The sequence below is a fragment of the Ciconia boyciana genome, chromosome 4 (assembly GCF_034638445.1).
Source record: "Ciconia boyciana chromosome 4, ASM3463844v1, whole genome shotgun sequence".
NCBI lineage: Eukaryota > Metazoa > Chordata > Aves > Ciconiiformes > Ciconiidae > Ciconia > Ciconia boyciana.
In genome coordinates, this window is record NC_132937.1 from 7,791,895 (window position 1) to 8,080,252 (window position 288,358).

The following is a 288,358-nucleotide window of genomic DNA, read 5'->3' on the forward strand; positions in this document are numbered from 1 at the left end:
CCTTCAGGAGTGCACTGCTCCAGCGTGGGTCCTGCCAGAAAACCTGCTTTCCACAAGCCACAGTTCCTGCCAGGAGCCTGCTCTGGCGCGGGCTCTCCATGGGCTTCAGTGTGGATATCTTCTCCACCATGGTCCTCCATGGGCTGCAGGGGAATCTGCTTCTGTGCCTGGAGCACCTCCTCCCCCTCCTTCTTCACTGACCTTTTCACCACAATCGAGAATAAACCTCTTAAAACCAATGTAGCATTAAGAAGCAGGCATTCTCTTTATTGCAGCGCTGGATGCACGGGGGATCCTTCCGCCTAACGTGCATACCAGTTTACACAGATCTAGGTTCATTTATACAGTATATCTTTCCATATGCATAGGTTTTCACACTACTGGGTGGGACTATGTTAATTAGTATCTATCTTACATAATGATGATTTAGCATAACACATGCTCAGTTTTTCACATGGGGGTCCTCTGGTGGTCGCTGGTGGTCGTAGACCCCAAAACCATGCTTTTCAGGTCACGAATCCAGGGTCATTCTTCCTTTTAAGGCTTAATTTTCTCCATTGTTAAATATCACATGCTAGAAGATCCAGTTTCACCAGGATATTCTTGGGTTTTCTTTTGTTCCTTCTTGGTTGACCCTTTGAACTTTATTCTTTAAATGTTCCTCACTTATTTTCCAACAGCCTTGCATACATGCAGGATTGTTTCTTTCACATTTCCTCACTCCTCTATCTCACAGCTGTTGCACAGCATTTTTTACCCTTTCTTAAATATGTTAGCACAGAGGCACTACCAACGTTACTGATTGGCTCAGCTTTGGCCAGCAGCGGGTTGGTCTTGGAGCTGGCTGAAACTGGCTCTGTCTGACATGGGGGCAGCTTCTGGTTTCTTCTCACAGAAGCCACCCCTGGAGCCCCCCCGCTACCAAAACCTTGCCATATAAACCCAATACACCCAGTAATTGGTTTGTATATGCGCATATATGCTAATTCCCAAAGTATATTGCAGCAAAAGTAGTGGAAGGGTGGCGATTCAAGGAGGATGTGCCAGGAATCTGCAAATGCTGGACAGCATTCAGGACGATAGAGACAAGGTCAGAAGCATGCCTGGGAGCTGAGGTGTCAAAGGCAGGAGGGAATGGATTTGCATCTCTTCACATGTTCCTGGCACCAGCCAGTTTGATTACCTGAGCAAGATAAATGAGTGAAAGGTGATGTGAATGTGTATGTCTCCAAGGAGTATTTAAATAGTCTCTGGAACAATGCAGATTGACTCTTCTTTTGTGAGAAGATTTAATCAGGACAATAAAACTAGGACAGATATATATTTCAGTGTTTTAATTTCAAGATCATTAAAACAATAAAACTATGTCACTGGATGATTAGTTGCCATGTCAAGCAAAGGCTAGATGGTTTCTAGCAGAGAGGAGGCAAGTGGCTGGGTCTAGGGAGCTGGGGGTGAGACACAGTCCTGGCTCCTCTGTTACTAGGCCCCCAGCCTGGGGACAAGATGAGCAGCTGCACAAGGCAGCTGGAAAAGGGCCAAGAGGAAGAGACAGGGGCAGGCTAGACATCAGCCCTCTGTGTTTGGCTACCGAAGATGGGCTGCCACAAGTGGTGATGAGCAGCACCCCCCCAGAGAATGGATCCACCCCAGTACAAAGACTTCATCATGAAATCAATTTTGAAAGTTTGTCGAGCCTTAGCAGAAGCAGGAGCAGGACTTGTATTGAATATCCCCTACTAGCCTTTTTAGTGTTTCACAACTCTCTGGATTTTATGCAGAAGGCACAGGAAGAGCTGATGGGCCTTTGACTCTGTTATTAGGCTGTGGAAGGCCCTGTTGCTGAACAGCAAAGGGAACCATGCTTGGCTGGTGCAGGTTGTGCACACTGAAGGAGAAGCAAATGGCCTTAAACAAGCTATTTGCAAAGCCAGCTCTCCAAATGAAAAAGTGTTCAAATAGGATCTTCATTTTGGAGAAAAAAAATGAAAAAAAAAAAAGAATTAAAAAGAGCCTAACAAACAGATTACATTCATATTGGATATTACTTTTTCCTATTATTATTATGGAACTCTTCTTTCCTCAGCTAGGAATTCAGTGATCTGTTTTTTATTCAGGATTTTAGAGTGCAAATATATCATGCTTCTAAGCATACTAAACTATATCTTAATTTCATCCTTTTCAAAAGGAGGTAAACAAAGACATTTTAAAAAAAAGAAAATAGCACACAGCACATGAAAATTGTATGTCTTTTAAAGTAAGCATTGTATCTTTCTTTTGGATGACACTGTTTATTGTAAGACATTCTTTTTATTGAAAACACTATAACACAAAAGACTTTCCATGTCATGTCGAGAGAAGCTGGTCACATGATTCACAAACAAAATTTTTAACACTGATACGTAGGCATCACTTCAAAATCAGCCAAGATGCAAAATTTTAAAGCAATGACTTGCTATAGCAAACTGCAAAATGAGAACCACTAAATATTTGCACAGAGACATCACATTAAGAAAAGAAAAAGAAAAAAGAAAGGAGAAAGTGCTACACACCAGGTCACAGTTTGGTGACAATATGGAGATCTATATTTATATATAGATATATCTCTCTCTATCTATCTAACTCAAGTGACAAAGTGGGAGAGATCTAGAAATATATGTATATACATAAAGTATAGGTGGAGAGCAGGGCTGGGACAAATATTTCATCATTAATTGATTTGATCTCTATTGGTGATGTAATTAAACATCAGTGTTGAATTAAATTACTTGTATATAAAACATTCTTAGCTGCTTTTCTTTAAGTTACAGAATGATACATAGAAGCTGCAAGATATAGGCCTCTCTAAAGATTTGATTTGATCTCTGTTTTCTTACATATTTCTATCAAACAGCCCCACTACTAGCAGCTTCTAGTATCCTTGCCAAGTATTCAGTGTTTATAAAATACCAGCTGGTTGTCACTCAGAGCCTTCTACAAGCAAACAAAAAAACCCCATAGACCTGGTCTAGAATGCATAGACAGTAAAATAATGTACCCAGCATTTCCTTTTACTTCTCCTGAGATATATGTTTAAAAGATGGCAAAATAGTCAGTCACTTTGTTGCTGTTGTGAAATTCACAGTGTTTTCCCTGAAACATGTACACTTTTTATTTTTGCTTCATATTTGTGATTAATTATAGTAACACCCCCCCTCCCACAAAAAAAACAACCCACAAGTGTTTTAACTAAGGCTCTTCAAGGACCTCTTGATTCAAAGCAGCACTGGTTCATCCCAGCCCTGACAACAAGAAAATACAACTTCCTGTGCTATCAAAACCTTCATGTTTTATTAGAAACCCTGATCTGTTCCCCTGCTCTTCCCCACTCCCCTCTCTCACATTTTATAGCAGCATTTGAATTCATTTACAGGCTGCAACATCCCAGAGATAGCCTTGTTCTAACACATTCCCATTGTACCTTAGTCATCCAGTGACCTGATCATTTTATTGGGTTATTTCTTTTCTTTTCAAAGTGTTTTGTAAAAGTCTACATCAGCCACAACAGAAACAATCTCTCAAAAAGGGGGGGGAGCGCGCGCGTGTGCACAAATGTTGCTATTATTACTGCTGAATTTTGGCATTCTCACCATTGTCCTGCAAGTAGTGCTGCGGTCTGAATAGTCTTGGAATTATTTCATTACTGCAGACAATTATAAAATGCTAATGAAGCTGCACTGTTATTCTAGGACAATAAAAAAGCAATCGCACAAACCCAGAAATGACAGTAAATCAAACTGCTTTTGGAGCTTAGTTCATTTCCTTGTGAGAAATCAGCAAGTGAGATGGGAATGGAAGAAATGTTTTTAAGCAATCATTTGGGGAAAAAAGTGCTTTTTATATCTCTGGCATTCTAGAACTTCCTCTGCTGCACATCAGTTTTAAAAGTTGAATTTAACAAACATAGAAAAATAAATATAAAAAAAAAAAATTATTTTGGTCACTCTGCAGACTTTATTAATTTATTAAAAGCACTAATTATCATTTGTAGCAATGTAGCTACATGCAAAATATGTATAACTACAGTTAATAGCTTGTCTACTCTGATTATACCTTTTATGCATGATCAAGAAGAGTAATGATATAGCTTAAGGTTATCCATACTGGTGGCTTTGTAGAACATTTGGTCCTTTAGAAGTTTAACATACTGCTATGTTATTGCACAATGCATTGTAACATTAGCTATTCTCTAAAATGACTCTAATAGTCTTACTAGTAAATCAAAAATAAGATGCCACTAAGTACAATTTCAGGGCTTTGTTGGGTTTGTTCTTGGTTGGGTTTTTTGGGGGGTATACATTCTTTCAGTGCTTGCAAAACCCATGTGTTTGCTTTCAGACTGGAGCCTGCGTTGCAACAGAAGCATCTCAGATGCCTTTTTCTTAAGCTCATAAGAAACTAAGACAGAATACAGCAGGCAGAAGCTTAACACCTCCCCTTCCACCACCTGCAACCCTTTCCCACTGCACAGTATCAGCAGACTCTGAAGCCTTCCTTCTCTGCTGCTGTTATGTTGAAAATTATTTGCAAATTCCTTTAAAATATAAAAATCAGATTCCCAGAGCATCGGTTTCACTGGATGCTCAGTCTTTATCTAGTTTTCTATGTGAACTTCTAAGACAGTCTAGTAAAATTTTAAGGCCAATTTTGTAGGAATCTTCCTTAGACTTTTTGTGTGTTTCCAGTTCAGTACTGGTTAAGAAATAACATCTAGTTTATTAAAGAAAAACTGAGTATGGCTTTATAGTTATATTCTCATGTTTATTTGTAATGCTGCCTTTTCAATGACATTGAGAAGGGTAAAAATCCACCACTGTCCAGTGAACTGTTTTCTTTTGAAAATGTTCAAAATATTTATGAGCTATCTCTAAAAGCTTCTGAAGGAAAAACCTAAAGTGCCTCAATAAATAATATATGCAAGTAAATTATATATTAAGAATATTATGTGAACACTTGCAAAAATAAAATGCTTAATTTATTAAATACAATACTCCCAACACAAAGATGAAAGACTATTTGATCTGGCTCATGTCAATAAGAAAAAAACAAAAAGAGAAAAAGAAAAGAAAGATCACTTTTTTGCAGCTATGCCCCCTCACAGAGGGAGGCAAAAGTCTTGAGGACTAGGTAAGGTAGGTTTTCATTTGTAAGAACTCATATTAAAAATAATCCTACCTCTACATTTGAAATCTTCAACTTCCAGTTTGAAAAACAACAGATATACCCATGCATTTGTCATCAACACAGTGGCCATGCAAATGCTGTATATGTATGATGCCCATACAATAAAAAAGAAATAATTTTTTTAAAGGTGGATGTTGGGAATGACAGCACTAGCATTGACACAAACATGGTGCTGAATTCAGGGTCTTTGCACTCCGAATAGTAAGCCATAATCTCAGAGTCATATTTATTTTGTCCAGGGATCTCACTCTATCCCCCACCATGGCTCAAACATAACCAGTGATCTCTGTGCTTTAGATTATTCATGTAATATCAGTCTATTGTATCTGTAGCATTGTAAATGTGTCCTCCATTAGCCCCTTCTAATGAAATATAACTTATGCTATTATGAGTTAGCTATATGAGGTTTATATATATATATATATATATGAGTTAGCACAAGGGTGTACTACAAGATGAGACATTAATTTCTGCACAAAGGGCATTAATCAACAAATACCATGCACAGTTTTGCTTGCAGAGTTAAAAAACCAAAAGTATTGAGGAAGGAAGGAATATGCTGCTGGACAAGCACCATATAAGATACACCTGCCCCAGCATCTATAGCTTGCCCTATCTTAACAAAATCCTTAGTTTAAACACTTGATCCTGAAATAATCCTGTACATTAATAAGCCTAGCATCATCCTTTATTACCAAAGACTAGCTGGAGAACATTTTTATACCAGTGGCATACCAATATCCTACTAGAAGAAAAAATAAGGGCATGTGTTTTGTTCATCATTTTGTAACATAATTGTGTGCAGCACAGACAATATCTTTTTCCCTTTTACCATAGACTTGTATCTGGCAATGAAAAATGCTGGCCATACACCTCCTCGAACAATCCCTTTACTCCTCAGAAAGACTGTCCAAGGAAAGTGCTAAACCACCTCTTGCCTTCCATCAAATTGTTTCAGTGTTTTTTTAGTGGGGTTGGATGCCATCTGATCCCATAGTTCCTTCAGATAGTGGATCACATAAGTGCTGTTTTCATTCCATCTAGCTTTGTCTCTGCAAGAAATATGCTTTGTGTAGAGAACATTAGTCTTTTTCCACCCACATGCTGAAGCAAAAAAATTGAGGTGAATACAAAGAGACTCCTGGTATCTGTACAGCAGAAATCACAAAGTTCGAGTCAAATATATTTTTCCCTTTTTTCATCCACATCAAAGGCATGAATACAACAAGGCATTGTTAGTTGTGGTGGGCGAACTGGAGAGTCTGCTGATATAACAGATCAAGTTTTTAAGGCCTTTGTCTATGCAGAGTTACAATAATGCAGAAGCCAAATTGATTAGAGAGAGGAAAAATGATAGAAACTGAAAGAGACAGTGAAGATACATTTCAGTAATGTCTAAAAAGTCAATACTGTGCCTATAGATGGAGAAGTGCACATTGCTTGCCCTTTGAAAGCTTCTCCATATCTTTGTCATTAATACTGTCAAAGTTAAGAACACATTTTAATGGAGTTCAGTGGCAGTTGAACACATTCATTCACACAGACCATAAGAAGAAATGCTAGGATGTTTTAGCCTAAAATATCCAGGTAAACTGGAGATGCCTTAGCCAAGTTCTGGAGGAGGGAATGGATTTCTTTGATGTTGAGCCTCATGTGAGGCTCCCTTTGCCAACAGCCCAGCATCAACTCATATACTTCCTTGGGGCACGTGCGAGGTCGCTGCAGCACTTGACCCTGAGTGATGCACTCAATCACCTATGAGAAATCACAAGGAAAGGATCAGTGTAGCCATGCCAATTACGTAGGCCTCACCCATGGAAGAGCTAGCTGCTGATAGCCACAGCAGCCTCACTGGTGGCAGTCACCTGGCCACCTCTGCAGAACAGCTACATTTCTAGGTAGATGTACAGGCAGTGGGATATGATCTGGAAAAATCACCATAATGTAGGATGTCAAGGAGCAATACCTTGACTGATGTGATGTGATGTTACGTTAACCCATGTTACCCCTTCCATTCATGAGGGAATGGTGGTAGGGAAGCAATACCATACGTCCCCTACTTGTCTATCAATCTATCTCACCTCATCTCAGAAGTAAGATGTTTCAATCATCTCACATAGAGCACCTCTCCCTCCCTCCTTACACTTTATGAGTACCACCATGGCTAATCTCTGGAAAGGGATTACTTTTGGTTTCCCAGGTATGAAGAGATCTCCAGATTCCTTCAATCTATTCAAGAATGTTTTAGAACAACCACTTCATGACAATGACATTTCCTGATATGTAACTGAAATCACCCAATGCCAGTTTGGGAGACAGGTAAGCTCTTTTTTATTGCCTCATGGTCTTTCTCAACACCCAGAGCAGACTATCCTATACAAAGGAAGAAGCTACATCCCAAATTGGTATAGTCCTACTTGGATAACTTCCATCCAACCTGGGGAGAAAAGGGTGAAAAAGAAGAACTTCAACCACAAAGTTTGCGACAATACCATAAATACATTATATCAGGGTTATTGCTTTTACTAAATAAATTTGCTATTGTCCTTTCCCTAGAGAAGCCATACCATCAGTTAAAATGCCACCCTCCTTTATGCAATTTGAAAATATAATACACTCACCTCATTGTTTGAGAGCTGATACCATGGCTGTTTGCCATAGGTAAAGATTTCCCATAATACGACCCCCAGGCTCCAGACATCACTTTCTGTGGTGAACTTCCTGTACATGATACTTTCTGGAGGCATCCAACGAATAGGCAGCATTGTGTGACCTCCAACCTGAGGAAAAAAAAAAGAAAGAGTTAGAAATAATTCCTTCAGACCTCCAGGAAGAGTATTGAGAGGCTAAACCAGGGAAATCCACATTTTCTTTTTTCCCATCTGCTGCCATTCACTTTAAAGAGCTTGTAAGAACTAGAGAGCTGTGATCCAACCTCCTCTCTCCCGAATGGTGATCACTACCATGATAGATTTCTCAATAAAATCTCCAAAGAAATTGTTTCTGAAGTATAAACTGTCCTGGTTTCGGCTGGGACAGTTAATTTTCTTCCTAGTAGCTGGTATAGTGCTGTGTTTTGGATTTTAGTATGAGAATAATAGTGATAACACGCTGCTGTTTTGGCTGTTGCTAAGTGGTGTTTCCACTGGTCAAGGACTTCTCAGGTGCACAAGAAACTGGGAGGGGGCACAGCCAGGATAGTTGATCCAAACTGACCAAAGGGCTATTCCATACTATATGATGTCATGCTCAGTATATAAACTGGGGGGAGTTGGCTGGGGGTTAGTGGCCGATGCTCGGGGACTGCCTGGGCGTCGGTCGGCAGGTGGTGAACGGTTGTATCACTGTTTTTTTTTCCCTCGGGTTTTGTTCCTCTCTTGCTCTCTTGTTGTTTTCCTTCTCATTACAATTCATTATTATTATTATTATTATTATTATTATTATTATTATTCCTCCTATTATTATTCCTATTATTAAACTGTTCTTATCTCAACACACAAGTTTTCTTACTTTTGCTCTTCCAATTCTCTCCCCCATCCCACCGGGGGGGAGGGTGAGCGAGCGGCTGTGTGATACTTAATTGCCGACTGGGGCTAAACCACAACAGTCCTTTTTGGCGCCCAACATGGGGCTCAAAGGGTTTGAGATAATAACAGATTAACCAGAGCGTATTAAGGAATTTAGGTCTGTTAGTAGTTGCGGGCCACGATATTGATTCATCTGTTCTCGATATTGGTTTACCTGATCTGCACCATGCTCATTTTTTTGCTGTACATGTTAAAGATCGGTGTTGGTTTTTGCAGTTTGCTGTGCTCTGCTTTAATTGGTGATGTTTTGCCTGTGAGATTTGTTATTAAAACAGTGACCTTGGGTTTATTTTGGTATCTAAGTGCTGTACTGAAACCATTACTGTATGTCGGGTACCACCTCGTGGAGACAATTAGCAATTATACTTCTTCCTCTGAGAGGTGTTTTATGGAGGAAATGCAGAATGGCACCTTCGCTACTTTCTTCTACAATGTTTCCTCCTTTGTTACAATAACTTTTCAGTATCTTGAACATCCTTGGGTAGTTAAGATACATCTATTGGTATTGCTTGGGAATATTGTTTCGGTTTTGTCCAAGGTTAGTAAGCAATTTAAGAATATCATCCAGACATCTGCCCCAAGGCCGGAGAGTTATGAGTGGCAGGGTGTGTGGGATACAGCATGGGCAAACACCTAGGAAGGTGGGCACCTCCAGTGTTTTGGAACTTCACCCCTGAACAAGTGCAGGATCCTGAAAAATTAGTAGAATATTTGGAAAAAGTATGTTGTCACCCTGACAATTCTAAGGAGATCCAAATCACTGCAATGTGCTGGGGCCTGGCCCATGCCTACCGAGCCCTGTTCAACACTATTCAGAAGCCTCAAGGATCTGGTGACAAAACGAAAGACACTGCAGCTACTCCAGCCCCCCCTGCAACAGGCACTGCGGCTATTCCAGTCCCCCTCTGTGACAGGCACTGTGGTCACTCCAGCCCCCCCTGTGACAGGCACTGCGGGTATTCCAGCCCCCCTGTGATGGATAATGCAGTTCAACCAGGGAACCAGCCCATGTCAGTATCAGTCGCCCCTATACACAAGAAGAAATCCTGGAAGCAAAAGTAAACTTGTTTAGAAAGGGAAGATGAAAGAGCAGGGCCATCACAAGGAGAGGAAGAGGAAGAACTTGTGGATGAGACAGAAACTACCCAATCCCTATCCCTAAGTGAGCTGCGAGATATGCGAAAAGATTTCAGCCATCATCCAGGCAAGCACATTGTCACCTGGCTGCTCCGATGCTGGGATAACAGGGCCAGTAGCCTGGAATTAGAGGGTAACGAAGCCAAACAGCTGGGATCCCTTTCTAGGGAAGGGGGCATTGACAAAGCGATTGGAAAAGGGGCACCAGCCCTCAGCCTCTGGAGGCAACTCCTGTCAGCTATGAAGGAAAGATATCCCTTCAAGGAAGATGTTGTATATCGCCCTGGGAAATGGACCACCATGGAGAAAGGTATCCAGTACCTGAGAGAATTAGCCGTGCTGGAGGTGATTTATGGTGACCTGGACAACGAGCAGTTACCCAAAGATCCAGATGAGGTCCAGTGCACACGACCCATGTGGAGGAAGTTGGTACGGAATGCACCATCGTCGTGTGCCAACTCATTGGCAATACTGACCAGGAAAGATGGAGAGGGTCCAACAGTGGATGAAGCGGCTAGCCAGCTCCGGGAATACAAAGAAAGTATCTCTTCCTCCTCCCTTGTCTCAGCTGTGGAGAAACTGTCCCAGAAGGTCCAGCGACTCAAAGAAGATAGGTCCTACTTTCCACCTGTACGGACCAGTATCTCAGCCATTAGGAGTCAGGGTTCCTCTGCTCAAGAGAGAGGATATAGAGGGTACACACCACGGGGCACCCTACGGTTTTACCTGCGTGACCTTATCAATATTACTCTCATACTAAAATCCAAAACACAGCACTATACCAGCTACTAGGAAGAAAATTAACTCTATCCCAGCCAAAACCAGGACACCCAGCCTACTTGCTGGTGGGGTGGGGTGAGAAGCAGAAAAGGCCTTGACTGTGTGTAAGCACTGCTCAGCAATAACAAAAACATCCCTGTATTATCAACACTCCTTCCAGCACAGATCCAAAACATAGCCCCATACTAGCTACTATGAAGAAAATGAACTCTATCCCAGCCGAAACCAGCACAGATCATCACCTGACAAATAGGGATGAAGAAAAAGCAGAGGCATTCAATGCTTTTTTTGCCTCAGGCTTTAATAATACTGTTAGACCCTGGGCTCCTCGGTCCTCTGAGTTGGAGGACCATGAGTGTGGGAACAATGACTTTCCATTTGTGGACACTGAAATTGTAAGGGACCAGCTGTACCAGCTGAATGTTCACAAGTCCATGGGGCCTGATGGGATTCATCCCAGAGTACTGAAGGAGCTAGCGGATGTTACAGCAGGACCCCTCTCCATCATCTACCAAAGGTCTTGGGAGTCTGGGGAGATCCCCGCTGACTGGAAGCTCATCAGTGTTATTCCAGTTTACAAGAAGAGTGTGAGGGAAGACCCAGGAAACTACAGACCTGTTAGCCTAATGTCATTACCTGGAAAAATTATGGAGAAGATCATACTGGGTGCTATTGAAAGGCATTTAAAGGACAATGCAATCATCAGGCACAGTCAACATGGGTGCACAAAGGGAAAGTCCTGTTTAACTAATTTATTATCCTTCTACAATAAGGTCACCCACCTAGTGGATGAAGGGAAGGCGGTGGATGTAGTTTTTCTGTATTTTAGGAAGGCTTTTGATACTGCCCCTCACAGCATCCTTCTGGACAAGTTGTCCAACTGTGAGATGAGCAGGTACATGCTGCACTGGATGGGATTCATCCCAGGGTACTGAAAGAGCTGGCTGATATCATCACGGGACCTCTCTCCATTATTTTTCAAGGGTCTTGGGAGTCTGCAGAGGTCCCAGTCGAGTGGAAGCTGGCAAATGTTGTCCCAATTTTCAAGAAGGGTAAGAAGGAAGACCCTGGTAATTACACACCTGTCAGTCTCACTTCAGTGCCTGGTAAAATTATGGAGAAGGTTATTCTGGGAGCTATTGAAAAACACTTGAGAGACAATGCAGTCATTGGTCATAGCCAGCACAGGTTCACAAGGGGAAAGTCCTGCTTAACCAACTTAATTTCCTTTTATGACAAGGTCACCCATCTAGTTGACCAAGGGAAGCCAGTAGATGTGCTGGTTTTGGATTTTAGCAAAGCTTTTGATACTGTCTCTCACAGTATCCTTCTGGACAAAATGTCCAGCACACAGCTAGACAAGTCCATAATATGTTGGGTGAGCAATTGGCTGACGGGTCGGGCTCAAAGGGTTATAGTAAATGGGGTTACATCAGGCTGGCAGCCAGTCACCAGTGGGGTGCACCCAGGGCTCAATTTTAGGGCCGGTGCTCTTTAATGTTTTTATAAATGGACACAGGAATCGAATGTACATTAAGTAAGTTTGCCAATGATGCTAAACTAGGAGGAGCTGTGGACTCCCTCGAGGGTAGAGAGGCCTTACAGAGAGATCTGGATAGACTATAGAGCTGGGCAATCACCAACTGGATTAAATTTAACAAGAGCAAGTGCTGGATTCCCCACCTGGGACAGGGTAATCCTGGTTATACATACAAATTGGGGGACGAGAGGCTGGAGAGCAGCTCCACGGAAAGAGATCTGGGGGTTTGGGTTGATGGCAAATTGAATATGAGTCAACAGTGTGCCCTGGCAGCCAAAAGGGCCAACCGTGTCCTGGGGTGCATCAAGCACTGCATAGCTAGCCGGTCGAGGGAGGTGATTGTCCCACTCTACACTGCACTGGTGCGGCCCCACCTTGAGTACTGGGTGCAGTTTTGGGCACCTCAATATAAGAAGGACATCAAACTATTAGTGTGTGTCCAGAGGAGGGCAACCAAGATGGTGAAAGGCCTCGAGGGCAAGACTTATGAGGAGTGGCCGAGATCACTTGGTTTGTTCAGCTTAGAGAAGAGAAGGCTGAGGGGTGACCTCATTGCAGTCTACAACTTCCTCAAGAGGGGCAGTGGAGGGGGAGGTGCTGATCTCCTCTCTCTGGTGACCAGCGATAGGACATGAGGAAATGGAATTTAGCTGCATCAGGGGAAGTTCAGATTGGACATTAGGAAAAGGTTCTTCACTGAGAGGGTGGTTGGTCACTGGAACAGGCTCCTCAGGGAAGTGGTCACAGCACCAAGCCTGTTGGAGTTCAAGGAGCATCTGGACGACGCTCTTAGTCATATGGTTTAGTTTTAGGTAGTCCTGCGAGGAGCAGGGAGTTGGACTCGATGATCCTTATGGGTCCCTTCCAACCTGAGATATTCTATGATTCTATGAAATACTGGATTCTGCACCTGGGATGGAGTAATGCTGAGCACAAGTATAAATTGGGAGAGGAGTGGCTGGAGAGCAGCCCTGCAGAAAGGGATCTGGGGGTGCTGGTTGACAGCAGGCTCAACAGGAGTCAGCAGTGTGCCCTGGCAGCCGAGAGGGCAAACTGCATCCTGGGACGCACTCAACACAGTATAACCAGCTGGTCAAAAGAGGTGATTATCTTGCTTTATTTAGCGTTGGTGTGGCCTCACCTTGAGTACTGTGTGCAGTTCTGGGCCCCACAATTTAAAAAGGATGTTAAGATCCTTGAATGCATCCAGAGGAGGGCAACAAGGCTGGTGAAAGGGCTAGAAGGAATGTCCTATGAGGAGCGGCTGAGGACTCTGGGTTTGTCTAGTTTGGAGAAAAGGCGTCTGAGGGGCAACCTCATTGCTCTCTACAGCTTCCTGAGGAGGGGAAGTGGAGAGGGAGGTGCTGATCTCTTCTCCCTGGTATCCAGTGATAGGACGCATGGGAATGGTTCAAAGCTGCATCAGGGGAGGTTCAGACTGGACATTAGGAAACACTTCTTTACCAAGAGGGTGGTCAAACACTGGATCTGGCTTCCTAGAGAGGTGGTTGATGCCCCATGCCTGTCCGTGTTTAAGAGGCATTTGGACAATGCCCTTAATAACATGCTTTAAGTTTTGGTCAGCCCTGAAGTGGTCAGGCAGTTGGACTAGATGGTTGTTGTAGGTCCCTTCCAACTGAACTATACTGTTCTATTCTATTTTATTTTATTCTATTCTATTCTATTCTAGCTGAGCTAGTTAGACTATTTTAAAAGTACTTGAGTGGATTTATTAATTGATGTGATCTAGTCAGAATGTGACATATTAGGAACAGTAAGTTGGTTAGAAACTAGAATGAAAAGTTTAGGAAAAAAAGTTTATTTATGTATTTATTTGCATTCAGCTTAAGTAACTTAAGATGGAGGGGACTGTGATGCTTTTCTAGGGCAGGTTCCTGCAGAGTGGCACCTCCTTGGGTATGAGGGAGCCCAACATCCAGGGAACTCCCAGTGTGTTTCAGGTCTCAGGCAGTGTGACACAGCGACAGGCTGGCAGGAGCATGAAGACGAGCTCCTATGCAACACCGATGCTCTCTGCATTATTTCCATTTTCACTTCCTAGGAGGAATTCCGGGAGGAGTTCTTCCCTTGCCCAAAACTCTTCCACACACAACTCAGATGCTTAAGGTCTGTACTGAGGGAAGGCTTGTTTTATAGGGATTAATGGGGAAAAAACAAACAAACAATGCTTCACACAAGACCAATAAACCATGTCTTAAAACAACTGAATCACAGATAAAACACTGAAAGATACTATAGGAAACAAACATATATTGGGAAGGGGATAGATTATCTGACAGACTAAATAAAAATAGGCAACAACAAAATGATTAATTAATAGGTGAGTCCTTCTGAAATTTCTCTAGGCAGATTCTATCCACTGAAAGTGAAATGATAGGGAAAGTGATCAGCAGTTGTTGCATCTGTCAAAAAAATTTTCTGAAATCTGAAATTGCACCAGTCAATGTCATATTAAGATACCTAGAATGCTTTCCTTTTAGAGATAAATATTTCAGCATGCATATAGTGCAGTGGAATTAATCCCTGTAATGATCTCTGACTGTTATATTGCATTGTTTATTCAGAAACATCACAAAGTATTTATATCTGCTGTACAGCTGCATAAAATACATGCAGCCCTGACTGAAATGTCAACCCAGGACAAAATACTGCAACCATTTAACAGAGCAGATAAACCTAAAAAAAGCAGACTAGGGCAAGAAATGAAGAAAAAGACTGTGTCCAACAGAAACTGTATGCTCTACAGGGGAGGAGAGCATGCCACTCAGCCTCACTTAATTTTCCAAACTGCCAAAGCCCTGTCTTCTTTTCCCATGAAAATGCATCTTAGTCTCCAGGCTGCATCTTTTCTAAAATTCACATTCTGCCATGTGTTACAAGCTAATTGACTGCAGAAAAAAACCCCTCATAATCTGAGTTAGCTTCCCTTTCTCTCTAGTTCCCCAGCTGAATGTCACTATACTATCTAACCTATTATCAAATGCAACAGTTTCAGAGGGTCTTCATAATTTTTGCCCCTGTTCCTGCGGTTTCTCTATTTCTGGGGTGTTTAGTTTGGAGGGTGTGAGTTATGCAGAAAGCACAGCTGTAGGAGAGAAGGTGCGTGTCCAGCACGGTGCCCTCCCTTAGTGGGCATGCTGCTGCCAGTGCAACAGGCAGCTGTCATTCAGCTCCTCTCAGCTATAGCTGGCAAATCCATCTTCCCCTGATCTGCCCTGCTGTCGGGACACCCCCACCACTGCTTGCTTTTGCAAGTGCTCCCTGCAATGGCAGCCCTGGCCCTGCATAATAATTGGTACATTTAATGACTTTCTTTTGCTCACCCTCCTGTCTCCTCCTGAACTGCAGGCTCCAAGCAGAGGAGCCCGGCTGACGTGGAAATCGAGACTCCAGATGCCCTGAATCTGCCATATAAATGTTTGGAGCAATTTCCAGCAGTGAAGCTCAAAAGCCCCCCCCCAACATGCCAGCAATAGGATTTGACCCTGGAAGGTTCACAACTGCAGCAGAGACACCTGGGTCCTTGGCTATAAGACTTGGCTATCTTCAAATTGCTCTACTAGAAGAATGTAGAATGGGTCATCACTGGGACCAAGCCTTGGGGTAGTGGTTATGGCAAACCTAATTCTGTTGCCTCTTTGCCAACTGTCAAGAGAAAGGATGGACTTTGTCCCATGTGGGATCTGAAAGGGTTAAATCCCTGACAATCCCTGACTAAGACCTTACTGTGATACATAGACTTGCTTTTTTTTAGTTTCACTCGCATCCTTGTTCTCTTTTGTTCTCTTCCCCTGCAAAGATAGTTTTGGTTACCTGCTGAGCAGAGTTGATGGTGGGACATTTCCTGTGACTTCTTACCTGATAGGACTAAGCAGGCCTTGAGCAAGCTCGTTAGGCTTCCTAATTAAATCACTGATAACAGGAACTCAGGACGATTGTGCCAAAGATAAGCACCAAAGAACTAGCTTAAATCGACCCCCTTGTAACATTCCCAGGCCCAAGGACTGATGAGCTAACTCAATGACTATATATGGACAAAGGAAGCCCAAAGTTCAACTAGTGGACAACGTGAGGAAGACTATGGAAGACCACCGGGAGGGTGAAAAGACCCTAACCCTAATTTTACTGCGCATGCTTGGACTATGTAAATGAATTCCGGGAACTCATCACCATAAAACTGCCCTTTTCAGGAAATCGGATGAATATGTATGATTTTTCTGTATATGAACTGATGTGTTGTGCTAACCTGGCGGAGCACTTGTGGCGGAGCAATCCCCAGCGCTGCAATAAAGAATACCTGCTTAATAGTCATCCCGACTACTGAGTCCTGATTTCGGCTTTTCACGGCAACAGATCCCCAGGAGGATAGATAAGCTGCTCTGGTAGGAATACAACAGGAGAGCTGTGGTGGGAGAGAACATAGCCTGGCTTTCTCCAGATACTGATGTAGGAACCAAGCTCTTCCCAGCTTTGTGCTACTGTGCCTCGGGCAGTCATGCAAGCCCAGTTCTAAGCAATGCGGTGGAGAAGGTCACAAGGACCTCTTATGTTGTAAAGTGTTTGGCAATCCATCTCCATAAGAATAATAATAATGCACAGGTTTGCGTGTGCACACACACACCTTCCCCCCCCCCCCCCCCGGCGCCTCCTTTCATGCACATGAAAGAACCAATTTGAGTGTTTACAAACCAAAACCTATTGGAAACAAATGAGTATCTGTGTCTCTTAATTTCATGACCTAAGTCTGACATACTGGAAACAATAAAGAAGAGGGGGTTTTTTCTATAAAGCAGAAGAAAGCATTGAGGTGAATGGCTGGAACTTGCAAGTTATGAGTTGAATGCCAGAAGAGTTCTGGAATGACAAGCAAACTTTTTTTGTTTGTGTTTCATGGGGGTGGGGGATTTGTTATTCAGAGGGTAGTAGTCATTAAATAGTTGCTTGGTAATAATTATAATTTAACCTGTCTGTCCCCGTAAGTATCCAGAGTACTTTTAAATTCAGTAGTTACTCTGTAAAAGGTGGGGGATCAACCTATTTAATTAAAATTATAGCTTACCAAAGATACTCTATGGGATTTCAATGTGAAGCAAAATCTCCACTGCCACCTTGAGACTTGTGCTTCCTGCTGCTCCAGGTCCCCAGCATTTGCAATGAAGAGCAAGACTAGAACAATGCACCCAGATATCTGCTGGAAATTGAGCGACTTCTCTCAGTGCTATTCACCCTGGTCCCAGTCTCAGCAAAGGAAGACAGGATGAAATCATGAAATGGACTTTAAGGCAACTTTCATCACATCCTCTCTAACAGAATACTATTTTGCTAGGTGTGTCAGGGAAAGGTGAAGTGAGACAAAAATACCTTTGACCTTTTGAGAATAACAGAAATAAGGTTCATTTTACATCTTCTACTATTATATCCAGCAGGGAGATTAGCCTTCAGGCCATTTCCCTCTCTCTAGCATGCAAGACTCAAGAAGACTGAGATGAATGTCCTGTTTGTCATATCAGTACTGGACTACTGTATGGCTGCCATCACAAAACATGTGCTAAAGCTCTAGACTGCAGCTAAGGTTCTAATTGGTTCATGTTCTCTATGAAACAAGTATGGAGCAAGGCATACAGTATGCAATGACCAATACATAGTAATATTTGCACTACTTTAAAACTCAAGTGAAAACACTGGTCTAATTCAGTATGAAAGCCTCTACTTTCTTACAACTTTGTATTCAAAGCTGACCTGAGAGGTAACTTCTGTCTCGTTGAGCCAGAAAGGGTTGTGCTAAACCTTGTCACAATCAGAAGCCACTCATGTTTTTGAAATGGGCATGAGCTGAATAGATAAGTTCAAATCATCACCCTTCTTGAAAGAAATGATAAGGTGAAGAAAAAAGAAGAGATACAGATGGAGTACAAGAAGAACTATCTACATGTTTTCATCCTTTATTTTTTCTCTGGACTTTACCTTATGATAAATGTGGGACATTGGGAAAAGACAAAGAAAAAGCAATATTGGCTCTGCCTATGCTCAAACAATACCAAGAAATATTTTCTCTTCAAAACTTTTTCCTTCCTGTGAAAATTGGCCACTGTAAGCTTTCACATATGCTAGTAACTCTATGAATATTCTGTGCAAACTAAAGATGGGGTGAACTGATCCTGACAAAATGAAGTATCTACACTTGAAACTGCTATTCATGCTGACACTCTGCTGAAATAAAACTTTCTGACACAAATAGTAGCTTTGTTTTTTTAATGCACTTCAAGGGACCAGCTAAGAACTGCGAGGGGCATCCTGAGTCCTCAGGTCCACTTCCATCCTATTACATAGTTCACCTACATCACATAATTCCTTTCATAAATTGTTCAGTATCACCTTAAGATGACAGCTTTCTCCCCAGTATCTTTGTTCACAGACTGTCCAAGAACCTCATTCCTCTGATGGTTAGAAACATTCTTCAAATCTTTTGCTCAAATTATTTCATGGCCAACTCATACTCATTTGTTCTTATGCAAACATCATCCTTCAGTTTAAGCAGTTTTTTTCCTCATGTTTATTTACCTTTCTGATGCATTCATATAGCACAGCTATTTTAGACTCTCCATCAGCATAGATTTTAAGCAGAAATGCTCTAGCACTTCTCTTCAGAAAAGTATCCTGTTCTCCCCACAACCAGGAAAAAATGGCTATTTTTCAGCTGGATTGTTTCATCAATGCAGTTTGTTCAGTGGCTGCAGAAACACTTGTGCTGGTGCAAAAAAGAGGATGATGCAGGAATTAGCTGCTGGGAGTAGCAAAATAGCAGGACCTTTTCTTTCAGCAGCAGGTTTGGCTTATCACAGAATCACAGACTGGTTGAGGTTGGAAGTGACCTCTGGAGGTCATCTGGTCCAACACCCCTGCTCAAGCAGGGCCACCTAGAGACAATTGCCCAGGAACATGTCCAGGTGGCTTTTGAATATCTCCGAGGAGGGAGACACTACAACCTCCCTGGGCAACATGTTCCAGAGCTCAGTCACCCTCACAGTAAAAAAGTGTTTCCTGATGTTCAGACAGAACCTCCTGTGTTTCAGTTTGTGCCCATTGCCTCTGGTCCTGTCACTGGGCACCACTGACAAGAGCTTGGCTCAATCTTCTTTGCACCCTCCCTTCAAGTATTTATATACACTGATGAGATCTCCCCTGAGCCTTCTCTTCTCCAGGCTAAACAGTCCCAGCTCTATTAGTCTTTCCTCATAAGAGAGATGCTCCAGTCCCTTAATCCCCCTTATCTTAGTGGCCCTTCGTTGGATGTCTCTCTTGTACTGGGGAGCCCAGAACTAGACACAGGACTCCAGGTGTGGCCTCACCAGTGCTGAGTAGAGGGGAAGGATCACCTCCCTCGACCTGCTGGCAACACTCCTCCTAATGCATCCCAGGATACCATTAGCCTTCTTTGCTGCGAGGGCACATTGCTGGCTCATGGTCAGCTTGGTGTCCACCAGGACCCCCAGGGCCTTTTCTGCCAAGCTGCTTTCCAGATGGGTGCCCCCCAGCATGTAATGGTGCATGGGGCTGTTCCTCCCCAGGTGCAGGACTTTGCATTTCTCCTTGTTGAACTTCATGAGGTTCCTGTCAGCCCATTTCTGCAACCTGTTGAGGTCTCTCTGGATGACAGCATGACCCTCTGGCATACCATCCACTCCTCACAGTTTTGTGTCATCAGCAAGCTTCCTGAGGGTACACTCATCCAGATCATTAATGAAGATGTTAAACAGGACTGGACACAGTATTGATCCTTGGGGTATACTGCTAGTTACTGTCCTCCAGCTAGACTTCGTGCCACTGATCAACACCCTCTGGGCCTAGTTGTTCAGCCAGCTTTCGATCCACCTCACTGTCTGCTCATCCAGCCCATATACATCAACAGCTTCTCCATGAGGATCTTATGGGAGATGGTGTTGAAAGCCTTCCTGAAGTCCAGGTAGGCAATATCCACTGCTCTCCCCTCGTCTACCAGGCCAGTCATTTCATCATAGAAGTTTATCAAGTTGGTCAAGCATGACTTTCCCTTGGTGAATCCATGCTGACTATTCCTGATGGCCTTCTTGTCCTTCATGTGCCTGGAAATGGTTTCCAGCATTAGTTGCTCCATCACCTTCCCAGGGATCAAGGAGAGGCTGACTGGCCTGTAGTTCCCTCGGTCCTCCTTCATGCCTTTCTTGAAGATGAGTGACATTTGCTTTCCTCCAGTCCTTGGGCACTTCTCCCAGTCTCCGTGATTGACCAAAGATGCCTTGCAATAACATCTGCCAGTTCCCTCAGCACTCGTGGGTACATCCCATCAGAGCCCATGGACTTATGGATGTCCAGTGTGATCAGTACCCCCCTGCTCCTGACACCTGGTACAGCATTGTTGCCAGGATATGGTGACACCCGTTATGGAACAGGGAAGTGTAACAGCACATGAGATATTCTGGACGGCAAAACCCGTGATCCCCCGGTAGTCAGGGATGCCTCCTGTGACTGTTCACTCAACTCCTGCTCAGATTTTGGCTAACACACAGCTCATGCTAAGGCCTGATGTATGCTGGGAGCAGCGCCATTAGGTCAAAGCGAGAGCAACACATAGGCAGGACACAATGGACAAGAAGAGATAAAGATCATTATGCAGCCATTACCACCTGCAGTTTGCTGTCTCCTGCAGCCAAAATTTTTGCATATTGATTGTCTGGCAGCCTCTTCAGAATCTACTAATTTATGGAAATCATAAAGACCAAAATCCCAAACTGAGAGGTATAAATACAGCAGCTTATCGAAAAGGTTTTTGAAGCAGAACCAACAGCAGCTGGACTGCTAAGGCCTTCATGCTTCCCAGTGTGATACAGCAGACACCCGCACTGTGGGTGGGGGAGGAAGAGGGAGAACCCTCAATGTTGGCTAGAGTACTGTGACACCGCCTCCATCACTGCCTTCGTTGTTCACCTTGAGTGAACTTGAGGAACAAGTGAGACTTGTGTACTTTTTAAAGTCAGAGTCTAGATTAAGATTATTGTATCGCATGCTGATTATTAAGAATTTGACATGATCTGCAGAGTCCAGGTGACTGAAAAGTCTGGGTAACTGAAATTTTAGGTAACAGAAAAGCTTCTGCCCTTTGTCACCTATATACTTAAAGAAGCCCTTCTTGTTTTCTTTTAAATCCCTGGCCAGATTCAATTCCATTTGGGCTTTAGCTTTTCTAACTTCATCCCTGGGTGCTCGGACAATGTCTCTGTATTGCTCCCAGGTTACCTGTCCCTGCTTCCATCCTCTGTATGCTTCGGGTTTTTCTGTTTGAGTTTGGCTAGGAGCTCCTTGTTCATCCATGCAGGCCTCCTGGCTTTTTTGCCTGACTTCTTATTCATTGGGATGGACCTCTCTTGGGCTTGGAGGAGGTGATCCTTGAATATTAACCATCTTCCTTGGGCCCCTTTTCCCTCCACGGCCTTATCCTATGGGACTCTTCCAAGAAGAACTTTGAAGAGGCCAAACTCTGCTCTCCTGAAGCCCAGGGTTGTGAGCTTGCTTTTCATCCTCCTCCCTGCCCTCAGGATCCTCAACTCCACCATCTCATGGTCACTGCAGCCAAGGCTGCCTTTGACCTTTACATCCCCAATGAGCCCCTCCTTGTTGGTGAGTATGAGGTCCAGCGGAGCACCTCTCCTCATTGGCTCCTCAATCACTTGGGTGAGGAAGTTATCATCAATACACTCCAGGAACCTCCTGGATCGCTTATGCCATGCTGTGTTGTCTCTCCAGCAGATATCGGGGTGGTTGAAGTCCCCCATGAGGACCAGGGCCTACAAACTTGAGACTGCTCCTTGACTGCTCCTTTAAGCAGTTATGCTGCTTAAAAAGTTTGCTGAACTACAGCCTTAGTCTCTTCTCATAAAATAGGCTCTCTATTTCCCTTATTCCTCTAGAATAACTTTTCTACACCTGTTTCAGGTTTAGCATTCATATCCTCAGTCCCATTAGCCACCTTGCCTATATCTTCATGTTCATCACTTACCTTTCAAGACCTGATGTCAAAAATTAATTTTGTTTCCAGGCTAAACTAATTCTCATTTCCACATCATCATTTCTGTAGCAGTGCCGCTTTCCTCCTCATTCTCTTTACATGTAAACAATTGAGGTATCTTCTCTTGTTTATTTTACTATCCTTTACAAAATCAATCCCACCTGCTTTTTGGTGCTTTTCACTATATTCTTCTAAGACCTAGCTTTCTTTGTAGACCAGCCTATCCCCCTTGTGTGTTTTTGCTCACTCCCAATGTCTTTTATGATGTGAAATTACAGATAGTTCTGCAACCTATTGCTTCCCATCTTCTCCTCTAAAGGACACAAATTCCAACTGATTTTTGCTTTTTTATTTAAAGAAATTCCACATTTTCTCAATATTTAAGCTAATCCTTATAACTAGTTCCCTCCATTTCTCAGAGTTGGCTCTCTGAAACAGCAGAATAACAGGCAGAAGAGGGGGACTACCAAAATTTTGGGCCTACAATTATTCCAAAGTCAGGAGTTCTGAGAACCTCAGACAGTTTTTAATGCTGTCATAACCCCTGTGAGTTTCACTTAGAATACAAAATGATTAAACTACAGGTGCTGAATAATTGCCTTTATGTAACCTGAAACAGATCCAGATCTATTCCTTTTTCTTTTTCTATTATTTCTGCTGCTTTTTATCTTTTAAGAAATATATTCAAAACATTGTGAAGCACTTCCAGATTAAATGGAATAATTAGGAAATAAACATTATTTACATCTTTTTTCTGATTGTTTAAATTAATAGAATACCATTTTCCGTATCCCTAATACATGACTGAACACATATAAACATGAGCTACCTTTAAAGCAGCTAGCTTGGGCTTTGTGAGCAGCATAGGCACAGAAGCGTGCACCCCAGAAAGGAGCATTCACCATGCTTCTGGCTAGCTTCACAGTCTGCATTGAGCTCATGTCATAGCTTCAGAGCTAGCAGCGCCTGCAGATTAGACATACCCTCAGTCTCAGGTTGTACAGTGGAGCTGCATAAACCTCTCTTTGAAAATCCTGGTTTATGCAATTTTAGCTATGCTGTATTTGAAGGCCTTCTTATTGCATGTAGTACAGCTTTATCTGCTGCACAGCCTTCAGTTTCCTCCTTTTCCATTTTGTGTTTTATTCTACCAACTAAAGCTGATTAGGACAGAGGAGAAGAGGGTTAATACTGCATAATACGGAGGCATATACAGGCTGGCTCAGCTCCAAAACTAGCGTTTAGTTTTTCTCCAAACTGCCATGGAAACATTTGTTGTTCAAAACTGTATGTTCCTCCAAGCATGATTGATGTAAGAAATCACAACTATGTGTGTCTATACAAACAGGTAGAAGATGGATCTTTCGATCATTTTCAACAGAATTTCTCTCTGCTGAAAGAGCAATATTAGGCCTGTATAGTTAAAACAAATAAGCTTTATTTTGTAGACTAAAGCAGTATCTGTTAGGTTTGCTGTATTATCTGTAGTATCTGTTGGCTTTCTGCAGAGGGGTGGATTCCACTCACTGTGCATTGGCATTGAGCTTATTTTAACGTGGATATGCTTTTCCCACACAATTACTCAATGCTAGATTCTTTTATCTAAAAAAGGCTGTTATGGCATGAAAAGCCAGACCTAGAATATGTGAGGATATTCAAGGAGCATGGAAAAGTCATTCCACTGAAAACTGCAAAATTTCATTTTTCATTGGTTCTTTCAATGTAAAAGACAAGACGTGCTGCCAAAATTATGACATGAAATATTCAGCTCTATTCTTATCTCTCCTTTTCTCTGTGTCTTGTTTTGCTAAAGATGATTTAAAACTCTGCTTGCTGAATCCAAAAACCAAACAGCTCATGCATATGACAGGCTGCCAAGAATGCAGGACCCTGCCCTTCTCTTAGCTCACAAGCAAGAAAAATCTGCAGGGCTACTGCCAGCCAGCTATGCTGCACTAAATCTCACTGTCAGAAAATAACATTGGCAACATAATCAGCTGTGAAAGGACTGTATGCAGAACAGTAACTTGCAAAGGGCCCAGCCTATCAGTTAGCCTCTCAGAATGACTTGTTGGTGACAGTCATCTGCTAAATCAATTTGGAAAGAATCTATATTCTCCAGATAACATCACATTTTTATTTTGTGTAATTGGACTGAGGCAGTATAAGAAAAGTAGATGACAAAAACATTAGGGCAAATGATTTGTAATTGTCATGTCTGTCATTCATGTTGCATTTTTTTGGACATATATTTATATTGGCAGTGAAACAATTGCAAGACTGATGTGTTATCAAAGAATATCTGCCAATATTTTTAATTAACGGATATTTATCTTCCTAAAATTATATCACCATAAGAAAAATAAAATTATTTCTTTGCCCTGATAAGATTCCTCCCTTTCTGGGTACCCTGTTAAATCCAGATTTCTAGCAATGTAATCTTGCAGGTCATAAAATAATTTGAATTAATCACACATACACCTTGGAATGGAGGATCAGACTCCATCAAATTTTACACATCAGTTGGAAAAAAACCCCAAACTCCCACCTCCATTTCTAGCAAAACATTTGTTTGCCTCATGTTGTGATGTCCCTTCATGCTTACTGTCTGCAAGAAAATGCTTGCATTTGAAGTGATAACAAATTAATCTTGTTAGAGAAAAATATATCATGCCGGATACAACAGCCCGAGAGGCGAGACTGTTGCTGCTCCATGTCCCCAGGTCCAACCAGTAGTGAGGCTGAAGATGCATTCCCAGCAGGCACGCACACACAAAAGCACACATATACACCACATATACACATGGCCAGTCATACAGATCACAGACACTCAGAGCACTCACATGAACATAGACAGTACCAATGGCCTCATCCTGCTCCCCTTTCTGGCTGGACAGGATGGAAGTCCTCCAGTGAGAACATATATACATATGTACAAGGTGGATCCTTCCAGCAGCTGGGCTCAGACACTCAGTCTGCCCAGTAAACTGGCTCCTGGATCCCAGCCTCCCCAGTTGCTGGCATCTGGACATATGAGTCCCCAAAGCCGCAGCCCCATTCCAGTTGCTGGTACAGACCATTGCGTGCACACATAAATGGCCAGGACTTTCCAGGTCCCAATAGCCGACGCCCCTGTGTTCTCGCCCTTAAGAGACACACAAGCCCTCACACCCAGAGCTGTCCCTTGGAGACCCCCCCCCCACCCCCCTGACTCCCAGGCCACTTCACCTACTCACCAGCTAGTGCAGCTTGATCTTCACTAGCATTCACACAACTCACTCAGTGCTCCCCCACCCCGCCTCACTCCAGTTGCTGGCACCATGAACACATGGGTTCTCCAACCTGTGGTCTGAGGGCACTCAGACCCCCCATACACACACTTGCACTCAGAATAGAGAGCCCTCACCCAGGAAAGAGTTAGAAAGGAATTTAATAAAATTATATAGGAAAGACAGCACTGATCAGGCACAGGGCTCAGCCACACAAGCATACTGACCAGCCAACTATTTACATGCGACCAGCCCTTTTTATCCCCTTACCCCTCTATTTTCCCACACCTGTTCTTCCCCAAATCACCTAAACCCCTCCTTTTTCCTGCCTTTGGTTTCTCCCCTAAATATTCCATAATGTCCTGTGCAATCCCAAAATGCTCTTCCCGTGCGCCCAATAATGTTTCCCACACCCCTAGGCTGAAAGGTGATATCCAGAGCTGCTCCCGATGACTCATCGTGATGGGTTTCACGCCTGGATAAATGGGGCTGATGGCTCTCCTGGCACAGACTGGAGAGGAGCCTGGAAGAAGTGTTCCTTCCTCGGGTTAATTTGAGTTAATTTGGGTTCCTGCCTGCCATTGTGTGCCCCCGTGCTCCTCTGGGCTTGTGCAAATGGGCCTTTGATGGGCTGATGGCCCCTGTGATGGTCCTGGGAGTAGTCCAGCAGGGTATTATTTGGGCTCCTCCCTCCTGCCATTGTGTCTCTGTGCTCCTTTGTGGGTGTACAGATGACCTTTATCACACAACCTAACAAATATAATTCCCATGCCTCTCCATGAGTGTGCAGGACTCGGCATGCAGGGACTGGATCACAGGCTGATGTGATTTTTTTTTTTCCTCCTTTAGATATAGCTATGAACGTGCAAGTGAAGAGAAACATAGTGCTGTTAAAAATTACTAATTAATAAGGATAAAGGTAAAATTTATGTCACTTCCAGTTTTCCCATTGATCTGGAGGCTGGACAAACTTTTCAGCTTTGAATACATATCACAGTCTTTTTGTCTTCTACAAAAATTGTATGGGCTACAAAAATGACTGCCTAGATGATGTTAATTTTCAATAGAAACAGACAAAAATAGTCAGTATTTTGTGGTTTAAAGTATCTCAGTCTCAAGGTTCCTTTATCTTTAAATGGCTTTTTATAAATTTAATTTTCAGTATCTACTCCTTGATTATAGAGACTCATTATTTGGCAGGATCAATAGCCCAACTGAAGTGCATCTACGTGTGATGGATGCACTCCTGTTTGAACTAACTGAATTTTGGTCCAGGCAGATGCTCAGCAAGTATCCTACTGTGTTATCAGTGAGAACCCAGCACCAAAACCAAAAAACCGGTTTGGCTGGAGACTGGGCTGATAAGCGGCCAAAACTGCATGAACACAGCAGAAAATCTGACTATGAATCAACCACTTTACCCTATAAATATCTGCAGCCATCAGGGTCTGTTGAGCTCTCCCTCCATAGCAGCTGGCTGCATGGTGGTGATCTCCCCTTGAGTAGGGATGCCTCTCAAGGTTACCCCTCAAGGCTGAGATCCCTTACCTGACACCAGACATTGATGGGTTGGTAAGTAACATTTTTTGCATGCATGTAACATTTAAGATACGTATAGTAAGCTTACACGATAAGCTTTGTATCCCATACTAACTTTAAGTGTAGTAAAAAGTAGAACCAATCCATCTGTACTTATTAAATATTTTACATACCTAAATTTACTGATTAGAACTCAATAAACCAACTACGAGATCAGATCTGCCTGAGTGATCTCTGACTCTTCTCCTGCGACACTACACCAATGCACACAGCATGGGCAACAAACAGGAGTGGGAAACCATTGTGCAGCTGGAAAACTATGATGTAATTGCAATCACGGAAACATGGTGGGATGACTCGCACAACTGGAGTGTTGCAACGGATGGCTATAAACCCTTCAGAAGGGACAGGCAAGGAAGGAGAGGCGGTGGGGTAGCCCTGTACGTTAGGGAGTGGTTTGACTCTCTAGAGCTTGACAATGGTGATGAAAGGGTCGAGGGTTTATCAGTAAGAATCAGGGGAAAGGCCAACAAGGCAGATATCATGGTGGGAGTCTGTTATTGACCACCCAACCAGGATGAAGAGACAGATGAAATATTCTGTAAACAGCTGGGAGAAGCCTCACGATCGCTAGCCCTTCTTCTCCTGGGGGACTTCAACTTACCAGGTGTCTGCTGGAAATACAATACAGCGCAGAGGAAACAGTCTAGGAGGTTCCTGGAGTGTGTGGCAGATAACTTCCTGACACAGCTGGTGAGGGAGTCAACTAGGGAAGGCACCCCGCTGGACCTCTTGTTTGCGAACAGAGAAGGACTTGTGGGTGATGTGATGGTTGGAGGCCGTCTTGGGCAGAGTGATCATGAAATGACAGAGTTTTTGATTCTCGGAGAAGTAAGGAGGGGGGTTAACAGAACTGCTACCTTGGACCTCCAGAGGGTAGACTTTGGCCTGTTTAGGGGCCTGGTTGACAGAGTCCCTTGGGAAGCAGTCCTGAAGGGCAAAGGAGTCCAGGAAGGCTGGACATTCTTCAGGAAGGAAATCTTAAAGGCGCAGGAGCAGGTCGTTCCCATGTGCCAAAAGACGAGCTGGCAGGGAAGACGACCGGCCTGGCTGAAGAGAGGGCTTTGGCTGGAACTCAGGAAAAAAAGGAGAGTTTATGACCTTTGGAAGAAGGGGCAGGCAACTCAGGAGGACTACAAAGATGTCATGAGGCTATGCAGGGAGAAAATTAGAAGGGCCAAAGCCCAACTAGAACTTAATCTGTCTACTGCCATAAAAGACAGTAAAAAAGGTTTCTATAAATACATTAGCAACAAAAGGAGGGCTAAGGAGAATCTCCATCCTTTATTGGATGCGGGGGAAACATAGTGACAAAAGGATGAGGAAAAGGTTGAGGTACTTAATGCTTTCTTTGCCTCAGTCTTTAATAGTAAGACCAGTTGTTCTCCAGGTACCCGGCCCCCTGAGCTGGAAGACAGAGACAGGGAGCAAAATGAAGCCCCCATAATCCAAGGGGAAATGGTTAGCGATCTGCTACACCACTTAGACACTCACAAGTCTATGGGGCCGGATGGGATCCACCCAAGGGTACTGAGGGAGCTGGTGAAAGTGCTCACCAAGCCACTTTCAATCCTTTATCAGCAGTCCTGGCTAACCAGGGAGGTCCCAGTTGACTGGAGGGTAGCAAATGTGACGCCCATCTACAAGAAGGGCCAGAAGGAGGATCCGGGGAACTACAGGCCTGTCAGCCTGACCTCGGTGCCAGGGAAGGTTATGGAGCAGATCATCTTGAGTGCCATCACACGGCACGTACAGGACAACCAAGGGATCAAGCCCAGCCAGCATGGGTTTAGGAAAGGCAGGTCCTGCTTGACTAACCTGATCTCCTTCTATGACAAGGTGACTCGCTTAGTGGATGAGGGAAAGGCTGTGGATGTTGTTTACCTGGACTTTAGTAAAGCCTTTGACACCATTTCCCACAGCATTCTCCTGGAGAAACTGGCTGCTCGTGGCTTGGACATGCGTGTTCTTCGCTGGGTAAAAATCTGGCTGGATGGCCGGGCCCAAAGAGTGGTGGTGAGTGGAGTTAAATCCAGTTGGCGGCCGGTCACAAGTGGTGTTCCCCAGGACTCAGTATTGGGGCCAGTTCTGTTTAATATCTTTATCAATGATCTGGATGAGGGGATCGAGTGCACCCTCAGTAAGTTTGCAGATGACACCAAGTTAGGTGGGAGTGTTAATCTGCGTGAGGGAAGGAAGGCTCTACAGAGGGATCTGGACAGGCTGGATTGATGGGCCGAGGTCAATTGTATGGGGTTCAACAAGGCTAAGTGCTGGGTCCTGCACTTGGGTCACAACAACCCCATGCAACACTACAGGCTTGGGGAAGAGTGGCTGGAAAGCTGCCTGGCAGAAAAGGACCTGGGGGTGTTAGTCGACAGCTGGCTGAATATGAGCCAGCAGCGTGCCCAGGTGGCCAAGAAGGCCAATAGCATCCTGGCTTGTATCAGACATAGTGTGGCCAGCAGGACTAGGGAAGTGATTGTCCCCCTGTACTTGGCACTGGTGAGACCACGCCTCGAATACTGTGTTTAGTTTTGGGCCCTTCACTACAAGAGAGACATTGAGGGGCTGGAGCGTGTCCAGAGAAGGGCAATGAAGCTGGTGAAGGGTCTAGAGAACAAGTCTTATGAGGAGCAGCTGAGGGAACTGGGGTGGTTTAGTCTGGAGAAGCGGAGGCTGAGGGGAGACCTTATCACTCTCTACAACTACCTGAAAGGAGGTTGTAGCAAGGTGGGTGTTGGTCTCTTCTCCCAGGTAACTAGTGATAGGAAGAGAGGAAACAGCCTCAAGTTGCACCAGGGGAGGTTTAGACTGGATATTAGGAAAAATTTCTTCACCAGAAGGGTTGTCAAGCATTGGAACAGGCTGTCCAGGGAAGTGGTTGAGTCACCATCCCTGGATGTATTTAAAAGACATCTAGACGTGGTGCTTAGGGACATAGTTTAGTGGTGGACTTGGTAGTGTTAGGTTAACAGTTGGACTCGATGATCTTAAGGGTCCTTTCCAACCTAAATCATTCTATGATTCTATTTTTTGTAGAAGTAGATTTACATTCTTTCACTATATTATCAAAAGTCTTGCACTATAGCTTTTGCTTAAACCCCTGCCTTCTAAATATGTGAATATTTGAACTGACATTCATTTAAAAATGCACACTTCTAGCCCTCACAGTTGTGGAGAAAAGCTTGAACACAGCAAGGTAGAACATGGGACTGCAGTAGGGTTTGATGGGCCATCAGGTCCTGTCCCCAGGTATCACAGGTAGCTGTCGTTTAAGCTCTTTCTAAAATGTGTCCATCTCCACCTTAAAAATAGTTGGGCTTTTTGTTGCTCTGCTCAATGGGCCCTTCCTTTTTTTAGAAAATTCTCACTTGCGCTCTCAGTCATGCCAGATCATACCCATTTGTTTCTGGGCCAGTAATGACCTTTTGCTTGAAGCGATTATATATGTGTGTGTGTGTATATATATATATAAAATTAGAGCTAGCAATGTCGTAGTACTCCTGGGGTGGAAAAAAATTGGCAGCACATGTATTTTCTGTAATGGTACTGAAAATGGTTTTGGCCCATCTATATCAGTGAGGATACAGATTCCTGTATAATGCAGAGATGCAAGATTACACAATGAAACAGTTTTCAAAACTTCCTATCTGAACACTTCAACGCTTCTAAAGCAAAGACATGAGATATTACCGTACAGCAGGCCCAAGATGAGATGAGCTGGAGAAGAGGGATATGAAGTGACTGTAAATCAAATTTAATGCAAGCTCTTCAAATTTTCAACGGGTGGACAGCAGCTTTTCAAGAGTTCCAATAAGGGACAAATAGATAGTAACTTCTAAAAGTGAACTTAAGGGTATTAAACTAGATACATCTTTTGAAAGCATTTCTCTGCATTAGGAAGAAGGAAGTTACTTCCCACCCATGGCTTTTTTTTCTGCAGATTTGTTTACCTGTCTGATGGAGACAGAATCATTTGAGTCACCATGAGCTTTTCTAAACTTTTTATCTATCCTTGATATCAGATGCCTCTTCCCTCATTCTCCTGAAATCAAGCCTTTATATCTTTCTAAAAGTTAGGTCATAGCTAGTAGCTTGACACAGCAATTCATAGGTGAAGTTTTGGCTCCATTTTATATAAGACTATAATAATGCAAAGCCAAGTTATCTTGGTTCAAGTTCTTGAGCCTGCAAGGTACTAAATCATTTCAGTTCTGGGGTCCTCATCTTTTGGCAAGTTTAGAAAGCTGTCCTGATAGCTTGTCAAGAATTTCAATACCATTCATGATGTCTAATATTGAAAAGGCTTCACAAGGGCATATGGGTTACAACTATATAAGCAACTGATTGTCCAGATTGTTCTCTGGAACTGAGGCCAACTAGCACAGATTGCCCTAAGTCCCTGTTAATGACTTCCCTTTACCTCCTTAAAGTAAGCTGCCTGGGTGACCAGGTTCTCACACAAATAGCTGAAGGACCCAGAAAGCATTGAAGACATAAGTGACCTGCAGTATAACACGCAGTTTAACACACTGCTTCCCTTCACAAATTGTTCCCTATTCACGGATTGTGAATAGGGTTGGAATTGAGGACATGGCCCTGTTATGTGCTAAACATCTAAATAGCAGTCAAATAATGGCAGCACATGCAAAGAAGGCTTCATAGGGCTGGGCTGCTACTCACATGCAATGAGCTGACTTTACAATCAGAGTTCTGCAAAGCTCTCAAAACTCTGGTTCATAAAGTTCATAGAATGGTTTGGGTTGGAAGGGACCTTTAAAGATCATCTAGCCCAACCCCCCTGCAATGAGCAGGGACATCTTCAACTAGATCAGGTTGCTCAAAGCTCCATCCAACCTGACCTTGAACACTTCCAACGATGGAGCATCCACAACTTCTCTGGGCAACCTGTTCCAGTGTCTCACCACCCTCACAGTAAAGAATTTCTTCCTTATGTCCAATCTAAACCTACCCTCTTTCAGTTTAAAACCATTCCCCCTTGTCCTGTCACCACAGGGCCTGGTAAAAAATCTCTCTCCATCTTTCTTATAAGCCCCCTTTAAGTATTGAAAGGCCGCAATAAGGTCTCCCCGGAGCCTTCTCTTCTCCAGGCTAAACAACCCCAATTCTCTCAGCCTTTCCTCATGGGAGAGGTGTTCCAGCCCTCTCATCATTTTTGTGGCCGCCCTCTGGAACTGCTCTAACAGGTCCATGTCTTTCTTGTACTGGGGACCCTAGAGCTGGATGCAGTACTCCAGGTGGGGTCTCACGAGAGCGGAGTAGAGGGGCAGAATCACCTCCCTCAACCTGCTGGCCATGCTTCTTTTTATGCAGTCCAGGATACGGTTGGCTTTCTGGGCTGCAAGCACATGTTGCCGGCTCATGTCCAGTTTTTCATCCACCAGTACCCCCAAGTCCTTCTCTGCAGGGCTGCTCTCAATCCATTCATCCCCCAGCCTGTATTGATACTGGGGATTGCCCCAAACCAGGTGCAGGCCCTTGCACTTGGCCTTGTTGAACTTCATGAGGTTCACATGGGCTTACTCCTCAAGCCTGTCAAGGTCCCTCTGGATGGCATCCTTTTGTCCAGTGTATCAACTGCACCACTTAGCTTGGTGTTATCTGCAAACTTGCTGAGGGTGCACTCAGTCCCACTGTCTATGTCATTGATGAAGATATTAAATAGTATTGGTCCCAGTATGGACCCTTGAGGGACACCACTTGTTACTGGTTTCCATTTGGACATTGATCCATTGACTGTAACTCTTTGGATGCAGCCATCCAGCCAATTCCTTATTAATCTAACAGTCCATCCATCCAATCCATATCTCTCTGATTTAGCGGCAAGAATGTTGTGGGGGACTGTATCAAAGGCCTTGGTGAAGCCCTGTTGGCTGTCTCTGATCACCTCCCTGTCTTCCATATGTTTCGACATGTCTTCCAGGAGGATGTCCTCCATGATCTTACTAAGCACGAAGGTGACGCTGACTGGTCAGTAGTTCCCAGGGTCCTCCTTTTTACCCTTTTTAAAAATGGGTGGGATATTTCCCTTTTCTCCACTCACTGGGGACTTCATCTGACTGCTATGACTTTTCAAATATAACGGAGAGTGGCTTAGCGACTACATCAGCCAATTCCCTCAAGACCCTGGGATGCATGTTGTTGGGTCCCATGGACTTGTGTATGTTCAGGTTCCTCAGGTGGTCTCGAACCTGATCTTCTCCTATGATGGGAGGGACTACGTTCCCCCAATACCTGCCTTGAGATTTGGGGACTCGAGAAATTTGGGAAAAGCAACTGACATTGAAAACTGAGGCAAAAAAAATTGCTGAGTACCTCAGCCTTCTCCATGTCAATTTTTACTAGTTCTCCTGTCTTTTTTATCAGGGGATAGTACATTTTCTTTAAACTTGCTTTTTTTTATTCAACATACCTGTAGAAGCCCTTCTTATCATTCTTCTCATCCCTTGCCATATTCAGCTCCAGCTGTGCCTTAGCTTTCCTGATCCCATCTCTACACATCCAGGCAGTGTCCCTATATTCTTCCCAGGATACACATCCCTGGTTCCACTGCCTGTGCATTTCCTTCTTACACTGTACTTTGAGCAGGAGGTCCTTACTGAGCCATGCTGGTCTCCTGCCTTCCTTGTCTGACTTCTTACACATGAGAACTGAGAGCTTGAGAGCTCTTGCTCTCTAAGAAAAATGTCCTTAAAGAGCTGCCAGCTCTGTTCAGCTCCTTTATCCCTGAGGGCAGTTTCCCCAGGGGGTCCCATCTACTAATTCCTTAAACAACTGAAAGCTCACTCTCCTAAAATTCAGGGTCTTGACTTTACTCTTCACCTGGCCCATATCCCTCAAGATTGTGAATTCCACCAGGGCATGATCACTGCAGCCCTGGCTGCCACCAATCTTGACCCATATAATTAGTTCATCTGTGTTGGTAAGCAACAGGTCCAGTAATGCTTCTCCTCTGGTTGGGCTGTCTATCACCTGGATTAAGAAGTTATCCTCGATGCACTCCAAGAGTCTCCTGGACTGCTTACAGCTTGCTGTGCTACTTTTCCAGCAGATGTCAGGGTGATTGAAGTCCCCCAGCAGGATCAGGGCCTGCGAGCGTGATGCTTCCTGTAGCTGAAGTAAGAATGCTTCGTCAACAGGCTCCCCTTGATCGGGGCGGCCTGTAGTAAACACCAACCACGAGGTTTCCTTTGTTGGCATGGCCCCTAATTTTTACCCATAAGCTCTCGACCTGTTCATTGCTGTTTTTCAAAGACAGCTCTGTGCAGTCAATCCATTCCTTTACATAGAGGGCAACCCCCCCCCCCCCTTGCCTGTCCCTTCTGAACAGTTTATAGCCATTGATTGCAGCATTCTAGTCATGTGAGTCATCCCACCATGTTTCAGTGATAGCGATTAGGTCATAGCTTTCTAGCTGCACAGTGGCTTCCAGCTCCTCCTGTTTGTTACCCGTGCTACGTGCATTGTTATAGAGACACTTCATTTGGGCTGTTGACCTTGTCACCTTTTTGGAGGATCAAGCCCCAATTCCTCTGCGGCATTTCACAGGTGTTCCCCTGTTGGTTCCTAATACATCAGCATTCCCTGGCTCTTCTCTGTTGCTCAAAACTCCATTCCCTTCCCCCCCCAAATGTAGTTTAAAGCTCTCCTTATAAGTCTGGCCAGCTTGTTGGCAAAGACCCTCTTGCCCCACTTGGTCAAGTGAATCCCGTCAGCTCCCAACAGGCCTGGCTTCTCAAAGGTATATCCATGATCATAGAAGCCAAAACCTTGAGTATGGCACCAGCCACGGAGCCAGGCATTCACCTGTTCAATTCGTCTCCTCCTTCCTGAAGCCCTTCCTCTGACTGGGAGGATAGAGGAGACCACCACCTGTGCTCCAGGTCCTTTTAACATTGCCCCAAGGGACATATAGTCCCTTTTGATGGTTCTAAGTTGCCTCATCGCAGTATCATTATACCCTACGTGGAATAGTTGAGTGGATGATAATCTGTAGGGTTCATCAGGCTCGGCAGCCTCTCAATGACGTCACAAATGCAAGCTCCTGGTAGGCAGCAGACTTCTCCAGAGAAATTGTCTGGACAGCAAATGGGTGCTTCGGTGCCTCTCAGTAAGGAATCTCCAATTACTAATACTTCACATGCTTTTCTGGTGGCACTGGTTCTAATGCAGGTGGGTGATTGGATCAACTTTGCATGGTCATCTTCTCCTGGATCCTGTCCATTACTCATGTGCTCTTCATTCTCCACTCCCAGAGCATCATATTTGTTACATAGGGGCACTTTATGGGAAGGGGGAAGATTCTTCCTTCTGTCCTGAGCAGAGACAAGGATCCCGTCTCCTTCATCTTGTGAGTTACTTGTGTCAGGTTGATGTTGAATTCAGGCTTATCTTCCCTTTGCGCAACCATAAGGCAGGGCTGTCACTCAGCCTGGGACAGCACACAATACCATGTATCGATCTCCCACTCACATTCCCAGATACTGCGCTGCCTGTTGAGCTACTCTTGCAACATAGCTACTTTTTTGAAGAGTTCTTCTAGCTAGGCACACTTGTAGCTATGACATCCACCGCTACCTTCAGGTGCTAGGGGGACTTCCAGGTGCTGGAGCTCCATGTAATCTAAGGTCTGGACAGCTATTTCAGTCCTTGGGAGGTCTGTTTGGGTGGAGATGTCAGCATAGGTAGGCTGTAGTGCTTCTGTCTGGGTTTCAGCCTCAGCCTTGCAGTTGCAGCAAGTGGACACCATTTTCTTTCAGCAGGTCACAGTCTCCTTGTAGTTCTCAGAAAAAAAATGGCTCACTTATAAAATGGTAATTCTTTTGAAAGGTGCCATCTTTCTAATTCCCGGGAGACCTCAAGCTTCCAGGTAGTCTTGCACAGCCACCAGCTAGCTGGTGTGACCATTGGGACTGTAGCCTAAGCCTGCTGGTGAGCAAAGCAGGCAGCAGCCCGATAACTGACAGAGCGTGCTCCCCTTCTGTGCAAACTGCCAACACTGTTCCCAACAGACACCACTCCCTGTTTGGGCACCCTGCTCTCTGGTGCTCCCTAGGGTCCAGTTATATGCGGCTTCTCCCGGTTTGAACTGGCTGCGGAGAATGCTGGCACCGCCCAACCCCTCTCGCAAGATCTGTCGCCTGGCAGCTGGTCCCTCCACACACACAGCCCAAGGGTGTCAGGCGCCTAGAAACCCCCTCAGACACCCCCCCCCGCCCCAGGGACCTCACAAGCCTCGCACTCCTCACAGCGTGCAGCAACAACTGCTGCTGCTGCCACTGCTCAAGTTAATATCAATGCTTGAATCATTGGTTTCCTGCAATTTATATCCCTATGTGTGGTTATTTTTAAGAATGATTCAGTTTTGTGTATGTAATTTTTAAAGGACTTTTAAAGTTAATGAACATCTGTGCTAAGAGCTTTTTCAACAGAAAAGCTTGTGTCAGCTGTGGGTGATGTTGACTGTGTAAACTTCCTGGTATTCTATATGCGTGCATATGGAACCTAAGGCTCTTTAACCAAATTGGTCCCAAATATTAGTAAATTATCAAAGTTTTTAACAGAAGAAAGCAGTGGGAAAATTTCCATTTGAAAATTTCCAAACACTTTGGTTAAGCTTTTGACTGAATTATAATCAGAGCTTTTAGCTATACTGTGGATCAATGGGAGGTCTGCATTTCCTGGCAACTGTTTCTGGGTGCTGCTTCTTTTCTCAAGGTGAACTGGCTTTTAGTGACTATCTCTTGATATCCTTCATGAGAATCATGCTGGTGTAAATCTTATGGGGGAGATTTCCAAATGAATAAATAGACACCCAAATTCAATGGATAATCAAGTAATTGGTCACAGAAGCAAGTCCATTCTGCTCTAGATTTTGTTTTAATCAGCTCCATTTTTTACCCTAGTCATTAGATTTTCTCTTTCTTCCCCCTCCATACTTCTTGATTTCACAGACTGAAGCAGAATGTGCTCCAGGAGCAGTGGAGCTGGTTTCACACTTGCATATTTCATGTGAGAGGGGGCTTAAAATGTGGCAAAATAAAGTATGTCACAACCTACAAGGTAAAGATCTCATTTTCTGTATTACTGTCCTGTCATTAACCCTGCAAGATAAAGTTCAGTAACAAATCACTGTTAAATGCATCCCACTACAGATGCTGGACATCTGATGCTCCTTCTCCTAGCAATAATAAGGAAAACTTTCTCAGAATCTCCTCTTAGGATCTGTGTCAGTGAAAACAGATGGAACCAAAACTATAAGCAAGACTAATGACCCTGATGTGAAGATAATGAGAAAATTCCACTTGGGAAGTGACTGTATCTATAGCCACATTAAAAAATGATGGAACTATACTTGCTTGAGCCAAAGCTGAATTTGGCCTGTCTGTGTAGAATTGAGCAGGTCATGAAACTGTGATTCAAGAGAAAACACTGAGTCAGGAATTAGCTGGGGAAAAAGCATGCTTCCTGCACACAACAAAATATACTCCAGTATGGGCTAGTAGTAACAGGCATCAAGCTATATTGCTAACCCTTTAGCATCAGAATAACACTATGTCCTGGTATATACAAGTTTCTAACTACTGACATAGTGGTGGCCTTTAGGAAGCTCCTAAAAGCCCTCTAAAATCATTAGGCTTAATTCTGCTTGTGATTATGTTGGTGTAAGTTCTGAGTAACTGCACTGACTTCAAGGGAGCTAATTCAGATTTACATCTCTGTAGCTGGCCCATTATTTCCTGCATTGTTTCCAGTTGCACAAAATCATCTGTACACATCCTCCAGGGCTGCTGGAACCCTCTGTCCTCCCTGCACTGCACATGATGCAATGAGCCTCTGATGGAGGAGGAGAGCTGAAAAGTCTATGGTAGGGAAGCAGATAATTTCTCGAGCAACAGATGCAAAAATATCAACTAATAAAAAGCCTTCAAACTGTACCTTCAAACTGTGACAATTCAATGCACACACCTACAAGGATGTCTTGACAAGCTGCACTTTCTTGTTTTCTTGAGTGCCAGCTTCCACCAAACTCCCACACACAGGTATTAAGCTCTGTAGTGACAGCTGAGGCCTGCAGGTGTTTGCTGCTATTGTCCTTTCTGAATTGACAGACACTTGTTCATCACTGTAAACGTTTGTATGGTGGTGCTTGCCTGGCTAGCTACAGCCCAAATAACAATAAACCAGCTTTTTCTTTTTTTTAGTCCATTGTTGTTATGCATTAATTCTCTTTGCAAATAGTCACTTCGTACTGGAAATTTTACTGGCATTATCTTTTAGCAAACATTCCATATATATAGTCACCAGAAAACATGTATTATGCAGTTGCCATAAATACAGCACTGTACAATATTAGGTATTAGGCTCATAGATGAAAGAAGAACTGTGCCTAGTGGGCCAGATGCTCTTTGCCTTTTCACTACTCTAATACTAATGTTATTTCACTGTCTTCAAAGCTGCTACTCTGGATTTGCTGAGCAACAGTGGAGAACAGAACCTGACCTATTTGCTAAGAACTGTAATACTTCCAGGGCCAAAATGGTTTCTCAAAAGAGTTTTTGCCCTTAGCATTTAGTGAGAAGGTCTGAAAGCTGGGTGTTTTAAAATTTGCTTGGAATATCAAATTGTGTAATCCTTAGTTTTTCTTCTTGGGAGGCTCATAAGCATAACTTCTCACATCTTAATTGAAAGTGCATGGGATCTCCATGCTTCAAAAAGATATCCTTTTACACAATACTCATTTAACGTTAACATTAAATAGAAGTGATCAAGAAACAAAACAAAGAAACAAAGCCACAAAACCCAAGGAAACTTATTTACAAATCTTTCTCACTCCCTCATCTGTTTACTTTTTGGTCCCATGATTCTGTTTCTTTAGTTCTTTACTCATCACCAAATTAGACAAGACCTGAATTTTAAATTTTTTTTTCTTAAAGCAGCCCCCAAAGAAGCAAAAAATAAAAGATAGACAACGGTCTTTCTCAACCACTAAAGGTACAAAATATGCCAGTATGAACTTCACTTAGAGATTGAAATAGAAACACTTCAATAAAGGGGATGTTCTTCATTTGGAAGCAGTAGAAGATGAGAGTGGCCCAAGGCACTGTTTGACAATAAAGAGACTATGTGCCAATATGACATAGGCTATGTGAGTCTAGGATGTATCATGTGGCATATTTTCATTAGAGGCAGGGAAGTACCTCTGATCCAAGAATGGGCAAAATCTCATTTGGAAATTACTGCTCACAGTTATAGTGATTTATGTACCAGAAAGAGACATTCAAACTAAAATAAATGTGGAGAAGGCTATAGGAGGAGAAGGAAAATGGAGAACTTTGACAGTTTGGCTTGTTTAACCCTCCAAAACAGTCTGGGAGGGGACAGGATTACTCTTTCTAAATACACTTAAGACAAAAATTCCAGGAAGAGAGAAGAATGCTCTCTGTTGGAGGATAATGTGATCAAGTGGGTGTACACTGGTCATGAGTTAATTTAGGCTACTGATTAAAAAGAAAATTTCCAACCATTAGGAGAGTGAGGTGTGGAGCAGCCTTCCAGACAAGGCCCTGGCAGCAGAATCCTAGTTATTTGCAACATCCACCTTGATAAACTAATGGAAGGGGCTGTATGACAGGGCAGGAATGATCCAGGAGTTAGAAATTCAAGCTTCAGAGACACAAGACTTCTGCTACCCAGTTTTGTGGTATACCTGAGAGACAGTTGAAAAGGGGAATGTTAGTGTTTTGTTGGCTGCATCATATTTTTTTTTATAGGTTTTGGTGCCTTATATAGAAGGGGCTAAAAGTGTTAACGGGTGTTGAGATTTTCCATGTGGCTTGAGGAGGCCTGAGGTTCTTGTGGCTGCTCCTGCCCTTAACACTTGATCCATGGCTTCCTGCAACAGTGGAAGGCTTTGACTCAGTAACCTGTGTTACCTCTTCCAATCCTACATCTTTTGCTCTCTTTAAATAGTAAAAGAACAACAACAAACATGGTACAAGATATGCAGGAGATATAAAGAAAAAACAGGTCACTAGACTTTATGCTGAACCAGATCCTCTTGGGTTCTTCTGCCCCATCTATGCCAGAAGTGGGAGAAATGAATTTGTGACTTCTAAACCTTCCCATCCCTTTTGGGTGAGTTGGGCCTAAAGGAAAATGGAAACCTCACTAATAGCCCCAGGCCTCTGACAGATCCTTGCATGGTATGTACAAGTGGAGGCAAGGACTCATTTCCTCCACTTTTCTTTGCACTATTACATAAAGGCAAATAAGTTCTTTAATAGCTAAATAGGGATTACACAGCTCCATAAATCTAAATCAGAAACAGAGTCTCTATACCACACTGGACAGACATAAAGAAGTGGAAGGGTGAAATTGTGGTCCTAATGAAGTTGATGGCAAAGCTCTTGCTTACCCTGTTGAGATCACAGTTTCATCCAAAATCTTGGTTCAAGCCTGTGGCTGGCTGACCAGGCTGGATATTTAAAGCATATCCCTGTTTTTCCAAGTACTGGGGTGAGCTGACCTTCCTTTTTTTTTTTTTTTTTTTTTTGAGCTTTTTGCTTATGATGAAGAAACACATAAAAGTATTTTAAGACCAAATATTGAGCAAGCTCTTGCAAACTTGAATTGTAAGCCTAAAAAGGGTCTGAAATAGTATCTGTGTGCAAGAACAAATATTAGCAAAGTGGTTGTTCCCATGCTTCAATGTCAATACTTTAAGCCACTGAACAGTGCAGATGAGTCACATTATTTGTATGTCCGAAGGAAAGATGGGAAACCCTAACTTTTGAGGGATAGGAGTCTAAACAACAAAAAACAGACATCAACAAAGTAAGTAAAAGACCCTACTGGACCTGAAACCTATATTCACAGCCAAAAGGTTATTTCTCTCCCACTCTTCCCTGAAGCATCTCTTAACAACCGAGCTGATTCAATGTAGAATGCCGTTAACAATCTAACAGTGAACAAGGACCAGGGCTCATCCTTATCTTACAGAAGCAAACTATAAATAATCATCTTGGGCAAATCTAACATCCTGACAGGGAGGTAGCATCTCAGAAAACTGATTCCAGTGTATTAATAAACATAACTACCAAACCATTTCTTGCAGAGTGTTTTGGAGCTATAGAAATCCTTCCAATAAATATCAGATAAAGCTGTCAAGGTTGGGGGAAAATTGCTTCCATGTATGTGATTAAGCCTGAACAGTTAAAAAGACTTATCCTGCTACAAACAATCAGGTATGGTAGGTCAGAACCATCCCAGTGTCATTGCTGACAGTTTCATTACTTAGGTCTGTCATGGACATAATTCTCCAGGCAACCATCTGATAAGTCATAATAGCCTTGACTGTTTAATGACCAGCTTCTGACTAGCCCACATATGGCCCTAGCAGGGCAGGCCAAAATCTCACAGGCTCGACTCTAACTTCCAGCTTTTATCAGTGTGAAAGATAGTGGCAAGGCAGGCTGTGGCTCTGTACCTCTTCTTGTGCCGGCCAAAAGTCAGCTGGAGTGTGAGGGGCTGGAGAAATGGTCCTTCTTGGTTTTCTCACTGTGCAGAACAAGCAACAGCCCAAATTTAAGTTTCATATCTATGCATCATACTGCAAGTTACTCCATCAACTTGGATGAAGCCATGCTACTTTACACTTTTATTCATCCCTTCAGACACTTGTCTACCTCTTTCTTCCTTCATCCACACTTTTGTCTTTTACTAACACCTTTCTCCACTTTCCTTTCCTGCCTTATTTCCTCTCTCACGTCCATTATTGTACCTTCTTCACTACTCACACTGTCCCTTTCCTTCTCTCTCTTGTCCCTGGTCCCCACTCAGCCTCCCTCAGCCTCTGGATAAGAGAAGACAAAGTGACAAAGAGGGAGGGAGATGTGGGAAAAGGAATGAATGTTGATGATGGGGAGTCAGAGAGAAAGGAAACATGAGAAATGGAGTGTATCACTTGAATGAGGGGCTTTGAGAGGCACTCAAGCATCCCTCCCTATCCCGCCCCCCAGTTTCCTCTGGTGAACCCCTGGTTTCTCCAAGTCACAGGTAAGGCAGGACAAAATCTTGGCCTTGTTCTAAACTCCTGCTTCATTAGGTGGAAGCTTTGCTCAAGTGGTCATATGCCAGAATCAAGGACTAAACCCAGAGGTACATGAGCAGGTGAGATGACACTAGAGTCAGTACAGTACCACATGCTTGTGCCAGACTTCAATTATCCCCAGGAAGCCCTTAGGATTAGCTAGCTTCCATCCTTTTTTTTTTTTGCATTTACTTTTTCTGCAGCAGGGAGTCATTATTTTTTTCTGTCAAGGCCTTTGCAAACATTTACTATTAAGCATGAACATTCATTCTTAAGTATAATGATGAACATGGTAAATAAATTCAGTCTTATTGAAATACAGAAGAGAGACATGCCCCCAGGCCCAAAAGTATTGCTCATACAAAATCAAGAAACCCTGGTCTTTGGTGCTCACTGATGTCCTCTCAAACACAAATATAGCCAGAGATTACTACTCTGTATATTTATCCAAGTTATGAAATGAAGTCATGCTTGTTTTACATTGAAGAAATAGCTTGAAGTGCCAAATTTCCAAAATAACAAAACCTAAGAATCTGGTTTGTATGTTTACTAAATACTAGGTGTGTTTTTTTATAGAAGGGACAAAGAACAAAGGAAACTGCTACTTCTTAGCTATTAAATGAAACAACACTCAACAATAACTCTTGTGTGTAGATTCCTCTGCCCTGTCCAGCCTCATCCAGATGTAAAGGTATATTAGGTGTACATGGCAAGGTTTTGGTAGTGGGCGGGGAGGGCTTCAGGGGTGGCCTCTTTGGGGCTGCCCCGTGCCATACACAGCCAGTTCTAGACAGCTCTGCAACGGACCCACCCCAGGCCAAAGCCAAGCCAATCAGCAAAGCTGGTAGTGCCTTTGTGATAGCATATTTAAGAAAGGGTAAGAAAACCATTGCACAGCAGCTGTGAGAGGGAGGAGTGAGAAAAATGTGAGAGAAACAACACTGCAGACACCAAGGTCAGTGAAGGAGGAGGAAGAGGTGCTCCAGGCACCAGAGCAAATATTCCCCTGCAGCCCGTGGAAGAGACCATGGTGGAGCAAGTATTTCCCTGCAGCCCGTGGAGACGACCACACTGGATCAGATATCCACACTGCAGCCCATGGAGGGCCCCATGCTGGAACAGGTTTATCCTGAAGGACTGCAGCCTATGGGAAGGACCCATGCTGGAGCAGGGGAAAAGTGTGAGAAGGAAGGCGCAGCAGAGAGGAACTGGTATGTACTGACCACAACCGCCCATTCCCCATCCCCCCTGCTCTGTTCAGGGTTGGGGGGGGGGGAGGTAGAGGAGTTGGAAATGAAGGAGTGAAGTTTAGCCTTGGAAAAAAGGGGGTGGGGGGAAGGTGTTTCAGTTTTTGTCTTTGTTTCTCACCATCCTACTCTATTTTTAATTGGCAATAAATAAAATTAATTTTCCCCAAGTTGAGTCTGGTTTCCCCATGATGGTAATTGGTAAGGGATCTCCCTGTCTTTATTTTGAGCCGTGAGCTTTTTAATCTTATTTTCTCCCTTGTCCTGTTGAGAAAGGGGAATGAGAGAGCGGCTGGGTGGGTATCTGGCAGCCAGCCAAGGTCAACCCACCACAAAAGGCGATCTCTTTTCAGGCACTGCAGAAACACTGGTGCCAAGGGGACACTGTTCTTTTACAGACACAGCAGCCCAATTAAGGCGGCTAAGGAACAGGCCTTCATTTTATCTATAAGGAGTTCACTGGTAACAAGTGATGTGGGAGGCAGGTACAGAGAATGTGTTTAAAGATTCTGAGTAGCTTATGTTACAGGATACAGCTCTAGCATTTATAAACTAACAGCTTGGCCATGGATTGCCTCCCCCATGCTACAAAAACCTGATAGCTGCCACTCTTACTCCAGTTGCACCCATGGAGTTACACACATGGTATTGAACAGCAGATGCTGTAAACTGCATGACTTGCCACATAGTACAAAGCCAACATTAACAACAATAATCAGTGTACATGGTCCTGTCTATCCTAGAGATCCTAGAAGCCCTTTGCAAACTTCACAGATCATTTTATGACAACTGAGCTCATATTCTGGCCCTGGAAAATAGCCAGGGCCAGAATATGAACAAGCGCCATGGGCTATCCTTACCCACCACTGAGTTACAGCACTCACCAGAGTGACACAAAACAAATGTTCAGCCATAAAGAGTAAGACTAAAGAACTGGCTTAAAGCAGGAAATGCTTGCTGTCAGCAAGTAAAATAACTGTTCCATCCAGTGCTGCTGACCATTATATCTATTTAAGTAAACTGAAACATTATACAATAACCAAAAGTTACAATTTCCATTTGTCTTCGAAATGTATAAGAACATATTTTAATATTTTCTGAGAGTTGGCCCAGATATGATTACCCTCTCTTCCTTTTTATCTGCTGCTTCTTTACTACAGCCAAGCAAACATGCGAAATTTCTGCCCAGAGTAAAAGACTGTTGTATGATTTATTATTAGAAAATAAAGCCAACATATATAAACAACAGGACATGCCAAACTTATTCTGATTAACTCTCTCCAAATTTACCAAAACTAATACCAAAACTGAGTAATTACCGTGGGTATTTACTCAGAACCAGCTTCTCCATATGCCAAACCCCTAAATCATCTCACAGAGACTGTCCAGTGTAAAAGTAGAATCAGTCACATGAATGCAGTAAGATGACTGAACAAGACCTCAGTTATTACTGATTATAGTAGTTCACTTACCCTATAGTAGTCTGTGCTGTACACATCTCTAGACATCCCAAAATCCCCAATCTTCACCAGCAGGTTCTCACCAACCAGGCAATTCCGGGTAGCAAGATCCCGATGCACGAAGTGCTGTGATGCCAAGTAAACCATACCAGCTGCAATCTGCTGGGCAATGTGAAGCATCTGGGATTGAGTCAGCTCAGCAGGACGGTTGCCTTCTGCCATCAGTACTGCATCTGGTCCATGTGCCCTGCATCAAAATACAAGCCAATGAAGTAATAGGCCACTTGTAAGCTAGAGAAGTGAAAGGCATTAGTGGGCCCTAAACCACAAAATTGTCTCACTCAAATATAATGACAAAAAGGGCTATAAATTCATTGGTGAAATAGGGGAGAATTTAGCTCTTGAATTTTTTTCCTTTATTGTTTTCTTTCATGGCGAGAAAGACAGATGATTTAAAGAGTGTTACACAATGAGTAACATATTGCTTAGGGAAATAAGGCAGATGGTTTATAACAATATATCTCAGTCCTAAACCACCACCTTTCTCCTGTTCTGTTCCAGTAACTAATTTCCTAGCTAACTTCCTTCTCAGGTGCCATCTGAGGAACAAGTGCAGCAATTTAAGATTTATACTTCTAATTTCCCATCCATATGCACAGCATGACACTGTTTTTGCTGATTTCACCACTGAGGGCAAGTTCTGCCCAACACAGGAATTCTCGACAATGGGAAGAGGACACAAAACACAGTCTAGTTGGAACAACTAAACAACTTCAGAAATATAAGTTTTTCAAGATCTAGCAATCCCTTAAAAGATATCCTCATCAACTGACTCATGAGAAACTCCTATACACTCTAGGGCAAAGAAAGCCCCCTTCTGTATTTTGAAAGCCCAACAAAGCACTATAACGTGTGCTTCAGTGTCACATCAGTGACATTGATGTGTCACAACAGTGTCTCATACATATATCATATCCTGGTACCTTGAGGATACAGGTATAAGCATCAGGGTACTGAGGGAGCTGGCAAAAGTGCTCACCAAGCCACTTTCAATCCTTTATCAGCAGTCCTGGCTAACCAGGGAGGTCCCAGTTGACTGTAAGTTAGCAAATGTGATGCCCATCTACAAGAAGGGCTGGAAGGAGGATCTGGGGAACTACAGGCCTGTCAGCCTGACCTCGGTGCCGGGGAAGGTTATGGAGCAGATCATCTTGAGTGCCATCACACAGCACGTACAGGACAACCAAGTGATCAAGCCCAGCCAGCATGGGTTTAGGAAAGGCAGGTCCTGCTTGACTAACCTGATCTCCTTCTATGACAAGGTGACTCGCTTAGTGGATGAGGGAAAGGCTGTGGATGTTGTTTACCTGGACTTTAGTAAAGCCTTTGACACCATTTCCCACAGCATTCTCCTGGAGAAACTGGCTGCTCGTGGCTTGGACATGCGTGTTCTTCGCTGGGTAAAAATCTGGCTGGATGGCCGGGCCCAAAGAGTGGTGGTGAGTGGAGTTAAATCCAGTTGGCGGCCGGTCACAAGTGGTGTTCCCCAGGACTCAGTATTGGGGCCAGTTCTGTTTAATATCTTTATCAATGATCTGGATGAGGGGATCGAGTGCACCCTCAGTAAGTTTGCAGATGACACCAAGTTAGGTGGGAGTGTTAATCTGCGTGAGGGAAGGAAGGCTCTACAGAGGGATCTGGACAGGCTGGATTGATGGGCTGAGGTCAGTTGTATGGGGTTCAACAAGGCTAAGTGCTGGGTCCTGCACTTGGGTCACAACAACCCCATGCAACACTACAGGCTTGGGGAAGAGTGGCTGGAAAGCTGCCTGGCAGAAAAGGACCTGGGGGTGTTAGTCGACAGCTGGCTGAATATGAGCCAGCAGCGTGCCCAGGTGGCCAAGAAGGCCAATAGCATCCTGGCTTGTATCAGACATAGTGTGGCCAGCAGGACTAGGGAAGTGATTGTCCCCCTGTACTTGGCACTGGTGAGACCACGCCTCGAATACTGTGTTTAGTTTTGGGCCCTTCACTACAAGAGAGACATTGAGGGGCTGGAGCGTGTCCAGAGAAGGGCAATGAAGCTGGTGAAGGGTCTAGAGAACAAGTCTTATGAGGAGCAGCTGAGGGAACTGGGGTGGTTTAGTCTGGAGAAGCGGAGGCTGAGGGGAGACCTTATCACTCTCTACAACTACCTGAAAGGAGGTTGTAGCAAGGTGGGTGTTGGTCTCTTCTCCCAGGTAACTAGTGATAGGAAGAGAGGAAACAGCCTCAAGTTGCACCAGGGGAGGTTTAGACTGGATATTAGGAAAAATTTCTTCACCAGAAGGGTTGTCAAGCATTGGAACAGGCTGTCCAGGGAAGTGGTTGAGTCACCATCCCTGGATGTATTTAAAAGACATCTAGACGTGGTGCTTAGGGACATGGTTTAGTGGTGGACTTGGTAGTGTTAGGTTAACAGTTGGACTCGATGATCTTAAGGGTCCTTTCCAACCTAAATGATTCTATGCCTACATGTAGCATTTTATGGCAAGCATTACTAGCCAGTACTTTAGCCAATTAATGAGGTCATCTGACAGTTATTCCTCATTTGATACACCCTATAATATTCTGAATAGCCCTTTTTATCCATCCCATTGGGCTGGATAAAAAGGATGGGATTATCAAACCCATCTGGTTTTACAGAAGCCTTTTTTTATTCCATTCCCGCATACTAATCTTTCAGACACCACCTCTGCCCTTCTCTCCTGAACTTTTTTGAAGAAATATCCTAGAATTGATTTTTATTTTTTCTCAAAAGTCCATCCTTCCTACAAAGAGGAGTTTCAGAATCACCTTTCTAATCAGTAGAGGTGAGGTGTAGCCTTAATTTGTCCCTTGGGGAAGGGCATAGGAGTTTGGAAGAGTTGCAAATTAATCAAAATCTGTGAGCTTAAATCTGACATTACCTATTAGAAATATGATATTAAAATTGCCCCAGGGGAGAACTTCCTGAGCAATGTGACAGATGAAGGAGGGTGTGTAGCATTGCTGGGACTGCATCTGATACTAGGCAAAGAAGTTAACTGCACTTGTTCTGCCACAGCCAGCCATACAGTTGTTACGGGGGGGGGGGGGGGAGGTAAAAGGGAAGATATGAAATTCCCAACCAAGACTCAGAGGCAAATTCCTATTGAAAAGCATTGGACCTCTTCATTGCACTGATTTTTTTTTTTTTTTAATGACCTTTCTCAAGCATGAAGCTCTGAGTCTGCTAAATTAGAGAGCTCTTCATCTTTCACTAGCTTTCTTGAGGAGATGGTCTGTATCTAATGAAACTTTTGAATTATTGTAATGCATCTTGCTTATCTTCTTGGTTCTGGCTGTGAATTAGGAGCTCCTCAGTATCTGCAATAGCCAGTAACACTGACAGAGATTCCTTTGGATCCACATCAGTCTCTGCTAGCCAGAACAAGCACAGAGCAGGCATGACTTTGAGACTGTAGTCCTAGATCTGAAACAGCCCTTGGCTGCAAACAGGCAGCAAGCACCTTTGGGTTAAATTTCAGATTAATTTTTCCCTGACAGCCTTTGGTGGCGCTGCAGGGTAAGAAATACAGGTTTTTACAGCCTGTTTGCAACTAACCTCTGATCTGCAGCACAAGCTGCGGCAAATGTGAGAGGAATAACAAATTGGAGCTTAGGTTAAACAGTTTGTCCCAGTATAATAATTTTACATTCTAAGGACAAGGGCTGATTAATAATTTTTAAAAAATAACTAATGTAGGACATATACTGTCTGCTAAACTACCTTTCTGTACAATTCAAAACCAGAGTTAGGAGATAAGAAAAGGCCAATCAAAAAGAATCAAAGAATAAGCATTTCTCATTATGACAATGAATCACCTGCAAATTTGTCTTGTTCTAATGGAAATTTGGTGCTCTGAAAAAGCACTGGGCTGGCATCTTTGAAAATTGAAGCTCTCTTCTGATCCACAGCAGAGGTCCAAGGAGGTAATGCAAATACCCCAATGTTGCCCTGACAATATACTTAAATCCTCTGCCAGAGAGATAATCATCCCAGGAAAAGTAGTGTTTGCTCTGCATCCTCAGTTCAGCCCCTGGTCTCCCTGTCAACCCTGCCAGCAAGGGAGGATGCTAGCTGATGCCTTTTGCTTTTATGATGTGGCTGTTTGTTCACTGGAGATTAGAAGGACAGCAAACTCATTTCACAAGGCTATCAAAAATGGCAACACCAAAAATGACCAAAAATGGTCAATAGCAATTTCAGTCAGATACAAAATCCAAACCCATTTAAAGGGACATTAGTTTGATTGCTTTACAGCTTTGTCAGTAGCATGCATTACACAGATATCTTTCCAAAATGGTGGTGTCCCCTAGTTATCCTTAGGCAGAAGAGATCTCAGGGCATTGAAATGCCTTTGTGATACCCCGTCGTGGTTTAACCCCAGCTGGCAACTAAGCACCACACAGCTGCTTGCTCACTCCCCCCCAGCAGGATGGGGGGAGAGAATTGGAAGAGTAAAAATGAGAAAACTCATGGGTTGAGATAAAGGCAGTTTAACAATTGAAATGAAATTAAATGAAATGATGATGATGATAATAATAATATTGTAATGAAAAGGAAAATAACAAAGAGAGAGAAATAAAACCCAAGAAAGACAAGTGATGCAAATGAAAACAATTGCTCACCACCAAACAATACCCAGCCAGTCCCCGAGCAGTGCCCCCCTGCCAACCTCCCACCTGGTTTTATTGCTGAGCATGACGTCATGTGGTATGGAATATCCCTTTGGTCAGTTGGGGTCAGCTGTCCCAGCTGTGTCCCCTCCCAACTTCTTGTGCACCCCCAGCCTACTCGCTGGTGGAGTGGTGTGAGAAGCAGAAAAGGCCTTGACTGTGTAAGCACTGCTCAGCAGTAACTAAAGCATCCCTGTATTATCAATACTTTCTAGCACAAATCCAAAACATAGCCCCATACTAGCTATTATGAAGAAAATTAACTCTATCCCAGCCAAAACCAGCACATACCCTTTGATGGAAACAACATAGGACACCTTGAATGAACAGTCCCTTACGCAAATGTTTTTTATGTAGGTGCTAACATTGTCTCTTAACTGTTTATTTTTATGTCAAAAAGTGCAGGCTAGAAGAAATTGTACATGCACAAGGCCACTGGACATAACTTACTGGTTCATGAGTTATCTATTCTTGTGAACCTTAGGTATCACCTATTTATTTATGACTGCTTCGCTACCAAATTTCAATTTCAGATGCGTGTTCCTGAATAGCTTTTAAAAAAAGGCCCTAGACTAGCCCCCAAGATATAGTAATTTCCATTGCACTGAATTTTCCAAGGCTCAAAGTTTTCTTGCTGCAGATTAATGGTACCCTTTCAAAACACTGAGAGGAGGGAAGTAGATTCTCAAAAGCTTTTAGACACCTACAGATAGAGATAGGTGTTGAGTGGGATCTTCCCAAGTGCTAGCAGAAAAGAGGCAAGGAAACAATTACTACTGCAAGTTTTATAAACAAACATTTCAGAATATGCTGAAATATACTGAAAACACTATTCCTTTGCTTCCCATTCTTTTGGTGGAAAGTATAAGGATTAACTTAATAGCACTTCCAAATAGGTAAAGAAACAATAAGCCCCACATCACAGTACACAAGATGAATCAGCAGAGTGTTGCACAGATTATTCACTCTTAGGTGTCCGTGTTTTTTAGTGAAAGCAGTTAATTTGGTATTAAGTACCAGCAATGCCTACCTTCTCTGCCCACTTCTGACTTTCCAGCACAACACATGTTGGTGGATTTACCTGAGGAATTTGTTAAGATCTCCATTCTTCATATACTCAAAGACCATGATGAGTGGATCACTCTCGACACAGATGCCATAGAACTTGACGATGTGCTCATGTTGCAGGTTAGTCAGCAGCTCTGCCTCACGGTGGAAGTCCTTGCGGGCATTGTCACTGGCATCCTTCAGCATCTGGTGGAGGAAAGGAATATGTAAGGAAGGGGACATGTTTGCAGAAGGCAGCAAACATGGGAAGGCACTGTAAGGGTAAGATAAGGACACTACTGTGTAAAGGATGGAGAAAGTACATTCTTAGTAACTGTTTTAGCAATGTAGATGTGATGCAATTGCAATTAAATAATGGTGGTACAATTTTCATTCCCCTGCCACACATCATCCCATACAACGATTTTTATTGTAAGAGGATGCAGGAATACTCATGATCTTACTGTGCCAAGTGTTTTCCAAAAACAGAACAAAGAAATTAATCTTATCTGAAAAACATACTAGCACACAGCTGATCTATGGCCTTTAGCATTTAACTCAAGCAAAACTCTGGTATCCTATTGGTATTTACCTTTGTTGTAAGTTCCTTAAAGTAAAGCTTTGTTTGCTTAAAATGCTTAGCAGGAATGTAGATGCATTTGTTATTTATTATTAACGTTGTTGCTGATGTTGGCCCCTACAGTGTGCTATTAGGTAGATTTATAGAAGGGTACATCCCTGGACCGGACCAGAACTTACAACCTGAGACCTCAGCCAGAAACTCCTTTGGAATTCAGTAAATCTGCTCATATGTTTAAGATTAAGCATATGCATAAGCAACTGGAGGATCAATCTTAAATTGATGGACAGAGAGGAAGCAGATGCAGAACAGAATTTTGGGGGGTTAATTTTCTTTTTTCCCCATTTATACAGCTTTAAAATACTGCATATTTTAATTTTACAGGAAATATATCAACTCTGGATCAAATGGGAGGCTTAAATGTTGTATAACGAAATAACGCTAATTTAACTCACACACAGGCAGTTTTAGATCTCTCCTTAAGAACTACGCTTCATGAGCAAGGAAATACTTTCATGCACCAAAAAACCCCAATTCTGACACCAGTTAAGTAAGGAATAATCATAAATAGCAATAAACCACTGCTATGCTCTACCTTCAAAAGGTACAGTGGTTGCACTATATTAATTCAAATAATATTTTTAAAATAGTAAGAGAATGGTAACAGGTTACCAGTGCTCACAAATTGTTATTCACAGAAAGTGAAGGCTGGGCTCTCTACCTCTGTACTTTAACCACAATTAGACTCAATGCGAAGGAAGATGAGACAAAAATGTAGTTGCTTTGCCTTAACTAAAGATGTTTTTTCCTGGTCATCTAGTCATGTTATTTTCTATCCCCAATTCATATAGAGAGCATGGGACCAACCACACTCATGAGAACAGACACAGAACAAGTTGATACAATGCAATGGTTCTGCCAACAAACTCAGTTCTTAGCTGTAACAAAGTCATGGTTTCTTCAAGGTTTTTCTTCAACAGACAGAATTCTATCCACTTTTCTAGTATTATACATATGTATGTGTGATGAGGGGCTAAAAGACAACTGTCAGAGAAAACACTTGCTTTACTCATGAAAGTGCAACATAGGTCTCCAAAAATGAACAGTTACCATAATAAGGTCCAGATGGTGGGACAAGGAACAGGGCAGACTGAACAGCCACCTACTAAGTTGAGGGTTTTTTCCCTGTGGATTTCAGGCTCTATAGATCCCAGAGGCAACAAAAATCTGTCATGCCACAAACACCCCTTCTCTGAGGGACCCTCCCATGTTTTCTGGCCCAGAACTCCTCTTCCACAAGTTTTACCAACAATGATGCAATAAGGATTTTGGCTGCTTCACAAACTATGATACAGCACACAGAGCTATATACTCTAAGGTGGATATCATATCATATAATCTCTCCACCTATGGTCCTCACACAGTCATATCTGAACCAGGTTGAGAACTGAATTGGAACATGTCTTCCAACCTTTCCAAGCTCTGGGATGATGCTTTAACATGATATGAGCACCGACCCACAGTCCAATCTACATTATATAATGGAATCACCATTGAGAATTCTGTTGCCACTTGAATTTCCTCTGTTGGTTTCATGTATAAAGCAATTGGACTGTAATTCTTCTCAGTAACAGAACTAGAAACACAATTCATATAAAAAACATTTTTAAATAATAGCAACCTGGAGGAAAAGAATTGACAGGGAGAAGCATAGGCTCATACTCTTTCCAACATACTCTTTCCCTGGAAAGACAGTAAAAATGCTGAAAACTTTGTCCTGTGAGGCTGGCATATTGTATATTTCAGAAAGCACTTTTTATCTCACAGAAACAGCAAAATTATCATATGACAAAGCAGTTGCCATGGCAATTACACATTTTCTGTCTAAACCCAGGTAAAACCCAGACAGCATTTCTGCTACCAAGGGGTGACTGAAATTTCTGTTACCCAACATTGCCAAGTCCCTTTTCATTATTTCATGCAGCACACAGAACAGACAGAATGCATGAGAGAGAGCTTACATAGTCATGCAAGGAGGAAAGTGAAAAGAACAAAAATTAATAAGTGCACAGAATTTACATAGAAATGACAGAGTAATGCATTTAGCATGTTCTCAGTGCAAGGGAAAAATAAAACCAAATAAAACTGTAAGAGCACAAGAGATATAAAAACATATGAATTATTATTATTATAATTACTAACAAGTAAACCAAAGCTTTAGCATGCAAAGCACTCTCACCAGTCCATGGGAGTTTTGCCCGAGTAGGAACCAAGAGACAACTCCATGTACATACAACCCTACTCAGCCAGCAGCTAAGGAGGAGAGACACGCTCCCTTGGGCAACAGAGGGACTCCCTGGCTGTTACAGGAGCTCCACAACCACTGAATTCAGCCTTTTCACACATAATAGATAGACCACCACCCCACACTTATTCTCCTCTATGGGGCCTTTGTCCAGGTATCCACTTAGAAACTGGTCTTTGCAGATCTGTGCTCCATAGGGAGTGCAAACCTGTAACTCCTCAATCTACCCCTTGTGAGAGACTGAAAGAGTTAATGTCTCAAATATTGTGGCGAGGCGAGGAGCTATTTGCATGGCGGCTGTCGGGGAGCATGGGGTGGAGGAGAGCGAGAGCAGGACGTGGAGAGCGCGTCGGAGGACGCGCAGTTCCGGGTTCGACGGACCTTACCACGTATGGCCAGAGATCACACAGAGTTGATCTGAGGAAGGGGGCTTGCAACTGCCCGAGAGACCCCTCGCGACCGCCCCCCTCCCCCAGCGCCTGCGCAGAAGATTGAGAACTTTCTAGAACAAGAACCATGTAAGTCCTGAAGGGGCGTACCTGGAGGCGGGGATTAGTTTATAAAAGACACGCCCTCCAGGGAACCCCACACGCGCCCACCACTGGAGGATTGCCACGTCTGTCATCGTCATCACGGGATCCAAGGGTGGTGATACTTTTTCTTTTCTCTTTCCTCCTCTCTTTTCCTTTCCTTTTCTCGCCTCTCTCTTCCTCTACTCTTCCAATATATGCAAGTTTGGGATAAATTGTGACGGGTTGCCCGGAAAATAGCTCCATTGCCAAATCGCCTCAGTTCGTTCGTTGAGCTCGCCAGTTCATTAAGTTTGTCCGTTTGTGGAATCCGCCAGTTAATAAAGTTGCTGGCCAGACTGTTCCTCTGGGTCATTGTCGTGACTCTACCGACCACGTGGCTCTGCCGAGCAGAGATCGGCTTTTGTCGGTACACAAACCGTTGGGGAATTGAAAAGATTCACCCATCTCACAACCCACCAAGTGGGACGAGACACCCTTACACCATTGAGCTGCATCTACAAGTAAGTCAGAGCAAGAACAGGGGAATCTGGCTCTCACCAGCATCAGTATGACTCGGTAATGAAATTCTCAGGATACCTTTCCTTTACACTTTCAGACTTTCACTGTGAAATCCTTACTACTGCTCCCCATCACCATACAATAGCTAAGCTCAAGAAATGAGGGGTGGTTTTGACTCTTATCTGAACTAAGAAGTTCTGAAGAGTTGGAAACCTTTAGTTTTCCTCTGCAGGTGCCGTGGAAATGTTCTTCACCTTGTACAGGCAGCACTCTACTAGAGTTTTTTCTGGAACTCTTAGCTCCTATATAATTTGCTACCGCAATGTCAATATTTCAGATATTTGATGCATTTTGAGTCATGAAGTAGCTCCTGTGAGGTTCAGTGCCAGGGTTTTTAGCATGCTTGTACAAGGCTGCTGCAGTTGGCCAGCAACCAGCAGGCAAAAATCGACAGGCACCCTGGTGAATGAAAAGAAATTCTGATGAATCTCTGATGAATCTCACACAGGTGACACAATGCTTCCTCCAGGCCAGCTCACTCAGCTTTCTTGCTGCCTAAAACCTCATATTATTCACCAGTTATAGATTTCCATTGGCCATTGCACAGGGACATATTTATTTTGGTTTCACTCAGGAGGATGAAGCTCTCTAAAGCATTTGCTGTTCATGGAGACAACCTACCCGCAGCTGCTGGCATTCAGGACTGCTCCTCTAGGATGAAAAATCTTCATATTTCACTGGGCCAAACCCTGTGCCCAACAGGGGGATCTGGACACAGTTATCTGTCTCGCTCTCTGCACGCCTGTGAGGTCCCATCCCTGATCAGTGAGAGTACTGCCCTCAATTTTAACTGGAGCATAACTATGAGCTATGCTTTGTACCATGATAAAAGAGAACGGCCAGGAAGTGCCAGGCGATTAACCACTTGGCTATACAGGGATCAATCCAATGGTCTAGTTAGCCTGGTCAGTCGGCCAGGACTGGGAGGGGTACAAACCCATGGGGGGGACATACACAGGAAGGGGGGGAGCAGGAAGGAACAAAGAAAGGGGTAAACATAAAAGGGTATAAAAGGGGCCAGTCATGTGAAAAACGGGGGCAGTCAGTACGTTTGTCTGGCTGAGCCCTGTGCCTGATCACTGCAGTCTGTCCTATCATTTTATATTTTCTCATTAAATCTTTTCTTAACTCTCTGCATAATCTCTCTCTGTCTCGTGTGTATGTGTGCTTGCAAGGACTAAGTGTCAGCTTCTGGTGAGACTTGTATGTGCATGAGTGGAATTTGGTGCTAGCTACCGGAGTCAGACCTGGGGTGTAGGCACCCCTGGCCTGTGGTGTCAGCTACTGGAGTGAGTGGGGTCTTTTGCCTCCAGCCACTGGGGCAGGAATGGTGTGTATTCCCAAAACCAGCTACTGGGGGACACCAGCATGAGTGAGGTGGGTGAGGGACTCTGCACCAGCGGCTGGAGCAGGACCACAGGTGCAGGCTGCTGGGGAGGGCCAAGTGTCCGTATCTTCCCCAAACCCGATGTGTGTGGGGTGTGCATGTGTATGCGCTAGCAAACTTTAAGCTGGACTAGCCAGCGAGCATTGGGGCCTTGGGTCCTGGCCGGGATATCAGGCAGGTGCGGTATGTGCTGGTATGCCCAGGGGGACTTGCAAATGTGGAGTGCCTGAGGGATGAGTGGGTGAGTGCATGCATGTTTGCTAGCGAGCATCAAGATGGACTAGCCGGTGAGTAGGGAACCAGTGAAGCTGTAGTCTAACAGTGTAGTCTAACAGGAGCTGGTGGAAGGCCAGGGCTTACATAAAGTTGATAAGGGGGATTCAGACTGGAAAGTGGAACGTCTAAACAAGAATTACTGTCCTTGGGAGTAAAGCACATCCTGGAGAAATATGTAAGCTAATTAAGATGTTTTGGGAACCATCTGAAACTACTAGTAGAAGTGTGATAAGAAGCACCCTCACGCAAACTATCCTCATTATAATACTAAAAGTCACACCCCTGGAGCTGGAGACCCCAGCCCAAGCAGACACCTCTCACCTTTGAGCATGCACAGAATATTAAAGTAGCACTGTAGCTTTAAGTTGAAATAAGAGAAATGTAGACCAACAGAAAACTACTTTGTGTAATTACTTATGCATATGCATAACTAGACTGTATAAATACTGTACCTGTATGACTGAACTTTGTGCTAGTGTAACCAGATGTAACCAAAGTGATTAGTTTGTTCTTTTGTAACTAAGCAACATAGAGATAGAAGCGGAGTAGACAATACTTTAATGTTGTGTTTGTACATCTATGGCTATGGATATGCTACTGTGCCCAAAGACAATTGGACGAGGAGTAGTATGGACATGCTGCTATGCTCCCAGTACAGTCCCAGCCCAACTTGACAACGAGTCGAGGGTAGTTAGAATAATTGGTTTGTGTTAAGGGTGCCAAATCATTGTTAGGGACCATGCACCATGAAGAAGGGAAGCAAGTGACATAAGCAAGGTGATATTGCACATGCCCATAAGAAGGGGTCAACTAAAGGACACACCTGTATGACCACCAAGGACCACCAGAGACCCCCACGGAAGTCCCTCGGAGTTCAAGGACGCGTGCGTAATGATCATGCAAATATGATAATTAGTTCTGGGAAATAGAATGAATATGCATGATCATTCCGGGAAATTTGATGCATATGTATGTAATCGGACAATATAAGTTTCGGTTGATGTAACCTGCGGTATGCACGCTAGGTGGAACAATCCCCCGTGCATCCAGCGCCGTAATAAACAATGCCTGCTCCTTAATACTACATTGGTGTTAAGGAGTTTGATTCCTGATTTCGGTGACAGTTTTGGCAACCCAGGTGGGACACTGCTTGTAAATCCCAACGGATCCGTGGGGTCACGGGACCTCCAGCTAGCATCGAGGGATTCTCGAGGAGAGCCTCTGATCCCCGGACCAAAGGATTCCAAATAAGTCCCCCGGAATTAAATAATAAGGCATTCTTCTAATGGGTAACAGAGCTCTAGGTAGGACGTGGGTTGGAGTCCCACTAAAGCCTGCTCATAAGGCGCGGTGAAAGCTACGCAGGGTTGGGCTAAAGAGGTACCTCAGTTGGTAAGTCTCTGCTAGGCGAAAGCCTGTGGAGCGGGCCCCAAGGGGGAGTCTTCAACGGGGGTTGAAGTCTCCAAGGTTGGGATTTCCGGCAGGGGGCTGGAACCCCAGAGGGAGCTCCAACAAGGGTTGGGGTCCCTCTGACTAGTGCCTGTGATAGTGCACAATCACAACCACTAGTCTTTTGGGAAATGGGTACATTTCTGAGTAAAAAACCCATCCCGCAAAGAACACCTTTGGGATGTCTTTTAAAAAATTGGAAAGATCTGGGGGGTGATCCTTTAATTTGGAAACAATTAACTGAATATTTTAATTATTGGTGGCCATTGTATACTTTGGATAGTGGGGAAAAATGGCCAAAGAATGGTACATTGAGGTATAATACCATCTTGCGATTAATGCTGTTTTGTAGGAGGGAAGGTAAATGGGATGAAATACCTTATGAGGTATTTATTTTTCACTTTGAGAAATCATCCGGAGTGGCAAAAACAGTGTGGGATTATCCTGCAAGATTCTATGGTATTGACTTTGGAAAAAAACAGGGAAGGAATAAGAGTTTAAGATGATGTTGTTCTGCCTGTAGCATTGGGAAAAGGTGTTTGAAATGTGGAAAGGAGGAGGAGGGAAAGCAGGAATAGGTAGGGGAAGGGGAAGAGGAGGAGCACCACCAGGAGGAGCACATCCATTTAGACCTCCCCGGTTGGCAGAAGATCAGTGTGCTGTCTGTAAGGAGAGGGGGCATTGGAAAAGGGAATGTCCCAAAGTGAGAGCATTGGATCCTTCACTACAGGCAATTAAGTTGATGACTCTGAATGATGAGGACTGCAGGAGACCAGGGGAGTCAACCCCAGCTGAACGTCTCATTACATTAAAGCTGGGGAATGATGAAGTAGAATTTTTAGTTGATACAGGGGCAACATATTTGGTATTAAATATATGCAAAGGGGGGTTTAGTCACAAAACTATAAGTGTTGTTGGGGCGACAGGGCGGAAGGAAAATCGGCCGTTTTAATAACCTTTGAAATTCAAATTGGGAAAGCCATGGGTGACTCATCAATTTTTGTATATGCCAGAATGTCCGTCATCTTTGTTAGGAAGAGATATATTGAGTAAATTGAATGCACAAAATAATTTTTAAAAAATGGGGAGACTCAGCTGTTAATACCTGAATCAAAAGCTGTGGAAGCGAGAATTTTTATGTTACAGAACACACCAAGACCAAAGGAAGAAATTCCTGCAGAAGTAGAGGATGCAGTAACACCCTTGGTATGGGCAAGTGGAATCCCAGGTTGGTCTAAATTGGCGGAACCAGTAAAAGTTGTTCTAAAATCTGGAACTAAACCGGTAAGACAAAACCAGTATCCTATTAAGTGGGAAGCTAGAAAGGGGTTGGAAGAATTAATAACAAAATTTTTGAATTATGGATTATTGATAGAGTGTGAATCAGAATATAACACCCTGATATTGCCAGTGAAAAAGCAGAATGGCAAGGAATATAGGTTAGCTCAAGATTTAAGAGCCATAAATCAGATTGTTCAAGACATTCACCCAGTAGTAGCTAACCCATATACCTTGCTGACATCCTTAAAAGAAAAACATAAGTGGTTTAGTGTACTTGATCTCAAGGATGCTTTCTTCTGCATACCTCTAGACAAAGATAGCCAGGCATATTTGCCTTTGAATGGAAAGCCCCACCACTGGACGCAAGACACAACTCACCTGGACAGTGCTACCTCGAGGGTTCAAGAATAGTCCTACAATATTTGGAAATCAGTTGGCAAAGGAATTGGAAGTGTGGAAAAAAGAAACTTCAGAAGGAATACTGTTGCAGTATGTAGATGACATCTTGATAGCAGCAGAGACTCAGGAGGGCTGTTTACAAGTGACCATCAGCTTGTTGAATTTTTTGGGACAAGCAGGATACCGAGTATCAAAAAGCAAGGCCCAGATTGGGAAAGAGACTGTGATATATTTAGGCTTTGAAATTTCGCAAGGACAAAGAAGATTGGGAGCAGGCAGAAAGGAAGCAATTTGTCAAGTTCCAGAACCCAGAACGATACGGGAACTGCGGACATTTTTGGGTATGGTCGGGTGGTGTCCATTGTGGATCCTCAATTATGCAGCTTTGAAAGGATCCCAGGAGAATCACCTGTTGTGGACACCTGAGTGTTGGACAGCTTTTAAAAATCTGAAGAAGGCTTTGATGTCCACACCTGTGTTAGGACTCCCAGATTTAGCAAAGCTTTTTGAATTCTTTGTACATGAGCATCTTTGTACATGTACATCTTGCTTTGGGTGTGTTGACTCAAAAATTAGGAACTTGGAAACGGGCCCTTGGGTATTTTTCTAAGCAATTGGATAATGTCAGCAAGGGATGGCCTGGATGCTTGCAAGCTGTGGCAGCAACTGTACTCTTAGTCCAAGAAGCAAGGAAATTAACCATGGGGCAGAAAATTACGGTTTATGTCCCACATATGGTAATTTCTGTCTCGGAGCAAAAAGGGGAGCATTGGCTGTCCCCAAGCCGCATGCTCAAATACCAGGTCATTCTCTTGGAACAGGATGATGTGGAGCTTAAAACTACAACAGCAGTGAACCCAGCAATGTTTTTGAGCTCAGAAATGGGTGAGTCTTTACACCATGATTGTTTGCAAACTATTGAACAGGTATATTCTAGCAGACAGGACCTGACGGATGAACCGCTGCCTAATCCTGATTTGGAGCTGTTTACGGATGGAAGCAGTTTTGTCCGAGATGGAAAATGAATGGCGGGGTATGCTGTGGTTACCACCACCCAAGTGATGAAAGGTGAAGCTCTCCCTGTGAATACATCAGCACAGAAAGCAGATTCACACACATGGAGCTATCTGGAAGGAAAGAGGACTGTTGTCAGCTCAAGGATCGCCCATTAAATATAAGGAAGAAATTCTCCAAGTCCTCCAGGACATCCAGCAGCCCAAGGAAGTAGCAGTAATGCATTGTAAAGCACATCAATTTGGACAAACCGTGGTAAATGTGGGCAACCGATTGGCTGACAAAACTGCTAGAGAGGCAGCGGAGCAAAGCATCCTTGCCCTGGTACCAGTAAAACAGGTAAAACTTCCAACCCCGAAACCAAACTATGGTAAGTTGGATAGATTATTGGCAGAACAGTTGAGAGCAGTAGAAAATGAGGATGGATGGTGGGTAACACCCACCCGACAAGTTATAGTTGCCCCACAAATAAAGATAAAGATAGCAGAGGAAAAACAGAGAGAAACACATGGGGGAATTGAAGCAATGATTGTGGATTTACAGAAATCAAGATTGCTGTGTGCACATCCCAAGTGCTACAGCTGCTTTGAGTGAACAAATAGATGATATGAAGAGGGTGGCACAGCAGACTCAAGGTTTAAGGAGTGAAATGCAAACAAATTGGTTAGGCCAAATTTTGGGACATTTTGGATTTTCTCTTAAAGGATGGATAACTGAGTTGTTACAGACACTAATCATTTTGATTACAGTTGTTTTGATGATTTGTTTGGTTTATCAATGTTTAAAGAAAATGTTGACACAGACAATGTCTAGGAACTCTATAGCAATTTTTAAATCAGTGATGAAGCATTGTGCACTGATGCCAGGAGAAAAGCCACCTGCTTATGTTGAGATTTGAAAGATTAGGAGTGGAAGCATTGAAAAGATGATTATTTCAAAACTTCCAAAGGGGGGAAATGTAACCAGATGTAACCAAAATGATTAGTTTGTTCTTTTGTAACTAAGCAACATAGAGATAGGAGCAGGGTAGACAATACTTTAATGTTGTGTTTGTACATCTATGGCTATGGATATGCTACTGTGCCCAAAGACAATTGGACGAGGAGTAGTATGGACATGCTGCTATGCTCCCAGTACAGCCCCAGCCCATCTTGACAATGAGTCAAGGGTAGTTAGAATAATTGGTTTGTGTTAAGGGTGCCAAATCATTGTTAGGGACCATGCACCATGAAGAAGGGAAGCAAGTGACATAAGCAAGGTGATATTGCACATGCCCATAAGAAGGGGTCAACTAAAGGACACACCTGTATGACCACCAAGGACCACCAGAGACCCCCACAGAAGCCCCTCGGAGTTCAAGGACGCGTGCGTAATGATCATGCAAATATGATAATTAGTTCTGGGAAATAGAATGAATATGCATGATCATTCCGGGAAATTTGATGCATATGTATGTAATCGGACAATATAAGTTTCGGTTGATGTAACCTGCGGTATGCACGCTAGGTGGAACAATCCCCTGTGCATCCAGCGCCATAATAAACAATGCCTGCTCCTTAATACTACATTGGTGTTAAGGAGTTTGATTCCTGATTTTGGTGACACTAGCTTTGCGGAGCTACCACCTAGCACCCAGCCCTGCGCAGACATGAAATAAAATACCTCTGCCCCGTGTGTATATTGGCGTCTCGCACACCGGGTAAACGACCTCACACCTGTGGGATAACAGTTTTTGGCGACCCAGATGGGACTGAGCTGACAACCTTGCCCGGTTCGTCTTGCCGCATCCGACGGGGAGAAGAGACCTGAGTGGACTCCAGCGCGCACCGACCTGTTGATCGGGGACTCCTTCAGCTCCTCTTCTGCAGTCGGGCAGTAAGCGACACAACGGTGCAACGCTACTGAAAAGAGGTATTTTTGGGGATATGAGAAAAGGGGGGTAGGGGCAAGGTCTCTCGGGAAGCAGGCACCATCTGTTCTGTTCTGGGCTCTGCATAAGATGGCATCAGGAAAGATACGCAGCAGCAGCATAGTTCTGTTTGTTTCTACATGCTGTTCTGAGTAATGAAGGGAGACATCCCTCGTTCTGGTTTGTGTAGAAACACTGGGTTTTTCGGTACCGATATGGGTGCTGCTGCTTCCCAGGAGGCACCCTTTTGCTCTCCTCTAGGATGCATCCTGAAGAATTGGAAGAAATTTGGGGGGGATCCCATGAGTAAAAATAAGCTAAAATGATATTGTAATCAATGGTGGCCACAATATCAATTGGAAGATGGTGAAAAATAGCCTGAGAATGGATCCTTGAAATATAGCACTATACTGCAATTAATGTTGTTTTGTAAGGGAAGTGAAAAATGGGATGAAATACCTTATGTGGATATGTTTTTTGCGTTAAGAAATGATTGGGATATTAGGAAGAAATGTGGTTTAGTGGATTCTAAACATCAGATTGGAATATATGCGTTAAAACAGAAAAAGGGAAAATCTTGTTGTATTGCATCGGAAAATTCAGAAGAGGATATTCAGCTGTTGGTGGCTCCCCCAAAACAGCCGGAATCCAATAGCTCAAGTGATAATGGAGTTGTGAGTCCTATCTCTAAAAGAACAAGCAGACAGAAACTGATAATTCAAGTTCCCCTGAGACAGGCTGTAGGGCCTGAAGGAACACCGGTGTATGTACACGTGTCTTTTACTACGTCTGATTTATTAAACTGGAAAAAAGGCAGTTGGATCCTATTGAAACAATCCAGAAGGAATGTATAGTACTGTTAAAACTGTAATGATGACTCATAATCCTAACTGGGGAGATGTACAGGCTCTCCTAGAATATTTGTTTACCACTGAGGAGAGAAGAACGATTTTAGAGAAGGCTAGAGAAGGACTAACTCAAGAACATGGGGGGGTGCCTAATACCAATATGTACCTCCCAAAAGAGGATCCGGGGTGGGATCCAAACACAAGTGGAGGATTACAAAGGGTAAAGGAATATCAAAAGTTAATTTTGTATGGGATTCAACATGGAGTGCAAAAGCCTAAGAATTTATCTAAACTATATGAAGTAAGACAGGGGGATAAGGAAACCCCGTCAGCCTTCTATGAGAGACTGTGTGAAGTAGCTCGAAAATGGACTGATCTGGATCCAGAAGATGATAGCAATTCAAAGTTATTTAACATGCTGTTTATTGGTCAAGTGGCAGCAGATATAAGAAAGAAATTACAAAAGGTAGAGGGTGCGGATGGAATGACAATCTCACGGTTATTATCAATTGCATATAAGGTGTATAAAGTTTCCCCAGCTGATCCTCTGGTTCCAGTCAAGCTGGGGAATGAAATAATAGATTTTTTAATTGATAGTGGAGCCACACATTCTGTAGTAACTAGCTGTAGGGGACCCTTAAGTAGAATTAAAATAAGCGTTGTTGGTGCAACAGGGAAAAAGACTTTAAGGCCGTTTTTACAGCCTATGGAATATTCAATTGGAAATACTAAATTAACTCATGAATTCCTTTATATGCCAGAATGCCCCTTACCATTGCTTGGACGGGATTTACTTTGTAAACCGAATGTACAACTAACTTTTTCTGAAGACTCCATTCAGTTGCATATTCCTCCAGAGACTGCCTGGAAAGCCCAGATATGTTTGTTAACCGAGAAAGATCCTAATGAAGAAGTGAATATTCCAGAGGAAGTACTGAATGCAGTTATACCTCTGGTGTGGGCATCGAAGATACCTGGACGAGCGAAGAACGCGACCCCGGTAAAGATTGAACTGAAACCAGGAGCTCAACCGCTAAGAAAGAAACAATACCCCATCAAGCTGGAGGCCCGGAAAGGATCAGAACCTATAATAAGCTCTTTTTTAGAACATGGATTGTTACGGGAGTGTCAATCGGAATTGAATACTCCCATCCTACCTGTAAAGAAGCCCCATTCTTCTGAATATAGACTGGTACAGGACTTACGAGAAATTAATGCAAGGACAGTAGATGTCCACCCTGTGGTTCCAAATCCATATACCCTCCTTACTACAATCCCTAACAGTAATACTTATTTCACAGTATTAGATTTAAAGGACGCCTTCTTCTGTATATCTGTGGATGAGCAGAGCCAGACCATCTTCGCCTTTGAATGGGAGAATCCAACTACAGGACGAAAGACACAACTCTGCTGGACTGTCCTTCCCCAAGGATTCAAGAACAGCCCTACCTTGTTTGGTAACGTACTAGCCAAAGAATTGGAACTATGGCAAAATGATCATGATGCTGTAACATTGTTGCAATATGTTGATGATTTGCTAACTGGTTCTGGCAGTTATGAGGCATGTCTGGAAGCCACCACCAGTTTGCTTAACTGTCTGGGCTTGGCAGGGTATTGGGTTTCTAAGAAAAAGGCTCAGATTGGGAAAAAAAAAAAGTCCAATATACGAGGTTTGAAATCACCAAAGGACAGAGAGAATTAAGTACTGAGAGAAAAGAGGTGATTTGTAGAATTGCTGTACCTACACCAAAGAAGCAATTAAGAGGATTTCTGGGAATGGCCGGATGGTGTCGCTTATGGATTCCCAATTTTGGACTAATTGCCAAACCACTGTATGGTGCTGTGAAAGGACCCGAGGGGGTTCTCGAATGGACACCTGAATGTAGGAAGAGTTTTGATGAAATTAAAAGGAAACTCATGGAGGCTTCTGCTTTGGGACTCCTGAATTTGAGGAAACCCTTCCAATTATATGTACATGAATGACAGCAAGTGGTATTAGGAGTTTTGACACAAAAATTGGGGAGCTGGAAAAGACTGGTGGGATATTTTTCAAAGCAATTAGATGAAGTCAGTAAAGGTTGGCCCGCTTGTTTGAGGGCAGTAGCAGCGACTGCAACTTTGATTGAAGAATCTCGGAAATTGACGTTAGGCCAACTGATTACTGTGTTTGTACCTCATGCTGTGTCTTCTCTCCTTGAAAATAAAGAGCATCATTGGATCTCCCCAAGCAGGTTAGCTAAATATCAAGCGGTGCTGCTGGAACAAGATGATGTTGTAATCTCCCTGACCTCTGCTCTAAATCCTGCAACTCTGCTAATTTCTGAAAAGATTATGGAAATTCTACTCAAGAAACTGCACCAAGAAACACACTCGGGAGCAGATGCATTAGTACTAATTGCCAAAAGACACGTCATTGGGCCAAGAATGCAAAGCCTAGCGGATATAATAGTTAAAAAAGTGCGCTATTTGTTGCACCAATAACCCAGAAATTGCAAAGAAGATCATGGGAGGAATCGTAAAACAAGGAATAACTCCCAGGGAATACTGGCAAATAGATTTTACGGAATTGCCAAGGTGTAATCTGTATAAATATTTATTGGTAATGGTAGACACCTTTTCTGGTTTGCCCGAGGCTTTCCCTTGTCGCACTAACAAGGCTAGGGAAGTGATTAAAATGTTATTGAAAGAAATTATCCCCAGATTCGGTGTTCCAGAAGGTATATCCTCCAATAACGGACCCCACTTTATTGCAGAAATAGTGCAGGGAGTTTCTAGATTTCTAGACATTAAATGGGATTTGCATACCCCTTGGAGGCCACAGTCCAGCGGCAAAGTAGAAAGAATTAATCAAACTCTAAAAAGGCAGATTTCTTAAGTGTGTCAGGAAACTCAAATGAAATGGGTAGATATTCTACCCATAGCATTAATGAGAGTATGAATTACACCCAGAGCTAGGGAAGGTGTTAGTCCATTTGAGATCCTGTGTGGGAAACCATATCCAACCAATCATTTAACCACGAAGGGAGACCAAATGCATATCAAGGGTCAGGCTGTAATTAAAGAGTATTTGATCTCTCTCTCGCAGAATTTATCCTCCCTGCATAGGTACCTAAACCAGAAAACTCCCATTCCCTTGGACACCCCGGTACACCCATTCCAGCCAGGAGACACGGTCTACGTACAAACCTGGAAGGATTAGCCCTTGAAAGAAAAGTGGAAAGGACTCCTCGTGATACTCCTCATGATACTCCTCATGATAATAATCTGTATTGTTGTTAGTTGTGCCTTAAAATGTGTTAGATGACTAACTGTACAAATTATTAATGAGAACTAATAATGAGACATATGAGGACTATAAAGAAAAGTCTCATAGTCTCAAAGGGGAGAATTGTAGCCTAACAGTGTAGTCTAACAGGAGCTGGTGGAAGGCCAGGGCTTACATAAAACTGATAAGGGGGATTCAGACTGGAAAGCGGAACGTCTAAACAAGAATTACTGTCCTTGGGAGTAAAGCACATCCTGGAGAAATATGTAAGCTAATTAAGATGTTTTGGGAACCATCTGAAACTACTAGTAGTAGTGTGATAAGAAGCACCCTCACGCAAACTATCCTCATTAGCGTGCGCAGAATATTAAAGTAGCACTGTAGCTTTAAGCTGAAATAAGAGACGTGTAGACCAATAGAAAACTGCTTTGTGTAATTACTTATGCATATGCATAACTAGACTGTATAAATACTGTACCTGTATGACCGAACTGTGTGCTAGCTTTGTGGAGCTACCACCTAGCACCCATCTCTTCGCAGACATGAAATAAAATACCTCTGCCCTGTGTGTATATTGGCGTCTTGCACACCGGGTAAACGACCTCACACTTGTGGGATAACAAAGTGAGTAAGGGGGCCCAGGATCCAGGCAGTGGTGCTGGGCAGACAAATTGGCCGTGCCAGTACTTGAGGGATCTGTGAATGTGTGTGTGTGCTTGTTTATTTAGAGTTGTGTGTATGTTTTCACTAGTGAACTTCTATCTCTACCAGTAGAAGAGGAGGAGGAGGGGATTTGGCTGTCTGTGTTTATGTTTTATGTGAGTCCTGTATGTAGGTGCTGTTGAAGGCAGCGCCTTGTCTGTGGCAATCTCTGTGACCGGCTGTGTCAGTGTCCTCTGTGTGTGTGTGTCTCTGTGTGTGTGTGTGTCTGGGATACCTGCGCAGCTTCGTTACTGGTTGAATCTGCAACTGCGAAAGCAGCAGCTGCATTCCTCAGCCTGGGCAGAGACCCCGAGTCCCTGGGCACTGGTCTGGGCTCCAGGGGCCAGGCAGGAGAGGTCCTGGGCTGGAGAAGACAGCTGCACTTCTTACATCACCTAACAGGCATAACTTGTCCACAAGCATAACTCTTCCTACTTGTCCTTCCATGGCTACATGCAAGTTGCTTATTAAGGACACTAAAGAATATATTTGGGAAAAAAAATATACTGTTTCAGAAAAGTGATAGATTTGTCATCTAAACCCATGGAGATCTCTCCCTTTAAATGCTGAATGATCTTCATTGTGAGTTACAGTGAGAAAGAGCAGCAGAGAGAGAGAGTGCAGGTACAGCATTTTACAGCAGCTGAAGTGCTAGGCTCCATTTGGTCAGGATTTTCAAAGGGAGCAAGTGAATGGAAAGGCTTTTATTTTGCTACCAAGCAGTTCCCTGAAGTGATAGAGGAGAGAAAATTTTCACTCTAGCTTCACCAAAATATAGTAGAAAATTCCATCAGTTCTAGTTTTGTCATCTCTTGCTTTCTCCTGTCTATATATACCTTCAGGGCTTCATTTTTTCTCACCAGTCAGCATGAGTGAACAACTCCAAGTATAAAAAAGCTTGTAACCTTGGAAAATCAAAAAAATATTGCTATTTTTGATGGAGCAAGAAAGTACTCAACAAATCCATTATCTTTTTGTGTTCTCTCACTGCCAGATCCAAAACTCTGTTTGTTGTTTACAATTTCAAAAAGATGATCAGCTGGGATTCTTTTACTGTATGGTTTGATCTAAAATGTACACACAGTTGCCTAATTGTGAATGGACAGATAGTATTATTTTCTGATCCCTAAAGCACAGCCCAGATTCTAAAATGTATATTCTCACTGCCTTAAATGAGATACTTTAAATGTTGAACACCTTGTTCAGCTTTCAGCAGAACACAGATAGAGACAGAAGACTGTTGGCAGGGAGAATTGGCAAACTCTTAGTAGAATATGGTTTCACTGATATTGTTTTCTAGTGTGCATGTATAGCTGAGGATGACAATTGACCTCAGTGGTTCCATTTTGAGGAACAAAAAGGCTTGGCATGGTGAAGTAAGTCTGGTATGCGAGTTCCAAGATCATGATGGAAATCTTCCTACTTCTTGGTAGATTTCCAATGTGCCATGTAGTCTGTGCCCTTCCAGGGTTCCAAAGAAATCCTTTTTTCCCCCCTCAGAAACATGAGAATTATTCAGAATACTGGCAAGTCCAAGGTTATGGTTGTTTTCACATAGTTTCTTTTTGACTGTGTTTTGGGAGGGTTGAATGAAGAATAATCAAGAATCACTCCTCAGGGTCTGAAATATCATTACTTCTGGATTTCCATACAGCCAGTGTTTAACAGCACATGACAATATTATCTACAAGTTTTTTTATAACATTCCTGGCAGCCATATTAATGACAATTACCCACAGACAATTTCAAAGGTTGACTAAAAGTATTGCACAGTTTATGGAAAAATAGGCCTTCTTTGACTAGCAGTTATACACATGGCCTATTCACTTATCTGGTTATAGATTATTTTTTTAGACACACAAATGTCACATGTATTTTTAATGACTTGACTTAAATGTTATTTTTCACTAATCATATCTTAGATCATAAAAGATTTTTTCCCTTTGTGACACTGTCAGTTTCTTCTTTTTCCTTACGAAATTCAGCTCTCATTTTATAATGCACAGCAAGATCAAATTTCATGTTCTCTTAATGCTCCATTAGCCTTGTGAACCCCTCCACATATATTAGAGGAGTTACATGGGGCTACGGAATAGGCAAACATGATCATTTACAAATAAAATAGCATTAGCTGCAACCATGAATTAATAATGGAAACCCTAGACTCTTTTACCTTCACTGCCACCAAGATCTTGTCCTGCTCGGGACAGAGGTTATAGCAGTCAGCCAGAAAGACTTTCCCAAAGGCTCCTTCTCCAAGTTCTCTTTTAAGAACAATATTGTGGCGCTTGATGTGCTGAACAACTGTGAACAGAACACAAAATGGATGTCAAAAGTGAACTGCAAGGCCACAACAAGAAGGGGTCTGTGCTTACAGCCACATGGAGACAGGTTTGCCTATACAGTGCAGTGCATATCATGAAAAGATATGAAAAGATATGAAAAGATATGAGTGCATATCATGAAATGATATGATGTTCCAAATCATAAGTCTATGAAGATGCAACCTCAGAACACTGCATATATACTTAATAATAACGTGTACACGTGTGAGGTGAGCCTGGTGCTGGAATAAACTAGAAGAGAGACCCGGGATGCCCTGAGCCACCTCCAACATAAGCCTACCAGGAAGGCAGCACGCCTGAGAAGCACACCTCCACAAGACTCAGCTGCCGCTCAACCAGGCGCCAGAAAACCCACTGCCAGCATGAATACAGGCTTGCTGCACACACTCTGATCCCATGAAGGGATGCTGTGGGGCCCTGAGCTCCCAGCTAGCCACTCCCAGTGTGCCACCACTCACCTGCAGGGCTTGGTAGTGCCAGAGGTGCAATGCCCAGCTGCCCTCTCACAGGCCAGCATGCCACTCTGTCTCTTATTTCCAGGGTGATGACTAAATGTGCTGTTTTCAAAGGGTGGGGGGAGATTATTAAATACTTCAGTGCTGATATTTTCAAACTATAACAAAAGATAAGCTATGAATGAGGCCTTTGCTGTAGGGTTCTTCCAAATGAGGTTGGGGGCATGGGTCTGTAGAGGGTACAGAGCCAATATTTATTTAGCTTTTTAGCTTCCATTTTGACAACCTCTAGAGTGCATGGCCTACAAACAGGAGTACTCAATGTACCCTGCACTTGGGTGATATGTATCTTTAAGTCCTCTGGATCCCAATATTCCCACTACTCATGCCAATACCCTTTGGCTCCAACACTCTATCAGACACAGACAGAATTGCTGTGATCACATTAATTTCATATAACAGCCAGCCTGTTGGACAGCACAGTATGGAAGAGTGGCTATTTGCAATGTTCCAGGCCCACAAAAACCTGTTCCTGCCATTGCTGTGATTGCAGAGTGAGGCAATTATGAAAATGGTCCTCCTTTGTATGACAGGTCTCTCATTAAAACTGAGAAGCCATGCTTTGAAATAATAGCAAAATAGGCACTAAATGAGACCACAAGTTACAAACATTTTTGATTCTTGTCAAACTCTGGTCTACTGTAAAATTAAGTTATATTATGGTAAGATACACACACATTGTTTTGGCCAGCTGCTCAAATGCTGAGCAGCTTCCCTACAGTCAGTAGGAATATACTCTTTATTTTCATTTCCTTCTCAGCACTGGCTTTTTAAATAAAGCATAAAATACAGTTAGCACAAGAGACAGGCCTGAACCAAAACACATCTTTTCCTTACAGATGCAAATTAACTGGCTTACTTCACCTTTACTAATATTAATAACAAAACAATTATCAAGGCTGAATTACTGTCCTGGAGCGTTACCTAAATACAGGATACGTGATATACATCTCAAACATAATTTAAGCAGAGGGTCCAGATAGCATGGCTCATATCAGGCCTGAAATGTGCTGCCATTGTGCAGTATCATATAAGTTGCTCTGCTTTCCTTCAGTTTTTCTAATTGTTCATGTCTCAACTCACAGGAAATAAGTCAGTAAACAGTCCCTAATACTAACAGAGGTCTTCAATTACAGCTAAAGATGCAGGGATTATTTTTTAAATGAAAGCCGTTCAAAACTCTTTGGTTGATTACAGTTTTACAAATGTTTCCCTATGCTTGCATTAGAAAAGTGTGGCAAGTTGACAGACTGTAATTATATTTGGTTGTTGCAAGGGAATCCAATTATGGTCAGACCAGTCCATTTGAGTGGGAGGAGATGGAGATTGTGAACAGTTTTTAAGATTTCTTTTCTACTAGAGAGGCAGGACTCCTTTCCACCCGAGTCCTAGAGGTCCTTCCATGCCTCTCAATGCCATTGGGAGCCAGGACAGCAGGCAGCAGTGAGGGATTAGGAGCTGGGCTCCCAGACAGACAGCCTAGCCCAGATTTTTCACCTTATGGACATCATGCGGGCTTAAAGGCCACTATGACTTGTACTTTAAAAAATGCTTACTAATAAATGAGCCATTATTTTTTGCCAGCATTAGAACTTGCCTTTCACCAGCTGTTCTCATCAGGGCAGAGACTGAAACCATGAGGTCCTGTTTTGTTCCTGTTCATGTTCAGCCAAAACTGTCGAGTGGGGCAATGAGCTGTACTGATTTTACTAAACTAGTTCAAGGTCCTACCTCTTTGGGGATTTCTCTTTCCCTCTACTTCCCCAATAGCATTACAAGGCTGTCTCCCTTCCTTTACTAGAGAGAGGAGAAGTTTAGCTCCACATTACAAGTGTCATCATTTTAAAATGCTCATAAAACCCATTAACTTTCATAGGCAGAGAGCATGGCTAAAATCCTGGCCTACTGGAGTCAGCAGCAAAACTCCACTTCAGTAGAGGCAGGTTTTCATTTTGTTCTCTTTAATACCACCATCAAAGACCTGGTGATAAACACACTCAACCTCTTAAATTTTGTTTGGGTCCTCTCCATTTTAAACACAGAACAGCACTGATGTTTATCCTAGTGGTAAAGAGACTTGTCAAGATCCTGGAGGACTTCACAAATAATGTAGAGTAAAAATAAATAAGAAACATGAAATACTTCTGTACAGTACAATTACAGCTGCTGCTAAATGCTCTTATATAAACCAAGCATTTAAGTAAACGGCCTGTCCCATACCAAACTGTCAAACGCAAAACATAGCAAGCCGCAGAAGTGATCTGTACAGAATATGTTTGCAACTTGTCACACTCTATCCATCCCTGTTACCTTTCTGAGCTGAACTGATTTACTAAATAAATAAAAAATGACAGTACGTGTGACTAAATGGGCACAGATTAAATATAAGAACAATGTAAGTAAATCAAACATGTGATGTGATGGAAATATGAGCTAAGGAAAAAAAATCCATTTAGCACACTCAGGGCCAAGCCATAATGACACTGTCATCAGTGGCAGGAGATTCCAGCAGTAGATACACTGAAAAATTCAAGTCAAAATCTGCTTTCAATTAATATCAGGATACAGCAAATTATCTCCATTAAAGTTCAAGGGATTATCCTGGATTTACACTGAAGAAACAAAGCAGAATTTGGCCAAGGAGGTGGCATAACTGAATTACCAAAGACGTGGTCTCATAACATTTTATCACAGGCAAAGATACACAAATGTTCAAAGGGTCGTTATATATCTTCCTCCTTTTGGCTCTAAATGGTGGGTGCCTTTGAGCTGCTATTTGTAATTTTAAAAATTATTACTTGTAGGCATGGGCTTTCACCCCCCAGGAAAGCTACCTTTGATTGTGAGGCTGAACAGAGAGGACCCAACTGTTCTGGACTGGACCGTTTTGTTCTGGACTGGGTCCCAACAAAATGGGCACCTCAGGATCACCTCACCGCATTGAATTCACTGAGTTGGATGTGACTGATTTCAGCCACAGACAGCAAGACATTCAACGGTATAAGTGTGTATTGGGTTCACGTGGCAAGGTTTTGGTAGCGGGGGGGCTACAGGGGTGGCTTCTGTGAGAAGCTGCTAGAAGCTTCCCCTATGTCCAATAGAGCCAATGCCAGCCGGCTCCAAGATGGACCCACTGCTGGCCAAGGCCGAGCCAATCAGCGATGGTGATAGCACCTCTGGGATAATGTATTTAAGAAGGGGGGGGGGAAACCTGCGCAACTGCAGCCGGAGAGAGGAGTGAGACTATGTGAGAGAAACAACTATGCAGACACCAAGGTCAGTGAAGAAGGAGGGGGAGGAGGTGCTCCAGGAGCAGGAGCAGAGATTCCCCTGCAGCCCGTGGTGAAGACCATGGTGAGGCAGGCTGTCCCCCTGCAGCCCATGGAGGTTAACGGTGGAGCAGATATCCAGCTGAAGCCCATGGAGGACCCCACACTCGAGCAGGTGGATGCCCAAAGGAGGCTGTGACCCTGTGGGAAGCCCACGCTGGAGCAGGCTCCTGGCAGGACCTGTGGACCCGTGGAGAGAGGAGCCCCTGCTGGAGCAGGCTCCTGGCAGGACCTGTGAACCTGTGGAGAGAGGAGCCCACAATGGAGCAGGTTTTCTGGCAGGACTTGTGACCCTGTGGGGACCCATGCTGGAGCAGTCTGTTCCTGAAGGACTGCACCCCATGGAAAGGACCCACACTGGAGCAGTTCGTGAAGAACTTTAGCCCATGGGAAGGACTCACATTGGAGAAGTTCATGGAGGATTGTCTCCCGTGGGAGGGACCCCATGCTGGAGCAGGGGAAGAGTGTGAGGAGTCCTCCCCCTGAGGAAGAAGGAGCAGCAGAAACAATGTGCGATGAACTGACCGCAACCCCCATACCCCGTCCCCCTGCATCGCTGTTGGGGAGGAGGTAGAGAAATCAGGAGTAGTTACGCCCAGGAATAAGGGAGGGGTGGGGGGAAGGTGTTTTAAGATTTAATTTTTATTTTCTCATTACCTTACTCTGATTTGATTGGTAATAAATTAAACTAATTTCCCCAAGTTGAGTCTGTTTTGCCTGTGACAGTAATTGGTGAATGATCTCTCCCTGCCCTTATCTTGACCCACGAGCCTTTTGTTATATTTTCTCTCCCCTGTACAGCTGAGTAGGGGGAGTGATAGAGCGGCTTGGTGGGCACCTGGCATCCAGCCAGGGTCAACCCACCACAAAGTGTAAAAATGTTTGTGTGCTTAATTAAAAAGTGAAACGCAGTGACAGTGTAAAAGTGTTTTTTCCTTGGTCACAAAAAATAGTTTTAAACATTTTACTGCCACATAGTATCAAAGAATCAGAATGGTTTGGGTCAGAAGGGACCTTTAAAGATCATCTAGTCTAACACCACTGTCATGGGCAGGGACATCTTTCACTAGACCAGGTTGCTCAAAGCCCTGTCCAAACTGACCTTGAACACCTCCAATGATGGGGCATCCACAGCTTCGCTAGGCAACCTGTTCCAGTGTCTCACCACCCTCATCATAAAAAATTTCTTCCTTATGTCCAATCTAAACCTACCTTCTTTCAGTTTAAAACCATTCTCCCTTGTCCTGTCACTACAGGCATTGGTAAAAAGTCTCTCTCCATCTTTCTTATAAGCCCCCTTTAAGTATTGAAAGGCCGCAATAAGGTCTCCCCGGAGCCTTCTCTTCTCCAGGCTAAACAACCCCAACTCTCTCAGCCTTTCCTCATGGGAGAGGTGTTCCAGCCCTCTCATCATTTTTGTGGACGCCCTCTGGACCTGCTCTAACAGGTCCATGTCTTTCTTGTACTGGGGACCCTAGAGCTGGATGCAGTACTCCAGGTGGGGTCTCACGAGAGCGGAGTAGAGGGGCAGAATTGCCTCCCTCAACCTGCTGGACACATTTCTTTTTATGCGGCCCAGGATACAATTGGCTTTCTGGGCTGCAAGTGCACATTGCCGGCTCATGTCCAGTTTTTCATCCACCAGTACCCCCAAGTCCTTCTCTGCAGGGCTGCTCTCAATCCATCCATCCCCCAGCCTGTATTGATATTGGGGATTGCCCTGACCCAGGTGCAGGCCCTTGCAATTGGCCTTGTTGAACTTCATGAGGTGTGCACAGGCCCACTCTTCAAGCCTGTCAAGGTCCCTCTGGATGGCATCCTTTTGTCCAGCATATCAACTGTACCACTCAGCTTGGTGTTATCTGCAGACTTGCTGAGGGTGCACGCAAATCCCACTGTCTATGTCGTTGATGAAGATATTAAATAGTATTGGTCCCAGTACGGACCCTTGAGGGACACCACTCATTACTGGTTTCCATTTGGACATTGAGCCGTTGACTGTAACTCTTTGGATGTGGTCATCCAGCCAATTCCTTATCCATCTAACAGTCCATCTATCAAGCTCATATGTCTCCAATTTAGTGGCCAGAATTTTGTGGGGGACCGTATCAAAGGCCTTACAGATTTGCAATATCCTTTAGAAAATAGTTGTTTCTAGTTGTTTTTTCCAACTGGAAGCCACATTCTTGTATCATTCTCCACAAGGCTGTAATACAAACATAAAATCAGCTCCCTACTTCTCTGCACATTCAAAGATCACACTAGTCCTTTTAAGGCTAGGTTTCCTAAAGAGCATGAAAATTATGCAATTGTGTGTGTGTCTCATCTTAACACCTCACTCAATTACAATATCACAAGTGCTAGAAGTTTCAGATGTTTTCCCATATACCTTATGAACACAGCAGAGCAGAGAAGTGATCTCTATCCTTATGGATTGGCTGCAGCAGGGGCTCACTGCTTGATGAACAGTAAGAGCCACAGGAAACAGGCTCCATCAGCACTGCTCACTGAACTACTAACACTAGAGACATTTAACAGGTGACTTGAAGAAGGTGCTTCCATGGGCAGTGGTCTTCCTGGAAGAATAACTGGAGACATCTATGAGAAGAAAACCTGTAGGGATTTCCTAGTTGTCAAGAGCTACATCTGATGATAAATCTGATAAATTTGTGTTGTTATAGCTAAATCTTTCAGATGCTTTGTTTACAACTTAAATCCTCCCAGGATCTATGTTTTAAACCCCAAAGTTTTTGTTGCCTTGACTGAGAATTAGGTTTCCTTCCATGATATAGTGCTGCAACTCCTGGGAGGGTGCCCAGATGACAGTCCTTCTCCCCCACAGTGGTGGGGGCACCACAGCTCTTGCCTGCTGTAAATTAATTTTGCTGTAGCTAGATTGTCACTTCTCTGGCCGAAACTCAGTGTTTGCTGTCTTTCAGTTTTTATATTTGATTTCTGGTGAGGGGTATTATCTCACCCTTTTGATACAGTAATTTATTTATTTTATTTGTCCAAGATCCTTTCAGTTTGGCTACAGATAGGCATATTGCAATGCTCTGTTAGATCCTTAAAATCAAAGAGGAACTATTTAATAATAAATTAGAATAGCAACGCTATCATTGTTTTAAATGCATGAGCATTATGAGCTAAATTCACCTTTCAGGAAAACAAGAATACTGAAGTTGACATTTTTTTCAGGAATGAATTTGACCTTACATAAGAAAACTAAGGTACGCAAAGCTCTCGAGCCTTAGTAACTTGAAATTGGTTTTGATTTCAGTGATAAGTATGTATTAAATGTAGGTTTGATCTATTATGTGCTAAAACAACTGGGATATATCAGAATAACAGAAAGCTAAATTTGGCTCACTGTGTTCAAAATAAATGGCAGATATTATTCAGTCTGTATTTTCTCTCTTTGCTGCTTCCAGCCCACTACCAGCTTTCCAACACAGTACGGTAAATCAACTCTAAGCAGAAAACTGTGCTGAATTTTTGACCATCCTTTGCCTTTGCAATTGATTTGTAAATGTGAATCTCAATGTGCTTCTTTGAAAAGATTATTGGTTGTAGAACTTCAAGGCTATTGCACATGAGTTGCTATAGAAAATGCCTGCTGATGTTATTTTATTGTGGTTCCTCTTCCATGTTTAAGTTAACTGTAGGCAACGATCTCACCTAGCTCAGAGCAGGAAACCCTTTCCCTCAGCATGATACTAATCTTTTGGGATCTTCTGTGCTGCAGAATCAGAAGGACTCAGCAAAGGATGGGAAAGTACTGTGTCATGTATCTCCTAGGATGGACACTTGCAGGGAGAAGGGCTAATAAATGTACTGGCTTCAAAGTATTAACTCTTTCCTGCCTTTGTTTTCAGAAACAGGCATAGTCTGAAAAGCATCCCAGGATCCCAGTTTGAGAAGCAGGACTTGTAAGAAACTTCATACATTCAGGGACTGAGCCATAGTCAAGCTGTGGCTTGATAGTGGGAACAGCACGACTTTCCCAGATCATTTCCCTTGCAAAAAATGTGACATATTTTCTCTTCTTCCCTCTTGGATTTGTATGTATTTTCATATAATACTGACAGATCTAGCAGAGAATATGATAAATCTCCTTCCATTCAGTTGATAGTGTTATCTTTCAGCTGACATTAGGGATGAAAATAAAGCAGAGATGTTTAATGCCTTCTTCACTTCTGTCTTTAACACCAATGATGGGCCCTGGGACCCCTGGAGACCTGTGTTAGAAGAATGTGACTGGGGTTATGGATAAGCTCCCAGTTGACTTTGAACTTGTACGGGATTTGCTGCTGCAATTGAATGTGCATAAGTCTATGGGGCCCGATGGGATTCATCCCAGGGTACTGAAAAAGTTGGCCAATGTTATTGCGAGACCCCTCTCAGATATTTATCAATGGCCTTGGGAATCTGGAGAGTTCCCAGTTGACTGGAAGCTAGCAAATGTTATTCCAATTTTCAAGAAGGGCAAGAAAGAAGACCCTGGTAATTATAGGCCTGTCAGTCTCACTTTGGTGCCTGGTAAAATTATGGAGAAGATTATTCTGGGAGTTATTGAAAAACACCTGAAAGACAATGTAGTCATCGGTCAAAGCCAACATAGATTCATGAAGAGAAAGTCATGCCTTACTAACTTAATATCCTTTCATGACAAGCTTACCCACCTAGCAGACGAAGGGAAGGCAGTGGATGTGGGTTTTTTGGATTTTAGCAAAGCTTTTGATACAGTCTCTCACAGTATCCTTCTAGACAAAATGTCCAGCATACAGATAGATATGTACACAACACAATGGGTGAACAGTTGGCTGAAAGGTCGGGCTCAAAGAGTTGTACTAAATGGGGTAACATATGATTGGTGGCCAGTCACTAGTGGTGTTCCCCAGGGCTCAATTTTAGGGCCAGTTCTCTTCAATGTTTTTATCAATGACCTGGACACAGGAGTTGAGTGCACACTAAGTAAGTTTGCCGGCAATACTAAATTAGGAGGAGCCATTGATTCCCTCAAGGGTAGAGAGGCCTTACAGAGAGATCTTGATAGATTAGTGCTGGGCAATCACCAATCGTATGAAATTTAACAAGGACAAATGCTATATTCTGCACCTGGGACGGTGTAATCCTGGATGTACGTATAGACTGGGGGGACAAGAGGCTGGAGTATAGCCCTGCAGAAAAGGATCTGGGGGGTTTGGTTGATGGTAAGCTCAATATGAGTCAACAATGTGCCCTGGCAGCCAAAAGGGCCAACCGTGTCCTGGGGTGCATTAGGCATAGTATAGCTAACTGGTGCAGCCTCACCTCAAGTACTGTTTGCGGTTTTGGGCTCCACAATATAAGAAGGCTGTAGAAATATTAGAATGTGTCCAAAGGAGGGCAACAAAGATGGTGAAAGGACTAGAGGGCATGACTTATGAGGAGTGGCTGAGGATACTGTTTGTTCAGCTTAGAAAAGAGAAGGCTGAGGGGCGCCCTCATTTCTATCTACAACTTCCTCGTGGGGGGGAGCGGAAAGGGAGGTGCTGATCTCTTCTCTCTGGTGTCTGGTGATAGGATGTGAGGGAATGGCTTAAAGCTATGTCAGGGGAAGTTCAGATTGGATATTAGGAAATAGTTCTTCACTGAGAGGGTGGTCAAGCACTGGAACAAGCTCCCCAGGGAAGTGGTCATGGCTCCAAGCCTGTCGGTGTTCAAGAAGCATTTGGACAATGCTCATAGATATATGGTTTAATGTTTAGGTTGCCCTGTGTGGAGTCAGGAGTTGGACTCGATGATCCTCGTAGGTCCCTTCCAACTCAGGATATTCTATGATAGATTCTATGATTATATTTTTCTACATTTCAGACAAATAAGAAGGAGGCCTCCTTCTTTGTTATTTTATTTTGTACTATGCATAGAGGGTTTTAAAGACATTATTATTAAATTTTGGGCCACTGAACATGTACATTTTACACATACTGAGCATTTCTACAATATAACATGGTAGCAGAGTCAAAGACTTAGCAGGTTCCTATAAAACTATATGCCCCTCTGTTTCTGTGATCTTTTAGATTGTTTCTTTGAAACACTAACTAATTTTGCCCCTTTTAGTTCAGAAGGTTCCAATGCGATATAAAAATAGGCATACAAATTAAAGTGACTATGCTACTGGAATTTTTAGGATTCCTAAAGTGGAAAAGCTTATATAATGACAATGCCTGCACATCTTTCACTTTTTGAGTCTGTTGGACAATGTCAAATAAGTTTGACAAGGGAGCAATAGTGTCAACAACATACAGCCCCTTGCAACAGGTCTGCACCAAATAAAGCCCAGGGCCGCTTGCCCCTTAGCAGATCAGAGGCAACACCATGCTATCTATGCCTCCATGGCTGCAGACCACCAGGCATCAGGCATCTAGTTAGCACATAGCCTGTTTGTCCAGCTCGCGAGCCAAACACAGGTAAGCAGGGGACATAAAGCAGGAGCAGATGGATCCTCAGTTCCACTGCAGCCAATAGGAATCCAGGTGTGCTGCTCAGCAAAGTTCCCTTCAGACATCTGTTTAAATAATGGCTTTGTAAATTTTCACTGACATGTATAAATCCCCTTCCACAAGTAAATAAAACTTTATTTTAGTGAAGAACAAACACAGATGCATTAATCAAAAGTCAACTATATATGTCATGTCAGCAGCTAATGAATAACAAAGACCCATACTCCTTTAGGGTAATGACAGCTTCCTACAGGATCCAGCATGTTAATGAACTGTCAGAGCTCCAGTACTAACAGTGAAAACACAACCAAACAATGACCAAATAGGACCTTTTAAAGCTGTAGCCCATGACGAGGCCGAGGACAAGTTCAGTCTCTGCCATTAGGCTTTCAGAACCTAAAAGCATCTTGTTTTTGAGTTGATAATTACAGTGTGCTGAGCCAAGCAGCTGTCACTAAGGAACAGGAGCTGCCCAAACACAGCAAAATGCATAGAAGTTTACTGGCTGATTTATCACACCATAATTAACTCAGTTACAGCCTTTTGAGACATTGAAGTGAAAGACAGAAAGAGGGTGAAAAAAGAAAGAAAGGGAAGAAAGGTTCAAAGAGCTTTGAACATTTTGTCCCAGTCAGTTTCCAAGAAAGAGGAAAACACCAGGAGAGATTCAATTGAAGAATGCCCTCCCGCAGCCCACTGCTTCTGGAGAAGTGGTTGTTGGGCAGATACCCAAGACATATTTCCCAAAGCACACAGATGCAATCTTTGCAGAGATGTGAACCCTCTCTGAATGGCAGCACACATGCATACCAGAGCAAACAAGAAGAATGGCAGAAAAGGCTGAATGAACTTCATTCAGGATCTGACATACTATGTCAATATAATGAACATGACAAACAACAGTGTTACACTCATAAGCAGGCTGAGTTGGCAGCTCCAACCAATTAATGCCTGGTTAATTCTATGGTGATAACTAGTACAAATGTATTATATTCTATAAAGCCTTAATAGATATTACCATAAATCATAGCCATCTTTCTCCCCTGTGCTCTTTATTCCCAGAAAGTACTTGCAATTCATGGGAGGAAGTGAGCAGGCTGCACAGCATCAGAGAAGATGGAGAAGGGCGATAGGATTTTCCCTGAGACAGAGCAGCTTTAAGAGCCTCACACCCCATTTGCAGCAGAGACGCAGGCAGTGTCCACCCCTAGTAGAATGGTAAGTTCAACCTCTGGAGAAGGGGAAGGATGGAAGCTGGTGACTTCTGGCACCAAGAGGAAGGCTCCTGCCCCACCTAAGGGCTTACAATTGCAAAATAGGTTCACTGCCCTCAAAGTTGAAGAGGACCCACATGTACCTACAAGCAAAGGACATGGTACACCTGACCGTAAACCATGCAAGACCACCAGGAAGAAACAGCGAGTCATTGTAATGGGTCAATCCCTGCTGCAGGGGACAGAGGCACCCATCTCCTGACCTGACCTATCAACTAGAGAGGTTTGATGCCTGCCGGGGGCTCAGGATCCAGGATGTTGTGGAGGGACTGACAAAGCTTGTCTGGCCCTCTGACTACTACCCCCTGCTTTTCTTCCATGTAGGCACAAATGATACTGCCAGGAGAAACCTGGACAGGATCAAAAGTGACTACAGAGCTCTGGGGGCAGTAGTCAAGGGCATGGGGGCCTAGGTGGTGTTCTCCTCAATCCTGCTGGTGAGGGGAAAGGGTGTGAGGAGGAGGGCACTAATAGAACAAGTCAATAATTGGCTGCGGAACTGGTGCTGGCGGCAGGGTCTTGGGTTCTACAACCATGGGACCCTGTTTGCAGATCAGCCTCTGCTTGGGAGAGATGGCATCCACCTCACTAAGCAGGGCAAAGCTATTTTTGCCAATAGGATGACTGACCTTATAAGGAGGGCTTTAAACTAGGAATGACAGGGGAGGAAAAGGGTGACCAGCAGTCCTCTGAGGCAGTGATGGACAGGATTGCTGAGCAGAGGGCATGGGGTGGTGTGACGGGAAGGGATCACAAAATCAGCAAAATGAGGCTTGGGTGGGGTCACCTCCAGCATTTACATGTAAGCGAGGAAGTGCCTACAAGGCACTGTTATGCAGAAATCTCCCAAACCCTCTCCAGGAACTCAACATGTGCCTGTACACTAATGCATGCAGCATGGGGAATAAACATGATGAGTTAGAGATCTGTGTGCAGTTACAGGGCTACAATCTTGTTGGGATCATGGAGATGTGGTTGGTTGGCTCCCATGACTGAAGTGTTCCAATGGAGGGATACAGGGCCTTTTGGAAGGAGAGGCTGGGAAGATGAGGAGGGGGAGTTGCATTATATGTGCAAGCAGCTGGAATGCATGGAGCTCTGCCTGGGAATGGAAGAGGAGCCAACTGAGAGATTATGGGTTAGGAATAGAGAGGACAGGTAAAGGTGACATTATAGTGGGTGTCTGTTATAGGCTGCCTGACCAGGAAAAACAAGTGAATGAGGCCCTCTATAGCCAGCTAGAAGCAGACCCTGGTCCTCATGGGGAAGTTCAACCACCCCAATATCTGTCAACACAGCAGGGCATAAGCGATCCAGGAGGTTCCTGGAGTCCATCAATGACAGCTTCCTCCTCCAAGTGATAGGGGAGCCAATGAGGAGAGGTGCTCCGCTGGACCTCATACTCACCAACAAGGAGGGGCTCATTGGGGATGTAAAGGTCAAAGGCAGCCTTGGCTGCAGTGACCATGAGATGATGGAGTTGAGGATCCTGAAGGCAGGGAGGAGGATGAAAAGCAAGCTCACAACCCTGGGCTTCAGGAGAGTAGAGTTTGGCCTCTTCAAAGTTCTTCTTGGAAGAGTCCCATAGGATAAGGCCGTGGAGGGAAAAGGGGCCCAAGGAAGCTGGTTAATATTCAAGGATCACCTCCTCCAAGCCCAAGAGAGGTCCATCCCAATGAATAAGAAGTCAGGCAAAAAAGCCAGGAGGCCTGCATGGATGAACAAGGAGCTCCTAGCCAAACTCAAACAGAAAAACCCAAAGCATACAGAGGATGGAAGCAGGGACAGGTAACCTGGGAGCAATACAGAGACATTGTCTGAGCACCCAGGGATGCATGTCTGAGCATCCGTTTGGCTAAAGTCCAAATGGAATTGAATCTGGCCAGGGATGTCGAAGACAACAAGGACTTCTATAAGTACATAGGTGACAAAAGGAAGACTAGGGAAAATGTGGGCCTATTACTCAACAAGATGGGGGACCTTGGTTATACAGGACAGGGAAAAGGCTGAGGTACTGAATTCCGCCTTTGCCTCAGTCTTTACTAGCAGGACCAGCCTTCAGGAATCCCAGGTCCCAGAGACTGGGGGAAAGTCTGGAGCAAGGAAGATGTACCCTTGGTGGAACAGGGTCAGGTGAGGGAATACTTAAGCAAACTGGACATACATAAGTCCATGGGCCCTGATGGGATGCACCCATGAGTGCTGAGGAAGCTGGCAAATGTCATTGCAAGGCCACTCTTTATAATCTTTGATCGATCATGGAGACTGGGAGAAGTGCCCAAGGACTGGAGGAAAGCAAATGTCACTCTTATCTTCAAGAAAGGCATGAAGGAGAACCCTGGGGAACTACAGTCTGGCCAGGCTCACCTCCATCCCTGGGAAGGTGATGGAGCAACTAATGCTGGAAACCATTTCCAGGCACATGAAGGACAAGAAAGCCATCAGGAGTAGTCAGCATGGCTTCACCAAGGGGAAGTCATGCTTGACCAACTTGATAACCTTCTGTGATGAAATGACTGGCCTGGTAGACGAGGGGAGAGCAGTGGATATTGCCTACCTGGACTTCAGGAAGGCTTTCAACACCATCTCCCATAAGATCCTCATGGAGAAGCTGTTGATGTATATGGGCTGGATGAGCAGACAGTGAGGTAGATCAAAAGCTGGCTAAACAGCCAGGCCCAGAGGATGGTGATCAGTGGAACAAAGTCTAGTTGGAGGCCAGTAGCTAGCAGTGTACCCCAGGGGTTAATACTGTGTCCAGTCTTGTTTAACGTCTTCATTAATGATCTGGATGGTGGGGCAGAGTGTACCCTCAGGAAGCTTGCTGATGACACAAAACTGTGAGGAGTGGATGGTATGCCAGAGAGTTGTGCTGTCATCCAGAGAGACCTCAACAGGTTGCAGAAATGGGCTGACAGGAACCTCATGAAGTTCAACAAGGAGAAATGCAAAGTCCTGCACCTGGGGAGGAACAGCCCCATGCACCATTACATGCTGAGGGCCACCCATCTGGAAAGCAGCTTGGCAGAAAAGGCCCTGGGGGTCCTGGTGGGCACCAAGTTGAACATGAGCCAGCAATGTGCCCTTGCAGCAAAGAAGGCTGATGGTATCCTGGGCTGCATTAGGCCTAGAGAAGAGAAGGCTCGGCAGGGGGGATCTTATCAATGTATATAAATACCTGAAGGGAGGGTGCAAAGAAGAGGGAGGCAGGCTCTTTTCAGTGGTGTCCAGTGACAGGACAAGAGGCACAAATTGAAACACAGGAGGTTATGTCTGAACATCAGGAAACACTTTTTTACTGTGAGGGTGACTGAGCTCTGGAACAGGTTGTCTAGGGAGGTTGTAGTGTCTCCCTCCTTGGAGATATTCAAAAGCTGCCTGGACATGTTCCTGGGCAATTGTCTCTAGGTGGCCCTGCTTGAGCAGGGGTGTTGGACCAGATGACCTCCACAGGTCACTTCCAACCTCAACCATTCTGTGACTCTGTGAAAAGTACTGATTTATTGATACACTGATGGAATTTCAAATTAAATTGATTGCAATACATTTTTTTTAAAAAATTATTTTTAACACATGCAATTCCAATACTTTGCAATGGAGCCTGAAACACTATATTCAGAAACAGATATCTGGCAAGAGAGCTAAGAGAGAGAGTATGTGAAATTATTTATGGGAAGACCTTTTTTGTCCTAGACAATTTAAATGTCCCTGTTTATTGGACAGATGCTCAGTGTGGTAGAAGATATCTGACTCAGTTTATATACTACTGCTGTTGACCTGATTCTCTTTGCTAAAACAATAACAGCACAAAGATTTGGACCACCATGGCAATGTAGCAGAATGCAGAGCGTCAGCTCTGCACATCTCCCAGGAGCACCATAGCAAATTCTCAAGCCCTCATCCTGCAAACATTTATGCACGAGCTGAACTTCATGTACCATGATTAGTTTCCCTGACACCATGTGGGTTTCATTGCAGCACACAAAACCAAACACAGACTTATGTATTTTCAGGATCAGGACCTAGTTAGCACTAGTCAGCTGTGAGTTAATGCTTCTGTACTTAATATGCAGCTTACTAAATGTGAGAGAATTCTGTGTTTGGTACAGTTTGGGGTTGTTGGTTTTTTTTCACAGAACACCATGTATGCTGTTTTGGCATTAATGCTGAAAGTTAAATACTGTGTAGTCACTGATGTTTGTTTATAATGTTTAATGCAGCTGGGAGTGGAAGTACAGGAGCCTCATTTAAAAGCATGTCCTTTTATATAACATTAGAGAGCTCTAGTGGACATGTTGCCCATTTGTGATTCCCTAGTGGCTTCTGTTTTTCACAGGAATTAATGTTCTTATCACAATGCATCTATATAACATCTTTCTTGTGCTGATCAAGTATCAGCAATTCGGTGACTATTTAATGCATTCCATTGCTTATGCTATGCCAGATTATTCAAATACCCTCTGGCAGAAGAGATTATGGATTTTTTCTAATTACCAAAGAGTGCCACACAACAACATTATGGTAAGAGAGAACATTGGGAATGTATAATAAAAATGCAGGAAAATGCCTCCTGTTGCACTGCAGGAAGATCCTTATGTGGATTGTGCTTAGTGCAAACATCAAGCTGTGGCTTAGTGTTAATGTTCACAAGACAAATAGGTAGCCAGGCATCAGTCTTTACACCCTTTGAAATCCTGCACATGCATATGCATGCACGCACCCATGCACAGATCAAGGAAGGCGCCTATTATAGTATTTAAGCTACGCAAAGCTGGAGGCAAAGTTTTCTGACCTAGATCGTATGCCCTTAAACTACAGTTTGTGCTGTGAAGCTAAATCAGTCAGGATACAGATATGGATATCCCTTAGTTGCACATCCAATGCTCACCAACTGCACTGGGAATCTTTAGAATGACTTCTCAGAGAAACAGATCAGGCTTCCAGCAACACTTCAGAAATGTATGTACAAGTTCACAGCATAAAGAGGTAGAAAGAACCTTCTCTGAAACAGTTAAAGACTTTACTGTACAGGTGAAACATAGTAAGTAGTGCAGTTACTATTACAGAATCACAGAATCACAGACTCGTATAGGTTGGAAAAGACCTTTAAGATCATCGAGTCCAACCGTAAACCTAACACTACCAAGACCACCACTAAACCATGTCCCTAAGCACCTCATCCAAATGTCTTTTAAACACCTCCAGGGATGGTGACTCAACCACTTCCCTGGGCAGCCTGTTCCAATGCTTGACAACCCTTTCAGTGAAGTAAAATTTCCTAATATCCAGACTAAACCTCCCCTGGCGCAACTTGAGGCCATTTCCTCTCGTCCTATCACTTGTTACTTGGGAGAAGAGACCAACACCCACCTCTCTACAACCTCCTTTCAAGGTAGTTGTAGAGCGTGATAAGGTCTCCCCTCAGCCTCCTTTTCTCCAGACTAAACAACCCCAGTTCCCTCAGCCTCTCCTCATAAGACTTGTGCTCTAGACCCTTCACCAGCTTTGTTGCCCTTCTCTGGACATGCTCCAGCACCTCAATGTCTTTCTTGTAGTGAGGGGCCCAAAACTAAACACAGTATTCGAGACGTGGTCTCACCAGTGCCAAGTACAAAGGGACAATCACTTCCCTAGTCCTGCTGGCCACACTATGTCTGATACAAGCCAGGATGCTATTGGCCTTCTTGGCCACCTGGGCACACTGGTGGCTCATATTCAGCCGGCTGTCAACCAGCACCCCCAGGTCCTTTTCTGCCAGGCAGCTCTCCAGCCACTCTTCCCCAAGCCTGTAGTGTTGCATGGGGTTGCTGTGACCAAAATGCAGGAGCCAGCACTTAGCCTTGTTGAACCCCATACAATTGACCTCAACCCATCAATCCAGCCTGTCCAGATCCCTCTGTAGAGCCTTCCTCCCCTCAAGCAGATTAACACTCCCACCTAACTTGGTGTCATCTGCAAACTTACTGAGGGTGCACTTGATCCCCTCATCCAAATCATTGATAAAGATATTAAACAGAACTGGCCCCAACACAGAGCCCTGGGGAACACCGCTTGTGACCGGCCGCCAACTGGAGTAAACTCCATTCACCACCACTCTTTGGGCCCAGCCATCCAGCCACTTCTTTACCCAGCGAAGAACACACACGTCCAAGCCATGAGCATCCAGTTTCTCCAGGAGAATGCTGTGGGAAACAGTCTCAAAGGCTTTACTGAAGTCTAGATAGACAACATCCACAGCCTTTCCCTCATCCATTAGGCGGGTACCTTGTCGTAGAAGGAGATCAGGTTGGTCAAGCAGGACCTGCCTTTCCTAAACCCATGCTGGCTGGGCTTGATCCCTTGGTTATCCTCTACATGCCATGTGATGGCACTCAGGATGATCTGCTCCATCAGCTTCCCCGGTACCAAGGACAGGCCTGTAGTTCCCCGGATCCTCCTTCCAGCCCTTGTAGATGGGTGTCACATTTGCTAATCTCCAGTCAGCAGGGACCTCCCCAGTTAGCCAGGACTGCTGGTAAATGATGGAAAGGGGCTTGGTGAGCACTTCTGCCAGTTCCTTCAGTACTCTCGGGTGGATCTCATCAGGCCCCATAGACTTGTGAGTGTCTAAGTGGTGTAGCAGGTCACTAACCATTTCCCCCTGGATTATGGGGGCTCCATTCTGGTCCCCATCCCTATCTTCCAACTCCGGGGGCTGGGTACCCAGGGAACAATTGGCCCTACTATTAAAGACTGAGGCAAAGAAGGCATTAAGTACCTCAGCCTTTTCCTCATCCTTGGTCACTGTGTTCCCTCCCCCGTCTAATAGAGGCTGGAGATTCTCCTTAGCTCTCCTTTTGCTGCTAATGTATTTGAAGAAGTATTTTTTGTTGTCTTTTCCGGCAGTAGCCAGATTGAGCTCTAGCTCAGCTTTGGCCCTTCTAATTTTTTCCCTGCACAACCTCACTACACCTTTGTAGTCCTCCTGACTTGCCTGCCCCTTCTTCCAAAGGTCATAGACTCTCCTCTTTTTCCTGAGTTCTAGCCAAAGCTCTCTATTCAGCCAGGCTCATCTTCTTCCTTGCTGGCTCGTCTTTCGGCACCTGGGGACAGCCTGCTCTTGTGCCTTTAGGACTTCCTCCTTAAAGAATGTCCAGCCTTCCTGGACTCCTTTGCCCTTTAGGGCAATTAATTAGGGTAAATTAATTACAGTATTGTTTAGATATTGTTTCAGTTATTTGCTGCAGTATTGATTGCTGCTTCAAAAATCAGCATTTCATATTGTGGTGCGTTAAACCCAGCCAACAGCCTCTCGCTCACTCCTGGGACAGGGAGAAAATAGAAGGAAGGCAAGAAGACTCATGGATCGAGATAATGACAGTTTAAAAGGGAAAGCAAAAGCTGTGTGTGCAAGCAAAGGAAAAAGAGGAATTCATTCACTACTTCCCATCAGCAGGCAGATATTTAGCCACTTCCTGGGAAGCAGGGCCTCAGCATGCATAGCAGTTGCTTGAGAAGACAAACACCATAACCACGAACGTCCTCCCTTCTTCCTCCTTTCATTGAGCTTTTATTGCTGAGCATAATGTCATATGGTATAAAATATCCCTTTGGTCAATTCAGGTCAGCTGTCCTGGATATATCCCCTCCCAACCTCTTGTCCACCTCCAGCCTACTCTCTGGGGGAGGGGGGAAAGGAAGAGAAAGCCTTGATGCTGTGCAAGCACTGTTTAGCAATAGCCAAAACACTGGTGTGTTATCAACACTGTTTTAGCCACAAATGCAAATATTGACTTCTGTTTCTGACCCAGGATGTGTTTTATCCCAAGAATACATTAGGTGCACAGGACTGGCCAAAGACCACTGAAATTAGTGGAAAGACTACTGGTGACTTTGATGGAATACAGATTGGGCTTTGAGCCTAATACTGCTGAGTTCATTGATTCATCACAAGGGCTTAATTTGGCTTTGACAGATATAAAGCAGTTCATCCCATGTACCAAAGTACTCCTTAAGAAATTGCATACATTTTAACTCCACCCGTCTACTCCCAGGAATTTACACCATTTTTCTATTAGCACTGCTAAGGAGCCCCAGCACTTGCACAAAAAAAAAAAAAAAAAGAATGACTGAACTACATATAGGCATTTGTACTTACAGTTGTCTGGCTTGGGCTGACTTTTGGCAATTCCAAAGTACTGGGGATTTTCAATTATGGGAATCTTTGTCATCCCAATGATGACTGCATCAGGACCCCCCTCAGAAGAAGATGGAGTGTTACTGCCATTTGAGATGTGATGGAGGGGACTTGCTGAATCATCATCATTGCTGATAACTGAAGAAGGACCTAGAGTTAGAAACAAAGATTCTCCTGTAACTCAGAACATTTTCCCTCCCTCAGACAATTCTTTTTTTTCTTTTTTTGACCAGTTTGTCCTCCATCCCACTAGTCAAGAGCTCTCTTTATGTCCCTTGCTGATCTTACCTCAGGAATTTTATACGTCTGGCCATTAAGAGTGGGAATGTGATATAAATTTTTGTACTAGAGATCACCTAGACTAAATACATCAGGGTCTAGCGTACTGTGTCACTGGGAAAGATCTCTAAATTTGATGAACTCCTATCATTCTCAGAAATAAGCTATGAAATACACGCATTAACTTTTTTACCTTATGCCCTACTCTGATCACACTGCAATAATTCCTTTTCCCACAAAGCTGGCAAACATCCGCCTTCCATTTGAAGTGGCATTATAACATGACAAGAGACATGGAGGAGATGGGCTCATCCTAACATGGGAAGCTGTACGATTCCTGAAGGACAAAATGGCTGAGAGCCAAAATCCAGAGGACAATTTGCACAGTCACAGTAGGTGCAAGGCAGACACTCAGAAGAGCAGTGGAAAACACTCTTCCCACCCCACTGTGAGATCTGGGGTCATTTCACAGGGGCTTGTCCAGCCCAGGGGAACATTTCTTTGCCTTATGAGGCCCCATCAATACCCGAGTCTAGTGACAATTTTCGGTTTTTTCTCAGTTTGTGCTTTGTATTTTTAATGAAAGCACCATGGAGATAAAACGTTATAAATGGGTAAAAATAACCAACCTGCTTAGCAGAGTTCCACTTATATGAGCTGCAGGGACCTTTGATCTAACACCAAGATCAGAGCAGATAACATTTGAACTCTTGTGATTTAACCCCTGCTAGCTAATTCTATGTTATATCCTCCAGTTTACATTCAGAATTCAAAGAAAATCGGCATCACCATTAAACAATGACATTTTGCCTAATCTGCCCATTGAAGAGCTGACAGAGACCACAAATATAAATTTTCAGATCATTCTCCATCCATGTTAATCAGGGATTTTGGGGTAGCATTCACATCTCCTAGAACAGCATCCTCAGATGACATCTGTGTTTGTCCCGCAGGCAAAAGTGACAGGCAGGGCAACAGCAGCGTTCACAGCAATCAGAGAAGGGGGCAGCAGAGAGGACTTTGGGGAAGACAAAAAGCTGTGTTTACTCTGAGTCGACAGCCACTCCTTTGGAGCCCCAGACAGGTTTTAGGTTGAACAGAAGAGGACAGTGCAGAGGCAAGACGGGGATCTGAGTATCACCTGCGCATAGATGGCATCTGTGTTTGTAGGAGAGTCGGGGAATGCAGAGGGAGAGAGGATGGGGACCAACAGCAGATCTTGTGGATGCTTCATGGAGGGCAGGAGAAAAGATGGGGAGGATACCACACACATATACCACACACACACAATTAAGGAACAAGATAAGAACCAGGACAGGCCCAGACACATCAGCCAAGAAAGGTCAGCTTTAAAGAAAAGAAACTTAGACTCTCTTACAGTTTTGTGGTTCACTATCATAACAAAAGCACTTTATCATTACATAGCATGGCTTACAGGAATAAAACGTAAATAATTTGGCATGTGGCTATTTCAACCATAGCTTTAGAGGCTCAAGCATACTCCCACCCCTATCCTGCTTTCTTTTCTCCCCAATTGGTTTAATGGTGCATGAGGGAAATCTTCTCATTGTTTGAAAAAGTACTTCCTCCACTGGCTTGAAACATTAGAAGTAATTTTTCAAATGCCTTGTACTTCACTGGAAAGTCACTGTTGACAAATGTAAGTGAAGCCTAGATCTCTGCAATTTATCGAATGGAATACTAATACCAAGGCTGGTTTTGTCCTTACTGATCACCCAAATCCTCAAAAGACTGATTCTACTAGGAAAGCTACCAGGATTAAGTTTTTGGTGAAGATTTTTCCAATGAAGTGCAGAGTCTAACAAACTGTTGGTCCCTCAGATGGCACACAAGACACATTTTTTAAGTGCATGTGAATTTGTGTGCTGTAGAAATAGAGGGCAAACACATGAAAAAAACTTGTTCATTTTTTCTAGAGATTGTCCTTAGGTCTCCAAACTTTCTGAATGTCAAGCTAATGGCACCAAAAAGCAAGCAGACAAATACACATTTTCTTGGAAACAATGCAGTCTTTTTATACCAATACAGCTTTAGTATGAGGGTCAAATCCCTTCCTTTACAGCAAATGGGTGAATTTTCTTGGCTATGCAATTAGAGGCACTCCTCTAAGTCTTTCATTCTTGCTGTTCTCTGCTTCACAGGAGGAAGCTCTTTTGTCATTATTTGCTTCTACCATGCATACAGCAATGGCATGGAAAAGTGTCCATTACACATTTCTAGGATGGTAAAGCAGGATATTGAATAGGAACTCATAGCAGCTATGTGGGTACTTGGCTGCTGGCCAGGGTCAATCCACCACACTCACCTAAGCAGTCTCAGGAAAAAAAAAAAAAAAAAGAAGCTTGCAAATACATAATCAGAAAGAACATATGGTTCTGGTTTGCACTTGGCATGGCATTGCTAGCACGTATTCCCAGACTTTAGTTTAGATGGTCACGATCACCGTACCCATCTACTTCTCCCTCCACCTAATGTGCTGACAATATAAGCAGTCTACTGTATGTGCATTTACTCTCTGAACTATAAAAAGATTTCTTGGAGGCTACCGTGTCCCACATCCCCCTCGCCACACATTTTTGTGCATCACACATCACTTGAATTATCCCTTAAGTTACCACTAATGGTTCAGCCATGCTAGGAGGCAATAGAAGTAATAATTAGCAAAACCAGACAATTTTAGCTTTGTGGTTGGAGCCGTGTAGCTAATCCAGGGATATATCTGCTTAGTCAAGTGTTACAAGGCAGCTCAGGTAAAGAGGATTGCTTATAGTGATTACATTTGTGCTGATGCCTTAATAACTATGACTTCTTCCATGAAAAAGGATGTTGATTACTAGGAAGATTTATCAATAGATCTTGCACTAGCATTGGATCTTCTTGCTTCAAGTCCTTGTTCCCAGAGAAACAAAGACCAGTCTGTGCAGAGATATGGTAATTGCGCACCATCAGTCAAAAGCAGGACAGTGAGTGCATATCACCAGTCAGCATCAGCTCTGTTGGATTTTGAGCCCATACTGAATCTTCTCTCTTTTTCCTTCTGGGATGGATGTATTTTTTCACTAGTTAAATACCTTGTTCTCAAAAAGCACTTACACAAGACTTCTTTCCCCATGAGACTCACATATTTGCTGTAGATTCCAATAAATTCTTTTTTTCTGCATGATTAAAAGGCAAGTTTTATACTTCAGCAAGAACAGAGACTCAAACTTTCTTGTTATCAAGCTAAGATCCAAGTTTCTTAACAGCATATACATCTCCTTTTTAGCTCAACTCTTGAATCCCTGCCTGTCTTCTACTTCCTCTAGAAGACAACTCATCAGTCATGGCTTGGCACACTTTTTTCTGACTGAGATGCTACAAGCTTTATTTTGAATGCTCTTTTACATTCTTAAATTCAACAACTATAGGCAACTGTGATATTAAATAATGTTTATGCAATTGCATATTGACTGTAATAATTAAGACTGCAATTGCATACTATTAAGACTGAATAAGACAGCCCAGACTAATAGAAAGTAATGCAGTTGTACCAACATTATTTTATATTATTGGTCTCTCAAATGCTGCATGCTGAATACAGGGCATTGAATTAAAAGGCATAAATAGAACACAAAGGAAAAAAAAAATCAAAGCTAGCTGAATAAGTTTCCCAAAGACAAACCTGTCTAGTCTTTCTTCAGGTGGTGGACCTGTTCAAAGTAATTTCAGATTCTTCTGCAAATTCATTCAGAGTGAGCTTATTAAAGTGATGTTCTTTGCTTTGCAGCTGTTAATGCTTTTAATGTAGGAAAGCTCAAGGCATGGTGCTACTATGCTTCCCCAGCAGTTTGGCTGTGTGGAGCAATAGAATTTCTTGCCTCCCTCCACCTTCCAACCGACCCCTTGTCTCATATCCCCATCCCTGCCAGCTCCTGAGAACACAGACATTGGTGTTAGCCTTAGTCCCATCATCTCAATATTCACTGCTACACTCAGTTGCCAAACAAGTATTATGGAGTTAATATTCCATCGTTGGTGGTGAAAAAAACACAAGAATAAGATCACCCCAAGCAACGTTATACCCGAGTCTACCCTGCTGAAACACAGTGCTCATCACAGCTCAAACAATGCATGTCCTTCTATCCCAGTGCCTAATGTGCAACACACTGAGCCAAAAACTACATTGTAGATGTTAAGCTTGTGACTCAGAAAAACTGAGATTTGCCAGGCTTGGGTGTTTAGAGGATAAATAATTTCATGTCTTCTGACAGGTATCATTAATGTATTTAACTGATTTGCACCCACCAGTGCTTATTTTAAGCTTGTTATTTCACTCCTTGATATGTGAGGTGAGAAAAACATTCTGAAACTGTCCAAGAAGTTCAGTTCCCATCCAACAAGCATGTTCCCAGGAAGTCAAGGGAACTGGAATGGCAGTTGTTCCAGAGAGCTAGAGAACTTCCCTACACACAGCAGCCAAATGCCTCTACTCTCCTTCCAACAATCTCTGAATTAAAGAAGGGAGGAGGCTCCCTGGAGATCTCTGGCAGGAGAAACTGGCTGGGAATAGAGGTTTAAACTCAATAAGCAGCCTATAAGACTATGTTCACCTGCAACCATTGCAAAGCAAGGTGGAGAGATTTGTTTGAAAATTGTGATGGAGCCACACCATTCTGACATCATCTTTCACTTGGGTGATCAAGGCTCCAAGGTGTTTTCCTTTTCTTTTCACATGAAAATAAATGTTTTCTCTTTCCTTATTTGTTGCAGCTTCATGAGAAGACTAAATTATGTTCTCATTGTATTGTTTTGATGCAAAGAAAATATGCTACAGTGACAGATTATTTTCTTTCCTAAAAAGAATAATTTAAGTAATATGTAACCTCGAGGGCAATAAAATAATAGGCATGTTAGTCAGCTTTACAGTATTAAATTTTCAGGGTTGCTAGGTGTCAAAAGGTCAGTCACACCGACATAAATGCCTTTCGCCTAAAATGCATGTTCTTCTTGCTGGTAAACTTTTTATTTCATATATTTAACTCTTCTACAGAGCAAGGAACATGTAATATGGGTAATTTCAATTGAAATGTCTGCACTCAGATTTTAGCTAGTCAAATATTTCATCAGGCCTCTTTGTTGTTGCTTTTAATCTAAGAGTCAAAAGCTGCATATTTGTTTGCTTCAGTTTCATTCTGGAGCAGTAACTTCTAACTAACTGTCTTTTTTCTCACAAGCTTATCTATATTTTTTATGTATGCACACATCCACATGTCCCTTTATGCACAAGCCTAGAGCATTCCAGAAGTCATAATACCTGCAAGAGAAGTTTCTGACTATGGAAACCTCCCAAGGATCCCCTAAGGGAGCCCTTCATAAAGCCAGGTCTGTTGGGAGCTGACGGGATTCACTTGACCAAGTGGGGCAAGAGGGTCTTTGCCAACAAGCTGGCCAGACTTATAAGGAGAGCTTTAAACTACATTTGGGGGGGGAAGGGAATGGAGTTTTGAGCAACAGAGAAGAGCCAGGGAATGCTGATGTATTAGGAACCAACAGGGAAACAACTATGAAATGCCTCAAAGGAATTAGGGTGTGTTCCTCTAAAAAGGTGACATGGTTGATAGCCCAGCTGAAGTGCCTCTATACCAATGCATGCAGCATGGGTAACAAACAGGAGGAGCTGGAGGGGCAGGGGTTGCCCTCTATGTAAAGGAATGGATTGACTGCACAGAGCTGTCTTTGAAAAACAGCAATGAACAGGTCGAGAGCTTATGGGTAAAAATTAGGGGCCATGCCAACAAAGGAAACCTCGTGGTTGGTGTTTACTACAGGCCGCCCCGATCAAGGGGAGCCTGTTGACGAAGCATTCTTACTTCAGCTACAGGAAGCATCACGCTCGCAGGCCCTGATCCTGCTGGGGGACTTCAATCACCCTGACATCTGCTGGAAAAGTAGCACAGCAAGCTGTAAGCAGTCCAGGAGACTCTTGGAGTGCATCGAGGATAACTTCTTAATCCAGGTGATAGACAGCCCAACCAGAGGAGAAGCATTACTGGACCTGTTGCTTACCAACACAGATGAACTAATTATATGGGTCAAGATTGGTGGCAGCCAGGGCTGCAGTGATCATGCCCTGGTGGAATTCACAATCTTGAGGGATATGGGCCAGGTGAAGAGTAAAGTCAAGACCCTGAATTTTAGGAGAGTGAGCTTTCAGTTGTTTAAGGAATTAGTAGATGGGACCCCCTGGGGAAACTGCCCTCAGGGATAAAGGAGCTGAACAGAGCTGGCAGCTCTTTAAGGACATTTTTCTTAGAGAGCAAGAGCTCTCAAGCTCTCAGTTCTCATGTGTAAGAAGTCAGACAAGGAAGGCAGGAGACCTCCTGCTCAAAGTACAGTGTAAGAAGGAAATGCACAGGCAGTGGAACCAGGGACATGTATCCTGGGAAGAATATAGGGACACTGCCTGGATGTGTAGGGATGGGATCAGGAAAGCTAAGGCACAGCTGGAGCTGAATATGGCAAGGAATGAGAAGAAGAAGAATAAAGGCTTCTACAGGTATGTTGAATAAAAAAGCAAGATTAAAAAAAATGTACTATCTATAAAAAAGACAAGACAACTAGTAAAAATCAACATGGAAAAGACTGAGGTACTCAAGAATTTTTTTGCTTCAATTTTCATTGGTAATCACTCTTCCCACATCTCTCAAGTCCCTGAACCTCAAGGCAGGTATTGGGGGAGCGTAGTCCCTCCCATCGTAGAAGATCAGGTTCGAGACCACCTGAGGAACCTGAACATACACAAGTCCATGGGACCCAACAACATGCATCCCAGGGTCCTGAGGGAATTGGCTGATGTAGTCGCTAAGCCACTCTCCATCATATTTGAAAAGACATGACAGTCAGATGAAGTCCCCAGTGAGTGGAGAAAAGGGAAATATCCCACCCATTTTTAAAAAGGGTAAAAAGGAGGACCCTGGGAACTACTGACCAGTCAGTGTCACCTCCATTCCCGGTAAAATCATGGAACAGATCCTCCTGGAAGATATGTCGAAACATATGGAAGACAGGGAGGTGATCAGAGACAGCCAACAGGGCTTCACCAAGGGCAAATCGTGCCTAACTAATCCGGTGGCCTTCTACAATGGAGTGATATCATTGACATTGATAGTGAATTGAGTGCACCCTCAGCAAGTTTGTAAATAACTCCAAGCTGAGTGGAGCAGTTGATTCACTTGAGGGAAAAAGGGATGCCATCCAGAGGGACCTTGACAGGCTTGAGGAGTGGGCCCGTGCAAACCTCATGAAGTCCAACGTGCTGGTTTTGGCTGGGATGGAGTTAATTTTCTTTATAGTAGCTAGTATGGGGCTATGTTTTGGATTTGTGCTGAAAACAGTGTTGATAATACAGAGATGTTTTAGTTGTTGCTAAGTAGTGCTTATACTAAATCAAGGACTTTTCAGCTTCCCATGCTCTGCCAGGTGCACATGAAGTTGGGGGGGACACAGCTGGGACAGCTGACCCCAACTGGCCAAAGGGACATTCCATACCATATGACATCATGCTCAGTATATAAAGCTGGGGAAGAAGAAGGAAGGGGGGATGTTCAGAGTGATGGCGTTTGTCTTCCCAAGTAACCATTACGCGTGATGGAGCCCTGCTTTCCTGGAGATGGCTGAACACCTGCCTGCCCATGGGAAGTAGTGAATGAATTCCTTGCTTTGCTTTCCTTGCGTGCATGGCTTTTGCTTTCCCTATTAAACTGCCTTTATCTCAACCCACGAATTTTCTCACTTTTACTCTTCCAATTCTCTCCCCCATCCTACCAGGGGGAGTGAGTGAGGGGCTGTGTGGTGCTTAGTTGCCAGCTGGGGTTAAACCACAACATCCAATAAGGCCAACTGCAAGGGTCTGCACCTGGGTTGGGGCAATCCCCAATATCAGTACAGACTGGGGAATGGATGGATTAAGAATAGCCCTGCAGACAAGGACTTGGGGGTACTGGTGGATGAAAAACCGGACATGAGCTGGCAATGTGCGCTTGCAGCCCAGAAAGCCAATTGCATCCTGGGCCGCATAAAAAGAAATGTGGCCAGCAGGTCGAGGGAGGTGATTCTGCCCCTCTACTCCACTCTTGTGAGACCCCACCTGGAGTACTGCATCCAGCTCTAGGGTCCCCAGTACAAGAAAGACATGGACCTGTTAGAGCAGGTCCAGAGGAGGGCCACAAAAATGATGAGAGGGCTGGAACACCTCTCCCATGAGGAAAGGCTGAGAGAGTTGGGGTTGTTCAGTCTGGAGAAGAGAAAGCTCAAGGGAGACCTTATTGCGGCCTTTCAGTACTTACAGGGGGCTTATAAGAAAGACAGAGAGACACTTTTTAGTAGGGCCTGCAGTGAGAGGACGAGGGGCAATGGTTTTAAACTGAAAGAGGGTAGGTTTAGATTGGACATAAGGAAGAAATTTTTTATGATGAGGGTGGTGAGACACTGGAACAGGTTGCCCAGAGAAGTTGTGGATGCCCCATAATTTTAAGTGTTCAGGGTTGGATGGGGCTTTGAGCAGCCTGATCTGGTGAAAGATGTCCCTGCCCATGGCAGGGGGGTTGGGCTAGATGATCTTTAAAGGACCCTTCCAACCCAAACCATTGTATGATTCTATGGTTCTAAGTTGCTCACTGAAAGCCATGAGATCTACAGGACACAAGGACAGATGTGCAGGTCAGTAGGTCTGGGACAGACTGGCACGGCAGTTCACCCAAGAAACCTACTTCACAGGACAGAAAAGCCCTGTAGGAAAATTGGTGAAGTCTCTTATGCATGTTGGTTTTCTTAGTATTGATTGTGCAGGATGGAAGATGAGTGGCCCCTTCTCCTCTGGCTCTGCTCCATGAAATACTCTCCAGGGATGTGTGGGATAATTGCTGGAGGTGACTTAGAAATTAAACTTATATTCACACTGTTAGGTAGGGTACAGCATTGAAGAAGCTTCCCGGGTGGAGCGCAGCTGACATGCAAGGAATCCATTCCATGGGAGTTCCCTAGGCCTGCAACCTTAGATGTCGGTAATGCCAGGGGAACTTGGTGTGCTGACTCTAAGAGGCACTGCTTGGAGGGTGGAGCGGTGTGGAGATGCCGCGGCTAGGCTCTGCGATCTTATGGGAACTTAAAGGTATTATGGAACTGATAAGCTGCATATTTACTACCCTGGGCCAACAGCCTGCCATGTTTTTGACAAAATGCTGTCCTTTTGGTGAACTTTGCTCATTATAATACCAAAACACACCTCCATCCCAAAAGCTACCCGCCTCCAAGGTGTGACCACCCCTCACTGAGCTTGTGCTTTGAATTTTCCTAGCTTATACCTTTAAAAGCAAAGCGAGAAAACTTTACACCAATCCTAAACAAAGGTATGTATGACTAGAGTCACTCAAGCTCCACCCGAAAGGTGAAAGATAGTATAATATGGCTTAAGAGAGAGAGAATGTTAGGGAAGACACCATCGCGTACCACTCTGACCTCTGGGATCAGTCGATGGGCTGAGCCTCTCTTCCCCCCCATCGGGACGCCTTTGGGTAAGATTCGAACACTTGGTTATACCAAGTGCCTCCCTGGGAAACTTAGAAATCTCTCTAGAGTTGCTTTATTATCTTTTAACGCGTTTGTGTCCGGCCGTGTTACTCATACTCTTGGTATTTGCATGTGCTTTGCAGACAGTGAATTTATCACCAGTAATCCAAAGAATCTGTGTGTCTGTTGCTCTAATAAACTGCACTCTTCATTAATCTAGCCATGGTAGTTCTCATTGAACACGACCAGACTCTTTATGTGTGGCCGTGATAGTTCATGCAACATGACTAGACTGGGGGTGCATCGCGTTATTAGTGAATCCGTAATCGTGAAGTTCAGTATGCTGGACATGACTGGACTTATAACGTTGTCAAATTAACGCTGTCGCCTTAATTGACTTTGCAAAGCTGTTTCAGTGAAAGCCCTGAGAGGGCTGCAACAGATGGTCTTCTGGGAAAAGTCTTGGTGCTCAGCAATCATGTGTCAATAAAAATTCTTGTGACAGCCAGGAGAAACATCTGCCATTGTTCTACAACATGGAATAGCCTTAGTGACAGACTCACTGTAGGATTTTGTGGTTGTCTGCATCTATAAGAAATCATAAAGGGCAGAAAAGCAATTACTTTGCTTTAACATGGTTATAGCTTTTTAGGATTATGCTCAACTAGATCTTTTGGGACATTGTTTAAAAACAACTCAGCTTTGAAGAAGGAAGGGAGCTGGATGGACTGTTTGGAAGAATATCCCTGCCAATACAGCTTCAGATCAAAGATACAGAATTGCCTCAGAATGACACACTTCTTTCCCAAGCCTATTCCTAAAGCAGTGAAGCCTCAATTACTCAAAATCCTCTTCAAATGCAGACCTAAAAATTACTGCAGCAGAGCAAAGGGCAACTGTGAATAGAAAGGTGTCACTTCAAATTTCAGCATGTCCCAGCAGCATCACTCACAAGCTATAGGATTAGCTCCACACGTTGACTGACTTGCCTCTAGATGTTGGTCCTCTACTGCTGTTCTCAGCCACCTCCTCCTCCCTGCCACATGATGCCTCATCTCCTGGAGATTCCATCCTGCCACCTGTCTTCTGCCAGCTTTCCTTGCAATTGTCTCCATGACAAGCATGAAAATGCCCTACACAGAACACTGCTTGCACCATACCAGGCAGGTCAGCCATCCTGGAGATAGCCACACTACAAACCAAGCTCTGGAAGTTTTGCTACAGCAGATTTGAAAATGGATGCATTTATTATGAAACCGGTCACAAAACTACAATGAGGTTTTGCTAAAACATTGGAAGTATCATCGTTTCTATTTTGCAGGGCTCTAAATAAAGCAATGTTTCAGTTTTTTCAAGATGATGTATGAAATATTTTAATAAATAATTTCTACATTGCCAGAGACCTTTAACAAGTATTCTCGGCTGACTTTTTTTCTGATGTGCCCCTTCTGCTCATTTATTACCTTCTTGCTTTCTGAAGAGTTTTACCTCTCTCCTTAATAACTTCTCTCTTGACCATTTCTGGCTTGTCTACCCTTTCTTTTTCTAACATCTCCCTGGATTTGCAACACCTAGTGCATTCAGGTCACAGTTCTGGGCATGGCTTCCTGTGATGCTGCAATTTATACGTTCATGTAAAATAGCATTAGTACTTGATATACTCAAGTATTTTAGGGTGACACTCATTTGTTCTCAGAGCATCACTTCGTCTTTTACAAAAAAATTCAGTCATGGCTGCTGCTTAGCAACAACTTTATCAGAACAGATTTACATGGAAATCAAATACTCTCAACAAGGAACTGCTAAAGGAAGCTGATAATACAGCCTTATTCCTGGTCATTAGAGGCAAATACTATAATGCAGATTATAACAGTTTTGTAATTCTATATGAATCTAATGAACACATGCAGAGCATTAGCACTGACTGATGTAGAAGACTCTATGAACGTTTCTAATTAGTGTATGTCTGAGTTGATCTGCAAAAACAATCTTGTCTTCAGACTGCAAAACAAAACAAACTGTACGCAGCCACCATCCTCACTTGCACTGGACTGGATTCAACACTGGAGTCTGCAACAGGTCACAAAGGACTAGACTGTGAAAGGCAGACGTGCACTTCCCACATGCACAAAAAAAATGCATGCCCTTACTTCATGCACACCCATACTAAATATCCAAGTATCAGACTTCAGTGCAGGAACATAGTCACTTAATACTCCCTACTCTGGGATGTACACATTTATACTACAATTTCAATAAACTGAAATTTTTTCATTTTCACAGTCTTTAGAAAGGACCCATTTTCTCTAAAGATTTTTCTACAGCTTACTCATTTTATCAGATGAGGTTTTTCAGGTTTTTGGGGTTTTTTAAAGCCAGAATTGTAACCTGAGCTCCAACTAGCTAGTTGATAAAAAATGCAAATAAAATAAAATTTGGGGATGGGGTGAAAAAGCGAAACAAAATATGAAGCATGAAATCCTATGAACAGAAAACATGAAACAGCAATATCAAGAGTCTAATTCTCTTCATCTTAATGTCAACGGAGAATAATTTATTAAAGTCATAATGGTGCAAAATCCCTATGCATGACAGTGGAATCAGGACCCCCGTCTTTGTATTAAGAATGATGACATCCTTTTTGACAAATGAAGTCTTGAGCTGCTGTGGCACTTAGTTCTGTCACTGAAAGGAAGTATCTCTAATATATAGTTACATATGAATTATATTAGGAATGGGTTAAAGGAATAAATCTGTACTATTTCCAAGAGGCAATGCCAAAAAGGTAATTGCCCATATTCGTATCACTATGTTATAGAAACTGAGAGTTTCAGGTAGTCCTAATGTTTAACTTAAAATCTTTAAAATCCATTTCTCTTTCTTGCTGAGAAATTAATATAGGGCCAAAACCTGAAATTCCGACTCTGATCATGCTCAGACAAAACTCCCACTGAAGTCAATGGGAGTTTTGCCAGGGAGAGGATTAAAGACAGTACGATTGGCTGCATTCTACCAGAGATGTAAAAGCTATCTATCTAGCTAGGTTTTCATAGCAGTGCTGCTGAGGCTATTAAAATTAGCAAGAGTTTGATCTTTCAACCTTTCACTCATGCAATCACAGGGACTTGCAGAGGAGGAATGGATGTGATGGGGACAAGCCAGCATGCCAGACATTGCTTATCACTGGGCTGGGAGCCAGCAGAAGTGAATTTCTCCTGCAGTATCTCACTTCCCTCCTCCTCTTTAAGGCCTAACAAGAAGTAGGAAAGCGGTAAATAAGCAAGCCTGTATCCTTGGAAATCAGCACTTATCTGGAGGCAGGGCAGCATGCTCATCATCACAAAAATCTGCTGAAGCCATCCAACATATCTGTGCCTCTGCAGCATTGTCCTCTGTGCCCACAGAGATAAGACACCTCAGAAGAGAGATGGCAGGAAGCATCAATGTGTAACAGCTTCATTGGGCTTCTGCCGGGGTGGCAGGGCCTCACAGGTAACCAGAGGTACCTGTTATCCCTAGGGAGGTACCAGGCTCTGCAGGGAGGGAACATCGCACAGCCTTTGGGGTCCTTGGGTTTTGCTGGCTGCTCCCTCTGCTCAGTCATGTTACCTTTGGCGGGTATAAAAACTAATTTAAAAAATATACGGTTCATCAAGTGAGTGGTTTGGATGTTTTTGTTCTTCAATACAACTCCCAGAGGCTTTAGAATTTTGTTTGATAAGACAGTAACAATACTTCTTACTTTATCAGCCAATTCCTCCATGTTTTGATGATATGGTAGCAAAACCTATGGAATGTAAATATGATGACTTAAAACAGCTAAGTTATCTAGCCAGTTTGCAAAATGAAGCAAAAAATAAGTCCTGAGCTACAAATGGTTTGTAAAATGTTAACTCATTAATTTAAATTTTTATGGGGAAGAAAGAATAACATAGAAACTCATTACAGATGTAATTTTTAAAAATAAACTTAATTTCAAGAATAAGATTACAACAGATTTCTGACATTTTATATCTTCAGCAATGCTATCTGGCACCAATTTCATTTCAAATGGCCAAACAATTATTGCTAAAAGTAACTAATATTCACACACATGAATATTTCTTATAATGTTTAATTTTAAAATATATATTTAGGAACCATAATCACTTGCAAAATAATGATGAATACAGTACTAAATTGGTTAAAGGATCTGACTCATACCTTTCTCAGTCTCTACTGGTTTTGAGTTCCTCATGGTTTTGCATCTCATGCAGATATATTCACTACTGGACAGATTGATCTGTTAGCATTTTACGGTCACATGGCATAAATATAAATGCAATGCAAGGAGAAAGACATGGGAGAATCAGGCTGAGTTGTGCACATGTAATTGCAATGTGTAGGCAAATAACGACAGAAAGATTCAGATTGCTAAATAAAAACAGTTACATATTATTCAGGTACAACTTCATGTTGTACACAAACAGCCCTCACTAGATTCCTGAAGCAGAGAAAATTACTTAATAAGAAAAGGATGTGACTTCAGGCAGGACCACACATGCACACAATTTCTCATGTCAGTAACTGCAGTGCTGACAAAAATCCCAGATGAATAAAGGCCCCCGATTTATTTTATGGGGGAATACAGCACTGTGCTGAATCTGGGGTCAGAGTTAGGGGTCTGGTGTATACTGAATGAGGCAAGCATCTACACAGACTCTGCATCCCGCAACATGCAGATGGAATTCCTTGTGAATGCATTGAGTTAAAGTTACATTTATATTCTGTATTAAACAACTAAATCTTACAGTAGCCTGATTTATGGCACCTGAAGCAAGGCCTGTGTGTCTTCAAATGGGGAAAAAAAACCTCTAAAGTTTTTCTGAATTTCCCCTCATCTCCTAGAAGCAATCAATCCCTTTGTAATTAGACTGATGAGAGGATAACTCAGTCTCTCTACCATCAATCCTCAGTCTCTCTGCTCAGTCTGCCAAAAGCTGCCATTTTCCAGCATGAGTATCTGTTCTCTGGCAATCACTAATCAAACTGCTATCATCAACTGGGCTATCTACAAATCATCAGTGGTTACAGCTGCCCTCAGCTTGGGCAAAGTTCAAAACCTAGGAACAAAAAATGTTAGAGCTCCATAGTTAGGAACATGAGCTCTTAGATCCAATGCCATCACCTCCAAACAACAGGTAACAACTTCACCTGGATTTCAGGGTATTTTATTTTAACAGCAACATGTTTATACATATATTTGGATTCCAGTGAAGTATGATGTAGCAACATGGAATGGAAACTTGGCAACCTCTTTAGGAAGGAAAAGCAGTTATGATAATTTTTTCCCTTCCCCTTCAAGAGGCATATGGCACTTCACAATTTTTTTTAAACATGGTGATTAAGAGTGATAAAGTGTGACTCTTTACCTGGAAAGAGATTATTTCAACTCCCAAGGGAAAACCAATGCTGATGTATAGGAAAGGAAAACCACCAAAACCATCACAAGAAGGCCATGACTACATGGTAGTTCTTGTCATTCCAGCCAAGGAAAGAAGTTACAGTTAAAATGTGTATGTGATGAGGGGAGTCTTTCATTTAAAATTGAGCCCTAATTTCATAATAAAATTGAGCTCACTGCTGTGAGTTGCTGCCCCTAGGTTCTACAGGGGATTGCCCTCTTTGAAATGAAAGCAGTTTGGCTCAATATTGCCTGTGACTCTACTCCAGGCCAGGATGTGCTTATCCACCACACTGAGTCCTTGCAGTTGCAAAAATATATATAGAATCACTGAAGGATGCTATCAGCTGTTACTAAAATTAGAAGGAAATTGCATGTCCATATCAAAGAAATATATACCCTAATGTAGACTCTTTCAATCTATCTTTTTTGATGAATGGCTAAATTTCTGAAACAATTATTTCTAATGTATAAATATGAATATCTTCCAGTTAACCTTGAGGTTTCATTAAAAGACAGCAATCTCTTCTACAAGTCTGATCATACAACTTAAGATGCTTGTGTAACAAAGTAGATATATCTACTTCCAATTACTGAATCTATTTCTATCTTCATAGCAGATTGTATTTATACACACAAAAGAGAACTAGAACAAATGGAAGTCAGCTTCAAAGTTTCAGCATACACATTTCCATTGAAGTGGAACAATGAAATGGGAAGTGTAATGTGTTGTGCTGGTTTTGGCTGGCATAGAGTTAATTTTCTTCATAGTACCTAGTATGGGGCTATGTTTTGGATTTGTGCTGAAAACAGTGTTAATAATACAGGGATGTTTTCGTTATTGCTGAGCAGTGCTTACACAGAGTCAAGGCCTTTTCTGCTTCTCACACTGTCCTGCCAGCAAGTAGGCTGGGGGTGCACAAGAAGTTGGGAGGGGACACAGCTGGGACAGCTGACCCCAACTGACCAAAGGGACATTCCATACCATATGACGTCATGCTCAGTATATAAAGCTGGGGAAGAAGAAGGAAGGGGGGGATGTTCGGAATTATGGCGTTTGTCTTCTCAAGTAACCGTTATACATGATGGAGCCCTGCTTTCCTGGAGATGGCTGAACACCTGCCTGCCCATGGGAAGGAGTGAATGAATTCCTTGCTTTGCTTTGCTTGCGTGCGCGGCTTTTGCTTTACCTATTAAACTGTCTTTATCTCAACCCTCGAGTTTTCTCTCTTTTACCCTTCCGATTCTTTCCCCCTCCACTGGGGGGGAGTGAGTGAGCAGCTGTGTGGTGCTTAGTTGTGGCTGGGGTTAAACCACGACACATGTGGAATACATAGTACCAATGTTCTCTGTGCTCCCTATAATGCTGTATTTATAGTTCTCAGCACTTCCAACGATCCATGAACACTTGCTGCAGAGATTGGATGACTAAATCTGGCACAATGTGGGCCTACATTATACTCTGGAATACTTTACGCCATCACATAACCATGGCAAAGCCCTTCAAAAGGGTATTCAGAGACCCTGCACATTTGTACCCTATGGGGAAGAGAGCTTACAGCACATCAGGAAAGAGGATGTTGAACTCCCTAAAAAACAGAAGAGAAGGAAAGACAGATCAACTGAAAATCTGAAAGAAGAGAAGAAGCCAGAGGACTGTGAGGAACAAGAAAGGAAAGGAAAAAGCATCAGGTAAGCTTTTAGGGTATTTTTTTTTAAATGAACCTAAACAAAATATTTAGCTACCCAATCCATGAATAATTTTCAAATTATTGCAAATATTAAATATACAACAGGAAAAGGAGGGCTGAATTAGAAAGGTTTCAGAAAGAACATATTTTTTATTTGTCTGATAATGGCTTCCAACTTTACAAACTATTTGAAAGTTAATCTGCCTGTCAAACTGCTCAACAGCTTCTCTCAGTTCTCTGAATATATTAAACCTCAATTTAAAGTAAATTCTAGCATAAATAAACCGCTTCTAGTAGAACATTAGAAATATGCATTTATTTTAGTTTCATGTCTGGCAAACTAAAAAAAAACCACCCTCTTCCTTTAAACATTTCATAGACTTCTTTACTGCTCAGTGAAACAATAGAAAAGCTTTTTAATATAAAATCCTGGATGCTAGCAACTTTTACTATGTTAATGATTCCTGCATGATTCTTAGTTTGAGTCTCACTTTATTTTAGAGAGGTCAGGAATTCTTAATTAACTGAGCTCTTTGTAAACCAACATCGTTTGGGCAGATCAGAATCTCTACAGTTATAAGTAATGCCATTTACAATCAAGCTGAAAAACAGGAGCTAGTGGGTACTATAATCTCCATGTTAAAGTTTAGCTCCCTTAGCTTTAAGAGGCTCTGTCCACATACTGAAAAGAAAACATTTTAGGAACACATAGTCTTCTTCCATCAAGCATTAAACATCTGCATTGAGACATAATTAGTAACAAATCACGTGCTGTAATCCATAAGGTTCTGTGAATATTTGCATTAAGTAATAGTGCACTGAATAGCTAATATAAAAAGATATAGTACAAAAATGTAAGAAGGATATTCTATTTTATATATATATATAAATATATGCATTTCAGTGGTGCATAAATCAGTTGTAGTTTATTAAATTTACCTCCATGATTACATAAAATCCAAAATACCGTGTCGGTACATGCTAAAATATTGGAAGGTCAAACCTACTTACTCCTATACCATAAAGATGAACTGCAAAGTGCTACAAAATAAATTACAAAAAGAAAATTGTGTAAAAATCCCAAATCAGTAACTGTGCACATTTGTACATATAAATATTATGAATCAGAAAGAACTACCTTATAAAATGAGGTGTTTCAAAAATCATCTGCCAAATTCCAACTCTGCAAGTTTGTCTTTTCCCTGCCAAAATAAAAACGAATATATAACTGAAATATGTTGACTTTGTCTCAGCATAACATAAGACTGGAATCTGGGCTACTGTGTCAAGCTCTGCTCAGGGTCCAATTTATGCTTGATGTACCTTCACTGATTTACTTCACATATTGCTGATCTAAATGATTCATTATTGATTTAGAACCAGCGCAGTGGCATCAGAAGTTATTTAAACAGGGGGAGAGATTTATCAATAAGCAAGAAGTCTTAAAAAAAATAATTAAAAGAAAGTTAAAAGATAATTGGTGAGCAGAAGAGAAAGTTATTATCTCTATAAAATAAGACCATTTCCACATAGACTTAGAGAGGAAAAAAAGGCAGACATTCCCAATATTTTTCTGAGGAACAGCAGAACACTTGTTGACATCTAACTTCAAAGAGTGACTATGATGGATATCCTTAATTGCTGCCATCCCTCCTCAAATCACCACGCTATGTGCAGGGTGACCAAAGACACCATGATTCCTAGGTTGCCACTAGACTTACAGCTCTGCCCTCTTCTTTAATGTGGGGAGGAGAACACGTCTTTGGGACAGATTTTGGAGAAGGGAAGAAAGCACTGTAGCACCTGCAGCTCCCCTTCCCTAACCACTTACAGGAAATATCTCACTACACCGACCCAGAAGAATGCAAATATGGACATATTTTTTGACTAATAAGGAGATCCCCAAAACTTGAGCACAGCAGGAAGAAAGAGTTTGGATGTGAGAGACTGCAGAGAACATAAGGAAAAAGTTAAAGGACTACTAGTCTTAAAAGGTGAAGCAAGAGTAAGTTTATGGATAAAGAACAAGAATCGGGACAGGAGGAAAAAAAAAGATACAATATACAGTACTGTAGAAAGAGAAGGACGGTGTATGCTGAAAAAGACCGCTGCAAAAAATTAAAAAAATACAAGAATGTTTCAATGGAAGAGTAAAAATGGATGGAATTAAAAAGCAAAACCAATGAAAAGCAATCACAAAAGAAACAAGGCAATATCATCTCTTCTTTTTTACTCAACATAATTGTAAGGAATTAAAATCAAACCAAATCTCAGAAATGTAATCAAAATTCATAGAAATATATAGGTTTATCTCAGTCTTTTGCTGCTAGTCTTTGTAACTAACTTTCTGTTAAAAAACCCCACCACCAACAAAAACAATCATCTTTCTTATAACAATTTTATAAATAAAAAAGATCAAATGATAAAGTCAGGACTGGATAGGTAAATAGCATGAAAATGAATGTCTAACGTTATGTCTAAATGTAGTCCTGTTCTTGAAAAATGCTTGTACCTTTGTTTAACTTTACTCATTACAGTACTCTCCTCTGAACAGTTAAGTACGTGTGTAAGTATATAGTCTGCAGGATCAACAGTATAGTTTGTTATTCTTGCTCTTGGATCAGACTCAGCATTTCAGCCTACTAAAGATTTGTACCCTTACCCAAAAGTATGGACTGTATTGAGTAAGTACTGCCTAACTGAACATGTAAGTGATGACAGTGGTTCAAAACCCAAAAGCACTAACACACAGTATTGTCCCCTTTATGCATACAATTCATACTCTCCATAATCTTTCTGGTAAAGTAAGTGGAGCCACATACATAAATAAGATTTGCAGGGCCAACTCTGCAATTTGCTGCTTTAGGATTTAAGGCCATATTCTGAAAATATAAAAGAAGTTAACTTTAAGTATGTGAGTATTCCCATTGAAATCAATGGGATTACACACACACACACACACATTCAAATTAAACATGTGTGGAAGAGTTTTCCAGAGCCACTAATGTAATAAAATAAAAGAAACTTTGCAGTTCACCTTTGATAAATACTATTTATAAAAAACCAACATCTTTTCAATTAAGTTCAAATAGAAAAAAAATTGTCAGAGGAAAAAACATAATTTCTTCTCAAAGTCATTTTGAAGAGACAGTATGAACAAGGCAATAGAAAAGAGTGAATAGAAAAGAGGCAGTAGAAAAGAGGCAATACAAAAGCTTATTTCTGGACTTTCTTGAGTTTTATAGCTGCATCAGGGCTTGGCTTCACCCTGCTGTTGCAAAAACAGCTACCAATTTGAATGTACTTCTAGAGTTCTCCAAACACAACCAATGTCTAAACAAGAAGTCCAAGGGAGGTGGCACTTCACTGGGTAAGAACACTGTCCACTCCCTAGTGTGCAGCATGCAACTTCCATAAATAAGCTCAACAGCCCCTCTCTCATCTTTTCTTTATTTCATTTACCCATCCAGTGGAATCTTATGAAATAAAACAAAACCTAAAACAAACAAAATAAAATATGAGAAATCATGCTTAAAAAAAAAGGTCAAAGAAAAAATAATACAAAGGACCAAACACAAATGAATACTTGACAAACATAAAAGGCATTTAATGCGTACATAAAATGTTAAATAAAAACTGTACATGAATTTATGAACCTGACAACATTGTCTCTAGCTTGTGGCCAAAGATTTTATTCATTAATTTTTGTTCTTGTTTTTAACCTTGCTTCAGTAAGTTCACAATGTTTATAAAGAGCTGAAAGCTTATCTATATTCCACATCACACTAAAGAACCTAAGATTTGACCCTCCTTACCCTCTAAGATACCCTTACAGAATAGGTACAAGGCCCTGGGTACAGTAGATGAAGCGCATAATGAGATAGAGGAGGAACCTATGCAAACAGTCTTGCCAAGGTCAGAGAGACCAACCCCTTGCAACAAAACCTGCATTAAGACCAGCGCCGAGAAGAAACAACGGTGAGTTATGGTCATTGGTGATTACCTCCTGTGCGGAACGGAAGCACCCATTTGCAGACTGGACCCTCTTTTCAGGAAAGTTTGCTGCCTCCCTGGGGCCCGAATCAGGGACGTCACCACAAGACTGAAGAGCTTAGTACAACCTTCAGACTACTATCCACTCCTGTTCTTTCACATGGGTAGTAATGATGTCACAACAAAAGGTCTGAGGTTGATCAAAAGAGATTTCAGGAACCTGGGAAGAATACTAAAATCTTCAGGAGCACAGGGAGTGTTTTCCTCAATCTTCCCAGTAATGGTGGGAGACTTTGGAAGAAACAGGCGAGCCTAGGATATCAATACCTGGCTCCAGGACTGGTGCCTCTGCCAAAACTTTGGGTTTTTAAACCATGGAAGAGCCTTCGAGGCTCAAGGTATGCTGGGGCCTGACGGGATCCACGTGTCCTGATGGAGAAAACACATCTTTGGGCATAAGCTGGCAGGACTGATCAAGAGAGCTTTAAACTAGAATCGATGGGGGAAGGAGATACCAACAGGATTGCAGTAGGTAAGCCAAGGGTTGGCATGGCATCGCCTGAGGGTGGCAATGCTAATGGGAACATTTACACTGCTCCAGGGAGAACTGAGGGCTCAGGAGCACATCTGAAATGCTTGTACACTAACGCACGCGGTATGAGAAACAAACAGGATGAACTGGAAGCGATGGTCAGTTCCCAGAGCTATGATGTCATTGGTATTAGTGAGACTTAGTGGAATGAGTCCCATGATTGGAGTGCTGGGCTGGGGGGCTACAGGCTGTTCAGGAGGGATAGGCAGGACAGGTAAGGTGGAGGTGTCGCACTATATGTAAGGGAGAGGTTTGACTGTACAGCCCTTACAGTTAGGGATGATGTGGTTGAGAGCCTCTGGGTGAAGATTAGGGGGATGGAAAACAAAGCAGATGTCACTGTGGGTGTCTACTATCGATCACCCAGCCAGGATGATAGCACCGATGAGTTATTCTATAGGCAATTAGGAGAAATCTCTGGATCAGTAGCCCTAGTTCTTATGGGAGATTTCAACTTCCTAGACATCAACTGGGAATACCATACTGCTGTGACGAGCAAGTCTGGGAAATTCTTGAAGTTTGTGGAAGATGATAACTTCTTGACACAGGTACTCAGTGAGCCAACTAGGAAAGATGCCCTCCTAGACTTGTTGTTTGTGAATAGAGAAGGACTCGTGGGAGATGTGATGGTAGGTGGCTGTCTTGGCCACAGTGATCATGAAATGGTTGAGTTTAAAATTTTCAGTGTAATGAGAAAAAAGGACAGCAGAGTTGCTACCCTGGATTTCAAGAGAGCAAACTTTAAGCTACTCAGGGAGCTACTTAGCAGTGTCCCCTGGGAACCTGCTTTTGAGGGCTTAGGAGTCCATGAGAACTGGTCAGTTTTTAAGAACCACCTTTTAGAAGCACAGGAGCAGGCAATCCCATTGTGTCAAGCAAGCGGGGGCAGAAGACCAGCTTGGCTGAACAGGGAACTCCTTGTGGAGCTCAGGAGGCAAAATAAATTGTACAATCTCTGGAAGCAAGGTCAGGCTTCGCAGGAAGATTACAGAGCTGTGGTTCTTATATGAAAGGAGAAGACACGAAAGGCCAAAGCTCAACTAGAGTTGAAACTGGCCAGTGTTGTGTCAGACAACAAGAAAGGATTTTTTTTTAAGTATGTTAATAGCAAGAGGAGGTCCAAGGAAAACATTGGACCGATACTTGTTGAAGATGGTCACCTGACAAATAGGGATGAAGAAAAAGCAGAGGCATTCAATGCTTTTTTTTGCCTCAGTCTTTAATAATACTGTTAGACCTTGGGCTGCCCGGTCCACAAGTGTGAGAACAGTGACTTTCCATTTGCAGACACTGAAATTGTAAGGGACCAGCTGTATCAGCTGAATGTTCACAAGTCCATGGGGCCTGATGGGATTCATCCCAGAGTACTGAAGGAGCTAGCGGATGTTACAGCAGGACCCCTCTCCATCATCTACCAAAGGTCTTGGGAGTCTGGGGAGGTCCCTGCTGACTGGAAGCTAGCCAATGTTATTCCAATTTACAAGAAGGGCATGAGGGAAGACCCAGGAAACTACAGACCTGTTAGTCTAACCTCAGTGCCTGGAAAAATTATGGAGAAGATCATACTGGAGAAGGACAACGCAATCATCAGGTACAGTCAACATGGGTTCACAAAGGGAAAGTCCTGTCTAACTAATCTGATATCCTTCTACAATAAGGTCACCCACCTAGTGGATGAAGGGAAGGCGGTGGATGTGGTTTTTCTGTATTTTAGGAAGGCTTTTGATACTGCCCCTCACAGCATCCTTCTGGACAAGTTGTCCAACTGTGGGATGAGCAGGTACATGGTGCGCTGGGTGATGAACTGGCTGAAGGGCGGCACTCAAAGGGTTGTAGTGAATGGGGCTACATCTGGCTGGTGACCAGTCACCAGCGGTGTTCCTCAGGACTCAATTCTAGGGCCAGTTCTGTTCAATATTTTTATCAACGATCTGGATGCAGGAGTTGAATGCACCCTTAGCAAGTTTGCTGAGGATACTAAACTGGGAGGTGCTGCTGACTCTTGCGAGGAACAAGAGGCCTTGCAGAAGGATCTAGATAGATTGGAGCATTGGGCAATCATTAATGGCATTAAATTTAACAAGAACAAATACCGGGTTCTGCACCTGGGATGGAGTAATGCTGGGCACAAGTATAAATTGGGAGAGGAGTGGCTGGAGAGCAGCCCTGCAGAAAGGGATCTGGGGGTGCTGGTTGACAGCAGGCTCAACAGGAGTCAGCAGTGTGCCCTGGCAGCCGAGAGGGCAAACTGCATCCTGGGGTGCATTAAACACAGTATAACCAGCTGGTCAAAAGAGGTGATTATCCCGCTGTATTTAGCATTGGTGTGGCCTCACCTTGAGTACTGTGTGCAGTTCTGGGCCCCACAATTTAAAAAGGATGTTAAGATAATTGAATGCCTCCAGAGGAGGACAACAAAGCTGGTGAAAGGGCTGGAAGGAATGTCCTATGAGGAGCAGCTAAGGACTTTGGGCTTGTCTAGTTTGGAGAAAAGGAGACGGCTAAGGGGCGACCTCATTGCTCTCTACAGCTTCCTGAGGAGGGGAAGTGGAGAGGGAGGTGCTGAGCTCTTCTCCCTGGTATCCAGCAACAGGACGCATGGGAATGGTTCAAAGCTGCATCAGGGGAGGTTCAGACTGGACATTAGGAAACGCTTCTTTACCAAGAGGGTGGTCAAACACTGGAACAGGCTTCCTAGAGAGGTGGTGGATGCCCCATGCCTGTCAGTGTTTAAGAGGCATTTGGACAATGCCCTTAATAACATGCTTTAAGTTTTGGTCAGCCCTGAAGTGGTCAGGCAGTTGGACTAGATGATTGTTGTAGGTCCCTTCCAACTGAACTGTACTGTTCTGTTCTATTCTATTCTATTCTATTCTAGGCCAAATCTTGATCAGCCTTAAGTCAACGGGAGTTCTGCTACCAGTTTCAAGAGAAGTTGAATTTGACTGTTAGTAATTAAGTAACAGTGACTAATTCCTTTACATTGCATTTACTTACTCATTTTAAACCTTGAGGCAGTCCTAGTACTTTCACGTTGCAAATAGGTAATGGCATATTCAGAAATGAAACGTGCTAGCTTTGAGCCACTGCACATTTCCAAAAGAGTGTGGGTAAAATTCCTTTTCTACAAAACAATTGATAGGATTTAGTGTAAGACGCCAACAAAAACAAGACTTGATTAATTAATAGACAAAAATATAATATCAATACAAATGTATAGCATTTCAGAACAGCTAGACTTCTGCACAGGGACTGTTTTAACTGGAGAGGAAGGCTCTAGGCTATATTGATATTTACAAGATGAGTCTAGTAAGGTTATATCCACATGTAGTGATGAGTATCTTAATAACTTGTAAGGAATACTAAGTTATTGTTGGAATTGTTGCTCTTGCTAGTTCTACTGCTTTATAAAATATCTTAAATTGAATTAATATACCTTTGCCATACTGTGGGTCCACGAAATTCCCAACAGGAGAATTCAAAACTGTACCACTGAAAATCCAGGTCATCACACAGAATACCAAACACAGCCCTAAAAGTCTACTGTAATGTTAAGAAAAATGCACACTTGTAAAGTACGTTGACCTTCATGACTGTCTATGCATGTTGCAAACTCTGTGAACAGAGGCCTTTATGCTGCATTTTTACTAAGTGGCTGTGGTTAATTATTATCTCCTAGGTAATTTTCTGAAGGATGTTTGGAAGTTAGGGGTTAGAGAATTATCATCATGGTTTTGGTAGTGTAGTATTTAAAGCTACTGCATGGTTGCTACCTTCCCTTCAGATTTGCTAGGCCTTTCAGACACTTTCTATGGATTTTTGTTTTCTTAAATCTGTAAGATTGCATACATTCTTGGAGACTAAGTCAAAGGACATATATATATATATATTTTTTACACCAACATACAAATTTACGCTGCACTTAACACTGAGACAAATCATTGCAAGTGAAAGCTTTCTGGCCTTTGAGTTTGTTCCTTACCTGGTCTGGTGCAATCACAGTGAAAACAGAATGTTGTTTTTAAAGCCACTTCTGAATTTTTATTTCAGAAGTTTTTAACTGATGAACTTCTATTAAGTGTATAGCACTATGCAAAGCACAGGTAGACAATAGATCTGCTTATATTCTTAATTACATCAGCATGTATATTAGTTACTCTAGTAGCCAACAGCAATGTCTAAAACCAGTATGGAAAGAGAATCAGATCTAGGACCTGAGTAGTCCATAAGAGTTGACAAGTCCACAAGGGAGTCCTGCAAGTCCTATTAAAGGCATGAGAATTAATCACAATAAATACATCTTTAATCACACATTAAAGTGTTCATTGGCACAAAAAAACCCTTATTGTATCTATTCAACTATAACGTAGAACCAAAAGTGACAGGGCATTCCACATACCAATAACTTACTTTTTCCTAGCCAGGATCAGTATAACTGGAACAACTTTTTTTTGGCAACTTGTTAATTTACTATAAATGTACGTAAACTCTACTTCAAACTCTGCAAATTTCAGGTCAAATTCAATGAATGCTTTCCAGTGGAAACCTATCTTCGAGGCCAAATTTACAAAGACAGAAGAGTTGCTGCACTCTCAGTTGGTTTCTCAGAGTTCAAAAGGAGTCAGTTAGGCAAGTTGAGGCAAAACCTGATTTTGGCTCGAGTTGCTGCCAGGGCACTATATTCTGAGTTTAATATTAGTTTCTAAAAAACCACAAACACTACTGTTATGTAAACTGCCATTCACACTTGCAGAAGAAAGTACACTGAAGAATAAAAATAAAAACCTTAAAATAAAAGTGGACGGGAGAAAAAAGCTATCCATCTTCCCTGTACAAGGAATGACAAAACTTCATTCATCCTCTAAGGTAACATTATGTATCTGTCTCCCTCAGATGCAAAGAGAACATGCTATGTAAAGTGTAAAATGAGATGTGTTATTAATATGGATCCAGCTGAGCCAACAGTGAGGTTTTTGGTTTTTTTAAATCTGACAATTGGCTTTCTGGAAGTATCACAGTTGACTCTATCTCATGAGCTTTGCAGTTCTGTATCTCACATACTAGATGATCTGTAACTTCCTAAGGTTTTATTCTCATTAGGAGCTGGATAAAATGCCTTTGAGACCGATTCCTTTCAGCCTTCCTATTCATTGTATTACTTTTAATAATCACATGGTTCAGAAAAAGAAAAACATAAGAGCAAAAAATCCATATATTTCTACATACTAAACTCATTCTGAAAGAAGAGCCTATCATAAATATCATTCTTCTTATATGTGACGAAGCCATTTTTTCCTCTTTCAACTAGCACACAGCATAGATCTGGTTAGTTAATGGCATGATAACACCTAATGCATTTCATTGCCAGATTTGGAAGCATCACTGATATGGGGATAGTCAAATATCCATGGGCTCAATTTCTGCCAGTCTCAAAGAATCTCTATCAATCACACCCCTTCTCACAGGCCATATCCCCTATGAGCCTCCACCCAAGTCATTCAGGAAGGAAAATGGTCTTCTTATGAACTTTTTCATAAAGTGAGAAAGTAAATTTTAGTTGTCTGAGATCCTTTTTACTCCAAAAAGATATGAAATAATATATTCCTATGATTTGTACATAAATTGGAGGTCTACAGGTGAACTTCCTTGGTCATTACAAATCTCATCTAAACTCTTCCAGAGAAGATAAGTTTCCTGTAACAATGACTTAAGTGAATTCAGAATTAAGTCTTCATATACTCACATTGTGCTCTCCAAATGTTTCTAAATGTCTGAAGACTTGCATAAATTCAGAGATCATATATGTAAACCCAAACATTCAAGGGAAAGCACAAACAAAATAAATGTTGAGCAATTAAAAGTTCCTTAAGATGTTAAGCCTCATTATGCTTTTTTTTCTTCACCAAGTACATATGGTTTATCCTAAGCAGAGTGTTACTTGGGGCTTTGATCCAAACAGAGTATTCTGAAACAAAAATCAGCTTGCATTTTTACTTTTTCCAACTTGGAGGCAATCAAGTATAACATGACATGTATCTCCAGTCCTATTAAATGAACAGTGGTTTATATGGAGAAAGCTCAAACTGCTGAGTAAAAGGGAGGAAAGTAAAGAAAAGAAAGATGTAGTTGCATTACCTAAAAAGATATTCTTATCAATTTTGTCAGTTTCTAATTTCAAGTTGAAAATTAAATGAAATAATTAATTCCTAGTTTTAGTTGCTTGAACCACTGCTTCAAAGAGCAGTGCTAGCTAATGCTGCAGCAAAATGAGGACAAAATGTCACCTCATATTTATTTTTAAAACTCTAATGATAAAAATAAATGTTATTTTTTACCTAAAGATACAAGCATGGATAGAAGACAAACAAATGAAAACCTAAGAGTTAAACACAGAGACTTGGACATATTCTGACTTATTAAGAGGCCAGGAATTCCCAGAACATTTTGTATCTGTATTTCACAGAATCACAGAATCGTATAGGTTGGAAAAGACCTTTAAGATCATCGAGTCCAACCGTAAACCTAACACTACCAAGACCACCACTAAACCATGTCCCTAAGCACCTCATCCAAACGTCTTTTAAATACTTCCAGGGATGGTGACCTTCCTTTCAGTGAAGTAAAATTTCCTAATATCCAGTCTAAACCTCCCCTGGCGCAACTTGAGGCCATTTCCTCTCGTCCTATCCCTTGTTACTTGGGAGAAGAGACCGACCTCCACCTCTCTACAACCTCCTTTCAGGTAGTTGTAGAGAGTGATAAGGTCTCCCCTCAGCCTCCTTTTCTCCAGGCTAAACAACCCCAGTTCCCTCAGCCGCTCCTCATAAGACTTGTGCTCTAGACCCTTCACCAGCTTCGTTGCCCTTCTCTGGACACGCTCCAGCACCTCAATGTCTCTCTTGTAGTGAGGGGCCCAAAACTGAACACAGTATTCGAGGTGCGGCCTCACCAGTGCTGAGTACATTTCACATTAGTCCTTTCCAGATCAGATTTTCCAACGACTGAATTTATTTAGTAATTGGATAAATTAAGACCAGAAGAGGTTAAACAATCTATCCTATGAAGTTATACATGAAATAGAGTCTTGACCCTCTTACTTTCTCTAGCTACTTGCAACACTAATAAGGCAGTACACAATACAATGATATTAACCTGAGGACTAATTCGAGTAAATCCAAACTTTGAGTTTATGCTCTTATTTATAATTCTTCAGTAATTGCAGTATTTTAAAAAGATTTATTTTCCACTATCACTAGTATTTATTCTAATGTTTAAATTTATGCTCCACAGATATGGATACAGAGTTTATCATTTTATGGATGCTGCCACCTGTATGAGATTTCCAAATGGGTTTAATAAAATTTGAGCCATTAACATTAGTGTTGCAAGCAGCATTCAATCTATTTAATGGTTTGTTTCATTGATCTATAAGTTCATATAACTAGGAAGGGGGTCAAATAGAATTATATTGTCCTGGTTTCAGCGGGGATAGAGTTAATTTTCTTTATAGTGGCTGGTATGGGGCTATGTTTTGGATTTGTGCTGGAAACAGATAATACAGGGATGTTTTAGTTGTTGGTGCACTAGTCAAGGACTTTTCAGCTTCCCATGCTCTGCCAGGTGCAGAAGAAGCTGGGAGGGGACACAGCCAGGATAGTTGATCCAAACTGACCAAAGGGCTATTCCATACCACATGACGTCATGCTCAGTATATAAAGCTGGGGGAAGAAGAAGGAAGGGGGGACATTAGGAGTGATGGCGTTTTGTCTTCCCAAGTAACCATTACGTGTGATGGAGCCCTGCTTTCCTGGAGATGGCTGAACACCTGCCTGCCCATGGGAAGTAGTGAAGGAATTCCTTGCTTTGCTTTGCTTGTGTGCACGGCTTTTGCTTTACTTATTAAACTGCCTTTATCTCAACCCACGAGTTTTCTCACTTTTACTCTTCTGATTCTCTCCCCCATCCTACCAGGGGGGAGTGAGCGAGCGGCTGTGTGGTGCTTAGTTGCCAGCTGGGGTTAAACCACGACATATATGTACTTTAGTAAAGGATCCTATAAAGCTCTTCTCAGTGTAAAATGAGTTAAGACCAAGACATAGTAAAACTTGACCTCTCCACTCAGCATTTCAGAGGCCAAAAATATTTTGGGTTAACAGTCCCCTAACCTGCCAACAATGATCATTTAATATCTTAATCTGGTTTTCCTTTGTCTGATTTGTTTTGTTTTGTTTTGTTTTATTTCCTGGTATGATGATACATTGGAAGATGTGCTTGTTTTCCAAGCAGGCAGCAGAAACTGAAACATTTGTGCTCAGCATTCTTAAGGAGAATATACTGCACCTTTCTCAAGGAGAGTCATTACCCTCATGTCTTCCAGCACCATATCCAGCAGATGTTTCCTTTCACAGTACTGCTGCTGATGCTATACTTGTTCTGCTTGCTAGTGATTAATGAGTCAAGGACATTAAAACCTGAAGCTCAAACCACCAGCTGTCAGAACCAGTGAGTGCACAGCTTCTAATTCAGGGACAGGTTAAAGTAAAAAGAGAGAGTATGAATAAGCAACTGCTCAGGCTCAGAAATAGAAACTTTGCAGAAACAGCAGCTCCCCATAGAACCACAGAAAATTGACATTAATAGAAACCCAGTTCACAGGAAAGGCTGTAACAATTACTATCTGCACACACAATTTAAAACCTGGATGTCTGTAGGTTATTCCACACTTCATTTGCATGAAGCACGGTATGCCTAAGATCAATCAGTATTTCAAGGAATGTTTTCTCAAAGCTTTCTGCAAGTCCTTGAAAAGTCAAAGCTGTTTAAAAAAAAAGGCTGTTTACCTTATGACATCCCTAGCATTTGTGTTTAATACACTCATCAGTATGCATGTAAAATATAGAAATGCTACTACACAGATGCACTTCTGACAAATGTCAGTTTACAGCCAAAGAAAAGATCAGAGCACATGAAGGATGGAACATAATTATGTCTCATCCCTTTGAAAAACAGAATCACTGTCAACTTGGAAACCGTTCTGTCTCTCTCTACCTGAATATTGAAGCCAACTCTACCATGAATTTATCTTGCATAATTCCAAAGATCAATAGATATTCCACATTTTCAATATACGGCCTTTTTGACTAGAACTGGGAAGTCAAGTTATACATAGAAATTAGGGAAATTATGTTGCTTATTCTAGTATACTAAGATTTATGGAACTATATGATATATATTCATTTATAATGAGATGATTCTGCTACTGTTGCCTTACAACAATAATAATTCCTTTGATCATTACAGGCCTCATAGTTGTTACTGAACAGTTTTCCAACTTCCTTTCTATGACATTTTGAGTCTGTGAAGGCTGAATACTTCTTACAAGATGCATATGATAATCACTTCATCTAGGAAAACAATTCTTTTATTTTTTTTCTTAGAATAGAATAGACTAGTTCAGTTGGAAGGGACCTACAACAATCATCTAGTCCAACTGCCTGACCATTTCAGGGCTGACCAAAACTTAAAGCATGTTATTAAGGGCATTGTCCAAATGCCTCTTAAACACTGACAGGCATGGGGCATCAACCACCTCTCTAGGAAGCCTGTTCCAGTGTTTGACCACCCTCTTGGTAAAGAAGCGTTTCCTAATGTCCAGTCTGAACCTCCCCTGATGCAGCTTTGAACCATTCCCATGCGTCCTGTTGCTGGATACCAGGGAGAAGAGCTCAGCACCTCCCTCTCCACTTCCCCTCCTCAGGAAGCTGTAGAGAGCAATGAGGTCGCCCCTCAGCCTCCTTTTCTCCAAACTAGACAAGCCCAAAGTCCTCAGCCGCTCCTCCTCATAGGACATTCCTTCCAGCCCTTTCACCAGCTTTGTTGTCCTCCTCTGGAGGCATTCAAGTACCTTAACATCCTTTTTAAATTGTGGGGCCCAGAACTGCACACAGTACTCAATACTTCATTAATCTCAGCTATTTCCTTTTACAGCCATTACTATTCAAGCACTTCCAGCTGGAAATTAATGATCTTCCTTAAAAAGCTGATCTGTGTTGGATAAATGCTATTGAGAAGTAGTGTGAACAGTGACTAGGATAATGGACTGAGAGCAAGTGACCAAAAGTCAAATCCAAGCTATCCCAGTCACTGATTTGTTCCATGAACACAACTACAACATTTCTGTGCGTCTTTTCTTCCTCCCTCCTGTGCAGACTTTAAGCCCCCAAGCCCAGAGCTCATTGCCATATTTTGATACAATCTTGGTTCAGGTGTTTCACCCTGCAAATTCTCTCCTGGTAGAATAATGAAGACATAGGTTCCAGAACAAAAAAATAAAATATCCCAAAAAAAACCTGTTAGTTATCTCTTACCACAAATCCTACTGTCACAGCACAGGGAAGAAACAAACCTACAGTTGCCTTTCACTGAACCTTATCCACATAAGTCCTCCTCCACAACACCACATGGGCTTTGAGAGAAGAGAAGGATGAGGCAGATCATGTCTCCTCATGAACCTCATGGTCAGGATTTACACAGCTAAAAAGCCATGTTTTGCAGGCAGCCTGGGGTATATACATTCAGGTCCTGCACCTCTTCAAAGGCTCCAGGGACTTTAATCTCTTCCCAAGTACTGCAGTAACTTGGAATCACTCCAAAGACACTGTGAATGCCCCTGTGATTCTTCCAAAACACAGAAGATGATGGATAATATTTTCAAGGAAAACTATTGCAGAGCTCAGTACTGAATAAAGTAGTCTGAGTCTCCTGAAGCACAGCTGCTTGTAGCCAAAGTAAAAAGAACATGCACTTACTCCAGTTTAGTAAGTAAATTCAACTTAGTAAATTCAAATTTAGTAAGTAAACTCCAGTTTACTTGGTTTGCTTCATTCTGTTCTCAGTTTCATAGACACACAGGCACAAAATGGTTCTCCATTCAAAGGAGCAATCTTCAAAGGGTAAAGAAAGAAATAGAGAAGGAGAATGGTATCGCAAGCATGTCTTGGGAAAAAGGGAAGCTCCCATTCTTTATATTTATAAATGCTAACTCTTACAGCACCTTTTTGACAAAACTAAACACATACTATATCTAACAGGCTAATTACATCTAAATTACAGCCGAAAAGCCCCATCTGAAGGCTCAGTGACTTCCTTATGGGAGAAAGTAAAGTTTTACTAAATAATACAGTGTCATTATAAACTTAAATAATATGAAATCAGTTAGAGACATGAGTCTATAATGGATACCATGTTTAGTTTCTTATTGCCATAATTGCAAGGGGGCACTATTAGCAAGTAAGTGAATAAGACTATTTTCTTCTTTGAAACTCTGTTCCTGCAACTGGAGCTGCTGGGTTTCTCATCCACATGTTCTGGCACACTGTATGCTATACATCCTATTCAGATCCTATTTGTCTGCTACCACTGATGCACCATGAACATAACTTTCCGAGCTGTGTGAAGAGCATTAGAAATAACCTTTCCCTCTTTCCATATGTGTTAGCTAAGCTCCAACTGAAGAAACTCACTCCCAAAGGTATTTCCATCACATAACTTTGTAGGGACAGAACCAGGAAAGGAGCTATTGCTCAGTTATTCCTGTAGCATTGCAGAGCTGTGCTTCCTGAATTTTTCTGTTTCCACAGAAAGAGTGATTTTGTAGCCTTGGAGTGATGAAAGTACTGCTTAAGAAATCCAGCATCTTCAGCCTTCACAGTCATTACAAATCCCCCTGCCTTTTCAACAAACAGCCAAATAGATATGCCTTCAGTCAGGCAACTAAAATGACTGCCTACCTTTGGGCTCCAGGGACCAAACAGCTCCCAGCCTGCAACAACCAGGGAGGAAGAGTTCCTGCAGGTCCAGAATCCCTGGAACCTGTCAGTGCTTCAGCCACGATGCTGCAGGCATTGGTCAAGGTGGTGCTCTGGCTACATGTGCTACTGCCACTGCAGAAAGAATCAGCAACAGGGATTAGACCTGCCCTCCTTTCATGAGATGGGGTTCTCATCTCCTCCCCTTTCCCCAACTTCCTCCTAGAAAACAGACTTAGACTTACTTGGAGCAAGGGTGGTGCAAACTAGAGCTTAAATAACTCCACTCTACCACAGAGTAATCATGTGGATTCAGGTGTGGAACAGACATGCAACAAGACTGAAATAGCAGTTAACAAGCCAAAAGTTCTCTAGAATAAATGGGATGTGCCAGACTAGTTGCTTTAGGGCCCTACCACTAAGCTAAAGACTTCCAAGAAAAGGAGGCTCAGGGCACATCTATGTCAGTGAATAAAAAAAGGCCAGAACACAGGCTTGAGCAAGGGCATATAATCTTCTATTTTTTATCCACATTTATTTCATCTATATTTAATTGCGGTGCCATTTTGGCCTAAGATAAATAGCACTCTCCCAGACAATGTCCTGGTATGGTTCAAAGGAGAGCATGGGTCAGGAATTATTTGCAATACACAGTATGGATGAGGCCACCTTATTTGAGGGAAGAGGGAGAAGAGAGTTTTAAACATATGGGCATGTTCTATACCTTTCCCTCAGGGCCAGAGAATGTACCCTAGCCCCAGTTGCTTTATTAGTATACCTGTAGTCTCAAATGCTGCTGTGCTTTGCCCCAGAAGCAAGTGAAATGATACAGTATTTGCAAACCACACATTATGCCTACTCTCCAGGGAGAGTGCTTAACAGATAATACAGAACTGAATTATTTTGGATTACTTAAGGTACAATGGAATGGAAGGAGTGAGTCAGTTATGTGAAATGTATACTAGCATTGCAACTGGTTAAATATTTTTCAGAATAATTGTACTAATTTTGTTAATGTAGGACAGAAAAGCCTAGTATTTGGCCACTTTAATTATTTAGGCTTGATGTCATAAATCAATATTGATAAAACAGAAAGTAATTTTTTACATTCTCTCTGAAAAATATATTAATCAATAGGTACTTGAGAGCTCTTGTGATTTTAGTCCTGTCAGGACTAGAAAAGAAGATGATGATTGAAAACATGTAAGCAAACATAAAAAGAAAAAAAAAACAAAAAACCACTACTCTAAAGACACTAGTCTAAACATGATATTCGGGACTTTTCCCCAGATATACAGTTGGGTTTGCTTATAACGAATGGATACTTACCAAGTCCTGCTAAACAATATCTTTCTAATGAGCAAAATGAGACAAGTTACCTTCTCATAATATTATATAGTCCATTCCAATTTATCAAAATTTCAATAGAATGACATCTTTTTCAAGCCCTGTTCAAACCCCTGACATTCACACAAAAATAATTTCCCAGATTCATAAGGGAACCTAAAATTCATTAATCATAATTTTGACTGCATGTTTTATCAACCAAAAAAGTATGTATGTATGTATGTGTGTACATATATCCTGGAAATAAAAATGAAAATAAGTGAAGTATTTTAAGATGACATCTGTTCTAAGAAGAAATAATTCTGTAAATTCACCAGGTATATGTGAAAACAATAAAGCCTTTGCTCTTTATAGGCTAGGAGTCTGAATAGCTTTATCATCTCATCTTCATTACTGCAGTCTTGCAATGTGTTGTGGGTTAACCCCAATAGGCAGTTAAGTACCACACAACAGCTTGCTCACTGCTCCCCAGTGGGATGGGGAAGAGAATCGGAAGGGTACAAGTGAGAAAACTCGTGGGTTGAGATAGGGACAGTTTAATAGGTAAAGCAAAAGCTGTGTGCACAAGCAAAGCAAAATGAGGAATTCACTCCTTACTTCCCATTGGCAGGCAGGTGTTTAGCCATTTCCAGGAAAGCAGGGCTTCATCATGTGTAACGGTTACTTGGGAAGACAAACGCCATAACTGAACGTCCCCCCTTCCTCCTTCTTTCCTCCCAGCTTTTATTGCTGAGCACATCATATGGTATGGAATGTCCCTTTGGTCAGTTGGGGTCAGCTGTCCCAGCTGTGTCCCCTCCCAACTTCTTGTGCACCCCCAGCCTACTTGCTGGCAGGGCAGCTTGAGAAACAAAAAAGGCTTTGATGCTGTGTAAGCACTGCTCAGCAATAGCTAAAACATGGGAGTATTATCATCACAAATCCAAAACATAGCACCATATGAGCTACTATGAAGAAAATCAACTCTATCCCAGCTAAAACCAGTACACAATGAAAGACATTTTGATCTACCAGACCAACTCCTTTTACTTCACCATGAACTGGAGTGGAATGCAATGTCAAGGGTTTGGTTTGCAATTGTAAATTCTACTCTTTTTTATATTTATATTTCTTTACTAATTACTTTAATTTTTTGGACTGGATTCTACTAGACACATCCTGTACATGTGTTTTAGAGAAATAGAAAGCCAGTACAGTGTAAAAATATTTCTGAAACATTTCATAGTATTATTCTTTATAATTAGTAGTGAATATATATTCTTTAGTCACTGGCCAATTTCTTCTTGGTGTAGATCCTTGGCCTGCAAAGACGAATTTAATGTTCAGATAGCTCCTATTCAATGAAGTCAAGGGTCAGTCCATAGTCATATTGCATGGTGCATTTTCTTACTTAGGTTTTACATTTTTTCTCTGGGGTTTTTGCTTTTGTTTGGGATCATATACAGAATGAAAAACTGATTCATTAACATAATTAACAGTCAGTAATTCACTGAAGCCTCAGATGAAGGGCCTGCTCAGGTGGTATTCTCCTCGATCCTCCCTGTAAGGGGAAAGGGTGTGAGGAAGAAGGCGCTAATATGGCAAGTCAATAATTAGCTGTGGAGCTGGTGTCGATGACAGCATTTTGGTTTCTATGACCATGGGACCCTGTTTGCAGATCAGTGTCTGCTTGGGAGAGATGGGATCCACCTCGCTAAGCAGGGCAAAGGTATCTTTGCCAGTAGGACAGCTGACCTGGTAAGGAGGGCTTTAAACTAGAAATAACGGGGGAGGGAGAGAGTTACCATCAGTTCTGTGAGGGACTGACAGACAGGGTTGATAGGTAAAGGGCCTGGAGTGATGTGACTGAAAGGGAATGCAAAATCAACAACAGAGCTTAAGCGGGGTCACCTCTGGCATTTGCATGTAAGCAAGGAAGTGCCTACAAGGCACCATTATGGAGAAATCCCCCAAATCCTCTCCAGGAACTCAACATGCTGGGGTGCCTCTCTAAAGCGCCTGTACAGTAATGCACACAGTATGGGGAATAAACATGATGAGTTAGAGATCTGTGTGCAGTTGCATGACTACAATCTTGCTGAGATCAAGGAGATGTGGTGGGATGGATCCCAAGACTGGAGTCTTGCACTGGAGGAATACAGCTCTTTAGGAAGGACAGGTTGGGAAGACGAGGAGGGGGAGTTGACCTTTATGTGAGAGCAGCTGGAATGCATGGAGTTCTGCCTGGGAATGGATGAGGAGTCAACTGAGAGTTTATGGGTTAAGATTAAAGAGAGGACAGGTAAAGGTGACATTATAGTGGGTGTCTGTTATAGGCTGCTTGACCAGGATGAGGCCCTCCACAGCCAGCTAGAAGCAGACTCACATTCACAGACCCTGGTCCTCATGGGGGTCTCCAACCACCCTGATATATCCTGGAGGGACAACAGAGCAAGGCAGAAGCAATCCAGGAGGTTCCTGGAGAACATTGATGACCACTTCCTGACCCAAGTGATAGAGAAGCCAATGAGAGGAGGTGCTCTGCTGGACCTCATACTCAAACAAGGATCTGCTTGGAAGAGTCCCATGGGATAGGGCCCTGGAGGGAAGTGGGGGGCCCAAGAAAGCTTGTTGATATTCAAGGATCACCTCCTCCAAACTCAAGAGCGGTCCATCTCAACAAGCAGGAAGTCAGGCAAAAATGCCAGGAGGCCTGCGTGGATGAACAAGGAGCGCCTGAAGGTGCTCCTTGAAACACAGAAGGTGGAAGCAGGGACAGGTAACCTGGGAGGAATACAGAGACATTGTCCAAGCATGCAGAGAGGCAGTCAGGAAAGCCAGTCTACCTGGAGTTGAATCTGGCCAGGGATGTCGAAGACAAGAAGAAGGGCTTCTATAAGTACATAGGTGATAAAAGGAAGACTAGGGAAAATGTAGTTCCACTGCTGAATGAGATGGGGCACCTGGTTTTACAGGACATGGAAAAGGCTGAGGTACAGAATGCCTTCTTTGCCTTAGTCTTTACTAGCAAGACCGGCCTTCAGGAATCCCAGGACCCTGAGACCAGGGGAAAGGCTGGAGCAAGGCAGACGTACCCTTAGTGGAACAGGATCAGGTTAGAGAATAAGAATACTTGAGCAACCTGGACATACACAAGTCCATGGGCCCTGATGGGATACACCCACCGGTGCTGAGGGAGCTGGCTGATGTCATTGCAAGGCCACTCTTGATAATCTTTGATTGATCATGGTGACTGGGAGAAGTGCCCAAGGACTGGAGGAAAGCAAATGTCACTCCTATCTTCAAGAAGGGTAAGAAAGAGGACCTGGGAACTACAGTCTGGCCAGGGTCACCTCCATCCCTGGGAAGGTGATGGAGCAACTAATGCTGGAAACCATTTCCAGGCACAGGAAGGACAAGGCGGCCATCAGGAATAGTCAGCATGACTTCACCAAGGGGAAGTCATGCTTGACCAACTTGATAACCTTCTATGATGAAATGACTGACTTTCTTTGACTGATTAAGGATTATGACCCACAGCAAATTTGTATCCATTGTGTTCAACAGGCATGATTAACTGTGTTTATAATGTTCTACAGTAAAGCTGACCTCCAGGAGCTTGTTTCTGAAATTATTATAACTCAGAATTCTGTCAAGACTTCAGACTTTTACATTGTCTGGATATTCCCACAAAACAAGAGAAGGAAGAGATGATGCCTTAAATTTTGCTATTTTTCAGCCAACATACAGATTATACTGGATCAACTTTTTTAGCTACAACAAATACATACAGTTCACTCCATCCAAGTCAGCAGATCTTAAATATCACTTTTAAAGTACAGAATTTAGATTTTAAAAAGCAGATCCTTTTTAGCAATGTGACGCCTATGTGAAAATTGAACCACGTAAGGAGAGGCAGCCTTGTTTGCAACTTGTCAAACTATCAAACCTGTATTTTAGTAGCCTATTCAGAAAGGAAATGCTTGGCTGAGAGAATACTCTAATGAGATTCCAAACAAAAGCATAATTAAGGTATTCTTCTGTATTTGTGTGTGACTGCTTATGTTATTTCTCAAAACAGGAAAGCCATTTTACAGGGATGAATGTTTCACCCCCATTACTGAAGCATTGTTTCTTTTTCTGCAATTAAAATACTGAATCTGGGAATCGCCTTAGGATTTACAATATAACTTCAGGAAGTGAGGATAATTATTCAGTATGGGACAAGTTTACTTAGTCTACACTGAACCAGTTTCCAAATAAGGAAAAAATAATAATTAACTATCATTATTTTTTAATGTACTTTTCACTTGCTGTTCTGGAAAACAAATTGCAAAAATACAGTAAGAAGGATCATCACCCATAAACATCCTCTCTCTCACATAGAAACTCAATTTTTTCAAACTCAACTCAATTTTACAAATCTTGCAAATCAAATATCTGAAATGCATTGTACCATTGTTTCATATATGAACACACTTTCCTGTCCATAATACAGCCACAGGATTACCGGGGATACAAAGGGAGGGGAAAAGCCCCTTTCATGACTGCCAGTCAGTGTGATATGAAGACATTCATCAGCACATCTCCCATGTACTTGGATCAGGGCCGAGCCTTCTCCTGTAATAATATGCCTTTATGTCCAAGCCTGACTGTGCTAAGAGTTATTGATGACAACCTCGATTAAACTAGTAATTAAATCCTCCAAAATACTCATATGGTTGGGGGAAGTGTTATGAGAAGGATAGAGACCAAGCATCAGCTGTGACCTTGAAAGAAAACTTTTGATTGGATTTTGTCTTGTGAAAGGAAGGAGTGGAAACAGAAAACAGCTGTCCTGAATAATTAATGAACTCCCATAGCATTCTCCTAATTCCAATTTTATATGTATCCAAGTGAATCTTTCTTCAGGCTTCCTCAAAACTAGCACATTTACAAACTATTCATAAAAAGAAATTGCAAATTCACTTAAAACAACATGAAGTACAGCTAGGTGACAACTCAAAAGGTATTCCTTTTTGTGTACTTTAGACTATGTAATACATAATTACACGTATATACATATTTTTATATATAAAATAAACATATACTGTTTATTACTGCAAGCAACCAAAGGATGCCTGTGCCACTACGTAGGCTTTCATTAGTACCCGCTGATGTAGAATGGGATTTTCCAGTCTTTGGATCTTTCCTAGGGCTGAAAGGCCTTTGAGCACACTTTCTATCAAGAATATCCTTTTAGCCCTAAAAAAGGAGGAGAAGTTTTTTTAAAAAAGAAGCTCTTCACAGAATGGAATGAAATAAATTTATGTAAACAGTGATAATATATATGGCAGGAAAAATCCAAGTAACTCCTGTTTTGTGTTGCTTAAGCACTAAAGGGGTGTAGATGGGTAAAATGGGGAGCAGAAAGCCAAACAGTAGATGCAATGTAGAAAGGCATATGATAACATTCTCCTAATTTTTCTTACATTTCATTATATCCTCCTTCCGGATGAGTTTTCCCTCCTCAATAGATTCTTCAATTTTTCTTCTAAAGCCTCCTTTCCTACAAATTATCTCCAATAGCTTTCTTTTAGGTAGGCCCAGCTACTATGCTACTTACTTACTGCAATACAAGGAAAGCCTCCTCTTTCCATCTTGGCTCATCTAGCAGTCCTACCGTAAATCACTCCCTAGCTGTTAACTTACTTCTACAGATAAGTCATAATTTAGGTTACAGAACTGCTTTTCCAATTTCAAAAAGCCTTTAGTAAAAAAATCAACCATGTTAAGTGAATGGACAAATTATTAAGCCAAGAATTTTTTAAAAATGTGATCAAACCAAGAGAACTTGAAGCAAACCATCAAACAGCCAAATAATCATCGATTGTAGACATTTCCTCTCAGAGACATACTGTTCAACAGAGAAAGGTTGTATTGGGTTTGCATGGCAAGGTTTTGGCAGTGGGGGGTGCTACAGGGGTGGCTTCTGTGAGAAGATGCCAGAAGCTTCCCCTGTGTCCAATAGAGCCAATGCCAGCCGGCTCCAAGATGGACCCACTGCTGGCCAAGGCCGAGCCAATCAGCGACGGTGATAGCACCTCTGGAATAATGTATTTAAGAAGGGGAAAAAAAAAAACCTGCTGCAAAACAGCAGCCGGAAGAGAGGAGAATATGTGAGAGAAACAACTCTGCAGACACCAAGGTCAGTGAAGAAGGAGGGGGAGGAGGTGCTCCAGGCACAGGAGCAGAGATTCCCCTGCAGCCCGTGGTGAAGACCATGGTGAGGCAGGCTGTCCCCCTGCAGCCCATGGAGGTTAACAGTGGAGCAAATATCCACCTGCAGCCCATGGAGGACCCCACGCCAGAGCAGATGGACGCACCTGAAGGAGGCTGTGACCCTGTGGAGAGCCCACGCTGGAGCAAGCTCCTGGCAGGACCTGGGACCCCGTGGAGAGAGGAGCCCACACTGGAACAGGTTTGCTGGCAGGACTTGTGACCCTGTGGGGGACCCACGCTGGAGCAACCTATTCCTGAAGGACTGCACTCTGTAGAAAGGACCCATGCTGGAGCAGTTTGTGAAGAACTGCAGCCCGTGGGAAGGACCCATGTTGGAAAAGTTCATGGAGGACTGTCTCCCGTGGGAGGGACCCCATGCTGGAGCAGGGGAAGAGTGTGAGGAGGAAGGAGCGGGATAAACTGACCACAACCCCCATTCCCCATCCCCTTGCGCTGCTCCGGGGGGAGGAGGTAGAGAAATCAGGAGTGAAGTTGAGCCCAGGAAGAAGGGAGGGGTGGGGACTGAGGAGGAATTAGGCATAGCAGGAGTGAAAGGGTTAACAAGATTGAAGTACTGAGAGTTTGGGTTATGCCTGAGGGAAGGAGGCTGTGTGTCAGGAGTAGGAGTGGATGGGATTGGAGAGAGATAAGGCGAACGTGTGATTTTTTGTTGTGAAGAAAGGAACTGCAAAGTTGCAAAAAGATAGCCAATTGTATTAGCTGAAGGAACGCATGAAGGACGCGTGAACAAGACATATAAACCAATAAGAGTTCTCTCAGTAGCGCATGTACAAACAATTAGAAAGTATATAAGCCATGTAATAGTTCAATAAAGGGTCTTCGATTTATCCCTCGATCGGAGTCCGTGCATCAATCCGCTACAGGGGACAAGGTGTTTTAAGATTTGGTTTTATTTCTCATTACCCTACTCTGATTTGATTGGCAATAAATTAAATTAATTTCCCTAAGTCGAGGACGTTTTGCCCGTGACGGTAATTGGTGAACGATCTCTCCCTGTCCTTATCTCAACCCATGAGCCTTTCATTATATTTTCTCTCCCCTGTCCAGCTGAGTAGGGGAGTGATAGAGCGGCTTGGTGGGCACCTGGCATCCAGCCAAGGTCAACCCACTACAAAGGTATACCAACAAGGTGCAAATACAGAAAGATTTTTCAGTTCACCATCTGCTACAGGAAGGAATAAATGCAGCAACTTCTGCCCCACATTGCCACACTGGCAGAAGTCTCTAGGTTGTATCTGCATAAATGAATGCTCAATGGTATCGAAGATAGTAAGTATGTGTTCATGTGTGTGTAAGAAATGGGCTATTTTTAAAATGTCCATGTGATTAGTTTCCCTTCTAATTGCCTCTATCATTACCAATATTTCCACTTTCTCGAGATTAGAAATCTTCCTTAGAAACCACTGCTTTAGTAATGGATACTTCTAATGCCCTCTTTTTCAAGGACAATATAGTAAGATTGACAAAAGTGAGAATTACTACTACTGATATCAAATTCAGGTTTTTCTATATTGATAGGATATCAAAAAAACACTAGAGCAACACTGCTACTAAATGTAATGATTCATGAATTCATGCAGTAAACTAAAATGTTGACCGTTATCTTATACAAAGTACACAGGTGATTAAAAATTCTATCCTGCAAAATCTCAGTCAAAAAGAGATTATCCCTTTTGGCCTAAACTCTGAAATATAACAGTTCTGCTCATCATGGATATTTATATATTTGTACCCTAGCGAAAAAACATCTAAAAAGATTAAAACATCATAGGTAAGGAACAAGCAAGCTAGAGAATGATAAGGACATTCATTTAAGAAAGAGAGAAAGATGAGCTATTACAGTGACAGACTACACATCAAAGAAAATCTGAAACCCTATACCATAACAAAATCAGAAACTGATGCATCTTAAATGTTAGTACAAAATTGCAGTAAGACCGCACAATAAGTTTCATAAGATTCTGGGGATGGACAATTTTACATCAGAAAAATTATATGGTGCTATAAGGACAGAGAAGAATAATTCATAATGTTCTTATTCAGTTTACATTTCCCCCCTACATTTGTCTGATTCATAAGATACAAGTAATGAATAACGAGGTATTTCAGTATCATGAACTGGACAGTGTCTAAATGCAGTATCCACTGGTCTGTAAGAACTGAGAATTAATTGTTTCTGATAAAAACAAAAAAGAAGATTCCAAAATCAAAAGACCATTATTAAAATATCTTGTTCCCTTTACATTTCAAAGATACCACTTCTGGTTACGTAGTTTTGTTCAGTCCCATGGTTCTTGCATAGATTCTATATGAAATCAAGGAGGAATAAAATGCAGTGGGGCATTCCTCTGTAAAAACAGTTTATAATCTTGGCTATAACTACTAGAGCCACCTAAAGTCAGAGAGGACCTGTAATGATTTTTTTAAAATGAGCTGCATATAACCCTATACATAAGTCTAATACAGATGGGGTAGCAGTGTGGTACCTAAATTTACAGACCAGGGGCAAAATTATCCTCTTCCATGCATGCTACAAATATCACATCTGTGGAGTTGATCACAGTGCATGTTCTGCACTGACCTGGAGCTCCTGTTCCCATCAGTGGCATTTCCAGTGCTGAAAATGCCATATGATGCTGCTGCCAGATTAGGGGAAAGAAGTTTGCTCTCACTGCTGTCTGAACCCTGCAGTACCCAGCACCACAACACAGCTTGCCATTCTTCTGATTTAATTAAGCTGATCCACAGTTCTAATGAGCTGTTTCTACATATACAATTATTTGCACATGGTGGGTGGGAGAGCCCTCATTTTTTGCTTCAGTCATGATTTTAATTGTACATATTGCACACACAGAAAGTCAGTGTATTCCTTGAGACATCCGTGTTTCACTATTATGAGAAAGGCTGGCTGCTACCCACATTTCTTACTGTATTCTTAGATATGTTTACATTGAGTCTTGTGACCAGATGTGAATACCACAGGTTAGATTAAGTAAACCTTTGCCAACAGAGCTGTCCTGGCTAGGAGCCAGACTGTCACTGCACTGTTTACAGAGCTTTGCAGAATAAACTTTCTAATCTCCCTGCCTTTTGATCCTGCAGTGGCTATGGCACAAAAAACTCAGTTCCTGGCCCTGCCTGTCTGATTTTCAGTGCCACTGGTCTGAATCCAAGCTGCAGTTTAATTTTTTTTTTTCTTAGGGGGGGGTGGTGATTAACTGATCACAGGCATGCAGGAACTCATGACTACATGGACACACTGAGGGGAACAGCAAAAGATAGGTGAGAGCAAGACACTTATTAGCTAAAGAGCAGGAAATGTGTCACAACAGATCTTCCCCTTGTTGTCTCACAAACGGAATTCGTTACCCGGTGTGCAACACCCAATACGCACACAGAGCCGAGATATCAGTTTATTTTGTTTTGCGCAAGACCGGGTGCTAGGTGGTAGCTCCACAAAGCTAGCACCCCTTCGTTCATACAGGTACAGTATTTATACAGTCTAGTTATGCATATGCATAAGTAATTACGTAAAGCAGTTTTCTATTGGTCTGCATTTTCTCATCTTACTCTTAAAGCTACAGTATTACTTTAATATTCCATGCATACCCAAAGGTGAGGGGTCTCCGCTTGGGCCAGGGTCTCCAGCTCAAGGGGTGTGACTTTTAGTATTATAATGAGGACAGTTCGCGTGAGGGTGCTTCTTATCACACTTCTACTAGTAGCTTCAGATTGTTCCCAAAACATCTTGATTAGCTTACATATTTTTCCAGGATGTGTTTCACTTCCCAAGGACAATAATTTTGATTAGATGTTCCACATTCTGGTCTGAATCTCCCTTATCAACTTTACATAAGTCCTGGCTTCCTACCAGCTCCTGATTGACTACACCCTGATCCCATGATAACATCTGATATTATTTTGAAACATACAAAGCATCTTGCATCACATTTCACACTAACAAACCAACTTCATAGCCATATAATTCCACTGACTGCAAGAGCTTGATTGGCAGCAGATAGAGAGGAGAAAAAAGCCAGCCTCCCAATCTTATGCTGTGCAACAGCTCAAAGCAGCTCCTGACACCAGTTAGACAGTTCTAGTGACTGGCCTAGGTCTGGCAACCTTTGCAAGATACCTGTAAAGGATGCAATCCCAATACTAGCCTGAGCTGGAACAAACTCATACTGTTATGCTGAGACACATCATCTGGCCTTTCTCTGACTTCAGAGTTCATCAGAGCTGATATCCTCTACTGCTCTCGATCTTCCTCCCCACTGTTGTTTCCCTCCTTTCATTGGATAATGTTGGCAATTCTCTCCTTTTTTCATTCTCTTTTGCCCTTCTCCATCATGTCAGCGGGTGCCCTTGCAAGGTCAGGTTGGGATCACCTCCATCATCACAGGTGGACAAGAACTAACACTACCTCTGTTTCTGCCATCCTTCCAACTGACAGAAATTAGTTCTGTCTTCCCCACCTTAATTAAATACTGCATCTTCAGTCCTAGCAACTTTCCCACACCTTTTAGTTCCCATCTTAATCCCCTCCTCCTCTTCTCTTTCTACTCAGAATATAATCAACACTTCCAGTGGGAAATTGGAAAAGGGTGTGATTTTTCTATTCTTTGTCTTGCTTTCCTTTAGCTGTACAACAGTTTTCTCCTTAACTATGCTACAATCTTCTCCTTTTTTCCTCTATCAAAGTTTAAGAAGTTTCCTACCTGCTTACCTCATCTAGTCTTCTCACTTGCCCCAAAGATCTCCCCTCCTAGTTTCCCTTGCCTCTGTTTTCACCCCCTCACTCCATGAGTTCTCACTAATCCCAAATTTGCCCCAAAATGAAGGCAGGCTTTGATCTTGCCTTTTTTTAAAAAAAAGAAATCTCATCTGTCTCTCAAACTATTACCTATATTTCTCATTAAGCTCACTGAATGAATTGGAGGAGGTTCATCTGGTCTTATTCTTGGACTGTCAGCCCTCTGGCTACAATCTTCCTGGTCTTGATCCAGGACCTTACTCAGTGTATATTTACCCATGACTACATTTCCTATTACACTTATGTAACATATCATTCACCTTCCATGCTACACTCATTCACTGGCAGGGTAGTATAAAGGGGCCATTGTGTACATAAGAGTCAGGTTCACTGACTTTTTTTTTTTTTTAAATGAAGGATGCCATCAGCATACCAACATCTTTAAATACCAATCAACTAATCATCCATTCTATGTAGCCCATATCCTCCTCCCCTTCTCCAAAATCTCCCCACTTATCAAAGACAATACTTCCGTTTTAAACATTAATGAGACCGCTCTTTGACTATTGTCATCTATCTATCTGGACTTCTGTAAGGCCTTTGACATGGTCCCCCACAACATCCTTCTCTCCAAATTGGAGAGATATGGATTTGATGGACGGACTATTCAGTGGATAAGGAATTGGCTGGATGGCTGCATCCAAAGAGTTACAGTCAACGGCTCAATGTCTAGATGGAGATCAGTGACGAGTGGTGTCCCTCAGGGGTCCCTATTGAGACCAGTACTGTTTAATATCTTCATCAACGACATAGACAGTGGGACTGAGTGCACCCTCAGCAAATTTGCAGATGACACCAAGCTGAGTGCTGCGGTTGACATGCCTGAGGGACAGGATGCCATTCAGAGGGACCTTGACAAGCTCAAGAAGTGGGCCCATGTGAACCTCATGAGGTTCGAGAAGGCCAAGTGCAAGGGCCTGCACCTGGGTTGGGGCAATCCCCAATATCAATACAGGCTGGGGGATGAATGGATTGAGAGCAGCCCTACAGAGAAGGACTTGGGGGTACTGGTGGATGAAAAACTGGACATGAGCCGGCAATGTGTGCTTGTGGCCCAGAAAGCCAATTGTATCCTGGGCTGCATAAAAAGAAGCATGGCCAGCAGGTTGAGGGAGGTGATTCTGCCCCTCTACTCCGCTCTCGTGAGACCCCACCTGGAGTATTGCATCCAGCTCTAGGGTCCCCAGTACAAGAAAGACATGGACCTGTTAGAGCAGGTCCAGAGGAGGGCCACAAAAATGATGAGAGGGCTGGAACACCTCTCCCATGAGGAAAGGCTGAGAGAGTTGGGGTTGTTCAGCCTGGAGAAGAGAAGGCTCCGGGGAGACCTTATTGCGGCCTTTCAATACTTAAAGGGGGCTTATAAAAAAGATGGGGGCAGACTTTTTAGTAGGGCCTGTAGCAATAGGACAAGGGGTAATGGTTTTAAACTGAAAGAGGGTAGATTCAGACTAGATATAAGGAAGAAACTTTTTACAATGAGGGTAGTGAAACACTGGAACAGGTTGCCCAGAGAGGTGGTAGATGCTCCATCCCTGGAAACATTCAAAGTCAGTTTGGACAGGGCTCTGAGCAACCTGATCTAGTTGAAGATGTCCCTGCTCATTGCAGGGGGGTTGGACTAGATGACCTTTAAAGGTCAACCAACCCAACCCATTCTATGATTCTATGATATGTAAAAGTAATAAACACTGAATTCTGAAGTCTCCACTATAACTGAGGTTCTCCTTTTTTTCCCTCCTCACACTGAAGCAAAATAAACCAGTGACCAAGTTGTCAAAGTGAAAGCAATTATTTAAAATGAAGCATTTCCATAACACTGCTCACTGCCCCAGATGCACTTTCAGGATTGTAACAGAGATGAAAGGTTATCAGTAATCTAATGCAATGGAATGAGTTTGAAAAACATGGGGTATCTAACTTTAAAGTACCTAATGAAAATTTAAGTAAACTTAGGGATAAGAAGCAGTTGGAAGAGACACTGGGAAACTCTCAGATGCTCTATGCCTTGTAGTTACAAGACAAGTAATAAAAGACAGGCATGAATTTTGTGTGCACAAAATATGGGAGCTCAGTGGCAAAGAGATCACTGGTCCAAGGCCAGCTGGTGTATGCAATAACGCATACAAATATCATTTTTGTACACGTAGCAGCCAGTGAGAACAATGCTTTGCTTTATGCAATCAAGACATCTGTTTGTGGAAGTATAGCTTGTAATTAGCAAAAGTGGTGTCCTGGCTTCTGGGAGTAAATCAAGGTTTGCAAAAGTTGCCATTGTGGTATCTAAGCTCTTAAATGCTATGTGATGTCATTGTGATTAATAATGAATGTATATCATGGCATAAACATTTTTCAAAGTACACAGATGGGTCACAGCCAATTGCATAAAAGACTGTAAACACATGGTAAGAATTCCTCTTCCTTTTGGCACCATGAGGGTAAGACTGTCAGCCCAGCATGCTCTGGATTGCTGCCACAGAGGAAAGGGATGGGAAGGCAGAATGGGCAACCTCATCCTTCTCTTAGGAACAGTGACTGCCCACAATTCAAATCTGGCATCTTTGGGCCTGAACTGTGCAACTGGACAGATGCTTCCAGTCCCTGTAGGTCCTACAGGATCACACACTCTGACCTGAGCTCAGGAACTGTCCTAATGCACCAAAGGAAAATCAGGGATTCAAACTATTGCAGGTCTTTCAATGGCCTCAGGACACTATGGTCCAACACCTTGAAAGTATAAATACTCCTCAGTTCCTCTGTAGATTTGTGATCATGCTCCTCTTGTGCAGGCTACATGTCCTGTACCATGTACAGTACCATGTCATACCATGTGTAAGACAAATGTATAGGCTGCTTTTCCAAGGAGTGAAAGGAAAAATGTTTCCTCCAGTTCCCCTGCACTCATGCTAGATTATCTGGTGAATTAGGGGAGGATTTTACCCTAAATCAGGTGCAAGAAATTCCATACTACAGCTTTGCTAAAATAAAGCCAGGTGTACTTATTTTATACTCTTCTTCACAAGAGCAATAGGAGGCTTAAGAGACAAAGAGAAGGAAAGTTTCTCTCCTTTGCCAACCTTCCTGTGTGCAACAGGCATATCTAAGAACACAAGAACAGCCATGCCAGTTCAACCAAATGACCATCCAGTTCCCTGCCTCTGACAGTGGCAAAAGTATGTGCCTGAGGAATCATGTAAGTACAGAGCAAGCACATAGTGACATTTATCCAGAATACCTCTCTGAGCTTTGCAGCCCAAAGACTTCATGAGCTAGAGGTGATGTCTTTGCACTTAATAGCTGTACCACTCAAACTCACAGCTCCTGGGGAGTGGGCAGGGAATAGACCCTGTGCCATTCACCTGGCTCACAACCTGCTCTATGCCTGCACTCAAAGGACCCTTGGGGTGTACTGTACCCACAGCAGGCTGCATGAACACTTCTGATGGCAGCAGAATAGCCTGTATTAATGTTTGCCCAAAACATGCAAGGAAAAGTCAGTGCAAGAGGAGCTGGAATGCACAAGCTTCAGACACCATGAGAAGTAGTTACATCACCTGCCTAGCTGACAAGCTGGCACTCAGAAGCATGGAAAGAGGGAAATGTAGCAGGAGAGACTATCTATCTACTGCTCTCCAAAGTGAATTAAAGCTGTGAGAACTCATGGGAAACCCCCAAGATGATGACACTGGACAGAAATACTTAGTTGATGGTAGCTGAAAACGCAGAAGTTGACTACATGTTTTAATTTGACCCTCAAGTAGCTACAGTGCAAGAGATGTTCAACAAATGAACAACTGGATCAGAGCCAGCTGAAGACTTTTAAAACATGGGCTGCTTTTAGAATATCTCTCCACATGTCATGGGAAAAGGATGGATAACAGTGGAGCTCTAGAGATTGTAGGAGAAAACTTTAAGAGAACATTACAATGGCCCTCTCCAAATATATTAAAGGAAGTCTAGATATTCTGGTTCAGACAGTGTGGAAAAGGAAATATTTCTGTGGGAGGCATTCCTGCTGCTGCCTATTGCTACAAATCGCAGAAATGTAACTTTTTGAAAGGACACAAACATAGAGGGGCTAGGCCACAACACTTTCTTGGAAGGCCTTGGGTATCACAGCTTTCAACCACAGCCATCAGCTCATGTGTCTGAGCACTCCCAGGTGAAAGAGGGCTCTAGTAAATCAATTCACTGATTTTAAGAGTATTTCTCTCCAAAGTTCAATTACTGACAATGTCTTCTGACCGGAACCAAAGTTAAAATTTATCCTCCTTTAAAAGGCCATATAGGGTGTGTCTCTGTATTGGGGCTGGCCCTGTCAAATCTGGGAACAAGTGTTGGATCCATGAACATAGGCATTCCTCACTAGTGTTATGAATGAACTCCTCTAGTTGCAGAAGTTTCCATATACTCTCTGCAGGCATTTATATACAGTCTATCTGATTTCCAAATTTGCAACTAGCTGTACCATTAAGTATGGTTTACACTGCGCACCACAGCATCTGAGCACCTCACAGTTGTAGCAGTATTACAAGGTTAAGCAATTAACAGAAAGCAAAATGCTATTATTTCTTTTCCAGTGATGGGGAAACTGAAGCATGGAACAAGTAAAAGATCTGTGATTTTAGACCATGAAAAGTTATGGCAGTGCAAATATTGGGCCCAGCTGCGCTAAGTGCCACAACTGTGGCTATCTTCTTCCCTCCTGGTACTCCATGAGGATGATGCATTTAAAATACAAAAACAATCTGAGGGGAAAGGTTCAATTCTGAGTTCTCAGAGGTGCCAGCTCTGTATTATTATACAGCTAATGTTCAGAGTGGGCAAGAAGGAAAGGGACTGATGGAAGGAGGAGGACAAAGCTGCTCCCCAGGTTGTAGGGAGATGATAAACGTGCATCAGTGTGTATGAAAAAGAGGGGCCATTCATTCAAATAAAACAATCTTATTTGAATTTTTGACCAGAATTGAAACAAAATCTGAAGTGTTCTTTTTATAAGACATTCAAACAACTTGGCTACCTTTGGTCTTCATTTATTCTTAATTCCTGTGAATTTTTGTACTTCCCGATTTCTTCCTAAGCAGCAACAGCACTGCTACAACAATGGCTTTACAGCATTTCTTGTTCATTCAGAAAAAAGAAGTACCATAGAACTTGCAAAAAAAAATCTATGTTTTTATGTTCTTTTCCAAACATCCAGATTCAAGGAGTGTAATGCTATGAGAATGTATATACTATGAAAACAAAGGCATTTTCAGATGCATTAAAGGAAGCTCTTGATAAAAGCCTACTAATGGGTGTTTTCACAAAAATTGGACAAGGATTGCCATGTATGATGCAACCCAACTTCAACCAGAATCCAGGATATCACAAACAAAATGTTTTAGTTTTGTTACTGGTGGTGAACTGGTGACCTGATTTGCTTGTCTTCTTTATCTGCAAAAGCACTATACTACTGTAATTTCGAAAGGTAACAGTGTGAAATTAACATATCCCAAGCTGTCCCCTCATCTTAGATATACAAAATGAAGAGAGAAGCCAAAAGAGAGGGTAAGTTATTTTTACACAACTCTTCAACACATCTCAATAAGAGACTGATGCAAATGTACGGCAAATGTACTGGAAGCCCCCAGAGCACCAGGCACTCCTTATTGTGTAAATTGGACTCTTTTCTGCTCAGGTACAGTCACGGAAAGAAGACAATGGGGGTATGTGAGCTCTATGTCAGTCTCTGCAGCTGTTCAGCTGCAGTGCAAGTGCTTCCAGGTATGGCCAGCTCTGATACAGCATAGTTCAGACCACAACTACCTGCTCCACATCTCTTTCTGGGGAGACTAGTTACTTTCAGTTCTGAACTCCAACCATGCTCAAGCTCTTTAAGCGTGGAAGGAAAGTTTTCCCTTCTTAGTACACAATAACATGAAAAATACCATTGAGTGCCAGTTTTACTGCTCCAGTTATCAAGTGACTACTTTGTTTTTTTCTAAACTATTGTTTGAGGAAGGATTGGGGGGATGTTTAATGACAGGGTGTTTGATGTGACCATATTGTGTTTTCACAAGATAACAGAAAAATGAAGCACAGCCTTTTGTGCACCTCTACCCTATGTAACTCAGGAAGTTCCTTCTCATGAATGCAAAATATTCATTCACATTTTGGGGAAGATTTGATTTACCTTGTTTTATAAATATTTTCCATGGCATTTTAGATATTTTATTCCCTCCCACTTCCCTACTAAGAGCATATACTAAGCTGCACCAACTATAAAATGATGTCTGTATGCTAAGTTGAGGCTAATTTTACTCTCACTGAACTCCATGGAAAACCACTCATAGAATTCACAGGTAGCTGGTTTGATCTTTTTATCCAGAATTTCCAAGATACACATTTTAAATGTATTATACTGACCAATACTGACTGTAAAAATTTCTCTTCACCTTTGCCTTATTTTCCTCATGCTCAAATATCCCAGGTTGTTTATCTTCATTTATTTTTTCTCATTATATGCTTATGTTGCCAGCTCTTCAGAGCAGGCATTCTTTTATTATCAGTCTGAGTATTACATATCAATATGGTGTTCTAATTTCAGGTCTTTAAATATTGCTTTAAAATAAATTCAATAATACTGATGATGATAAATTGTGAAAGTGTTTCTGGGACTTTGGATTATGGATAGATTATAGATAGACCTATACTGCAAAGCTCACGCATGACTAAACTTTGGGGAAGTCTGAGGTTCACTTCAGGGACAACTGAACATCATTCCTTTCTGATGAAACATTCAGGGGTTATTTGTAGCTCACAGTGACATTTCACCATTACCATGCATACCATGCCAGTGATTGATAAGTTTTTGAAGGAGTGTACCCGAACAGGGAAGTCATTTTACTGCTTTTGCTAACCATCACTGGTCAAATTAACAGGAAAAAATAAACTCCATAAATGCAGTTGCTGCCTTTTCATAATTTCAGCTAGTTATTCCCCCCAAAATGCATCCTTACTCAAATAAGATCTAGATGGCCAATTCCACAACAGAAAACTACTGAAGTCAAACTTACTGATAATGCAAGACCATTATTTTTGTGAGAGAAGTTCTAATTGAAGATACTGAAAAACAACCACCATGTAAGGAGCTACCCAGAAGGTAATATGTTATGTTACCATGCAAAATACAGTTTTGTTCATTCTTCCTCAGGATAGAGTTTACTTCCTAGTTCTTCTAACAATGCTGTCTTGAAATCTGTAACACAAATTTTGAAAAACCTAACAAGCATTCAGCTTTAAAGCCCAAACGTCAGACAGTTCCTATCATTGCTCTCATTTAGCTTAATTTTCTTCAGGTCTTTAAATGCAATTCAGAAAGCTTCAGCCACAAAGAAAATTTCCACTGAGCTGCTGTTCGGTTCCAGATAGCTTTTTCTAGTCTTTGGCCAAAACTCTCCAGCTCTATCCCACAGGCTCCATGTTGTTTTTCAGGACATTTCACAATGCCTGTCCTCTTTTAATGCTACCCCAGAGACTGTGTCATATCAGAAGGAGGTGAGAGAAAAGGGGGTTACCATCCTAGTGAGCTAATCTGTACTATCTATCTACATTTCTACTCTGTTCAAATCTCATCTGTTCTAAGAACTCTCTTCTACACAGAATATACAAATACCAAATATACAGTAGATATCTCTGAAAAGAGCACTGTCAAGAACAAGTCAGAATCATCAAAATATACAACTATGGGGAAAAAACTTCTGTGGTACTATATCATAAGCACGAGTAGGAGGAAGGACATAAGGTTAACAGGAACCTACCAAAAATAACTTACCACTCTCTCCACAAATCCTCAACTACACATCTTAAGATCAAAAGCTCATCTCCTTTAGCACACAGAAAAGCACCTTCTGGGCCTCTCAACAAGATAACGGGGGGGAGGGGGCTTTTTTATTTTGGGGTGGGGGGGAGGCTGTTGGTTTTTTTAAATACAATTCCACCAACATCTCTAGACACAAACTGATGAGATCAGTACAGTAATACCATACTGGAGTTGTTACAGGTACCTCTGTGTTAGCTGTACCTCCATCTGGCTGTAAATAAAATAAATAAATAAATAAATGATCAGCTGACAGTTCCCCTTCCACAGGGACTTGAGCACTTGCCACTCTTTCCAGCTGCCATATCCCAAGACACACACACACAGGCTCAAGAAAATGTATCTGTGAGAAAGCACCAGTGTGACAGGATGCACTGCAAATGCACATTCTCCTCTTGCCATTGAATCTATGTATTGGGTTTAAAGGGAAAAGTTTTGGTAGCAGAGGAGGCTGCAGGGATGGCTTCTGTAAAACACATATTTTAAAATTATCATTAAAATATACATTATCACACAATCTTCACAAACTTCACTTACATCAACAAAAAGAATTTCCCACACCAAAATCAGAACATCATCGCAACACTGACAAAAGTGGACAATTTACACACACTCCACCCCTTGTCCCTTCACCACAATTACAACAATAAAAATTCCCCACAATTATTCCGCTCTCTGGCAATGTCCAGTCCATTTTTTGTCCATTGCCTCTCCCAATTACTGTCCCTACCTTGAATTCCTCGAGCTCCAGAACAAACTGTGGTGGGTTAATGTTGGCTGGCTGCCAGGTGCCCACCAAGCTGCTCTATCAACTCAACTTGGGGAAGATTAATTTAAGTTATTGTCAATTAATAACAGAAAGTATAGCGAGAAATAAAAACAAAACTAAAAACAACTTCCCCCCAGCCCCCTTTCTTCCCAGGCTCAATTTCACTCATGAATCTTTTATGCCCTCCCTCCTCAGCCCCCAAACGGCGCAAGGGGATGGGGAATGGGAGTTGCAGTCAGTTCATAACACTTCGTCTCTGCTGATCCTTCCTCCTCCTTTCTCTTGGCTTTTATTGCTGAGCATGACATCATATGGTATGGAATATCCCTTTAGCCAGTTTGGGTCAGCTGTCCTGGCTATGTCCCCTCCCAACCTTTTGCCCACCCCCAGCCTACTGGCCTTTGGGGGCAGGGGTGTTGGAGAGACAGCCTTGATGCTGTGCCAGCACTGCTCAGCAGTAGCCAAAACACTGGTGTGTTATCAACACCTTTCCAGCTACAAATACAAAACACAGCACTATGAGGGCTGCTATAGGGAAAGTTAACTCCATCCCAGCCAGACCCAATACAATCTATCACATCAAAGCAGCATTTATAGTATTGTCTGAAGTATCTCTTGCATACAGCATAGATTGTTGCCAAATATTTGTAATCAAACTCTTATCAGAATAAATTTAATTTCTTATCCTCTACTTCCCTACAGTGATTCAAGTGATATTTTATTCCAGGAAGTGTCCCATGGGACCGTGCAGTTGAAGAGAAAGAAATGGGATCTGTGATAAGAAAAAACAAATAAGTATAACGTTTAAACCAAAATTATATATTCCTATCTACAGCTGTCTCTGTTCTTACTTACCTGACAAATAAATGAAACAAAAAATGTGATGGCACTTTATCTAGTTATATTGACTGTTCTTGGTGCAGATACCTATGGTATAAGCTTGTACAACCCACAACAATTACAGGAGATATAAAAAATGACCCTGCATACCTTTCATCCCAAACTTAGAGTGTCTTCCAAACTTCAGAATAATGAGCATTATTACTAAGCCAGTGCACACCAGTGCTGCACTTCCCACCATAATATACACCTAAAAAAGAGGACACAAACAGATCCGATTTTTTCTCATTAACCATCTTCAAACATATTCAGCATACACTCATATTTACCCATTAACCCAACCTCATGAAGTTCAACAAGGCCAATTGCAAGGGCCTGCACCTGGGTCAGAGCAATCCCCAATATCAGTACAGGCTGGGGAACGGATGGATTGAGAGCAGCCCTGCAGAGAAGGACTTGAGGGTACTGGTGGATGAAAAACTGGACATGAGCTGGCAATGTGTGCTTGCGGCCCAGAAAGCCAACCGTATCCTGGGCTGCATAAAAAGAAGCGAGGCCAGCAGGTCAAGGGAGGTGATTCTGCCCCTCTACTCCGCTCTCGTGAGACCCCACCTGGAGTATTGCATCCAGCTCTGGGGTCCCCAGTACAAGAAAGACATGGACCTGTTAGAGCAGGTCCAGAGGGCGGCCACAAAAATGATGAGAGGGCTGGAACACCTCTCCCATGAGGAAAGGCTGAGAGAGTTGGGGTTGTTTAGCCTGGAGAAGAGAAGGCTCCGGGGAGACATTGCAGCCTTTTAATATCTAAAGGGGGCTTATAAGAAAGACAGAGAGACACTTTTTAGTAGGGCCTGCAGTGAGAGGACGAGGGGCAATGGTTTTAAATTGAAAGAGGGTAGGTTTAGATTAGATATTAGGAAGAAATTTTTTATGATGAGGGTGGTGAGACACTGGAACAGGTTGCCCAGAGAAGTTGTGGATGCCCCATCATTGGAGGTGTTCAAGGTCAGTTTGGACAGGGCTTTGAGCAACCTGGTCTAGTGAAAGATGTCCCTGCCCATGGCAGGGGAGTTGGACTAGATGATCTTTAAAGGTCCCTTCTGACCCAAACCATTCTATGATTCTATGATTTAGGTAGAGATTCATTTAAAATAGGAAACATTTGCACTCAGATCAAAGAGTACAGAAATAAGTCAGAAATAAATAAGGTTTCTTCTATCCTGCAGAGAATAGAGACTCAGACACCTCTGAGAACCACTTTCTCAACATCCCACACATTCAAGGCAGGTGGGAGGGAATGCACATCACCCCTTTTCCTTCCAGCAGAGTGGCATTTTTTAAGAAAACACATAAGAAAAGCACATAAGAAAACACTTTTTTTACTGTGAGGGTGGTCGAACACTGGCACAGGTTGCCCAGAAAGGCTGTGGAGTCTCCATCCTTGGAGATATTCAAAACCTGACTGGATACAGTCCTGGACAACCTGCTGTAGCTGACTCTGCTTTGAGCAGGGGAGTTGGACTAGATGATGTCCAGAGGTGCCTTCCAGTCTCAGCTATTCTGTGATTCTGTTATCAGAAAAGATAAGACTGTCTGGAATCTTCCTGATTTTTTAGCAAAGTATCTCTATGAAGCAACCATTGTCAATGTGAGGGACTGGAGGCTGTCAAAGTTATGCCCCCACCGCACTTAACGGATGGAAACAGAACAAAATTGAAGTTTTAGGAACCCTTCTCACTGCCCTTATTCTTATAACTTTTCACTCCCCAACCATTGGTGCTGGAGAGAGCCACTGAGTAGGCTTTCTCCCACCTGCACAAAACAGATTCCTCCCTCATCACTTTCAGATGTATTGAGACAATACTTAGCCTTCATAGTCTCCTTTTCCATTCTTTCCCAACTCACAGTCTACCACAAATGCACACACTCTCCACTGCCTGCAGCTTTGCAGTCATCAATGTCTGCAGCAGGGAGGCAGCACTACTAACCAGACTGGCCACCTGCTACCAGTTTCCAACAATTCATTACATTTAACATTCATCTAACAAACATTCAATTTCCAACATCATGATAGGTGAGGCAGCAAAGGAGTAGACCCACCAATTCAGCTGCCTGTACTAACATCCACTACAAATTATCTTATCAAAAAGCTACATGAAATCACACATTTAAAACATACAATTAGAATTTGAAAGTTCATTACACCATGTCCTCTTTGTAAGGAGCAGCTGACTTTGGGACTGGAATTAAAGCAACAGTCTTTAAGTTACCTTGAATGTTGTTATTTTGTTAAAAAAGAGTTGCTCTCCTTGGCTAAAATTAGAAGCAAAGTATTGGGCTAACAAATTACAGTTAGTTGTTCAGAAAAACATGAAACAAATTAGCAACTTTACTTGGAATAAAAAGTGATCCACTCTCAAAAAATGGGGTGAGGGAAGGGGGGGGTTGCATTGATTTTTTTCCTCTTGATTTTGATCACCACATAGTAATAGTTCTGGTGTTCTAGTAGCTTAGGTCCCAGTTTCATTAGTTGTATAGTCAAAAAAATCTGCCAAGATTACAGATCAGGAAACAATGTATATACTTACAGTGATACTATCTTCATTCTCTTTGTTGGAAACATCTGCAGAAGCGATTCGATTACTATTATTCGTGGTGTCTCCAAGATCATTAGGCGTGGTTTCATACTCTTAGGAAACGAAAAAAAGGGTGCTTTTATAATTTCGTAACCTTGGAGGGGAAAGGGTTGTCTTTATTATTTCAGCTTTGTAATACCATAACAACAGTAACACTTATCAGAATTCTGAGCAATTTGAAAATTATACATTATTTCTATTGTACCTGATACATTTGGGGGGATCCTTGTGACAGATAATTTTGAACAAATGTGTTGTGACTGACAGACTTGAAAAAAAGAAGCTGCTTCTGTATTCAGCTTTATAGAGAAGGAATCTACATCATAATATATATTTATATTAGAAAAACTAGAGTTAAATAAGAACTCCATACATAAAACTATTTTTATGTGCTTCTGACTTTCCATTAAAAATTGAAGGCTGCCCTCTACAATGAACTTCTCTAGCCTTGTATTCAGCCAAATATAGGACTGACTTAGAAATTAGCTTGGGGACTTTTTGTTTATCTGTGAAGAATTTGGCAGATGACCTTTTAGCTACTTTATTGATATCAAATGTGAAATAGCTGGTTTTCTTAGGTTAAAAAATAATGAAAGATGCTGTTGTGTGCATAGAGGTTATAGTCTAACATGCTAAATTGTCATACAGGTAAACTTTTAAAAAGTTAAGTGCCTGAGATGGTCTGAAGAAATTTGATTTATCAAAACAATGCTACTCATAGGTCTGCAGGGGTGAATCCAGGACAATTCCATCAAAACAATGAATATGGCTTAATTATTTATAATTATTTTTAAATGAAACACAGATATATACAGTCCATGATTTTTTTCAAAATTATTCAAATGAGATACAAGAATTAAATCGTACATGTATGAACTTAGAGATACATCCATTAAAATAAAAAAAGCTTAATATTTTTTATGATTGCATCTGGAAATATACATAATGTTTCAATTGTATGACTGTAATGTGTGCAGATGAAATAAAACAAACAAGGGCAATAAGTGCATTTATTGCAAATGCACCTCCAGCACTCTAATTTAAATTTGCAATTAATTGTGTCTTTATATATTTTGAATAAAATCAGTGCCATAAGTCTACAGATGAAATTGTAACTGTGAATATGAAAAAGCACAATTCAGAGGCATAGCTCACAAACCACAGAGGCAGGAACTCTTCCAACCTCAAAGCTGCTACTGGGCAAGGGGTGGGAGGGCCTTTATCTTCTTTAGCTCCCAAAGCTGTTTTGGAGACCTCAGCTGGCAATACTAGCAACAAGCTGCACCAGCCTTTTGATCTTCATGCATGCACAAACACAATTTCTTTCTGCAAAGCACTCAGCAGGCTGCATATTTTTTTGGTATATGAACCAATACAGCTACCTCTGCCACCAGTGCTACAGTTGGTCCAGTCAGGTTGTCTAATCAACTCACAAAGTCTGTTCTGGCTCTACACCATACATGCCGAAGGACAGGATTTTTTCAAGACAAAATACATATTTAGTCTACAGAGCTTTCACGAGAAACCAAATTTAATTTCCTGGCCTTTTATCATTCACATTCTTCAACTCAGCATTGCATCCCTATGTCTACAGCTTCCTATGCAGCAAGGTTAACATAGTAGTGAAAGGCAAAAGAGCAGCAATCCTTACTCCAGGCAAAATAAATCCTACCTGAATTCCCCACTTGGACAAACAGCCTGGACACTGAGACAAGGTTCTGTGCAGACCATCCGCTACTGTGAATACAAGTTTTGCCACAGCAGAGGAGGAGATTTCAGTTTTATTCACCTGCAGGCAGCACCTAGACTCTTGATCAGTGAAGAACCCAGTTTATAACAAGTATCTCAAGCTATAAGATTGGGCTTAATTTACAATTTTCTGGCAATGTCTTCACTAAGATAGTTTTGACCAACCCTTTATTTACAGTACCTTTATAATAGCAACAATATTGGAAACAAACATTAAGAGCCTTCACTGTTCTGTCTCCATAATACAAACTTTTAAGAGGGAATTTTTTTGCTCTTAATTTTACCTGTAAATAGTGGGGGGCAAAAGCTGAAGCTATTTGCAGTTCTGTTTATGTTCATTTCTATACTATGATACTGGAAATCATACCCTGAAGGACTAATGAGAACTATGCAAAGTATTTCAGGTCTGGGTCTATGAATCCTCTGAATGCAGTATTAAAAAGGGCAAGGGATAGAGTAGGCCACTTCAGTACATGTGTTGCATTGCCATTTCCACCTGTATAACTGTGAACCATTTACATTTGAATTAGTGACAAATTTTCAAAGCCTCTTGAAATGGGTGAGCCAGGCAAGGAAAACATGCACAACAGTTATCCAGCCAAACCCAGGCAATTCTGAATTAAATGAATTCTTGTTCATTTTATTATGAAATTCTGATTAGGCACGTAGCATTCTGATACAGACAGGGTCATGCCTTCTGACTCATGCTATGTGGGACTTGTATTGTTTCAGGGCTAGATTCTCTGGTGTCTAGTAACTTATGCAGTCATATATTCCTACACCAACTGAGGTAAATCACAACTAAAGCATGGGAGCATTTTGCAGCTGTTTTATAAACAAGGTGTAAAGCAGCTGGGATCCAGACAAGAGCACTGTCATAAGTACCAGGGAGTCATTCTGCAAAATATCCCTGGGAGTTCAGTTTTATGGGGCATATTGTCTCTCTCATTTTCATGACCACATTAGAAAAAGCAGTATGGCATTAAAACATGAACTAGGAGCCAAAGAAGCCATCTTTGCATTTGATTTCCTGCTCAGCTCTGGGCAAGTCACTTTATTTTTCTTTCTCAGTTACCTCTCATACAAAACTGTGATAACATCTCTTATTTGTCTTTTCCACAGGATTCTGTGGGGATTAGTTATTAGGGATTGATTGCTCTGTGCTTCAAGCATATGAAGTACAATGTGGATAGAATTCCTCCAACAAACATAACATCATGCATACTTTTGTGAGCTTGTTGGTTCTTCTGTTTCCCATAGTATTTTTAAAACATTTAATGGAAAACATTTGGAAATTACCTCATATGAAGCACAGAGCACTGAAGGTCAAATCCCAAGGGACAGACCAAATCCTACTACAAAGGGCTTTGCTCTATGCAGAAGGGTACTCAAGGCTAGAGTCCCCTGCCCCCATGCAGCCAAGCCCTGCTTACCCACACAAGGCACAGCAATGATGGCCATAATCATCATACACGAGCTCCTAACCACATCCTGCTGGCTAAGGGAACTCAGATGGTGCACAGGCACTGCAGAGACCAAGTCCCAGCCCAATAGCAGCTGTGAAAATCTGTCACAAACCTTTTCTCAGGGGCACATAGAGGTTCTCTTTGTCTGGAATTTTTTTATTTGGATGAAATCTCATGATTAGTCTCTCTAGTCTGTTTTGGCTCTTTTGAAGTGAAGGGCCACCCTTCATACCCTGTTCCAATTTATTTTTGCCTAGTTACATTCCATCTTCTTCCTGCATATATTCAGGTGGGGAGAAACACCCACCTCTTCTGTGAAGGTCCAGTCCATTGTCAGGGCCCTGAGAGTACTAACAACCCTTATTGGTCCTGCCCAGCCTCCCCTGGGGCCTCCCCCACCCCTGCCCATGGGCCCAGGAGCCTCATTTCAGGTCAGTTCAGGGCCATCAATCCCCACCCCGGTGACACCATAGGAATGTTCATCTCTAGCTCTGCCACAGACCTGCCCTGCCTTGTCATGGGTCCTGCTGAGCCAGGCCCAACACTTAGGCTCACATCCTGGCCTGACCTCAGCCTGTCCCCATCCCCATGGCCCTGCCCTGCCATCCTGGGGCTGTATCTGACCGTGGTTACCCTCACTGGTCCTGATCCTGACCCCTACTCATGGGCTGACAGCCCATCCTGGCCACAGCCGAGCCCCATCCCCACAGAGGTGCCTGATGCCCTTGGCTGGGGGCTGCCCCCAGCTGCCCCCACAGCCTGCCCTGCTCCCTCATTGGGGGCAGTGGGACAGGCCCTGGCTGGCAAGACCCCTGCCCTGCCAGCCCGAAGATACCCTTGGCACCTGGCCCTCACAAAGCCATTGGCACTGCAGTGCCCTGACACTTATAGAGAAATACCTTGCAACTCCCACAAAAGGCAGCCCTAGGGAGCGCTAGCAACCAGGAGGGCTGCAAACAGGACAGGCAAACAGGGCGTGGCGCATCAGCCAGGGCGTGGCGCGACAGTTTGCACGGCAGTTCGCTTGGAAGGGCACGCAGGGAGGGCGCCTCTTCGAAGGAGGGGCATTCCATTGGCCAAGTGGGAGACTTGAAGTACACATAACCCAGCAACCGGGCACTGTTCTGTGACCATCTGCACAGGTCAAGGGCACTCATCCTACCTGACCCTCAAGGCAGAATGGTGGGAACTCATCTGAGGGCAAAGGCTGCAGCTCCAGCCAGGGGGTCTGCACCATCTACCCCAGTGGTGGCCGATGCCTCCACCCAGATGGAGCTGCTGAAGGGAGAGGCTGCAGTGCAGACCTCAGACTGCAGGAAGTGCCTAGACCTTTCTCCTTGGGCAGGGACAGGCAGCAGATCTGCCTGCAAAAGGTGTGCCCAGGTGGAGGACCTCCTGCAGCAGGTGGCTGAGCTGCAGGAGGCAGTGAGAAGGCTGTGTAACATCAGGGAGGCTGAGAAGAACTTAGATAGCTGGTTCCAAGTGCAGTCTACAGTGGACCCACAGCCCACGGCCAAACAGCCAAAAACTCCCCCACCGGCACACACAGAAGGGAGGGGGGCCAATAAAGCAGAAGAATGGACGGTTGCAATGGCAAGGACCAGCAGAGGAAGAGACTTCCCCTGAAGTCTGAGGTGCCCTTGCAGAACTGCTTCACTGCTCTGCAGACTGAAGAGGAAAGACCTGTCACACCAGGAGAGACGCTGGAGCTAAGGCAGCCCATTCTGCTCCCTGTATAACAACCAGCGCAACTAAGAAAAGGCAACAGGTGATAGTAGTAGGCGGCTCTCTTCTGAGAGGTACGGAGGCACCCATTTGCCTACCTGACACACTCTCTAGAGAGGTGTGCTGCTTACCGGAGGCTCGTATCAGGGATGTCACCGAGAGAGTACCAAGCCTCATACAGTCCACTGCTGTTGTTTCACATGGGCACCAGTGATACAGCCAGGAGCAGTCTGAGGAGTACCAAGAAGGATTACAGAGCCCTGGGAGCGGTGGTAAGGGACTCTAGAGCACAGGTAGTTTTTTCATCAATCCTCCTGGTCAAAGGGAAGGGGTTTGAAAGGGCCAGTTGAATCTGGCAAATCAACAAATGGTTACAGGACTGGTGCCACAGACAGGGGTTTGGCTACTTAGACCATGGGACTCGCTTTGAGAAACCTGGTCTACTGGAGGCTGATGGGGTCCGTCTGTCAGAGAAGGGGAAGAGCATCTTTGGTCATAGGCTTGACAAGCTGGTAAAGAGGGCTGTAAACTAAAGTTGCCAGGGGAGGGGAACCTCAATCCATCCAATTCCTACCAGTTTGATGCCAGTGCCAGCAACAGATGCCCAGAGCCTGGAGAAGGATCACAGGTCAGCAGGAGAGCACCTGAAGAGCAGCACAAAGGCATTCCAGCCACTCCAGCCAGTAAGTGAGCTTCATCAGGGGCCCAACTTTAATGCCTTTATGCAAATGCACGTAGCATGGGGAATAAACAAGAGGAGTTAGAGATGTGCGCACACCTGCAGGGCTATGATCTTATTGGCATCACGGAGACGTGGTGGGATGGCTCCCATGACTGGAGTGTTGGAATGGAAGGATACAGGCCTTTTAGGAAGGACAGGCAAGGGAGACAAGGAGGGGGTGTTGCCCTCTTATGTCAATGACCAGCTGGAGTGCCTGGGGATGGATGAGGAGTCGACCAAGAGCTTATGGGTCAGGATTAAAGGGAGGGCAGGGACAGGTGACATTATAGTGGGGGTCTGCTACAGGCCACCCAACCAGGAAGACCGAGCAGATGAGGCCCTCTATAGACAGATAGGAGCAGCCTCATGTTCACAAGCCCTGGCCCTCATGGGGGACTTCAACAACCCCGATATCTGTTTGAGGGACAACACAGCAGGGCATAAGCAATCCGGGAGGTTCCTGGAATGCGTTGATGATAACTTCCTTCTCCAAGTGATAGAGGAGCCAATGAGGAGAGGTGCTATGCTGGACCTTGTTCTCACCAACAAGGAGGGGCTGGTGGGGAATGTGAAGCTCAAGGGCAGCCTTGGCTGCAGTGGCCATGAAATGGTGGAGTTCAAGATCCTTAGGGCACCAAGGAGGGCACACAGCAAGCTCACTACCCTGGACTTCAGGAGAGCAGACTTTGGCCTCTTCAGGGATCTGCTTGGTAGAGTACCATGGGATAAAGCCCTGGAGGGAAGAGGGGCCCAAGAAAGCTAGTTAATATTCAAGAATCACCTCCTCCAAGCTCAGGAGAGATGCATCCCAACAAAGAGGAAGTCAGGCAAAAATGCCAGGAGGCCTGCATGGATGAATAAGGAGCTCCTGGACAAACTAAAACACAAAAAGGAAGCCTACAAAGGGTGGAAGCAAGGACAGGTAGCCTAGGATGAATACAGAGAAATTGTCCGAGCAGCCAGGGATCAGGTTAGGAAAGCTAAAGCCCTGATAGAATTAAATCTGGCCAGGGATGTCAAGGGCAACAAGAAAAGCTTCTATAGGTACGTCTGTGATAAAAGGAAGAATAGAGAAAATGTGGGCCCTCTCTGGAAGGAAACGGGAGACCTGGTTACCCAGGATATGGAGAAGGCTGAGGTACTCAATGACTTTTTTTGCCTCAGTCTTCACTGGCAAGTGTTCAAGCCACACCGCCCAAGTCGCAGAAGGCAAAGGCAGGGACTGGGAGAATGAAGAACCGCCCACTGTAGGAGAAGATCAGGTTCAAGACCATCTAAGGAACCTGAAGGTGCACAAGTCCATGGGACCTGATGAGATGCATCCGCGGGTCCTGAGGGAACTGGTGGATGAAGTTGCTAAGCCACTCTCCATCATATTTGAGAAGTCATGGCAGTCCGGTGAAGTTCCCAGAGACTGGAAAAGGGGAAACATAACCCCCATTTTTAAAAAGGGAAAACAGGAAGACCCAGGGAAATACAGGCCAGTCAGCCTCACCTCTGTGCCTGGTAAGATCATGGAGCAGATCCTCCTGGAAACTATGCTAAGGCACATGGAAAATAAGGAGGTGATTGGTTACAGCCAACATGGCTTCACTAAGGGCAAATCGTGCCCGACAAATTTGGTAGCCTTCTATGACAGGGTTACAGCATTGGTGGATAAGGGAAGAGCAACTACCTGGACTTCTGCAAAGCATTTGACACTGTCCCACATGACATCCTTGTCTCTAAATTGGAGACACATGGATTTGACAGATGGACCACACGGCTGGATGGTTGCACTCAAAGAGTTGCGGTCAATGGCTCAATGTCCAAGTAGAGACCAGTGACGAGTGGCATTCCTCAGGGGTCAGTATTGAGACCAGCACTGTTTAACATCTTTGTCAGTGACATGGACAGTGGGATTGAGTACACCCTCAGCAAGTTTGCCGACGACACCAAGCTGTGTGGTGCAGTCGACACGCTGGAGGGAAGGGATGCCATCCAGAGGAACCTTGACAGGCTTGAGAGGTGGGCCCATGTGAACCTCATGAAGTTGAACAAGGCCAAGTGCAAGGTCCTGCAGACGGGTCGGGGCAATCCCGAGCACAAATACAAGCTGGGCAGAAAACGGATTGAGAGCAGCCCTGAGGAGAAGGACTTGGGGGTGTTGGTTGATGAGAAGCTCAACATGATATATGAAACTATATAGTTTATGATATAGTTGCCATCACGGAAATACAGTGGGATGACTCACACAACTGGAGTGCTGCAACAGATGGCTATAAACTCTTCAGAAGGGACAGGCAAGGAAGGAGAGGCGATGGGGTAGCCCTGTACGTTAGGGAGTGGTTTGACTCTCTAGAGCTTGACAATGGTGATGAAAGGGTCGAGGGTTTATCAGTAAGAATCAGGGGAAAGGCCAACAAGGCAGATATCATGGTGGGAGTCTGTTATTGACCACCCAACCAGGATGAAGAGACAGATGAAATATTCTGTAAACAGCTGGGAGAAGCCTCACGATCGCTAGCCCTTGTTCTCCTGAGGGACTTCAACTTACCAGGTGTCTGCTGGAAATACAATACAGCGCAGAGGAAACAGTCTAGGAGGTTCCTGGAGTGTGTGGCAGATAACTTCCTGACACAGCTGGTGAGGGAGTCAACTAGGGAAGGCACCCCGCTGGACCTCTTGTTCACGAACAGAGAAGGACTTGTGGGTGATGTGATGGTTGGAGGCCGTCTTGGGCAGAGTGATCATGAAATGACAGAGTTTTTGATTCTCGGAGAAGTAAGGAGGGGGGTTAGCAGAACTGCTACCTTGGACCTCCAGAGGGTAGACTTTGGCCTGTTTAGGGGCCTGGTTGACAGAGTCCCTTGGGAAGCAATCCTGAAGGGCAAAGGAGTCCAGGAAGGCTGGACATTCTTCAGGAAGGAAATCTTAAAGGCGCAGGAGCAGGCCGTTCCCATGTGCCAAAAGACGAGCTGGCAGGGAAGACGACCGGCCTGGCTGAAGAGAGGGCTTTGGCTGGAACTCAGGAAAAAAAGGAGAGTTTATGACCTTTGGAAGAAGGGGCAGGCAACTCAGGAGGACTACAAAGATGTCATGAGGCTATGCAGGGAGAAAATTAGAAGGGCCAAAGCCCAACTAGAACTTAATCTGTCTACTGCCATAAAAGACAGTAAAAAAGGTTTCTATAAATACATTAGCAACAAAAGGAGGGCTAAGGAGAATCTCCATCCTTTATTGGATGCGGGGGAAACATAGTGACAAAAGGATGAGGAAAAGGTTGAGGTACTTAATGCCTTCTTTGCCTCAGTCTTTAAGAGTAAGACCAGTTGTTCTCCGGTTACCCAGCCCCCTGAGATGGAGGACAGGGATGGAGAGCAGAATGAAGCCCCCATAATCCAAGGGGAAATGGTTAGCAACCTGCTACACCACTTAGACACACAGAAATCTATGGGGCCGGATGGGATCCACCCAAGGGTACTGAGGGAGCTGGCAGAAGTGCTCACCAAGCCACTTTCAATCCTTTATCAGCAGTCCTGGCTAACCAGGGAGGTCCCAGTTGACTGGAGGGTAGCAAATGTGACGCCCATCTACAAGAAGGGCCAGAAGGAGGATCCGGGGAACTACAGGCCTGTCAGCCTGACCTCGGTGCCAGGGAAGGTTATGGAGCAGATCATCCTGAGTGCCATCACACAGCAGGACAACCAGGTGATCAGGCCCAGCCAGCATGGGTTTATGAAAGGTAGGTCCTGCTTGACTAACCTGATCTCCTTCTATGACAAGGTGACCCACCTAGTGGATGAGGGAAAGGCTGTGGATGTTGTTTACCTGGACTTTAGTAAAGCCTTTGAGACTGTCTCCCACAGCATTCTCCTGGAGAAACTGGCTGCTCGTGGCTTGGACAGGCATACTCTTCGCTGGGTAAAAAACTGGCTGGATGGCTGGGCCCAAATGGTGGTGGTTATCGGAGTTAAATCCAGTTGGCGGCCGGTCACAAGCGGTGTTCCCCAGGGCTCTGTGTTGGGGCCAGTCCTGTTTAATATCTTTATCAATGATCTGGATGAAGGGATCGAGTGCACCCTCAGTAAGTTTGCAGATGACACCAAGTTGTGCAGGAGTGTTGATCTGCTTGAGGGTAGGAAGGCTCCACAGAGGGACCTGGACAGGCTGGATCGATGGGCCGAGGCCAACTGTATGAGGTTCAACAAGGCTAAGTGCCGACTCCTGCATTTTGGTCACAACAACCCCATGCAACACTACAGGCTTGGGGAAGAGTGGCTGGAAAGCTGCCCGGCAGAGAAGGACCTGGGGGTGTTGGTTGACAGCCAGCTGAATATGAGCCAGCAGTGTGCCCAGGTGGCCAAGAAGGCCAATGGCACCCTGGCTTGTATCAGAAACAGTGTGGCCAGCAGGACTAGGGAAGTGATTGTCCCCCTGTACTCAGCACTGGTGAGACCGCGCCTTGAATACTGTGTTTAGTTTTGGGCCCCTCACTACAAGAGAGACATTGAGGTGCTGGAGTGTGTCCAAAGAAGGGCAACGAAGCTGGTGAAGGGTCTAGAGCACAAGTCTTATGAGGAGAGGCTGAGGGAACTGGGGTTGTTTAGCCTGGAGAAAAGGAGGCTCAGGGGAGATCTTATCGCTCTCTACAACTACCTGAAAGGAGGTTGTAGCGAGGTGGGTTGTCAGTCTCTTCTCCCAAGTAACAAGGGATAGGACGAGAGGAAACGGCCTCAAGTTACGCCAGGGGAGGTTTAGATTGGATATTAGGAAAAATTTCTTCACTGAAAGGGTTATCAAGCATTGGAACAGGCTGTCCAGGGAAGTGGTTGAGTCACCATCCCTGCAGGTATTTAAAAGACGTGTAGATGTGGTGCTTAGGGACATGGTTTAGTGGTGGACTTGGCAGTGTTAGGTTAACGGTTGGACTTGATGATCTTAAAGGTCTTTTTCAACCTAAACAATTCTATGACTATATGATTCTACATGTAGGAGAACTGTGCAAACCATCACTTCTTCCTCCCCCTCAAAAAAAAAAAAATTGGGAAGAGAGGGAGGGGAAGCTATGCTTTAGTATTTCTAAGCACTTAAAGCCAAATTGATGCTTCAAATGCACATTTGTTGAAGTTCAATGACATGGAATCAGAGTAACAACATTTAAATCAGCTTAAGGAAACTTGATTCATGGGCTATTTTGTCCAAATAAAAGTACTCCAAACAGGATCCAGCTTCTGCTGGAAGCTAAAGGGTGTTTTGAATGTGTTGGTTAGGATGTACTTTCATGCTCAGCAGAAGTATAGCAGAACTATTATGTAGAACTAGACAGTTGTTTTTCAGTTTGCAGCTTCTATTATAATGCACATTGGCTTTCAATAGGTATAGCCTAAAATATTTTGCTTAACTAAAAAATAACTTGAACACTGTGTAATCAAATCTTCTCTCAGATATCACTGAGTTGATGTTCTGCTTATGCAAGAGAGAATAAAGGAAGGTACAAATGAGAGGACAGAGAAAAATTATCTACAGGAAAACTCACTTGTGCCAAACTCATTTTTAAGGGGAATTTAGGGGTACATTTTTGGAGGCAAAACAAGTATGGAATCATCCCTGAAAAAGTAAGTAAGTTATATAAGGAGAAATAATGAACTCTCTTTCCTCCAAGAAATGCCTCTGGAAGGTTCACAAAATCTCATGCCTGCATGCTACATCAGGCAGTTGTCACCCTACAGTACCAATTGTAACCATCAGTAGCAGTGGATTTATGCTAATCTGAATCAAAAGCAGCAGCGTAATTAAAAATTGCCCTCATTTATCTTAAATAATATAAGTCAGGAAAAGAACCAACAATACAAAGTGCCTTTTAGAATTGTGTTATGTGCCATTTCAGTTTAACTGAGCCTGACATTCAATCTTTTATTGGTTTGAGTTCCTTTATTTCTATCATTAAAAGAAAAGAAAAATAAAATCAAATATATACCATAAACGTCTGGATCCACAATTGGGCCACTACCTGTGCATGGAGAAGAGAAAAAAAAACACAGAAAGAAAAAGCCTTTGTAAATAGATTGCAAATGCTGGAAGAATAAGAGTTTCTTTAGGATTTTTTTTAAGAACTTACATGTTATTTGCAATAGCAATGGTCAGTACCTACACGAATGCAAAGCAACATCAATATATTGTAGTTTAATTTACAATTATTTTAGAGCTATCCTAAACGTTAACACTTTGCTTCATGTGAAACAGATAATACACAGGGCATTTGCTCTAGTAAAAGCAGGCATATTTACCAAATGGGCAAAATTTTCCTCTGCTGCTAATGTATATCTGGAATAAGTGCAACAGTAACTATTCTTATTGAAAATCAATGGTAAAATTCTCCCTGACATTAAGTGGAAGCAGACTTCAGTGGGAGTTACAATAACTGACTTTTACCTGGTCAAAAAATTTGCAGTTAAATCACTGAGAGAACCAACTGGTTTAGAGCTGCAGCATTGTGGCAAATTAAAGGCTAAAGGATGCTGTTAGAGGATGCTCCCAAGAAGCCAGCTGCATACCTGATCCACAGACAGAACTCTTATTGAAAGAATAAGATTTCCCATATGCAAAGAAACTAGAGAAGCCAGCCTTTACACAAGCAAAGTGGATACCTGTCTAGTATATACTTTTCTAAATGTTACTAGTTCCAGTTTGCAGCTTTTTCCAATTACTGCACATATGTAAGGCTAAGCACACATGTGAGTATAACACACACTGAAGTTAGTATACTATTAGTCTATTCATGCTTCAAAAGATACTTGTGTTATATTTCAACATGCCCGTTCATCCTGGTCTATAATGTATTTATAGCATGCCTTATGTAGTATATTTACTCTTTTTTGTTGTTGGTTTGGTAATAAAATTAATAGATAGTTAAAACCTCTAAAGATGACTCAAACTTCAAAAAGCATAATTCTGTTTATAGTACCATACAGTAATTCCATACCAGTAACATTACACTGGCATAAAGCCACTGTGAATTATGACCAGAACACAGTTGTTTCTGTTTATTTCAACAGCATGAGAATCTCTGCTGAAAATATAAAATTAGTTGCAACCTATTTGCAAAATGGCAGCAGATAATTAGGTTCATTTTTAAATGCATTTGAAGATATTCTAGTACCCAGAGATATAGATTAAGAGACCCCATGAGAATGGTCATGTCAATCTGCAGAAATAAATAACAAGTGAAATAAGTGTTTACTACTATCTGTCCTCAAGCAAGTTCTGACCAGGGTTTTTTGTCCATAAACCTTAATGGATTCAGTTTTTCCAGTATAAAACATTCAGCTGATGAAAGAACCAGTTTACCTTCTGTATGAGTCCTACTTCTCATAATCTGAAGAAAAAAACCCCAAACTTCCTAGGCCTTTACTCCCGAGTTAAATGACAACATTTTTATTACTGTTTACTGGAAATGGGATAAAATAATCAGATTGGTTTAACCTGTAATTCCTGCTAGGGGCATATAAACCAGGAAGTCATCTATTCCATTCAAATACCTTTTATTTTTATATAACTAAATACTTCACTTGAAATAAAGTTGAAAAAATCAAGAAGTCGGACCAACCCCAAATTTCTATGTAGTATTCCTTACATAAAAACATCATCAAAACACTGGTTCAATCTATTTTAACATGAAACTTTACCACAGTAATTTTGCATGTTTACATGCAATTATTTTTAATGCAAAGAACAGCATTGTTGTTTTGGTCCCTGTTAGAACAGGTTGTTGTGCAAATAAAATATTACAGATGTATACTATTCACTCATCTTTATAAACTGCCTCAACTACATTTGGTTTGCTTGCTTCTTTCTTTATAAAGTTGACATTTTCAAAATAAAGCAGCAGCAAAAGACTCAACCCAAAAAAATACTTGTGCAACATAGTCACGTGTTATTATGCCAAACCAGCAGGATGCTACTATGCATATCTAACATATTATTATACTATGACAAGATACTACATGACTTGAATTCCTTCAGCTGAATTTTAGAGTAGAGGGCTGGTAGATTAATGATTTTACTTAAAAATAGTTGTTATTATTGGTAAAAATCTCTCCAGTACTCATTAGGTGTTATGGATCAATTACGGAAACAGCCTCTGGAATAAAACACAGCTGTTTATTGCTTAGCGTTTGCTGCAACGTAGTCTCAAATAGTCAAATTATCCTCAGCAAGAACAGCTTCACTGGAATCCATGAAGATTAGCAGATTAAAACTAGTTAAAAATCTAGCTAACAGAATGTGAAATTTGTTCCCCCAGACCTCAGTATTTTAAACAAACTTTTAATTTATAACATTAACTGTGATATCATTAACTTGACCCAAATCCCACTGTGGTACATGCTTTCCTCTCCTTTATGCTTGCATCCTCCATCCCTTGAAAAATGTTCTTTAAGTAGCATGCTGGAAGCTGAGAGCACGTTAGCACAAATCCTGTCTTCATCATGCTTGATGCAACTTTGAAAGTAGAGTATTAGGCTGTTGATGATACAACATGCTTCAGACTTTGTTGTATTTATTTTAAATAGACATATAGTTTATAGGTGAAGGTTTTTTTAATTTGCTTTTGTTTTTATCTTCAGTGCATTTGCCTGTAAGTGATTTAATAACCAGAGAATCAGTTCAAAGCTCAGTCAGGATACCCCACCCCATGAAACATCAGGGCTGGTATTTAATTCAGTCATGAAGGCATGGAAATGAACATAATAACAGAGCATGGGCCTAATCTTTATGCTTCATTGTATGATATGTGGGCCAAAAAGGAGATACTACACAGTAACGACAGCACTGAAAAAGCCTGAAAGATCTGAAAAAGAAGATCTGAAAAAAGCCTGAAAGATCCTGGCAGTGCTTTAAATAGTAATAGTAAAAAAAAAAAGAAAAAAAAGTAATACAATGCATAGAGGATGCTAGTTTTTTAACATTTACTTTTATGCCAGCTTCAATGGAGGAGACAACAATGTTGTGGAATATTCTAAAGCTCAGTACCATAAGTCTTACAGGAAAAAGCCCCACTAATAAAAACAACATTGAGGAGGCTAACTAGATAAGTCATTTCCCTTGCTGTTAATTTTTAAGACTGGTTTGGTGCCATCCCCTATACACAAACTGATTTATAATGCAGTTACATCCTGTCTGTATGTAGTCCAGTTTGAACACAACATAGATTATCTTGGAGACTTATAATGCATATGTTTATATAAATGAAGGAACAAATAAATAATGCTATCTTTCTAATTGGGAGGATACCTTTAATTTAAAAGGCCACAACTGGGAAATCTTCAGCTTACAGGGGACAAGCACAAAAGAAAAATGGAACATTAAAAGAAAAAAATGATAAATTCATATAAATGTATTAGATGCACTGTTATTCTGTTAAGAAAATGAAGCCAAATTCATATTAAATAATCAGAGTGTAAGGGAACTTCCATTGTATACAGAATATCTATGAGGTGAACTGTTTTACTGAACTGTTATAATGTAGCATTAAAGGATGCCTGAAACCATAACATGTTTCTGTAATGAGTCTATTTAAGGAAGAACTGTAGAGAAAAAAGAAGAGAGGAGCTACTAAGAACAGCAGGAGAAAATAGAGCCCAATTATATCAGCTCTTCACCTTCTCTTTCTAAGGGTGGGAAAGAAAAAGACTTGCCATCTCTCTCCCTATAGCAGGCTGAGCTGATAGGAACAAATGTTAAGTACAGACCATATTTTTACTGTCTGTAGCCTACAATGTAGGAGAGGGAATTTAAATATTCACATTTTTTCTATCACATAACATTAGCACTGCATATTGCTGTTTCAAAAAAGAGGGAGGCTATTTCTATCCCATGGTTAAAAAGCCAAAGGTATACACATGCTCATATTTTCAGATATGATTCTGCAATTATTTGCACAAAACCACACCTATATTTCCACTCAAGGTCCACTCATTTTTTTCACATACAGCAATGCACTTACATGTACGCCTTCATATTCTTATAGTCACTTCAAATATAGTTTTGAAGATGTGGGAAAAGATCAAACCACAATGTACATTAACTACTTACAGTAGTCCCTGCAGTTCAGTGAATTAGTCCACCTTGAGACTGCTCACATAGCATTTAGGAGGTCTGACCTGGAGCCTTTAGAGCAGCATAAGATGCATACATTTGAAGATAACCATCTTGAGCACAGATGTTCCTAGGCATGTAGATGCCCAACTTCCACCGAAATGAATGGGAATTGGATGTCTAAATGCCTGTGAGGACCTGAGAGCTGGTCCATCCTGCCTCTGGGTTACTTGTTTTCTATCCAGCTCCCTCTAGTGTCCTACACAATATATTATCATCAACTCACTAGACTGCATTACTGATTTTGCATCAATGCACTAGATACTATATAGGCATACTCCCTGTGCCCTTGGATACACTGCCTAGTTGCACTTGTACACAGTGTAGAAAACTTGCAGAGTGACTGAATTGGTACTCAGTGCTTTCCAGGATCAGAACTGAGGCTAAAGAAAACACTTCAGAAACAGCAATCTTTTACTAGCCTTAAATGGCACCGAGGATGGTTACTCAAAGGGAGGATTTAGCGAGCACTAGCATGGCCTCCCTTGAAAAGCAATAAAGAAGAAGAAAATGTTAAAAAAAATATTGTTTTACAACTAATCTTGAAGACATTCATTCAGAGAAAAATCATGCGTATAAAAAGCTTCCTCCAAAATAGGTAAGCTGGCCAGGAGCACTGTCTCCACATTCTTGTCAATTTGCAATTGCTAACGTAAAAAAAACTATACTCACCATCTCCAGGCACTGACATGAAATGAGCATTAACCCATTTTTCATCCTCTCCGTACTCGTTCTTTGCTAGTAAGGTATAAGCACCATTGTTCAGATGGGTAGGGTTGTCCAGCTGAAGGCAGCCGTGGTATTCACTTTGATTGATAACATGTATTTTAGTACAGATGTATTCAGACTCATTCAGTATAGCCCCTTCATAGAACCACTGCAATGTGGGCTTAGGGTTCCCTTTCACAGTGAATGGAATACACCAGTGGTGGTCCGGGGTTGGAGATTCAATAAATGTGATATTTGGTGCAACTATATTGGGAAAAAAAGAGTGAAGAACATCAGAATATCCCAAACGTCTTTTTTTCTCAGGTTATCAGTGCTAAAATACGCTACTTGAAGGAATTATACCTATTTGGAGGATACTCATACAGGAAGCGCACCTGCTCTGCCTTGGGTACTGTGCTCACAACTGAAATGAAGCCATTCTTTAGAAAGAAACAAAACAAACTAGTTTCAGATAAAGTGTGAACCCCCATTAAATCACTTACTCTGCAAGGTGTGGAAAGTTCAGTTACCAGATCACTGAGAAGGGAGATAGGGAAATTTTAGTTTTACTGTGCTGAAAAAATGGCACAGAGGAGTGCTGAAGGAACAAAACAGTATGAAAAATATTTAAAAGTCAGCCAAAAGCAAGTAGTACTGGAAATATATTCATCTACGAATCCAAACTTTCAGGTGACTTCTTTAAAAGAATCAAAACCAGAACAGCTGATTTCATTCCCTGGATTCTTCTGTCAGGGAAGGACCATTTTCTACTATACATTTTCTCATTCTTTGTTCAAACATGCTAAATGCCTCAAGTTTACAGACTTCTGTTTCCCTCAGGAGACTATTCCAACACCTTGCACGTTATTTCGCTGTTAGAAAATTTTCCTTGATATTCATTCTTAACTGCATCCAATTTCATCTAGTTATACTCCCTTTTATCACTCATAACAGTGCCAATCTCACAATCTCATTTACACTGTTCAAACATTTCTAGTTTATGTCCCTTTTCATAGCTATTACATATCTAATTTCTACCTACAAAACATTTTAAGTGCTTCTAGAGTGATTTCTCAAGTTTACTGTCATGAGCACATGCTGAAAAAAATTTTCCATCTAAAGTGTTCCATTCCCATCTTCGATTAAACAGAGAGTTGCAACTTGTGAAAACATATTTCACATAAAATGAATTCAGGCTGGAATCTCAGATCTAAGAAGCCAATGCTTCTATACTACATGTCCCTTCCCCCTTCCTTGGCCCTGACAAATAATTATTCAAAGCTATGACAAATAAATTTACATCTGGCAGAACAAATGATGCAAGTGTGTTAATTTTTGAACAAAGCAATTGTTGGTTTAGTTAAAAAAAAACTTTAACATTTGTAGTTTATTATAAATAATTTCTATGACTTTTGATGCATTCATGTTTCTTAATTCCTAAGCATGTATGTATATGCACACCATTACAAACCTGTTCACACTGACAGTACCACTGAGTATTTGGGGTTTCAGACATTTACTTACAGATTGCTCAGACTGGAAGATAAAGCATTTAGAAACATAATTTTTGCAGAAGAACTCAGAGCAGAAAAAGGTAAAAATAACAACTGCTTGTTGGGCTATTCCCAGAATTAACTGCAATAGATAGTTCACATGCTTAAAGGGTGTTTCTGTTTCAATAATCTGTGTGCCCAACAAATATTTATACCCAAAATAGTTATTGCCAATGTGGTTTAGCCTGCTTACGTACAGAATACTGTGAGCTCGGCAGAGGCTTGGTCCTCTCCCACAATATTCTCTGCTATGCAAGAAATCCACAGTCCACTGTCCACAGATGAAACGTTCTTTATGGTTAGCGAGGCAGGATTCTTACTTGTGTCACTCTACAAATGATCAAAAAATATGGATGTGCCAAATATGGCATAAAGAAACAATGGAGAGAGGGGGTACCATTGGCCACAGTTCAACAGCATTTTCCATTTTCCCTTCCTTTTAGCTGTATCAAACTGTATTTAATCAAAGCATTACTTTGGTGTCTTATCCAAACAGATGCAAAACACCTACAGAACCAATTGTAACCATCGGTAGTGGTGGATGCAAAGCCCCAAAAACTCATTCAGTTTTCCACCATGTCACTTTCTGTTTCTCCCTTCTTTTGACACCTCTTTCTCTCTACACAAATGTTTTTTCTGCACCCATTCCCTTGCTTATCCCTCTCCTCAGTTTCATGATTGATTTCTATGGTCTATCTCTAATCTCTTTAATCTTTTTATTCCCTCCTATATTCTGTTCAGTCCTTGCTTTACTCTTCCTTTTATCTCTTTCATTTACACTTAGCTTGACATCTCTTCTACTACTGCCTTCTGAGCTCTACTGCACCTTGACAACAACATGTCTTCTCCCTCCTCCTTAGCCAAATGTCTCTTAAAAGCTTCTTGCTATCATGGAACCATCCACAAGAGAGTATGTCCCTTCTACTAACTGAACTACTGCCCAAGTGCTGTTTTACTGTGCTTGAGCACAGGCTAATTGAGGTAAGAATTATGATTTACAGAAAGTTCAGTGCATTAAATGCTATATTAAATATGCAGCTATGCTACACTGCATAAAGTAAATTACAAAAATTAATTACAAAAACAAAGCAAAAAGTAATTACAAAGATTAAAAAGAAAATAATACCAGCTAGCAAAGCTAGTTGTTAAAGCCTCTGTTATCTTAAATGAGGTCCTTAAAATGACAGCCAAATAATTACTATTTCCATACTTGAATTTTTCATAAAATGCAAGATTATTTTATTAAAAAGGAAAGGAACCAAAACAAATTTAGAAAATAAACAACAATTAGGATGATTGTTTAAAAAATGCCTTTTGGGGTACTTATTGTACACATATGCTTTGATGCTGCACAGAACACAAGGAAATGATATGCTGCACCTGTAAAACCACAGTGACTTCCAGTGGTAGACAATGGGGACATGTGGGGACACTCCTGCATACAGGATTGCAGGACCAGAATTTTAAACATCAAGATGACACCTTAACTCCACTTAAGTCAAACGTCCCATTGATTTCACTGTGACACTGGGACAGGAGGAGTGGAAAAGCCAACACCCCGATTCACATTTCTCCATGTGCAACTCTCAGAGGTGAGCAGTCCTCAAAGCAGGAGTCAAAGCACAGGGCTTCAATTGCAGGTTCAGGCTGAAACATATAGCAAGAAAAGTCTAACTGACATTAACCAACTTATACATCAGCATGAAAGCTGAGCATGTGGTTAATGTTGCAGGACTGAAGTTTGGTTTTCACTTTTGCTAACATTTTTTCCTTGTAAAACAGGAAAGAAAATCAGGCAGAAGCAGCGTAGGAGGTTAAGAAAAGGGAGGCAGAAACAAAGATATGGAAGTCAGAAAAAGGAAACCAAAACCAACGCTCACAGAAAAGGAAAGTTGTGAATGGCAAATGAGCTTTAAAAGGCACTCATTCTTCTGCTACTGAAAAGACTACTGTGCTCTACAGCTATATTATAAGCCCCTCTCACAAAGTTATGTCAGGATAAAAAGGCTTTTCAGGAAAGCTCGAAGCAAACTGAACATGGCATTTGAAAGAGGAAGGTTAAAAAATGAGGTGATCTTACTTTTTGAACAGTATCTCACATTTGTCTTGGCTCGTGACTCAAAAAAAAAAGAAATAGAAAAATAAAAAAACACAACTGCATAAATTCCTCAAACTGTTTTAATTTCTTGTTCTTGTTGATAACTGACGCATTTGGGTAGTTTTACACATTAGAGAAAAGTTTAAAAATCAAACTAGAGCTCTGAAAAGCTCTTATGAAAGCTGAAAGACAGGCTAGTCAAATTCTACATAAGCCTAATGTAATGACCTCAGTGAAGAAAGTGCAGAGGTTAAGAGACCCCAGAGGTCCTGTCTCTTCCATACTGCAGAAACAGTTTTGGAAGTACACATCCTACACTTTGTACAGACCAGAAAGCTTTAGGCAGTCTGTACTCTCATGAATGCAGGGGAGCTGATGCCATAATACTGTAAATAACAGAGGGTCTTGCACAGTGTAAATAATGGCAATTTAGGAGGTCAACAGCTGCATGTTGAAGACCTGCTTAAATGCTTCTCCTTATCAATATCTCCATCAGAAAGAACTTAATCAGTATATCTCCACTGCACACACAGTCTAAGGCAGGTACACAGAATACCAGGATCTCAGGAAACAAAATTCCCACTGTCTGGATGGGTTGAGGAAACATTTTCATACTTCATAAGAAAATTTTGACGTAGTAAAACCTTAACTTTGACTTTCATGACTCTCTTGTTATTTTGTTTTGTTAAAGGAAAATGAAACAAACCACAAAGTAATTAATATTTACAACCAAAGTTCCAGCACACCAAGCTTTTGGCCTAAAAAAAAAAATAAAATTTGAGAGACAAAGCTTTTCTCACAATTAGAGTAGATTGGACTTGTTCTCTCTATGCAGGTATTTGTGATAATAAGAAAGTACTTAAGCTTCAGTATCCTGATTCGCTACATTACTTCCATGAAATTACAGCACTCTCATTTACAAAAGAACATCCAAAAACTTAAGTGCAAATCAGTTTCTCAAGGAATGAATGTTTGCCATTTTCCAAAAGCACTGCAGCAGTCACCATGGATTTAAAGTAACTGGAAAATAAATGTAATCCTAACATTAATTTACTAATGTTAATTAATTACTTTTATTATTTAAATTAATGTTAATTAATTTACTAATTTACCTGTTTCATATTTTTTATAAAAAGTTAATTAAAGATAGAGACAAGGCTTTACTTCATCCTTTGGCAGATGTCTTGTCTCTGAATTGCCACGTATTTGAACATGAAACTTACCTCATGGTTTGAAACAAGATTAGTGAGCACCCAGGATACATTAGGGGGCGGCCCTCCAGTAGTATCACAGTACAATGTGATGCTCTTTCCTTCCACCACGGTGATGTTGTAATTGCTTAGGTTTGCTGAGGGCAAGTCTATGATACAAGCAAAAAAAAAAAAAAAAAAAACACAACACACCCAAAAAAACCCCACCACATGGATATTTGTGTTTGCCAGAAATAGATACTGCTCAGTTCTATTGGAAATGTATAAATGCAATCAAAACCACTGCTTACTTAAAATTCACTGTGGTCAGTTATTGTTCAGGAAGGGAGTACAAACAGCATTGCTGGAGATATATACAATCCTTAAGATGCTACATGAAATTTTTTGGGCCTCCTTCGTTTCACATCCAAAGGAAACATTCTAGCATGTGGAAACACATTAAGCTAATTATAGAGGGAAATGTTTCAGGTGGGCAAATAGTAGTTATCCTAACTTCAGGTTTTAACTTAAAAAAAAAATTCCCTCCATTTTTTAACACAGGAAATTTAATCTGTCTCTGTTGTAGCAGTTGCAATGAAATCTCTATTTTCCAGGGACTAATTGACATTGTGGTATTCCCACTATTCTCTACTACAGTTAACATGAAAATCCCATTACCCCATGGTATCACATAAGAGACTGAAGCCCTCCCTCTCATACAGAGAGCTCATAGACAGCAGAGCAAAACCTAGATCTTCAAGTACAAAGTGCACAAGAGGGAAACAAAGCCCTGAATAGATCAAACCAGAGGAGAGAAAGGACAGAAGAGAGGATCAGCAACTGCACAGAGCTGCTATCCAGGGCACTTCAGCAGACTTAGCTATTGCCTTCAAAAAAGAGGGAAAGAAGAAAAGCTGCAAGATGGTACCACTCACCAGTAAGCCAGTCTAGCTTTTGCAAGAGCCAGGATTCTCCCACCATCTCACAAATCTATAAACTACTTAATATCTCATTTTTCTCATTCTTCAGCACCCAAAGCAATGGGAACTTTCAAAAGAGTAACAGCACTAATATGCTGAGTGCTTCCAAAAACCCAACACGTTATAGACTACTTTGAAGCTAACCCTCTTCAAAAATATTGCCAGGAATGTCAAAAGACTTTAGGCATGCAAGACCTCACATCATATTTATTTGCATAGCAAATAATTAAATAACATGCTGGATATTTCTTCAGAGATACTCATCATTTGGAGTTCCTACACATTGTAAGAATCCTTACCCTCAATTATGAGGCATTTCTCATCAACAGTTCTGGGCAAGTTTGACTTGCAATTTAACCTCTCAAATAACAGAGCTTATTTGCTGTGCTAGATATATATGTATATATCGGGTTTACGTGGCAAGGTTTTGGTAGTGGAGGGCTGCAGGGGTGGCTTTTGTGAGAAGACACCAGAAGCTGCTCCCATGTCAGACAGAGCCAGTTCCAGCAGGCTCCAAGATGGACCTGCTGCTGGCCAAAGCTGAGCCAAGCAGTGACACTGGTGGTGCCTCCATGATAACATATTTAAGAAAGGGTAAAAACCGCTGTGCAGCAGCTGTGAGAGAGAGGACTGAGGAAAAAATGTGAGAGAAACAACTCTGCAAACACCAAGTTCAGTGAAGAAGGAGGGGGAGGAGGTGCTCCAGGTGCCAGAGCAGAGATTCCCTGCAGCCTGTGGTGAAGACCATGGTGAGGCAGGTTGTCCCCCTGCAGCCCATGGAGGACCATGGTGGAGCAGATATCCACCCTGTAGCCCATGGAGGACCCCACGCCGGAGCAAGTGGATATGCCCTGAAGGAAGCTGCAGCCCGTGAAGAGGAGCCCATGCAGGAGCAGGTTTTCTGGCAGGACCTGTGGCCCCACAGGGGACCCACACTGGAGCAGTTCATGAAGAACTGCAGCCTGTGGGAAAGACCCACGTTGGAGCAGTTTGTGAAGGACTGTATCCCATGGGAGGGACCCCACGCTGGAGCAGGGGAAGAGCGTGAGGAGGAAGGAGCGTCAGAGACAAAGCGTTATGAACTGACCGTAACCTCCACTTCCCATCCCCCCTGCGCTGCTCAGGGGGTAGAAGGTAGAAAAATTAGGAGTGAAGTTCAGCCTGGGAAGAAGGGAGGGATGGGGGGAAGGTGTTTTTAGTTTTGTTTCATTTCTCACTATCCTACTCTGTTACAATTAATTGGCAATAATTTAAATTAATTTCCCCAAGTTGAGCCTGTTTTGCCCATGATGGTAATTGCTGAGTGATCTCCCTGTCCTTATCTCAACCCACAAGTTTTTCATCATATTTACTCCCCCTGTCCCATTGATGGAGGGGGAGTCATAGAGCAGCTTGGTGGGTACCTGGTGGCCAGCCAAGGTCAACCCACCCCAATGTATTATCTTTTGATGACTTTTCTTTTCCTGAAAAAATGCTTCTCTTTCTTCCCCCCCCCCCCTTTTTTTTTTACTTAGAGTATAGTAGTTTCATCATCTACTTGCAGGTTTAGAAGTTTAGCAAAGGGATTTTTTTTTTAAATGTAAAAAGTCCCATACAAACAATTAACCATCTGATTAGTACGAATTGTAACACGTTAATATGTTTTCTAGAAGTTCAATAAAAGCTATATATATTGGAAATCTCTCTTTAAGTTTAATTAGTTCAATAAATTGAAATGAGAGGAAGTAATACCAAAGAAAAGACAAATCATTTGCCATGCTATGCTTTCTTGCCTATAATAAGATTTGAAAATCGGCACAAATATACAATAACTACTTCAGCACTTCTAGTGCTTTAAGCAGTGCTGTAATGTGATTCCCAATATAGGTGTCATGGATTTCTTCTATTATGTTCACTTTATAAATCATATGTTGAACTTTAAGACAAAGCTGGATGGTTTGTAGGCCTTCATGCAGTAATCTGTTAGCAAAGGTAGCCATCTGCTCTCACCTACTGTGAATTCAAATCTCAGCAGTGTCTGTCAACTAGCTTGGCAAGAAATAAAACAAATCTTAGGGAACATTTGGCTATTAATTATCCTGATTAGGGAACAGGGAGAGAAGTAATGAGATCATTTGCTTTATAAAGTTACCCTTCCACACCACCTCTGAAAACTGTTCCAACTGCTCTTGCCAGATCTAAACTTGGAAAGAGATTAAGACTCCCCTCTTCTCCCTGGCACTACTACTCAGGACTAAGTCTGCTTGCTGTGCAAGTCCACACAATTTCTGCTAACATTTTGGTGTTATATATCTGAGGGAAACAGCTATATTTTGCTTGTACCCTGCCAGAAGGTTATAAAATAATGGTGCTTATTATTCTATAGAGTTGTAAAGTTAGGCTAGAAACCAGTTGCAAGATCTTGCAGAAATTCTTGCAGCAAAAAAGTAGACATATAACAATCACATTATTGTGTGCATTTTGTTTTATTCCCTTTCCCAGTCATAAGAGGTGGGTAAGAAACACATAAAATAATTGCTTTGGGATTAATTTTTCTGGTTGGATATTTTGTGTTGGTGAACTTTAATGCAAGACCATTTTGGCTTCTTTTTCAAGTGGTACCCAGACTGCGCCACAGCAGAACACACACTAGTTGAGCTCTGCTTGGAAAAAGAAGATATTAGCATAAGACATATCTAGAAAAGGTGATTCACTGGACTTAGGAGTAAAGTAGTGAGACCAAGCAGCAAAACCTGTACTGACAAATAATTGCATATAAAAAACCCCTAATGTTCCCTAACAGAAACATATGTTCAATACGTGCGTTCAGTGTAGTGTGAGATCATTTATATGAATCAGTAGCATTTTAACACCTACACAATTAAAAAGATTTCTAATCCAGCTGCATTTATTCATACCTTAATTTGTTTAAACACAGGTTTTTTAGATGACTACCACTTCTGTTGATATGGATGCACATTTTAAAGGACTTTATACACAGCAATCGATATAAGCAATCAGACAATAGGTTTGCATAGTTTTGTATACTGCCAGCACAGTAAGTTTAGATGGTAGCATAAGAAGATCACGCAAGATAGCCATGACATAATTTTCAGCTTTCTGGAGCAATGAATTTCATAGGCATATTATCCAGACTGCATGCAATAGTATTTCCTTATATCAGTTCTGAAATTTGTCTCTGTTCAAATTCATTGTTCATTCCCTGTTCAGATAGGACAGGGAAAAGAAAGTTTCTGAATGATCTTTTTAAGACCACTGTTTTATTTATTTTTCTCATGTCCCTTTTTTCTCAATAACCTATCTAAAGCTTTTCAATCTCTTCAAAAAAGGGAGAACAGACCTTGCTACTAAGAATTTTAAATTCTAACATAGACAGTTACGCAGTTTAGTAGATGTATAAGAAGTGTACACTAAAACCAATGCCTTTCATTGTGCATAGGTGTATAATAGCTACATTATTTCACTGCATACAGAAAACCTGTTTTCATATTGTACTGGTTTTGGCTGGGATAGAGTTCATTTTCTTCATAGTAGCTAGTATGGGGCTATGTTTTGGATTTGTGATGAAAACAGTGTTAACACACTGATGTTTTAGCTATTGCTGAGCAGTGCTTACACAGCATCAAGGCCTCTCCTGCTTCTCACACTGTCCTGCCAGTGAGTAGGCTGGGGGTGCACAAGAAGTTGGGAGAGGAGACAGCTGGGACAGCTGACCCCAGCTGACCAAAGGGATATTCCATACCATATGATGTCATGCTCAGCAATAAAAGCCACGGGGAGGAAGGGGGGACGTTCGGAGTGATGGCGTTTGTCTTCCCAAGTCACCGTTACACGTGATGGAGGCCTGCTTTCCTGGAGATGGCTGAACACCTGCCTGCCCACGGGAAGGAGTGAATTAATTCCTTGTTTTGCTTTTGCTTTACCTGTCTTTATCTCAACCCATGAGTTTTCTCAATTTTACCCTTCCAATTCTCTCCCCCATCCCACTGTGAGAGGAGTAGGCGAGTGGGGCTTAGCTGCCAGCTGGGTTAAACCACGACACATATTCAAATCAATAACGCTTTGTTCCAGGGAATAGGCAGCTCTGGATTAGAATAAGCAGTCACTTCCATTCACTCCAGCACAAATGGACACAACAAAAGGCAAGGGGTGTGTGTGTGTGTGTGTGGACTCATTTATGTCAACTGAGTCTCTCTAAATATTATGTCAGGCTTCAGAAGTAAAACACTAAGTAGGTGGGCTATTTACTTTCACAGACCATCATTAGTGCAAACTGATGGCTGAGGACATTACAGTGAAAACTGTCAAGCATTGCTAGGCAATGACTCATATTTTCACCATGCACAGACGGGAATTCCACAATGACTGTACTGGTTTCTGCTGGGATAGAGTTAATTTTTTTCCTAGTAGCTGGTATAATGCTGTGTTTTGGATTTAGTATGAGAATAACGTTGATAACACACTGATGTTTTAGTTGTTGCTAAGTAATGTTTACACTAGTCAAGGACTTTTCAGCTTCCCATGCTCTGCCAGGTGCACAAGAAGCTGGGAGGGGGCACAGCCAGGACAGTTGATCCAAACTGACCAAAGGGCTATTCCATACCATATGGCATCATGCTCAGTATATAAACTGGGGGGAGTTGGCCACTTTTTGGGAGTTGTAACACTTTTTTATCCCTGGGTTTTGTTCCTCTCTTGTTGTTTTCCTTCTCATTACAATTTATCATTATTTTTTTGTTGTTGTTCCAATTATTAAACTGTTCTTATCTCAACCCACGAGTTTTCTTACTTTTGCTCTTCTGATTCTCTCCCCCAAGCCATCACTTACAGAAATAGTAATGTGAACAAAGTATTTACTTCTCTTTCTAGATTTTCTAATGCTATTTACCAGCCGGAAACAAGAAAGAGGAAAGTCTGGGTGGCCACACTGTACGGACAACCAGCAAATGCTGTGAAAACAGCAAAAATAAAGCACATCATTTCTCTACACAGAAGGCTCTAATAATACTATTGTGGTAGATGCAACTTAAAAACCTTTGACGTAGTAATTAAGTGTGACTTTAAAATTTAAAAGGATCCAGCAATTTTCATCATACATAAATACATTCCAAACGCAGTTGGAAAAAATAGTGCTGCAAACATCATAACAATTGATTGACACTTTTAATATTGCACTTGGGAAGGATCTTCTAGTTATTGAACACACCTAACTTTAAATGCCAACAACAGAAATCACAAAGTTGATGGCATCTAAATTGTAACTAGCCTTTAATCAGCTCATTAATGAACAGATTTAGCAGGGGAAAGGGATAGAATTTTGAGCAAAAGAGAAGAGCCAGGGGATGCTGATGTATTAGGAACCAACAGGGAAACAACTATGAAATGCCTCAAAGGAATTAGGGTGTGTTCCTCTAAAAAGGTGACATGGTTGATAGCCCAGCTGAAGTGCCTCTATACCAATGCATGCAGCATGGGTAACAAACAGGAGGAGCTGGAGGGGCAGGGGTTGCCCTCTATGTAAAGGAATGGATTGACTGCACAGAGCTGTCTTTGAAAAACAGCAATGAACAGGTCGAGAGCTTATGGGTAAAAATTAGGGGCCATGCCAACAAAGGAAACCTCGTGGTTGGTGTTTACTACAGGCCGCCCCGATCAAGGGGAGCCTGTTGACGAAGCATTCTTACTTCAGCTACAGGAAGCATCACGCTCGCAGGCCCTGATCCTGCTGGGGGACTTCAATCACCCTGACATCTGCTGGAAAAGTAGCACAGCAAGCTGTAAGCAGTCCAGGAGACTCTTGGAGTGCATCGAGGATAACTTCTTAATCCAGGTGATAGACAGCCCAACCAGAGGAGAAGCATTACTGGACCTGTTGCTTACCAACACAGATGAACTAATTATATGGGTCAAGATTGGTGGCAGCCAGGGCTGCAGTGATCATGCCCTGGTGGAATTCACAATCTTGAGGGATATGGGCCAGGTGAAGAGTAAAGTCAAGACCCTGAATTTTAGGAGAGTGAGCTTTCAGTTGTTTAAGGAATTAGTAGATGGGACCCCCTGGGGAAACTGCCCTCAGGGATAAAGGAGCTGAACAGAGCTGGCAGCTCTTTAAGGACATTTTTCTTAGAGAGCAAGAGCTCTCAAGCTCTCAGTTCTCATGTGTAAGAAGTCAGACAAGGAAGGCAGGAGACCAGCATGGCTCAGTAAGGACCTCCTGCTCAAAGTACAGTGTAAGAAGGAAATGCACAGGCAGTGGAACCAGGGATGTGTATCCTGGGAAGAATATAGGGACACTGCCTGGATGTGTAGAGATGGGATCAGGAAAGCTAAGGCACAGCTGGAGCTGAATATGGCAAGGGATGAGAAGAATGATAAGAAGGGCTTCTACAAGTACGTTGGCCAGAAAAGAAAGATTAAAGAAAATGTACCGGGGGATACATAAGACAGGAGAACTAGTGACAACTGACATGGAGAATGCTGAGGTACTCAACAATTTTTTTGCTTCAGTTTTCATCAGTAATTGCTCTTCCCACATCTATCAAGTCCCTGAATCTCAAGGCAGGTATTGGGGGAACGTAGTCCCTCCCATCATAGGAGAAGATCAGGTTCAAGACCACCTGAGGAACCTGAACATGCACAAGTCCATGGGAGCTGATGATATGCATCCCAGGGTCCTGAGGGAATTGGCTGATGCAGTTGCCAAGCCACTCTCCATCATATTTGAAAAGTCAGGCAAAGTTCCCAGTGACTGGAAAAAAGGGAATATCCCACCCATTTTTAAAAAGGGTAAAAAGGAGGTCCCTAGGAACTACTGACCAGTCAGTGTCACCTCCATTCCCGGTAAGATCATGGAACAGATCCTCCTGGAAGACATGTCAAGATATATGGAAGGCAGGGAGGTGATTAGAGAGCCAACAGGGCTTCACCAAGGGCAAAGTGTGCCTGACTAATCTAGTAGCCTTCTACGACAGAGGGACTGCATCAGTGGGAAGAGCTATGGATGTCATCTACCTTGACTTCTGTAAGGCCTTTGATATGGTCCCCCCACAACATCCTTGACACTTAATTGGAGAAATATGGGTTTGATAGATGGACTGTTAGATGGATAAGGAACTGGCTGGATGGCTGCGTCCAAAGAGTTACAGTCACCGGCTCAATGTCCAAATGGAAACCAGTAACAAGTGGTGTCCCTCAAGGGTCCATACTGGGACCAATACTATTTAATATCTTCATCAACAACATAAACAGTGGGATTGAGTGCACCCTCAGCAAGTCTGCAGATAACACCAAGCTGAGTGGTGCAGTTGATACGCTGGACAAAAGGATGCCATCCAGAGGGACCTTGACAGGCTTGAGCAATGGGCCCATGCAAACCTCATGAAGTTCAACAAGGCCAAGGAAGAAATTTTTTATGATGAAGGTGGTAAGACACTGGAACAGGTTGCCCAGAGAAGTTGTGGATGCTCCATCATTGGAAGTGTTCAAGGTCTGGTTGGATGGGGCTTTAAGCAACCTGGTCTAGTCAAAGATGTCCCTGCCCATGGCAGGGGTGTTGGAACTAGATGATCTTTAAAGGTCCCTTCCAACCCAAACCATTCTATGTTTCTATGATTTCTACCATATAAACAGTAATTAAAATTTCCTTCCTAATTTTCACATGAATTATCTACAAAGCAGAGCCTTATGACCAAGAAACCACAGTGGTCTCTTCCAACTTCACAGTAAGAGATTTATAGTGAGGCATCCTATCAAGATGACACATACTATACAGGCTACTTTCTACATTATGAAGTAATTAACACCTGCAAGAAAAAAAAAAAAAAAGAGTATGTTTGCTTAGTTCCTAAAAAAAAAATAAAGATCAAAAAATCAACAAACCTGACATGGGATGAACCATTTCATCAGTAGAGAAAATTAGAAAATGTTTCATTAACAAAATTCACAAAGGCCTGCATGCCTAAAACTTCTCCTGACATCCAAAGGAGCTAAAAGGGGCTTCTTCCTCTATTTCAGTTATACTTACTAGCCTCTCAGACTGTGCTAGAAATTAAATAAACCAACTACATCATTGGGTTTTCTGGAAACTGTCTTGTGCTTTTAAACAAAGAAAAATATGTACAGAAATGCTGAAAGCAACAGCCATGCCAGCTATGCATTGGATCTTTTAGATATCTTCCAGAACACAAGCCTTGTTCATGAAGATTGTCATTTGTTTTCACCAAGGACTTCCTATTCTGTCTCTAGGAAATGGCTGTGTTGTTATCTACCTCTTCTCATTAAAAAGCTATGTCCTACATTGGTTCGTACCAGAAAAGGTAAGTTAAGGGGAAAAACTCGCCAGAAGAGGTGTAGGGGAAAGAAAAAGAGAGAGAAACACAGAGTGCATAAAGTCTAGTTATATTTGGATCCTGTAAATTAACATTAAACCAAATGTGGGAATAATTTGCAGGTCTGTGCTAACATTCACACAGTTCTTCAGCAAAAGGTGCATTCCTCATATGCAAAATTCCACATACTGATACTTCAGTCTGAATGTCATATATGCTCACAGTCAAGGGCACCTTTCCTCCTCCTCTTCCCCCTCTAGTTTGAAGTGCCACCTTCCCTTCTCATGCCAAGTATTTTAATCAAGATATGTCCACAGGACGTGCACATGTGTATACATATGCATCTACATAGCATCAAGAGGTCAGAAACAAGTCTGCTGGGGCTGCAGATTCTAAAGAATTCAAGAGAAAGAAGTGTCTCACACATTTAATTCTGGGAATTTAACACTGAGAATTTTCAAAGGAAAATCCTAGCTACCTAGTAGTTTCTAGACATGCTAGACAAGGACATTAAAAGAGGCTATGCTTTCACTCCCATTTTGTGTCAATTGATTTCAATCCACCAGGAGACCTTTCAACACCTGGCAGATGAATCTACCTTCTAGTCCATCCAGCCGGAGCAACCGGTCAGGTCAATTTAGCTCAACTAAGTATCATCTCCCATTTCAGGTAAATCAGACCCTGCAGTACATAAGATCACCAAAACAGGTTATGCATTAGTGTCATTAAACGCAGCACATATTGGGTCCGCAGCAGGTCCCCTCCATGGCTCTGACCTGCCAGCGGCTGCAATCAGTGTTGCACCCTCTGTATAGCCAGCAGAGAGAAGGGCGCTCAGTAGGCAATGATGGAAGGAAGAAAGGTAGAATTTGTTTGTTCCTCCTGACATTCACCTTTGCTTACAGCTTTCACAATCCAAATCAGTCCTCCGTGAGGAAACCCTGCTCTTTTCTTATCTGCCTGCTGCTGAGCACCCCAGCACCCCATCCCACTAAGAAAACTCCACACTTCAATAGGCTTCACATCACATCAGAAACACCTGAGCTCTGCCCCCATCCACAGAGGAAGAGTATCTCTTCAACTATCAGGTGAAATCTTCCACCAGCTATCCCAGGACTATATACAGGAATTAAAGTTGCATACAAAAAACAAAGGGGATGGCCTTATTGTTACACCATTTTTCCACCATTTCCAAATCTATATAAGCTAACTGAAAATAATATCCTGCAAAATGCTAAAAACCTAAGCTTGTAATGTCTCTTTTCCATGGCCTATGCAAAGACTTTTATCTGTGTGAAAACCAGCTATTTGTTAACTTTTTCTCTTTCAGTAAGCACGTTTTTTCTGAATTTCCTTCCTGTAGTCCTAGCAGTAGAGTTTGTATTTTTGAAGGAAAAGAAAGATTTCATTAACCTCAGATATCTGAAAAAAATTTCAAGGAAGCAAAATCTTGTGTCTGTTCAGCTTGGAAGCACTACTATTTTGTTCAGTAGAGGCACATACATTTTATATAATTCTTGTGTGTTGTCTGTAATTGATGTTCTGTTTTCCTGCACTTGAATAACAGTATGTTTTTAAAGATTCAAGGAAAACAAAAGGCTTTATGTGAAGCTCCCAAAATTATTCCATGTGGCATGAAAGACCAGTGAGTGGTTAATATTTCCCCCAAAAACCTTTTCCTTTAGCAGCACTGTTGTCATCTTGATAGGTATCTTGTCAAAAAGCATGTTTATTTTTCCTTCCTCATGATATCTTAGTAAGAACTTTATGTTAAAAGAGTATTACCGCAGTTTGGGACCTTCATATCCAGCAAGGCTGTCCTCTTGATGTTGTCATCTATGCAATATAAATCCCGAGTTTCTCTGTAGAACTTGGTCTCTTGAAATTTCTTGATCCACATAATTTCGCAGGAACACTTGAATGGATTGTCCACCAATATCCTACAGCAAAAATCAAATTATTTCTTAAGAACATATCATGCATATAGAAAAAAGTTTCAAAGCACTCGTGGGTAAAACTAAAAGTTGAACTCTGCTTTAAAAAGGTATGGATCAAAGACCTCAATGCAGTACAAACTGTAAGTAGATACGGTTTCTTTGTAGAAAATGAAGCCCTGTCTGCACCAACTAAGAATCCACCCTGCCACAGATCAGAGAGATCACACAGGGGGCTCAATTCCTATCTCCAATTCACTGGTGTAAATCAGGAGTGCCTGGAGAATTGGCTTTCCACTGAGATCCATTTTATTTCATGGCAGCTAAACACATCAGAAATTCTTCTCTTGTATGATAGACTCTGCTCAGCTATCTCAGAAAGACCACTCCAGAAAAGGTTTATTGCTGTTAAGTGGATAAATTCTTTATAGAGCCAAACGGTCATGTATTATAGGCAAATTCTAATTCTAATCATAAAAAAGGATTTTACACAACCTTAAAGATTCATCATGTATATCACCCTGGAAAAATCTCACAGTAAAAGCCCTAAGTAATGTCATGAAGAAACACTAACTGAAAAAATGGCCCTGAAACAGAAATGTATAGTATAATCTAGCTATATAGTATGCTGTATGAAATTTAAATCACTGATTAGCAAATCTATTGAATTCTAATTTTAAAATTTAATTAAACCACACACAAATGTAATGCATTAAAGCCCAAGTGAAATATGAACAGAAACATCCCAATACCTAGCTAACGAATGACCCAGTATCTCATTTTTTCTCCTAAAAGCATAGATGAGGTCCAATAAAGCCTGCATGTGTGACTGCTTGAGGCATCTCACTACAAGAACAATTATTCTTACCAAAATTTCACAAATGTTTTTGATGTACAGAAACTAAATTCAAGTTGCTCATAAAATCTGTACTCATAAATGCTTGAGGCTGCCTCCTGAGGATATGAGCGTGCAAATAATCATGAAATACTCAGCTTCTTAGAGAAGCAACCTGTTCCCCTGCTGGACTTTCACAGCACTACTGCATGGACAAGAACTTCTCTACCCACTCTGCTTCAAGTGTCACAGGGGGGATGGGGGGGTTACAGTCAGTACATAACAGTTCCTTTCTGCCGCTCTTTCCTCCTCACACTTTTCCTCTGCTCCAGCATGGGTCCTTTCCATGGGCTGCAGTCCTTCAGGAAAAAAAATCTGCTCCAGCATGGCTTCTCCACAGGCTGCAATTCCTTCAGGAAACATCCAGCTGCTCCAGCGTGGGGTCCTCCACAGGCTGCAGTGTGAATACCTGCTCTGGCATGGTCTCTTCCACGGGCTGCAGGCAAATACGTGCTCCACTGTAGTCCTCTCCATGGACTGCAGGGGAATCTCTGCTCCAGTGCCTGGAGCACCTCCTCCCCTTCCTTCTTCTCTGACCTTGGTGTTCACACTGCTGTTTCTCACCTTTTTTTTTTTTTTTCTCTCCTCCTCTGCCTCTTTGGCGTTTTTGCCCTTTCTTAAATATGTTTTCACAGAGGCACCACCAGCTTTGCTGATTGGCTCAGCTTTGGCCTACGGTGGGTTCGTTGCCAAGCCAGCTGGAACTGGCTCTATCTGGCAACAGGGGCAGCCACTGGCCTCATCTCATAGAGGCCACCCCTGCAGCCCCCCTGCTACCAAAACCTTGCCGTGTACTCCCAATATAGCAAGACAGAATATGAACATTAGGATCCAGTGGGTCAAAACCTACAATGGGCATTTTCCAAACAGCAAGATTTACTTTTGATTTTCTGTTTCATCAATAACTTCCCTTTAAAGGAGAAATCTCCCTTGAAATGTGGCTGAGCAATCCTTTTCTTCCATTGTTTTAAATTGTGTTAACCCCACCTGAGGAGCCAGGCACATCATAGGCAGGATGCTGGATAGTGCTATGATGGCCCTCCACATACTTTTGCGTGAAAGAAAATCTGACTTGGTAGAAGGAAATTACAGGACTTTATCTTGTTTGCTGTTATTTTACATCTGTAGCTGGTTTGTTCTAAAAGAGGAAGCCTTTCAAAGTGTCATTCCTTCTCTGCAGTATCTGGATAATTTTTCCTACTTCACCCTAGTCTGAATTTTTCATCCATTTATGTTTTGCTTTAAAAGTGTGCTACCAACAGGACACTTGCTTGTCAGATTTAGAACAAGCTCCTCAGAAGCTATTTATAGCATCATTCTCCTCTTAGATTCCCCCTCCAATACTCTTCCTTCCCTCCTCTTATCAACAGAATTGCTCAACTGATTCTGTTTTTATCCCTGCTTTTCCACCCTTCAGGCTCAGCTCCCCCCCTTTCTTTCCCTTCCCCCACTTCTATTTATCCCACTTTATTGCAATCTTTGTTTGCATAACTTTCCTAACTTTCATTTGTTTTTTCATCTCTACTGTCTCACTCTTTCCCAAGCCCCTATCTCAGTTTTATATCCTATCTCTCTCTCAGCTTGGGCCCCATCACACATTGCCTCCATACCTCAAATATTAATCAGTTCAATCTTCACAACATCCATTTTTCCCGTGTCTGGCTCACTCCCAGTAACCATTTCCTCTGCTTCTACTCCCATGACACTGAATGTCCGTTGTTTAATTCCAATATTAACAATATAAATGTATTTGCACTTACTTTGCATCAGCCAGATGTTTTGCCAATAAGTGCTATTTCCCTACCTCATCAAATTCATTCCCATTATTCCTGTCACATATTTATAATGTTTGATTCTGTCATTCTCTGTCCCAAGTCCTTTTTTCTTTCCTTCTGCCCAGGAACAAACCAACTTCTTCAAAAAGATCAGCAATTTCTTACATCATCTCAGTGAACAGGTATGTAGGGATTTGACTTTGTTCTCCTTCAAAAATCTAATAAGCACCCACTTCACCCACAACCTGAAATAAACTGTTCACCTAAGACAGAGAGGTTCAAGAATGGCCTGATCTGTACTTCAGAATAAAACTTTTAAAGGCAGCAGACTAATTTCAAGAAAGCACCAACAGAACTCAGAGCAGAATATGCCTTTAAAAATGCTGTCACTTCCTTTTTTTACACATCTCCTAAGCTAGAGCATATTCACTCTTACATTTCTGCAGTCCAGGGGGCAAAGACAACTACAAAATATAGAAGTTACAGCCAAGTACACACTTCCATTGGCTTTTTGGCACAGACTGGATATGGCATATGAAGAAACTGGGACTTCAGAAGCAACAAACCCACGCAGGGCATATGGCAACAAGAGTGCTCTGCAACTAGCTAGTCTTTCCATCAGAGTGCTCAGCGATCACCAAGTTACAAAAGAAAATTCCAGCAAACGATATTTCTTGGACTGCAAGGAAAATGATTATACCAACTTAATTATCAACAAAACATACCTAAGGGGCATAACCTTGTTTGCAGCACTGGGATTTGTTCACTTCATTTCTCACGTGCTGAAATAACAACATACACCAGAAAAGGCTGAGGATTTCAATGCTGGTGTTGCAATTCCTGGGCTGGTGCTTCAGGCTACTTCTGACCCTGCTCTGAGCTCCAGGAGAGCAGCCTCTGTTTGTCCCCCTGCAACTCTGTCCCTCCTAAAGCTCTTGCGGGCTCTGTGCAGTCCCACATATTAGCAAAGACTGCACAAGACAATCACTTCTCTTATGCTTTTGACACAGCAGCACAACTCCAGGCCTTAGAAATTCTTCTGAGAGAAGTCAGTGTGAAGAACCACTAATCAGAGCTTTATACAAAAGACAAATTCTGCCTGACTCATTATCTGTGCCAATACCCCCAATCACAAAGTCATTAAAAAACTCTACCTTTTCTGTGAGCCCCAAATTTAACAAAACAAATAAGATACAACAATATCTGCCACGCAGGCATGCTACATCCTCTTTTCTCCTTTTTTACCCTTTGATTACATAATTTTGGAATGTATACTAATATAGAAGTTCTGCTTGAAAGAACACAGAATAAAAATGTAATGTTAAAACAATCAACAAATATATGTTTACAAATGCTTCATTACCAAATGAAGCATTACAATGAAACTCAAAGAATTTGAGAAAACAAAAATATTGTTCAATAGCTAACCACAAGCATAGCAGCTGTGGAGCCAATATGATATAAGAATACGAGATAAAGATTTCATTTGAAGATGTCACTAAAATGGAGAGACATTAATTTGACGGGTGGACCACTCGATGGATAAGGAATTGGCTGGATGGCCACACTCAAAGAGTTGCGGTCAACGGCTCGATGTCCAGGGGGAGACCAGTGATGAGTGGTGTCACTCAGGGGTCTGTATCAGGACCAGTATTATTTAACATCTTTGTCAGGAACATGGACAGTGGGATCGAGCGCACCCTCAGCAAGTTTGCAGATGACACCAAGCTGAGTGGTGCAGTTGATACTCTAGAGGGAAGGGATGCCATCCAGAGGGACCTTGACAGGCTTGAGCAATGGGCCCATGCAAACCTCATGAAGTTCAACAAGGCCAAGGGCAAGGTCCTGCACCTGGGTTGGGGCAATCCCAAACATGGATACAGGCTGGGCGATGAGTGGATTGAGAGCAGCCCTGCAGAGAAGGACTTGGGGGTACTGGTGGATGAAAAACTGAATATGAGCCAGCAATGTGCGCTCACAGCCCAGAAAGCCAATCGTATCCTGGGCTGCATCAAAAGAAGTGTGGCTAGCAGGTCGAGGGAGGTGATTCTCCCCCTCTACTCTGCTCTTGTGAGACTCCACCTGGAGTGCTGTGTTCAGGTCTGAGGCCCCTAGCATAAGAAAGACATGGACCTGTTAGAGTGGGTCCAGAGGAGGGCCACAAAAATGATCAGAGGGCTGGAGCACCTCCTCTATGAGGGCAGGCTGAGGAAGTTGGAGTTGTTTAGCCTGGAGAAGAGAAGGCTCCGGGAAGACCTTATTGTGGCCTTCCAGTACTTAAAAGGGGCCTACAGGAAAGATGGGGAGGGACTCTTTATCAGGGAGTGTAGTGATAGGACGAGGGGTAATGGTTTTAAACTGAAAGAGGGTAGATTTAGATTGGACATAAGGAAGAAATTCTTTACTGTGAGGGTGGTGAGACACTGGAACAGGTTGCCCAGAGAAGTTGTGGATGCCCCATCATTGGAAGTGTTCAAGGCCAGGTTGGATGGGGCTTTGAGCAACCTGATCTAGTTGAAGATGTCCCTGCCCCCTGGCAGGGGGGTTGGGCTAGATGATCTTTAAAGGTCCCTTCCGACCCAAACCATTCTATGATTCTATGATCTGTAGATGGCTGTATTTTTTACTAGCTCAAATATTTAATACAAGCACCAGTAGTTTTGTGTGAAATAATCTCATAAAAAGTATTTTAAAGTTGAAGGGAAAAGGCTATTTTGAACTAAAAATTTATGTTAAAACATACACTTGAACTTTTCTGAAGGCTTGGAATTAAAATCTTCCTGCACTTATGTCACTGGCAACATATTTGCTGCCTTCTTTGGATCAGAATTTAGTTTCTAATATTTGATAGACCTGTAGCTTCAGAAGAACAAATTTCAAAGTCCTGTTCTTTCATTGCTAGCCACAAATAAACTTTATTTTTAAAAATGACAACTTACAGATCAGACAAACCCAGATGGCGAAAAGGCTTCTTGGACAAACTTGAGAGCTTGTTTCTGGATAAATTGCTATGGGAAAACAGAAAAATTGTATTAATTAGGGCTGCTTCTTCTTACACTCCCAATACAGTTTGTGTGTCTCAAAAAAAAATGAAGAGCCCAAACCAGCTCTAAAAAGCTCTTATTCCTTTAACTTCAGTGGGAAAGGAATAGTGCCCAGTCTCTTTTTACAGTTTGATGGGTTTCAAGGATTTGAATCCAGCCTGTGTCTGAAGTTAAATACATTCTTTAAAATCGGACTCAACAGGGGGTCAATATTTTCACTTAAAGCACCTGTGTTCATTACAGAAAAGCTGCAGATTTAATTGTGTTTCACAAGTATTATGTAAAGTCCAGGTGTTCATTATATGCTTAATTTATTCATAAGTGAAATGGTTATGTAAGTGGTATCATGTAATGGTAAAGTGAATGGTATCCTTTTCTTTGATACTGCACCAAACTCTGTACTCACATACTAGCACACATCCACATCAGAGACTTTTAGTTATTATGTTCAAATTACATGTGCAATATGCACCCACAGGAAAGATCAAAAGGAAAAATGTAAAATGCCTATATTGGGCTTTTTTATGTCAATTAAGCATTTACAGTTTCCAGTGGTAATTAAGTGAAACGTCCTCTCCCATTATGCAAAGAAATGCTCATCTGAATCAGAAATGCTCCCCTTCCCAGGCTTACAAAAATGCTTTCTCCAAACCAAAATAATGCTGGTTTTCTATAGTCTTATCAGTCCACAAATTAAAGATAGTGAGAGCAGTAAACTGTAAAACTGCCAGTAGTGTAGTGCAAATCAGCATTATGAGCCAAAATACCATGAGTTTTATGTGGTATTATAGAGGTGCCATAGGGGCTCCATATTTTAAGATGCATAGCATTTAAAACAGGGATTAAATCTCTTCCCCCTGCCCCCTGACTGAAAAACAGTGTTTACTCCCCCTACTTTCAGCCCTTGATCTCTGAGTACAAGATAATTTTCAGAGAAATTACGGGGATACAAGTTGCATCTTTTATAAACATTTAGAATGGAATCTTTAAGAGATTTTATTTACTATACTTTTGTTGATTCCTTCTAGCAAACAATGGCTCCAGTTTGCAAGCTGACTGGTCCTAATGTGTGAGAACAAAATGGGTGAGCTACTGTTTCATTATTCAGGTCAACTGAGCTGCCCTACAGTAGATGCTGGTGGAAACATCTCATGTGGATCCTGATGGTCAAAATTAAAGTACAATTTGCATGTAGGACAGAAGTTGTGGTTAAGTAAAAACCAGTCAATATGTTAACTAACTATGATGTTTTTCCTAATATTCACAAACAATAGGTTGGGAGGCTGAAAGAAAGAAGTTAAATCCTCCTATGAAATTGGGCTCTTCTCTCCAGCACTGAGACAACACAAAACATGTCAAATCTTACCCCTCCACAGGTGATTCTCACTCATCAAAAGAAAATCCATCCAGTCCTGACACTGCTGAGCAGCACACACAGATGCCCCCATGGTATTCCCAAATGAGGCGAGTGCCTGCTTCTCTTACCTGCAGTGACTAAATCCCATCTTCCCTGAAGGACAACCAGATATACAGCAGGTTCTACCTGCAGATAGGTACCCATGCCACTTACTAGTCTAGTGGAAGGCAACGTATTCCAGGTCATGGGAGGACAAGATTTAAATCTTGGTTTCTGCACAGCAGAGGACCCCGCTCTTCCATACCAGGACTCCCCCCTAACCATCAAATGATGGGTGTCTCAGGGAAATCTCTGTCCAGCTGAAGTTGTTCCATTTCATGTGATCTTCCCTGACACCCTAAAAGGGAAAGCCCAGGCTCAAGCTCTGACTCCAGACCAAGGGGCTTTGAAAATCACCCCTCTCCCACTTTCTAAATACTAGAGTATCACAATACAGATCTGAAAATGAGCTTCAAACATCTTATGTAAGAGCCCCAGCCATCCTATGAGATGGTATTTCTCTCTTTTTCTCTTAAGAAGATAAGATCTTAAAAATATATTTTTTAAGAAAATCTTAAAAAAAAAAGAAAAAAAAAAAGACTGACTCCAGGAAAGGGTTTTTTGTTGGTAAGCTGGAGTGGACATAAGAGCCTAACTACTTCACGAGCAGGACTGAACAGGACTGAAGTCCCATTTTTCCTATGGATTTCCTCCTGGCTGGTTACATGCTTCCTTGCTTAACTTACTAATGGTCATCTAATTCTCCATTTCTCTGTGAGGAGCTGAGCTGCCTCATTAAGAGATATGAGCTCTACTGGACAGCAGACTGTTCAGTGTTGCCGTAATTGTATTTTGTTGTCATTTAGCTTCAGGCCACTCATCGCTTTTGGAGAATAATTGCAACCCCCTAGGCATAAGAATAGCCCTTACTTGATTTAAATTCATAAGCCAGACTTACTGTCCAAATATCAGTGAGTATGTTACTTTCTGAACACTTAACGCAGGTATAAATGACTGCATGAGCCAGTGAGGAACTGGAACTATTAATTCAAGCAAAATTATCAAAAGAATAAAGAATTATTATTTTAACAAATCCAGTTGTGAAAAACCAAAATAACTCAATAGGTTTAATTGTCTTTTCAGATTTTTACCAGTTGTGCTTGCTATATACCAGACAAAGGAAGTAGGAAGCAGTAAAAACAGTAACAAAAAAATCCTGTTCCTATATTCTTGGTCATGGGTTGACACATTTAGTACTTTATGACTGTAGCCTTTTCCTCCATGTAGTTTAGCACCTTAAGGTTTTTCAAGTTGGCGAATAATTCAACAGAAATTTTTCAGACCACTGTTATTGATTTATTACCTTAAACTATACTTTGACAGTAAATTTACTGTTATATATATTTTTCATAAACTGAGCACTTTATATTGATTATAAAGATGCCTGTTATGGTCTCTTTAATCCATGTTAAGTGAAAAAACATGGACCAACTTATTACAGACTAGGCAATGATCACTCATCCACTTCCATGGAAAGAGAATATAAATTAGTTCACCAATTCAATTACACACACGTGCGCGCATACACGTGCGCACGCGCACACACACACACACAGATTGTGGTGAGCAGCCCAAAGACAATTCATCTGGGCTTCAAAAGCCTTTTTTTAAAAAAAAAAAAAAAAAAAAAAAGGTGTGGAGTACAGAGTCTGGCTCCAGAGCTATACCTAAGGATAAGACCAGCACGCAGTCAAAAGCACGACTGTATTTTACATATGAATATCAAGCCCACTTTAAAGTAGCTAGACCTAATACAGCTAAAAGCATACCTGTTGCAACATAGGGAGTGCAAGAGTGGCCTAAGCAGCTGCATAAATATTCACATAGCTAGCAACACAGGTGCAGCTTTACATTGCAATGTCACTGTACTGGGTCTGGCTGGGATGGAGTTATATTTTCTTCATAGCAGCTGGTATGGCGCTGTGTTTTAGATTTGTGACCAAAACGCTGCTGATAACACACTAATGTTTCAGCTATTGTTGAACAGTGTTTGCACAGTGTCAAGGCCTTCTCTGTTTTTCACTCTGCCCCCCCCAGTGAATAGATTGGGGGTGTGCAAGAGGTTGGGAGGGGACACAGCCAGGCAAATTACCCAAACTGACCAAAGAGATATTCCATGCCATATAACATCATGCTCAGCAATAAAAAGGGAGAGGAGGGGTTTTAGGAGGTTAGCCATCTTTTGCTTGGGAACTGGCTGGGCATCAGTCTATCCGTGGGAGGTGGTGAGTGATTGCCTTTGCATCACTTGTTTTTTTCTTTCTGTCTTCTTCCACTTCTCCTTCACATATTAAACTATTTTTATCTCGACCCCAAAGTTTTCTTGCTTTTACTCTTCCTTTCCTCTTCCCCCATCCCACTGGGGGGGGGGGGGGGAGTGAGTGGCTGTGTGGTTCTTACCTGCCTACTGGGGTTAACACACAACAGTCACTATGCCACTATACTGCCTACACTGCTCCTGGCAAGGAGAGGCAAGAAAGAAGAGGAGGGAACAGATCTAAGGAGAATGGGAGGGAAGAGTTGAAGAAATGGTCGTGGCCATTATGCTATGCTCAGTCTCCCTCTACAGGCTCCTGCTCTGCCTATGGCTGGAGCCAGCCCTGTATTGCCTGTGCACGTATGAGGGAAAATCTGCAGCTAGGTCTCAAATAGTTACATTTGGCTACTTTTCCTAAACCAAATCAGCCTAGAGATATGAATGCATTTTAATACCTAGAGCTGTAAGTATACAATGTATACGAATCTATGATTCGGCGACACAATTATACACAGCCTGGTACATAACAATAACTATTTTTTAATGTTTTAGGAAAACACACTTGCTGTGAAATTTATTTCTGTATTTAAAGGTGTTGACAGAATATTGTGCACGTGTATTAATCAGGTCTATTAAAATTATTTTTAGCAGCAGATGATCTTATAAATTACAGCACTACTAAACTAGGACTGTTTAATAGCTTGCTAAACATGTCTGTTGACTAATTTGAGTCTGAGGTCAATGAGAATAGCAGAATTGGATAAGCAAGGCTATTAATTACATTTAAGTGGTATCTATTGGAGCATTTATCTTTCTATTGTTTATATTTTACTCGTCTTGTCATCATACATAACTCTAGAAAGATATTTGGGCTACAGAATTTTGGCTGAGAAAAGAAGGTAATGACAAAGAAAAGGCTTAAGGAAATATGTGTTAAGTTCCTTATAATTCTATATTCTTATATGATTCATAAAATAAATGCTATATTCTTATAATAAAGCTTCTTAACTACATTAAAAGACTTCTCATGTAAGAAAAAGAAAACTATAATAGTATCACTAGCAAAATTAAAGCTCATACATTTGCATCAGTATTCAGAAAAGTGGCTGGAGTTTCCATTTTCTTTATGAAATAATGACAAACTGATGTTTTAAAATAAAATGTAAGACTTCTCAAGGATCTGTACTCAGAAGTCACTCTGGCAAAGCAAAATTATTTTAGCTTTTAATAGTTTTCACTGTCACAACCACAACAGCATCTGCATTTCATTCCCAGTGCAGTCAACAGGAGTTTTATTGCTGATGACAACAAGCAATGATTCACCAGGGTTTTCAGAAACATTTTAACATGCATCAAGACTTCCCAGTGAAAACAAACAAATGCATTTTTTGCAGGGATAATAGATCAGCCTAGGCAAAAGATGTCTCCATACTAACTGCTTTGTCACGTATATATAGAGAAGGTGGTGCCACTTACTATTTTCAGTCTTATCTGGGCTTATCCTGTGTCTGCTAAGATTACTAATTCCCCAACAAAGAAACCATAGTATCAGACTGGACAAGCTCCTAGTTCATAACCTTCTTCTGAATTAGGATTGCATGTACATCAACGTAACAGATGTCAGTCAGCTTAATTTGTTTCTAACAAGCAGTTTCATGAACTAGAGTTTTAATAAAGCTTGCATACCAACAGATATGTATTCCATGTTTTATTGTGTGCTCCAGTTGAAGCTTTTCCTATAGCTGAAGTATTTTAAAGACATCTTGTCCACATGGATTCTCTAGTGCCCAACAGGACATATGTGCACCATGATACTTTTCCCCTAAGCAGGACCCCTAATAGGGTCTCTATGTTCTGCCCAATGGCCATTTTTCACAAAACCTATTCACCTATATCAGTTTTGGTTAGAATCAACCACGGGGGACAAAGACACTTTCTGACTGCATGAGCCTCATTTTCTTAAGGAACCAGGCAAAAAAGACTATGAAGAGAATCCCACCAACTCTCAGTTATTTTTTGCAGTGTCTACTTGCCCATACAACTGGGAAGGCCTTCCAAATATCTATCTTCTTTGTTACAAATTAAGCTCATTATCTCCTATCCTCATGGTCATGGAGAAAACTGATTGTTCTCCTCTTCATAATCATTTTCCTTTTAAAAATCTGAAGATGTATATTCTTTTTCACTCTTTTCTTTACTAAATTGAACAAACTCAGCCTTCTCAGCCTATCCTGAAATGATTTGCTTTACAAACTCCTTATAGCTCTGTTGCTCTTCTCAAATATCTTTCTAGATGGGTAGACTCAGTGTCCTAATCTGTATATAGTATTCCAATAGATGCCTTCCCAGCAGCTAAAGTAATGGGGAAAAGATGCAAAGTCTAACACAAAATTACTTCTGATCATAGACTGAATTTGCTTCGTTCTGCTGCATCATGCTGAGATTCTGTTTCAATATAGCCACTAAACATTTCTCTGCAACTGTGCCACTTAGCCAATAATTTCTCATTGTGCATTTCCACAGTCAGTGCATATGCACTTGACTTTATGGAATTTCATCTTATACAATCATAATTCACTGGGAAATTGACACACAGGTAGACACACAAACTCATTCTGGAAGATACTTCCCTTATTCACCAACTGATTATAGTAAAAGCAATTTACTTTATTAAGGACTATATGAAGTAATATGTAACCCTCATAGGCCAGCGAGATCTGGTTCATACTCTTCCAGTGTTTGTTCCACATTAAGGATAGCAATTACTGTGTAGGCAAATTCAGATATTCATGCCCACTTCTTTACATAAACTAATTGCTATTCCTTGGAAAACACAGGTGCAGAAAGTGAGTCCATTTTATTAACAAAGCAATCAGCCCTAAGACCAATTCTTCTATATTACAAGAAAGCATTTAGGCATCTTACAAGCCTGAGGCTTGGCCTTACATCTTCTTGATCTCATTAGAAATTTAATAAAAGCAAGGGTTTAATTAAGTAATAAATATATCTAACAAAGATGGATGGACTTAAACACACACTTGAATACTTGGCTAAAACAGTGAGCCCCACACATGATCTCAATGTTTTGTAACTGGAACCACAATTTTCCATATAAGTAGTAGGAATGAGTTACTCTATGTCTGTACCACTGAAAGGCACTCCAGTCTTTCAGGGATATGTATTTAAACTAAAAAACACAAAATCTTTCTTTATAACTGATCATTTTTCTCTGTATTTTGCTAAATCTAAACTGTAAGCAATCTAGAAAACCACAGTCAAAAAGCTGCATAGGCACCAACTCTGATTCCTGAAGTTCATGAACTGCAAAGTGCAATTGGGTGGTAAAATAACCGCATTCTTATATTCCGCTTTGGGTGCATCAGTTCAGCTCAGAATTGAGCTGAAGTGAATCTTCTGATCATCCTCATTTACAAGACTTAAGTTCACAGGCATGGTAGAGTCTCGGGGCATGTAAACTAGTCAAACTACATTAGAAGATGTGCTCCACGCATGGACCAAATGCACTTCTAGCTGCTAAAACATGTTCAGCCCACTGAATCAGACTAGAGCTAGTCCAAAGTCAAACCCATGTCACTGAGTGTGATGCATATAGTGTGGACATCATACTCTCACCACCAAATGACTCAGTAGAGAGATGCACTCCTTTGTGCTCCACTACTTACTAAAAGAGACACAGCCAACAACCACTGTTAGAGACAGGATGAGCTGGATGGGTCTTTTTGCCATTCCACATTATGGTCTTATGATCTACCAATTCCTTACTATACATGTCCTATTTCATGCCCATTAATGACAGGAGGCCATTAGAAGTTAAAACATTTTATATTAAGGAAACAGGAAGAGAGAGAAGGGAGTTAACAAGGTTTGGACAGTTTTAACTTAGAAGACAGAAGCTATCCTTACTCACATGTATTGTAGGTTGATGTTTTTCACAAATGCCTGATGGGACACAAACCTTAAGCCTGAATCCACCACAGTCCTGTGAAAGTATATAAAACTTAGAATATTTCATTTAAAATACAATTGAAAGAATAATGATAATGTTTAAAATAAGAATGTGGATGAAATATCAACTATGCTGAACTATAGGCTCTACAGCTGTCTTCTATAATGCAAAAAGTTAGCCCTACTCTCTCATGAGGTCTGTAAATGCTTCTGCAAGAGAAATAAAAGAAATAAAATTATCCCATATACTCACAGATTTTTAAGTCCAACATAAAATCCAACTTCATTATCATTGATACTTTCTAATTTCTGCTGGTTTGCGATGTAACTGTTGAAAAAGACAAAAAACAAAGTAAGAAAGTGGCTCCTTCCATGGCTTTGATTGATCAGAAGTCAGCAGTGAAGTCTGAAAGCTGGCAGTGTTTGCTGACCTATTGCACTGTATTTGGTTTACGTGGCAAGCTTTTGGTAGCAGGAGGGGCTGCAAGGGTGGCTTCTGTGAGAAGATGCCAGAAGCTGCCCCCATGTCGGACAGAGCCAGTTCCAGCAGGCTCCAAAACAGAACCGCCGCTGGCCAAAGCTGAGAAAATCAGTGACACTGGTGGTGCCTCTGTGATAACATATTTAAGAAAGAGTAAAAACTGCTGTGCAACAGCAGCTGGGAGAGAAGAGTGAGAATATGTGAGAGAAACAACTCTGCAGGCACCAAGGTCAGTGAAGAAGGAGGGGGAGGAGGTGCTCCAGGTGCCAGAGCAGAGATTCCCCTGCAGCCCGTGGAGAAGACCATGGTGAGGCAGGTTGTTCCCCCTGCAGCCCATGAAGGACCATGGTGGAGCAGATATCCACCCTGCAGCCCATGGAGGACCATGGTGGAGCAGATATCCACCCTGCAGCCCATGGAGGACTCCATGCCGGAGCAGGTGGGTGTGTCCTGGAGGAAGCTGCGACCCCATGGAGAGCCCATGCAGGAGCGGGTCTTCTGGCAGGACCTGTGACCCCACGGGGGACCCACGCTGGAGCAGTCTGTTCCTGAAGGACTGTACCCTGTGGAAAGGGCCCATGCTGGAGCAGTTCTTGAAGAACTGCAGCCCGTGGGAAGGACCCATGCTGGAGCAGTTTGTGAAGGACTGTATCCCATGGGAGGGACCCCACGCTGGAGCAGGGGAAGAGCATGAGGAGGAAGCAGTGGCAGAGACAAAGCATTATGAACTGACCATAACACCCATTCCCCATCCCCCTGTGCCACTCAGGGGGAGGAGGTAGAGAAGTGGGGAGTGAAGCTGAGCCTGGGAAGAAGGGAGGGGTGGGGGGAAGGTGATTTTTAGATTTGTTCTTATTTCTCATTATCCTACTCTGATATGATTGGCAATAATTTAATTTCCCCAAGTTGAGCCTGTTTTGCCCATGACGGTAATTGCCGAGTGATCTCCCTGTCCTTATCTCGACCCACGAGCTTTTCGTCGTATTTTTTCCCCTTGCCCTGTTGAGGAGGGAGAGTGATAGAGCAGCTTGGTGGGCACCTGGCAGCCAGCCAAGGTCAACCCACCACATGCAATTAACACTGAGCTCTAGTTAAAGCACCTGCAGAGCAAAAGTGCTCATTAAAATCTTTCCCATCATTTATTATTGTGGTACGGGGCTGGAGGAGGAACAGTTGAGTTTTGCACAGGGGAAATGAGTTCATCAAGGAAAGAAGTCACCCTGAAGACACAATAAATAAAGCTGCATTACAGTGTCACTGTTTTCCAGGACATTGCTTCATGGGTTTTACAACAGGAAAAGGGCCAACTTTCATGGTAGTAGTGGAGTTGCTCCCATTTACATTTGGGGGGGCTGCCCTAGTCTTATTTCCCTCCTTTTGTTCTTAACTTAATCACTCATTAAATTAATTTTCTCCCTTTCCCAAAGTAGTTGAGTTTTATTTTATAAGGTGTGGCAATAGGAAAACAGAAGAAAGGGAGGCTACACTTAATTATATTACATACACAAGTGGAAATTAAGAGAAGAGAAACTGTCATAATAGACCAAAGTACTGTCAGTCCTCTCACATACCGTGAATTTCTGCTTGAACCCCAAAAAGATGTGGGCATGCAAGCTGGTCTTTTGTATTATTACCATGTGAGATCTATGAATGACCAGTGACATCCCACAGATTGGAAATTAAAATGTCGTACAGATAACACATGGAATGATACATAGCTTATCTCTTCTGCAGACAGAAAAAAGTTTCACAGTGCAAATCATGCTGTCCAGGAAGGAGGAATCAGAGGAAAGTGCAATTCAACTGACCTTATGAGCAGAAACATAAGTCTGCTGTGGGAAATCATCTTGTCAAAGAGTCCATGCATTTCAAAAGATAACCCCAGTCACAGACAAACTGAAACTGAGATTCACTTGTATTTCATAAGCATCCAGAATTAAGCAAAGCCACAATACAGTACATTTTCGTAAACAGAAGGAGTATTTATTTTGCTAGAATAAAACTTGTTTTCACTTTAAGTGTTTCTTGTATTTAAAGGAACTCTGGTGAATTGGAGAAGAAAGTGTATCACTTTCCCAAAGACAATAAAGTCTACTGTAGTTGGTGTTTTAGAGAAATCTTTTGTGTGCCCACATCCCAACAGAAGCTTGAGAATCCCAAGAGGTGGGCTGGGCTTCCCTCCAAGCTGCAAAGCTGACTTAGGCTACGGTCTTGCCGAGCGCCAGGAAAAGCAAAAAAAATCCCCTAATGGGATTCATTGTCTCTTGGGAAAAATAAAGGCAGACAAAAGACAACACGTGATACTGGACAAAACACATTACCACAGTATCATATGACATCAATGACTGCTCTGCAGGGCTTCTTAGGATAAGATTAACATGGTGCACCCATTGTAAGGTAAGTTTCCTATATATTTTGTGCCCTTTGTTGGATTTTTAAATGAATTTTATTTGATCTCTTGGGGTTTATTAATCTATTTTTCATTTGTTGGTTGATTTATGTATTTTGCCAAGTAAAAACAATGAAGAAGTCTAGTAAAGGCTATCAATCCTTCCATTTGAGAGTCCTGTAAGTGGATGATCTTACTACCTCTGAATTTGCCCTGAAGAAGAACAGGGGATTTAATTAAGTCTCATCTTATCTGTCACTTAGACCTCATCATGCTAAAATAAACTTATGCAAGAAATATCAAAGGTATCTTCCTCACTCTGTTCTCAACATTCAACCAATGAGCACCACACAAGACCAGAAGGAGACAGGGCAAATGCAGAAGAGCAGGAATGAAGGAAAACAGACAGAGAAACACAGAGGGAGAAGAGACTCAGAAGAGTAAAAGAGAAGAAACTGAGCAACCAGTTTACAGTAGCCATCAACAATTCTCTGACAAGCACTACCATAACCCAGCTCCATCACTTAAATACATTTATCACAAATCCAGATCTGACATTGCAATTTTAATCATAAAAACATTTAACTAGAACCTCCCACTATGAGAAGCTACAAAACTGACATAACTTACAGTGTCGCATAGAAATACATTAGTGTATTACATTCTGTGGTAAGCCTCAACCAGTGTAAAAGAGCTCAGCTCTACTGAAATTAATGAAAGCAACCACAATTTACACCAGATTAAGATCTGAGTATGAGCAGACCATCTATAAAAAATTTTAAAAAAATCAGTATTGGTCCATTAGGGAACAAACCAAAGGGACAACATTTGGAATGATGAAGCAACATAAATTCATAATCTTTCCTCCCCTATCTTTCTCTTATTGCATCCCTTAAAAAAAATAATAACAAAAAGAAAGTTCCACACTTTACTCTGAGCTGGTACTAGGCTACTTATGGTGAATGATTTCTGACTTTCCATAATTGTACTTCAAGTAGGGACTCAGAAGAAATTTTGGCTAAGTGCAACTACAAATTACTCAAAATAATAACTGTTATTCAGTACATTTGTATACCACCCACTTAGTACAGAACATGACAGTAAAGCAATTTTTTACACAGTTGGAAATCCCTGAAGAGTAGATGGATGTAAATTACCACAAGCAGGTCAGGTTCTCCTATGCTTCCTTACTTGCTTAACAAATCTTTTTTAAAGTTAAATCTTTGCAGCTATTTCACATCAGTGAGAAAGAAAGAAGTACAATGACTGTGGCTGTACACTTCAAAGGTAAGCTGTTCTTTTGTTTAATTTAGAGAGAGGTTTGAAATAAAAACTCTTCTCTAAGTGAAGTCTATTTTTACCTTCTTCACAACTACTCTACCTTGATGTTATTTATCATCAAACATGAATACTCTAAAAGCTCCAACTTGCAGTGGGTGATGCTGAGAAATGCAATTTGCCTGCCTGTCCTTAAGAATATCCAGCCTGTTCTTTAATTGAACATTTTTTATTGTAGCACAGAAGAAAAACATCCTGACTCATGGCTGGCTAAAGTCACATGAGGAGCTTGGAAGCTCCCACTACACACCACAAAGTGTAGCACCGCTGAAATCTGTCAGGATATTACCCAATCAGATCACACTTATCAGCTCACAAATACCAATTATTGCCTCTAAACCAAACCCTCAGCTGTCTACAATACTATTCACTTGATTATACTTTAGCATTTTGTCTCTCCTTCAATGAGTCATCAGTAAACTATTTTTTATACCTTTAATTTAATGTCCCCTTCGTAAACTACTGATTCATTCTCATAAAGGCATTCAGAATCATACACCTACCGACTGCACGTTGCAACCTACAATAACATGCTCATCTCAGCACACTTCAACAACTTAACTATTGAATAATGTCACATATTCATATTTCACCACTTCTGCAACATTCTGGAAATGATATTTTAAAATCCTATGGTAAAAGATTTAACTCTCTCAAATAACTTTTTTTTAAGAGAGTGGTCTTCATTTTTGTGCATTACACATGTAAAAAACTGTCTGTACAAAGTCAGTGAAGCAACTTTTTAATTAATAAAGCATGAAAAGAAATGAAAGCCATTTCTGTACTTTAAAACAGTTTAGATTCTTTTGTGCTTCAACAGCTCAAAAGAAGATTTCACTCTTAACTTTCAAATCTGACATGTCCATTTTCTTAAACTGAAAACATTTGGTCAGCAGAACTATGTCTCCCTAACATATTTGATTTACTCTATTTTCTCTGGATTTATGTACATTAAGGTATACTACTCCATTTGGAGCTATACTGGAAAACCAGCCACATGCTAGTATCAATGACATAGGTGTATGCAAATAACACTATAATTCAGCTCCACAAATATTTCTGTTGCCAGAAAACTCCCTTTATGGGAAAAATATTTCTTAACACTCAAAAAATTAAATCAATTATATGTTTAGCCCTGATTCATAAAGCTAGAAAAAAAAGTTCTGAAAATTAATAAACATTCCCTGGTGAAATGTTTCTGAACTTTAGGAATACTTTTTATTCTGAGTTATTTTTGACCAGATCTTTAGGGAAAAAGGCAGCACACTCCAGACATTGAACTGTCAGTAGATGAATTACCATTTAATGACAAGTCACATATGTCCCTAGTCTAAACTACTGTGAGAGCTTTATGTAACATCCACAATTAAGCACTGCAAAATTTCCGAGTGCTGTATTTTTTACAAACTCAAATATCAAATGAAGTTCATCAAAAGATATGCTAAAGCTTACGGACATTTTCAGCACACCTGGGCTGATTTATGGTTATGCATCAGAATCATGAAAAACTTGTAGGCTGGACAAAATATTTGAACTTAGCAGATTCAAATGGGTTTCATTTGCAGTCCCGTTGAAACTGTTAGGAAATTCTCATTCCTTAAATATTGTACCAATTAGTCTTATAGTATGAAATTGTATTAGCTTTTTAAGAGATATATATTTTACATTCTATACTGCATAACCATGGTTAATTCAGCATAACTAAAGGGCCCCAGCTCACTGCAAGGAGAAGGACAGCCCCCACCTTGAAGATAAGGACCTTTGTTTCTGTCGTGGTTTAACCCCAGCCACAACTAAGCACCACACAGCCGCTCACTCACTCCCCCCCAGTGGGATGGGGGAGAGAATTGGAAGGGTAAAAGAGAGAAAACTCGTGGGTTGAGATAAAGACAGTTTAATAGGTAAAGCAAAAGCCACACACGCAAGCAAAGCAAAGCAAGGAATTCATTCACTACTTCCCATGGGCAGGCAGGTGTTCAGCCATCTCCAGGAAAGCAGGGCTCCATCATACCTAACAGTTACTTGGGAAGACAAACGCCATCACTCCAAATGTCCCCCCCTTCCTTCTTCCCCAGCTTTATATACTGAGCATGATGTCATATGGTATGGAATAGCCCTTTGGCCAGTTTGGGTCAACTATCCTGGCTGTGCCCCCTCCCAGCTTCTTGTGCGCCTGGCAGAACATGGGAAGCTGAAAAGTCCTTGGCTAGCATAAACATTACTTAGCAACAACTAAAACATCAGTGTGTTATCAACACTGTTTTCAGCACAAACCCAAAACATAGCCCCATACTAGCTACTATGAAGAAAATTAACTCTATCCCAGCCAAAACCAGCACAGTTTCTCAGAATCTTAAAGCCATCCACAAAGAAGAAAAGATACCCCTGGACTACCGAGATAACACCAGCATCCTAGCCCCTCTAACATCTCTGTGAAACCCTCCCATTATCTGGCATCATAGATAAGTAACCAGAGCAAGACTGACTCCAGAGATGTCTAGGTCATGAAAGAAGCAGATGGATGATGACACCATAGAATTATAGTTGCTTTGCAAAACAGTAGTATGTGTGTTAAGTAGTGATTGGTCAAATCATGTTGTATCTGAATGCTTGAAAGGTATAAAAACCCTGTGTAAAACCGCATTTGGGGTGCCCCAATTTGAATGGGACACCTCATGTGCATGAATAAAGAATGACTCTTGTAATTCTATACTTTGTGTCCTAGCCTCTCTCCTCGGTCGGCACAGGCCAGTTGAGAAATTTTAATGACGAGACCAAACATAAAATAAAGCTCAAGGGGTGTGAACTCACATAGTTTGAAAATAAAGCATAGAACTATATAACATTGCATATCAGGAATTCCGGTTTCAGACAGATATAGGGACCAATGATATAATCTCTACTCAAGAAATAAATGTTTATATGTAGGACTAAGCTCCCCCAGGACAGACTCTCTAAAAGCAGGATAATGAGCATAATGTAGATACCTATGTGTCGTGGTTTAACCCCAGCTGGCAACTAAGCACCACACAGCCGCTCACTCACTCCCCCGCAGTGGGATGGGGGAGAGAATCAGAAGGGTAAAAGTGAGAAAACTCGAGGGTTGAGATAAAGGCAGTTTAATAGGTAAAGCAAAAGCCGCGCACGCAAGCAAAGCAAAGCAAGGAATTCATTCACTACTTCCCATAGACAGGCAGGTGTTCAGCCATCTCCAGGAAAGCAGGGCTCCATCATGTATAACGGTTACTTGGGAAGACAAAATGCCATCACTCCGAATGTCCCCCCCTTCCTCCTTCTTCCCCAGCTTTATATGCTGAGCATGATGTCATATGGTATGGAATAGCCCTTTGGTCAGCTGGGGTCAGCTGTCCCAGCTGTGTCCCCTCCCAACTTCTTGTGCACCCCCAGCCTACTCGCTGGTGGGGTGGGGTGAGAAGCAGAAAAGGCCTTGACTCTGTGTAAGCACTGCTCAGCAGTAACAAAACATCCCTGTATTATCAACGCTGTTTTTAGCACAAATCCAAAACATAGCCCCATACTAGGTACTATGAAGAAAATGAATTCTATCCCAGCCAAAACCAGCACACTATGCTAGCAGCAAGTTCTTTACAGATATACAGGCTCAGTCCTATTCCAACTTATTTTATTTTATTTTGCTGTCTTCATCTGGTATCATCAGTCCCAGATTTCAGAAGGCCAACATCAAGAAACAAAATATTCCATAACTCAGAAAAGAGGCAGAGTCTCCAGTTAGCCCCCACTGTGGACTTGCCTAGAATTAAGCAATTTTACAAACAGGTGCTCGACTCTTTGGCTATGCAGTGTCTCCTGACAAATTCTCAGCAAGCCCTGTGGGGTTTTTTGGTTTTGTTTTTGCTTTTTTTAAACTGTGAATAATTTTGTATTTCACAAAGAGTAGAAAACTGATTGCCACTATCACAGACTCCTTAAGTCATATTCCCATTTAGAGTATTTAACCATTAGTCACAGAAGACTATGGGAGGTAGCTTTCCATATGCCAGTATATCAGTTCTAGAGCTGACAGAATTAACTCTTGGTCCTTTCTTTGCAACCACTGACACACACTTTTTTGGAGCAAATTCTTCACTACGTATATCCCACATTCAGATAAGGTACTGTTCAGGGCTATCTGGAACAAAGGCCAAGGTCACAGATTATAGTTAGCTTCAAGAACTCCCTATTCTTGATCTGTGGTTGTTTCAACTGCAAGGAGACACCAGGAGTCATTCTGCTCTGTGCCAAGATGCTATGATTGTCCAATTAGTAGTATCCAATTAGTAGCATGCAGATGCCATTGGGAATTGCTTCTCCAAAGCTGACATTCTGAACAATTAGCACCAATCCACCAGTTTAAAGCAGGAGAAGGCTGGAATTAAGTGGAGATCCCAGTCTTGTTTTGACACTGCAGGAGTGGATCCATACTCTTGCTTAAGACTCTAACTCCCTGGGAAATGGAAAGCCTGTGGTTTGCCAGCTAACCTTAGTTCACTCCTTACAGTATGCAAACATTAAGGCAAAAGTAAAAATAAATTAATATGACCACAATGCAGAATTTAAGAAAACAGTTACTATATTTAGAAAATGGGAATATGAAATGTAATGTACCCTTGGGCTTACTTATGTCTCTGGTTTGGCTTGAAGGTGTTTGTTCTGTTCTTTTCAAGTAGCAGCGTACCAAATCAAGCTAACTCTCAAGACATTTCATGCAGCTCTCTAGATTTGGGATTCATGTCCTTAAGCAACACCTTCATAATTACTTTCCCCAGAATGAATGCAAAGCTTATTTGCCTATTTTCTCCATTAGGATCTCCATTCCTGTCGCCCCCCCCGAGCTCCATGAAATTCATACGTTTGATACTTCACCAAGACATCAATTTTTAACATTTCTCCAGAGCACAGGTGACAGCTATAGTCTAGCTTTTCCTTAGCAAAGATTTTTGGGAAATGCTGATATCCCTTGATATAGTCAGAAAGAAATATCAGCTGTCCAGACAATAAAGAATTTATTTATAAAGGCATATCTTAAACGCTGGCCTTATACTTTTCTACAAAACACATTTCCCCCACTGTGTATTAAATAATCTCTGCAGACTGACAGGAAGAGGCTTAAATTCCTGTATGGACCCTTTATAATATATACACAAAAAATCACACATTAAATAAACATACAAAAGGAGAGCAATGAATGTGGCTGTTTATTAGTTCTTGACAGAGAATAGACATAAGAGTTAAAAAATTTTCTTTAAAATTCGGCTTGCTAGGAAGAAAGGACATCTTCAAGGAATGAATAAATACAAAGAAATACATGTGACAATTCTTTATCCTATAGAGTCACCTAGTGCAATGACTTTTCAGAGACTAGTAACACAATCTCTCTTTTTCAGCACTTGCATACACCACTTCTGTAGCTGTCCCTAGCCTTGATGCAAATGAGACTGACAAAACATCAGTTCCATAATAGTGCAGTAAGACTGATCCTAACCATCCTTTAGACACATCTTTTCAGGTCTTTCAGTGAATCAAAACATTAAAGCATCTTGGTTGATGTCAAAACCTTTGAATTCTTTTTTTCCCAGACACTCGTGTTCAGGCAGTGACTTTGTAGAAGGGATGTCTTAAGAGTTAGATAAGCACTTGCTGACATAATTCAGTGTACTTTACAATATTTAAGTCCTTTTCCTATCTTCAAGTTTTGATACATTCAGTATTCCCTGACTCTTTGATTCAACAGAAGAAATTCCCTCAGAAATTCCCTCTGAAGCCAGTCTTCCTCCCAAGTATATTATTTCCACTGTTTGACATTAATAAGTAGCTTTGTTCAGTTAAAAATTACTATCTCTTGTAATGTTAAATATTCTGCTCAGTCATTTCTGATATTCACTGAATCATCAAGACATATGTCCGTACCTGCTACACTTTCCATTGTTTCATTCATTGCATGCAATATACCTCAAGACAAACAGATCAAAAGGTAGTACTTCCAAATGACGGAATGAAACTGCAAAGCTTAAAGCCATCTATCCAGGAAAATCCATCTGTATCCTGTTAATGCATTAAATTTGCTGAATAATTTGACTCCTGATATCTCAAACAACATTCTCCTTTCCATAAGCCAGCAAAAATGTTCCTTTTCCTATTTTTATTTGTCTGAAGAGTCTACATATGGTCATAGTCTCCATTCTTTTTTTGTCTGCAATTATTAAATAGAGAACTCAATTTGTAGATGTTTTTCTGTTCTTCAAATGATAACATCTGCTGCCTTAGCTCACAACTCATTTCCTAGCCTCTTTCTCAAGACTTGTGAAACATTCTGTGTAGCCCTGACCACAGATCTGTGTCATCTCCAAGCCATATGTTGTCTCTTAATGGAAGACATTTAATCTTCATATTATGTTACTCAAACATTCCAAAAGGGCTACAGGTTGTCTTTCTGAATTTCCATTATATTAACTCTCTTGGTGTTTACCTCAGCTTTCTAGGCCCAGAACAGGTTGCCACCTTCTGCATATCAACACCTATTTTGCCATTTATATTTAACCGATACATTATTGGAGAACAATTCAACAGCATTAAAATTGCTCCTCTGTTAAAGCATTTCAGAGGCGCTCTTTATTCTTCCATGTTTATGTGCTCTTTACAGTTCCCTATTTCACTTTCTGTTATCACATTTATTTCCATTCCATTCTCTGTCCTGTATAGTCCATTTCTGCTCATTTTAATTGGCCAATCTTTTTAATTTATAGCTTTAATTTATTTAATTTTATAAAAAATTAGGAAGAGATAAGACTCGAGGGGGGAGTAAGAAATGAAAAAGTAACAGATTATTTAGCTCCCTATCCACAAAAGGGATTTTACCTTCCTTAAACAGACCCATATTCACCAAAGAGGTTCAGCTGGAAAAAAAAAGAAGAAAAAAAGACATGTCTATGTGAGGTAGAAGACCACAGATTTGGAGGAAATGCTGGAAATAATGTTAAACTATTATCCAGGAATACCAGGTTCAATTCTTCCCTCTTCCTGAGGGAATGTAATCCCAGTCTCCCAAAAGATACCATACTATAAAGCAATCAGAGAGGGCAGTCTCAGCCTTATCTGTTCATGCTGTTATAATTTTTGTCATAATTGAACATTCAGTGGAGCAGGAACAGGATTCAGCTGTCTCACTATACAAATAAGTATCACAGTCACTTAGCTAAACAGACAGTTCTGCTCTCTGACCCAAAAGCATATTTAAGTATTCCACACGAATTTAGGTAACTCTGACAGGAAGAATCAACACAAATCCACATCTGTATGCCATACAGGATGGTAGTTAAGATGCTGACACGCAAGACCTTGGTTCAAACCCATGCTCTGAATCAAGCAGAGCAACCCTGCACAATACTCTGCTGGAATGGTTTGGTTTGGACCACACAAACAGCTTACTCCACAGCATGATGCTGTTCGCTAGAAGGGAGGTCTTGCTTTTCCCACTCAGTGAACTAAGTCCCCAAAGTTTTCTTATAGACAGTGGAGAGAGGGACACACTTATATCAGATAAGTAGATTTGCAGTAAGAATCTAATTTAGGCCTTCTGAATCACTTCCTGGAAGAGGTGGACTCTCCAATGCTGGCAGGAGAGTAGCCAGCTGAGTTAAGTGCCTTTGCTACACAGTTCATAGAGACTTGCCAGATTTTAAATGCTGAGGTCTGGGACAGTCCCAGACATGCTTAGCAAGTCCAGCATATGACACTAACAGCATATGCTGTGAAAAGTCCCCCATGCATGCCCAATAAGTCTGACGTGCCCAGTATGCGCACATGATTTATCTGCATATGCTTGCTGTGCAGTCTGGCATTTAGAAAATCAGACAGGTGTTGCACAAGTATGGGGAAAAGTCATGTCCTATATGTTCTTCATACAGAATACAGCATCTGACTACGTAATATAGGATATCCATGTTACACAGGATATCTGCTTAATATGGCCCTAATTATTTTTATATGTATGGTTCAGAAATGAAAAAAGTAAAAAATATTTTGTTTAAATCTAAAACCAAAAGATTTCTGTTGTCTTAACTGCCAAACCAAGATGAAAAATAAATAAATAACTTACCCAGCCCCAATTAGAGTTCTATTAACAGATTCTCCCATAAGAAGCTTAGAAGTGTTACCATTTCACTGTTTCTGTTTCGGCAATGGACTGATTAATTGCTTGTCCTTCTTTTCTTTATACATCGGACAAATGTATATAGTGAACTAGTGAATCTAGTACAAGCTTCTGTAGTGATTGCAACTGCCACTGTTTTGCACATGGAACTACTGTGCAGGTTCATTTAAATATGGAATTATTTGAAACTTTGTAAAACACCCCTCTAAAATACTCAATCTCAACTTCCTCTTGCCTCAACATATTTAGTCTTCACACAGTAGGAAAACACTTGGGATCCAAGAAAAGCCTCAAGCCAAAAATAAATCACATGATGGACTAATAGGCCTCAAAAATATCCCTTCTCTTCCAAATTTATAAAAAACCAAAAAGGCAAGAAAATGCTTGAATCAAAGTTCTTTTCATCCTTAGCATATGTCTTCTAAACTACTCTACGTTGGTGAAATGCTAATTCCATTGACATTTTGCCACCAATTTTTAACAAGGCCAGAATCTGAGCCTTGGCTTCCCCTTAAAATAAAAGGCACCTAAGTATCTTGCTGGATCAGCACCAGTACGCTTAGCAAAAGGCTGGTTCAAGTCACACCATTTAGAGATTATGATCTTTTAAACTGTTTTTACAAATGTCTTGGGTCTTGTGTCTGCCTTGCTCTACTTTCTCTTAGTTCTGTAAAAAAATTTTGTTTCTTCAGGCCCTGCTTAGAACTAAGGAATATTGACCTGAAATCTGATCTTCAAGAATGTCAGAAACAAGAGTAGCTGACCTGGTATTAAATATAATTTTAATCAAATTTAATCATTTCAGCTATAACTGCTGTTGATAATCATCAGTCAATACAGGTAATTTTCTTCCAGGAAAATTTTTAAAAATATACATATTCACAATAGAATTTTCATGACATGGCTCCTTTCCCATAAGTGCATTATGATTCTGTAATATTATGGTTAATAGTAGCTATATAAGAAACAAGATCTCCATATGCATATTTCAGGGGGTGTTAGTTTGGTTTGCTTTGCTTTATGCAGTTTCTGAAAACTTAGGCTCACAATCAAAAAGGAATTAAGGTGCATCCCCAATATATTTGATTTCAATAGCAGCTATGTGCCTACATACATTTGTATAAGTAGATCTTTGTAAATGCAGTGTCCAGTAATAGATTATATTCACATCCCATGCAGCATAGGCATATGGCCTTCAAACCTCTATGAATTTATTTCTCCATTTGAAACACACATAAATGATAAGTTAATACAAAGAGTGCTTCACTTTTTAAAGGACATTTTTCAAAGAGAGGTTTTCCAAATATAACAAGCTAAAGATACATTTAACATCAATAAAGCATTGAGAGGGTTTTTAAAGTTCTCTGCTGTTTTTCATAATTTTTATGCTTCATTACCTACTATACTCATCCAGCTTGGGCAAAGAAATTCTACTAGCCACCTTTATTGACATGTTAGATATTGCTGCCTCTTAACCAGTAGTTAACAGTAGTTTGGTACAGGCTCCAAAGGAGGTAAAGGCCTGAGCCGTGGCCGGGCCAAGAACTCCTGGTTCCAATCTGTTCTCTGAGAACCCACAAAGGAGCTGAGTGGCATGGAGAGCATTGATGCATATGAGCTTGGAACACCGATCATGCAGTTGACACATGAATAGCAAGTGGCTTTTCCAAGACTCATTTATCAAGGAACGAAGAAAGTTGTGGGTACAAGGAGTCTCATGCATACCTTTTCCTATTGCATGTAATTTGACTACGAGCCAACCACTTTATCCTGTAAATATGACAGCCTTCTTTGAGCTCTCCCTGCTAGGCAGCGTGGCTGCATGGCGGTGATCTCCCCTTGAGCTGGGACACCTCTCAAGGCTGCTCCTCGAGGCAGAGAGACCTTTTACCAATGGCAGATCTTTGGTAAGTGACCGATATCGTGCATAACCTTGTAGTATGGTAACTTTGATTTTGTCTTGGTAACTTTGATTGCATGCTGAATTGATAAATTTTGCATATATGATCCCTTAGACACAAACCGTTGTCCAAGTCTGAGTCTAAGATTGGACCTAGCTGCACCTAAGCTCCGTCAGGAGTTTAGAAAGCAAGGGGGTCTACTCTGAACCTCGTGACTCAACAGGAGGGTCCTCCGTACCCTTTTGTATCCCTGGTCTCTCTGTGAATCATTCTAACTCGAGTGTAACCCAATTTTCCTTTGTATGTTTCTTCCATGCAGTAATTAATAGAGTGAACCTTGACATCGAACTTTGTTAAGTCGCACTTTTACATCAAATTAAAACCACTTTTACTAATACCTTTGATGGTGATTTTTTAAGCTAAATCACTCATTCGCGCTAGTGATAAATACTGGAGAGAGAGAACTGCAATCCAAAAAGTACATTATTTTTTCCCCTCTTACTTTAAAACTAATTCAAAATGGAGAAATAAAACCTTTATTTAGTTATGTAAAAGTTTTTGGTTTAGAGTGATTAGAGATCTAGAATCTCGATAGGCTGCTTTCTCTCTTATACTTTCAGCATAAAAATAATAAAGGAAAAATAGAATCTGAAAAATCTGGTAAATGCCATTCTAAAGATATTGGAAGCTGGTCTCCTGGGACTTCTTTCCATACTAATGAGAAAACAGAAGTGGAAGTTTCATGAAAACAACATATTCTAGACCAAAGCCTCAAATTCATACAAATTACCTTCATTTTAGTATATAAATCCCAAACCTCTCTTAAAACTCTTGAGTGACTAAAGACATAGAACTACAGGTAGTGTCTTGCCAGCCCAATCCTGCACAACACTGAACACCTCCTGAAGGATGCTGCCCTCCTCCAACAAGAGCCAGCTTGCACTGTCTCAGCCTGCCAGAGACAACCCCAGATAAGTTCCCAAGGAGCCCCATGAGTCCTCACTGACTGGAAGAACAAGGATTAAAACAAGGGATGCAAAAGGTTACCTGAGAGCAAAAAGAAACCAGAATATATAAAACCCTATGGTTTGTGATATTTGGGGTATTTTTAGAGCCTGGAAATTACAAAACTGATGTTCATAATGCTTACTTTCACCTCACCGTAACCAACTAAGATATTTAAAGGAAGATGAAAAAAATGGACAGATTCCTAAAAGGAGCTATTGTATCACAACTGTCCAAAATCCCTTTAATAATTTGCAGCCCGATGCCTTGTATTTTACTGTAACATTACAAAACACCAGAAATAAACATTAAATACAGCCAAGCCATGCCATCCTGCACAGCCAAAAGTGTTTTCAGGAGGAAGGGGATGGGGGTTGAGAAGCCCTGTTGACAGTTTTATAATATATTTAATCTACAACAGTTGAAAATTCTAAAATGAGAGAGACCCATAATACCAATAGAACTGAGCTTCATATGAATTTAAACATGCTTTTTTTTTTTAGCACAGGCTCACATGACTTGTTAAATAATTTACTCTATAAATTACTTATCCTGTCTTATTTATTAACAATTCTAGAGTGCTTTATATAACTGCATTAGAAATTTACTTTGTGGTTTTGAAATATATACACTACACAATCACCTCTCTCTTTTACAAGGGAAGAGCTAAAGTCACCTACTATTTTCTGAGAAGCAGTTCTTCCTGAAATACACCAAATAATTTCAAACCTCATTCACCTGAATAATCATTAGACAATGTATTAATGACTTGATACTAGAGCTGCTAAACTAGGCCAGGAATATACTTGCACTGCAAGAAGATACTTTGATAGCAAGGACTATGAAGAGTCATATACACTGAGATATGCTAACAGTACATTTTACTTAAAGAGAAAAAATTAGATCAGGCTTTTTACAAAAAATCCTGAAAACTTTTAAAGTGACTAATTTACTATCGTATTAATATTTTTGCTCAAGTGATCATGCTTAGAATTACTCATGTGCCATTGTATCTATAGTGTATGGATTTAAAAATATTTATATATTAATTTCACTCTCACCATTCTTGCTCCTTAGCTCTTAGTTTGAGCTTCAATGGCTGATTTCATGATTTCAATTCAGGCCTCACTTTGGAGTTCAGTTTATCTCTAATAGCATCAATACTACAAAACAATTATTATGATTAAGCTGTGTTATGATAAACAATTTTAGCATGGGCACATGCTTTCCAGACTGAGACCAGCACATGTCAGCACCCTAAGCAACAGGACAAAAATCTAATCTTATTGGCTGCTCACGGCTTGGACAGGTATACTGTTTGCTGGGTAAAAAACTGGCTGGATGGCCAGGCCCAAAGAGTTGTGATGAATGGAGTTTACTCCAGTTGGTGGCCGGTCACAAGCAGTGTCCCCCAGGGCTCTGTGTTGGGGCCAGTTCTGTTTAATATCTTTATCAATGATCTGGATGAGGGGATCGAGTGCACCCTCAGTAAGTTTGCAGATGACACCAAGTTGGGCAGGAGTGTCAATCTGCTTGAGGGTAGGAAGGCTCTACAGAGGGATCTGGACAGGCTGGATCAATGGGCTAGGGACAATTGTATGAGGTTCAACAAGGCTAAGTGCTGGGTCCTGCACTTGGGTCACAACAACCCCATGCAACACTACAGGCTTGGGGAAGAGTGGCTGGAAAGCTGCCTGGCAGAAAAGGACCTGGGGGTGTTGGTTGACAGCCAGCTGAATATGAGCCAGCAGTGTGCCCAGGTGGCCAAGAAAGCCAATAGTATCCTGGATTGTATCAAAAATAGTGTGGCCAGCAGGACTAGGGAAGTGATTGTCCCTTTGTACTCAGCACTGGTGAGGCCGCACCTCGAATACTGTGTTTAGTTTTGGGCCCCTCACTACAAGAGAGACATTGAGGTGCTGGAGCATGTCCAAAGAAGGGCAACGAAGCTGGTGAAGGGTCTGGAGAACAAGTCTGATGAGGAGCGGCTGAGGGAACTGGGGTTGTTTAGCCTGGAGAAAAGGAGGCTGAGGGGAGACCTTATCACTCTCTACAACTACCTGAAAGGAGGTTGTAGCAAGGTGGGTGTCAGTGTCTTATCCCAAGTAACAAGTGATAGGACGAGAGGAAACGGCCTCAAGTTGCGCCAGGGGAGGTTTAGATTGGATATTAGGAAAAATTTATTCACCAGAACGGTTGTCAAGCATTGGAACAGGCTGCCCAGGGAAGTGGTTGAGTCACCATCCCTTGATGTATTTAAAAGATGTCTAGACGTGATGCTTAGGGACATGGTCTAGTGGTGGACTTGGTAGTGTTAGGTTAACAGTTGGACTCGATGATCTTAAGGGTCTTTTCCAACCTAAATGATTCTATGATTCTCTTAGAGGCACAGGATTTTGGAAATCTGTCTTTTATCCATCAGAAGAGAAAACTGTGCAAAAACAACTAGAAAGAGGAAGAGTGAGAAAGATAACTAAGAAAAGCACCAGGCAGAAGTACTCCTATGTCCTCCCATACCAAGTTTCAGCAGCTGAGTCTCACAGGGCTGATGCAAAAGTGCTCTGGAGGTCTTTCTGCTGATTTCAGTGGATTTGGATGGTGATCCAACTAGGAATAAAGTAATACCTGGACTGGAAAGAGAGCGTTTATTAAGCTCTAAAGTGCTATTTATCTGTGGGCCAAAATAGAGCCAAGGCATCTAGGTACCAAGTGGTGGAGGCTGTTCAATGTGTGGGAAACTGCAGCTGTTATTCCTACCAGCACCACCCCAGCTTTCTATCCCACTTCTCAGAGCCAAGGGGAAACCCTTGCTGCCCACTCATACCCTGCCTGCTCAGTGTTATCCACCTGGCCCACAGCCAACCCTTTGTACCACCATGGGTTTCACATGCCTGACCCAACCATGCAGCATCCCACCTGCAAAATTCCCAGTGCACATGGCCTTCTTCCCAAATGAGGATCTTTACTCAGGCAACATTCCCAGGGAGTCAGTGGATGTTTTGCCTAGGACTGTGGGACCCACTCCAATCAAGAGCAGGACATAAGCAATAAATTAAGGATTGGTCTCAAAAGACATTCAGGAAATATAAAGGAATATATTACAAGAAATTAAGTGTCTTATGCTCTTCTCACTCTCATTTGTACCAAGAGTAATTCCACCAGAGATCAATGGAATTGTGTTCCTGTAACTATAGAACATATAAAAGAAAAATCAGGCCTGAGGCTTCCTAAATAAAATGCATGCTACAGCCTCTTAAACTGGTTGCTTAGCTAGAATAAACAAGATATGCAGTGTTAAAAAAATATGTTTTCACATTCTGTATCTACCATATTAGAAATGCTTCCTAACATATTTATTATTTGCTGAGTTCCCACAATGAAATAATGTGGCAGCTGCAGAAGTCCAATTTTTAATTTATGTCTACAAACTAATTAAAGGGCCTTCATGCTTTATGTTAAAAAAGAGCATCTTAAATATGTGCAATAGCATCTCCTGAGAAATTCAGTACTCCAAATTATTTTTAGATAATCAAACACAACATGCAATGTCACAGAATGATACAGTAAAAATTGAAAAGAAATGTGAAGATAAACAGTGATGCTGAAAAAACACAGAAAAGAATAAAACCCAAAAATATCTATGCAAAATGACTGGACATGTTTTAAGTTGATCATGTCTAGCATATATATTTACATATGCATTTTTTCTCTGATCTTTTAAACAGAGCTTAAGTTCTAGGGGGAAATTGCTGAGTTACTTCCAAACTGAACATACTAGATAACAAGGCTAGCAAAGCTTATAAAAATGAGCAATTGCTTGAAGCAATTTTTTTTAATTAAGCAATCCACAGAATATTAAACAAACATCTGAAACAATAACTGTTGTAACAACTTGGAAACATTACTTCATTCTCTTAGTTCCTAAAAATCTACCGAAGGTAGGCCCTGTATGAGTAGAAGAAATTAATGTCTCCATCTTTTTCCCCACACATACATGGGGAAATGCAGCAAACTGACTATAAGAAACTGCAGAAAGGTAGCCCAAGAGCTAGAATTAATCTGAAGTCACACCAAATTTAATGGCTTTTTCACATTGTTTCTAAAGGAAACTGAAAAAGAGGAGAAGGGAGAGAGTTAGAAATCTGTATATATTTTGGAGGGAAATATTCTGTTATCTTTTATATTAAAAATGTCATGGGAAACGATGCAGAAACAGCAGGTGCTGGGGAAGATGGAAATGGACAAAACAGCTGTAGAGGGGTTTTTTCCCCATATCTATCATCTACAAATCTGGTATCCAAAATTTTTGCTCAGCAAGTCTTTGCAGCTTTTCTCAGGCAAAGTACGTAGATTCCACGGAGCTGTAAAAAGGATGCAGGACTGAACACAAAAAGCTACTGGATTCCTTTACTGAAATCATTTGCAGTCAAACAAGGTTGGAAATGACACATGGGTAAGAGGGGGAAAAAAAAAAAACCAAACACCAAAAAAACCCCACCTTCCACTTTCCTCACTATTAATGAGGGTTTCCTAATACTCCAACACTTGCTGAGAGAAAGCGCAATGTTCATTCTCCTGCAGACAGTATTTTCTCCTTCCAGCCACCTTATAGGGAAGGGCAAAGCAGGCTCGCGTGCCTATGGCCAGGGCAGGGAAGCTAGTTTGCTCTCCCTTCTATCAGAATGTGCTGCATCGCTTTCTTCCCCCCCCCCCCCCCCCCCTTATTTTAAATAGAAAGAGAATATAAAGTGGAGATCTGAGAGGGGGGAAGGCCACCCACCAAACTCTCCATTCACAGGAATAAACGGAGGGAGCAAAAATTTAAAAAATAAAAATAAAAAACCTTTCCAAATCTGCTGCCGACGCAGAAGCGAGATTTGGGTGGTGCGCACTCCACCCCACCCCCCCGGCAGATGCAGGGGCCGGAGGCGGCAGCTCGGCTGCGCGCTTCTGCAACCCCAGGTATTTCCGCGGACCCGTGACCTCCGCGCCGACCTTCTGCTGCTCCGCTTCACTGCCTGTCCCGCTCCCAGGAAACTGTATCGCGGGCAACTAGGATTTATCATCTAAATGGGTTCGAAATGATATATCTGGGAAGTCAAGTCCAAATTAAATCACACCGGACATTTAGGCTTCCAGCTAGAATCAGTCCGCGGAGCAAGTGCATTTCAGCGCAGGGAACTTCCCCTCTGCCCACCGTCCCCACGTCGCTCCGGCGGCTCCATCCCCGCCACCCCCGCGCCCGGGGCTGAGGCCAGGCCGTACTCACATCTCGGTGACATTGTCGCCCTCGGCGTTCCGCTGCGGCACGGGGAAGGAGATGATGCCTGGCGCCGGCTCCGCACACCAGATCCGCCAGGAGCTGCAGTGGCAGGACGCGGGGCAGCCCTGCGCGCCCCACCAGGAGCCCAGCACCAGGCAGCACAAGCCCCACAGCCGCGCCAAGCCGGACCCCGGCCGTCTTCGCTGCCAGGACGCCATGCCGCCCCCGCTCACTCCAGCGCTGCCTCGACGTCCTCCACCTACCGCTACTGCCGGGGAGCACGACCGGAGGGTGCGCAGCCTTTAGAACCGCGGGCCAGGGTTCACATGGACGCACCGCAACCGCCCGGGAGGCTTTGCAGGGCGCGGAACCAGGCGCTGCTGCGGGACAGAGATAGAAAGGGGTGATGAGAGGCGAGAGGGACCGCCGGCACGGCGTGGCGTGGCCCGCCTAGTACCTGCTCTGTCCCCGCGGGCGGGCAGCGGCGCTGCCTGACCCGCGGCGGTTCCCGATGATGCTGCAAAACGCGCGGAGCGGCCGAGACAGGTGGCAGAGGCAGCGCTTTTACCTACGGGGGCTCAGCCGACCGCTGCCCGCGGTAGAGAAGGAATGGAAGAAACAGCGCAGGTCGCGGCGGAAGCGGAACGCAGGGCGCTGTGCTTGCAGCTTTACGCACCGTATCCTCCTCCCTCCAGCTGATAAATAAAGCAGCCGTGGCTCTTGCTCCAGCCCAAGCTCGGGAGCTGCCGGCAAAGTGACGTGAGGTTGACGTAAAGATGGGCAAAAACTTTGCAAAATGAGCCTGAAATTAAAAAAAAAAAAAAAAAAAAACAAACCCAGAAAAACAGGGACAGAGACAAAAGCAACAAGGCAGGGAGGAGGGAGGAACTGAGAAAGTGAGAGAGAAGAAAATGAAGGGGGGGAGACAGAGAGACATGGAGATGAAGAGTAGGAGGAGGGGAAGAGGGAGAAAGACAGAGACAGAGGGACGGAGAGAGATAGGTGGCGAGGAAGAGAGAGAAGGAGAGCGCCGGAGAGGGAGAGAGATGAGGGAGAGACAGTGACACAGAGAGAGGGGCGGAGAAAGAGATTATAGGAGAGAGATGGAGAAAGAGAGACAAGGGGGGAGATGGGGAGAAAGAGATGGAGGAGGGGGAGAGACAGCGGGAGAGAAACGGAGAGAGAGGTGGGGAGAGATTAAATGGAATACAGAGGGGGGGAGAGACAGAGGGGAAACAGGAGGGAGAGAGAGGCAGAACGAGAGGGAGAGGAGGGGAGACAGAGAGAGGGGGGAGATGGGGGTGAGAGAGATGGAGAGAGGGAAAGATAGACAAATTAAAAGGGAGGGAGGGAGAGATACACTGACACATAGAGAGGGAGAGAGAGAGGGGGAGATGGGGGGGGGGAGAGAGGGAGACAGAGAGACAGATATGGAGAGACAGAAACAATGGGGGAGAGAGGTGTAGAGGGAGGAAAAAACCCCACAAGAGAGACAGAGAGAGATCTAGAAAGGGAGAGATTGAGCAAGAGGGAGAGAGACAGGGGCAGAGAAAAGAGAGAAGGAAAGAGAAAGGGAGGGGGAGAAAGACACTGAGAGAGGAAGTGAGATGGGGGAGAGAGACATGGAGAGCAAGAGAGGAGGGGAGGGGGAGAGAGAAGGAGGGGGAGAGAGACAGAAAGATGGGGAGGGAAATCAAGAGAGATGGGGAGAGAGGGAGCGAGAGAGATGGGGGAGAGAAATGTAGGGAGAGGAATAGGGAGAGAGTCAGAGAGAGAAAGAAGATTAAGGACAGCAAGAGAGAGAGAGAGACAAGGAGACAGAGAGGGAAGGAGCGAGACGGGGAGAGAGACAGGGACAGAAAGGGAGAAAGGGGGAGAATAGAGGAGGGAACAGACGGGGAGAGAGAAAGCGACACATGGCGGGGGGGGGGGAGTGATGGAGAGAGACAGAGAGAAAGAGACCTAGAGAGCACGAGAGAGAGAGGGGGAGAGGGAGAGAGCCTGAGAAGGAGAGCAGGCATGAGAGAGGGAGACAGAGAGAGATGGAGACAGACATGAGGAGCAAGAAAGAGCCCTTTATGTGAGAGAGCTGCTGGAATGCATGGAGTTCTGTCTAGGGATGGATGATGAGCCAACTGAGAGCTTATGGCTAAGGATTAAAAAGCAAACCAATACGACATTGTAGTGGGTGTCTGCTTTAGGCTGCCTGATCAGTAAGAACAAGTAGATGAGACCATCTACAAACAGCTAGAAGTAGCCTCACATTTGCAGGCCCTGTTCTCATGGGGGACTTCAACCACCCCAATATCTGCTGGTGTTTTGCACCGGGGGGGAGGGGGGGGGGAGAGAGAGAGAGAGAGAGAGATGGTGCAGGGTTCCTTCTGGATCTCAATAAGAAAGGCCTGACAACAAATGGCTTAATAAAATAGCTGTTTTAATAAGACGGAATAAGAAAAGGAATATAGATAATGAGTAAATCTTACATCTATTAAGATGCTTGGAACCCTGTGTTTGTGCAGAGTTAGACATACCCTGGATGGCTTTCTCCCATGGCATGCTGTGCAAATTCTGTCCGTGGAGAGAGGTTCTTCCTTTTTGGTCATTCCAGCTATTATATAATTTTCTAACAAGAAAAGAACTCTATTCATAAAGGATGTTTGCATGATAACTTCTTGCCACACTTTTAGATAAACACAAAAGCCATGTAGGTAGTGCAATTACCAGTACCAAGTGGGAGCTCCCTGAAGGCTCCTCTGTTAAAATGAGCTGGCTAAGTTTGTCCTTTGGTCAAGGAATCTGTGCAGAACAATGCAGGCCTGAAGGCCACACTGCACATGCAGCACAGTACAGTACAGGCCTGGGCCTACTCAGGTTAACTGTTATGTGGATCATTAACTCCTCGATGTACAGTGGTCTCCCGGCCAGGACCCCTAAAAGTGAAGGGACAACACAGCAGGGCAGAAGCAATCCAGGAGGTTCCTGAAGAGCATCAATGACAATTCCCTGACACAAATGATAGAAGGGCCAAGGTGAAGAGGTGCTCTGCTGGTCCTCATACTCACAAACAAGGAGGGACTCATTGGGGATGTGAAGGTCAAAGGCAGCCTTGGCTGCAGTGACCATGAGATGGTGGAGTTCAGAATCCTGAGAGGAGGGAGCAGGGTAAAAAGCAGGCTCACAACCCTGGACTTCAGGAGAGCAGACTTTGGCGCCTTCAGGGATCTGCTTCGAAAAGTCCCATAGGATAAGGCCCTGGAGGGAAAAGGGACCCAAGAAAGCTGGCTAATATTCAAGGATTATATCCTCCAAGCCTGAGAGAGCTCTACCCAAATGAGAAGGAAGTCAGGCAAACATGCCAGGAGGCCTATGTGGATGAACAGGGAGCTCCTGACAAAACTCAAACACAAAAAGGATGTATACAGAAGGTGGAAGTAGGGACAGGTAACCTGGGAGGAATACAGAGCTGTTGTCTGAGCATTCAGGGATGAGATTAGGAAAGCTAAAGCCCAAATGGAATTGAATTTTGCAAGGGATGTCAAAGGCAACAAGAAGGGCTTCTATGAGTATATAGATGAAAAAAGGAAGACTAGGGAAAATGTGGTTCCACTGCTGAATGAGATGGGGCACCTGGTTTTACAGGACATGGAAAAGGCTGAGGTACAGAATGCCTTCTTTGCCTCAGTCTTTACTAGCAAGACCGGCCTTCAGGAATCCCAGGACCCTGAGACCAGGGGGAAAGGCTGGAACAAGGCAGACGTACCCTTGGTGGAACAGGATCAGGTTAGAGAATAAGAATGCTTGAGCAACCTGGACATACATACACAAGTCCATGGACCCTGGTGGGATGCACCCACCAGTGCTGAGGGAGCTGGCTGATGTCATTGCAAGGCCACTCTCAATAATCTTTGATCGATCATGGTGACTGGGAGAAGTGCCCGAGGACTGGAGGAAAGCAAATGTTACACCTATCTTCAAGAAGGACAAGGAGGAGGACCCGGGTAACTACAGGCCGGTCAGCCTCACCTCCATCCCTGGGAAGGTGATGGAGCAGATAATGCTGGAAACCATTTCCAGGCACAGGAAGGACAAGGCGGCCATCAGGAGTAGTCAGCATGACTTCACCAAGGGGAAGTCATGCATGATTGTATTGGGTCTGGCTGGGATGGAGTTAACTTTCCCCATAGCAGCCCTCATAGTGCTGTGCTTTGTAGTTGTATCTAGAATGGTGTTGATAACACACCAATGTTTTGGCTACTGCTGAGCAGTGCTCCCACAGCATCAAGGCTGTCTCTCCAACCCCCCCACCCCCAAAGGCCAGTAGGCTGGGGGTAGGCAAGAGGTTGGGAGGGGACATAGCCAGGACAGCTGACCCAAACTGACCAAAGAGATATTCCATACAATATGACGTCGTGGTCAGCAATAAAAGCTAAGAGAAAGGAGGAGGAGGGGGAGGCATTCATTATTAAGGCATTTGTCTTCCGAAGCAACTGCTGCGCATACTGAGGTCCTACTTCCCAGGAAGTGGCTGGACATCGCCTGCTGATGAGAAGTAGAGAATAATTTTTTTTGCTTTGCTTCCACAGGCAGGCTTGCTTTTCTTTATTAAACTGCCTTTATCTCAACCCACAAGTTTTTAATCTTATTTTCTCCCCCTTTCCCACTGAGGAGGGGAGTGAGAGAGTGGCTTGGTGGGCACCTGGTGGCCAGCCAAGGTCAACCTACCACAGTCTTTTTTGGTGCCCAACGTGGGGCACGAGACAACAGCAGTTTTGTATTAAGCGTGCTATAGCTATAGTAGTTATTAAGTGGCAAGTGTCTATGTGGCTCATGGAGTTTGCTGGCTGCACTGCTTATCTCTTTATTTTGCTGAGCTTGGGAACATGTTAATACAAACAATGGCTATGTGCTTTGTCCTGGCATTGATGCCCTTACTGTGCTGGGGGAGCTATCTGGTGGAGAGGATGTGGGAATACATCTCCCTCTTCCTACCTGGGATTGATGTGAGTGGTTTTATTGCACAGGCTCCTGAGGTCCTTGTTCACCCTTATGTGAGCTGTTTAATACTACTAATTAACACTGTTGGCTTATTGTCAGGTTTGTGGAATCTGGTGTCGTCCTGGCATAAGAGGAGACAACTTTTGGGTGAGGCGATACTGAAACATGCCCTGAGGCAGATGGTCCCTGGGTGGCAGGGTGTGTGGAAGGATTTGGGCAGGTGCCTGGGGTGGTTATCACCTCCCATAGCCTGGAATTTTAAACTTGAACAGGCAAGTAACCCTGGCAAACTGTCACACCACTTGATAGAAGGGTGCCTTGCCTACCCCAATGAAAACCAGCAGCTTCTAGCACTGCACTGGGGCTTGGCCTGTGCCTATCGAGCCACAGTTCAGTACTATGAGAGGACTGTGGTTAAGACAGGGACTGAAACCACCTCTGAGAATGCCATGTTTGAGACCAGGATACAAACTATATCCAAGAACATGATAATTGAGACAGGGACCCAAGCCGCATCTGAGGACTCCATGGTTGAGATAGGGACCCAAACCGCATCTGAGGACACCATGGTTGAGATAAGAACCCGAACACCAACTACAGTAATTGCCCCAGTAGTGAAAAAGAAACAGTGGACAAGGAAGTCAACAGGTCCATAACATTGATTAGTAAGGGAGGAGGAGGAAGAGTTTGATCATGAAGCCAGTCCTTCATCAAAGAAATAGGAGGAAAAGGTGAGAGAAATCACCCAAGAGGTGGAAACTACCCAGTCCCTGACCTCGAAAGAACTTCGAGACACGCAGAAAGATTACAGCCGCCAGCCAGGTGAGCGGATTGCTGCCTGGCTGCTCCGATGCTGGGATAACGGGGCTGACAGTCAGCAATTGGAAGGTAAGGAAGCCCAACAGCTGGGATCCCTTGCTAGAAACTGGGGAATTGAGAGAGAAATTGGAAAAGAGGCAGCAATCCGCAGTCTCTGGAGACAGCTCCTCTCAAGTGTGAGGGCAAGATATCCATTCAAGGAAGATCTTGTGAATTACCAAGGAAAGTGGACTACTGCTGAGGAAGGCATCCAGTACCTGAGAGAATTAGCGGTGCTGGAAGTCATCTACAGTGATCTAGACAATGACGAGGTCTCCAAAGATCCAGATGACATCCTGTGCATACGGGCCATGTGGAGGAAGGTGGTCCAAAATGCCCCAGTGTCATATTCTAACAGCTTGGCAGCAATGTATTGTCCAGATACAGATACACCAACTGTGGAGAGAGCGTCTTCCTGGCTCCAAAATTTGGAAGAAAATCTTTGTCCCTCCTCATCCCCACAGGCCAGCACCTTGGCTGTCAGGAGCGCCCCACGGAGTCAGTCCCCTCCTGTCCAGGTCAGAGGGAAAGGGAGCCCCAGGCACATGCCGCGTGGCACACTCTGGTTCTTCCTGCATGACCAGGGGGAAGACATGAGGAAGTGGGATGGTGAGCCCACCTTTAAGCTGGAAGCCCATGTACATGAACTGAGAGGGAAGACAGCTATTAAGAAGGGGCCACCCAAGAAGGCTGTCAGCTTAGTTGCTGTAGAGACACAAGAAGGCAATCAGCGATCTCCCAGACACAGAAGAAGGACTGAGATCTCCTCCCTTGATTCTGGTGAGGGGACTTCTGGTCTGGCACTGCAAGGGTCAGACAGCGAACACTCTGACTAGGAACAGGAATAGAGTCCTTGTTTTCGGCCAGGAGGAGGAAAGGGATGACCGGGTATACTGGACTGTGTGGATTCGATGGCCTGGCACATCAGACCCAGAGAAGTATAAGGCTTTGGTAGACACTGGTGCACAGTGTACGCTGGTGCCATCAGGGTATAGGGGCACGGAACCCATCTGGATCTCTGGAGTGACAGGGGGATGCCAAGAATTGTCTGTATTGGAGGCTGAGGTGAGCTTAACAGGGGACAAGTGGCAAAAGCACCCCATTGTGACCGGCCCAGATTCCTCTTCTATCCTTGGCATAGACTACCTCAGGAGAGGGTACTTCAAGGACCCAAAAGGGTACCGATGGGCTTTTGGTGTAGCCACCGTGAACACAGAGATTAATCCACTGATTGCAACGGAATGCTGGAGCAGTGCAAGGAGCACCAGCAGTGGTGGCAACAAGCAGCTGCGAGGGACACACAAGGGATACACAAGGACAAGGAGAGACTACAGCTGAACAGGGGGCATTCCCCGAGCAACTGAGCACGGACCTGCTGATTGAATGAGCCAGCAAGGGGCGGAGCCTGTACCTGGCAGCACGAGTGATTTAAACAGGCTAAAACAATCAGCCCAGCTGAATGCAGCAGACATGCACATATATATTTCCCAGCGGGCAGGCATGTGGCAGTGGGCAGGTGTGCAGCAGCATGGTGACCACCCAGCAAAAAGCCATGTTCTCTGCTTCTCCTGAGCTTCTAGCACCTGGTAGAACCAATGCAGCCACACAGACAGAGCTCCTGCCAGAGCATGCAACCACACAGGCTTCAGACTGCAGGATGTGTGCGGGGATATTCCTGGAGATGGAGGGTGAAAGCAAGCACTCCTGTGGGAGGTGTGCCCAGGTAGATGAACTGCTCTGCCTGGTGGCCGAGCTTCTGGAGTAGGTGGGCAGAATGAGGAGCATCCAAGAGTCTGAGAAGGAGACTGACCAATGGAGCTGTGCTCTGCCATCTCTGGTACACACAAGCCAACTCAGCATGGCCACTACGGAGGTAGGTCTGATATCTCTCTTGTGCCAGGAGGAAGGCAGTGTTACAAGGGATAGGGAAGGGTGGAAGCAGGTTACTGCATGGAGCTATAAGAGGAACCCCTCCTTACCCTCTCAGCTACCTCTACAGAATAGGTACGAGGCTCTGGGTATGGTAGACAAAGCACATAATAAGACAGAAGAGGAGGAACTTATGCAAGCACTCTCGCCAAGGTCAGATCGACCAACCCCTCGCATCAAGAGCTACATTAAGACCAGCACCGAGAAGAAACAGTGACAAGTTATGGTCATAGGTGATTCCCTCCCGAGGGGAACAGAGGCACCCATTTGCAGACCGGACTCTTTTTTCAGAGAAGTTTGCTGCCTCCCTGTGTCACCGAAATCGGGAATCAAACTCCTTAACACCAATGTAGTATTAAGAAGCAGGCATTCTTTATTACAGCACCAGATGCACGGGGGATCGTTCCAGCTAGCGTGCATACCACAGGTTACATCAACCAAAGCTTATATTGTCCGATTACATACATATGCATCAAATTTCCTGGAATTGTCATGCATATTCATTCTATTTCCCAGAACTAATTATCATATTCGCGTGGTCATTATGCATGCGTCCTTGAGCTCCGAGGGGCTTCCGTGGGGGTCTTCGGTGGTCTCTGGTGGTCGTGCAGGTGTGTCCCCTTGTTGACTCCTTTTTCTGCACATGCGCAATCCCACCTTGCTGATGTAACCCATTTCCCTCTCCATGGTCCATGGTTTCTAACAATATGATTGATGCTTGGCTACCCCTATTCCTATTCTAGTACAAACCAACTGTTCTAGTGGGTCAGCTAGTCCTCGACCTATTGTCAAGATGGGCTGGGGCTGTACTGGGAACATAGCAGCATTGTTCATAACCATGATTTATTATGCTCTATTCTATGTTATTTTCCCCCCCCTTGATTACAAAAGTTATCAATTAACTACTTCGGTTACACCTGGGGCCCAAATCAGGGATGTCACCAGACAACTGACGAGCTTAGTACAGCCTTCGGACTATTACACACTCCTGCTCTTTCATGTGGGTACTAATGACGTTGCAACAAGAAGACCAAGGTCAATCAAAAGAGATTTCAGGGCCCTGGGAAGGATGCTAAAAGATTCAGGAGCACAGGTAGTGTTTTCCTCAATCTTCCCAGTAATAGGGAGAGACTTTGGAAGAAACAGGCGAGCCCAAGACATCAATACCTGGCTCCAGGACTGGTGCCTCTGCCAGAACATTGGTTTTTATAACCATGGAAGAGTCTTTGAAACACAAGGAATGCTGGGGCCTGATGGGATCCACCTGTCCCAATGGGGGAAATGCATCTTTGCTTGTAAGCTTGCAGGACTGATTGAGAAGGCTTTAAACTAGAATCGATGGGGGAAGGGGATACCATCTGGAACTCTGAAGGTAAGCCAAGGGATGGCATGGCATTGCCTGAGAGTGGCAATGCTAATGGGAACATTTACACTGCTCCAGGGAGCACTGAGGGTTTAGGAGCACATCTGAAATGCTTGTACACAAACGTACGCAGTATGAGAAACAAAGAGGATGAACTGGAAGTGTTGGTCAGTTCCCAGAGCTATTGATGTCATTGGTATTGTGACAGGTACGCTCCGCCTCTCCCACTCCGATAAAGATCGGGGCTTTTAACATGGCGATCACCGGCTTTTCGCGCCTCATTTTCGCGCCTTTTATGCTCTGCCGTGCCCCCCCCAGGCACGTACACACCTCGGCAGGGGGAGCAGGAGAACCGTGACCCCTTGGTCACCAGACAGGGTCCACAGCCAATGAGGCGCCTTGGCTCGGAGAAGCTTCTAGATCATGACCAATTATGACCACAGCTCAGATCTGACCCAGGGTATAAATGGGGCGCCGCCGGAGACCCCCTTTGAGTGGTCTTCTCAGAGCAGTGGGCCTGTGTTTGGGACCTCTCCCCTCGGGTTGGGATGCCACCGCCACCTGAGGAAACTTCCTGGGATTTAGTGCCCTCACCTCCTCTGGTGAGTGATTTCTTCTGGATATATCCTTGAGTGAGCCCTCGCCCCCCCACCCCACCCCGGGGTAAGTAATTATATCTTCTGGGTACCCACGAGGGAGAGAGAGTTTCCCCCTTTGTGAGTGAGTGTGTGTGCGCACTTTGGATCATCATTCTTGTGTGTATTGACGTGTAGTAACAATATCCCGACTGACACCTCAAACCTGTTAAGTGTTAAATGCTATTGGAGTGTTGATTGATTTTGGTTTACCCCTGTTTCTCATTGGTTTCTGTTGTGTGGTTTGGGCTGTTTTGTGAAATAAAGTTGTTTGAGCTTGTCCCTCCTTTGAGTTAGTTTTAGTGTACCTCCGTGACAGGTATTAGTGAGACTTGGTGGAATGAGTCCCACGACTGGAGTGCTGGGCTGGAGGGCTATTCAGGAAGGATAGGAAGGGCAGGCGAGGTGGAGGAGTTGAACTCTGTATGTAAGGGAGAGGTTTGACTGTACAGCCCTTACAGTTAGGGATGATGTGGTTGAGAGCCTCTAGGTGAAGATTAGGGGGATGGAAAAGAAAGCAGATGTCATTGTGGGTGTCTACTACCGATCGCCCAGACAGGATGATAGCACCGATGAGTTATTCTATAGGCAATTAGGAGAAATCTCTGGATCAGTAGCCCTTGTCCTTATGGGAGATTTCAACTTCCTAGATGTCAACTGGGAATTCCATAGTGCTGTGATGAGCAAGTCTGGGAAATTCTTGAAGTTTGTGGAAGATAACTTCTTGTCACAGGTACTCAGTGAGCCAACTAGGAAAGATGCCCTCCTGGACCTGTTGTTTGTGAATAGAGAAGGACTCGTGGGAGATGTGATGATAAGTGGGTGTCTTGGCCACAGTGATCATGAAATGGTTGAGTTTAAAATTTTCAGTGTAATGAGAAAAAAGGACAGCAGAGTTGCTACCCTGGATTTCAAGAGAGCAAACTTTAAGCTACTCAGGGAGCTACTTAGCAGTGTCCCCTGGGAATTTGCTTTTGAGGGCTTAGGAGTCCATGACTGCTGGTCAATTTTTATGAACCACCTTTTAGAATGTTGCCGTGAAAAGCCAAAATCAGGACTCAATAGTTGGGATAAGCAGGTATTCTTTATTGCAGCGCTGGGCAGCACTGGGGATCGCTCTGCCACAAGTGCTCCCCCAGGTTAGCACAACACATCAGTTCATATACAGAAAAATCATGCATATTCATCCGATTTCCTGAAAAGGGCAGTTTTATGGTGATGAGTTCCCGGAATTCATTTACATAGTCCGAGCATGCGCAGTAAAATTAGGGTTAGGGTCTTTTCACCCTCCCGGTGGTCTTCCATAGTCTTCCTCACATTGTCCACTAGTTGAACTTTGGGCTTCCTTTGTCCATATATAGTCATTCAGTTAGCTCATCAGTCCTTGGGCCTGGGAATGTTACAAGGGGGTCGATTTAAGCTAGTTCTTTGGTGCTTATCTTTGGCACAATCGTCCTGAGTTCCTGTTATCAGTGATTTAATTAGGAAGCCTAATGAGCTTGCTCAAGGCCTGTTTAGTCTTATCAGGTAAGAAGTCACAGGAAATGTCCTATCATCAACTCTGCTCAGCAGGTAACTAAAACTATCTTTGCAGGGGAAGAGAACAAAAGAGAACAAGGATGCAAGTGAAAATAAAAAAAAAAAAGCAAGTAAAGCCTTTATGTATCACAGTAAGGTCTTAGTCAGGGATTGTCAGGGATTTAACCCTTTCATTCCCCCCCTTTTCTTTTGAGGGCTTGTAGCTTACTTGCTACAGTCCTCAATATACAGTCTTATTACGTCTGAAACGAAGCTTATTACACAAAAACTACAATAAAATCAATAAAATCACTATTAAAATAGTAAGGCTCTTTAACTACGACTAGTAAAATATTTCAAATCTTTTAGGCCTAAAAGGGTGTTATCCTTAATTATTTTATGTTTGCAAAATTCATAATATTTCATCTTTTTCAAGGGTCTGAGTAAAATACCTTCCCGTTTCTACTTGATGCCTAATCTTCTTTCTTTTCCAATCACTGTATGTCTCTGCTGAATTCCAGTGACACCAAAGAAAACATTTAAGAAATACACAAACAAATATTCCTAAAATCGCCAAAGTAATCAATCCAATGAGTAATTGTTTCATCCATCCAAAGTTGGGAAGCCAAGAAGTCAATTTATCCCATAAATCTCGAAGCCCCAATGAAGTATCATCCGAAGATACTTCCTGGAATATTTGTGCTTTCTCCCAGAGTGCATTTAGATCTGCTTCTATCTGCTTATCTTTATTGATATATGCACAGCAACTGGTATTAATGATCATACATACACCTCCTTCTTTGGCAGTCAATAAATCTAATGCCATTCGATTTTGCAACACAACCTTACTAAGGGAAGATACTTCCGTCTGTAAATTTTTTATAGTATTTATGGTTAGATTTTCCATCTGCTCTAGAACTGCGGAAATATTTACCATGGCCTTTTCTAGCTCGCTTACTCCTAGCCACGGTAAGAACCATCTAACAAAGCTATGAAATTTTGTTCCCCTAATTGCAAGTGGGTTGTCTTCTCGCTTAGCCCGTTTCCAGGACGTTCTCCAAATACCCCTAGGTATTTGGGACTGATTATATATTCGATCCTGACTAACTAAATGACCTATGGTACACCTTCCCTTCCATCCTGCAGGGAGTCGCTTTCTGCTGATACCATCACCACACAGCCACCAATACCCGTCGGGTAGTTTGCAGGGTCCGTCGGTGGCTGTGAGATTAGCTCCATGAAATGATCCTTGGCTTACCCATCCAAGCGATGTATTTCTACTGGCATCCCACTTTGTAGGGCTATAGGTTTCTAACTGGGTTCTATTACAGAAATTAATATATGTCACGTTCAATCCCGTCAAATTCCAAGTTCCTACTTCTACCGCAGTCTTGTTGATCCAATAATCATCCCACCCGTTCCTACAGGAATAGTTATGATACTTGTTGTCGGGGGGGTGGCACGGACAATTATTGGATCTTGCCTTCCATAGGCAACTATTATTGCTAACTAGAATCTGGGTGTTATTTTTTAGTATCTGTAGGTCGAATCTTGGTCCGATCCCATAGCTTGAATTATCATAACTACAATATCCTCCATCTTGTCTTTTCCAAAACTCAGGCCAAGTATTATTGTCACAATTCCAATGAGTCGACCCTATGCCATACAAAGGGAGTCTCATGTGACCTCTCGGTAGGGCAGTACAAATCCAACAACCCTTAGTCCCTGTGGCATTTGCTATCATCTGAATCGCATTATAATACAGGTTCTCCTTCCAAGCATCTACTGATAAGCTTAAAGTCAATAAAGTTATCATCATAAGTGTAATTTCAAATCTCCAACACTTTCAGTGGTCCATCCTGGTTCAGAAGCTTTCTTTACTCAGGAGTAATGGATCCAAGCTGTCTGCTCTTTAATCTTGATTGCAGTGAAAGTGGTTAGCAACACCTGATAAGGTCCATTCCACTTCTCCAATGGGTCACCTGAAAAATTCTTAACATAAACCCAATCTCCAGGGCTAAATGGGTGGATCGGGTGATCTAACCCTTTTGCTCTGGTTCCCAAAACAGTCTTATTAATCTTTTCCAATTGTTTTCCTAAGGATATAACATAATTTTGTAAATAATTATTTCCCAGCTGATTCAAATCTTCCTCTTGATATTTGGCCTGATATGGCCTCCCATATAATATCTCAAAAGGGCTCAGATTTTCTTTGGCCCTAGGTTTTACACGTATCCAAAGTAGTGCAATAGATAGTGCTGGATACCAATACAGGTTTGCTTCTTGACATATTTTAGCTATCTGTTGTTTTCATTTTTTTTACTTGCCCGCTGGCTTGTGGTCTGTAGGGTGTGTGTAATTGCCAATCGATTCCTAATAGTTTGCTGACCTGTTGCACTACTTCTGCACAAAAATGTGTACCCCTTATCTGATGAAATGACCGTAGGTACCCTGAATCGAGGTATTATTTCATTTAATAATACCTTTAGTTACTTCTCTTGATTTGTTTGTCCTACAAGGGAACGCCTCTGGCCATCTGGAAAAGGTGTCTGTAAGTACCAATAAGTATCTGTACCCCCCTTTTCTTGGAAGTTCAGAGAAATCAATTTGCCAGTGGTCCCCTGGTACATTTCCTCTCCCAACACTTCCTAATTGTGCCCGGTTACCTGTATTGGGATTATTTTTCAAACATATTTCACATTGCTGAGTCACCTGTTGAACTGTAGTATACAAATTTCTCCCTATTAATTTTTGATTTAAAAATTTATACAGCGAATCTGCCCCCCAACATGTCTTATTGTGTTCTTCTTTAACGACTCCCCGTACCTGTTTGGCAGGAATTATAATTCTGCCATCACTCAAGTGGGCCCATCCTTTGGAGGGAACCTGCCCTCCCATTTCTTCTATTAATTCTTTATCAGCCCTAGAATATTCAACATTTTCTTGGTCACCTAGACTCCTACTTCTATTATCCGGAATTAAGGTTAAAATCTTTTGCATTCTCTCCGCTTCCTGTTTAGCCTCATAATCAGCCAACCTGTTACCTTTTTCCTGGTCAGTGTTACCCTTCAGGTATCCTCGGCAGTGCATGATGGTGACTTTGGTTGGCAGGTGGACTGCTTCTAATAGGTGAAGGATTTCCTCAGCGTGCTTGATCTGTCTCCCTTGTGCGGTTAGTAGTCCTCGTTCCTTCAAAATTGCTCTGTGAGCGTGGACAACTCCAAAGGCATATTTGGAGTCTGTCCATATATTTATCTTTTTCCCTTTTGCCAATTCCAGGGCCCTAGTCAGGGCAATAATTTCAGCCTTTTGAGCTGATGTTCCAGCAGGTAATGATTGAGATTCAATTACTTTGCTTGCTGTTGTCACCGCGTACCCGGCCTTTCGAATACCTTGTTGGACGAAGCTGCTTCCATCCGTGAACCAGGAGTCTTGTGCATCTTCCAGGGGTTCTTCTTTTAAATCTAGTCTGCTAGAATATACAGTCTCTATGGTTTCCAAACAGTCACGTATCAATGATTCAGATGTCACCCCACTGAGGAAAGAAGCTGTCATTCCCATGAAGGTCCTGAGTTCCTTTACCGTTTGAGGGAGGGGGGTTCTGCAGATGGCTTCTTTTCGTTCCTTTCCTAATTCTCGTTGTCCTCCAGATAGCTTGTATCCAAGGTAGGTTACTTGCTGTTGCACCATCTGACCTTTCTGTTGAGAGACTTGATACCCATTCAGTCCCAAAAAGTTCAACAAATTAATAGTCCATTGAATACAATCAGGCTTTGTTTCAGTTGCTATTAATAAGTCATCCACATACTGTAGAAGAGTTCCGTCTCTGGAGGGAGGATCCCGTGTCTCAAGTTCTCGTGCTAATTGGTTCCCAAAGATGGTTGGACTGTTCTTAAAACCTTGGGGTAACACTGTCCAGGTAAGTTGGGTTTTCCTACCAGTAGTAGGACTTTCCCATTCAAATGCAAACAGGTTCTGGCTCTCCTTGGCCAGAGGCAAGCAGAAGAATGCATCTTTCAAATCTAATACTGTAAACCATACTTGATTATTTTGTAATTTAGTAAGTAAAGTATAAGGATTGGCCACCACAGGGTGTAAATCTTTAAAATTGAGGGGTTTTAGAAAGAACACCTTTTCCTGTTGGCCAGTAGCTCCCACTATAGTCACAAAGTCTTTACTCACAGGTATCAATTCTTGATTTAAAACAGAGAAAGAAGCACCTGTGTCTACTAAGAATTCTACTTCTTTCTCTTGTCTCCCCAGTCCTCCTCTACTTCCAGAGAGCCTTCCCCTTCCTCGTCCTCCAAATCCTCCTCTATTCACCTTTCCTCTCTGTCCAAAGGCTGCCTCCATGCGGCGGGAGGTTACCACAACCCTTCTGCCACTCCAGGCGATTCCGCAAAGTAAAAAACATATCCGCATACATAACCTCATCCCATTTTCCTTCTCTCTGTAAGAACAACATTAACTACAATATAGAATTATAATTTAAAGATCCGTTAAAGGGCCATTTTTCACCATCTTCTAATTTGTACAGGGGCCACCACCGATTACAATATTTGATGAGTGTTTTCTTATTCACACTCCCACCTGGTTGTCCCCCTATCTCTTTCCAATGTGCTAAGATACATCCTAGGGGGCTTTTCTTTACAAGACCACCACTTTGCTGTCCCCCCATTCTACCTTATTGATTCTGTACTTCTGTTATTCTCCCACAGATTATTTTAATAACCTCAACCTGTCGCGCTTTATCCTCCCACTCTGACCACGTTCCACAATTCTCACATTGGATATCTCATCCAAATACAACCCATAAATTTTGGTCACAAATAAAACAATTCACGAGGAAAAGCGGTTCACATTCATTTTCAGGATGAGACACACAGGTCTCCAGGTTTTCCACACTCACTTTGCAGTCACACCGCGTCTCAGTCACTCACCAGTCACACCAGAGTTAACTCAGCTCATTCACACTTAGTTGCCGATTTCGCAGTGCCTAACGAATATATCCAAATTCAATACCAATAAACCAATATCCGAGTTCGGTGCCAGTAAATCCGTACCACCAACAGTACAAAACTCATGCGGGTTTCATAAGTGTACCAATACCAAAAGGCACGTTATTGCAGAAGTACAAGGCTTAACCCCTGCCTGTACCAACGTACTAAATACCAAATGTATACCCTCAGGCACTAGTAGCCTGGTATACGGCGCTCAGCGTAGGACGTCTCCTACGACTTACGAGAACCTTCCTAATGACTGGTCCCAAATTCCAAAACAGAAAAGATTTAAAGAATACCTTTTTTTTCCTTTAGATGGTCCTTGTCTGCTCCCGCAGTGATCCGATTGAGGCGAGGAGTCCCTCTGGGAAATCCCGGGGGTACCCTAGGGAGTCCTGTTCTCAGCAGGTCCTGCAGCTGAGCAGAGCGGGTCCCATCTGGGTCGCCAAACTGCTGCCGTGAAAAGCCAAAATCAGAACTCAATAGTCGGGATGACTATTAAGCAGGTATTCTTTATTGCAGCGCTGGGCAGCGCTGGGGATCGCTCCGCCACAAGTGCTCCCCCAGGTTAGCACAACACATCAGTTCATATACAGAAAAATCATACATATTCATCTGATTTCCTGAAAAGGGCAGTTTTATGGTGATGAGTTCCCAGAATGAATTTACATAGTCCAAGCATGCACAGTAAAATTAGGGTTAGGGTCTTTTCACCCTCCCGGTGGTCTTCCATAGTCTTCCTCACGTTGTCCACTAGTTGAACTTTGGGCTTCCTTTGTCCATATATAGTCATTGAGTTAGCTCATCAGTCCTTCAGCCTTGGAATGTTACAAGGGGGTCGATTTAAGCTAGTTCTTTGGTGCTTATCTTTGGCACAATCGTCCTGAGTTCCTGTTATCAGTGATTTAATTAGGAAGCCTAATGAGCTTGCTCAAGGCCTGTTTAGTCCTATCAGGTAAGAAGTCACAGGAAATGTCTGTCCTGGTTTCAGCTGAGATAGAGTTAATTTTCTTTATAGTGGCTGGTATGGGGCTATGTTTTGGATTTGTGCTGAAAACAGTGTTGATAATACAGAGATGTTTTAGTTGTTGCTGCACTAGTCAAGGACTTTTCAGCTTCCCATGCTCTGCCAGGTACAGAAGAAGCTGGGAGGGGACACAGCCAAGATAGTTGATCCAAACTGACCAAAGGGCTATTCCATACCATATGACGTCATGCTCAGTATATAAAGCTGGGGAAGAAGAAGGAAGGGGGGGACATTTGGAGTGATGGCGTTTGTCTTCCCAAGTAACCATTATGCGTGATGGAGCCCTGCTTTCCTGGAGATGGCTGAACACCTGCCTGTCGATGGGAAGTAGTGAAGGAATTCCTTGCTTTGCTTTGCTTGCGTGCGCGGCTTTTGCTTTACCTATTAAACTGCCTTTATCTCAACCCTCGAGTTTTCTTACTTTTGCTCTTCCGATTCTCTCCCCCATCCCACCAGGGGGGAGTGAGTGAGCGGCTGTGTGGTGCTTAGTTGCCGGCTGGGGCTAAACCACGACAATGTCCCACCATCAACTCTGCTCAGCAGGTAACCAAAACTATCTTTGCAGGGGAAGAGAACAAAAGAGAACAAGGATGCGAGTGAAACTAAAAAAATGCAAGTCTATGTCTTAGTCAGGGATTGTCAGGGATTTAACCCTTTCACTATTCACATTTAAACTTTAATTGTTCATTCCATTAGCTCTTATCAAATAATGTTTTATCCATTTTAAATCTATGTTTTTATGGCTACATGTATTTTATTTCTATAGCTTTATAAATGCACATATCTATATAAAACTATACACACATATGTGTATATATATGGAAGTATATATAAAATTAGTGTATGTATGTATAAATTAATAAAAATATATTTATACATAGTGCACTCCTTTATATATACTTCTATATATGGTTAAATTGTATATATTGTATACAAATGTATATATTTTTATATCTGAGCACTTCGTGGTCCAAAGGAGGTGGGCAGCTAATCACAGTGCTGCCTGAGAACACATGGGTATGACAGTGTCAAGAAATGGCTGTCAGTCAATCACAGCACAATATGAAAACATGTGGGGAATAACACTGCCAGAAGTGGCGGCCTCCATGCATGTAATGACCGGGGTCTTCCTTGTCTGATGTGCTTCTGGGTACAACAGGACTGGTGGATAGTCCTGCCAGCCAGTCATGTCTGCCTGAGAACACGTGGGTATGACTGGTTCTTCTGGTTCACGTGGTCTTTTTGGGAACCCCTTAGAGTCTTTTCTTTATTGTCCCCATGCACCTGTTCTTCTAAGGTTGGCATTTTGTTTTAGTTTTCCATTTTTGCAGATAGCGTTCCCTGTGTCTTGCAGCACTGTGCAAAGAATCATAGAATATCTCAAGTTGGAAGGGACCCATAAGGATCATTGAGTCCAACTCCCTGCTCCTCACAGGACCACCTAAAACTAAACCATATGACTAAGAGCGTTGTCCAGACGCTCCTTGAACTCTGACAGGCTTGATGCCGTGACCACTTCCTTGGGGAGCCTGTTCCAGTGACCGACCACCCTCTCAGTGAAGAACCTTTTCCTAATGTCCAGTTTGAACTTCCCCTGATGCAGCTTCATTCCATTTCCTCGTGCCCTATCGCTGGTCAGCAGAGGATAGAGATCCACTAGAGAGGAGATCAGCACCTCCCCCTCCACTGCCCCAGTAACCCTGCATGGCCATCCTCTTGGGCTGGGCCCAGATGTTGGGACCTTTCAGTCCAGCTCACAGGATTGGTCTCTTCTTTGTACATGACAGGATCCACCTTCTTGAAGTTTCCTCCCATCCCATACATCTCAGGGCTTATTCTGCAGCCTTATAAATTGTGGCACCCCCAACCCTGTCTTTTACTTTTGTTTAATTACTTTCTATTCACGTTTAAACTTAATTTTTCTTTCCATTGCCTCTTATTAAAGAATGTTTTATCAATTTTATACGTGTGCTTTTATGGCTATATATATTTAATTACTATAGCTTTTTAAATGTATATATATAAATATATAAAATAGTGTATCTGTGTATAAATAAAATACATATTGTATTGATTGCTGTGGTGAATGGAGTTAAATCCAGTAGATGGCTGGTCACAAGTGGTGTTCCCCAGGGCTCAGTATTGGGGCCAGTTCTGTTTAATATCTTTATCAATGATCTGGATGAGGGGATCAAGTGCACCCTCAGTAAGTTTGCAGATGACACCAAGTTGGGCAGGAGTGTTAATCTGCTTGAGGGTAGGAAGGCTCTACAGAGGGATCTGGACAGGCTGGAACGATGGGCCGAGGCCAATTGTATGAGATTCAACAAGGCTAAGTGCTGGGTCCTGCACTTTGGTCACAACAACCCCATGCAACACTACAGGCTTGGGGAAGAGTGGCTGGAGAGCTGCCCAGCAGAGAAGGACCTGGGGGTGTTGGTTGACAGCCAGCTGAATATGAGCCAGCAGTGTGCCCAGGTGGCCAAGAAAGCCAATAGCATCCTGGCTTGTATCAAAAATAGTGTGGCCAGCAGGACTAGGGAAGTGATTGTCCATTTGTACTTGGCACTGGTGAGACCGCGCCTCGAATACTGTGTTTAGTTTTGGGCCCCTCACTACAAGAGAGACATTGAGGTGCTTGGAGCGTGTCCAGAGAAGGGCAACGAAGCTGGTGAAGGGTCTAGAGCACAAGTCTTATGAGGAGTGGCTGAGGGAACTGGGGTTGTTTAGCCTGGAGAAAAGGAGGCTGAGGGGAGACCTTATTGCTCTCTACAACTACCTGAAAGGAGGTTGTAGCAAGGTGGGTGTCAGTGTATTCTTCCACGTAACAAGAGATAGGACGAGAGGAAATGGCCTCAAGTCACACCAGGGGAGGTTTAGATTGGATATTAGGAAAAATTTCTTTACTGAAAGGGTTGTCAAGCATTGGAACAGGCTGCCCAGAGAGGTGGTTGAGTCACCATCCTTGCAGGTATTTAAAAGACATGTAGATGTGGTGCTTAGGGGCATGGTTTAGTGGTGGACTTGGTAGTGTTAGGTTTATGGTTGGACTCGATGGTCTTAAAGGTCTCTTACAACCTAAATGATTCTATGATTCTATGATATTTGTACACTTTTATATATATATTTCTATATATGTGTTTATTGTATATAAATGTATATATTTTTATATCTGAGCCTGTCCTGGTCCAAAGGAAGCAGGCAGCCAATCAGAGGGCTGCCTGAGAACGAGTGGGTATGATGCTGTCAGGAAATGGCTGTCAACTAATCACATGCAGTGTGAAAACACATGTGTTATGATGTTTAACAAAATGGCAGCTCCCTGCCATAAAATGGTGTCGCTCTGCCATAAAATGGGGGCCCCCTGTGTATGTAGGGGGTACATTTGTTCTTAAGGCAAAGAACAAATCTACATAAGGTATTTCATCCCGTTTTTCAGTCCTTTGACAGAACAACATTAATTGTAATATAGTATTGTACTTAAGAGATCCATTTTCAGGCCATTTTTCACCATCATCCAATGGATATTGTGGCCACCATTGATTACAATATCATTGTAATTTATCCTTTGTCATGGGGTCCCCTCCAAACTTATTCCAATTTTTCAGGATGCATCCTAAGGGAGAACAAAGGGGAGTCTCCTGAGAAGTAGCACTGCCCATATCGGTACCGATAAAGCCTAATCCAATGTTTCCTACACTATTCACAGACCCAGAACAGAATGGGGGACGTCTCCCACCATTAAAACAGAGTGTAGAAACAGTATGCTACTGCTGCATATCTCTCTCTGATGTGTCTTACGCAGAGCCCAGATGGGACAAAAAGTCCCCAGATGCAGGCTACTTCCCAAAAGGACTTTTCCTTTTTCCCTTGATCAGAAAATACCTCTTTTCCAATAGCGTTGCACCGTTGTGTCGCTTACCGCCCAACTGCAGGAGAGGAGCCAATGGAGTCCCCGATCAACAGGTCGGTGCGCGCTGGAGTCCACTCAGTTCTCTTCCCCGCGTCAGGTACGACAAGATGAACCGGGCAAGGCTGTCAGCGCAGTCCCATCTGGGTCGCCAAAATGTTGTCCCAAAAATCAGGGTTTGTTTACCCGGTGTGCAAAATGCCAATATACACACAGAGCAGAGGTATTTTATTGCATATTTGCACAGATATGGGTGCCTGTCCCAAGACAGCACACACAGCTTTCAAATTAAGAGTTATTTATACACAAAGCATTAACATATTCAACCTCCTAATACACATGCAGTGCTATTCTATTAAATGATTGGTTAAAATCTCTTTGCCCAGCATGTAAATTAGTACGCATGCTTAGTTGTTCTTCTTCAACTTCATCATTTGAGTAGGTGGTATAATTGGGGTAGGTGGTCCGTGAGTCGGTGGTCGTGATCTCCCCCTGCCGGAATTACCTTTCCCCTAGTTTCCTACCTTTTTGGCAGATCTAAGCGGTTCTTCACGGTTTACTAACTAGACTAGTAATACATCAGTTAGACTTCTGCTTTCGACAGCTACATCCTGCTTATTAGACAAAGGTACATTGTCTAAGTTCCTATGGAGATAGGGTAGGGCTCTACAATGGATTTCTATAGCAGCATCAATCTTTATGTGAATTGTATACTTACATTTGATTATTACAACAAATTTACTGGCTGAGGCTTTAGCAAGGCATTTGCAAGTGAGAGACAGGGGGAGGGGGAAGAAGACCTGATACGAGGTCTGAGCTAAGACCAGAAAATAAAAAAAAGGGGGGGGGGGGGGGTCAGGAAGGATTGCTGGAAGGGAGTATTATTATTGTGGGAACTTAGGGCATATACAGTGGGAATGCCCACTCCAGCCGTGGGAAAGGACAAAAGAAGGAAATTATCACCGGGAAGAACTGCCTGGGGAAGACTCTCAATCACAATGACTGGAGGGAAGACACCCTGCGGATCTTGAAGGGGAAGCAGAAAGATTAGGAATTTCTAATACATGGGTAACCCGATTGGATCAGCAGGGACATATTATAGGTAAAGTTGAAGGTCATGAAGTTGAATTTTTGGTAGATATAGGAGCTACATTATCCCTTTTGAATTTTATCACGAGAGGGTCTCAGACCAGAGACAGAATTTTAATACATGGAGACACAGGACAAAGAGAGCAGAATTTGAGTAAACCCCTATTGTTGTCTCACAAACGGAGTTCGTTACCTTCGTTACCCAGTGTGCAACACCCAATACGCACACAGAGCCGAGATATCAGTTTATTTCAAGTTTTGCGCAAGACCGGGTGCTAGGTGGTAGCTCCACAAAGCTAGCACCCTTTCGTTCATACAGGTACAGTATTTATACAGTCTAGTTATGCATATGCATAAGTAATTACGTAAAGCAGTTTTCTATTGGTCTGCATTTTCTCGTCTTATTCTTAAAGCTACAGTATTACTTTAATATTCTATGCATGCCCAAAGGTGAGGGGTCTCTGCTTGGGCCAGGGTCTCCAGCTCAAGGGGTGTGACTTTTAGTATTATAATGAGGACAGTTCGCGTGAGGGTGCTTCTTATCACACTTCTACTAGTAGCTTCAGATTGTTCCCAAAACATCTTGATTAGCTTACATATTTCTCCAGGATGTGTTTCACTTCCCAAGGACAATAATTTTGATTAGACGTTCCACATTCCAGTCTAAATCCCCCTTATCAACTTTACATAAGTCCTGGCCTTCCACCAGCTCCTGATTGACTACACTATTAGTAACCATAGGAAACAAGAGTATAGGGGGGCGATTTATATTGGCAGGGGACTCCCCAGTGTGCCTGTTAGGGAGAGATCTCTTGCAGGCTCTAGATGTAGAATTACACTTGTCATCTGAAGGAATAGATTTAATAATCATGGGAATGACTGTAGTCACTGGAAGCCCAAATAATGAGCTAAAAATACCAGAAGTATTGAAATCCATACCAACAAAGTTGTGGAGTATAACTAGCACGGATGTAGGATTACTAGTTTCAGCTCAACCCGTAAACATAAAAACAAAGGGAGGACACCCCCCTCCGGCTGTGAAACAGTATCCAATTCCCCAAGAAGCTGAGAAGAGCACTCAAAAGCAAATAGACCGGTATTTAGCCCAAGGAATTTTGAAGGGGGGTGTGTGTCACTGTATAATACTCCTATACTCCCTGTAAAAAAGAATAGATTAGATGAAGATGGGGACCCGGAATACCGTTTTGTGCAAGATCTACGGGTAGTTAATCAGCACGTAGTGACTCCTCATCCAGTAGTGCCCGATCCCTCTGCCATACTTTCACAAATACCACATTGGGCAAGATATTTTACTGCGATTGATCTAACGGCTGCCTTCTTTAGCATCCCTTTAGATGAGGACAGCCAACTTTTGTTTGCCTTTACATGGAAAGGACAACAATTAACCTGGACACATCTCCCACAAGGGTTTGCAGTGTCTCCTACAATTTTTTCATGAATACTGAGAAATGAATTGAGAGACATAAAATTACCGGGCAAATCAGCCCTTGTACAATATGTAGATGATTTGCTAATAACAAGTAAAGATGAGGACGCCTGTATAAAAGACACTATACATCTATGTACTGCCTTAGCGGAGAAAGGTCATCAAAGGCCATCCAAACTTCAGCTGTGTCAGAAGGAAGTTAAATATTTAGGGTTTATCCTAAGGGAAGGGCAGTGAGTAATAGACCCAGAAAGAATAGAAGCTATAATAAAGCTTCTGCGTCCGGTCACAAAGAAACAGTTGCGAGGGTTCCTTGGAGCTGTGGGATTTTGTTGACCATGGATTCCTGAGTTGGGAGAATTAACAAGATCACTGACAGAAGCAACAAGAAATTAGGAGATAGAACCTATTGCATGCTTAGGGACATGGTATAGTGGTGGTCTTGGTAGTGTTAGGTTTACGGTTGGACTCGATGATCTTAAAGGTCTTTTCCAACCTATACGATTCTGTGATTCTGCGTGGGGTCTGGAAAGGAAGCAAGCTTTTAAAACGATAAAAGGAGCTTTGGCATCAGCTCCCACTCTTGGACTCCCAGACTACACAAAACCCTTTAATTTGCATGTACGTGAGCAAAAAGGGATAGCCAGTGGAGTAATAATGCAGAAACTGGGTCCGCATCACAGGCCAGTCACCAATTATTCAACTCAGCTTGATCCAGTGGCAGCAGGAGCACCAGCTTGTACTAAATCAGTAGCGGCAGCAGCAGCTATATTGGAGAAGAGTCGCCCACTTATCTTAGGACATCCAGTGACAGTTTATGTCCCACATGAAGTAGAAATACTACTAAAGCAATACGCGACCCAAGCATTGTCACCGCAACGGGCACATAGGTATGAACATGTTTATACATGTTAAAACATGTTTTATATGGCAGATAATGTTTAGATATCTCCTAATGGCAGATAATGTTATTCTGCAAAGATGTAACAGCCTGAATCCTGCGACATTGTTACCATTGCCTGATGAAGGGGAGGAACATCATCAGCACAAACGAGTAATGCTTACTTTCCAGCAAACCACGAATAGATTTAACTGATGTTCCTTTGCAGAACCCAGATTTAGCTCTATTTGTAGATGGCTCATCCTACTACTTGCAAGGACAACGACGGACTGGGTACGCCGTGGTCAGCCAAGGACAAGTGATGGAAGCTGAACCACTCCCAGCAAGGCTGAGCGCACAAGGAGCAGAACTGGTAGCGTTGACGCACGCAGCTCATCTAGGAAAGGGAAAACGAGTCAATATTTACACAGACTCTTGGTATGCCTTCGGGGAATGCCATGCAACAGGAATGATATGGAAAGAATGAGGATTTTTCACATCATCAGGGAAAAGGGTATCCAATGGAGAGGAAATATGCAATTTGCTGGAATCGGTCCAACTACCCAAAGAAATTGCTGTGATACATTGCCCAGCCCACACCAAGGACAGTACATAAATTAGTGAAGGAAATGCTTTAGCTGATGCAGCTGCGAAAGCTGCAGCCCAGCAACCTCTGAGGGAGTGTATGGTTGCAATCTCAATGGAAAATCAGAACGAATAGCCAAATTTAAAAGACCCCAAAGCCATGTATGAAAAGGACTCTACAGCAGAGGAAAAGAAACTGGGAAAAGTGGTAAGCAGAACAAGATGACAATGGAATATGGACAATTGGAGGTTTTGCCAAAGTAGTATTTAATTACCGTGGCTAGGTGGTTTCACGACAAAGCTCATGGAGGAGCAGAGGCAGTGGCTAACCAAGTAAAAAAAAATATATGGACAGCACCAGGAATTTATGCTGCCACAAAAAGGATCACCAGTAACTGCCCAATCTGCCAAAAGTTTTCAAGTATCAAGCTGAGCTCAGAGTTAGGGGGACGACCATGGGCCTACTTCCCTTTTCAGCAATTACAAATAGATTACGCAGATATGCCATCCGCCAGTGGATACAAACATTTATTAGTTATAGTAGATCAATTGTCAGGTTGGGTAGAAGCTTTCCCCACAAGAAAAGCAGACACAGGAGGAGTAGTAAAGGCGTTATTAAAGGAAATTATAGCCAGATATGGAGTTCCTGAATCAATTGAATCAGACAGGGGTGCCCATTTTACAGCAAATATAATTGGGCAACTATATAAGTCGCTAGGTATAGAGAGGAACTTGCACACTCCCTATCACCCGCAAATCCTCAGGACAGGTAGAAAGAATGAACAGAACCTTAAAAGAAGAGATAGCAAAAATATCTACAAACACAGGTTTGAAGTGGCCGGACGCATAGCACTTAGCCCTATGGGATGTGCAAAATGCCCTGAGACAACCCACAGGGCTAACACCAGCAGAAATTCTCTTTGGGAGACATTTGGCCATACCAGGGACTTATATCCCAGCTAAGACCAGCCTGTTGGATGGAGATGAATGATTGACCCAGTATGTTATAAGTATGCAGAAACAGTTTGCAGACCATGGAAAATATGCTCAGTGGTACCAATCTGCACCACCTGAAATAGAGGCATATGCTATACTGTCTGGGGATAAAGTTCTAGTAAAGATATTTTCTCGAAAGTCTAAGCTAGAACCGAAATGGGAAGGGCCATATACTGTCTTACTATGTTCTTACTTTGCTGTCAAAGTTTCAGGAAAAGAAAATTGGATACACCATTCACACGTCAAACGAGTGAGGGATAGCCAACCAGCTGACAAATAACTGATTTCTGAAGAACCCTTGCAACAGTAACGGTGAAGCGAGACAACCCTGACAACCACAACAGCATGGCTAAGTATTTAAGAAGGAAAAAAAATAAATGATCTCAAGTGGATGAAAGTTGTCAATAATAAAGGGAAAAGAGTCTATCTAGGTTAGCAGGAAGTGGCTGTTCCAGTCCCTTGGAAACCAGAAAGAGAGACTCTTGTTTTCTGCTGTGAAACAGATACACCTCAGGATTTAATTCTAGTAGAACTGACAAGTAGGGAAAAAAATCACAGTGTTCTGATAAAACCAGCTGCTGTTTAACGCTAGACTCCAGGTGTTGTGTGCGGGAAAATCCTAGATTAAATGTTAATATGGTATTTGTCAATGTAATTTGTGAAACTACTATGCCAATATTGACAACTGTCTCTCCAACCACGTTACGTCCCATGATAATAGTGTTATGCTTAGTTTTATGGTGTTTGTTACTTGTAATCATCTTATATATAAGAACATGGAGGTTAATTGTTCGTCTTGTAAGACTTCGTGACCTTTGTCTGACATATTAAGCCGGAATGCTTAATAAAAAAACAAAGGGAGGACTGTTGTAGTAGTCACTTTCTAGCTCAAATGGAATCCAATACATAGCATTAGTAGCAAGGCTTGTTGAAGCCTTAGGCCGCAAGCTGTGAACTTTCACCCAGATTCGCTGACTGTATACTGAACTTTTACTTAGCTACATGAAGGAAGGCCCCCAAAACCAGTGCAAACCAGAAAGATAAGGAAGCTACAATCTCAGCAGAAGCTACAACCTTAGAGGTAAGAGAAGAAACGGCCTGCCTAGAGACAACGAAAGGACCCAATGAAGAATGGGAAGACCCCAGACCCTAATATTACTATTGGTCCAAACTGTCTCGTGAGGGGAGGGGAACTTAAATTGTAAGGGTATAATTGCCCAGGGATTTCTGTGTGCAGTTCTGGGCCCCACAATTTAAAAAGGATGTTAAGGTACTTGAATGCATCCAGAGGAGGGCAACAAGGCTGGTGAAAGGGCTGGAAGGAATGTCCTATGAGGAGTGGCTAAGGACTCTGGGCTTGTCTAGTTTGGAGTAAAGGAGGCTGAGGGGCGACCTCATTGCTCTCTACAGCTTCCTGAGGAGGGGAAGTGGAGAGGGAGGTGCTGATCTCTTCTCCCTGGTATCCAGCAACAGGACGCATGGGAATGGTTCAAAGCTGCATCAGGGGAGGTTCAGACTGGACATTAGGAAACACTTATTTACTGAAAGGGTGGACAGACATTGGAACAGGCTTCCTAGAGAGGTGGTGGATGCCCCATGCCTGTCAGTGTTTAAGAGGCATTTGGACAATGCCCTTAATAACATGCTTTAAGTTTTGGTCAGCCCTGAAGTGGTCAGGCAGTTGGACTAGATGATCATTGTAGGTGCCTTCCAACTGAACTAGTCTATTCTATTCTAATAAATGAAGGGTTTTATGTGGGATTCCCAAATTTTCTTCTCGGATTGGCACATAATAAGGAAGAGATTGCCTCTTAGCTGACTTCTCTGGTAACTGCACTGGTATCATAAGATAGATAACGAATATATTTCCCAGCCTTACTGTCCCTTTTTCTGTTGCCTATCTGCCATGTACAGCATGTATAAAAGCTACCTTACCTTAAAAGCATCTGTATACTTCTCACCAAACACAAACTTAGTGCCTCCATTAGAGAACTCCAGAAAAGTCTAGGAACAGAAAACAAAGCAAGTTAGTCATAAGCTGTGGGTCACTGCCAAATAGCAAGCAAATATTACTGGTCTTCTTGTGGAGATCTCTGGGGAGGTCCAAGGAGCCTGTGCTCTGCTCCATATGGGTCCAGACTTAACTGACTCCACGTCTGGCTGAGCCTGGGGTCTCTGCTCTGCTCATCCAAGAGTGCAGATTATTTCAGAGTACATAAACAACAAGAGCATAGAATACATTTTCCTGCTGCACCTGACAGAATAATGCCCAAATGCTCATTGGAAAGGTATGAATTTTTGCCAGTAGGTCCTTATTTATCTAGTACAGGACACCTCTTGAACAAATGACAGCAAACTGTAGCCTTGGTTACAGTAGCTTCTCAGGGATGGCCATATGAAAGTTAGTTGTTTATTTTTAACCTGCAAATACTTCCAAGTGTTACCACTTGTGGGATAATTGCTGAGGTGACTTAGAAACTAGAACTTATATTCACACTGTTAGGTAAGGCACAGCATTGAAGAAGCTTCCCAGGTGGAACGCGGCTGACATGCAAGGAATCCATTCCACGGAAGTTCCCTAGGCCTGCAACCTTAGATGTCGGTAACGCCAGGGGAACTTGGTGTGCTGACTCTAAGAGGCGCTGCCCGGAGGGTGGAGTGGTGTGGAGATGCTGCGGCCAGGCTCTGCAATTATATGGGAACTTAAAGGTGTCATGGAACTGATAAGCTGCGTATTTGCTACCCTGGGCCAACAGCCTGCCATGTTTTTGACAAAATGCTGTCCTTTTGGTGAACTTTGCTCATTATAACATCATTATAATACCAAAACACACCTCCATCCCAAAAGCTACCTGCCTCCAAGGTGCGACCACCCCTCACTGAGCTTGCGCTCTGAATTTTTCTAGCTTATACCTTTAAAAGCAAAGCGAGAAAACTTTACACCAATCCTAAACAAAGGTATGTATGACTAGAGTCACTCAAGCTCCACCCAAAAGGTGAAAAATAGTATAAAATGGCTTAAGAGAAAGAGAATGTGAGGGAAGACACCATCGCGTACCACTCTGACCTCTGGGATCAGTCGGCGGGCTGAGCCTCTCTTCCCCCCCCATCGGGACGCCTTTGGGTAAGATTCAAACACTTGGTTATACCAAGTGCCCCCCGGGAAACTTAAAAATCTCTATAGAGTCACTTTATTATCTTTTAACGCGTTTGTGTCCGGCCGTGTTACTCATATTCTTGGTATTTGCATGTGCTTTGCAGACAGTGAATTTATCACCGGTAATCCAAAGAATCTGTGTGTCTGTTGCTCTAATAAACTGCACTCTTCATTGATCTAGCCATGATAGTTCTCATTGAACACGACCAGACTCTTTAAGTGTAGCCGTGATAGTTCATGTAACATGACTAGACTGGGGGTGTAAGCGCGTTATTAGTGAATCCATAATTGTGAAGTTCAGTATGCTGGACATGACCGGATTTATAACGTTGTAAATTAATGCTGTCGCCTTAGCAAAAGCCCTGAGAGGGCTCTGGTTCTGATAAGTGGCTATACACACAGTCCTTAGAAAATAAACTGTTGACCAAGTCTGAGACTAAGACTGGACCTAGCCACACCTAGACTCCTCTCTGAGAAGGAGTTTAGAAAGCAAGGGGGTCCTGTCTGAACCTCGTGACTCAACGGGAGGGTTCCCCCCCTCAGCCACTCCTCAGACTCTTATTTGTATGCGACAGTAACTCTTAATGTAACAGGAAAATTGGTGTAGTCGGTAGGATTCCCATGGATAAACTGCTGCAAAAATACAAATGTGCCCCTTCCCAGGCTGGGAAGGAGCAGGCTCAAAAATTTTGGAAGGATGAAGAGAAAGTGATAGAATGCATTGAGCAGTGTCAGGCTGCGCAAAGGTTTGGAGTGAAAAAAGGTAAAGGTGTGGTTTGTGTGCTGTTAGGAGCCTGTTTATCTTGTGCTCAGCAAGAAGCTAAGAAAACCCCTGCTCCCCGACTAATTTCCAATGTGGAATATTCAGTTTTAGAATTGGAAAATGGGGTGTTGAAGTCATCATTGGCCTTTGAGAGGGAGACAGGAAAAACACTAAGAACCTGAGTTGATAATCTCGTGAGTGAGAGTAATAAACTTGTGAGTGAGAGTAATAAACTCGTGAGTGAGAGTAATCATCTTAAACAATTGCTGGAAAGAGTTAATCAGCTGCTAGATAAAATGCAGCCTTCTGCTCCAGTTGAGCAGATTCATAGATTAATGCGTGGTGCAAACCCTGAAATTGGGGATGGTGATTTTTGGTTTGATAGTGATGATGATGAGGTCGAAGGTACCTCTGATTCCGAGCCTCAATTGATTTCCTTACGACCTTTGGTTATAACTGAGACCACTGTTGATGACGATGACGAAATCCGCACTACTGTGCGAACAATTCCATGGTCACCATTGGTCCAATCTCTGGGTAAAAAGAATAACCCAGCTGGGGAGAATTGCCTAGCTGGAAAACCCCCAACCCACAAGGAAAGTGCACCTTCTGCACCAGGCCTAAATGACGAGGTGGAATCTCAACGAAAAAACTTTCATCCCCGGGGAGGGCAGTGAACCACCCTGCTCGGCAGGTATTAGCAATTCAATGGCTCTCTGATGAATACTCTGACCCTATCATTGCCATTCCCATTGGACCCCAAAAAATATTGGTAAACTTTCTTATTGACACTGGGATCCAAATGTCAGTAATTACCTATGAAACAGCACAAGCCCTGGGCATAAGACCTGGCCAACACAGGGTTAAACTCACAGGAACTGAAAAAGAATGCGCCACCAAAAAAATTCACCCTGGTTGCCAGAAGAACGAAGATTAACCAGGGCAGAGATATTAGCCGGTGCTGCATATACTATCATTCTAGGATTTGACATACTGTGTGAGCGAATGTGGAAACTCCCAGATCGAACTGTGTGGAGTTTTGCAAGAGGTAAAAAGGAATCAGGCATAGTGAAACTGAGTCTGTTACAAACACCTATACCCTTACCCCCCTCTAAAATCACGAACGTTCGGCAATATCCATCTCCAGCAGCAGCGCTTATGGGGATTGATGGGGTGGTAACGGAATTGGAAAAAAGAGGCATCATTAAAAGGACTCATTCGCCCTATAATTCACCGGTGTGGCCAGTAACCAACCAGGCAATGGCGTTTTACAGTGGATTACCGACAGTTAAACGCTAACACTGCACCTTTGACTGCCGCAGTTCCAAACATGGCAGAAATAGTGACACTGATACAGGGAGCTGCCCATTCCTGGATGGCTGCCTTGGCAGGAAAAGTACACCGGATTAGCACCCGGTGCATCTCACCCTCTTTTTAACCCTGCCGGTTAAATACAACCGAGCACGTTTGTTTCCTTTTGTGTTCACAGGAATCCTGAAAGAAGACAACTCCAATTGAAGTAGATGTCTGCAAAATGCGGCAAGGGGAGTTGTATTGGAATCAAAGTATACTTTAAATTCGGCAGCATTTTGCAGACAACTCCTTTGATGTGTAGCCAGAAAAACCCAGAATGGCCGTGGTCCCAAGCCCACATTAAATACAATGGAATTATTGGAACACATGCCATCAAAGAAAATTTAAACTTAGCTACTGTAATTATGCATGGTTCCCATGTGTTCTCAAGACATGAGTGGAGCTGGGATAAAGGATGGCTTCCACTCCTGAAGGGAAAAGCAGGAGAAGAGATCTGGGTAGGGTGTAGAATGATCAACGGGTCAACTCATGAAAAGGTCACATCCATGACAATATCCAGCATTTCCAGAAAACCAATAGCATCAAAGCCTTGCATCACCGACGAGTGGGATTGCTGGTATAACTTTACTCTGGTGAGACCCACTGTTGTGGCCTGTTTATGGCAACAACACTGCATAGGGCCAGGAATGTCAAAGCAACACTGTATAGGCCTGTCATTCCGTTTCAAAATAGACATGGTTGAACCTGATCCAACTACACCACCTGACCTAACCTCACCCACTCCACTTGACACACTGCAAGATGGAGTCAGGAATATACCTCTTCTTACCACGGTATCTTACAATGACCCTTGGGACCATGCATTGTCACGATATAGTGCAAGCACTGGAACACAACAAAACAGAAGGAACTCAAGTCTCTCTGTTCTAGTTATGCATTAAAATTAAGTATACTCAAAAGATGAATGGAGTTGGAATGATTCTCTCCAGATGGCTAGACTTCAAGCCATTCCAGGGCAGACAGTACAGATTAGCTGCCGAGTAACTAATGGGTCTACTTACCACAGACCAACTGAAATTAAAACAGTCTATACTGACTCTTCCAGACCGGAAAATTATAAGTCTGAGTGTTACACAATAACCGAACCAAATTCAGATTGCTGGTACAATCTTACCTTTACCAAACCTATAATTGTGTACTGTCTTTGGGGTTACCGAGGCACTGAATTACTATTTGAATTTGTGATTGATACAGCAACATCTGTGCCGGTTGCAAAGGATAAGGAACCTCTGCCCCCGCAAACGTCTGAAAATGTACCGACTCGGCCTCCCATTAGTCCAACTCCTTTCACCTTCAACACAGACCCTTACATAATTAAAAATACAGGTCAGCAACAAGTGCTGTTTAATCCGTCATACTCCCTCAAACGGGTGGAATTAGCAATGCAGACTAATATCTCTGCAATTAAACCTACCTGTTCACCATTCCTGGGTCCTTCTTACGCAGGATGGTCAGCATGGTTGCATAAACGGTCTCTCATCTCTCCAAAACGACCAAAGAGAGATGTGACTGGTGTCTTAGGAACGGGACTGGGAGTCTTAAACAGCATAGATGCTGAAGTACTTGCTAATAAATTAGCCACAGTAACCAATGACTTAAGTGCCCTGAAACACCCTTTACAATCTTCTCTTTCAGACTTGGTGATAGATCTACCTTAAAACAAGTAACAGACTAGTCCAAGGCTATGAAGAAATAAAAATTAAAAAAAAAATTCAAATTTTTTTAAAAAAGAGAAATTGGGAAAGAAAATTGGGAAATTGGGAAAGAAAAAGGCAAATGGGATGAGAAGAAGGCATGTGAGGCAGGCAAAGGCAGGAGAGAGACAATGCAAAAAACTAAGATACAGTGTTGGCTGTGTAAGGCCTTAGACAAATAAGCATGGGAGAGAGTCTAAAATCCCATTTCAATTGTGAATCCAGTGAAACCACTGTATGGGAATATCTGTCCCAAGCTTCAAAGCAGTGTGAAAAGATCACGGCGTAGTGTTCAAGCCCAGAAACAACATAACCACATCAGAGTTATTTAGCAGGGGTGCATCACTGTATCATACTGATTCCAGATTTAAACTAGTATGTCTGCAGGCACACGTCTGAGGGGCCAAGAGCTTTAATTTGCCCATAAATACTGGCCGTTTCACACAATGCACAGCCTTACCTGTGGCTCAGACCTGTGGCCGTTCCTAACTTACTCAGAACTGGCTTGGGATTTCTTGATAATTTAATTGGGCCTTTGGGGGAGACCTTAAAGCTATCAAGAATTATTTTCAGACAAGATGAGTGTTGGTACAATTTTACTTGGGGGGGGGTGTCTATTAATATTCAGAGCACTCATTAGCACCAAGATTAACTAGTCAAAAACACCTAAGTGTGATGCAGGCGGTGATTTTCCTGCCCTGTTAATAAAAGAAACCTCTGAGAGTTTATTAGGAAGTCTCCTCTCCTGGTATGGAGACCAAATGGTGGTACTGTCACCAAATCTGAACTCCATTCAGACATGAAAGCAGGATTCTCAACTACTGCAGGAAGTATCTTAGAAGCATATTTTTATTTGGGGGTAAGACAGAGAAGGAGAACTGAAAAATACAGTTTACCTGAAATCACGCAAGTATAGAAGCCCAACTAGAATGCTTTGGAAGTATACCTGTGTCATTCTCATGTTTTTTTTCTAAGGAATTGACCACAAAAAAACCCTGTCTCCTGATTGTAGAAAACTATACCAAGATTTGACCTTGAAGATATTGTTAAGTAGTACAAACTTTCACCTAAGTAATACAGTCTTCCCACCCTAGCTGAAAGACAATGACTGACTCACATCCTTTTCTACCATTCAGATGAACTGATGTATGGGATATACTAACTGATCAACTTCCCCACTTCTGTGGCAGTGATATAGATTTAGGGTTATATGAGTATATAATGAATCGTTATTAATCATATGATTCTAAAGAGTCTACTTATGACTGAGGTTCTAGTGATGCTGTACAAACACAGGTAATAAATGGCTCATGCTGAGGGGCTGACAGCACAAAACTAGACAGAAAAATAGGGATGAAGATGTGATTTATAATCAGAGTAGTTGGGTTGACAAATATTTTAGTTCCATATTTGAATAAAATATAGTGGAGAGGCAGAGGCAAGAAGGGAGTGAACTGGCTAAAAAGACCAAGAGAGTATGAGAAGAAAAGGGAGATGGAGATACTGCAGAAGTTAGACTAGGAAGAATTTTATGTAGAAATTTGTGAAAGAATGGATGAAAGGGGAATAGATGAAGTTACATCAGAGCATGTAAACATTTTTTTTTACTATTTCAAGCAACAAAAACAATTTTCTGCCCTCACAAGGCATACAGGGGTTGTTAAGGAAGCAGAGAGCAGAGGCTGGCTCTCACTCATGAAGCCCTGTTATTGCTACAACTGGCTGTGCTCCATGGACCTAGATTCCTGGCTTTTTTTTCCCCCCCCTTTGTTTTTTGGCTTGCCACTAGGAAGGGACGAAGTGGTTTACTTCTTGGAAAGATTACTTTTCACTACTTATATTTTTCTTGTCTCCAATGAGCTTTCTTCTATATCGCTCATTCTCTTCTTTCACTTATGAGCAATGTGATCCTTTTAATGTCCCCCCATAGAAAAATCATCCAAGCATCTAATGATTTGAATTGCTTTGCTCCATGTTTGTTCATGATGTGGTTATCAAAGCCTATTTTCTGTCACCTGGAATTCTAGGTTTCCATCTCCCACCTGCTGACTGCTTCTGTCATATCAGCACCAGAATCATTAGCCACCTCCAAACTTGGCCTGAAACTGAAAAGCCCAAAGTAACTCTCAGGAGTAGCCTAAAAATAACAAAAGGGTAAGCTGACCTTGGTCCTACCTAATAGTAAAACTCATGCAAAAATCAGATTTGGAACAATAAATAAGTCCTCACACATAACATCGAGGGGTGCTACATGATAGATTTACAGGCAATAAATTAATTACACACCAACATACCCCAAAAAAGTAGTTTCTGAATTCAGGTGCAGCATGCCCTGCTATAGCTGTATGGAGGTACCACTACTCAGTGGGACAGGCACAGAACTGCAAAGGACCTCTCCAAAGAAAGAGGGAAATGCCTACCCAAGACGATCCACCAGGAGGTGTTCCCATTTGCTCTGTTGCTGTCCTTGCTTTGCTACAGAGCTCCTATAAATGCAAGCGAACAAAAGCAAAGGTGGAGCAATGATTTTGGCGACAGCAGCAGGAAACACACTGCCCATCTGCAGGGAGACTCACTTGCCTCAGGAATGGTAGGCAAAGCAGAAAAGCTCATAAGGAGCTGCTCCTCATCAGCACAGGCATCTCTGTGCAAGGGCTGCCTGCAAGAAGAGCAACACCCACTCACCCTGTCCAAGCAATGCTACAGGCAGTCACAGTACCAGGACCAACCCCAACCTTGACAGAATTAATCCTCAGGGCTCCAAAAATACACCTTCCCAGTGGTTCCCAAGAGGATCCAGGGTAAAAACCTACTCTGCCTGATCATTATTTTCCCTATGAGTGCCCAGAGAGCTTCAGTAGTTGGTTTCAAATCAAGTCCATATAACTTAGTTCCATGATTTATCCTTGAATTGAAAAACATTCAGTTTCTAGGTTTGTTTTCATTGATAAAGTGAATCAAATAATCTGCTGGAAGCTGCCAGTCAAGGTGCCTCTGCCTTCATCCCATTGGTGGCAAACATCACTATGAACTTGATCTCCTTCCTGTCTGACAAGACATTATAAAACAACACTTTATTGAGGCAATAAGAAAGATGAGCAACAATGCACCCGTACAACAACTCACCCAATCACTGATAGCAAACACAAGCTCATAAGCAATGCCATGGCTCTGGTGGACTGCCAGGGACTTAGTGTCCATGTCATCTGGCAGCAACAACCAGTCATGCAAATGCCTTTTGAATGTGGGTAAGAGTGGCGCTGCCCTTTGGCTCCACCAATGGTAGTGTGATTTGAGAGAATCATACCTTACATGGATATTGGTCAAGGGGCAGGGTGTCAGGAGGCAGGGTGTAATTGACTCAGCCCTCTCTTGGGTGGGCAATCTGACTACCCACATCTGAACTTCAAGGTATGGTCTTGAGGTCATTCATGCAACTTTCAGTTGAGACCTGGGTGCACCTCTCATTCACACGTCCACCCAGATTCACTCCACAGGATACATAATTCTTGCTACAATTCACTGAGGAGGAAACCTAGAGGACGGTAGCACAAACAGCATTCTAGGTGTGTGCACAGGGGCAAAAGGGACAGAGTGATCCAAGCTAACCTTTGCAGCTTGACTCTTGCACCCTTACTTGGCTGTCCTGGCTGGTCCCCTCTCTGGCCTCTGCCAAATTTGTCCTTATTCTAAGCACAGGCAATGAAATGCAATGATATCAACACTGTGCCTGCACTGGCCTTTCTTCCTCAAATCAAGACAGGTTGCCACTGTAGAGGACCCCTAAGTAGGAAGCATCCTTTTGTATAGCATTTAATCTTCACCCTTCCTGATGTGTTGCTGCAGATATCCATCTTATAAACAAAGACGAAAACTCATGTCCCTGACCACTTGCATTCCTTAATAGCAGAATAGTCCTGGTTTCGGCTGGGATAGAGTTAATTTTCTTCCTAGTAGCTGGTATAGTGCTGTGTTTTGGATTTTAGTATGAGAATAATGTTGATTGATAACACACTGATGTTTTAGTTGTTGCTGAGCAGTGCTTACGCTAAGTCAAGGACTTTTCACCTTCTCATACTGCCCTGCCAGCAAGGAGGCTGGAAGTGCACAAGAAGCTGGGAGGGGACACAGCCAGGACAGCTGACCCAAACTGGCCAAAGGGCTATTCCATACCATATGATGTCATGCTCAGTATATAAACTGGGGGGAGTTGGCTGGGGGGCAGTGACTGCTCCTTGGGAACTGGCCACTGTGACATCAGTCAGCGGGTGGTGAGCAATTGCACTGTGCATCACTTGTATATTCTTTTATGATTATTATTATTTTCCCTTCCTTTTCTGTCCTATTAAATTGTCTTTATCTCAACCCACAAGTTTTACCTTTTTTCCCCATTCTCTCCCCCATCCCACTGGGGTGGGGGAGTGAGTGAATGGCTGTGTGGTGTTTAGCTGCCTGCCGGGTTAAACCACAACAATTTCACAATAGAAAGCCAAGTAGTCTGATTGAATACTTATGCTCTTGTCTGAGCATCCATTACCATTACATCTGGACTAGATGAACCTTTGATCTGTTCTGCTGCGTTTATGCTATGTTCTACAAGGAGAATGGGGCTCTAAACTCCTAAACGAATATTTGGGTTATTTTAAATCTGGAAATTCAGATCCCATCACCTCTATTTCACCTTTCTTATTTTTTTAATAAGATGTAGCATAGGATTTCTGTGTTTATTGTTAATACCCACAAAAAGCCATATTAGCCTTCCATGGTAAAAAAGCTCTGAGATTTAAAAATAATTTTGATTCATAACACTCATAAAAATTGCCCAGTAACAATTTTAATTATGGCATGACAGCTCAGTTGAGAATATGCTTGGCTTCCAATTTTAATTTTTGTTCAGCTTCAGAACTCTCTAATACATCCAGGCATAGATATGTGGTCAGAGAGAGTGAACAAGTGATGTTCTGAATCCCCTCACCTGAGGCTTCCTGTTTTCTGAGCTAGGAGAATGCAAGTGAAAGCAGGGAAATCCCAGGACACAAATCTTTTTTCTAGGAAAATCAGGTAGAATGGGTACTTGAAAAGCATTTTCCTGTATATGTGCAGAGTGATTGAAAATATCTACAAATTGGTTTTCATAAAACAGGAATGGAAACAGAGAAATCTCTAATAAAACAGGAAACCTAATAGAACACTCACTCAGCTGCCTTCAGCTTGGGCTTAAAATAGAGTAATTAGGAGCTCAGAGCTACTGGGGGAAGGGATTCCATTTGTGAAGAGATGTTGCCAATACACTTTTATAACTGAGGTATCAGGAAGTCTTACTGAAATGTGTCATTTGACAATCCTGGCCTTAAGAATAAAATTGTGAACAGGCATTAGAAAATATTTTCAAAACAGTAAAATCTGCTGTGGAAAGAAAGTTATATTCCACCTACTCCTGCCATGGCAAATGCTTTCCTTATGCCCAGAAGAAGGTATAGGAGTCAAGTCAATTCTACTACCCCATTTTACAATAAGAACATATTAAACATGGTCAAGTTCTACAACACTAAATGCATTAAGGGTCTGTCATTTTCATATTTTTTTTACTCCATCCCTACAATGAAAGCTGATGTTTCTATTTATAGAACATTTTGGAGAACACCTAGCAAAACAAAGATAGATAAACCATCACTATCTCCCTTAAAAAAAAAAAAAGGTCAGGTCCTGCATTTACTTGCAGTGCTCTAAATGTATGTTATAAAGGTATGCTAGGCATTAGCATACCTTTTTAGACACATTATATTATAAGGAGCAGAAAAACAAAATGTTCCAAGTGTAGCAGGTTACCATAGTTTAATTTCTACAGATAAAATAATGTATCTGATCATTCCTTAATCCAGTTCTGCAAAATGAATCGTGTTTTTTAAAAAAAGCCCACAATTCCAGGTTTTTATCTTGCACCATTTTACAGAACCATCTGAAAGGGTGATTGGGTAACATCCTCATTCATATCAGTCAGAACACTTCATCTGTCCATGCCCCACTGACTGACATCCCCAAGTCTTATCTTTCTCTTCATTACCAATTAAGAAAATTATACTTACTTCACAGGAATGCCATCTGTCCCTGATGTGGAAATTCTCTCCCATATTTTATTAGGAAATACCTTCAACTCCACAAATTTCCCTGCCAACAGCACAGAGCTCATTGAATGCTGACAGCAACTCTTCACTAGGTACTGAGGAACTCTTTATCCTTTGTCAGCATAACTTAGGGAGCTCAGATATTCTCTAACACCTGTTCCCCATGAACTAGCATGTTTTAAAGAAATGAATATTTTAATACTGTTTAAAATGTTTTCTTTTTCTTTGACATTTCTCTCTGTTACATGCAAAACACAAATAGAACCAACAGAGAATTCAAAACATTTTTATGCAAACCTCAGCTTCCCCAAAGGAAGGATAGCTGTATTCAGTGGTCTAGTTTGGGCTCATCTCAAATATTTAAAAAAAAAAAAAATCAAATATTTGAAGTAGCATAATGTTAGCATAGTATCTGAGAATAATTCTAGCTAAAAAAAGACAGGAATCTTTTCCTTCTGTGTTTATGAATCTGGCAGAAGATAATAATAATGATGACTTTTTATGTAGAAAACATTATACACATTTGAAGTAGGAAAATGTTCTGAAGTAAATATTTTTAATAATTCTCTATCCAAGATGTATGGAGAAGAAATGGATAACGATACTGAATAAGGAATATACTAAGTCATCCTTAAGACTATCTCACAAAGAAGCAAAAGTCAACGTATTTAGATTATGGCAATGTTGTGGGTTGAGCCTGACCAGCAGCTAAGCACCCAGGAAGCTGCTCGCTCACTCCACCCCTCCCCAGCAGGATGGGGGAGAGAATAGGAAGAGCAAAAGTGAGAAAACTCATGGGTCAAGATAAAGATAGTTTAATAAGTGAAGGAAAGAAGAAAAAAACCCACCAAGCAACACAATGGCAATCACTCACCATCTCCCATAAGCAGACTGATGCCCAGACAGTCTCCAAGCAATGGCTACTTTGGAAAAACTAGCCCCAGTTTTATTGCTGAGCATGACATTATATGGTATGGACTATTCCTTCGGTTTCCTTCTGTGTTTACCTCTTGCCCACCTCTAGGCTATTTGACGGGATGGGTGGGGGTGGGAGGGGGGCAGGGTAAGAAACAGAGAAAGCTTTAACACTGTGAAAGCACTGTTTAGCAATAGCTAAAACATTAGTGTGTTATTAACACTGTTTTAGTCACAAATCTAAAACACAGCACCATAAGGGCTGCTATGAAGAAAATTAGCTGCATCCCAGCTAGACCCAATACAGGCAAGCACTTTTAAAATCTGTCCTAACACAACTAATTACTTTAGAAATAAAGATTCTAATTCATCCCTTTTCTATGCTATTGAAAATCAAAGAACTTCATCCTCGTTCCTAATTTCTTTGAGAAATGACAATGCCCTAAGATTAAGTATTTGTCTACAACAGAAATGTATAATATAAACATAACAGTGATGTTGCTGTAATCTAACATGCAAGAATTCTCTCACGAAAATCCTCAAATTTGGTACATTTTCAGAATTCTATTGATTTCATTGGATGTGTCCTCACATCCCCCTGGTTTAACTAACAGGGTTTTTGTGTTTAAAGTAGAGAGGTATCTTATTGCATCATCTCAGTGTCATGACTTGTGGCAATTTGAAAGTTCTTCTGATGTTTAACTCCTCATAATAGGAATCTAAATTACAATTCTAAACTCAGCTGCTTTTTTTCCCTCTATTATTCTTTTGATAAATATATTTCTTCCTTGCATGCCTTGGCATAAAACATAGCTTTGAATATGGACATACACAATATGTAAGGCAGCCTTCTTTTTATGGTAACATTTTTTTTATTTCAAATACTCATGAAAAGGCAAAAACGCACCTTGAAAAATTGTTCATGTTGGTATCAGTATTACCAGCTTCTGTGTGAAAATCAGTGCATGCATGTTACTGCAAAGAAACTTCTGCTTTTATGACTCCATTCTGAATGAGTTTATCATAACATTGAACCAGTGTCACTAAGTTTTTTGCAGTGTGGTGGGTTGACCTTGGCTGGCCACCGGATGCCCACCAAGCCACTCTCTCACTCCCCCTCCTCAACAGGACAGGGGGAGAAAATATGACAAATAGCTTGTGGGTTGAGATAAGGGCAGGGAGATCACTCACCAATTACCATCACAGGCAAAACAGACTCAGATTGGGGAGATTAATTTAATTTATTTCTAATTAATAACAGAGTAGGAGAGTGAGAAATAAAAACAAAAACTAAAATCATCTTCCTCCCACCCACCCCTTTTCCCAGGCTCAACTTCACTCCCAACTCTTCTACCTCCTCCACCTACGAGCGGTGCGGGGGGGGATGGGGAGTGGAGTTTACAGTCAGTCCGTAACACTTCGTCTCTGCCGCTCCTTCCTCCTCACACTCTTCTCCTCCTCCAGCATGGGGTCCCTCCCATGGGATACAGTTCTTTGCAAAATTCTCCAACATGGGTCCTTCCCACAGGCTGCAGTTCTTCAAGAACTCCTCCAGCATGGGTGCTTTCCACCGTCCTTCAGGAAAAGACTGCTACAGCGTGGGTCCCCCACGGGCCACAGGTCCTGCCAGAAAGCCTGCTCCTGTGTGGGCTCCTCTCCACGGGCCACAGGTCCTGCCAGAAAACCTGCTCCTGCGTGGACTCCTCTCCATGGGCCACAGTTCCTGCCAGAAAACCTGCTCCTGCATGGACTCTCCACAGGGTCACAGTTTCCTTCGGGGCACATCCACCTGCTCCATCATGGAGTCCTCCATGGGCTGCAGGATGGATATTTGCTCCACTGTGGTCCTCCATGGGCTGCAGAGGGACAACCTGTGTCACCATGGTCTTCACCATGGGCTGCAGGGGAATCTCTGCTCCGGTGCCTGGAGCACCTCCTCACTGCGCAGTGGTTTTTTACCCTTTCTTAAATATGTTTTCACAGAGGTGGTACCAACTGATTGGCTCAGCTTTGGCCAGTGGCGGGTCTGTCTTGGAGCCAGCTGAAACTGGCTCTGTCCGACATGGGGGCAGCTTCTGGTGTCTTCTCAGAGAAGCCACCCCTGCAGCCGCCCCCCCGCCCCCCTCCCCCCAAAACCTTGCCACATAAACCCAATACACAGAGCAAAGAAGATCTGTGATACTGGGTACATTCCTTCATTCAGATTTCCTCTTTGCTCCAACTTTCCTAATCGCACTAATTTTAACTCTAACAGGTTTCTATAAAAGTAGAACTTGCTCTGTTTTCAACAGAATCGATGTTGAACAAATGCTTTGAAGAAAGAAAAAACTTGAATAGTGAAATGAAACCATCGATCATTTCAGTTATCTAGGAAGATATACCTGATACACAAAAGTGTATGTGTGTTTATGTGTGTGTGCTTATAGTCCTATATGAGAAAAAAAAAGTAAATCTGATTTCTGTTTTTCCCTCCTTCCCCAGTGTAAATGATTCTAAACAGATCTTCCCTGGAGGAAAATACAGCCTGAACTCCTGGAAAGGGTGTTGCCAAATACTGGACTGACATGCTTTTCATTGCAGTTGGATTAAGCCATAATTTGGGGTTGGGATAGGTCATAACTGAGAGTTGCGTTTCTGGTGGAAAAGTAATAAGAAATGTCCTTTTCCACAAAAAGTATGGGAAAAAAATAACCTTTATTTCCCCTTTCATATAAGCCCAATTCCTCTGACTTGCATGGAATTACTCATAAATTAAACTGGGATAAATGCAAGAGAACTGAGACCTCTTGCTACAAATCTCTTCTCCCACTACAGATCAGAAGAGAATGGGAAAATTGTCAGACCATTTTCTCAGCCTGATTCTCCTGATTTCATTTCTACCCTGAAACTGATGAATCTGTAGCATAAAACTCCTGTAGGCAAGAAGAAAATAAGGCTTGGTGAACATTTCCGATAACACAGTTGCTAGAAGTCCTGATCGACTGGGGCAGCCCTGAATTTCATAAGTATAACCTGTGACTACTGTTCCAGTCTTAGAAACCAGGGCTCCTTTTGCCACTGCTTTTCTTGACTGTTCAGCATTAATGCTGACACACAGCTAACATGATACAGATTGTCTTCAAAAACAAAGGAAAGAAGGGTAGTAGAGGCTGATTATGAGTTTATGCAGTGTATACAAAGTATGGTGCATATGTTTGTCAGAATATGAAATATTGCAGCAGCGACATACAGAGCTGCAAAGAAATGTTTGGTTTAATCAAATGCTTGCTAGCACTCTGTGCTTGTATAGATTTAAAGATCTATATGAGCATTTTGCAAACAATGGATTAAATAATGGACTGAAGCCTATGTGGTGGTATCCTTATTTCAAAGGTCTTGCAAATAAGGGAAAGCCTCACTTCCTTTGAAGTTATTGACTTGGTGGTGTACAATATGTTGTAACTAATGCAGACAACAAGTTGAAGAAGCATAGGTGATCTGACTCAATCTATCACCATCAGAAGCTACCTACTGGATGTCACTATGTATCCAAAAGCCTTATGGAGTTTTATATTGTAGCATTCACAGGGTGTTAGCTAGTCACTAAAAATCAGAAGTAATAATTCCAGGAAATGTTTTACACAGTTCAGTGTACAATAATTCCAGAAAATGTATGATGTAGCCATTATAATGCTCAGAGCATATACCATCAAAGCAAGCTATCCTTAATGTTAGACAAGTTCTTTCTGACCCCAATCTAGAAAAGCATTTAAATATGTAAATGAGGCAAGATTGGTAGGGAACAGGAATATTTTTTATTTTAATCAGCTGAGAGGCAGTTGGAAAAAACAAGCAAACTTTTTGAAACAATCCTTTTTCCCAATTCTAACATACCACAACAGCACTTGCAACCTATATACATTTGTAAACATATGATTAGTGGACTATGTCAGAGACTAATCACATGCTGCAAGTTATGGAGGCATTTAAGTGTTTTCCAAAACAGGTTCAGTGGGAACAAAAGACATGAGTGGGAGAGAGGCAAGTTAGCTAAAGAGACAAGACAACAATTCTTTCATTCTGCTAACTGAAATGCTTTTTGCTATGTAGTGGTTAGACTGCTTCACACTATGCAATGCCATAAATCTATGGTTCCTAAATTTTGTGAATCTGTGGATCACTACCAGACCTCAAAATTTCTCCTAGGTACAGGGAACCTTAAAGTCACTTAAATGTGATACACTGTTTACTATAGTTCCCTAGTCACATGTAGCCCATAAAGTGGCTCTGAACCTCAGTCCCCACTTACAATAGTAGAACACAAATCTGTATTTAGGACATTGGTGAAGGGCAATGGGATCTCCCTGCCATTGCAAGGTGCTTGGTACCCACAGCACCAAATTAATACAGAGAGCAGAGAGCCCTGCTTGGAAGCCAGCAGCACAGATGTACGTGCCTCAGGGGTAGTCAGTGTGAGGCCCTGAACTCACTGTGAGTTTGTGGGCATAGTTCATTCAGGTGACACAGTCCCTGCTCTGCAAGCAGGCCCACGGAATACATAGACTTGCTAGTATCCAAAGTAATTTTCAGATATCGAACATGAAAACAAGTGGCAAGTTATAAATCTCATGTCTGACATGCCTAATCAAATTATCCTCTCATTTATATCCATCTAAATTTGGAGTATCTAAACTGAAGTAAGAGTTAGAGTACTATATATTTATACCAGCGCAAATGAGACAAGAATTTGCTTCCCTGGCTTTGATTCTGATTTCAAGCTGGTTTTAAAGTCCTATCAGTTCACAGGAGCCAATGAGAGTACTTCGAATGCTACAATATTGTAATAGTGATTGGTGCATCTGTAGACATGCTTTTGTTTTGCCTTGTGGAGCTCTGAATCTGAAACTCAAGGATATTCAGAAAAACAGACTGGGGAAAACCAGTTTAGCTCAGAAGTACTTTGTTCCTTCATGATGATTTAAAAAAAAAATCACTGCATTTTCTTATTGCTATGACATTCTGCAGCATAGGGATTCACTATAGCAACCAGTGTACTAACTCAAAAGGCATTGATCAGAATGGATGGGTTGCCATAGTGAAAACAAAGATTATGGGGTTTTTTTGCTGTATTGATTGGTGCCTTTTGTGTTAGGTGGCTAGAAATGTCAGGGAGATGTGAGCACCCTTCATGAGACTGCTGACTGTAGATGCATGTTCCCTGTTGGCAAGTATAGGCTGGAGTTCAGGACCAGGTCTGTCTAGGTGAAACCAGAAAATCTTGCCTTTTTACATGCAGAAATCATAGAATCATAGAATCATTCAGGTTGGAAAAGACCCTTAAGATCATCGAGTCCAACCATTAACCTAACACTACCAAGTCCACCACTAAACCATGTCCCTAAGCGCCACGTCTACACGTCTTTTAAATACCTGCAGGGATGGTGACTCAACCACTTCCCTGGGCAGCCTGTTCCAATGCTTGACAACCCTTTTAGTGAAGAAATTTTTCCTAATATCCAATCTAAACCTCCCCTGGTGCAACTTAACAAAATCACAGAATCACAGAATCACAGAATTGTATAGGTTGGAAAAGACCTTTAAGATCATCGAGTCCAACCGTAAACCTAACACTACCAAGACCACCACTACACCATGTCCCTAAGCACCTCATCCAAACGTCTTTTAAATACCTCCAGGGATGGCGACTCAACCACTTCCCTGGGCAGCCTGTTCCAATGCTTGACAACCCTTTCAGTGAAGTAAAATTTCCTAATATCCAGTCTAAACCTCCCCTGGCACAACTTGAGGCCATTTCCTCTCGTCCTATCACTTGTTACCTGGGAGAAGAGACCAACACCCACCTCTCTACAACCTCCTTTCAGGTAGTTGTAGAGAGCGATAAGGTCTCCCCTCAGCCTCCTTTTCTCCAGGCTAAACAACCCCAGTTCCCTCAGCCGCTCCTCATAAGACTTGTGCTCTAGACCCTTCACCAGCTTCATTGCCCTTCTCTGGACACACTCCAGCCCCTCAATGTCTCTCTTGTAGTGGGGGGCCCAAAACTAAACACAGTATTCAAGGTGCGGCCTCACCAGTGCCGAGTACAGGGGCACGATCACTTCCCTAGTCCTGCTGGCCACGCTATTTTTGATACAAGCCAGAATTCCATTGGCTTTCTTGGCCACCTGGGCACACTGGTGGCTCATATTCAGCTGGCTGTCAACCAGCACCCCCAGGTCCTTTTCTGCCTGGCAGCTTTCCAGCCACTCTTCCCCAAGCCTGTAGTGTTGCATGGGGTTGTTGTGGCCCAAGTGCAGGACCTTGCACTTAGCCTTGTTGAACCTCATACAGTTGGCCCCAGCCCATCAATCCAGCCTGTCCAGGTCCCTCTGTAGAGCCTTCCTCCCCTCAAGCAGATCAACACTCCCACACAACTTGGTGTCATCTGCAAACTTACTGAGGGTGCACTTGATCCCTTTGTCCAGATCATTGATAAAGATATTAAACAGAACTGGCCCCAACACAGAGCCCTGGGGAACACCGCTTGTGACCGGCCGCCAACTGGAGTAAACTCCATTCACCACCACCATTTGGGCCCGGCCATCCAGCCAGTTCTTTACCCAGCGAAGAGTACACCCATCCAAGCCATGAGCAGCCAGTTTCTCCAGGAGAATGCTGTGGGAAACCATGTCAAAGGCTTTACTGAAGTCTAGGTAGACAACATCCACAGCCTTTCCCTCATCCACTAGGTGGGTCACCTTGTCGTAGAAGGAGATCAGGTTGGTCAAGCAGGACCTGCCTTTCCTGAACCCATGCTGGCTGGGCTTGATCCCTTGGTTATCCTCTACATGCTGTGTGATGGCACTCAGGATGATCTGCTCAACTTGAGGCCATTTCCTCGTCCTATGGCTTGTTACTTGGGAGAAGACCAACACCCACCTCGCTACAACCTCCTTTCAGGTAGTTGTAGAGAGTGATAAGGTCTCCCCTGAGCCTCCTTTTCTCCAGGCTAAACAACCCCAGTCCCCTCAGCCTTGCGTGTTGCCAGGATTAAATATATTTAAGAAATGTTATACTTGGTTTCTGTTGTTTATTTGCTTTCCACGTGCTAAGGAAGTGCTCTGACCTCAGCAGCAATTGCACTATAACATTTGGAGTCCCCATGTTAGGGAGAATGAACCTGCGCATAGGATAATAAACAGTGGCACAAGAGATTTCTGGCCAGTTTCTAGTTTTGCCACAGACAAAGTGCCCTTGGGAAAGTTTCTCAACTCTGTGATGTCTCTGTTCCTGATCTGTAAAATTAAGCAATAGTCTACGGGTGTTGTTACCAACTAGTACAGCAAAAATTGTTAGATAGCAGAAATGGAAGGGTAGGATCATTGCAGTCATGGGATTATACACTCATGAGCTTTCTCCTGCCTAATTCTGTACCGAAAAGTAATGAGAAACTATACACTACATGCCTAGTTTCTGTCAGAGGGCTCTTACTCATGGATTGAACCAGATACAACCCAATCAGCTTGGTGCTTTTCCTAAACTGAATAGCTCTTGTTCAGAAAAAGGAAGAAGACTGTAGATAAATTTGCACCAATGTTATTTTCCCCTTCTAAAGAAACACTAATCCACTACTGTAGCATCTGAACTCAAATAATAGCAGGGGGACAAACAAATTGGTGCCCATACCAAATGACTGCTGTTGCCATCACATAATCCCAGCTGCCTTCCATGGCTGTTTTATTATCTCTGTGACTCCAAATATTCCAAGTATCGTTAAGTGCTGACCTTAATTTGGTCTACAAGACTCTCATTTGCCTGCAATTAATTCTATTTTGACATATTACCCTAATTATTACACATAAAAAACTCCAAATTGTTTTCTGTTTATCTTGAATCATTTCTGAGTTACATGTATTTCCCCAAGAAGCCACTGAAAAAAGCCCATCTCTATTGTCAGTTCACAAGTACCAAATATCACCCCCCCACAGTTTTTTGAACAATCATGCCTGGGCATTTTGAAAATAGAATTTGTCCTTGCAGTTACAAACTATTCTTGTGACCAGCTCTGCTGAAGTCAACTGAGATACTCTCTATATTATACATTTATCGCAGTATAACTCATTGCGTTTTCTGACTCAACCTGAAATCATCCAGGAAAACTTGCAGAACTCCCTGAGAACAAAATCAGCTCTATCAGCTCTGTCTTTGTTCTACCTTTACTGCTGTAATAACACCACAGCAGAGCCCAGAATGACATTTCAGGTCAGACCTTGTTTATTCTTAATCACCTTTGTTTTGCTTTCCATCACCACAGGGGTGCTTGAATTTTTCCTTTCTCATATCACTAGGTGGCAGAACATAATCAGTGAAAGCTCTTCACAAAAGAAAATATGTAGGGATACAAGTATCTAACCTTTTTACTTTGATATATATGGTTTATTTGGGTTTTTTGCTCAAAATTGGAAAATAAATAATTTTATTAACCACCCTCTGATTTCAGGTAATATAAAAATATGATACACTTTGGCCAAGATGCTTTGCTTTTAGGGGTAACTGTGGGCACTTTAAATAGGTCTGCTTTTCAGAGTATTATACAGCCATCTCTGAAAATCATATTTTCCTAAGAAGTTGCCCATCAGTCCTCCCCAAATCTCTAGTTACCACTGTAGATTGTGGTGAAAGGTGTTAATGCCTGTTTATAGTAACATTAGTGAAAGTAGCAGAATGAATTATGGAATAAAGACAGACACGGATATTGCAAAAACTTGCAACAAATGGGGGAGGGGGGCCCTTGTGCATCCTGCTATAATATCCCCATTCTATTTAGCTGCAGATAATATGGGGGCTAAAGGTTTCTGAGTGTCAGGAGGCAGGGTGTCACTGTTATGTATGTTTATCACCAAACTAAATGTCGGGGGGGTGGGGGACAGTGGGTGTGTTTTACCTGTAATGTGCAGTTTCAAGAAGACTTTCTTTTTCGGGACATTGCTCATAAAAGCATTTTTACTTGGACATGAAAGGCAGCATATGTTCCAAAGATACTTTCAGCTGGTTGCAAGAGGATAATTTCTGTCCTACAGACTTTAACTTGCCAGTTTCCAATAAAGAAGATGTCAAATAAAGACCAAAAGAAAAAAAAAAAGAGGGTATTGGTCTAATTCACTGTAGTGTTTTCTCTATATTTCTTTTCTTTCCAAGGATATACAATACTTAAAATACTGATATATTTTCCTTCTGTGAAACTTGCTGCCTAAAGTTCCTTGAACATTTTAGTCCCAACAGGAAGGAGTTTCTTCATGTCCTAGTCTATCTCAATAACTAGAAAAATATATATATTTAGCTATTAATCACTGCTATTCTGATCAGCGGAGACATTCATTCCTTTGAGGGTTCAGTAGGATGCTAGTACTACCTGTACCTGTATTAGGAGTCACCTTCACCCCCTTATACTCTTTAAACAGTCCCTAAAATAGCAATGGAAAGGTGCTTTCAGCTGTATCTAGATTAATTTCTTCTCTAAGACAAGGTCTTTGGTCTCTGCAAACAGTTTTGTTTAATATCTTTATCAATGATCTGGATGAGGGGATCGAGTGCACCCTCAGTAAGTTTGCAGATGACACCAAGTTGTGCGGGAGTGTCAATCTGCTTGAGGGTAGGAAGGCTCTACAGAGGGACCTGGACAGGCTGGATTGATGGGCCGAGGCCAACTGTATGAGGTTCAACAAGGCTAAGTGCTGGGTCCTGCACTTGGGTCACAACAACCCCATGCAACGCTACAGGCTTGGGGAAGAGTGGCTGGAGAGCTGCCTGGCGGAAAAGGACCTGGGGGTGCTGGTTGACAGCCGGCTGAATATGAGCCAGCAGTGTGCCCAGGTGGCCAAGAAGGCACCTGGCTTGTATCAGAAACAGCGTGGCCAGCAGGACTAGGGATTGTCCCTAGTCCCTTTGTACTCGGCACTGGTGAGACCGCGCCTCGAATACTGTGTTTAGTTTTGGGCCCCTCACTACAAGAGAGACATTGAGGTGCTGGAGCATGTCCAGAGAAGGGCAACGAAGCTGGTGAAGGGTCTAGAGCAGAAGTCTTATGAGGAGTGGCTGAGGGAACTGGGGTTGTTTAGCCTGGAGAAAAGGAGGCTGAGGGGAGACCTTATCGCTCTACCTGAAAGGAGGTTGACGAGAGGTGGGGGTCGGTCTCTTCTCCCAAGTAACAAGGGATAGGATGAGAGGAAATGGCCTCAAGTTGCACCAGGGGAGGTTTAGATTGGATATTAGGAAAAATTTCTTCACTGAAAGGGTTGTCAAGCATTGGAACAGGCTGCCCAGGGAAGTGGTTGAGTCACCATCCCTGCAGGTATTTAAAAGATGTGTAGATGTGGTACTTAGGGACATGGTTTAGTGGTGGACTTGGTAGTGTTAGGTTAATGGTTGGACTCGATGTTCTTAAGGGTCTTTTCCAACCCAAATGATTCTATGATTCTATGATTCTGTCTCTCATAATCCTATATCAGAAAAATCCTACAAAACAGATAGCAGGTAAAAATGGATTTTGTTCTTTATATATGTTCATTTATATGTGCTTAGTTAGGTTGGAAAAGTATTTTTCTATGTATTTGACTCCCATTAAAACTATATGAGGCAATGGCAGAGAGTGAACTGGATTCCTTTCCTACTTGCACTTTCTTGGATACATCTGTTCTAGTTACCTGTGTGCAAATTCAGTCAGGTCATTATTCACTAACCATCTAAGAGAACTAGCTTGATTCCTAAGACCTATTTGACTTTGCAGCCATAATAGCCAAAAAAAATCTTTCTCTAACAGCCTTGAGTCTACCAAGGAAAGTTTCAGTTGAACCAGACCTGATAGTGCTGGCCACTTGTTTATTTTGAGAGGAGACATTGAGGACATCATTTTTCAAAAGGCACAAAATCTTCCCTTTTTAGATTACCTTTACCAATATAGACATTTCAGAGAGACAAGGCTGAATCCTGAGGACTTGGTACAAATGACCCAGGAATTATTTTGGTGATATTGTAAAATATTACCTTTTTTTCCTCTAAAAATGATCTTATTTAAGATTCTTGGAAGAGCCTCTTATACTTAGATGCCCCAGCCCAAATTGCTGCTAGATGCCTTTTTCCTGAATATGACAACATGAGGCTATGCTGATGATGACTCTGTCTTGTTCAATTGCACTGTTTGTAGCAAACTGTATTGTAAAACATAAAAGGTATAAATCTGAGTGTATTACTTTCATAGGGACCATGAACATGCACTAATCTCCATTTTATTCTGCATTGTACAAACACATAGACCAAACATCAGAGACCTTTTGATACAATTTTAATAGAATAAACAGATAAAGCATGTGCAGAAATCAAGGCAACAATAGAGACAGGTGCATAGAATAGTAATCATAGTTATGCTACCTTGAATAAATTAAAAGCAGTAGAAATTAAACATCCATTAATGATATAATCTAGAGCATGATCCAAATATAACCTAGCCTCTCTTCCTAAGCAAGAGGATGAATATGTTACACTTATATGCTATTTGTACAGTGTAGTCCTCAACTGCTGATAAAACAATACACTGGAATCAGACAACCTCTCTAACTGCTGTGCCCCATGTTTAATGAACTGCAGTTGGCTCCATTGCTGGCCATGGATAAGAACCAAAGTTCTCATTTGCTAGCGCAGATGGGCCCTTGGGGCTTTGTTTCCATCACTGACACCCCACTGCCTCTCAGTGGGTTTGAGTTAGAGTTTTATATACACATATTTTCTGAAGACACCCATCTATTGGTCTAGCATGGTTAAGATTATTTTGGGGGAGTTTTGGGGTTTTTTTAACCAGTGTTAGTACCACCCTCTTCATCACAAGTCTAGATAGACTGGAGGTTGAAAATTTATGTGACCAGTGCTGCTGCTGCTAGCACTAGTGGAGCTGAAAAGGGGCAACAAGAACTGATTTTTCAGGAAAGTGTATGTAAAGGGCAGAGAACAACAGCTTTGTTTGGGTTTTTTTCCTTTGCTTGGTTTACAAATAGTCAGTCTGACAATGTTCAAAAGTGAAAGAATATATTACTGTTGCGATATATTCTTCAGTGCTCTGTTCCACCTTAGGTCTAAGGACTGTCCCATTAGGTCTAGATGGCTCTACTAGGTCTATGGTGGCTCTGTGCTAGATCTCCACCATAAATCAATGTAGATGACGCCATAAGAGCTCTTCTGCCATCAGTGGCAAAAGTGTTGGAGTTGCTGGTGCTGGAACACTCATCTACACGAGCAAACAGGACAGAGTCTGTTATGACAAAGTAGATTGGAGAGCAGCCTTAGGGCTGCAGCTGTAATCTCTTCTGGAGGCAGAGTCAGTATGGGACCAAACCCCAAACTACAAAAGGAGCAGTATGGGCTACAAAGGAAAATTTATATACCACTTTGTTGCAGAAAATTCACTTGTCTCCACCATTCCTTTATAGCAACTGAAAAACTGCTTTTCCACTTAAACATAACTTGGGGATGGTTCCTCACCTTGTTAGACTGGAAAAGATAAGTCTTGTCCTATTGCTGTGCCTTATAATGATTGTATATGAAGTCCCCATGTTTGTCAATGTGCAGCCTAGGGAAAATGTTCAGGCTATGAAAAGGCTCTGGATGACCCAGCAGGCTGGAGATGTGTGACTGGTACCCCCTGCTCCCGACCCCTGGTAATACGGTTAGCATAACTAATGCCATTTTACAAGGCAAACAGCCATTCTCTGTGACTGAGCGGGTCACGTATTCGTTCCCTTTCCCCTCATTCTCAGGCCCTGAAGGTTCTGTGAACCAAGTAGACAAACCAAACAGATTTGTTCTTCCCCTCCCTACCAGCCTCAAGATTCCTGGGCGCCAGGCCGATTACTCCCTTCCTTGCTGGCCTTGAAGGTCCCAGGCACCCGGCCAGCCAGGTGTTGTTGATGACCCCGTCACAAAACAGGGAAGTGTAACAGCACACAGAGAACTGTCTATAAAATCAAGCAGTTACAAATCCCAAGTGGGGAACTTGGACCAGAACTACTGCTGGACAGTGAGACCCGGGACCCTCTCTCCGGTGGCCAGGGATGCCTCCACTGTCATCTGCTTCCTCCAAGGATTGAGTGAGTGACTTGTATTCTTTTATATGATTTTTGAGTCTAGATTATGATTGTTATATTGATACAGCAAATCACGTATTAAGATTTGACCCAATCTGCAGAGGGTCTAGGTGATTAGAAATCATAAATTAAGTTGTATTATTAATTCTGTATTACGCTACTTCTAGATTGTACTATATTGATTCTGCTTGTAGAAATCCTGTGCCATTCTAATCATAAATTCTATGATATACAAATCATAATATCCTGTTAAGAAAATAAACTTTAATTGTAACCATGATTTAGTGCCATCATCATTCTGCCAAGGATCCCTAAAAGAACCTGTCTGTCCCCTTAGTGTCAGGTGACAAGATGAAAAAGAAAACAGCTAAACAAACAAATTCCAAGCATTCTCTATTAAAAAGTCATGAACAGCATAAATTACAATAATGGAAATATTACTGAGCCATCACTTTATGCTACCCCCCTGTCTAATCAGACATACAAAACAACCTTTTTTGACTATTATTCAATTAAAAAAATGAGCTACAGGAACCAGTCTGAGGTGTCTAGTTAGTGTAATCATCTCCGTTGTTTTTCTCACTCCCCTCATACAAGCTATAAGATCATTTAAAGATAAAGTTTATTATTTTTCATTTCAGCTACTTCAGTTACTGTGTGTTCCTGAGTAGCTAAAATCTGCCTTGGAGAGTATGAAGAAGGAAAAGGACATCTGCAGAGGCAGTCTTTGTTTCCATTCCTGTACCTATTTCTACAGGGCTCAATAGTTTCTCATGCCTATCTGGACTTTACTATTTTGTCATTAGTGCTGCTCTTTGGTTCCACCCTCATGAGAATCGGTTGCACCAATGATAGAAGTGACCTAGCCTGGAGCTGCCACATTGCTGTGAGAGAGTCAGATGAACAGGACTTTGGGGACAGACAGCTTTTCAAGCATGTAATGCTTACAGAACAGCTTTCATGTGCTCAGAATAAAGCTGTTTGCATCTTGACATGTGGCAAAAAAAGTCCAGAGTTCAGCATCCAGTCTTGTACATTTTGAGAATTCGTTTCTTTTCCAATGCTGAAATGGGAGCTGAGTCCCTTCCAAACTGGCTATGTACCAACTACAGTCCCTGGCTAAGCTCTTCAGAACAGACTCTCCAGAGTATTTAGGCTTGCAAGCTGGGGGGGGGAAGTCTGCAGTCAGTCAAGGTCTTTTTCAAACTGTGCATCTACCTCTACAGCATCCTTATTTTCTGCTTAAAAACGTCTTAACAGTTGCTTCAGTTTACCTGTGCATTGGAATCCTCTGATTCTTCCACAAAAGTGTGTTAAGAAAGGAACAATCAAAAAAAAAAAGCATCAAGAATGGCACAGAGCATGTAGGACCAAATGAAGAACATTCCCTGGGATGAAATGTCCATGTGACTGTTTTCTGACTCTCATCCATCAGTAATGGAGAAGCTCCAAAAAAATACCATCCACTCCTCAAGTCAAGAGACAGGACTTCAGGTTTAGGTAAGGACAGATCAGCAACTCACAGGATTTCTGAAAGGAACGTAGAGCTTTTCTATTTTATAGAATTATTATTATGGAATATTATCTAGAGACAACTGCTACAAATAAAAAAAGGCTGTGAAGTCTCCTAACACCTCAAATGTATACTTTTAGGCTGTTTAAAATAATTTATTACAAAGATCATGGCACAGATGAGTGGACTTGCTCCTTTCTCCAGCACCCCTGGGACACTGACTCTCCCCTCTCAGCGTGAAGTGCAGACTCTGCTCTGTGCTTCCATGGCTACTTTTTTGTGTTTTCTGTTCTCTCCATTGTGCTTCTGTGTGTCTCCTTTTCCCTTTCCCATCCCCTCTTTTTGAAAGAGAGAGCATGTTGCTACCTCCCAGGTGGCTTCCTTCCCTTCTGACCACAGAAATGGGGGAAGAAGTACATAGCAGGGAGGAGGGGTAGGCAAAGGCAGCCGCAGGACGCATGGCATCTTGCCATCCATAGTGAGGACTTCATCCACACGCAGAACACTTAAATTCTGAAAGCTGTCTTTTCAAAACAAGACCCAAAACATCAATCAAAAACTGAGGACAATCATACCCCAAACAGGATTACTGTATTGTCCAAGTGTATACAGAAGCATCTACTATTTCTCACCAACCCAAAGAAAAAAGATGAAAACATGTAAGAAAGCCTTGAAAGTGGAGCTAAATAGCAAAATCCAAAACAGTTAAAGTTTAAAACCTTTGAGTATTGCTTGTAGAATTTCCAGACTAATATTATTTTCTAAAACAGGAATATGCTTTGTTTTTCTGTATTGGCTGAGACTTTTTAATACTGTGATTCTGACTTTTGTTGGTGTTCTGTGTTTGGAGTTCCTAATGTTAAAAAATATACATTTCATATGTCTGACATACGATAGGTTCTCTGGGACTCTTGATTGATAATTGATACATTCAATTTGTTTAAATCTATATTTTTTCATGATGCATAAGGGAACAAAGTTTGCATTTAAAAAATAGCTGTCAAGATACATGTCCAGAAAATGTATAATAGTTCAAAACAAAACTATAAGGATATTAAATTTAAAAAAAAAAACAAACAAGGAAAACAAATGCAATATATTACAATTACAGAACCAGGGTTTTTTTCTATGTCTTAATTCTTTTGCTGTGGTTATATTTCCCTGTGAGAAAAGAACTGACAAAAGGAGAGCAGATAGTCCAGATGAAGCCTAGAAAATCTTGGGCCAATCTTGGTCTACACAAACTGGGAGGAAAATCTTCGATCCCTTCCTACAGACCATCCATAGATCTGGCTCTCAGTCCTTATAAGGAGGTCAAAAGGAACTGCATGTCTCATGGTGTCAGGTATATCTTTGTAAACAGGAAACTGAGAAGTACAGTGAAAGGATTCAGTCTGGATGCCCTGCCCTTCAGTTGGGGGAAAATTTGGTTCAGGTCAATTAAAGCATTTCTTCGGCATACTTGAAAAATCTGTTAAACCTGCCACTATAACTATCTTGTATTTTGCACACTAGTGAAAAGGACTGGATTTTGCTTTTTGAACAGGCTATTTTGATGTTTTTGAAACTTTTCCAAACTCAATAATTTGTTGAAAGCAACACTTTCATACTAACAATTTTTGTTTGAGAAATTAGTATTTTATGGGAGAAAAAGAGTACTTTGACTAATTCCTGGCTCTCTGGTCCTGAAGAACAATATATATTCTTTAAAAAAAATAACATGACTTGTCGATATAGATGTAGAGGCCTATTATCACTGCTTAAAAACTAAGGCATTGCAAATAAATGGTTTTTGTACCTCATGAGTAATGATCCTTTTGTTAATTATTCTGATTAATATGATAAAGCCAAAAACCAGTTTATTAATAGTCAAATAATCTCCATTAACAAAGTTTATCTGATTGTGGTTTTCAATAATGGGAAAAATATATTTAAGCCCTTTGGAAATGCCTTTTTCTAAGATATCCCTTTGTGTATCTGGGTATGTGGGGCATTTGGAGGTTGTTAAGGAGTCCATTAATTTGTTTATGTGCATCAAGGTAGTAATTTTCCAATTATATGTCTTCATAGACCTGCCTACAGGCTTTATCTTTTTGTTTGCTTAAAGTTACTTCCCTTTATCTTGAAAATAAATGGAACTTATTTTATTATTGTTGCTTCATTTTCTAAGTGTACATTTCAGATTTTTTTCCTTGCTTGCTCTCCATTTTCCAGTGTTGTTCCCTTAAATGGTAATGTACAACACAGTCTACATTAAGTTTGGGGATCACTTTTATCTCTAAGTGCTGTAAATGGAAGATTCATCACTTCACCACGATTAATGTGCCTCAAGGCTTGATTTTTCACAAATCATAATTTGAGATGGATCAATAACAGTTAGCATTTCTATAACAACATGCATCCCAGGAACTAAAAACACTTAACACTTAAAAAAACATTACTGGAGCCTGACATTTCCCTGTAAAGTTTTAAGAATTCTATGGTGTATCATTTCTCCCACTTATTGGGCTGCATAAACATAACAGTTTAGAACAGTACCACTGACAGCTCCCTGTACTTTAGCTGCAGTACTACGAGTGAAGCAGAAAATGCTATCATAATCACCAATAATCCATGCATAACATCAAAGAACGGGACTATAGAAGATCATTGGTGGGACTTATGGGGAAAAGGGGGTGCCAAGATCAGATGAAGGAGTTGAGAGTTTTGGAACACTGTTATTATCCAACAGCAGCAGAGGAAGGGAAAGCAGTTATAGAAAAAAAGCCTGTCATTTGTTAAAACAATATTATTTCATCAAAATCCTTTAATTAAACCTTCCTCATTATGTCTATAGTATAGTGATGCAATATCTATGTTCTTTTTTGATGCTCAGTTCTTTTTGCTTATTTTCTTTAATTGGAACTTTAAGTTATTTGGTACTAATTAGGTACTTGAGCTTCAAAGTTTATTTTGACCTCCTGTGTCATAGCAAAAAAATTCATTGGGATATTCCAAATGAGGGCTGAGCCACTTCTCTAGTAAAAAATGTTGTGGTTAAAAAAAGGTGGGGAAAGAAATGTATGTTTTCTTTTGTTTTTTAGTTTAACTCCTTAATTTGAAAAAAGCTGTTGAAAGTATGAGTAACTGGATACACAGACCCCAAAAAGAAAAGTGCATTTTTGAGGGTTGGAGTCATTTATTTTTTTCACAGTCAGATTTCTTTAGCCTAGATAATTTGGTTGAAAAGTATTGTCAGCACTATCTATGGCAAATGAAAGAAGTGGGCTTGAGAATGGGTTGGATTACATTGTGAACTAGGTCTGCTGGTGACAGCATAATTCATTTGCATTGCTTTTGAACACTCATATTTGCTGAGCTGAACTTGCACTTGGTGATTAGGTTCAGGAAATTCACACATTTGCACCTAAATAGTTTTGCTTGATCCTAACACAAACTTTTGTAGCTGAGACTTCTTAGGCAATAATTTTTGAAGCCCTTGTGCTGAACTCATTTTTTCCTGATGAAGCTACTTGCTTTTGCTACTCATGTGCTCCTGCACCAAGGCTGCAGGATGCCCCTTACACAGATCAAAGAGCAAATCTCCAATTGTTTCCTGAAGGCCCCAGTGTTTATAAACTCACCCATTTTCTGCTCCTTCATATACTACTCTAAACAGCCTCCAGTGCCAATACTGACATTGTTCATGCTGTGTTATGAGAACTGTAAGACTGATAGTTTGTCCTTTACATATGTGTTCATGTTCATCTATCAAACAGCAGGAGCATTCTCGCTAAAATGTGTATAAACATTTTGAAGCAATCATGGTACACAGGGCAGCTCTATTTAATGAACTAGCAAAGTGAGGTGGGATTGAGAAATTTAAGAATTATTAAGAAAACAGTGGGGAAGTTACCTCTTTAAAACATTCCACTGCCCAGGAAAATTCCAGCTTTTGATCACTCTTTGTCCAGTGAAATCCATTTCATAACAAGCTGGACAAGCCTCTGTTTGCATGTTGTGGCTGTCTATTCCAAATGGCTGTCAGCCAGCAGTTTTACTGAGAGTGGGAGCCATCTGATATTTCAGTGGAGAGAAAGAGAGCAAAAGCATCAGCAGAATGCAGGGAATCAGAGAACCAAATGGCATTCAGAGTACAGCCCATATTTTCTGTGTGGTTTGATAGACAGCACAAGTTGTACAAAACCATGATTTGGTTGGTAACCAGCTGTGATGGATGCACTTGACCTCTTAACCAGTAGTTAACAGTAGTTTGGTACAGGCTCCAAAGGAGGTAAAGGCCTGAGCCGTGGCCGGGCCAAGAACTCCTGGTTCCAATCTGTTCTCTGAGAACCCACAAAGGAGCTGAGTGGCATGGAGAGCATTGATGCATATGAGCTTGGAACACCGATCATGCAGTTGACACATGAATAGCAAGTGGCTTTTCCAAGACTCATTTATCAAGGAACGAAGAAAGTTGTGGGTACAAGGAGTCTCATGCATACCTTTTCCTATTGCATGTAATTTGACTACGAGCCAACCACTTTATCCTGTAAATATGACAGCCTTCTTTGAGCTCTCCCTGCTAGGCAGCGTGGCTGCATGGCGGTGATCTCCCCTTGAGCTGGGACACCTCTCAAGGCTGCTCCTCGAGGCAGAGAGACCTTTTACCAATGGCAGATCTTTGGTAAGTGACCGATATCGTGCATAACCTTGTAGTATGGTAACTTTGATTTTGTCTTGGTAACTTTGATTGCATGCTGAATTGATAAATTTTGCATATATGATCCCTTAGACACAAACCGTTGTCCAAGTCTGAGTCTAAGATTGGACCTAGCTGCACTGCACCTAAGCTCCGTCAGGAGTTTAGAAAGCAAGGGGGTCTACTCTGAACCTCGTGACTCAACGGGAGGGTCCTCCATACCCTTTTGTATCCCTGGTCTCTCTGTGAATCATTCTAACTCGAGTGTAACCCAATTTTCCTTTGTATGTTTCTTCCATGCAGTAATTAATAGAGTGAACCTTGCCATTGAACTTTGTTAAGTCACACTTTTACAACATCATATTAAAACCAGTTTTGCTAATACCTTTGATGGTGATTTTTTAAGCTATCTAAATCGCTCATTCGCCACACCAGCTTTTGTCCAATGAGCTCTTTTAAGCTCTAAACATGCAAAGCATGTGTTTATTTTTTACAGCTTATTAAATAAGTGCTTAAACAGGTCCAATGGGAGTCAAACTGTCCTGCAAGATAGGGGTAAAAGAGGAGGACCTTAGAGTGATTTCTGATGAGGAATAACAATTTAAGACTTCGTGCTGTGCATTAATCTCATGCTTGCATTTTCCCTGGTATCATACTTCATCAAAATGTGCTCACAGTGCTTCATATTTATTAACTCAGATATACTTTCTGAGTTCAATTCTCTTTGACTGAACTGCAGAAGTACTTCCCACCTTATAATATCCCTGCATTTACTACACTGTTGAGCTAAATTCCCTTCTTCCTGTTCACCAGCTAAAACCTTCTCACCCAACTGTGTCTGTCAATCTGGGTTAGCTTGCTATCTAGGCTAAATGCTAAACCTTGAGCCAGGTTTTGCTCAGCTTTCTAAGTAATCCACTTTGCAGTAAGGTTGCAGCCCATATCACTCAGCTGTGGGTAGGTAGGTCTCTGATGCCTCTCATTTCATGCCCGAAAGAAATGTATTTTTGTATGAGTCAGTGGGGAGGAATCACAGAGCCTCTGAGCTTATCAAGGCAGCAGGATGTGTCTGTCTCTATGTCTTGATGACACACACCAGCTACCCCAGTGCTAGTGAGGGCTTACTGCTCACACCTGGGTTAGGCTGACCTGCATACTCAAGTAGAAACAATCTGATTTAACTCTGCAGTGAGGACACTCCACTTAACATTGATGACTAGAGTTCTCAAATCTGCTCTTAGCTTAGGACCCTCCACAGCTCTGTGTTCAACAGTAGTGATTTCTCAATCCTTTCCATTGCCAGAGAAACCCCTTACAGAAGGAGTCAAGTGCCTTGACTCCCCTGCAGTCATTACTTGAAAATTATTTTAATCAACATAATTAAAACCTTTGAGAACAATATGCCACTCTCATACACATGTGTTGAAAGTATTTATGAGCAAAACTTGATGGTTTCTATGTAATTAACAGAAAAAAAGGCAGGATTTAAATAGAATCACTCAAGGTGAGTAATGTCAGACAGTTTAAAGTTTTTTTTTTTATAGCTCATGCTGTTAGTAGTGCACTCAGCTCAGCAATAACTGAGAATTTTCAGCTTTTTAATAGCATATATTAATGTGGCTCACTGTATTATTGTCTATAATTTCCAGTATGTATTTCCTTGACTGGGTTTCCATAGCTGGAGCTACAGTCCCTATTTGAAAGGCAAAGGCCATTTCCATGACTAAGGGGACTGGATTGTAGTATAAACCTGCTTATGTCCCGCTAGAAGTCATGGCACAAGTCCTACTTCAATAGCCATAAGACTGAGCCCTTACATTGTAAAATCCATACCATGATCACGTGGGAGTATTAACAGTATCACAAAGGGTGAGGGGTAGGAGTGCACTGAATGAACCCGGAGCAAAGACCCTCACCTGGTCCTGGTCAGCTCAAAAAGTAAACTGAAAAGTGCTTTGAAAAAAGTGTGTCTGCTGAAAATGGTTCTTCCAGATCCAGAAAGACCCTTATTTCACTATGTCTTTCCTTGGAGGAGAGTTTGAGTTAAGACAGTCTTTGCTGAATATTCACTGAATAAGCTGTAGGCTATACATACATGTACTTTCTATTTAATCTAGTGTCTATTTTGAATTGACCCCAAGCTGCCAATGTCAGCACACTTAATCAATGTCACCTTAATGGCTATTTTTCCGAAAAAGACAAAAACCAGAGAAGAATACAGTTGCTAACTGGAGGTCCTGTACAGCAGTGGGTGGAGGAGTATGCTGAAAAGTGATAATGCTTTCCCACTAGGACCAGTGGATAAGTAAGGTAGCAAGGAAGTGCCATGGTGAAATGAATTCCTGAGAGGTTGTGGAAGGGCATTCAAAGATGGAAATTTTTGTATGAAGGTACTGTGGTGGGTTAACCTTGGCCAGCAGCCAGATGCCCACCCAGCCGTTCTCTCACTCCCCCTCCACAGCAGGACAGGGGGAGAAAATAGGATGAAAAAACTCATGGGTTGAGATAAAAACAAGAAGATTGCTTACCAGTTACCATCACGAGCAAAACAGACTCAACTTGGGAAAAATTAATTTAATTTATTGCCAATTAAATTAGACTTGGGTAGTGAGAAACAAAGACAAAGATTAAAACATCTTCCCCCCATCCACCCCTTTTTCCCAGGCTCAACTTCACTCCTGACTCATCTACCTCCCTTTCCCCAAGCAGCACAGGGGAGATTCAGAAGCAGGGGGTGGGGGGGTGTACAGTAAGTACATAAACAGTTCTTCTCTGCCACTCCTTCCTCCTCACACTTTTCCCTTGCTCCAGAATGGGTTCTCTATGCGCCTCAATTTCTTCAGGAAATATCCAACTGCTCTGGCATGGGGTCCACCGCAGGCTGCAGTGTGATTATCTGTTCCACCATGGTCTCTTCCACAGGCCGCAGGGGAATATCAGCTCCAGTGCCTGGAGCAGTTTCAGTTCACTTACTTCTTTGAGAGTGGAGAGTGCAATGGTAGTAGTGAGTTTTCTTTTATTATATTTTATAGGACATTATGTTATTGGGGGGGCTATTGGTTTGTTGGGGGTTTTTTTAATGAAATCTGAAATTACAGATAATGAGGTGACAATAATAAGAAAATCTGTCTAGTCACTGAAGCAATGCAATACAGGAGAACACAAGCTCTAGAAAGAGGAGCTGGGATAACAAATAATAATAGTAATTATAATTATAGTTCAAGAACTTTGACTATATACAGCTTAAGCAATAGTTTGATTTATGTGTCTGCATGAGTTAACAGGAAATAAATTTGGAACAGTCTGGCATAAATCTCTATTTTAGTCATTATATTTGTGTATGTATGTTGTGTGGAAAGACACAGAGACCAATAGAGGGATGAAAATATACCTCAGCTTAAATACTGCTTTCAGATGCACTCAAATAACTCCTAGGCTTCAGTTATTTTATCTGACTGCCAGGCTGACATTTGTAAGCACTTTAAGGTTTGCTTTGCTTTTCCTAATAAATGAAGGTTTCTGAATGAACATTAATAAATGTATCTGCTGATTAAAAAAACTAACAGTGGATGACAGGGGAAAAAAAGAATCTTATTTCTTAGGTACATCTAAATGAACACAAATCACTTAAGATCAGGCCATCAAATGCCATATAAAGTGCTTGTATACTTTATACCCATGGCACTTATGAACATGATTGATTGTTAGTATGATATGAGTCATGTTTTCTAAAACCAAGCCTTAGGGTGATAAAAGTGTTCAATTTTGCAAAACAAATTGCTAACGTTAACCATGCCAAATGTACAAGTGTTTTCAGGTGTTGGAATTTACAATGGGATTTGAGGTTTCAAAATGGCAAAGGGACTTAACCACATAACTTCCATTAATTTCAAAGAAAGATAGTTGAATGGCTAGATGCCCTAGTTAACTTCATAAAAATTTTTTTCTTTTTAAATCAAAGCTTAATACTAACTAGTAGTTGATCTCAAACTAGTTGATCAAACAAGAAACATCTTGCAGATGTTTCAAATCAACAAGGAAAGACAATTGAACCTTCTGTTCAATTACTTTGCTTCTCCCCAGTTGCCTTTGCCTATTTATGCTAATAAGCAAAATATTAATACTAGCTTTTTAAGCATGATGATGTTCCTAAGAAACAAAGCGAGGGCTGTTTGAGTTTATTTAGAAAAACTCTTTTAATTTGGGAAAACACATATATGCTGCTTAATTGTGAAACACAGCTACTGAAAAAAAGATCTGGCAACGAAACAAATAAGGAGCTGAAATGGTTTATAAACTCTGTTTAGTCCAAATTAGCAACATGGGCAACAATAGTGTGCTGTGTTTTCATCATCAATTGCATATATTAACACATACACATGCAAAACAAATTCCCCTTTGTGGAGAATGAATTAAGTAAATGTAATTTTTAGCATTAATCTGGACTTGTAAATTTAATCCACTGAAACATAAAAAGGGTTTCATGCACTGAATATACCTGAGGTGGTTTAATATGCTTAAAATAAATATTGAGCAGCTGATAGAAAAACATGCCCTCTGTATCACAAAAGCTGTTTTAAAACAATAATTTAAGTGCCTAATTAATATTTACTACCCATGGATTAAACTCCTAAGTAAATTTTCTTCCTAAAATATTCATTGTATAATCTATACAGGTGGAACATATTGATGGGAATAGATCACAAATGGGTAAGCCAAAGGCACATTATAAATGCTGCTATATTAAAAAATACTTGCCATGAAGTAAGAGTAGTTGATACAAAAAAAAGTTCAAGTTTCAAGTCTTCAGCATATGAAGTGCATTTTCCATGAGATCCTAAGATTCCTGAAAGTAAAGATAGTATAATTTCCCTGAAAAACTTTTGTTTAAAAAATGCTGTTAGTAATACACCGTCAAATACTTGTTCACAAAAAAAAAAGTGCAGTGAGGCTCAGTTCCAAACAAAGCAGTGAGGGTGTCGCATAACTGGTGAGACTACCCTGTGCTTGTATCTTACTTGAACCATTAGCCACTTTGTCTTTTGAGTTAGTCCCTATCTCAGAACTTGTCAAAATCTACCAGAAGAGACAAGCTTGATATGCCTTTTGGTTCTAAAATCTTAAAAGGAGAATTTGACTGGAGAAGTAAGGCAAATCTCCCAAATGAAAAGGAGCCCATTTGTTTCCTTTTCTTTTTAGAATGAACAGAAGAAGGAAAAATATTTCTATAAGTGTGAGTTCTCTATGATTTTTCCTTCTGAAGTGCATATTCAAGTATCTATATTAGGAACTATAACAAGCTCTTTTACAAAGCAGTCTTCTTGCCTTGCTACAACCTAAACCTACTTATCCTCAGCGATGGATTAGTTTATATTTGGACTACAAACTACAACCTCTGTTTTGTTTTCTGAGCTCTATTTTTATTAAAACTTTTGTTCTACAGCTTCACTTAATGTATAGCTTCTTTATAAGAAGGGCATGAGGGAAGACCCAGGAAACTACAGACCTGTTAGCCTAACCTCAGTGCCTGGAAAAATTATGGAGAAGATCATACTGGGTGCTATTGAAAGGCATTTAAAGAACAATGCAATCATCAGGCACAGTCAGCATGGGTTCACAAAAGGAAAGTCCTGTCTAACTAATTTGATATCCTTCTACAATAAGGTCACCCACCTAGCGGATGAAGGGAAGGCGGTGGATGTAGTTTTTCCTGGATTTTAGGAAGGCTTTTGATACTGCCCCTCACAGAATCCTTCTGGACAAGTTGTCCAACTGTGGAATGAACAGGTGCACTGGGTGAAGAACTGGGTGAGCAGGTGCGCTGGGTGAAGAACTGGCCGAATGGCAGGGCTCAAAGGGTTGTAGTGAATGGGGCTACATCTGGCTGGTGACTGGTCACCAGCAGTGTTCCTCAGGGCTCAATTCTAGGGCCAGTTCTGTTCAATATTTTTATCAACGATCTGGATGCAGGAGTTGAATGCACCCTTAGCAAGTTTGCTGAGGATACTAAACTGGGAGGTGCTGGTGACTCTCGCGAGGAACAAGAGGCCTTGCAGAAGGATCTAGATAGATTGGAGCATTGGGCAATCATTAATGGCATGAAATTTAACAAGAACAAATGCTGGATTCTGCACCTGGGACACAGTAATGCTGGGCACAAGTATAAATTGGGAGAGGAGTGGCTGGAGAGCAGCCCTGCAGAAAGGGATCTGGGGGTGCTGGTTGACAGCAGGCTCAACAGGAGTCAGCAGTGTGCCCTGGCAGCCAAGAGGGCAAACCGCATCCTGGGGTGCATTAAACACAGCATAACCAGCCAGTCAAAAGAGGTGATTATCCCCCTGTATTTAGCATTGGTGTGGCCTCACCTTGAGTACTGTGTGCAGTTCTGGGCCCCACAATTTAAAAAGGATGTTAAGGTACTTGAATGCCTCCAGAGGAGGGCAACAAGGCTGGTGAAAGGGCTGGAAGGCATGTCCTATGAGGAGCAGCTAAGGACTCTGGGTTTGTCTAGTTTGGAGAAAAGGAGGCTGAGGGGCGACCTCATTGCTCTCTACAGCTTCCTGAGGAGGGGAAGTGGAGAGGGAGGTGCTGAGCTCTTCTCCCTGGTATCCAGTGATAGGACGCATGGGAATGGTTCAAAGCTGCATCAGGGGAGGTTCAAACTTGACATTAGGAAGCATTTCTTTACCAAGAGGGTGGTCAAACACTGGAACAGGCTTCCTAGAGAGGTGGTGGATGCCCCAAGCCTGTCAGTGTTTAAGAGGCATTTGGACAATGCCCTTAATAACATGCTTTAAGTTTTGGTCAGCCCTGAATTGGTCAGGCAGTTGGACTAGATGATCGTTGTAGGTCCCTTCCAACTGAACTATTCTGTTCTGTTCTGTTCTGTTCTGTTCTATAGCTAATAACTGATGAATATTAAACCTTGCCGGCTGTCCAGTCAAATGGAAGGAAGTCTAAGGAAATCAAAACTCTCACCAGACAAATTAGATCCAATCTGATGGCAACTAAACAAAGCTCATGGTGGGGGGACTTTCATAATCTGATGAGGGTTTTTTAAGGTTGAACAATGATGGGTGTCTACTCATAATGGGGATTAATTTGTCTGAAATTAGACTTCTCCTGTGGCCACTGAGAAAAGAAAAAAATAAAGAGACAACGTGGTGTAAAAATAGTAGATGTTAGGTGTTTGAGCATTGGGCATTAGCGTATAGTGAGAACAGGGTTTGAAGAAGGTGGTGAAATGCTTTGGAAACCCTCTGTGTCTTGAAGGAGCAGTGCCTAGGAACAGTAGTGTAGTGACATCATTTTATCCATAGTTACTTACCTGTTTGGCATTTCAAGTCAGGCTGTGGGAAAGGGATGAGCCCTATATTTCCAAAATAAAAAAGGGTTCCACACTCTCAGGGACTTGATTAGCAGCCTGCCAGAAAATAAAAAACATAATGTGGATAAATCTGCTGAATGAACTCCATGATTTTTATATAAATATATAAATAGTTATATATATTCACCCAAATGCGAATTAATTTAAATTTCATACTGCACACAAATAAAGGCATGTACATGTGATGAGTTCATCTGAAGGTGCAATCATTCATAGGCTCTTCATTTCTCTTCTTTAAAAAGAAATAAAAAATTAAATGCAGACAATTGCAGTGCATTGGAGGCACATTAATATTTTTTACTTGTACTGATGTCAGGAGAAACAATGTTGCTGTATCTCTATTACAAAGTTCAGACATGTTTCACTTATTTAGTGACATTTCTGTTAAATAAGCAAACAGTAATTGCAAAAATGGCCTTATTGCTGTTTAGTTTTTAATCCATACGCATCATAGAATCATGGAACAGTTGAGGTTCGAAGGGACCTCTGGAGGTCATCTGGTCCAACCCCCTCTGCTCAAGCAAGGCCACCTAGAACCAGTTGCTCAGGACCATGTCCAGACAGTTTTTTAATAGCTCCAAGGAGGGAGACTCCACTCCACAACCTCCCTGGACAACCTGTTCCGGTGCTCAGTCACCCTCACAGTAAAAAAGTCTTTCCTTATGATCAGACAAGAACCTCCTGTGTTTCAGTTTGTGCCCATTGCTTCTTGTCCTGTCACTGGGCACCACCAAAAAAAGACTGGATCCGTCTTCTTTGCACCCTCCTCTCAGATATTTATACACATTGATGAGATCCCCCCCTGAGCCTTCTCTTCTCCAGGCTAAACAGTCCCAGCTCTCTCAGCCTTTCCTCATAGGAGAGATGCTCCAGTCCCTTCATCATCTTCATGGCCCTTCACTGGACTCTCTCCGGTATGTCCATGTCTCTCTTGTACTGAGGAGCCCAGAACTGGGGACAGGGTCCAGTCCTGTTTAACATCTTCATTAATGATCTGGGTGATGGGGGTGAGTATACCCTCAGCAAGTTTACTGATGACTCAGAACTGGGAGGAGTACTTGATATGCCAGAGGGCCGTGCTGCCATCCAGACGGAACTTGACAGGCTGCAGAAATGGGCTGACAGGAACCTCATGAAGTTCAACAAGGGGAAGTGGTGCAAAGTCCTGCACCTGAGGAGGAACGATCCCATGCACCAGTATATGATGGGGGCCATCCAGCTGGAAAGCAGCTTGGCAGAAAAGGCCCTGGGGGTCCTGGTGGACACCAAGCTGACCATGAGCCAGCAATGTGCCCTCGCAGCAAAGAAGGCTAATGGTATCCTGGGATGCATTAGGAGGAGTGTTGCCAGCAGGTCGAGGGAGGTGATCCTTCCCCTCTACTCAGCACTGGTGAGACCACACCTGGAGTCCTGTGTCTAGTTCTGGGCTCCCCTGTACAAGAGAGACATGGACATACTGGAGGGAGTCCAGTGCAGGGCCACAAAGATGATGAAAGGACTGGAGCATCTCTCCTATGAGGAAAGGCTGAGAGAGCTGGGACTGTTTAGCCTGGAGAAGAGAAGGCTTGATGGGGGGCAGGGGGGAGCTCATCAATGTGTATAAATATCTGAAAGGAGGGTGCAAAGAAGACGGATCCAGTCTTTTTTTGGTGGTGCCCAGTGACAGGACAAGAAGCAATGGGCACAAACTGAAACACAGGAGGTTCTTGTCTGATCATAAGGAAAGACTTTTTTACTGTGAGGGTGACTGAGCGCTGGAACAGGTTGCCCAGGGAGGTTGTGGAGTGGAGTCTCCCTCCTTGGAGCTATTAAAAAACTGTCTGGACATGGTCCTGAGCAACTGGTTCTAGGTGGCCCTGGTTGAGCAGGGGTGTTGGACCAGATGACCTCCAGAGGTCCCTTCCAACCTCAACCATACTGTGATTCTGTGATTTGTGTAAGAAAAAAGCAGATTCTTCACAGAATGTGACTCCTAAGAACTAAAGGGTGTAATCAAGAAAATCTTTGATGCAGCAGCTCTGCTACAGACCTGATATTTCCTGCCAAATACTTGTCATGACCTAGTAAGTTTGTTATGCCCAGCACTGAGTGGCATAATGCCACTTCAACACATCTGCTACAAAGAGTCTTCTCCTGTGAAGTTGCTGAGAAACGAGGCCACACAGTACCTTGCTAGACCAGTTCTGCATAACTTGTGTTTTTTCCTCTCTTCCCTACTCTCCACAAGGATTCTTGAGCCTCTTTGAGTACAGAGAGCAGCCTTGCCTTCTCCAGCCCTACTTTCACTCACAGGACATGCTTACAATGTCCCTGCAAATCAGCCTATGCATAGAAACTATTTGGCTTGGCTGCATCATGCAGCAGGGATATAGCTCATCCTCTAAAGAAAGGAAAAAAACAAAAAATATAAGAAACCCGAAGCTATATCACCATATTGCAGCAATGACGATTTTGACATTGATTATACCCAATTATTTTTTTATATCTGATTGCTTGTGAAGGTGAATAATACAACCACTTTTTTCTTAAGTAAGGTCTTTAAATGCAGGATTTGTAATTTAATTAGAACACTCTCACTTTATTATTGCTAGTGTGTCTGCCAGAATTAAAATGCATGCCATGTCTTTTACCTACTGTGTAAGATATGGAAATTCAAAAGTCAACACAGTGGTCTTCCAGGATGAGCAAAAATTAGAAATGCATTGGAATTTTATCTGAAATAAAAAAGCCTCATGTTTATTGCTTACAATGTTTAGCAGCTTCAACTTTGCTAATTGCAACAACAGAGCCATTTTTTACTGCTTCAGGAAGTGTCAGAAAGAGCATCTTAGAATGTTGTAGGATGACTTTTAAAAAAATTTAGGAACAGTTCTGTCATATCAATAATAATTTTCACACCAGGGAAGGCTTGTTAACAGCAGGAAAGAAAGGATCCATAATGCACATAAGTAATTTTATTATCACCCCTAGAACTTTGAAGTTATAATACTTAAATGTAGCAACCACTAACTCTGGTAATTATCTCAACCTATTTCCAGTAGCCATTTTTTCTACATCCATTACCAGATGCAGCCTTACTGTCAGCTGCCTGGTATAAGGGAAAGAGGAGAGATGAACCTGGATAGTCCATACAATGTGGCATGACTGTGGCTATGCAGTCAGGAAGCCCCCCTCATCCTTCTTCCACATCGATTCTGTGCATTCATCTGGGTATAGATAGGTCTTAAATCCCCTACCCTGAGTCCTGCACACCATGCTTGATCTTGCAAAGAGGGACAGGCAAAAATTCATGAATCAGTGTGGAGCCCTCATCAAATCTAACTGGTCCCTAGGGGGACTCCCTGCTTAGATTTTATTATAGTTCCTTGCCCTGGAAATCAATAGGAAAATTCATGACTCTTCCAGGCAGAACCTGGCCTTTATTCATTAGTAGCAGCAGGGATAAATTATCTACTAAAATAAGCGTGCATTACAGATTTAAACAAAAAAAAAGTAAAATTGAGGACAAATCATCTAAAAGCATCCCCTCCCAGTTTAAAAACAGCTATTTTTAAGTTTGTTTAAAGCTCTGAGTTCCTAGGGAGAACATTTGTCCAGGGAAACAATAAATACACTACTTTTCTGTATCAGTAACAGAACAGCTTTCACAGAAAAAATTATTTTATTTATAGCAAATGTAGTGTTCTTGAAATGTGCCAGGTTTCAGGGCTGCACTGGAGATAGCAAAGGAGCAAGTAACCTGCACGTTATGCATCCAGTGCATCTTGACAAGGGAGAGTTTATGGTTGTGCTACTAGCTCTTTTGACTCTTAGCTTAGATAGACAGATATGGCTCTGGAGATGGTGGCTTGTAATTTATAAAATGGTTATTTGTTATTAGAAATTGTAATAAAACTGCCTCAGTCTTTCCCATTAGACAGCCATCCACAACTTCAACTCTAAGCAGCCTGGACCAAATTCAGCTCAGTGACATAGAACTGAAAAATTCTGCATCCCATCATCAAGTGCCTAATCTAGTCACCTCTTCCACACATAAACACATGTAAATTTTAAAAATTAGCTTGGTAACAAAGTTTCCAAATGTATAGTCTCCTCACTTTATATGATACTAGCAAAAGGGGAAAAACTGGCCCAGAGAGGAATGTCTGTTTTTTCTCTAAGCAATTGTATTTGGTGGCAGTCTTTGACTGAATAAATCTGTACACTTTCAAATTTATTCAGTAACAGATCTACATTTCTAGTAGCAAGTTTAAATACTGAATATTGCTAGAATAGAAAAGAAAAGAAAAGAAAAGAAAAGAAAAGAAAAGAAAAGAAAAGAAAAGAAAAGTTGGAAGGGACCTACAACGATCATCTGGATACCAGGGAGAAGAGATCAACATCTCCCTCTCCACTTCCCCTCCTCAGGAAGCTGTAGAGAGCAATGAGGTTGCCCCTCAGCCTCCTTTTCTCCAAACTAGACAAACCCAGAGTCCTTAGCTGCTCCTCATAGGACATGCCTTCCAGCCCTTTCACCAGCCTTGTTGCCCTCCTCTGGAGGCATTCAAGTACCTTAACATCCTTTTTAAATTGTGGGGCCCAGAACTGCACACAGTACTCAAGGTGAGGCCACACCAATGCTAAATACAGCGGGATAATCACCTCTTTTGACTGGCTGGTTATGCTGTGTTTAATGCACCCCAGGATGCAGTTTGCCCTCTTGGCTGCCAGGGCACACTGCTGACTCCTGTTGAGCCTGCTGTCAACCAGCACCCCCAGATCCCTTTCTGCAGGGCTGCTCTCCAGCCACTCCTCTCCCAATTTATACTTGTGCCCAGCCTTACTCTGTCCCAGGTGCAGAACCCGGTATTTGTTCTTGTTAAATTTCATGCCATTAATGATTGCCCAATGCTCCAATCTATCTAGATCCTTCTGCAAGGCCTCTTGTTCCTCGCGAGAGTCACCAGCACCTCCCAGTTTAGTATCCTCAGCAAACTTGCTAAGGGTGCATTCAACTCCTGCATCCAGATCGTTGATAAAAATATTGAACAGAACTGGCCCTAGAATTGAGCCCTGAGGAACACTGCTGGTGACCGGTCACCAGCCAGATGTAGCCCCATTCACTACAACCCTTTGAGCCCTGCCATTCGGCCAGTTCTTCACCCAGCGCACCTGCTCACCCAGTTCTTCACCCAGTGCACCTGTTTATTCCACAGTTGGACAACTTGTCCAGAAGGATTCTGTGAGGGGCAGTATCAAAAGCCTTCCTAAAATCCAGGAAAACCTACATCCACCGCCTTCCCTTCATCCGCTAGGTGGGTGACCTTATTGTAGAAGGATATCAAATTAGTTAGACAGGACTTTCCTTTTGTGAACCCATGCTGACTGTGCCTGATGATTGCGTTGTCCTTCTCCAGTATAATCTTCTCCATAATTTTTCCAGGCACTGAGGTTAGGCTAACAGGTCTGTAGTTTCCTGGGTCTTCCCTCATGCCCTTCTTGTAAATTGGAATAACATTGGCTAGCTTCCAGTCAGCGGGGACCTCCCCAGACTCCCAAGACCTTTGGTAGATGATGGAGAGGGGTCCTGCTGTTGTAACATCCGCTAGCTCCTTCAGTACTCTGGGATGAATCCCATCAGGCCCCATGGACTTGTGAACATTCAGCTGATACAGCTGGTCCCTTACAATTTCAGTGTCCACAAATGAAAAGTCACTGTTCCCGCACTCGTGGTCCTTCAACTCAGAGGACCGGGCATCCCAAGGTCTAAGTATTATTAAAGACTGAGGCAAAAAAAAAGCATTGAATGCCTCTGCTTTTTCTTCATCCCTATTTGTCAGGTGACCATCTTCAACAAGTATCGGTCCAATGTTTTCCTTGGACCTCCTCTTGCTATTAACATACTTAAAAAAAAAAAATCCTTTCTTGTTGTTTGACACAACACTGGCCAGTTTCAACTCTAGTTGAGCTTTGGCCTTTCGTGTCTTCTCCTTTCATATAAGAACCACAGCTCTGTAATCTTCCTGCGAAGCCTGACCTTGCTTCCAGAGATCATACAATTTCTTTTGCCTCCTGAGTTCCAAGAGGAGTTCCCTGTTCAGCCAAGCTGGTCTTCTGCCCCGCTTGCTTGACTTATGACACAATGGGATTGCCTGCGCCTGTGCTTCTAAAAGGTGGTTCTTAAAAACTGACCAGTTCTCATGGACCCTTAAGCCCTCAAAAGCAGATTCCCAGGGGACGCTGCTAAGTAGCTCCCTGAGTAGCTTAAAGTTTGCTCTCTTGAAATCCAGGGTAGCAACTCTGCTGTCCTTTTTTCTCATTACACTGAAAATTTTAAACTCAACCATTTCATGATCACTGTGGCCAAGACAGCCACCTACCATCACATCTCCCACGAGTCCTTCTCTATTCACAAACAACAAGTCTAGGAGGGCATCTTTCCTAGTTGGCTCACTGAGTACCTGTGTCAAGAAGTTATCATCTTCCACAAACTTCAAGAATTTCCCAGACTTGCTCGTCACGGCACTATGGTATTCCCAGTTGATGTCTAGGAAGTTGAAATCTCCCATAAGGAGGACAAGGGCTACTGATCCAGAGATTTCTCCTAATTGCCTATAGAATAACTCATCGGTGCTATCATCCTGTCTGGGCGATCGGTAGTAGACTCCCACAGTGACATCTGCTTTCTTTTCCATCCCCCTAATCTTCACCTAGAGGCTCTCAACCACTTCATCCCTAACTGTAAGGGCTGTGCAGTCAAACCTCTCCCTTACATACAGAGTTCAACTCCTCCACCTTGCCTGCCCTTCCTATCCCTCCTGAACAGCCTGTAGCCCTCCAGCCCAGCACTCCAGTCGTGGGACTCATTTCACTAAGTCTCACTAATACCAATGATATCATAGCTCTGGGAACAGACCAACGCTTCTATTTCATCCTGGAAGTTCATCTAGTTCATCTCCTCAGTTAATATCGAGGAGATGGCAGCACTCAGGAAAAGGGACCTAGAGTGAATTTTGTCTTCTGTATGATCATGGATTTACTTACTTTCTTAGCTTTCAATTAGATCATTTTTATTTTTGATGGTGCCAGTGCAAGAAGGAAACCAGCTCAACATTCACTTCTGGTTGAGGCAGTTCAGATGGGTAGATATGGACTTTTTTCTTCTGAAGTGAGTTCTGTTGGTCTGAAGTCCCTGAGAGACAACATTAAAAATGCTCTTTTTAAAAGCTTTGCATTTACATATGCAAGAAACAAGAAATTCCTCCCAAAATGGTGGTGAGAAATTCTGTCCTGGCATTTCCTTGCTGAAGTGCTCTTTTGAAGCTATGAGCCAGGGAAGAGATTCTAGACTCTATTGTTTTCAGATTCCTCTCCAGCTGGCATCACTTGAGCATCATAGAATGAGAGAAAGGAATCCAAGAAAAAGTTAAATATGGGTGTCTTGGATTTTGTCTTCCAAGAAAAGTAAGATGGCTCTAAGGCTCTAAGTACTACTATCTTTACCTCAGGTCCTAGAGCCTCCAGCAAAGTAGAACATTACGGGTCCATCAGTGTTTGTAGCT

General features: G+C 42.3%; 1 protein-coding gene and 2 long non-coding RNA genes across 3 annotated transcripts; 1 reads left to right on the top strand and 2 right to left on the bottom strand.

Moving 5' to 3' along the window:
• Window positions 1-5,043: 5,043 nt before the first annotated feature.
• On the bottom strand, window positions 5,044-214,465 carry LOC140651122 (BDNF/NT-3 growth factors receptor-like). Its single transcript, XM_072860241.1, has 18 exons — window positions 214,325-214,465; window positions 213,874-214,247; window positions 193,574-193,648; window positions 193,283-193,354; window positions 185,537-185,605; window positions 179,779-179,933; window positions 168,720-168,856; window positions 165,596-165,728; window positions 163,810-164,109; window positions 158,960-158,992; window positions 147,292-147,392; window positions 144,854-144,953; window positions 89,399-89,587; window positions 69,487-69,617; window positions 50,842-51,014; window positions 45,033-45,267; window positions 7,845-8,003; window positions 5,044-6,978 (listed from the first exon to the last, which is right to left on the bottom strand). Exons 2-18 carry the CDS (start codon window positions 214,083-214,085, stop codon window positions 6,793-6,795), a joined length of 2,460 nt encoding a protein of 819 aa, XP_072716342.1. The 5' UTR covers window positions 214,086-214,247; window positions 214,325-214,465; the 3' UTR covers window positions 5,044-6,792.
• Window positions 214,466-243,146: 28,681 nt separating this feature from the next.
• LOC140650915 (uncharacterized) lies at window positions 243,147-256,595 on the top strand. The gene is made up of 2 exons (XR_012042196.1): window positions 243,147-243,223; window positions 255,656-256,595. It is a non-coding gene; the product is annotated as an uncharacterized lncRNA (long non-coding RNA).
• A 19,466-nt stretch (window positions 256,596-276,061) lies between these two features.
• On the bottom strand, window positions 276,062-287,977 carry LOC140650596 (uncharacterized). The gene is made up of 4 exons (XR_012042086.1): window positions 287,841-287,977; window positions 280,758-280,853; window positions 278,189-278,276; window positions 276,062-276,405 (listed from the first exon to the last, which is right to left on the bottom strand). It is a non-coding gene; the product is annotated as an uncharacterized lncRNA (long non-coding RNA).
• Between the last annotated feature and the right edge of the window lie 381 nt (window positions 287,978-288,358).

What these genes read in the sequence shown, in the direction of transcription:
- LOC140651122 (XM_072860241.1), bottom strand. Translation starts at nt 214,085, where the DNA reads ATGGCGTCCTGGCAGCGAAGACGGCCGGGGTCCGGCTTGGCGCGGCTG. An exon ending in ATCTTGTTTCAAACCATGAG is followed by an intron (nt 165,729 to 168,719) that starts GTAAGTTTCATG and finishes GATCATTTGTAG; the next exon opens with AGTGACACAAGTAAGAATCC. An exon ending in CATGTCAGTGCCTGGAGATG is followed by an intron (nt 158,993 to 163,809) that starts GTGAGTATAGTT and finishes CTCCATGCACAG; the next exon opens with GTAGTGGCCCAATTGTGGAT.